At 37.2% G+C, this 262,306-nt stretch overlaps 2 protein-coding genes and 1 pseudogene across 10 annotated transcripts; all 3 read right to left on the bottom strand.

The window, feature by feature from the left end:
• Positions 1-25,122: 25,122 nt before the first annotated feature.
• COMMD10 (COMM domain containing 10) lies at positions 25,123-208,671 on the bottom strand. Of its 5 annotated transcripts, none has more exons than XM_007497852.3 (6): positions 208,546-208,671; positions 206,729-206,819; positions 204,050-204,160; positions 201,511-201,666; positions 178,319-178,429; positions 25,123-25,164 (listed from the first exon to the last, which is right to left on the bottom strand). In XM_007497852.3, exons 1-6 carry the CDS (start codon positions 208,590-208,592, stop codon positions 25,138-25,140), a joined length of 543 nt encoding a protein of 180 aa, XP_007497914.2. In that variant the 5' UTR covers positions 208,593-208,671; the 3' UTR covers positions 25,123-25,137. The 5 variants fall into 5 exon arrangements, with proteins under 5 accessions (XP_007497914.2, XP_007497912.2, XP_056659921.1 ...); XM_007497850.3 differs by lacking the exon at positions 25,123-25,164 and adding an exon at positions 86,572-86,637; XM_056803943.1 differs by lacking the exon at positions 25,123-25,164 and adding an exon at positions 125,727-127,027.
• Positions 108,488-108,600, bottom strand: LOC130455724 (U6 spliceosomal RNA; annotated as a pseudogene).
• An 8,480-nt stretch (positions 208,672-217,151) lies between the features above and the next one.
• ARL14EPL (ADP ribosylation factor like GTPase 14 effector protein like) lies at positions 217,152-227,639 on the bottom strand. Of its 5 annotated transcripts, none has more exons than XM_007497853.3 (5): positions 227,506-227,639; positions 225,338-225,392; positions 222,743-222,856; positions 219,501-219,637; positions 217,152-218,135 (listed from the first exon to the last, which is right to left on the bottom strand). In XM_007497853.3, exons 3-5 carry the CDS (start codon positions 222,845-222,847, stop codon positions 217,913-217,915), a joined length of 465 nt encoding a protein of 154 aa, XP_007497915.1. In that variant the 5' UTR covers positions 222,848-222,856; positions 225,338-225,392; positions 227,506-227,639; the 3' UTR covers positions 217,152-217,912. The 5 variants fall into 5 exon arrangements, with proteins under 5 accessions (XP_007497915.1, XP_001363886.1, XP_016279242.1 ...); XM_001363849.4 differs by having other exon boundaries at positions 225,338-225,527; positions 227,506-227,634; XM_016423756.2 differs by having other exon boundaries at positions 227,494-227,627.
• Positions 227,640-262,306: the final 34,667 nt, after the last annotated feature.

Raw genomic sequence — 262,306 nt, 5'->3', positions numbered from 1 at the left:
TTCATTCTAGCTGGCAATGGAGCATGTGCCCACAGAAAATATGGCCCTGTGTGCCATATTTATCATGCATGCCATAGGTTCACCACCATGGCTCTATAGGATAGCAAGACCAGTAGCTTTGCAGTTCCCACGAATAAAGGCAACAGTTTTTTACTGAAAAAATGACTCACTGCATAAACATCTAGTCAATGGAGCAGACCCAGGAATCTGTAGATCTTAGATTTAAAATTGCTGTTAGCCAACCGCTGAACACTAACATGGCTTCAGCAGCATGAGCTATATTCAGTAGAAGTAAAGGTAAGCCTTCCAAACCCTTTTAGCTCCTTTAAAAAGGAGTGTCCTTACACAAGCCCTGGCACGTGGTTTAGACCACCGACATCTCTCTCCCCAGAGTCTAGAATTCTGAGCAGTAGAGCAGCTCATCGCCCTACTCACATATCATAACTGCTGGCTTTCTGGGCTGTTGTTCATCTTCTGCCTCCATGTACACTGCATGTATTGGGGAGACATTATAACCCAGGCTTGTGGGCTGATTTTTTTCCTTCATGTTGCAACCTCCATAATAAGTGTTATATTATGAGAACACTCGCTTTTGCCTTCTTACTTAGTAAATCTTTCTTGCAAAAGAGTTCATGGAACTGTGGTGACACATTTGGTTAAATGAGAAGCATACTGGTGGGGACTCCCAAGCCACAGTGGTTTCTAATAACCTGCTCCCATCAGGGTTACCCTATGAGTAAATTCGAAAGCATCGTGTTAGTTATATAGCCACCCCCTCTGAGGAACACCTAAACTTGTCAAAGCATATGTCTTTGGAGGAAATGGCCTAGAACCAGTCTACAACAGGGGAGAGGTTGGATAGCTGGGGGCTAGTGCTAAGCCCATTATAAATGCCTGATTTATAATAATAATAATATGCATTTATATAGTGTTTTATAGTCTGCAAAACGTTCTTACAAGCTTATGGGATAAGTAATGTCTAATATTATTACCTCTGTTTTACAGATGAGAGAACCAAAGCTTTTAAGTTAAGTGACTTGCCTACAATTTTTTACCTTATATCAGAACTAGACCTTGAGCCCTGATTCATTCATAGATTTATAAGTCAGTCTTTAGAGTCCCTTTCAGAAGTGAAGTGACTTACCCAAGGTCACAAAGGCAAGTATTGCAGAATTGGTTGAATCTGGAAATTTTGATCCCAAATTCAGGGCTCTATTTATGCCACTGCTATTGCTCCAAATAGTTAAAAGGTACCAAACATAGACATTTTGACATATATTTAAATGTTTACCTTTTTAAAATGTTCTGCGTTTCCTTATTTCCAGTTGTTTTTCTTTTTTTAATGTTCACTTTCTAATTCTTTGTACATTTTATATTCTCTAAGTTAATATTACCATAATTTTAAGTTATTGCTGTCTACTTCAATGACACCTTCCCCCAAAAGCCAATTAGGGTTGTATACAGAAGCCGTTCCACTTCATAAATTCTGAGCTCCCAGGATCAAGTTCAGCACTGCTTCATTTTCATCCAGATACCAAAGCATTTAATCCTTAAAATTAGTGGGTTAGCATGCCTGATGAAAAGTCGTATCCCTGTAAGGCTTTCTTTCACAGAAAAAAATGATTAAATTCCCCAAAGAGACCAATTCATTTGTAACTGCCCTCCTTAGCTGACATTACAGAACTTAGCTGTGTAACAGTCACAATTATTTTGTAGTCATTAACCCCAAAGATAAGAGTTTGACAAACACATCCAAATGCTAGCTCCCCAGCAGAAACAGGGGGTCGATGGTCCTCTTACACCCTGAGAACAATAAGTCTACTTTATTCTACTTCCCATCTTGGAAAAGAGTCAGGAATGTGTATAAACAAAGCAGAAAAGAGGGCTTGTCCCCAGCTGGCAGCCTAATTCCAGAGCAGAAGTCTAACAAGGTATAATCTCACACCTCTTCTCAACAATGAGTTAATCTGAGATTGTGAACACCTTGAGCAAAACCTATTAGGAAATCTGTATTCCTGATCTTCAATTTTTTTCAAGTTATACCAAAAAAGAAAGGGAAGTGACTCCTGATTTAGTTTGTTTCAAAGGCAGTAAGTGATGGAATGCAATTGCTATGAAAAATGGAGTAGAATACTTTTGAAAATGGGTACCTCTAATGGACAACGAGCTAGGTCTAGAATTAGACAGAAGAATGTGTTGGGTTGTTTGAGAAACTGTGCCATGAGTTCAACAATCCTAAGATGCTCCTTGCTACAAAGTACATTTTTGATACTAATATTCTCCAAGGGATGTTATATGGCTCAGAGTCACAGAACACCAGAATTTTCAAAGGACCAAAATTGCAGGTCACACTACAGGCAAAGAAAAGCTCTGTGGTGAGTGTAAGCAATCCACAGTATAGTACTACAATGACTTGTGCCAAAGAAATGATGAAAAAGACATAATCAAGGACACGTACTATGGAAGGAGGTAAGTTGGCTGTGTAGTGACAATGATCAATGACAATGGGATAGGTCAAGTGCTATACCAGTATCTATTGATGCCATCCACTGCTATTGACCTATCAAAATAAAGTAAGGCTCTTTTAATGTATCTGTGGATGAAATCATTTCTGTACATTGGTAGACTGTTTTTGGAACATAATTGGTTTTAAGCATTAGAAAGGAAAAACATCAGGATCTCATCTTGATCTGAGAAGACTTGGGAAAGACTTGTAAAAGGAGGAATTTGTGTATATGTTTGTATATACAGCTACCTTTTTGATACAAATATATGAGAGTTTGGTCTTTCTGGAGTGTAGATGTTATAGTCATCTAAGTCAATATACTAAAATGTACTCCTAAGCCCATTCTTTTTTTTGGCCTGCTTCCTTTTCTTTTTCTTTAGAAATCATATACCTAGTCCTCTCTATTCTTATCTTCTTTAAGAATGCCTAAAGGAGTGCAGAGTCAAGATGGCAGTGTAGAGGCAGCGAAAGTTCAGACCTCTGAAAACCCTTCCTCCCTTCCTCACTGATTAAAAACAGAATGCTCCTAGGGGACTGAAAACCAAATCTAACAACAGGACAGATCTAAGGAACCCTCCTGCTGAACTCAACTTAAAAGGTACACCCCCCAAAAGCCTGAATTCAAAAACACTCAGTTTTAAGGGGAAGGAAGAAGGAAGGTCCCAAGACTCCTCCCCCAACCATAGTATTGATCCTCCAGAAGTGGCTAGAATCTCTGGGCGGGCAAGGGCTCTAGTCTGGAGGGAGTAACTTGGGGGCAAAACTCTGCCAGGCTCAGGGCTCTGAACATGGGAAGCTGGTAGGAAGTTTGAGGAGAAGCAAAGAGGAGGCAGCTAAGTCACAGCATCAGAGACACTCCATATTGCACCCCCCCCGAGGTTTTGAGATCAGGGAACATCCAGCTCTGCAAGTTCAACTCAGCTGGACTTAATCTCATCAAGCCTTCAGAGGGAAGGGAAACTCAAGCTCCAACAGAGCCTCCCCCACAGACTTCTCTGAATGACTTTGTAAGCTCCAAGAGTGAAGACTGACAGAAAAGCCCAAACCAACAGATCAAGCACACAATGAGAGGAGCAAGAGTGCAGGCAACTACAGTGGGAAAAGAAGGTGCAAATATGAGCAAACAACAGAAAAGAAAAAAAGAAATTACAATCGACAGATTTCATGCAGGCAAAGAACAATGAGCAAATGTAACAGAGGAGGATGAAGGAACACCAAGCAAAAACACAGAAACTCCAGCAAACTGGACACCGGATTTAGAAGAACTAAAAATACAATTCAAAAAAGCAAGATAAATCATCTGGAAACAGAGGCACTTGAACTAGAACAAGAAAATAGTCTTGAAAGCCAAAATTAGTAAGCTTGAAAATGAGGCAAAGGAGATGAAAGATGACCTTCAAAGGAAATCAGACCAGAAGGAGAAGGATGACCAAAAAAGCCAGGAATGAAATTCAGACTTTAAAAACCAGAATACAACAATTAGAAGCAAGTGAATTCACAAGGCAGCAGGAAACTATAAAACAAAATGAAAAGAATGAAAAAAAAATTGAGGAAAATATGAAACATCTCATTCACAAAAGAAAAGATTTAGAAAATTGTTCCAGGAGAGACAATTTAAGAATTCTTGGTCTACTGGAGGACCATGACAAAACAAAAATCCTGGAAATAATCCTACAGGAAATTATGCAAGAAAATTTCCCCGACATTCTAGAACAAGAGGAAAAAGTGGAGATTAAAGGAATACACAGACCACTTCCTGTACTTAACCCCCAACTATCAATACCCAGTAATGTTATGGCCAAATTCAAGAACTACCAGACCAAGGAAAAAATATTACAAGCTGCTAAGAAGAAGTCATTGAGATACATGGAACTACAGTGAGGAAAACACAAGATTTGGCTGCATCTACACTGAAGGACTGAAAGGCATGGAATATGATATTCCAGAAAGCAAGGGAACTAGGTCTACAAGCAAGAATCAATTACCCAGAAAAACTGACTATATTCTTATAGGGGAAAGTATAGTCATTTAATAAAATAGAAGAATTCCAAGCATTTGTAAAGAAAAGACCAGACCTGAACAGAAAATTTGATGCCCAAACATAGAACTCAAGAGAATCATCAAAAGGTAATTAAGAAAGGGGGGAAAAAACAAAAACAAAAAGCAAACAAAAAACAAAAAATAAACTTTTCTTAAGTGACCCAATAAGTTAAAATGATATGTATCCTGAAAAGAAAAGAGGATACTGGTAACTCTTAAAAATTGTTGTTGTCACTTGGGTAGCTAGTTTTTATGTCACAAAGAAGCACATGGCGGGAAGGGGGAGAACATCAATACACTGGAAGGGTAAAGAGGTTGGAGATAGGAAATACTTAATTCTTATGTGCATTGAAATTAATTCAAAGAGGGAAGAACAATCAAATAAATTGGGGCAGAGAATTGATTTGTGCCCTATAGGGAAATAGAAGGGTAACAAAGGGACTGGTGGGTAGGGAAGCAATACAAGGGAGGGAGAGGGTGGGGGTAGTTTCAAAATACTATAAAGAAAATAAAAGGGGAATAAGAAGGGGGTAGAAAGGGAAGTAAAATGAGGGTAGGAATTAGGGGGACTGATTAAAAACAAAGCACTGGTATAGATGGAAATAGTGAAAGAAGAAAGGGCAGGACTCTGAGTGGAAATGAAAATTCTGGGAAATACACAGCTGGTAATAATAACTCTGAATGCCAATGGAATGAACTAACCCATAAAATGCAAGCAAATAACAGAGTGGATTAGAAACCAAAATCCTCCCATAAGCTATCTACAAGACACACACATGAGGAAGGTAGACTCACATATGGAAAAAGTAAGAGGATGGAGCAAAATCTACTCAGCATCAACTGAGAAAAAGAAGGCAGGAGTCTCAATCATGATATTTGACAAACCCAAAGTAAAAAAAGATCTAGTTGAAAGAGACAGGGAAGGTAATTTCATCCTGATAAAAGGCAGTATAGACAATGAGGAAATAGCAGTACTCAACATGTATGCACCAAATGGAATAGCATCCAAATTTACAAAGGAAAAACTGGTGGAGCTCAAGGATAAAATAGATAGAAAAACTATACTAGTGGGAGACCTGAACCTTCCTCTATCAGAACTAGATAAATCAAACCAAAAACTAAATTAGAAAGAGGTAAGAAAAGTGAATAAAATCTTAGAAAAATTAGAGTTAGTAAATATTTGAAGAAAAATAAAGAGGGACAAAGATGAATACAACTTCTTTTCAGCAGCAGATGGTACATACACAAAGACTGACCATGTACTAGGGCATAAAAACATTGCAAACAAGTGCAAAAGAGCAGAAATAATGAATGCAACCTTCTCAGACCACAATTCAATGAAAATAATAATTAGTAAGGGTACATGGAAAGGCAAATAAAAAATTAATTGGAAATTAAACAATATAACTCTCCAAAATCAGTTAAAAAACAAATCATAGAAACAATGAACAATTTCATTGAAGAAAATGAGAATGATGACACATCTTTTTCAAAATCTATGGGATGCAGCCAAAGCAGTATTCAGGGGGGAATTTATATCCTTGAGTTCATATATTAACAAATTAGGGAGGGCAGAGGTCAATGAATTGGGCATGAAAATTCAAAAACTAGAAATCAAACAAATTAGAAATCCTCAGATGAAGCCTAGAGATCCTAAAAATCAAATGAGAAATTAATAAAATCGAAGTCCAAGAACTATTGATTTAATAAATAAGACTAGAATCTGGCACTTTGAAAAAACAAATAAAATAGACAAAGTACTGCTCAGTCTAATTTTAAAAAGGAAAGAAGAAAACCATATTGACAGTATCCAAGATGAAAAGGGAGACTTCACCTCTACTGAAGAGGAAAATTAAGGCAATCATTAAAAACTATTATGCCCAATTATATGGCAATAAATATGGCAATCAATTTGATATGGATGAATACTTACAAAAATATAAATTGCCTAAACTAACAGAGGAAGAAATAGATTACCTAAACAACCGCATATCAGAAAAAGAAATTGAACAGCTACCTAAGAAAAAATACCTAGGTCCAGATGGATTCACAAATGAATTCTATCAAACATTCAAAGAACAACTAATCCCAATATTATATAAACTGTTTGACAGAATAAGCAAAGAAGGAGTTCTACCAAATTCCTTTTATGACACAAATATGGTACTGATCCCAAAGTCAGGCAGATCAAAAACAGAGAAAGAAAACTATACACCAATCTCCTTAATGAATATAGATGCAAAAATCTTAAACAGGATACTAGCAAAAAGACTCCAGCAAGTCATCACAAGGGTTATTCATTATGACCAGGTAGGATTCATACCAGGAATACAAGGATGGTTCAATATTAGGAAAACCATTAATATAATTGACCATATTAACAAGGAAACCAACAAAAATCACATGATTATCTCAGTAGACACAGAAAAAGTCTTTGATAAAATACAATACCCATTTCTATTGAAAACACTAGAAAGTATAGGAATAGAAGGGCCTTTCCTAAAAACAATAACCAGTATATATCTAAAACTATCAGCAAATGTCATCTGCAATGGGCATAAACTAGAAGCCTTCCCAATAAGATTAGGAGTGAAACAAGGATGCCCATTATCACCTCTATTATTTAACATTGTACTAGAAATACTAGCAGTAGCAATTAGAGAAGAAAAAGAAATTGAAGGTATTAAAATAGGCAGTGAGGAGACCAAGCTATCACTCTTTCCGGATGATATGTTGGTCTACTAAAAGAATCCTAGAGAACCAACTAAAAGATATTCGAAATAATGACCAACGTTAGCAAAGTTGCGGGATACAAAATAAACCCTAATAAGTCATCAGCATTTCTATATATCTCCAACCCATTTCAGCAGCAAGAATTAGAAAGAGAAATTCCATTTAAAATCACCGTAGACAAAATAAAATACTTAGGAATCTATCTGCCAAGACAAACACAGGAACTATATGAACAAAACTACAAAACACTCTCCACACAAATAAAACTAGATCTAAACAATTGGGAAAACATTCATTACTCATGGGTGGGATGAGCTAACATAATAAAAATAACAATCCTACCCAAATTAATTTACTTACTTAGTGCCACACCCATTGAACTACCAAAAAACTTTTTTACTGAATTAGAAAAAAAAACATAAAAAAGTTCATTTGGAAGAACAAAAGATCAAGGATATCCAGGGAAATTATGAAAAAAAAATGCAAAGGAAGGAGGACATCCAGTCCCAGATCTCAAACTATACTATAAGGCAGTAGTCATCATCCCAATTTGGTACTGGCTAAGAGACAGAAAGGAGGATCAGTGGAATAGACTTAGGGTAAATGGCCTCAGCAAGACAGTCTATGATAAGCACAAAGATCCCAGTTTTGGGGACCAAAACCCACTATTTGATAAAAGCTGCTGGGAAAATTGGAAGACAGTATGGGAGAGATTAGATTTGGATCAACATCTCACACCCTACACCAAGATAAATTCAGAATGGGTGGTTGATCTGAATATAAAGAAGGAAACTATAAGCAAATTAGGGAAACACAGAATAGTATACTTGTCAGATCTTTGGGAAAGAAAAGACTTTAAAACCAAGCAAGAGCTAGAAAAAAAAATCACAAAATGTAAAATCAATAATTTTGATTACATCAAATTAAAAAGGTTTTGTATAAATAAAACTAATACATCCAAATTAGAAGGGAAGCAACAAATTGGGAAGCAATCTTCATTACAAAAACCTCTGACAAAGGTCTAATTACTCAAATTTATAAAGCTAAACCAATTGTACAAAAAAATCAAGCCATTCTCCAATTGGGCAATGGGCAGGGGACATGAATAGGCAATTTTCAATTAAAGAAATCAAAACTATTAATAAGCACATGAAAAATGTTCTAAATCTTATAATCAGAGAAATGCAAATCAAAACAACTCTGAGGTATCACCTCCCACCTAGCTAACATGACAGCAAAGGAAAGTAATGAATGCTGGAAGGGATGTGGCAAAGTAGGGACATTAATGTATTGCTGGTGGAGTTGTGAATTGATCCAACCATTCTGGAGGACAATTTGGAACTATGCCCAAAGGGAGCTAAAAGACTGTCTGCCCTTTGATCCAGCCATAGCCCTGCTGGGTTTGTACCCCAAAGAGATAATTAGGAAAAAGACTTGTACAAGAATATTCATAGCTGTGCTCTTTGTGGTAGCAAAATATTGGAAAATGAGGGGATGCCCATCAATTGGGGAATGGCTGAACAAATTGTGGTATATGTTGGTGATGGAATACTATTGTGCTCAAAGGAATAATAAAGTGGAGGAATTCCATGTGAGCTGGAACGACCTCCAGGAATTGATGCAGAGTGAGAGGAGCAGAACCAGGAGAAGATTGTACACAGAGTCTGATAGACTATGACACAATTGAATGTAATGGACGTCTCCATTAGTGGCAATTCAGTGACCCTGAACAACTTGGAGGAATCTACAAGAAAAAACACTATCCACATTCAGAGGAAAAACTGTGGGAGTAAAAACACCGAAGAAAAACAACTGCTTGAATACATGGGTCGAAGGGTTATGGTTGGGGATGTGGACTCTTAATGAACATCCTAGTGCAAATATCAATAACATGGAAATAGTTCTGATCAAGGGCACAAGTAATACCCAATGAAATTGTGCGTTTGGCTGCAGGAAGGGTGGATGGAGGGGAGGGAGAGAAATAATGTGATTATTGTAACCAAAGAATAATGTTCTAAATTAACTAAATAAACTAATTCAAATGGAAATTTTAAAAATCCTATCAAATAATCACTAAAGATTTCGCTAGTTTAGCCAATATTTTGGGGGCTTAAATAGCTATCTAGCTTCTCCTTTTCTTTTTAATAAATTCTTAGTTAAGCTTAAAACTTTATGAGGATGGAATTACTAGTGCAAAAGAGATTAAACACCACAGGACACTCACCCTTGAGATGACTCTTTCCCCTCTTGGACATTAATTCCTCATCACAGTCATCTCACTAAGGTAGAGAATTAATTTTTCAGCCTTCAATGTAATTACTTAGAATGAGATGTACTAATTGAGGCATTTTGCTCCAAGGCAGGTGAAAAATTGAGATTTAGTAAAGTATACAGGAGAAGAAAATATATTTTTCTAATTAGCTGGATTAAGAAAAAAAATCACTTTAGAAGTAATGACTATATCTTGATTTCTTTGTTATTTTTTTTTAATTATTTTTAAGAATTTTGGTTTCCAAATTTAAATTATGCTTCCATGTTATTTTCTCCAACCACAATGACGACATTTGATTTGGAGGAATATCAGTGATTATTAATAGCATTTCTAATTCTTACTTCTAATTTTAGGCTATAGTATAATTTATTTAAACCTAGCTTTAATTTCTCTCAGACCTAAATCCTAAAGATCAGAGCTAATTTGCAATGACTGATTTATACTCCCAAAAGTCAATCTAAATCAGGCTAAATCTCAGAAATAACATATATAATATAATAATAATAATAATAACATATAATATGTATTATATATATTTTAAGAATTTGCAGAAAACATCTTGGAAAATGGTCTGAGGGATATGGACCAAATTCTATTGAATTTTCCATTAAAATCCTTTACAACACATGTGAATATATATATATCCTATTTGGTTAGAAGATTTAAGACTGTCATAACAATAGAGTCTGAGTGAGAAGATGTTTAGGAATTCAAGTATTCTTTGGCACAAGCTGCCTCTCATGTTACACAAATCCAGTCTTGCCAAAATCCAATCAAACCTTTTCAGTAACCATTTTTCTGGCTTTCAAAATGTTTTCTGGACTCATTACTTCCTTGGAGAGAAGAAATAACTTTTATATTTCGTGAGAATATATTTGAAAGCCATAATCTTGAATATGATAGTCAATATTTAAATTTAAAATAATCATTCATGTTAAAGAGCCTAGAAATTCTTTTGATGTTTCCGACCCATCTAATTTACATACTGTCAAACATGTTCTTCTTATTTATTATTTGGGCAGAAATTACATTTAGGCCTAGTTCAGGCAATGGCTGGTTCCTGATCCTGATTGAGAGGTCTTGGGATGACATGAAAGATGAGGATTTATGTAAAGTGTAAATCCTATGTCCTCTTCAGTTTTTAAAAAAACTCTTACTCTCTGTCTTGGTATCAAGTCTAAGAAGAACAGCAAGGCTAGGCAATGTGACTTGCCCAGGGACACACAGCTAGAAAGTGTCTCTGACAGATTTGAACCCAGGTCCTTCCAACTCCAGGCCTGGCACTCAATCCACTGTGCTACTAGCTGCTGCTACATCTTAATATTTCAAGTGGTCTGAATGTTATTGGTATAGGCCCTTTCCTCATTAAGACACAATTCAACTCTTAGAGGACCACTTCATGACTTATGACTTAAAAAAAAAAGGCCAATTTTTGAGTGGTGAGCCATCTATGTTTGGCTAGGTTGGGCTTCATATTACAGACTGATCATTGAATAACAGATAATACATGAAGCCTTTCAAGAATGTGTGGCAATCTGGTGCAGAGAAGAGTCAGAAGATCCAGATTTAAGTGTTAGGTGTGCTTTTTTAATAACCCTGTGCCATCTTAGTGAAGTCACTTTCACCCTCTCTGGGCCTGTTTCTCCTCTTGTACGTACACACACACACACACGCACACACACACACGTACACACACACACACACACACACACACACACATGAAAGGAGAATAGACTAAATTCTCTCTCTAAGTCCTACCATATTCCAGAACTCTGTGAGGAAAGTTTTTGAGCCACAATCAGGTATGAAAGTAGTAGTAAGTCTTCAATGGCAGATGAATGAAAATACAAAACTGGTTGTGGTTTCAGGTGCATCTCATTTTCCCAACCACACTGTCTATCCCTTGAATGGAGGGCTTGTGCAACACGTCTGTACCATTATATGGGCGCTTTGCATACAGCATAAACATTGTCTAAACAATTAACTATCACTAGGATCACAAAAAAATCTTTGTATGCATTTTGCTTTCCACAGAGGAAAGATACTAAATAAATCTCAGTAATTAAATAAGTTAATATACAGACAATAGCCTGGGAAGCTTGTTCTTAAATTTAACTTCAATCTACTATTTTCTAGAAAAACTCATTAAATTCACTAATGGCACTAAGTAAATGTACACAGACTGGAAGATTTATTCTATTTCTCCTGCTCTAAACATCTAAGATTACAACCAAGAATCCACTTAGAAAACTCATTTCTTTTATTGACTGAGCTGCTCTCACACATTAAAACCAAACTCGGACTTTTTTTTTCAGTACCTACACGGAAGCCATTACAAAATGAAAATCCAAAGATTAATATTCTACTCATTGCTTAAAAGAGATGAAAAATAGGTTTATTTCTCCCTTTATTTATTTACTTTTATAGTTAGATTTTTAAACATGCCCCAAAAAGCATCCAGAAAGTGCTGCATGTAAGGAAAGTTCCAATGGAGGTAGAATCTTTTTAGAAATCTGATTTTCTGCAAGTTAAAAATTTAACTACCCTCTTTTCCATTAGTATTATCAACCATATTTATATTTTTCATAATAGAAAAGCATACTCATCAATAATTTATATAAAGGTATACTGTGATGATGGGATACACAGTGGAGATGGAAAAGGCACACTTGTTTGAAAATTTGGTTTTTTCATTTTGTCTAGATTTCAGAGTTTGGAACAATATTATTTTAAGAAACAGGGTTTTTATATTGAACCATAAGAATTTTGGCAAAAAAAGAGTGTGCTTTTCCTCTCCCTTGCCCAATTTGAGATGGTTTGCATAGTTTGTCCCTTGCTTTTGAAGAACAAAACTGTCTCTTCCTCTTAAAAAAAAAGTCAACTTTTTGCACACTCCTTTGTAAAATAGTGAAGGAAAGAAGAAAAGTCTTAGGTGTCAATTAAGGCTAAATGAATGCCTGGATACATTTCAGGGTCTTTACAATCAATTGTTTAAAACATTAAGCAAGCAACACTTTCCTCCTACTCCTCTCTCCTGCCCAAACCCCATTATCCCTCATAGATGGAATGACCCATGAAATTCTCTTATATGTGCAAGTGTCAGTCTTTTTAAATATAATTATGTAATATAATTTATTTATGTCCTGCTAAAGGTGGCCGCCCTAGATCTCTGATGGGCCCCTTCAATTTCACTCAGCAAACATTTATTAAACACCCACTATCTGTACTGTGCTAGGTTCTTAGGGGGGAAACCCCCAACAAAATGAAATAGTTCCTGTTCTTGAGAAGTTTACATTCTAAGGGGAAATTGCATATATACAGATAAGTAAATACAAAACCTATACAGAATAAAAGGGATTCTAGTCACTGGTAATGGGAAAACCCTGTACAATGCAATTCAATATCTCCTTTGTACTTTACAATCTTTGAGAGGTGCCCCAAGTGGTGGGGTCAAACTTAACTAGAAATGGAGGCCATTAAATAATATATAAGGATTCCAGGGGGCCACAGCCCCTATAATCATGATGGTAAACCTATGGCATGCATGCCAGAGCGAGCACTCAGAGCCCTCTCTCTGGGCATGCCCACCATCACCCAACATAGAGTTCACCAGAGTTTATTACTAGAAAGTCAGAGGAAATAGGGCCGGGCTCCTCCCCTCCTCCTCTCCACAAGTCTGAGAACTGCCCCTCTAAAAGGTTTGCCATCCCTGTTATAATTTCTTTTCTTCCCTAGATTGCTACACAGGAAAAACTTTGCTCTCCCTTTACTCACCTAATCCTTTTATTTCCTATTCCCTATCTAATGGGTAGAGAGGATTTGAGAGGTGACGAGATTCAGTTCCATTTGCTGCAGCCACTACATACTGAAATTCGAAATTTTATTCCTTTTCAATGTGCTCCTATCTATGCTATTTGAAGTGTCTATTAAAGTATAAGATTGGTCTGATTGAGAAGGTGGAGCCAAGATGGAGGAGTAGAAGCAGGAAAGCTCAGAACATGAGAATCCTCTCCAACCAATCTGGAAATAATGCCACAAAACAAATACAGAAAGGAAAGAACCAACAAGGAGGCACAGTGAAGAAGCAGCCAACAGCAAGGCCCTCACTCCACATCTACTGTTCTTGGTTCTGAACCTGGACCCAACATCTAGACCCTGAGACTCTGCCTGGGCCAAAAGTGGTCCAACCCAACACACCCCTTAAAGTTCTAAGCAAACTTGAAATGAATACAGAATTCCAACCTAGAGCAGTCTGTGCTGTGGAGCCTGATATATGTGGGCCCAGAATGAGGCCAGGAGTCCTAGCCTGGGCTTTTGATGACAACCTAAATTCCAGTTTAGAACAGTCAGTAGACCCAGAGCTAGGTCCCTGATTCCTGGAAGTGGGAGCCCCTAGGGTGCTGGCTTGAGGAGAGCCTGACTTACCTTTGTCAAAGCTCAAAGAGAAGCCCCAGGGAAGAGTAGACTGCTGGGTACTGGGTGTCTGACCTGATCAAGCCCAGAGTAAGACCTAAAGTCTATAACCAAGCCTAAGGCTAGAATTTGAGCTATCAGCAGTCTAGGGGGTAATTGAATCAGCAGTGGTAGGTGGCTCGCAGAGATCCCAGCCCACAGTCCATCATATTATCATAGAAGAACTGAAACTTGCAAAAAACACAGAAATAAGGATAAGGATAGCATCAAGGAAGGTCTGGCATTTAAGAGGGTTCCTTATCCTCTCAGAGAACAGAATCTACCTTTAAAATAAAAGTGAAAGTCAAGAAAAAGGCGGGGAAAATGAACAAATATTTAAAAACAACAACTACCTAACCAAAGAGAATCTTTATGGAGACAAAGAGCAAGTCACAGACACAGAAGGAAACAGTGAAAGTGAAGTAAACACATTAAAAGTCCCAAGAAAAATATGAATTGGACTCAGATCCTAGAAGAGCTCAAAAAAGATTTCAAAAATCAATTAAGAGAGACAGAGGGAAAATGAGGAAGAGAAATGAAAGCAATGCAAGAAGAAAAAAAGCCAAATGAAAAAGGAGGCTCAAAAGCTGATGGAAGAAAATGTCTTAAAAATTCGAATTGGGCAAATAGAAGCTAATGACTTCATGAGACATCAAGAAACAATAAAACAAAATCAAAAGAACGAAAAGAAGAAAATGTGAAATATCTCATTGAAAAAACAACTAACCTGGAGAATTGATTCAGGAGAGACAATTTAAGAATTACTGGACTACCTGAAAGCCATGATCAAAAAACAAAAACAAAACAGCTAGACACTATAATACAAGAAATTATCAAAGAAAATTGCCCAGATATTCTTGAACAAGAAAGTGAAATAGAAATTGAAATATTCCAGAAAGAAATCCTCAAATGACAACTCCCAGGAATATAATACTTAAATTTAAGACCCCTCAAGCCAAGAAGAAAATACTGCAAACAGCCAGAAAGAAACAATTCACATACCATGGAGCTACAATCAGGATTACATAAGACTTAGCAGCTTCCACATTAAAGGATCAGAAGGTATAGCATATGCTATTCTGGAAGGCACAAGATCTAGGTTTATAACACAAAGCCACCTATACAGTAAAAGTAAGTATATTTGTTTTCAGGGGGAAAAAATGGGGTCATTCAACAAAATAGATTTCCAAGCATTCCTGAGGAAGAGAACAGAAAATGTGAAGTCCAAACACAAGACCCAAGAGAAGCCTAAAAAGGTAAATAAGAGAAATCTTAAAGGACTTAATAAGGTCAAACTGTATATATTTCTATGTGGAAAGAGGATATTTATAATTCTTAAAAATTCTTATTAGTAGTAGAGTAGTTAGAAGGAGTATATATAGACAAGAGGATGAGGAAATAAGCTGATTAGAATGATATGATATGCAAAAAAAACTCAAGGGATGAAAAAGAGGGTTGCACTGAGAAAAAATGGAAAGGAGAGAAGGAGTTGGGTAAATTATCTCACCAAAAGAGGCATAAAAATTATTACAGTGGAGGGGAAGATGAAGGTGGTGATGATCAATGGTTAAAATTTACTCCTTTTGTAACTGACTCAGAGAAGGAATAACCATAAACACTGGGATATAGAATCCTATTTTACCCTATTGAAAAGTAGGAGGGTGAAATAGGTGGGTAGAATAAGGGGTCAAAACTATAAATATATAACAAAATAACAATTTTATTTAAACTAAAGGAAGAAAGGAAAGGGAATCAGTGAATATCTAATTTTACACCCAAATCAGAGACTAAACCACTAACAACTTTCTATAACTATTCTAAACTAACTCCTTAATACTATTTAAGATTAAGGAGAGTTTGGTAGGAGCAAGAACAAGGGCCAAAGTAAATGTCACAAAAATGGAGTCCTCTTTGGGTCTAGCAGAACTCCCAGGAGGAAGAGTAGCACTGCAGGCCCACACGGGATCAGGAGGGGAATGATAATTTAACACACATATCGTCCACCAGTGTAATGTAATCATTCACTCAACCACTTCCTCAAGGTGGACTGATTGAAGGAAGGTCCAGTCTCCTAGCAGCTTCAAAATCTCCTTCTTCAGAGAGAGCCAATTCCACTCACTCCCTGTCTCCTTCCCAGAGAGCCAACTGTCAGTATCAACTCCCACTCTCAGCTCCTAAGAGCTCCAGAATGTTGGCTGCCTGTAGGATCTCCTGCTTTCAGCTTGCTCCTGCTAAAATCCCTTACAACAATAGGAATAAGACAAAGAAAGGGATGGTAATAGGAGCAAATGGGGTGATAAAAAGCAAAACAATGATGAGGAGAAACAGAATGAAAGGAAAAAAGAACAGAATCAAAAGGGAAAAATAAGATGGAGGGGAATACACAACTGGTAATCATAACTGTGAATGTGAATGGGTTGAACTCACCCATAAAAGAGGAGCAGATAGCAGAGCAGATTAAAAGCCATATTCCTACTATCTGAAGGATACAAGAAATACAGTTGAGGCAAGGTGACACACAGAGTAAAGGTAAGAGACTGGAGGAGAAATTATTGTGCTTCAGCTAAAGTAAAAAAAGCAGGAATAGCAATCAAGATCTCAGATAAAGCTAAAGCAAAAACAGATCTGATTAAAAGAAATAAGGAAGGAAATTACATCTTGCTAAAAGGTACTATAAACAAGGAAGGAACATCAGTACTAAACATATAAGTCCCAAATGGTAATAGCCTCTATATTTTTAAAGGCAAAATTAAGTAAACATTTGGAAGAAATACACAGTAAAACTATAATATACTAGTGGGGATATTAAATTCTCCCTGTCAGATCCAAAAAATCAAACCAAAAAAGAAACAAGAAAGAAGGAAGTGAATGATCTCTTAGAAACGTTAGAACTAAGAGATCTCTAAAGAGAATTGGATGGCAATAGAAAAGAATATATCTTCTTTTCAGCAGTATATGGCTACTACATAACAACTAACCATGTATTAGAGTATAAAAAACTTCACAACCAAATGTGGAAAAGCAGCAATAATAAACAAATCCTTTTTAGATCATAACACAATAAAATTTATAATCAATAGAACTCCATTGAAAGATAAATAAAAACTTGATTGGAGACTAAATAATCTATTGTCAAAAAAGGGTGGGTGAAAGAAAAATTATAAAGACATTCAATAATTTTATTAATAAGAATGTCAACTAGGAGACAACATATCAAAATTTATGGGATAGAGCCAAAACAGTACATAGGGGGAAATTTATCTCTCTAAATGTATCATCAATGAAAATAGAGAAAATGCAGATCAATGAATTGAGCATACAGCTAAAAAAAAACTAGAAAAAGGACAAATTAAAACTTCTCATTTAAAGACTAAATTGGAAATCCTAAAAATTAAAGGAGAAATTAATAAAATTGAAAAAAGAGAACCACTGAACTACTAAATAAGATTAGGAGTTGGTTTTATGAAAAGAACAAATAAAATACAGAGAGTGCTGGTTAATTTGATTAATAAAAGAAAAGAAGAAAATCAAATAATCAGATCAAAAATGAAAAGGGTGAACTCACCATTAATGAAGAGGAAATTAAAGCAATCATTAGAAGCTATTTTGCCTAATCATGTGTCAATAAATCTGGCAATAAGTGAAATGGATGAATATTTAAAAAAATACAAATTTCCCAGATTACCAAAAGAGAACATAGAATCTTTAAATAATCCCACATTGGAAAGAGAAATTGAACAAGCTATCAATGAACTCCCTATGAAAAGATCCCTGGGGCCAGATGGATTCACAAGTGAATTCCATCAAACATTTAAAGAACAATGAATCCCAAATACTACATAAACTATTTTGGAAAATGGGCAGAGAAAGCATCCTACCAAATTATTTTCATGAAATGAATATGGTACTATTACCTAAGACAGGAAGAACAAAAACAGAGAAAGAAAATTATGGGCTAATTTCATTAATAATAGTAGATTCAAAAAATTTTTGATAAGATACTAGCAAGGAGAAGACAACAATATATCATTAGGATTATTCAATATAACCAAATATAATAACCAGGTGGGATTCACACTAGGAATGTAGGGCTAGTTTAATATTAGTAAAATTATTAGGATAATTGACCAACCAAACTAACAGAAATCACAAGATTATCTCAACAGATGCAGAAAAGCCTTTGACAAAATACAACACCCATTCCTATTAAAAACACTAGAAAGCATAGGAATAAATGGGTTATTCCTTAAAGTGATAAGTAGTATATCTAAAACCTACAGCAAGTATCATTGCAATGAAGATATGTTGATAGCCTTCCAAATTAGATGAGGAATGAAGCAAGGATTTGCTCTTTGCAAATGATATGATGGTATACTTAGAGAATCCTTGAGAATCAACTAAAAAAATAGTTGAAATAATTAATAATGTCAGTAAAGTTGCAGGATACAAAATAAATCCACAGAAATCATTAGCATTTCTATATATTACCAGCAAAATACAGCAGCAAGACTTAGAAAGAGAAATTTCATTTAAAATCACTCTAAAAATATAAAATACCTGGGAATCTACTTCCCAAGACAAGCATAGGAATTATATGAACACAATTACAAAACAGTTTTCACACAAATAAAGTCAGATATGAACAACTAGAAAAATATTAATTACTCGTGGGCAGGTTGAGCTAATATAATGAAAATGACAATTCTACCTAAATTAATTTATTCAATGCCATACTAATAAAATTATTAAATAATTATTTTACAGAACTAGAAAAAAGTGTTAACAAAATTCATCTGGAAGAACAAAAGGTCAAGAATATCAAGGGAACTAATGAAAAAAATATGAAGGAAGTAAGCCTAGCAGTGCCACATCTCAAACTGTACTATACAGTAGCAATCATCAAAACAATCTGGTACTGCCTAAGGAATGGAATTGTAGACAAATGGAGTAGATTAGATACATAATATACAAGGGTAAATGACCTTAGTAACTGAGTGTTCAATAAATCCAATATCCTAGATTTTGGAATAAGAACTCACTATTTAATAAAAACAGGTAGAAAAATTAGAAAACTAAGGCAGAAGCTAGATATAGACCAATATCTCACATCCTATACCAAGATGCGAAGGGAAACAACAAACTGGGTAAAAATTTTTTAACAAATGTTATAAAGGTCTGCTTTCTCAAATTTATAAAGAACTAAGTTAAATTTATAAAAATACAAGCTATTCCACAACTCACAAATGGTCAAATGATATTAACAAGCAATTTTCAGATGAAGAAATCAAAGCTATCAATACTAATGAAAAATGTTATAAATCACTCTTGATTAGAGAACTAAAAATTCACTTCACACCTACCAGATTGGCAGATATGGCAGTAAAGGAAAGTGGTTTATGTTGGAGATGATGAGGCAAAATTGAGACATTAATGCATTGTTGGTAGAGTTGTGAAATTATCCAACCATTCTGGAGGGCAATTTGAACTACACCCAAAGTACTATAATACTGCATACCCTTTGATCTGGTAATGCCACTACTAGGTCTGTGTTCCATAGCGGTAAAAAAAAAAGGGAGGAAAGGACTTACGTGTACAAAAATATTTATAACAACTCTTTGTGGCAAAGAATTAGAAATTGAGGGGATGTTCATCAATTGGGGAATGGCTGAAAAAATTTTCGTACATGTAATGGAATACTATTGTGCTATAAGAAATGATAAGCAATGTGATTTCAGAAAAAGCTGGAAAGATATGCAGGAATTGATGCAGAATGAAATAAGCAGAACTGGAAGAAGATTGTACACCATTATAGCAATATTGGATGATGATTATCTGTGAAAACTTGGGCTACTCTCAGCAATACAAGGATCTGGGGCAATTCGGGAAAACTTGATGAGGAAAGCTATCCACTTCCAGAGAAATAACTGTTGGAATTGTCTTTCACAGTGTATTTATGGTTTTATCTTGGGCTTTGGATTGTATATGAGTTTGCTCTTACAACAAGGACCAATATGGAAGTGTTTTTCATGACAATAAAAAATAAATCACAGGATCATTAACTATAATTATTGTCCAAGTCGGTAAAGCACGTTGTTTGAGATTGAGAGAGGTGAATATAAGTCAAAGGAGGAAAGATTTTCCCCCAGTTTCAACTGGGGCAGGGACAAGAAGAGAGAAAATTTTATAAATTTTGGGCAAGCTTGTTCACACTCTCGATTGTCCTTCTGGACCCAGAGAGAGTCTTATGGACATGATCATGGAGACGTGTAGGAAGTAAGTATGGTTTCTATGGAGACAAATTGGGTACTAGAAGAATTGTATCCAAGTGGCCCTTTTGGTATGTATTGCTTATACCTACCTTGCTCTGGCATTACAGCACTTCTATTACCACATACCCTACTCAAATCTATGATTTGCTAATCTTCCATATATGTGAGTATGGCAATCCCGACTCTCCCAAACACCCAAACAGAAGAGCAAGAATACGAACAACTCGCAGCATCAGGAAAATTCTCTTGGCTTTTGCTGGTATTTGAGCTGAGCTCCCTGAAGAATTCTGTGCCTCCAATCAATCAATAAGCATTTAAGCTTCTAAGTTCCAAGTATGATGAGAAGCAGTAGTGAGGAAAGAGTATTGTAAGTATGGCAGACAGCCTTGTTGAAAGGCATGAATATAGGGGAGAAAATGCCATCAAAGGAAAATGAGTAGGCCAGCTTGGCAATAGTGCCAAGATTCCAGTCTTCTAGATGATTTGAAAAAATTATGCTTTTCCCCATTACAAAAATATACAGACATGCAAAACAAATTCTCCCTTTGTCTCTGCCCAAGAAAAACGTGTGCCAAATTCATCATCTATTAGAAGGTAGGTGTAGGTTTTATCAAGAGTCCATAATTGTGGCTGGTCACTATTGATCAGAGCTCTAAAGACTTTCATAGCTGAAAACATTATATAATAAGGAGCCATAACAACAATTGTACCAGAAATACTACAAATACCGAAACAACTGTATTTTCTTGCTCAATTGAAATAATCACCTCAACTCTCTACCTTGTTGAACAAGTACAGACATAGAACTGTGCGGATTGATAAATATTATGATCCCTATGGTTTATCAAATGTTAGTAGTGATCTCATTAGAATTGTAAGACTACTCCAAATGCTAATGTTCAGTGGCGATAATAATTAAGATTGTTATATCATGAAAAATATGATTTTATAAAACTGACAACTTGTATGTTCCCAACACTATATCACAAATTCAGAATATGAAAAAAAATTAGTCATGAATATACTTTATTGAACTATTCTTAAGGATGGAGACAAAAATAGGATAGAGTAACAGTCAGTATAAAGTACAGAACCTATTTTTACAGATCCCATCAGGCCTCTATTTCCAGAACCTGTCCATTAAAACATATTGTCCAGCCCAACAGGACTCAAGGGACCCAAAGAGAGGCCTCTGCATTTTTTCTAATAACAACAGACAAACGTATCAGGTTTAAAATCTACAATAAATAAATGTACTTCTTGCCGTAGTAGACATTTTATTGATTCACGGTTGCAACAGGAATTTTACAATTTACATGCAATGAAGAAAATTATTTTGGTGAACTATGTTAAATCATAAATATATTTCACCTTCTCCTAATTTTGGGCCAATGAACGAACTAAATATTTTTACTCAGAGAACATGTGCTCAATGTTTTATGAATTAAGAAATGCAGAATTAAGAAAAAGACATAGCTAAATTTAACCATGCTCTCTTCAGCACTCTTTTCTCCAGAGGGAAGAAAAGTATTATTCATGAAAACATAAGATAAATTAGACTGTGTATATATGCAGACAATATCTTCCAAATACAAGATGTGTGTATCACGCATATGTGTGTATATCTCATGACACGTAGCTACTCAGTAAGCAAAAATTTTAGACCAAAATCTTATCCTTTGTATATAGATTGTTTAGTCAGTTTGAATTCAGTCTTCCATTTTAAGGAGGCCATCATGCTACCTTAAGTTTTAGTGATCCAGGAGCCTATCATTATATCCCTCTAGCTATGTGGAAAAGAATTATAATTATATGATATACAAATGGGATGGTCAGAAGTCTTCCATTAGAATAATAAAATACTTTGGGGAACATTTTTCTCACATGTCCATTAAGGTATTTTAGCTTGTGATTATTTTTCATAAGTTTATTTCCTACCAAAATATTAGGGTTTTGTTTTTAATATAAATGACATAGTAGAAAGGAATCTCATCACCTCTTCTTTTCTTTATTAAATATTTAAAAAATTAAAATAAAATATTATTAAATATTAAAGATAATATTATACTGGTCATAAAGAGAACAGACACCCAACTAACTAGAAAAAAAAGCTTTTGTAGCTTTTATTAACTGTAGTACATTATCTATTTATAGATAAATCAATTATAATTTTTAGCCTTGCTGTAGAAATGCTTAGATGAGATTCTAGACTGTGATCAGCAAGATAAGGGTTTTGTAATACGATTAAGTGGAATTTTTAGAAATGGCTTAGTTGAGACCTAGAGTTTTCTCCTATAATAAATCTCAGATATGATTTTAGCTTTTCCTGGAAATTATGTTTCCTTTCTATTTTAAAAAATTAAGTATTTATCTGAGTACAGTTAAATTCTCTAAAGATTGTTATTATGAATTTGAAGTGGGCATACGATTCAACTTTTCAAAATAATGTGCATCACTTACAAATGTGGTGTTTCAGGAGAGGAATAAGGACTGAATTAAAACTATCTTTTTTTGTTAATTGAATTGATCAGAGTGGTATGAATTTTAAGACCTTTTGCTATCAGAGCCAAAATGTGGGTTTCTCCTTTGTCCACAGAAAAATTGGATTCATAAAGAGAAATGCTTTCTTTTGTTTCTTAAGAGATATATTCTGCATTCTAATTAACCTAGTATAATTTACAGTGTAAGAAAAAAGGTAATTAAAAACATATGCTGGCTTAATTTATTTTTGTCTTGTGCTGTCATGTCAGTCTTCAAAGCAAGGGAGACCAATATGTGCACTTAAATGAGTGTTAATTTCATAATTTAGTTACAATTTACACCTCTTATCAGTTAATTAGAAATTTTGCTTCAACAAAGAATAAAAGGAGATTTAGTAGCTCCTTCTGAGGGGACCTTCTCTTACTGAATTATAGTTAGCAACTGAAAACCCACTGGAAAACTGGTAAATTGCTAAGACATATACCCCTGAGAATGAAAGACTAGCAACTGCTTTATGATATTATACTTCTGTGTATTTAAAAAATATTTCAATGATTTCATGAAATATGATGTTTAGGCTCCTTTTTTGGTTATGGTTTTCAGAGAGTCTACTAACTCACAAATTATCTATCCTTGACCTGTTTATTAGGTCAGTAGTTTTTTCTATCAGATAACAAACATTTTCTTCTATTTTTTCAGCCTTTGATTTTGTTTTAATATTTCTTGATGCCTCACATTTACTTCCATTTTGTTAATTCAAGTTATTAAGGAGCTTGTTCCTTGAGTGAAATTTTGTTGTATCAAACTGTTAATCTCCCTTCCAGTTCTTTCTCCAAAGCTCTCATTTCTCTTCCAAATTTTTCCTTTCCTTTATAAAACCATTTAAAACTCAAAGAAAAAAAAACTATTGTTGTCCAGGAATTTTAATTGAACTTATGCCCAAACTATGGGTATTTTTTGAGGTCTTGCTTGTAGATGTTTAGAAAACTTCACAGAACTCCTAGAACCAAAGAACAAAGTAAAAAAAAAAATCTACTGATTGCATCCTAAAAGAAACTCCAAGATGAAAACTACCAGGAACATTGTTGCCAAAGTCTAGAGCTACCAGTTCAAAATACAAATACTGAAAGCAGTTGAGAAAGAGAAAATTAAAGTACTCAGCAGTACCACAATTTTGGAACCCTTCACTATAAGGAAATTAGCAGGTTGGAGTGCTATATTACAGAATGCAAAGAATATAAGATTATAACCAAGACTAAATTACCCATCAAAAATAAGTATAAACATATACCAGGAAAAAAAATGGATCTTTAATGAAATAGAGGATTTATAGGCATTCCTGATCTAAAAAAAAAAAAGACCAGAGGTATTCAGAAACTTTGAAATATTTACACAGGAGTCAAAAGAAACATAAAAAGGTAAACATGAATAAGTAATTATACAGGGTTAAATACTTTTAAACTGTTTATATTTTGATATAGAGATGATGCTTTCAGAAAGGGAATCAAACAAGACAGAAGGAGTGATTGTTATATTTTTATGATCTTAAAGAAAGAATATAAAAAGGGGTGGGATACATTAGGAGGGGAAATGGGAGGAGAGGGAAAATTAACTTATATAACTGGAGTTATGGAAGGAGAAGACACAAAGAGGAAGGGGTTGAGGAGAAGATATCACTTGAATTTTACTCTCTTCTGACTAGTCAAAGGAAGGAAAAAATACACACTTATATAATGGGTACAGATATACATTTCACTCAACATTGAAAGAGAGGATGGGAGGAGAAACAAGTTAATTTAACAAAGGAAAAAAACCAGTTATAAGCAAAAAAAACCAAAACTATAGAAGGTAGATCACAAAAGGTAATTTAAAAGAAATGAAAGAATGGCTAAGAATTTGTGACTGGGCTATTAGTGAGGGAAAGAGAAGGGCAGGAGAGCAGAAGCAGACTGAACCACACCTAGAATACTAGTGCCCACTCCTCCCTCACCTTCCCTTTTTTTGTCTAAAGAGGAGGCAGGAAACAAAGAGAAGGAGAAGTATAAGAGAATAGGAGAGAGGGAAATACATAAGGATCCATCATAACTGTGAATGTGAATGGAATGAACTCACAAATAAAATGGAAGATGACAGTAGATTGGCTTAGAAAGCAGACACCAAAAACATGTTTTTATGAGAAATACCCTTGAAACACAAAGATATAAACAATTTGAATAAGGAGATAGAGAAATATCAGTAAAAGCAAAAGTAGCAATCATGATCTCGGATAAGACAATAGCAAAAACAGATTTATTAAAAAAAATAGAGAAGGAAATGCATTTTTCAAAAGATATCACAAACAACAAATTCATATAAATTCCCACCAATTCCCTCTGTGATGGTGGTCAGTATCTTCCCCTCAGGTGTCTGATCTACAAAAAAAGAGGCCTCATATGAGTAATCTTTATTCATATGCCTAACTCATTCAAAGCATCATTTATATATGAAAAGTGTTAGTGACAATATAGGCTGTTATATCAAATTTCAATTTATCATTGCACCTGAATTTAAATGTATACTCTAGTTTTTCTTTGGAGCAGTGTTTGTAAGAGCTTTTTAATTATTAATTTGTTAATTGGAATCGGTTACCCTAAAAACTATGATCCCCAGCAAAACTACGATTCCCAGCATCCTACTCACTTCCTGCTGTTACATGCTGATGTAGACAGGATATAAATTGGGTAGTCCCATCTCTCACTCTCTATCCTTCCTGTCACAGCTTTGATGGAGCGGGAATTTTTGACCAGAAAGAAAAAATTAATCATGTGGTTCTATTTTTTCAGATAATCAACTTTATTAAAAAAAAAACACACACACACTTTAAGTATTGGACATTAATTTAAATCTTACAAATTAGCTGACTCATTATTGTGAAAAACAAACAAACAAACAAACTACCTTCTAATGTGTGGCCTAAAACCAGAAATATTTCCAGGGCAGGCAGATGGAACAGTAGATGGAGCACTAGACCTGGAGTCAGAAGGAGCTGGTTTCTAATTTGGCCTCTGACACTTCCTTCCGGAGTGACCCTGGTCAATCCACTTAATTCCAAATGCCTCACCTTTGCCACTATTCTGTTTTGAATTGATACTTCCAAGATAGATGGTAAGGGTTTAAAAAAAAAAAGGAAAGGATAGACTTTCCAAATTTGATAAATCATCTAAAGCTTCCCAGAATATGTACTTTTTGATGATGACCACTGTTAACAAAAATATGTTATTTTTAAATGACCCATCTGCTTTCTGGAAATGTCAATGAAAAACAATCTTAAATATCAGTTTAAAGTTTTTAACTCATATAAATGCAAAAGTAGGAACTAGGGGCCTAGATCTGAAATATTATTCTGTCACTCAGTTTTTCTTTATATAGCTTTTGTCTGAAAAGACTGAAAATTTATCAATTAATCAATTAATATATCTACTGATAAAGAGAGACTAGACATTATTTTTTAAAGTCATTAATATTAATAAGTTCCGTGATCTGGCCCAAACAATAAGGCAATCTGTTAAATATCCTGATAATAGATTACCCATAATAATTCTAAACTTCAGATGGCTTCATGATGTTTTTTATATAGCTAGAAAATGAACAAAGGTTTCAATGGTAGTTCATGTATCAAAGGAAAAAATTCCACCATAGTGAATGCACCTATCAAACATATCATTTTTTGATTAAAGGTCATAGAGGAAGGACTTTGAAAAGCAGAGATTAATGGAATAGGGAATGAAGGCATAGATTATTCCATAGATGACTGGAATCCAAGGTGGGAGTGGGTCAAATCTGTTTCACCTCCCAGTGATTACACATAATTTTTACTTTCTAGTCAGTCCTGAGTAACAAATATAAAGCTGAAAGGTTGGCAGGGCTTTGCCCAGACAATTGTAGAAAAAGTACTCGTTTCTGACATGGGATTTGAAAAATCGATTATAAAAATGGAAAGCTGCATGTAGCCACGTTATTCAAGCCAGAATAAAGAAGCAAGCTTATCTCTCACAAGGATGAGAAGGGATTTGTCTTTAAAAAAAAGTATTTGTAGAAACCAGAGGGAAAACTAATGCTGGGTGGTAGGCTAAGGCCATGAGCCCCAAACTAGCTCTCTCTGGAATACCTGGAAGTCTCCCTCCTGGAACCAAGTTACCCTGACATAGAGTATTCTGTAGTGCGGATATAGTCAACAGCTGTCTTATAAATGTGTATCCTTCATACAGTTGGTTTAGAAGTAAAAAGAATGTCACAAAACAAAGCAGTAACTGCTGCCAAGAGTCCTAAGGAAGGCCCTAGTCTGTCAACCATTATGGGGCAAGTGGCAGTTGGCAAATGAAGCATGGGCAAAGAAGGTGTATTTGCCAACGATTATGGGACAGCACGGGGTTGTGCTATTGTCAGGCTGGTTGTGTTACAGAATCACAGACTGTAAGGGTTGGAGGAGCCTTCACCGCCTATCTAGTCTGAATTCCAAATGAAAGGAATTCCAACGACAACACATCTCACAAATTGTCCTCTGGCCTCTGCTCAAGGAACTCTAAGAAGGGGCAACTCACGGCCTCCAGGGCAGCCCATTTCACTTTTGGCCACCTCTATCTAGCAGATCTTCATTCTGTCTAAATTTGATTCAATGTAACTTTTATATATTGTTCCTCTTTCTGCTCCTGGGACCCCACAGAATACATCAAATCCTTCTTCCTCCGGGTAGTCCTTCAGATACTTAAAGGTAACTATCAGATTCCCCCGGAGTCTTCTCTTCTCAAGAGTAAACAAGCATTAAGTGCTTACTCTGGGCCAGGCACTGCACTAAATACCAGAATGCTAAACACGAACATTTTCTTGAAATGATCCTCTTATGACTGGGACTTAAAGCCCTTCACCATCCCGGTAGTTTTCCTCCAGACATTCTCCAGCTTATCAGTGCTTCTCTTACACTGCGCGATCCATACATTATAATATTCCTGATGAGGACAGAGTACAATGGGGCTCTCTCTTAATCAACACCTAAAAGCTGTGCAGCCTAAGCTGTACGTTGATTCATATTGAGCTTAGAGTCCCCCAAACCCTTAGACTTCTAGTAGAACTGCTGTTTACTGCTTCTTCTTTACTTGTAGCTATGGAGCTGACATTTGTTTACTTAAGTGTAAAACTTTACAATCATCCTTACTGAATTTCATCTAATTAGATCCACGCCCATGTTCTAAAAGGTCAGGATCTTTGGGGATCTTGACTCGAACATCCAGAGTGTTAGCTTTCCTTCCCAACTTTGAGCCATTTGCCGATGTGTTGAACATGCCATTTTGTATATCCAACTATGGATGAGTAAATTGGAGAAAACCAAAGGAGTAAAGTGTGCAGAAGCTGTCAATCAAGGAGCATTCTGGAAAAGAATGTCACCGGAGGAAGACTGTTGAAGGGAAACATCCAGACTGTTGGAGTTCTCGCTTTCTCCTGAGACAGGAAGGAGTAAGGACTGAGAAGATCCTCTTCTTACTGAATCTATCTCTTCTGTATAAAAGTGACTCAAAGATCCTCAATCCTGTTAGCCATATTCTCTCATTCAAGACTCTACTATACTATCCTTTAATTTAGGATTACTTTAAGATCAGGAAAACCCTAAACCCTCTCTCCCATCCAATTTCCTTTCCCTTCCCCTTTCCCTAAATCAACCCTTTGTCTGACTAATCAAAGAGTGAGATACCTATCAGATGTATCAGGGAACTCACTTAGATCTGACTTCCAGTGTCACCAACAGAAGAAACTGACTGACAGGGGAGGGAGAAGGGAGGAGAGGAGTGGCAGATCTGATTCCACATCACCATAATCTATAAAGATCAACCACCTAATACACAACTCAGTGATAAAAATTTTGAACAGCCCAGGGCCAAGCACAGAATCCTGGGCTACTGCGCTGTAGATTTTTTGTCATAGTAACAATTCGCCATTAATAACTCACTAACTCCTCCTTGATTCTGGTCATTTAACCAATTCTGAATCCATATCACAGTACTATCATTTAGTCCCCAACTCTCCACCTTTTCCACAATAGTATTAAATATTCTATGAAAAAGCTTTGCTAAAATCTAGGCAAAGCATATCCATATCATTCCTTTCATCTATTAGTTTAGTAATTCTGTCAAAAAAGGAAATAAAATCACTTTACCATGATTTATTACTCATTAAACTATGCAGACAGTTTTTGTTTTTAAACTCTTCTGTCTTAGACAAAAGAGTGGCAAGGGTTAGGCAATTGGGGTTAAGTGACTTGCCCAGGGTCACAAAGCTAGGAAGTATCTCAATCAAGATTTGAACCCAGGTCCTCCTGATTCCAGGCTTGGTGCTCTCTCCACTGTGGTACCTAACTGCCCCAATGCAAACTCTATAATCACTGCTTCCTTCTCTGAATGTTTGCCAATCTCTTTAAAAACCTAGATTATTCCCAGGAACCAGTGTCAGATCTGGCCAATAATTCATTCAGTGTTCTCTTCGCTTTTTTGGAAAACCAGGACATTTTCTTTTGAATAAAGAGAAATGGAAAAAAGAAAGGTTTTTTTCGATAATCTAATTTTGATTCTTTGGAGATTATGGAATTCCATTAATAACACCTTAAAGACTTTTTTTTTTTCAGTCAGGGAGGAGCTTGGCATCAGTGAAGCTACTGGGAAATTTACCAAATATGAAATCCAGCCTATTGTCTTCATCCTTTTCAATTAAGGGCCCAGTTCACTGTTCAAGTTATATGTACATTTAATGGCCTACCCATTCAGCTGTATATCACAGAATGAATGATGGAAATTCTTTATCCATTTGGGTTTTCCTGTGTGGATTTTTAAGATGACTTACTCTAAGTAGTCATAAGGGCCTATACTATTTTAGGATCTAATTTGATTAGAAACATAACAGCATCTGGAAAACCTTAGTATCTAAAGAGAATCCCTTTTCTCTTTGAACTCTGCAGAGCCCACCTTCCATGTCAGTGGCAGAAGCCTTGATTTATATCCTCCCATTTGATGCTTCTCTTGATAGCAGTACTCAGAAGATGATGGAACAGAACTGTCTGTGTTGACTGTTACCTATCAAAGAACCTTATACAATTCTAATAATCATGGGAGATGCCTTGTAGGAAGAAAGTCTTTTAAGTTTGAAAAAAGCAACAAATCATTTGCTTTAAGCACAAAACAAAAACAAACCAAATATTTATAATTCTCTGGTTGCTGTTCAATAGGCAGTTTCATGTAAATTGATAACCTGGCAATTTGTAGATAGCTGAAAAATGCCTATTCGGCTAACAATTCTGAAACCTAATCTTTTAGTCTAGCATTTTCCCCAAGTAATTTGATTCTGAACCCTCTAGGACATAAAGTACATTTATGTTACTCATAAACGCAAAGTTTCATAGTCAGTTCTGAAGAGGATCGCTATGGGGAGAGAGAGTGCATTAGAAAGGGCTAGAATTTCAGCACTGTACTCATGTATGAAAATTAACTCTAAGGTGAAGATCAGGATTACAACACTGCTGAAACTTTTGGGGGAGGGGAGGACACATGTCAGAGACAAATAAAATTGTGGGGTAAGTCTGAAAATGACAAATCCTATTGAGATGTCGGTGTGGTTCTGGAATGGGCTTTCCTATCCCAGATATTGCCTTTGAAAATCGACTGCGGGATTTACTAATAATCTACTCTCTTCTAATATTCCTTATTCATAGAGTGTTAATGATGTAAAATTGGTGAGAAGTTCAGGAGAGAATAGAATGAAGATTTAAACACATCGCAATATTCATTTATTGTCACCAAAGAGATAAAATGAAAACTGCAGATGTTAGTTATAATTATCAGAAAAATGATCCATGTTTTTCTTTCTTATGAAGATGAACCAAAGAAAAGAAAATATTAGATCCTCTTAATATCAGTCAATATATAATATTTCTAGAGCTGTGGATTTATTCATAGGGGAGCTGTTTATTATTCCTATGTAACAGAGAGCGACTATAAAGAAATGACAACTGCTCCTCATGGCTACCCAATAATACTAAAATTAAACAAGGTACATAAGTCAAATGTAGTCCCAGGCAAAAACTACCAGTGCATTTTACATTAAGAGAATGCCTTTCTGCCAAGATAGTTAACATGGCTTGGGAGTCTGACAGAAATGGTACGCCTTATATCAAATTGCTAAATAGATAAAACATATATTAAGGCAGGTAAATGGGAATTCAGCAATTTAGTATACAGAGGAGAGACGTCAGTGAAAAGGTAGGAGAAAACAATGCTGTATCTGGGATATAACCAAGTGGGATGAAAAACTGCAATCTTTCTCAATTTTCAGATTAAATGTACTTTGTTTTTCATGTCATTGTGGCTTATACCGTCTCATCTTCTGATAAGAGGCAGATAATCAGTGGTAGAAAAACAGGTCTTTGTGGGAAAGGTGCTATGGTGAAGACGAAGTAATGATAGGTGCTGCTGCTAAATGAATTGTCAAACTACACTGCCAGATTGTGGGGAAGGAATTTCCTGAAGATGAGAACTTTCACTAAACAGTAATTTTTGTAACTATGAGGATGAACTAGAATATTAAAAAGAACAATGGCTTTAAGGCAACGACAGATATCACATCTTCTCAAATCCTGGCTTGGAATACAGTTGAACTGGAACTGAAAAATAAAAATGCCATTCTCCATCCCTTTATCTTTGCTAAGAGTTGCCTCAATGCAGTAGCACTACAGAGAGGTAGATGGTTCTTCTAGCTCAAGAGGTTGCTGGAATCAACAGTAAATATGGCACGGCAGCTCATGCTGTCCTTGGGTATTTCAGAGGTTCCCAAGGGCTCGGGGGGGGGGGGGGGGTCTGACTCTATAATTGGTATGGTACATTTCTAAGTCTGAACTGCCTACCTCTATTCTCCACAAAAGCTAGACTTGGAAGTAATTATACACTATATCATGCCAAATATAGCATTCATGTTCAGGATACATATAAACTTTAATAATGTAATTTGCTTTTACTTAACTTAAGCCTTTAAACTTTTAAGTTTAAAAAGAAAACCATAAGACCTTAATAACTATCATTTTTCATTAAAATTTGTCTTAGTTAATTTATACTATGAATCATTTGATTATTTCTACAAGTGCCAAAACCCTTAACAATAACAAAGCACAAAACTTTATTTTCGTTTCATTGTTAAAGAAATCATAAACTAGTAAAAATTTTATGTTGATTTTAAAAACTCAATCATGAAATATGGCTATACTATTTTTTACTTTACCTGTTTAAATTGAAGATGTGTTCATTCATTCATTCATTTTAAAAAATCCTTTCCTTTTGTCTTCGAATCAATATTAAGTACTGATTCCAAGGCAGAAGAGTGGTAAAGGCTAGACAATTGGGGTTAAGTGAATTGTCCAGGGGTACATAGGTAGGAAATGTCCAAGGCCAAATTTAACTCAAACCTTCCCGTATCCAGGCCTGGCTCTCTACCCAATGAGCCATCTCATTGCTCTGTCCATTCATTCTTTAAACCTTTAATAATTTCTAATTTAATAATTTGTTACAGAGTGCTAGATTATGGGGAGAGGGGAGGAAATAAAATTTAGATAGGACAAAGTCCCTGCTTCACAGAACTTAGTTTAACAAAAAGGTAAGGTGGAAACACAGTATTTGTATATTTTAATGAAGCTGTGACTTAATTGCTCTGACTTCAAGATAACAATTGCATTTGTGTCTAAGCCTGTGTGACCTTTACCAATGTCCTCTCCTATAACATCCATCCAGTATCTACACAACAAACTGTACACCTTACTCTGTGTCTTTTAACATGCCCTGGCTATCAGTAGTGTTCAGGTTGCTCATATGCTGTCCTTTTTCTCTTCATGACTAGCCCACCTTTTCTGATCATAAATTTAAAGTTTTTAAAAAAGGACCTCAAACCCAGTTCCTTTTTCTCTAAATCCATTAAGAATACATAACTGCTCAATTTTGCCACACTTTTCCTCAATGATTTTACTTTATAGTCACACATCTTTACTGAAGACAACTTGCACCCTCTACATATATCTTTCCATTGAATTCCTTACAACCTTTATTTATTATTATTATTTATCTTTCCATTATCTTTTGAAATATACTTAATTTTGATTCTTTAGAGATTGTGAGTATTCACCTATCAGTAGGTGAATACTAATATCAAAAAGTTACAATTCTCAAAGTGCTCTTGAATCTCCTCTTATCCAGTTCAAGGCTTGTAATGAGTGGCCATAGAATCATATGCCAAAATCTTGGTAGGATGCTTGCTTTAAAACTTAATTCCTAGTGTGAAGATTACCAGATGACATTTTTTTGGAGTAACTAACTCCCAAACTGTCTAAATACGGAATCCATGTAGTTCTCTCAGTCTTAATGTAATCAGCAAAATATGAGTCCCAAATAGGAGCATCTGAAAGACCCCAACCATCTCTAGGGATGTTCCGTTTGAACTAAATAGTATTATTCTCTGCAATAACTGTAAACATTTCTTCTCATATTTAAGTTTCATTCATAATTGATAAAAAGAGGTTAATAGCATATATTTATGAAGATATATGAATAATATATATTATAGTTATGTCTATGAAAAATGAGTATGATTTCAGCACATGCAAATGACAGATCTTGTTAGAGGATAACCTATAAGACTGAATTTTTTATAAGACTGAATAAATTTCTTTTTTATACATTACAAACAGCAGGATCTTGTAATCATGACATCTTTCTGTCAGTTATATGACTGAAAAGAAGAAATATGCTGTAAGGAATTGTCTACAAATGCTTGCTTATTCCCGTCTCATATTTTCATCAAGTATACCCTAAATGAAATTATAGAAATGAAAAAGCAAACATATTGGATTATAGTTGCTGATTGTTTGGCCTCTTTCTGTTTGATAATAACAGGGCTCAAGATTTTTTTCCAGTTCATTTGGTATCCTCTCTTCATAATTTGGAAATTGATTCCTGTGTGCTTTCAAAATCATGCTATTCCATTCCCCAATTGACAAATGGTCAAAGGACATGAGCAAGCAATTTTCAAATGAAGAAATAAAAGCTATCAATAACCATATGACAAAATGTTCTAATCACTTTTGATTAGAGAAACGCAAATTCAAACAACTCTGAGGTACCACCTCAACACCTATCAGATTGACTAATAGGGCAGTGAGGAAAGTGGTAAACATTGGGGGATGTGGCAAAATTAAGACACGAATGCATTGTGAACTGATCCAACCATTCTGGAGGGCAATTTGGAATTGTATATAACTGTGCATTCCCTTTGATATGGTAATGCCACTACTGAGTCTGTATCCCAAAGAGATTTTTAAAAAAAGGGAACCTACTTGTACAAAAATATTTATAACAGCTCTTTTTGTGGTGGCAAAAGTTTGGAAATTGAGGGGATGTACATCAGTTGGAGAATAATTGAACAAATTGTGGTACATATTTAAGGGAATACTACTGTGCTATAAGAAATGATAAGCAATATGATTTCAGAAAAAGCTGGAAACATCTGCAGGAATTGATGTAGAGTGAAATCAGCAGAACTGGGAAAACACTGTACACAATAACAGCAATATTGGATGACGATTATCTGTGAATACTTGGCTACTCTCAGCAATTCAGTGATCAGGGACAATCCTGAAAAACTTATGATGGGGAATGTCATCCACCTCCAGAGAAAGAACTATTTGCAACATCTTTCACATCAGAATCTTTGGTTTTATTTGGGGGTTTGGGTTATGTATGAGTTTGCTCTGACAACAAGGACCTATATGGGAGCATGTTTTATATGACAATAAAAATGGGAAAAAAAACCATGCTATTCTTCCAAAACAAAGTTCCTTCTTGGATATATGTAGCCACTCTTCCTGACTTCTATTTCTTCATGTGGTTCTCTGGTTACTGAGGTAAGAGTCTAGCTGTCATTAATGATGGGAATATCCTGCTAGAGAAATTCTAGTGTATTTGTTGACCTCCCAATTTGATTAAAAATGCTCTTCAGATGATAGGAATTAGTTTGGTTCCACACCAAGATCCTGTACAGCTCTTTTCCTATTCTACTTTTAGCTGTTTTGTCAGACAGAATTGTTTATAATTATGCCATTCTCTCCTGTAAAATCCCACAAAGGACCTTGTATTCTAAACCGCTGTTTCTCTAGGCTGTCATGTTTCTGTATTTTACAAAGAAAATCAAACTTTCCCTGGATAAGAAGGTTTCAGATTCTTCTGGCCTCCTCACTATGGCGAAAACCTTGTAAAACCTTTGAGAAATGGTAATAATTAGAATTGATGTCTTTTGTTTTTAATCTTTTCCTGTTTTTCAGATTTGAGCATTTGTCTACACCAGTTTAGTTAAAGCTATTATAAATGCACAGAGTATCGTTTTCTAATCTTTATCTATTCTGATTTGGGCACTGATTTGGATTTGTTTTCTAATTAGTTAATGGTCTGCTTACAGACATAACTTATTCAGGAATGACTCCCACATCAGTAACCTGTCATACCATTACAGATCATAGGATTATAAATCCAGATCTCCTAGAGATCTCAGAGGCAATTCTAGTACAAATGCAGATGATGAAACTGAAGCCCAGGAGGTTGTGACTTGTCCAAGGTCCCACAGGTAATAAGCAGTGCTGATGCTTATTTAAGTATGAATGAATGCATTTATATGTGAGCTACACATTGTAGCTAATTGTGTATGTGTATGTGTTTAATGCTTACCATTTTCAGCACTTACTGACCCTTCTTGAAGAAAATATTAATGAAGGGGCAACTAGGTGGCTCAGTGGATAGAGTTGGGAGGTCCTGATTTCAAATAGGGCCTCAGACACGTGACCCTGGGCAAGTCACTTGACACCCTCCCTCTGCTTAGCCCTTACCACTCTTTTGCCTTGGAGCCAATACAGAGTATAGATTCTAAAATAGAAGTTATGAGAAATGTTAATGATTTGTAGGCATAAGGTTTCAAGTAGTTTTCTAGCCTTTGACCTCCTTCATTTCTTTTTCCCTAACCAAATATTCTTCTACTGTCCCCGACCCCTCTCACCTCAAATTTAAATAACTAATATCAAATTTAAATAACTAAAATTAAATAACTTGTGTTGTCTTAAGTTGGAGGATCCTATCAAATGCTTTTAAAATTGATTCTTGATCTTCATAACAGATAATTGCCTTCACGGCAATCGTTTTGTGTTATGCTTTTCAATGGATAGTACAAGGAAAGAGGATCGAATATTTCTTGAAATTCCGGGTTTTTGTTGCCTTTGTATGTACACTCTGTCAAGTGAAGACACAGCGGGCTTCGGTGGCAACTTCGACACTGATGCGGTTTGATTTCTACGGTAATCTATGCACCTGTTAATTGCTGGACAAAGACTTCGATTGTTAGAATTGTCAGGTCAATGGTTTAGAGAAGGGCTAAAAATCGCAATTCTCAGTTTTCTACTCCCTTTTTTTGCCACTCCGGCACCATCAGCGGAGAACACGGGAGCTCCTCGAAACAGGCTCACGTCACATTTTCTTTGTTTCGTGGGTTGTTCCGGCCAACAAGTTCATTCTCCAGCGCTACACTGGCGGTTCTAAGCTCCTTCGGGCTACGCATGCTTCGGGCCATTCTCAGGCGGCAAACACACTCAGAATGTTTGCCTGTTCACCTGCCGAGATGTTGCTCTGCTAGTACAGTCTCCAAGAACCAGGAGTTATCAGCCTATCATAAAAGGACATCAAATGCAGGGGAGGAGAAAGGGTGGCAGATCATAGTATTATAGAAGGGTACAAAACACAGTATTAAGTGGTGGCTGAAGAAAGAAACGATAGGAGTAAGACTGAGATCATGACAGAAGGCAGGGGGTAGTACAAGATTGAAACGGGCCTAGAATGGCAGGCAAGTCAGTCTGAACTTTACTTGATTGGAATAAAAGAATAATTAAATCCAAAAAATGGAACTAAGTTCCATATAATATCATTTTATATTTATGAATAATACATTAAAGTGTTATTTTATAGATGTAATGGGAATGTATTAGCTTCAGGTTATGCCATTTAGAAACTATGGGTCTATACTAGAATTATACTAATATTCAATTTCAAGATAAATGAACTTAAACAAAGGTCACAAATAATTAAGTAACGTTATTGTTCATTGAAGTGGCATGGGGATTTTTTTAAATTGTCAAATTAAATATTTTATTCCAAAAGAAAACCTTTAAACTGGTAAAGACAAAGTGAAAGCATTTTCTATTGTGATATGTGATCATCTGATGCTGTAATCAGAAATTGAAATCTTGAAAAGAAATCAAAACTGATCTGTAAAAAATTGTCTTAAATATTCTAATGGATCTTATGGTCTAATAAGGGCTGTACACAAGTCAAAATGCGTACAGCAGAAAATCATACGTGACTTTCTATCAAATAGAAATCTTCTTTGCCAACTTCCATTCTTTTTCCAATTCTGCCCTCTGGAGCTCTAATAATACTAATTAACTACTCCACATCACAATGCTTGAGGCCAATTCTCATGTCTTTTCTAAGTCTTCTCTTCTCATGGATTTTTAAGCATAACTCTTCCAAGCTTCTCTCATTTTGTACATGTGTCATTATTTGATTTTTGAAAAATTACATTTTTCTCTATCATAGGTCATCTTATGAGGTTCAACACATTGTTCTATTCTCTCAAGATCATTTTGGAGAAGATAAGAAAAAATAAAAATGAAGAAGAGGCAACTGAATCAAATTGCTACTTTTAATTGGCAGGGGGGATTTTATTTGAGTAGAAAGAGCACTGGATTTGGAATAAAAAGCAGTGAGTTCTAATTCTAGTTCTTATTATCTGTATGACACTGGTTAGATTGATCTCGAGCTCAGATTTCTCACCTTGTAAAGTAAGAATCTTGGGCTAGATGAACTGCTTTTATTTCTTCCAGCTCTGATCCTGTGACCTTATTTATTACAATCAGAAAAGTAGTTATGTTATTAATTAAACTTCACTAAACACATACTCTTTGCAGACCACTATAGAGTGTGTCAATCCAGAACTGGAAAACAACTGACAGTTAAACATGAGATGAAGCTAACACATTATCGTTATTGTTATTATTTACCCTCCACCCCTCCACCCCCACCTTGGTCAACATGAACATTTCTGCTAAGATTATGGAAACCTCTAAAGTAAAGAGCAATGTCACACAGCTTTCAGACGGATTCTCCACAGGGACACCTCTGATTTCTGATTGCACAGAACGCTCTTATTCAATAAACTCCTTTGTACATTATAATCAAGTTCTTTTTCATCAAAACTAATCATATTGGTAAATTAGGTAGTCCTGAGAAAGATGCAATTCATTATAATATTTTCTTTTAAGTGTGCTTTTAATCAGGATTCATGATTTTTAAAAAATCAACAAATAGTAAGTGCAGTGTTTGAAAATCTTGTTTTCTCTAAGTCTTTTAGTCAATTGCGTGATGGTAAAGATGTGCTTACTATGGTCTGTGACTTGTGAAAGCCGGCCTATTTCTTACTAATACGCTCACTAATGGCCTTAAAGTGCGTGTATATGATTCTCATAAAAATGCTATAGGGATGGGAAAGCAGGCATACATGTTGCTAGTGGCCGGTATTTCCTCAGTGGCCTCCTTCCAATACTAGGAAGGTCTGAGACTTTATTCCATGACTTCGGTACCTTTCCCTTAGCTTCAGAGATGTTTTGGACATCATGACTAATCCACATGTGTTCTTGTGATGAAAGAAGAAAAGAAGCAAAGCCCTTATTCTTTAGTATTCTGGGTGGGTCCCTTGGGAGAAACTTTTGGGAGAATGTAAACCACAGTTGCATAAAATGAGCTGGGATCTGCAACCTTGGGAGGAAGAATCTAAATTGATGAGGTCATAGATAGATCCATTATAGTGTCTGTAATGGATGCAGACTTTTATAAGGAAATTCACTAATTTTCACAATCTAGCAATTTTTTTAAATGGGGCAGTCTTGGCCCTAATAGGAAAAGGAAACATGAATCATATTTTTACCCACTTCTACAAAGAATTACTTTTTTGAAAAATCCATGGCCGGGGGGTGGGGGTGGGGGAGGGGCAGCTGGGTGGCTCAGTGGTTTGAGAGCCAGGCCTAGAGAAGGGAGTTTCTGGATTCAAATCTAACCTTAGACGCGTCCTAGCTGTGTGACCCTGGGCAAGTCACTTAACCCCCATTGTCTAGCCCTTACCATTCTTCTGCCTTTGAAATAAAAACACAGAATTGATTCTAAGTCAGAAGACAAGGGTTTTAATTCTTTTAATATAGGGTTGCTTTTTATTAATTCTAATATATTGATTGGCAATTTCTAAATTTTACTAAGAAAAAATTTTGAAGTCTAGCATGTTGTTTTGTGTCTTTCTTCCTAATATCCTTGATAGATTTTTAAAAGAGCATACAACATAATACTTTTATTAAAAGGATCTGAATAGTTATGTTCACCAAATGATTCCCTAAACCCTTCTAAACATTAAGTAATTATTATAATTTCTAAGTGCATGTTTGAAAATTTCAAGCCTGGGTTGTAATTTGCATTATTTTTTAAAATCTAATTAATTAATAAATTAGTTTTAAATAAATTCATCTATCCATTCCAATCAATGTTTCAATGACCTGCACTTATTAATTATTTAAGTTGCTTCCAGCACTGCTGCTGCTGCAAGTATCACTTTAGTGACACTTGATCCTCTCCCTATTCTGAATCTTTTTTTTAGCCCTTGCCTTTTCTACTAGAATTGACACTAAATATCAGTTCCAAGGCAAGAAAAGTGGTAAGGGCTAGACAATGGCAGTTAAGTGACTTGCCCAAGGTCACACAGCTAAGAAGTGTCTAAGGCCACATTTGAACCCCAAACCTCCTAACTTCAGGCCTGGCTGTCTATTCATTGACTTAGTAAGCTGTCCACCCTACTACCTCCAAGAATAGAATTTTTCCATATTACAATGTGCAGGGCATTTCCCCTTGTGATACTGGGAAATTAATTCTATATTCTTCACTCTTGGAGTTGAAAGATCATTCCACTTTTGAAGGCACATGTCTTTTATACATAATATACTATGGATTATTTACATTAAAATAATTAGGTCAAAAGCACCAATCTTAACAGCATACCAACAAATACATCTTAAAGTGTTGATTAATAATTTTTTAAGTTGTTGAGAAACTTCTAAATGGCTATATGTGTATAAATATTTAGCTTTTAAGTTATGAAATCATTATGAAAGTTTATTATAAATAAGTGACTTTATATAATCATTAAAAACAAGAAGGAAGCAAGGAAGGGAGGACTTATTAAGAACCTATGTAGTTCTTAAAAGCCAGACAATGGCCTAATTCCTTTTCAAATGTTTTTTTCATGTGATTTTCCCAAGAGACAGTGAAGGATACTGAAGTAACAAATGAAGTGATTTGCCCAAGGTCACATATCTAGTAAGTATCCAAACCTAACTTCAAATCTTCCTAATAATTTTTAATAATTTCCTCTGATTTTGAGCTAAGGCAATCCAATCCTCTTAGTCTCCATTTTTCATCTGAATTTGTTAGGCTAGATTATCCCTATAAGTCCCTTCCACCTATTACTGTATGATTAAAATAGTTAATGCTGATTGTGTTAGAAGGGATCATCATCAAATACTATTCATTCTAAGCTCTCAAAACAAAATTAAAAAGAAAAAACAGTCCTTGGAAAACTACCTTATAAAGAAGCCCTCCAAATGAACAAAAAACCTACAAAATGATGCTGAGCAACACTACATTAGGGCCATCCATGTAAAAGAGTCCCCAAATGTGAATACTAAAGCAGGAAACATAGATTAATATTATAGACTCCTTAGTATCCTAGTGTAAGAACATTTTATCATAATTTTGGAGAAATTCACCTTGCTGTTGAAAAGAATCTGTATTAATGAAATAAAGATCTCAGAGATTCTAACATCATCTTATAGTTATTGGTTGCAGTTTACAATCTCGAAAGTAATCTCACTGGTAAATTTCTTGATCTTTACTTTCTTATTATATGACCTTTTATTGAATTATTTCATAATGTTCAGAAGATCATAAATATATCACATTGCATAAGGTCTCTAGGAATAGATCGGCATAGTATAGAAGTCAGTATTATTATTCTGTACCAACAGACTTTCCCTAAAAATTAAACATTTATATAAAATCCCTTCACCTAATTTTCAGAAAGGTTTATTACAATCTGATACTTCCAAAATTAGGGACACGGGGATGAAAGGGGAAAATAAGGTCAAAAGACCTTTCTAGAAAATTCCTTTTTTCTAGTTTCTTGAAACAGAAATCTAAGGACCACTGGTCAAGGCTCCTTAGATGATCTCTCTTGTCAGAAAGGTACACAGGAATAGACGATTTCTATGGCAACCAAAGCACAAACCCATAATGAGCTTTTGCAGATTAAAATTAAACACAAATTGCACTTCAGCATAATTATGTCTTCACTGGTGACCTTCAAGCAAAGGTATAATGCTTCCCATATGCTTGCTCAGTGCCCATAAATGATCCGACAGTTGCAAACTGTACCAATTGAAGTTTCCAGTGAACTTCAAGGTTAATCCCATACAAAACTCATAGTAAAAGTCCATTCTGGGGCATACGATGGATGGATGATTTTTGCTCCATTTTAAATCCTCTTCTTTCCTCACCTGGTCCTCATCTCAGGAACAGCCACAGGATTTAAAATACCAAATACATGACATTACTAGGACATCTTCTAATGCCCTGGGATAGACTTACATGTATAAATTTGAGTCATGTATTTGGGCTGATTTATTTAGTATAGATTGGATACAAATGTGACTCTGTATTCATATCTATGAAAATTTAAGGAAATGAGAAAAATCCAAATTGAGTCTAATTGTGGTGTTGTGAAGACTAGCATACCATTTACATTACTCAGTGCTTTAAAGACAGAGAATTTGCTCCTCTCTTCTACTTAATGAGATTAACATTTCTCAGTGACTTCAATAATATAATCCGTATCTCTGGTGAGCAAAAAAGACAACCAAAGAGAGTAAATAAATGTATGTTTGCAGTTAGCGGGTGGACACTATTAAACACTAGTCTTGGTTTATGCTATCATTAAGTTTAAACTAAGATTATGCAATGTAAATTAATTATTCATCTCTTCCAATGATACTGCCCCCAAATTTTAGCAAAGTAAATGTCTTTGGGGGGGGAACCCCATGTAGGATCAGTTACATCTGCTAGGCATAATTAAACACCCTCCCACTCCGGTCCATCCTCCATTCAGGTGCCAAAGTGACTTTCCTGAAACATCAGTCTGACCATGTCATCCCCACACTCAATCAACCCTGATGGCCCCCTGTTACTTTCAGGATCAAATACAAAGCCCTTTGTTTCACATTCAAAGATAACTAAGTGCTGGGCCCTTCTCCATAACCTTTCCAAACTTCCTACACCTCATCCCTACCAGGTACTCTTTGTTCCACTGACTTCCTTGCTGATTCATAAATAAGAGATTCTATCTCTCAGCTCTGGGCATTTTTTCTAGCTGTCCTCCATTGCTCTCCATGCCTGGAATGTTCTCCTTTCTCACTTCACCCCTTGGTTTCTCCTGGCTTCCTTTAAGTCCCAGTAAAATCTACCTTTTATAGGAAACCGTAATTAGAATGTTACCCTAAAAACCACAATCCCCAGCACCCAACTCTCCTCACACTACATGCTGACAGAGGGAGGGTATAAGTTTGGTGTCGACCCACCTCTCACTCTCTTCTCTTCCTGTAGTGGCAGCTGTGGATGCAGGGTTTTTGAGAAGGTAGAAAAGCTAGTCACGTGGTTATTTTGTTAGATAATTACCCTTTTATTCCTTTACTTCTAGTGACTTTATAAAATATAATACTTGGAGTATTGGACATTAATTTAAATCCTACAAAACCTTTCCCAATCCTTCTTAATTCTTCCCTCTGTTAATTGTTTCCTATTCATCCTGTATATATTCTGATATTCTGTCCTGTAGATAATTTATCCAATAGTGGTAGTCTGTCGGAGACCGAGAATGACCATTGTCTTTGTGCAGTTTCATCTACGGTGTACCCTCCTGTGGCTTTGGAGTCCAAAGGCTGAGGCGCACAGTCTGTGGCACACGGGGCCTGGGACGCCAGTTGTGATGGGAGGTGCGGCTGTGGCCTGGTGTCGGCGTTCACGCGCAGCGGCAAGACGTCGACGTCGCTCATCTTCAAAGGTGGCGGCGGCCTGGTGAATGTGGGTTTGCCAGCTGCTTCTGTCAGAGGCAGCGAGTTCTAGTTGCTTTGGTGTCATGCCAGCCCACTTCAAGTTGGACTTTAGCTGATCCTTGAATCTTCTCATTGGCCGGCCTTGTTTCCTGAGTCCAGCTGACAGTTCACCATAGAATACCTGTCTTGGTATTCGCTGTGGGTCCATGCGGATGACGTGTCCAGACCATCGTAGCTGGGTTTGGAGGACTTCAATGCTGGTGGAGTTGGCTCTGTCGAGGACTTCCTGATTGGTGATTCGGTCCTGCCATCGGATCCTCATGACTGACCGGAGGGAGCGTTGGTGGAATTGCTCCAGCTGCTTCATGTGCTTCCGGTACAGTGTCCATGTCTCATACAGGAGCGAGCTGAGGACCACTGCGTTGTACACTTTGAGCTTCGTCGCAGTGCTTACACCGCTGAGTTGGAGGACTTTGGAGCGCAGCCGCCCAAGTGCCTGGCTGGCCTTTTGGATCCTGGCATTAATCTCATGGTCTAGGGACCCGTCGTTGGCGATGGTGCTGCCCAGGTACTTGAAAGTGTTGACCTTAGAAAGCTGCGTGCCGTCGATTGTAATGCACGGCTGGTTCGTTGGCCTCCCTGGTGCAGGTTGGAACAGCACCTCTGTTTTGCTGAGGCTGATAGTCAGGCCAAACAGTTTTGTTGCGGTGGAGAACCTGTCCACAATGGTTTGGAGATGATTTTCCTGGTGGGCCATGAGAGCACCGTCATCTGCGAAGAGAGCTTCCAGGATGAGTCTCTCTGTTGTCTTTGTTTTTGCAGTCAGGTGGTGAAGGTCGAATAGTGAGCCATCCAGTCGGTATTTGATGTAGACGCCCAGGTCTAGATCCATCACAGCATGTTGTAATACTTGGGTGAAGTATAGGCTGAAGAGCACCGAAGCGAGGACGCAGCCTTGTTTCACGCCATTGGAGATATTGAAGCGATCGGAAGTCTCTCCACCAGATAGGACTTCCCCTGTCATGTCGACATGAAAGAGCTGGATCAGTTTAACGAATTTTACTGGGAAACTGAACTTGCTAAGGATCACCCACAATGCATCCCTGTTCACTGTGTCGAACGCCTTTGTCAGGTCTATGAAGACAATGTAGAGACTCAGGTTCTGCTCAAGGCATTTTTCCTGCATTTGCCTCACCATGAAGACCATGTCGATGGTGCTACGATCTGGTCGGAAGCCACATTGTGATTCAGGCAGGTTCTGCTCTGAAACAGATGACAGGAATCTGTTTAGTATAACACAGGCGAGGATCTTTCCGGCAGTGGAGAGTAGTGAGATGCCTCTGTAGTTGTCACAGGCTGCTCATGTGCCTTTGTTCTTGTATAGGGCTATGATGGAGGCATCTCTGAGTTCTGGGGGCATGTCTTCCTCTTCCCATATGCTGGTCAGCACTATGTGGAATGCCTGGAGCTCCTTTCCATTTAAGGCCTTGTACACCTCGGTTAGGATCCTGTATTTACCGGGTGCCTTGCCTGCACTCATTTGTTTAATGGCTTTTTGGACTTCCTCTATTGAAGGAGGGATGTCAAGATGTTCAATGGTGCAGTTTTGGGGGATCTGGTCAAGGGCGCTTTGGTCGACTGAAGAGGGTCGGTTGAGAAGCTGACCAAAGCATTCTTGCCACCTGTTGCTGATGCCTTTTTTATTTTTTATACGAGTGTCACTGCCAGAGGATAGCAAGGGAATGGTGGTGGGTTTTAATGGCTCATAGACAGTCTTGAGGGCACTGAAAAATTGTTTGTAGTTTTTCGTATCAGCAAAGCGCTGGATTTCTTCTGCCTTTTTTTCCCACCATCGGTCTTGCATCTTCCTGATCTCACATTGTGCCGTGGCTTGGAGAGACTTGAATCTGTCCTTTTTAGGAGCAGAGTTTGGGTTATTTTGCCTCTCCATAAAGGCTTTGTTCTTTTTGCTCAATAGGTCTTCAATAGCAGTGTTGTTCTCCTCGAACCAGTACTGGTGTTTGTGTTCTTTGGGGCCTAGGACTGCCTTTGATGTTTCCTTCACTGCGTCGCTGAACTGGTTCCATTTCTCAGTTGAGCTTCCAGTGAGTGGTCCCTTGGCAGACAGCTTGTCGTCCAGGCAGGACTGGAATGTTTGCAAATAAGATGGACTCAGGTAAAATGCGCGAACTGTCTAGGCGTGTTTTGGATGGCGAGGCGCAATGTGCATTTGTAAAGTCGCTCTAACCAATCGGTGGTCTGTCCAGCATGCAGCTCCTCTCATGGCTCTGGTGATCTGTACATCCTGGATGTCTCACCGGCGTACAATGATGTAGTCTATTTTCAGTAGCTGGCCCCCAAGGCTACAATACTTTCCTCATCTCTATCTTCTTGGATTTTCTGTCTTCCTTCAGGACTCACCTAAAATCTGCCAGTTTCCATTAACTGCTACCGTCTGCCCTCTGGGTTGAGTTCCAATTTACCTTGTGAAAATTGTTTGAACAGAATCATTTTCATGTCTTCTCCTGTATTAGGTTGTGAGCTTTTGCAAGCAGGGACTACTTTTGTCTCTGCATCTCTCATATTTATGGAGCACAGTTCCTGGCACATAGTAAGCACTTAAAACAAAAGTTTATTGGCTGATAGACTCACTCATATCTGAAGGAAATTGCTGATGATGGGCCATTTAGCTTCTAGTTAAAAACAAGCAGTAAAGGGGTATCTCTTCCACCCCCTCAGGCAAGCCATCTCACTTCTAGATAGTTTTCATTGGTAGGGAGTTGTGTGTTTTTCTTTTTCCTGACCTTAAGTCTAACTTTGCTTCTTTGGAACTTCTCATTGCTTTTGGCTCTTCTTTCCAGGACAAAACCAAAGAAACTCCTGTCAGCTTTCCAATGACCAAAACTTAACCATGATATCCACCCTAACTCTCTTCAGTTCTTTCTATCTATCCCCATGACACCGATTCAGGATCCTTCATCATCCTGATTACTCTCGGGATATTCTCCAACTGTTCTATGTCCCCCTTAAATGGTGGCAACCAGCACTGAACATGGTATTCCAGATTTGCTCTGACCAGAACAAAGTGAGGAGGGCTGGCCACCTCAGCATTCCCGAAACAATGCTTCTCTAACGTGGCACCCAAGTCACAACAGATTTTTGGTGGTCACATCACAATGATTCTTACTGAGCGACCAGATCTCTTCCATACAGACTGCTGTCCGACCAGGCCTCCTACATATTTTTTTAACTCGTCTAAGACTTTACATTTATAGTTACTGAATTTTAACCTATAGCCTCAGTCCAATGTTTGGCCTGCCAGGATTTTTTGGGGTTCCTGATTCTCTCATGGAGTATGTTAACTAATCTTCCAGATTTGGACCATCCTCAAATGTGATGAACAACCACCAATACTTTTAACCCAGTCACTGATCAAATTGTTAAACAGCATGGAGCCAAGCACAGATTCCTGGGGGCTCTCCATTAGAGGCCATCTGCCAAGCTAAAGCTGCTAATAAATTACTCGTTGAGTGTGGCCATTCAACCAGATCCAAATGCATCTGATTTTACTATCAGTTAGCTTGAATTTCTCCATCTTTCACAAAATAATATAAAAGATTTTACTAAATGCTCTGATCAAATCTGTGTAAACATGAGACAGACAGATATGGTAGGTATATAGATAGATAAAAAAGGGATGAACCATTTGACCTCAATATAATAGGCAACTAAGACTATATATGTTTATATATGTGTGTGTATATATATAAGGTTAGAGGGGAAGAGGGAAAAACTATGTCTACTTCATTTCTTTGCTCTTCCAGAGTTTAATAACACAGTCAAAAGATGTAATTAAGTTAAAATGGCTTGACATTCTTGCTTAAGCTTAGGCTGGCTCTATGTAATCAATGCTTTCTTTTCAAGATGCCCATTAACTACATCCTTCACAATCTATTCTAGAATTTTCCAAAAATTGAATAAAATTCATTGGACTAAAGCTTATAAGCTATTCTCTTCTCTCTTTTTTTATGGAATGGGAGGATGGGGAGAAAAGTCAAGACATTTGTCCATCTCTGGTCCATCTTGTTATCTACCATCTAAAAGATCACTGGAAACCTTTGAGCAGTTTCAATGGAGTTGGGGAACTAAAAGTCACATTAAAAAAAGATTGAGGAGTCAGTGAGAAGTGAAGAATAGAGGCAAAGACAACCTTTTTACCAACTCGAGGACAATGAAATTATACCACACTGAAATGCAATTTTTGTGTTAAGGGTAAAACTCCAAGGACTACTGGCATAGGAAAAGACCTGAGAAACTATTGCCTAAAAGAATGTCAAGATATCTCTCCCTTACTTATTAGCAGGGAACCTAACAAATACCAAGTCATTCTAAAAATTACTTGATTTTGACCTGGTTCAATATGGATTTGGGAATAACTATTTGGGGATGGGAAGAAAAAGATGAAATTAAACAAAGGAGTCATAAAGGTTCTCATATTTTACAAAGACCCTAGATCATGTTGGCTGTGCAGAAAATAATCAGAAATACAAGATATTTTGAGATTTTCTTTTAAGCTAAAAAGAAAATTCCTTAAAATACATGTATACCTGGGGAGAAAGATAATGCACTTTTTAAAAAGATAGATTTGCAAATCCACCCTTCCTGTGACTGCTGAGTCTCTAGATAGGAAATTATGTAAGTGGGAGAGAAACGGTTGAAGGCAGGAAGGAGCAGTTTTGTGCTAGGACTAGTAATACAACTACTAAAGTCACTCCACGGTATATTAGAAAGTAATTTGTGTCCTAGAAAACAGGACTAACAGTTTTCTTGCAAAATGTTTTCAAAATTCTAGACCAATCCCACAAATTTATTAGAAAATTGAATTGAAAAAAACTAATTAATCTTCTACTTCATTCTTTCTGGATTCATGAGTAAGTTTTTAAAAGGAGATATTTTGAAGAAGACAATTATTTAGGGAAGACTCTATTCATCATCTCTTTGGCCATTTTAAAAAGTAGAGTCCCATACCTATACAAACATTGAAGGAAACTCATCCATACTGAAATTATTCTCCATGTAACCTTGTTTTCTCTTCATAAAAAGGAGATTGTTTAAGATTAATTGTCTAGTTTATGGGTAAAGAAGATGAAAAATCTAATAGTACACATTAAATCTTTTTAATTCTCAATTTTGCTTACCACAATTTTAATCCCCTGACTATGAACACTTGAAACATAGATCAATTTGGTCACTTACAAGTAAAATAAAGAAAATAGAAAATTGCAAGTGATATGTTAAAACCCCAAAACAGAGTTAAGGACTGTCTGGGGCTAATTAAGTATTAGAAAGCTTGAAAAAGAAATCCTAATTATTTAAAAGATGAAAATATGTAATTTGTGACTATAAAAGATATCACAAATGAAAAAAGCAAGAAGAAAGAGCTTACTTCATGATCAGATTTCAAACAATATTATAAAGATGTAATCATAAAAAAGGAGGTGAGTGGTTAGAATAGATAAGACACAGAAGCAATTGACCACAGCAATCCAATTCAGAATACTAAGAGAAATGTCTATTTAAGAAGGACCTCTAGGAAAAGTGAAAAGAGGTTAGCAGAAATAATGCCAGACTCCTATACCATACAACACAATAAGCTTCAAGTGGATGTGCACCTAAATACAAAAAGGAGCATTATGACAAATATGAAAATGGAAGATGCTACATCTTAGCAACTAAAGATAGAGAAAATTTTAATCATAAAAGTAATAGAAGTCTTGACCATAGAAAATAAGAGACAAAATTGAATATATGAAATTAAAAGGTTTTGCATGAACAAAATTAAGATAATCAGAATAGAAGAATGGGGAGAAATTGTGGAATAAGATATCTCTGAGAGAATTAACATTTAATATGTAAGGAAAATTTACCCAAATGTAGCCATTGATAAAGTTAAGTGGTTGAAAGTTATGGAAAAAATACAGTACCTAACACAAGAAATATAAACTATCATCAACCATATAAAAATTTTCCAGATCATTTCCGTAGGCCTAGATGAGGACCAGTGGGTCTGGTGGAAGGAGTGCTGATGGCTTGGTTTCAATATGGCTGGAGTTTGTCTTTTCCTGTCGTATTTGAAGAGTGATGGCCCATCTGCTGGCACCCCCTAGGAGGATTAGGAGGGGGTAGGGGGTGGAGGCGGGGATAAGCAAGCTCTGAGGAGCATTGCAGGCTGTCCCTTGACTTCTCCTTGGGATCGAGGATGCTAGCAGTGACATGGGGTTCAGACTGTAAGGTAAGAACACCACAGATTTTCCAGAAACCAGAGGCCAGGCATTAGGGGGAGTCAAAAGGCTATCCTAGCCTTCACTTCCCAGATAGGAAGAGAGAGCTGCCTAGCTTCCAATGGGTCAGACCATCCTGCCCGAAGACTGCTTCCATCTTTCACTAAGTGATCACCCACATCCCTTGCCTTCTCCTTGTAGCCTGCCCCTATCTGAGCCAAGCTGGTACTTACCCTCTCTTCCTCTGTTCCCCTTCCCATGCATTCACTCACTTGTTCAAGTCACTCAGATTGCTGGGGTGCAAAGGACCCATCCCCAGAAGTTGAGAGAATGTTGTTATTTCAGACCAAAAAAAAGAAAAAATCCCACCAAAAGCAAAACTAGAGAAGCAGAATTGCAAATGGGCAATAAGGACCAGAATCAGGAAAGACTCAGGTTCAACTGGGTCCTGGTGTGTTTTAGAAAGTTCACAAGCTCGTGTATGCTCCAAGGAGACTGAGCATTTACCAAAGAAAGTGAAATAAATCTTGGAGCCCAGAAAAAAAGTTCAAATTAAAACATCACTAAGGTTTTACCTCACACTTCTCATAGCATTATTATGTGTCTGATTGACAAAATGTACCATTGGTACATATCTGAAATGATCTAACCATTTTGGAAAACAATTTGTAAGAATATGAGAAATATCATTAAATTGATCATATCCTTTAGCCCCCAAGGAAGTCGAAGACATAAACAATTTACCCACATATGGTAAACTATTCAAAGAACTTCTGTGATAGCAAAAAACTGGAAACAAAGTAGAACAATGGCTAAAGAAATTGTGGTATACGGATGTGATGGTATACTTGTGTATCATAAACAATAATAAACATAAATTCAGAGTAAGATTAGTATAAACTGATTCCGAGCTAGTAAAAACTTAAGGAAAAGAATATATAATAAGCATATATAAATTAAAACAACATTAAAAGACGGGCAGCTGGTAATTAATCATAATGATCAATCTTGATCCCAAAGAACAGATGATGAAAAACAACTTTGCTACTCTTCATAGAGGGGTAGAGAACTCTAGGCCTGGTTCTTAATCCACTGAACTACCCAGCTGCCCCCTTGACTTCTGACTTTATCATTCAACTGAAACCATTCTCTCTAAAGTTGCTAAAGATCTCTTAAATGCCAGCTCTACTAATATAACTTTTCATATTTTTGACAGAATTGCTTTCGATGTTTAATGCTGCTATGCAGGTCAGTTTCTGTAAGCATATCAAACATAAATGCTGATGTGGGGTTAAACCAAAGAAACTCTCATCAGGCATTGGAAGTCCTTTAGTGGGCTAGACTTATACAGGGAATAACCACTGCATTAAAATTCCATATCAGGAAATTTTTTTTAAAGTTTAAAATTTGTTGAAAGCAAGAGCTAATTCATAATCAAATTTAAAAAGTTGACTAAAGACTACATAGAATAACCTCTCTTTCCTGGAGAAAAATGCATGAGGCTTCACTGGAAAAATCTGGATCAAATGTTAACCTTAAATTATAAAAGGTTAAGACAAATAATTTGAAAGAGCAAAATGACTAAACATGTTTTTGACTGAAACTTCTATCTAGAAGCATCTAAAAATCTATGGGGCCAACCTATTTTGAAGACTGGATATATCATTTTTTAAAAGGACTTGGGAGGAAGCAAACCCCATTCATCACCATGATGAGGTCATGAGTGTTTTAATTCCTATTTGATGAATAATTACAATAAACTTTATTTTCTTTCCCTAGGACACTTTGTATGGACCTATAAGTTAATGTAATCTATCTCAATAAATCCAACTAAAAAACTGTGAAAGCAAAATTAATGGTTATTTAACATGCAATGAAATATATTAGCCAGACACTTCCCTCCTACTCAGTGTATAAGATGAAGAAATTCTTTCATCATTAAGGAAATCTCTTAGATGAACATAGTCTCAGAACTAAAGAGATCACTTAGGGCACGGAAGTAGTAATTTGCTAAATGGTTCCAAGGGACTCTTAAGGGAACCATGGTCCTAAAGAAGAGGCTAACTTGTTTCCTAAGGAAGAATTGACTTGCAGGATGGTCAAAGAAAACTAGTCATTTTACTGTTCTGCAAAATGAAACCCAATAGTGGTTACAATGAAAGTAAAGAAACTTAGAGGTCATCTAGTCTAACCTCTATACTTTATAAATAGATAAATTCAGGCCCAGACCGGTTAAGTGGATTGTCCAAGGTAGCACAGTTAAGTAGCAGAGATAGTATTATAGCCCACATTATCTGATTCCAAATTTAGCATTTTTTCTACTACATTAAAAGTATGCTTGCAAGAAAGGAATTAAAAATAAATATTCCCATGGCGAGATGCTATAAATATAGATTAGGTCCCCAAGAGAGCCCACAAAAGCAATAATTTTGCTCAACTTTAATATGAACTATATGATATATAAATATACACTATAAATACTACATACATTATTAATCAATCAATGAATCTACACCCATTTACTAAGCCCCCTACTAAGATGAACTGGGGCAAATTATAAAGACAAAGAATGAAACAGTTCCTTCTCTCCAGGAGCATATTATTATGGAGAAAACAACCAACAGATATATAAGACTATAAACAGGATATATAAATATAAAGAAATTTGATACAAAGCAATTTGGGAGGGAGAACATTAGCATTTGAGGGAATCAGGAAAAGTTCCTTCTAACAGCTTGCATTTGATGCAGTGATTCAGAACTATTCATAGGGACATACAAGAAAGAACATTATCCACATCCAGAGGAAGAACTGTGGGAGTAGAAACACAGAAGAAAAACAACTGCTTGATCACATGGGTCGGTGGGGATATAATTGGGAATGTAGACTCTAAACGATCACCCCAGTGCAAATATTAATAATATGGAAATGGGTTTTGATCAATGACACGTTAAACCCAGTGGAATTGTGGGTCAAATATGGGAAGGGGGTGGGGGGAGGGGAGGGAAAGAACATGAGTCTTGTAACCATGGAAAAATATTCTAAGTCATCTAACTAAATAAATTTTTAAAAATAAAATAAAATAAAAGCTTGCATTTGAGCAACATCTTGAAGGAAGAAAGGGATTTGAGAGGAGGAAGTGCCCTGGCATCAGGGATGGCCAATGCAAAGCCACCCAGGTAGTAGATGGTGTATCATCAGAAAGGAATGAGAGGTCCATTTGGTTAGATTGTGGATTATAGCAAGAGGAGTAATATATGATGGGGCTGAAAAGATAAGTTGATGTCAGATTATGAAGGGCTTTCAAGGCAAAAGAGAAAAGTTTATATTTGACTAGATGTAATAAGGATCCACTGGACTTGTTTGAGTAGGGAATGAAATAGAGCTACACTTCAGGCATATCACTTTTGACAGCAGAATGCAGGATGGGCTAGAGTGGTAAGAGATTCAAGGTAGGGAGATGAATTAGGAGAACATTATAATAATCCAGGAGAGAGGGGAGGAGAGCCTAAACTAAGAGTTGGCTGGATGAGTAGACAGAAGGGACTAGATATGAGAAATGCCAAGGAAGAAGAAATGACAAGATTTGGCAAGTGATTGTATATGTAGGGTGGAGAGTAAGGAATCCGGGATACGGTCAACATCACAAACAAGGGAGACTGGAAGAATGATGATGCCTACAACAGCAATAGGGAAATTCAGAAGAGAGATGAGTTGGTAAAGGAGAGATTATCAAATTTTCTGTTGTAAATGCTGAGTTTAAGATATCTTTTGGACATACATCTAGTTTTAAGTGTCCAATAATTAATTGGTGATACAGGACTAAAGCCTGAACCTGGGGCTAGATACACTGAGATAGATCTGAGTCATCTGAATAGAGATGATAATTAAACTCATGGGAGCTGATGCGATCATGAAGCGAGGAGGAGTAGAGAGAAAAAAAAGTTTCTCACTTGGGGTTATGATATAGATGGTGAGCCAGCAAAGAAGACTAAGAAGAAGCTACACAGGTAGAAGGAGAACCATCAGAATGTGGTGTCCCAAAAACTCAGAGAGGGATATTCGGTGAGTATCCAGAGGAAGGAGTGACAGGAACTCAGGGAGGAATAATGGACTGGTTTGTGCAGTAAAAGACCAGTTGATTTTGAATAATAAGAATTTACAATGTAATTCAGGGAGCAGAGTTGTGTAACTTCCTCCTGTTTGGTTTAGTAGCCTGTGAGTAGGAGATGCGGTTTGGCAAGACAAGCAGAATACAGGACAAGGGATAAGGGAGATTCAAGAGTCCAGCGACAGTATGGAGTTGTGTGGGCTAACTTTAGGGCTGAAAGTAATAAAGGAGGAAGTGAAGTCAGAACAGGGTTATTATCTGAGAAAGCATCAAGGGATGGCGAGGTTAGTTAACACAATAGCACAAAGAATAGGTGAGGTAAAGCAATAAATGTCACTATTTATAACATTATAGAAAGCTGAGTCAATACCAGGAACATATGGCTCCTGGTACAGCCCCAGCCCTGAGAATGGTCCTCTCTCTCCCCTCCTTACACCAGTCACAGCAGTAATAAAGTTCAGGCGACTAAAGTTTATAAACTATTCTCTTTCAAAGGAAAGGAAAAGCACATAATGAAGAAGAATGTAAGTTGAAAGTAGCAGGAAGGTAATATGGTCCCCAGTGGCAGGTGTGATAGGATGTGGAGGAAGGAGGAGTAGAGAATTCCCAATAGGGTCCATAGCAACGCTTGTCGAGTGCAAAGGGGAAAAGGTTGGGAAAAGAAAATCCCTCCTGGCAGCAACGACTGGAAGGGAACAGGATCTCCAAAAGCAGCAAGACACGTATTTGCGAGGGACGTTTGTAAGTCAAGGATTGCTTGTACTTAAAAAAAAAAAAAAAGCAAGTAGCAAGTGGCAAAAATAAGATACATTTTAAAGTTATTATAAAACAAGGTCATATAAACAAGAAAATGTGAACAGTCTAAATTTTAAATACTATGATAGCAATAATGTAATGCAAATGGTTTTGAATATCAGTAAAATGATTATGTAGGTAAAGCTGATGAATTAGGAAGAATGAAGAGACTGCTTATGTAAAATTAGATGGGAATGGAATAAAATGTAGCACGTTCAAATGGAAAAGCTAGTGAGGTGTCCAGAAATGATACATTTAAATAAAGCAATTTGGCTGGAACTGCATTCATCTGTAAATAATTTACCTATAGGCTGAGTTGAGAACTAGTTTAAAAAAGGGCATTAGTTTTTAAAAGATGCCCAATAGTATAATTTAGCCTTTTTTAGGTTAGAAAAATACTGATTTTAAAAGGACTCAACATCCTTTTATGTTGAAGATCATAAGTTTAAATGGTTTCCAGAGGGCAGGAAGCAAATTAAGACTCCCATGTCTGATTTGGAGCTCTAGTTTTGTGGGTTTTTTAAAAAAATGGATCTATGATTTTATTGCTATCAGGAATGTATAGTAAGGAAAATGTTCATCTGCAAGTATTTTGCAACTTTCAATCCTAAGGATTTAATTGTCAGGAGGCACCAAGAGGCTAAGTCATCTGTCCAGTCGCAGAGTAATTATATATCTGATGCCACATTTGAACCAAGACTTCCTAACTCTGAGGCTGTCCCTCTATGGTAAATGCAGAAAATATAATGGCAGCAAGACTACCTCCAAGCAGACTAGAACTGAGGGTCTTACCCTACTTAACAACCCCAAAACCCTTCTACTTACTATTTTTAAGGTTTCTTTGATAGGAAATAATTGTTTCTGTGACTATTTCTGACCCCTTTGTTCTGGATAGTCTATCAATGAATGGTTCAAGGCCTTGATGCATACTAGGAAAGTTCTTTGGATCCTTAGGTAAAACTAAAGAAATGGCATCCCGTGCATATTCATTTGAAGCTTCCATTTACCACAATCTCAGAGAAGAGGAGCTATATTTGAGATTTTCTTTCTTGTAAGCTGCATAGCACAGCACCACACCAATTAGGTACTTCTTAAGTGCTTAAAAATGATGAAAAATTATTCTAAATTGCCTTTTTTACAATAAACAACTTTTATGGCAATTCATCTAAACAAATATTTCTCTGTTTTGTCTACACTGTATGGTTGATACCAGAACTAAATTTACTGCACAGTCATAGGGTCTGAATGGGAGGTAAAAATCTCATCGAAACTAAATGCTTCTTGCAACTGTTGGCAAAAGGATGTTTTAAGTGTGTTTCTTATCCTGGAAAAGCAGTCTGATATGTCAGTTTCTACTACTATCAACCTAATCTGGGCATGTAAAAGTACTTACTGCCAATAAGCCAATTCTGGGTCCAAAACGTTGACAAGGCTTCCAAGTTTGCCAGTACCCAAATCTAGACTAACCATCATCTAGGTAATCTGGGTTGAAGGACAAGAACAAAGGGAATCTGTTCAAAACTGGTAAGAGTCAGTAAGAGAGTTGTTGCTGATAAAGTGTTTCTCATTATAGAAACGTGATGCTTTTCTAACCTCTTGAACCCTTGGTTGGGCACTGTTCTGAATAAAAGTATGGCAATCAGGAAAATAAAGCTTTCCCTTCCAGTGAAGGGCAGGGGCCATTATTCTATGATCTATGTTGAAGAGACTCCTCTTACCTTCCCATGAGGCTTATTCTTCTGAATTTAATCAAATAATGATATCAAATAATGATAAGATGCTTGAAGAATAGTGTGGATATGGCCCACAAAGAGTCTTGAGGTATGTTGCCAATTTGGATACATTATCAGATGAGACAGATAAGCATCTCCACTCATCTCCACTCTCACCAGTTTATTTTGCATAGTATTTATTTTTAAGTCCTTTCCTGCCCTCACTGTAACATTTAAAAGGAATTGTAGAGAATTGAAGAGGTACTGGGAATAAAGAAAGTTTTGTAAAAGGGAATGGAGGGGTTGAAGGGACAGAGGGAATATGGCTGCCAGTGAGGTAAAAGGAGAGAAAGGCCCCCTGCCGAGAAATGCTATGTTTGAAAAATTGGGGTTCCCGAGAAATGGGCCACCTATGATAGCCTGTGAGGATGTCTTCTCTATAGAATGATGTTGAAGATGCCCCAGAGCAGGTAAGCATGGATGACCCTGAGAAACAAGCCTCTCCTCAACCAAGGTCACCTGGCAGGGGTCCAATAAGGACTGTTTATGGCTGAATGGCTGTCCTGAGGTTTAGCTCCCTCTATGTCCCCTGAAAGGTAAGTCCTCTTATCTGACTGCAGTTTATTTAAATAAAGATGAATTTTAATAACAAGTTTGGATTGGAAGGTATCAGGAAAGAGAGAATCTGGATTTCCCTAGATTGGGTTTGAGTCTCTCTCAGCTTCTGAGCTGAGGCCAGGCCTTGCAGGCTGGTGGAGGGTTTCTTTTATTCTTGTCTATGCTGATCTGTGCTAGTTTTCTTAAGTTCAAAGTCTTTAACAATAAGACAGCAAGAGGAAGAAAAGGTTCTGACCTTCAGAGCTGGTTGGGCCTGTCTCTTCAGTTCTTACAGTCCAAACTGCTTCCCTTAAATGCTTTTGTTCAATGACACGATCACAAGAATCCAGATAGACCACACAGTTGGGAAAATCAGGAATAGAGGTACTTCTATCTCGAGACGGGGAGAGAGGCTCCTTCCAGTCTGAAGGCCAGGAAAAAGAGACTCTAGACCCATTGTCACTCTCCAAGATCCCCTCCCCCCACCAACTGTCATTCTTGTCAATATCTTCTCTCTAACATTCCAACTGCTGTTTGTTCCACCTGAGTGGCAGAAAGTCCAAAACTTGTTTCAGTTTTCCTTTCCACATCATAAAAAGTGCTCTTGTGGATATTTCCATTTACACAGTGACTTTCTTTCTGCTTTATTCCTTGGAGAATATGCCCAGTAATGGGAAGTGTAAGACAAAGAACATGAACAGTTCAGTATATTGCATAATTCCAAATTGTTTCTCATAATATCTGGAAACCATTCAGAGCGCTATCAACAATTTAGTACTATGCCTGTCTTTCTGCAAGTCTTCCAACACAATTCATCTTGTCATCTTTGCCAATTAGCTGGGCATGAGATAAAACTGAATTGCTTTAACTGAATTTTTATTCTTATTACTGATTTGAAACAATCTTTCATATGGTTAGGGGTTTGTAATTCTTTTGCAATTAACAGTATTTCACAGGTAATATAATGGTTTAAGTGTTAAAGGATTGCAAAGGAAATTTGTTAGCAGTTTAGATATCCTTTGACCCTTTCTCTATGTAAGAATTTCTCTTCTTTGTATATAGGTATGTCAATTTTCTAAAATATCTTAGAGGTCAGATTTCTATCAGAGAGATATGATACGAAGATTTTCCCCCAAATGAAAGTCTCCCTTTATTTATTTTGTTCAGGCACATGGTTTTTCAATTTCATGAATTCAAAATGGCTAATTTTACTTTTTTGGCCATCTACTTTATTCCTTGTCTGTCAGCATAAAACTAGTCTATTTCTGTTTTGATCCAATTTTGTTTTTGGATGAAGTCTCTCTTCTTAACTTATTCAGATAAACAGTATAAAACATTGGTTTAAATGTTAATTTCTATCGAACTATTTTCCAGTTCTCCAATAGTTCTTATCCTTCTGATTCATTGTTAAATTAGCCAACACCACTACTTTCTACTTTTTAACCAATATGGCATACAAACTGTTTTAAAAGTCTTCATTTGTTCTCTTCCTTCAGCACTTTTGCTTTAAATATCTCTTGGGGCATTCCTTTCCAAGAAGTGTTCATGTCCTTTGTCTTCTTCTCTTGTTTTGGTCTATCATTAATTCTATTTTCTCAGTCAAGGGCTATACATTTACATTCACTTCTTTTAAGGCCAATATATCTCAACTTGGGATTTGTGTGCCTCCTATCATTTATTGTGCTAATCATTCTCAAGGATTGGTTCATCCTATCTCCTGAGATTCTAGGAAGCATAATTCTTCCTTTGAGCAGATGGTATCCTAAGATGTTCATCCTACCCACATAATATTTATTTTTGGACATAGTCACTCTCTCATCCATGGAAATGAACTTTATTGGCACCTTCTAGGATAAGATCTCAGATACTTACCAGTTGTGTGACCCTAGGGAAGTCACTTAACTCTGCTTTGTCTCAGCTTCCTTGTCTGCAAATTGAGCCAGAGAAGGAACATCAACAATAAACTCTATCAGCCAAGACAAATGTAGGAATTATATGACTAAGCTTACAGAATGACAATGACAACAATAACAACATGGCCAATCTCCAATTCATACCTATCCCAATTCCTTCCTTCCACTGCAGTTGATCACCGGGAGTATAACATCTACAAAGCACATTGTAAACCTTAAAGCTAAATGAATTTGTTATTATTATTGCAATTGGTTTTAGTCTAGACATTGTAATAACTTCCCAACTGATCTCCAGTCTTCACTCTCAAATTCATCCTCCACACCACTACTAATGTGATATTCCTGAAGTACAGCTCATGTTACTCCCTGTACAAGATTTGATGGTTCCCTATTGCCTTTCCTTTTGGCATTTAAAGCCTTTCACAGTCTAGTTCCATCCTGATTATGTAATTCCAGGCAGATTAACATTATTTGAATTTTGCCCTCCACTCTCCAATGAAATTGGTCTTCATACAGAAAATTTGATCTCCCTTTGCCTTCACAAACTGTCTCCCATTGCCCAGAATGCTCTCTCTCCTCACTTTTGCTTCTTGGAATCCTTAGTTCCATTTAAGATTCCCTTCAAGTGCCTGTTTCTTCCTTGGCCTCTTCCACACATATTCTGTTTGTTTATTGTTGAACAATTGTATCCCCCATCTATTGCCACATTCCTATAGAATATATAAGTGTCTGTGAGCACCTAGCACAGAGCCAGTAGGTGCTGAAAAAATACTTTTTGATTGATGATTTCTTGATTCTGAAAAAGTAGCAGTTTCTAAAATTTAAAGAACAGTTTATTTATATATAAATACACAAATCTAAACTTATCAAAGTAAGGAAAATGAGTGCAAAATGAGCACAGTATATAAAGCAACAGCTAAGGCAACAGATCAAGCACTTGATAGAATCTGTTTAAAATTGAGCATCTCATTTCATCTTTGCTTAGTAATATTATTATGGCACTGGTGAATATTATTTTTCACCACAAGATTTATTTTAACTCTGAGTTATAAACTGAGATAAGGGGAGAAAAATCAATAATCATACAAAGACTTCATCTTAGTCCAGAACCTAGAGAAATATTACAGAAACATAACAAATTATGCAAGTCTCGCAAGCTGAAGTACTATTAGAAAATATCCCAATCATGTTAGTAGTCATTATCATCACTAAGTTTTTATACAATATGGTCAAAGCATCAAATGGAAAGTGATATATTTATAATTATTAGGAAAAACAATGAACATATTCAGTAAACAAATTCTTCATTTCTTCAAGTTAATAGTGTTTTAAATATAAATTATCTTGATTTGTAGCAATCATTCTACCAATCCCAACAGAAAAAAAAATGTTTTGCTTTGTTTTGTTTCCTTCAGCAAGGTTAGGAAAGATAGTAAATGCAAGCAAGTCTTGGGAGGGAGAATATAATCTATTATTATTGGGTCAAAGCAATTTTCCCAAACTTCTAATATATTAACTACATTTTACAACATTCAAAACTCTCTCTTTGAGATGTTACAATTTTCCATTTTGTATAAATTTGTACGATTTGGAAATCAATAACTCAAATAGCAAATAAACAAGGCTTGAAAATAGAAACACTCAACAGCCCAAGAGGATATTTGAACTTTCCATATAGTCTCACACAAAAAGCTATTTCCTGAAAGAAATGGGACTTCTGAACAAGAAAGAGCTTACATATAATTTCCAGAACTTACAGTTGCTACTATAATAGATTTAACAGGAAATAGTCTTCCTCATTGTTCAGGGAATTGCTCATATCAGAAATACTCACGTCTAGGCCACATTGCAACTGATATTTGAACACATTCATGAGTAATAGATCAAAATGTATGTGTTTCCAACAAACCTAGACTGAGCAACATTTAAACCTCTAAGAATACCATTGTGTAAGATCTTAGTCATTTTAATCTAATTTAATTTAAAATTTTTTCCTAAATACTACATCTGTCAGTAGTTAGAAAGCAGTTTAAATTATCATTATATTTAATAATAAAACCCCCAAACTTCTGCTCTAGGAATCTTATAGTCAAGTACTCTCTATACCACAGCAACAATAACAGTGTATTTCAACATTAAATTTAGAGTTGATTTTGAAATGAAGAAATATCTAGATTCCCTAGGAACTCTCACTTAACTGAACCGTATCAATTTTATTTAGACGATTAAAGAAACCCATCTTTCTTTGCAACAATCTGAAAAATACATTCCCAGACTCCTTAATGGGGGTAAATTCCCAGGGAATGATCCCATTGGGAATACTGCCCACGTACAAAGCATAGTGACAAGCCTGGGAGGAAGTTTCAGCTTTGACAAAGTACCACTGTGTAATGGTTGGACTGGTAACCTCTTTTGTCAGTTACAAATATGGATCTGTTTAACATCTTCAATAGTTTAGACTAACAATTTGGATGATCTTAAATCGCCTTGAAGCTTATGCATGCAGCAATTAAAGCTCTTCTGTTTCAAGTTTAAAGTTATACTAGTATTATAAGTAGCAACATATGGTAAGAAAAACTCATTTTTAAAAGCATATGTTTGTCTTCTCCATAGAAGTGATCAATGATGTACTTAACTGTTTTGTGTTTAATAAAGGGAAGATTATATATGTATATATGTGTATAGAGAGGCACATAGTATATATAAAACAAGTTAAAATGAATTCTAATACAACTAAAAACACAATTTTCAATCTGAAAAGGAATATATTTCTGTATGTTCTCAAAACTATTTACTGTACTTAAGAAACTCTTAAATTCTTAGTTAACCAAGAATAATCCTCAACAAACTTCTGGGACATAAAGATAATAACTATAAATCAATTTTTATTATTCTTTTTATTTCCTATCCAAAACCTCCATAAAAACAAAAACATTCTAACTGTGTAAATAAATTAAATCTCCAACAGTCATAGAAATGATTTTAGTTAACAGGAGCTGATAAAACAACAACAAAATTATAGAGTCTTCTTGGCCATGCCAGGTTTACTGAAGTAAAGGCAGCTCAATGAGTACCTATTTACCCCTTGGGGTTCCCTTAGCCATACTTGTGTCAAATCAAGAATAGAAATCACAAGGACCTACATTGAACAGTGAAACAGCAGCAGCACCCAAACCTACTTCAAGAGAAGTGGTTAAAAAGATATGAGGAGAGAGCAGTGAAGTGACTCAGTGGATTGAGAACCAGGCCTAGAGACGGAGGTCCTGGGTTCAAATGTGGCCTGAGACACTTCCTAGCTGTTTGACCCTGGGCAAGTCACTTGACCCCCATGGCCTAGCCCTTACCACTCTTCTGCCTCAGAACCAGTTGATTTTAAGACAGAAAGTAAAAGTTTAAAAAACATGAAGAGCTCCCATGAACTGGGGAATGGTTAATAAGTTGTGGTATTTAACTGTAATGAAATATTTATTATATCATAAGAAACAAGAGATATTAAGAAACTGGAGAAAAATGGGAAGTTTTAGTATAAACCAATATAGAGTAAAGCAAACAACTAGGAAAATAATCATGATTTTACAAAGTGTTTTAAAGATGTAATCTCACTTGATTCCCTCTGAGGCAGGTGCTATTATCATCCCCATTTTGCAGATGAGGAAACTGAGACTAAAGCAAGTAAGTATCTGAGGTAGTATTTGAATTCAGATGTTCTTATAAAGTCCAGTGCTCCATCTGTTGCACTATCTAGCTCCTTCCTCTAACTAAAGTGAAATGATATATACAATAACTACAGGAATGTAAATGGAAAAAAAAACAAGAACAAAGAAGTGAATACTGGACATGGGCCAAGAGTAAAGTTAAGAAAACATACCCAACTCCTTTCATTGCAGAGATGGAGATGATGAGTATAGAATGCTTCACCTACTATCAGACATGGTCAAAATAGATTGGTTTTGCAGAACTACTTTTTTCCCTCCTCTTTTAAAATCTTTATTATAAAGGAAGGGTCATTGGGTAGGAGATCAGGGAGCAAAGAAGCAAGTGTGACATTCCCTTGATCAGAAAACATATGAGGGCCAAAAAATGTCATTTTCCACAATATGCTTTATATGAATTTATGTTTTACATTTGTCCATCTTGACTTCCTTTATAAGTTTGCTTAACATATGGCAGTATGATGATGATAAACTTCCATAAAGGAATCTATAGGCTGATCTTTCCTGATTCTACTTAATGCTAATGATTTTCTTCTAAGACCATCTTCCATTTATTCTATATATATCTTGTTTGTACATAGCTGTTTGCATGGTCCTTTCCCCCCTAAACTGTTAAGTTCCTTGAAAGCACACTTTTACTTGTTTTTGTTTTTTTATCCTCAGCACTTGGTGTCTAGCACCATGGTGGCAAACCTATGGCACATGTGCCAGAGGGGGGGCACTGAGAGCACCCTCTGTTAGCACACCCACCATTGCCCTATCATAGAGTTTGCCAAAGTTTGTTAGAAAGCCAGAGGGACACGGGGCTCAGCTGCTCCCCTCCCCTCACTGGAGGACATTTCTCACATCACCTACCCCTCTAAAAGCTTCACTATCACTGGTCTAGTACATAGTAGGTAATTAATAGATACTTGTTGGCTTCACTTGACTGATGTTGTTCTTACTTCTTTGATCTCCCTTTAAAAAGTAATTATTAACTGTAGGCTTCTTTAAATTACAAAAAGCATAGGTGCAGCTGGGGCATGAGGTAAATAGACCAAGAAAATGCCTAAACAAAACGAAGGAGGTTCTGTTTTGGGGTAGGAGGTAGAGAATTATAGGGCTGTGTATGTGTGTTGTGTTTTTGAGAGAAGAAAAGAGAAGGAAAGATTAACTTTATTAATTAAAAGGTGAAATTTTAAAATGAAGAATGGAAAATACTAAAAATTGAAGAGGTAAATGAAAGATAATAAAAAAGAGAATTTAAAAGAGAAGAAAGGAAAAGAGGGAAAATGGGGAGTTGGATAACAAAGAATAAAGGCATTTTTTCTTGCCTTTTAGATATCTCAACTCTAGCATATACAAGTATAGACAGATTGGTCTTTTCATGAGGAACTAATTCTTTCTAAAGAAATAATTCATAAAAATACTTCCTTAAACTTGTATAATCTTGATGAGAAACTTTATTACTATTACAAATGACAAGCATGTGAATTAAGCTGATGCATGGAAAGGGTGAAAGTGGAAGAGAAGTAGATTTAGACACAATTAAGGAAAAACTCCTCAACAGAGTATAAAGTGTTGGTTGCAGTAGGACATAATGAGTCTCTTTCCAAGAGGTCTTCAAGCAAAGGCTGGAGGACAACTTATTGAGGATGCTGTAGAGGAGATTCTTATGAAGGTCCAGTTTGGTCCCATCTATTTCTGGGACTTTACATGAAATTGATTTGTGAATGAAAATCACATTCCTAAGTTGTATAAGCACAATGAATAATAACGATATAAAAAGTTAGATGTTTTGATTAGCAAAATGAAGAGAATTGGAAGTGATAGAAATATTTTAAATATAGATATAGACCAACCTTGTGTAATCTGCAATATTTAGGAGTTTCCAATTATAACATGTCCTTCCTAGCACTGGTCATGAGAGGCCACCTAGTCAGAAGAGCTTGCTGCATGTCATTCTTGCCTGCACTTATCCACGTACACACAATGGAAGTCACAGTGCTGAAGCTAAGAAGTCACCAGTATCACAAGATTCAACAGGTGTCATATAGGTGGCAGCTGGCTAACCATATAAAATACTCCCAAATGCTACTGGAACTAGATTAAACTGCAATTAGGAAGTATTAAATACAACAAAAATACAGTAGAACATGGGTAATGTTATATGAGCTTTTCCAAGTCAAGATTTGGAGGCTCTTGTTTCCATTTGAGTTCAGCTATGCTACATTACGGCAACTTTAGCGTTCAACTTGGGCATTTATGTAAGAAGAAAGAATAACACTGGTCACGAACTGAGTAAACATGTACACTTGAGTATTCCAGTTCACATAATTCAACGTCAAAAAAACCGTGGTTAAAGTTGTTTCCCATTTCATATCTTTAGTTATTCAACAAGCATTTATTAGTTATTTTGTTGGTATGCTGAGGAAGAAATTTTAGCACAATGAAATTAGTCTTCAACTAGCAAAGAACAGAAGAAAATTATTTCATATTGCAATATTAATTTCCACACAAACCAAGTTTAAAGGACAACTGAAGTTTTCTATTATTCCTTATAGCTACATACTGACCTGCCTGGGGTTAATCAGGAAGTCATACTTATAAAAATAGGATATATTAACTAAAAAGTGTATCTTTAAAGAAAGTTGAGCAAAAATATGCTATAATGAGGAGAAGATGGAAAAGGGAAAGGGTACATATTATTTCACTTAAAGCAGAGAAAATGGTTTATTTCTAGGTGCAAATTCCATAAGATTGTTTCCATTCCTAAACTCAAAGGTGAAGAAATAGACAAGTTTAGATCCAAAATAGTTATGTTAAAGAGTTGAATCAAATCAGCATATTTTAATTGAGGAAATAATTAAATGTTAATGGCAAACTACAGATTCCTATACATCTGTTATTTTGCAAGCTACCATAAATTTTGCACACACTCTACCAATGGAAACAACTGCTCTTCTTATTGACACAACCATTACAAAATGGGGCAACAAGCCATATGTTAGACACTTGTATTTAGGGAAGAAATAAAATATACGATTGGCATTTCTTTAGATCATTACACAACAACTCACCACACTTTAATTTAATTGGCTTGTTTATCTCTGAGAGTGACTGACATCCATCCCAAACTTATTCTTCTTCTAACATGCTGAATGAAAAGACACTTATTTGTAGGTCTTTTATCTCAAAAAAAAGAAAGACAAATGCATGATTTCCAATTCCTTCCAGGTGCTGCTGGTTTTTCCTTTGAAATTACCTTAAGCTTCTTCAGTATGGATCTTATGGATACCTATCTTTATACTTATTATGTATTTATTTCTACTATTAAAATTTAATCAAGGGCAAGAACTGTTTTTTGCTTTTTCAGTATATATCTGGCATTTAGTACATTGCCTCGCATCTTGTAAACAATAAGTGTTTTTCAATTGATTGATATCACCTAGAGTTGACCAGGTCTAGTCAGAACATTTGGCAACCTTTCCATGTAAAATGCAAAAGTTTTGATACCTTACTTATAGTATTGGACTTGAAGTCAGGAAGGCCTTGTTACAAATCAAATCAAAATTTTAAAATTATCTATTCTTGCTAGGCTTCATTTTCTAATCTGTAAAATAGAGATAATAATAATACCAAGTTCACAGATTTATAAGAAGTAAAGGAGAAAATGTATACAAAGCATTTTATAAAATTGAAATACAACATAAATATTAATTATTATTATTGTCTAGGAGTAACAATTAATAAGGATTCAATGTTTTCTGGCAATGCAACAAGGTTAAGGAGTGTTAATACATTTAAGATAAGACAGTTTAAATTGTTATAGAAAACGTTGTCACTGATAGTATTACATATAGATTTTAAAAATGAATATAGAGAAGTAGCCTTGTTTAAGGATCCTCTGGCCATTAATAATAACAAGCAAGCATAAAATAGAGAGATCTGTTCTCACAAAAAAACACTGGCAATTGATGTGGAGGAGACAGAAATCAAAGCTCAAATTGAAAAGGGACTGCAATACCACTGCCAGGTCTGTATCCCAAAGAAACCAAAGATAAGGGGAAAAGGACCCACGTGTACAAAAATATTTATAGCAACTCTTTTTGGGGAGGTAGAAAAAACATGCCCGTCAATTGGGTAACGGCTGAGCATATTGTGGCACGTGGTTGTAAGGGAATACTATTGTGCCATGAGAAACAATGAATAGGGTAATTCCAGAAAAACTTGGAAAGACTTGTCTGAACTAATACAAAATGAAGTGAGCAGAACCAGGAAAACACTGAATACAGTCATAGAAATATCATACGATGATCAACTGTGAAGAACCAAAATATCATGAGCAATGTAAGGATCCAAGAGGACCCTAATGAACATGATGAAAAATGCCATCCGCAGCCACTGAGGAAACTGTCAAAGACTGAAAGCGGACTGAACCAAAATATTTCTCACATTTCCTTCATGAGCTTTTCCTTGCATACATCAAATATATATGTGTGTGTGTATACATATATGTATATCTTTTACAGCATGAGTGACTTGGAAACTTGAAAACACTGAAACAATCTATACAAGATTACTTATCTTCTGAGGAAGACAGAGCGGAGGGAGGGAAGTAGAGAGAGAACTTGGATTGCAAAAGGCCAGAAACAATTGTTAAAATATTGTTTCAACATTAATGTTTTAAAATGAATAATAATAATGAATAAACTCTGCTGACTGTTTCAAATCTCAGAATACTGTGGAGCTTCCCACTGAAAGGAATATGGGCCAACTATCCCCAGAGGGGAAAAAAACAAGTGAATGAAGAATGTCTATTATTCATTTTATGACATGAAATTGACCGAAGCTCATCTATAGTATGTGTATACCAAATACCTACATAAATTTATTTATATATGTACTTATTTAAGAGCTGGATTAGACTGTCTTTGGGGAATTCAAATTTCTTGAAACAAGCCCAAACTGCTCTCAGAGACAATGGTCCATTTTAAAAATCTGAATACTCCACTGGAGTCCTATGGCTGTGAGGTGAGAGATCTCTTAGGATTTAAAAATGAGTATCAAACAGAGGGAAAAGGAGAGATGGTGAGTGTGAGTCAGTTGCCACAACTAATAAAGAACTACAGAAATGAACTGATTCAATGCCATCAAGAAAGAAATGTATGATGACTGAAAAAGGAGGGCTGGTCATGTGATGAGAACAAGAGGGATTAAAGATCTCTTTCAATGTCTTCTATTGCTATCCCAGAGATATTAGAATATAAGGAAGAGCCCTAGAACACTGGATGGCCCCATGTTGTGAACCTTAGAAAGACATGGACAAGAATGACAAGAGATGGGCGAAAGTAGAGTGTTTACAACTAATCACTGAAAGAAAAGTTCTCTTCTATGAGATCCCAGTGCCATTCTACTGTAGTGAAGTAGTACTAGAGGAGGGCTTCTGTTCCAGGGGGAAGTATACTAGAGACCGAGGTCCTAGTACTATCTCTGTCACTTTTTAATAATACTATTCTGGGAAAGCCAGTTAATCTCTGTGGGACTCAATTCTCTCATCTGTAAAATTAGAGGTTTAGAAATAGATGATTCTTTAAATTCCCTTACAGCTCAAAAATCCCATAATTCAATCTCTAAAAAAAAGCGCTAGAAAGGATTAGAAATCACCTACTGTGGCAATTCGTTCCATAATAATTAGAAGTGTGTATCATTTGTCTTCTCCTTTCTAAGTTCCCTTCCTACCCCTTTAGTGCCTACCCTCATTATTTTCCTAGTAATGGACTTCTAACTAAATTCATGATTTTATTTTCTTCCCTACTCTGACTAGTAACTGAGGTCAGAAAAATCCTTGCCATTGTAAGGATAACTGCTCATGTCTGTCCCTGCCTAAAAACCTTCTTTGTTCTTCAGGACCCCTAATGAACAAAGTCTAAACTCTTTACTCCCATTATCAGGACCTCCAAATTCAGTCTCTAAGTCTTTCTCATATTACTTACCAATAATTCCAGACGACAATCATACATAACTAGCTCTACTTTTTTTTAACCCCTTAGTTGTAATGGGTTTGTTTCCCTGAACCTGAATTAAGCTACCTTTGGTACTACAATTCATTTTATTTGCTGAAATTCTATCTATCCTTTAAGGAAATCCAGTGTCCCTTATTTCATAGATCCAAAACAGGAAGACATATCACAAGCAATCTCATCAAACCTCATTTTACAGAGGCAGAAATACAGTCCGGCCAACTGATTTACTTGCTAAAGATCACACACTTAATAATCATCAGATGGATTTGGGTCTAAGTCCCCTGACTAGAGTCCTCCAAAAAGTTTTCCTTTATCCCAGCTCTACATTCATCCCCAAGAATGAAGTAATCTCTTATCAGAACTCCCACATCACTATGTTTGAAGCTCTCTTTTCCACTTCTCATATCCTAAATCATAAAACTTTACGTGTCATCTCCTCCGTAAGCATCTTTAGGGTGAGAAAACCATGCCTTCTGCTACTGAAAGCAAAGAAGCAAAGCATCATATTTCCCAGTTCCTGAATACAATAGGAACTAAACAAGAAGTCTCAAAGAATGCACCAAAATCTCTGAAGAAAACAACTAGCCTAACATACATAGTGGTATAGGTTAAGACTTGGCTCCTACCATATTCTGCTCCATGGTAGTAAGGTTCTTAAGGTTTCCTTGAAGATCTTTCATCCCTTAAATGATTTAAAGACTATTACAAGTCTACCCTGACTTCCAAAATTCAAAAGACCGATTAGAGGTACTAAAACATAAATATAATAAAAATAGAACAAATAATTTAACAGTTTCCTAGAGAGGAATAGTCCAAGGAAGGGAGAAGAGCTGAATCTAAATGATCCAAGTCCATCTTTGCATTTCATAGCAGATCTCTCCATGTAAAAAAGGTGCTATTTAACAGGGGCAGTACTAGGAGCATCAAGACCACAGCAAAAATAAAGACATTTCTAACAATTATTCCATCACAGGTCAGAGAAAATTAGACTGTCATGAATTTAGTGTTACCTAGGCCACCAGTAAGAACTTCCCCCTCCCAGGGAGGCCCACAGATGGAAGGTAAAATTAAACATTCTTGACCCATGAGAATCATTTGAGGGACAGTTTCCATTGCTCTGTAGGGACTGCTTAGATACTTACATCTTTTCTTTGTTGCCACAAATCAAGATGCCAACCCTTGGACTTCCAAGCCCTCACAGGGGAGGAGTTGTACAACAATCAATGGATGTTGGACTGGTAGTAATATAGAAGGAACAATTGATTGTACATTATAACAATCAATGGACTACAGTGGGGCTGCCTTTTTCACTAACCATATCATTTTGCTACAGAGCTGCCACTGCTACTTCCTCTATCTAATGATGCTGGGGCCTGCATCTTTACAGGATCAACTGTTACTACTTTGCCCAAGAAGGAAAACTTCTACATTAATTTGTATTTGCCTTGTTAATATTGTCTAAAAGGGACCAAACAATTCTTACACTCAGAATTATTAAATCTCAGAGTGGGAATGATCTCAAAAGGTATCTTCAGAGGTGGAGTCAAGATGGCAGTGTAGAGGCAGTGAAAGTTCAAACTTCTGAAAACACTTCCTTACTGATTACAAACTAAATTCTCCTAGGGAATGGAAAATCAAACCTAACAACAAGAAAGAGCCAAGGAACCCTCCTGCTGGACTCAACTTAAAAGGTACACTCCCAAAAGCCTGTATTTGAGAATGCTCGGGTCTAATGGGAAGGAAAAAGGAAGGTCCTGGGACCCAGCCTCAACCTAGAGCATTAAGCCTCCAGTGGCACCTAGAACCTCTGGGCAGGCAAAGGTGCAGATCTGGAGGGAGTACCTTGCAGACAAAGCTGGGCAAAGCTCAGAATGTCAAAGAGGTGGTGGGAAAGCAGTTAGACAAGAGGCGCAGAGCAGGAAGCCTAATTGCAGCAGTGGAGTTACTCCATATCCCCCCACCCCACGGCTTTGGCCGCAGGGCACATCCAGCTCAGCAATTCAGCTGGGATAAATCTCGTCAAAGCATTCAGAAGGCAGGGAAGCTCAAGTTCCAACACCCATCCCACAGTGACTGAACTTAGAAATTTGCTATCAAAACTCCGAGGGTGAAAGCTGACAGAAAAGCCCAAAGCCTTGCAAAAAAAAAAAATGAGAGGAACAAGAACTCAGGCAACTGCAGGGAGTAAAGAAGGGGTAAATATGAGCAAACAACAGAAAAAGAAAAAAGAAATTACAATCGACAATTGTTATACAGGCAATGAACAAAGAACAAACAGAACAGAGAAGGATGAAGGAACACCAAGCAAAAACACAGAAACTCCAAGGAACTGGATACAGGTTTTGGAAGAACTCAAAATGCAATTCAAAACATAATTAAGAGAGGCTGAAGACAACTAGGAAAAGAACTTAAAAAGTAAGATAAGTCATCTGGAAACAAAATTGAAATTAAGTCAAAGATGAAAGAACAATCCAATCCATTGGGGCAAAGAATTGATCTGCATCCTATTGGGAAGTAAAAGATAAAAAACGGACTGGTGGGGAGAGAAGCAGTACAAGGGGAGAGGGGTGGGGTGTAGTTTAAAAAGACTATAAAAAAAATAAGAGGGGGATATGAAGGGAGGGGTGTTAGAAAGGGAAATAAAATAAGGGTGGGAATTAGGGAGACTAATTAAAAACAAAACATTTGTGTAGAAGGAAATAATGAAAGAAGAAAAGGCAGGACAATAGTAGAAATCAAAATGCTGGGAAATACACAGCTGGTAATCATAACTCTGAATGTGAGTGGAATGAGCTCACCCATAAAACGCAAGCAAATAGCAGAGTGGATTAGAAACCAAAAACTTGCCATTTGCTGTCTACAAGAAATGCGTGTGAAGAAGGTAGACACACATAGGGTAAAATTAAGAGGATGGAGCCAAATCTATTGGGCATCAGCTGATAAAAAGAAAGCAGGAGTCTCAATCATGATATCTGATGAAGCCAAAGTAAAAAATAGATCTAGTTAAAAGAGAAAGGAAAGGTAATTACATCCTGATAAAAGGCAGTATAGACAATGAGGAACTATCAGTACTCAAAATGTATAGACTAAATGGTATAGCATCCAAATTTCTAAAGGAGAAAATAGTGGAGCTCAAGGATGCAATGTATAGAAAAACTATAGTAGTGGGGGAACTGAACCTTCCTCTATCAGATCTAGATAAATCAAACCAAAAAAATAAATAAGAAAGAGGTAAGAGAAGTGAATTAAATCTTGGAAAATTTAGAGTTAGTAGATATGTGGAGAAAAATAAATAGGAACAAAAAGGAATACACCTTCTTTTCAGCAGCACATGGTATATTCACAAAGAATGACCATGTACTAGGACATAAAAACATTGCAAACAAGTGCAAAAGAGCAGAAATAATAAATGCAACCTTCTCAGATTGCAATGCAATGAAAATAATAATCAGTAAGGGTACATGGAGAGGCAAACCAAAAATTAATTAGAAAGTAAACAATACGATTCTCCAAAATAGGTTAAAGAACAAATCATAGAAACAATTAATAATTTCATTGAAGAAAATGACAATGATGAGACATCCTTTCAAAATCTATGGGATGAAGCCAAAGCAGTACTCAGGGGGAAATTTATATCCTTGAGTTCATATAATAACAAATTAGGGAGAAAAGAGGTCAATGAATTGGGCATGCAAATTAAAAAACTAGAAAGTGAACAAATTAAAAATCCTCAGATTAAGACCAAATTAGAGATCCTAAAAATCAAAGGAGAAATTAATAAAATTGAGAGTCCAAGGACTATTGATTTAATAAATAAGACTAGAGGCTGGTACTTTCAAAAAACAAATAAAATAGACAAATTACTGGTCAATCTAATTTAAAAAAGGAAAGAAGAAAACCAAATTGACAGTATCCAAAATGAAAAGGGAGATTTCAAATCTAATGAAGAGGAAATTAAGGCAATCGTTAAAAACTATTATGCCCAATTATGTGGTAATAAATATGGCAATCTAGGTGATATGGATGAATATTCACAAAATATAAATTGCCTAGACTAACAGAGGAAGAAATAGAACAACTAAACAACCCCATATCAGAAAAAGAAATTGAAAAAGCCATCAAAGAAAAAATCCCCAGGTCCAGATGGATTCACGAATGAATTCTATCAAACATTCAAAGAACAACTAATCCCAATATGATACAAACTCTTTGACAGAATAAGCAAAGAAGGAGTTCTACCAAATTCCTTTTACAACACAAATATGATACTGATTCCAAAACCAGGCAGGTCAAAAACAGAAAGAAAACTATAGATCAATCTCCTTAATAAATATAGATGTAAAAAATATTAAATAGGATACTAGCAAAAAGACTCCAGCAAGTGATCATGAGGGTTATCCACTATGACCAGGTAGGATTCATACCAGGAATGCAAGGATGGTTCAATATTGGGAAAACCATCCACATAATTGACCATATTAACAAGCAAACCAACAAAAATCACATGATTATCTCAACAGATGCAGAAAAAACCTTTGACAAAATTCAACACTCATTCCTATTGAAAACACTAGAAAGCACAGGAATAGAAGGAATTTTCCTAAAAATAATAAACAGCATGTTTTGTAGTTGTGTTCATATAGTTCCATCAGCAAACATCATCTGCAATGGGGATAAACTAGAAGCCTTCCCAATAAGATCAGGAGTGAAACAAGGATGCCCATTATCACCTCTATTATTTGACATTGTACAAGAAACACTAGCTGTAGCAATTAGAGAAGAAAAAGAAATTCTAGGTATTAAAATTGGCAATGAGGAAACCAAGCTATCACTCTTTGCAGATGATATGATGGTCTACTTAAAGAACCCCAGAGAATCAACCAGAAAGCTAGTCGAAATAATCAACAACTTTAGCAAAGTTTCAGGATACAAAATAAACTCACATAAGTCATCAGCATTTATATACACACACACATATATCCAACACATCTCAGCAGCAGAAATTAGAAAGAGAAATTCCATTCAAAATCACCTTAGACAATATAAAATATTTAGGAATCTATTTGCTGAGACAAACACAGGAACTATATGAACACAACTACAAAGCATGCTGCACACAATTAAAACTACATCTAAAAAACTGGAAAAACATCGACTGCTCATGAGTATGATGAGCTAACATAATAAAAATGACAATCCTACCCAAATTAATTTACTTATTTAGTGCCACACCCATTGAACTACCAAAAAACTTTTTTACTGAATTAGAAAAAACATAACAAAGTTCATTTGGAAGAACAAAATATCAAGGATATCTTGGGAAATCATGAAAAAAAAATGCAAAGGAAGGAGGCCTTCAGTCCCAGATCTCAAACTATACTATAAAGCAGTGGTCATCAAAACAATTTGGTACTTGCTAAGCTACAGAAAGGAGGATCAGGGGAACAGACTTGGGGTAAGTGACCTCAGCAATACAGTCTATGACAAGCCCAAAGATCCCAGCTTTTGGGACCAAAACCCACTATTTGATAAAAACTGCTGAGAAAATTGGATGACAGAATGGGAGAGATTAGTTTTGGTTCAACATCTCACACCCTACACCAAGATAAACTCAGAGTGGGTGAATGACCTGAATATAAAGAAGGAAACTATAAGCAAATTAGGTGAACACAGAATAGTATACATGTCAGATCTTTGGGAAAGGAAAGACTTTAAAACCAAGCAAGAGCTAGAAAAAAATCACAAAATGTAAAATCAATAATTTTGATTACATCAAATTAAAAAGTTTTTATACAAACAAAACTAATGCAATCAAAATTAGAAGCAAAGCAAAAAATTGGGAAATAACCTTCATAACAAAAACCTCTGACAAAGGTCTAATTACTCAAATAAAAGGAGCTAAACCAATTGTACAAAAAAATCAAGCCATTCTCCAATTGATAAATGGGAAAGGGACATGAATAGGCAATTTTCAGTTAAAGAAATCAAAACTATTAATAAGCGCATGAAAAAGTGTTCTAAATCTCTGATAATCAGAGAGATGCAAATAAAAACAACTCTGAGGTATCACCTCACACCTAGCAGATTGGCTAACATGACAGCAAGGGAAAGTAATGAATGCTGGAGGGTATGTTGCAAAGTCAGGACATTAATGCATTGCTGGTGGAGTTGTGAATTGATCCAACCATTCTGGAGAGCAATTTGGGACTATGCTCAAAGGCGATAAAAGACTGTCTGCCCTTTGATCCAGTCATAACACTGCTGGGTCTGTACCCCAAAGAGATAATGGAGAAAAAGACTTGTACAAGAATATTCATAGCTGCGCTCTTTGTGGTGGCAAAAAATGGGAAAATGAGGGGATGCCCTTCAATGGGGAATGGCTGAACAAATTGTGGTTTATGTTGGTGATGGAATAATATTGTGCTCAAAGGAATAATAAAGTGGAGGAATTCCATGGAGACTGGAACAACCTCCAGGAAGTGATGCAGAGTGAAAGGAGCAGAACCAGGAGAACATTGTACACAGAGACTGATACATTGTGGTACAATCGAATGTAATGGACTTCTGTACTAGTAGCAATGCAATGATCATGAACAACCCAGAGGGATCTATGAGAAAAAATAATATCCACATTCAGAGGAAACTGTGGAAGTAGAAACACAGAAGAAAAACAACTGCTTGATCACATGGGTCGAGGGGACATGGCTCGGGATGCAGACTATAAATGAACATCCTAGTGCAAATACCAACTACATGGAAATAGGTTCTGATCAAGGACACATGTAATACCCAGTGGAATTGTGCATCAAATGCAGGGAGGGTTGAGGGAAGGGAGGGAGGGAAAGAATATGACTCCTGTAACCAAGGAATAATGTTCTAAATTGACTAAATAAATAAATTTTTTAAAAAAGAAGGTATCTTCAATAATGCATACCTGGATAAATGAATGAAAAATATTTATTAAATATTATGTGCCAGGTACTACGCTAAGTAAGCTGGGTATACGCATATAAGCAAGATAGTTTCTGCCCTCAATAAATGGGAGTTTATTGTTCTGTGTTCTAATGGGAAAAGACAACCATATAGGGAAGGGACACACACACACACACGCACACACACACATGCACGCACACACACGCACAGGGCAGCATAGTTTAGAAAGGGCTAGGAAACAATGAAGAAATCTCATTCTGAGGGAAAGAAAGAAAAAAGAATGCTCACCTATCAGAGTTTGGGCCTCTCGGGCCAGAGAATCTCCTTTACCAAAAAGGGGTCATTTAGCCTTTGTTTAAAGACCTATCGGGCTGGGGAACCCATTAAAACAATAGATAACTAATTGTTATGATTTTGTGTTGTTCGCTCATTTTCATTATGTCTGACTCTTTATGACCCCATTTGGGGTTTTCTTGGCAAAGATACTGGACTTGTTTGCCACTTTCTTCTCCAGCTCATTTGACAGATGAGGCAAACAGTGCCCAGGGTCACACAGCTTGTGTCTGAGGCACTACTTTGAACTCAAGGAGAGGAATCTTCCTGACTCCTTTAGGCCTGACTCTTTACCTAGCTGTCCCAGTTATTATGATTAGAAAAAAATCTATTTCTTTTTCCACAGAATATCCTTCCATGTGCTTTAAAACAGCTTTCATGCTCTCCCTGTCTTACCTTGTCCAGATTAAATATCCTCAGTTTCTTCCACTGATATTCACATGACATGACCTTGAGGCCTCTGTTGCTATCCCTGATCAGGGCAGAGCACAGTATGATTGTCATCTTCCTAGACCTGGACAGGAAAGATCTTTTTTTTTCACCTATTTACCATTTTAATAATAGCTAGCATTTAAGTATTGCTTTCAGGTTTGTAAAGTTCTTTATAAATATCTCATTTGGTCTTCACAATAATCCTGCAAGGTAGATATTATTATTATTGTCCCTGTTTTAGAGATGAGGAAATTGAATCAAAGGTTAAATGACTTGTCCAAGGTCACACAACTTTTATAAGTGTCAAATCTATATGATTTGAACTTACGTCTTGAAAGGGACTATCTTAATGGACCCATCTTGTATTTGTGAAGCTGTTAAACCAAATATATAACTGTCTATTAAATTTAATCTTATTAAATTTAGAACATTGGCCTAGCCTCTATCATGAGTCAATGAGTCAAAAAACATTTCTTAAGTTTCTATGTGTCAGGCACTATGCTAAGCAGTGGGGATAAGAAAGTAGCAACAAATATGTATACAACAAAGCTAAATATTACAGGATAAATAGGAAATAATTGGCAGAGGAAAGGCAATAGATTTAAGTGTGATTGGGGGATTCCTGTAGAAAATGGGATTTTGATTGGGACTTGAATTTACCTCTTTGTGATCATTACTTCCTTTTCCTAATTGATTAACTGCTCTACTAATATAGTCTAGAATTTTGCCAGGCACCGAAGTCAAGTTCATTGGCCTATAAATATACATACATATAAATATATATGTGTATATATATATGTAATTTGCAGATGCGGTTCTTCTCCCCATTTTGAAAATCTGAACATTTGACCTTCTCCAGTCCTATGGTACGTCCACATTTCTCTGCAATCTTGCAAAGAGCACTGACGATAGCTCAGCACCTGCATCTGCCAATTCTTTCAGTTACGTGAGGTATTCCAGACGTGGGTACAAGAATCTGCTTTGTAAAGCGCTCACTTATCTTGAAAGTGCACGTGCTTGCTTAGTAAAGTGCTTTATAGCTTTCAAATACCATTTCTTCGTTCTAAATCTCTTCTGGCTTCAGTGACTCTAAGTTGCAGTCCGCCTTCTATCTCCGTGAAACGTCCTTCCACCATATGCAATCACCACAGACAATCCTACATTTTCTCTATGATTCTAGTTGTTTCGTGTGTACTTTTTTGTCTCTCAAACTAGATGCTACATTTTCTAGGGCAGGGATCACGCTGCCTCCTTCTTTTGTATCTCACCGTCCTTAATATGATTCTGAAGCCCAGTGGCTACTCCGTAAGTGCATGCTGAATTGAATCCTGCCCTTAATCATTAGTGCCTCTTTCCTCTGAAGCATAGCTGCATAAATTCAAGGCTGAAGTACTGTCAACTTTGATAGTGTCCAATGCCTACCATGCCTCAAGAACGCAAATTCAGTCTTCACATCCATTCAATCAATTCCTTCTCTGCCTAGAGTAAAAGAATGCCAATCAATGCCAGTTTAAGTGGTGTTTTTCCCTTACATATGGAAACCTGTCATCTAGAAATTGAACAAAGAAAACCCTACATCTGTCTGGAGGCATTATTTATCTGTACCTGGCTCACACAAATGACTGAGCTTGCAAAAATTTCCAAGGCCATTTGCAGACACTTTCATGCAGAATTTGAATAAGAGTGATTGCGGGGGGCTGGGGGGAAGGGAGAACCCCAATAAGCTTAGATCATTAGAAGGAATGTTCATCAAGTGTGAATGGCCAAAATATTGTTCTTTGGGCTTTGAATATTCATATAAACCATATTTCATATAAAGCTAATGCAGCTTTACACTGTGCTCTATATACTCTCCCTTCTCTTCACCACTATTCTAGCAACACTTATCTCTTGACAAACTACAGCTCTTGAGTTCTTCCACCATCTACTTTCTGCTGCTTCTCACATGATGTTGAGTTGAACTGTAGGCAGACACATAACCATGTCACCTAGGCACATTGCACATTCATCAACTAGATCCTTACTGTAGCAAGGCAAGTGGAGCAGTGAATAGAACATCTGGTCTGGAGTCAAGAAGATCTGAGTTCAAATCCTGACTTAGATACTAGCTGTGTTACCCCGGGAACGTTTCTCAATTTCTTTTTGGACAGTTTCCTATCTTGTAAAATGAGAATAATAATAGCAGCTACTTCCCAGGGTTGTAGTGAAAATCAGATGAGATTTGTAAAGCATTTAACGTAGTTCCTGAACATGTTTCAGTTGTGTCAAATTCTTTGTGACCCCCACTTGGGGTTTTCTTGGTAAAGGTCTTGGAGTGGTTTGCTATTTCCTTCTCCAGCTCATTTACAGATGAAGGATTGAGGCAAACAGTTACATGACCAAGTGCCCAGGCTTATGCAGCTAGTAAGGATCTAAGGCTGCTTTGAATTCAGGTCTTCCTGACTCCAGGCTCAGCACTATGTCCCACCTGGAACACAGAAGACACTTAATAAATGTATGTTTCCTTCTACTTCCAATCTCACTGCTCCAAAAAGCCTTTTATGAATCTTCTTTCTCTCCTCAAGAGAAAGTCCTTCTTACTTTACTGAAAAAATAAAGGAGAGGGGCTATACACACATGGCAGTATGGCATCATCTGCACACAGCATCACATGATGTGAGCTCTCCCTTCATCCCCAACCCCCTTGCACCATCCTTCACTCTCCCCTCTTTTCCCTGTCTCGGACAATACTTCCCGTGCCCTTATTTTCATTTTCTTCTAACAGAGCTCGGCTTCAATCTCTTCCGATCTACTGGTTACTTACTGATGGCCTTCAAAGATTCCCAGGTCTCCTCATCCTTAAAAACGATATGTTAGAGCCCACTGTCCCTCTCAGACTATCTTCTCGTCATTCTCCCCACCTTTCTCAGCTAAACTTGAAAAACAAGTTGTCTACACACCAACTCCTCATCTCTCAACTGAAATTGTTTTCTCTCCAGTTAGCAATGGTCTCTCAATTGCCCATTTGGAAGCCTCTTTTCATCCTCGTTCTCCTTTACCTAGCTGTTGCATGGAATCGTGGGGCTATCCTCTTTTCCTGGACTCTCTCTCCTCGCTAGGCTCTTGTGACACTGGTTGTTGAGTTGGGATCCCATCTGGGGTTTTCTTGGCAAGGATACTGGAGTGATTTGCCATTTCCTTCTCCAGCTCATTCTACACATGAGGAAACTGAAACAAATAGGGTTAAGTGACTTAGCCAGAGTTATAAAGCTAGGAAGTGTGTCTGAGGTCAGATTTGAACTTGATCGATGATATATGTAAAACCCAGTGGAATTGCACGTCAGATACGGGAGGGGGACAAGAGGTGGGGAGGGAAGGAACCTGAGCCTTGTAATCATGGGAAATTATTCTAAATTATCTAATTAAATAACATTAAAAAAATAAAAATACATGATATATTCCTTGAGGTCACTGGGACATTGAGGGAGAAGAAACCACTAGACCTATGATTTCATCATTATAGGCTACTTGCAGGTGAAGAACCTCCCAATGCAAGTAGGCATCTTTTCTGAGACAGTCTTAAGAGAACTCTCTGGGATACTAAGTGGTCAAGTGACTTGTGCAGAGTCACAGAGTAGGGCTCAAAGTTGATGAGTTAGTTAAGAAATTGAGGCCAACTCTCTAGATGTAGCACTGCCTCTCAAATGAGTTTCTGTATTTAAACAAAGCAACAGTGTACTCAGTGTTCTACTAATAATCTATTTTCACTAAAACATATTTTTGAAGTACTATTAAAAACTACTAATCTGGGTAATGTACTGCTGAATCTCGCCACTGTAATTCTTTTTTTTTCTAAGTGAGCTTATTCTTAAAGCATATGAAAAATGATCAAACTAATTTTATTCCTACTTTAATTTGTTTAAATGATTTAAAATAAAAATTAACATTTATTTCCATGTGTGCAATGATATCAATAAATAATGATATTTTTAAAATTTACACTTTGTTTTTTAAAAACCTCTGTGAATAAGAAGCATTAGTCACCAAAACTATGGTTTTGTTGGTAATTATATATGACACTTCAGCTCCTAGTAAAAGAATTGTTGGGAGCTGAATCAGAAAAATATTTAGTGTCTGTTCTCTCCTTGGCTGAAAAACTCGTAAATCCTCTAAGGATGTCTTTGATTTTTGACATATCAAGGAGAACAAGGGGGCGAAGTGGACACATTTAAAAAGTGACTAACAGCAAATCCATTCACATTTATTACTCCATTGAACAAAAGCTCCAAATGGCCTTACCTCTAAAATCCTTTTAGTCTCAGCTGCAATATATGCAGATGTGCATTTTTCTGGTGATGTTTTACTCTGTCTAGTGCCTCTTGTTGACATTTAGGCCATGACTTAGTTCAACTGAAACTACCTTGGTGAAAAAGTAGAGAGATTTGAAAAGTGATTCTGACTAGGCTAGACACTCTGCATGTCCCCGAGTGGAAAACACTCACTCCTTCTACTTGTCCATCTGTGGGGGGGACTATCTGATAGTGACTTTTAACACGTCTCTGCTTCTGGGCTGAAAACCAGAAAAGTGATGAGTGCTCAGCCTTTGCGATGGAAGAATGAAACAAACACTGTATTATTATAATAAACATGGCTTTTCACCATGAGAAAACGAGAACCTGAAGATAGTACTTGTTAGGAGATGAGGGGAAGAGGAGAGAATTCCCTCAAAGGCTTTAAGACACTTGCCTACATACATCCCCACAGCCTCCAAAACCACTGGGAATTTGCAAAAGTGGCATAGATGTGATAAAAGAGGTGGGGTTGAGAGTACATTGTTCTATGTGCTAAAATTTGTAAATTGAATGATGATTCTTCAATGTGATTAGAAGGACCATTCATAATGGTAAATACCAGAGTTATAAAAAGAAAATTCCAAACAAATGTCTCAGAATTTCTTTCCAGGCAAAAACAGAAATATGAAAAAAAAAGCCTTGGAATAAAATTATGAAGTAGAAGAATTAGTGTAATGCAATTAACCTTCTAAAAATGCATCAAAAAAGCAAGAACAAGAAAAATACTGAATATTAGAGGGATGTCAAGTTATGCTAATTAGAGTGAGAGGTTCATGTCAAAGAGATGGAGGTAAGATGGAAACTGCCTAGAATTAAGAAAAGAATAATCAGAGAATTTCTCTGAGCTAAAGACCTAAAAGCCTACTAGAGGAGGACTTCCAGGTTCATGTGGTGGCATGAAGATAAATTTTTACATAATGTTAAGTAGCACAGCAGATACAGTGCTAGGCCTAGATTCAGAAAGAGTTGAGTTCAAATTTGAACTCAGATACTTGCTGGCATAAAACCTGATGGAAAAATCCAGCAAAATATTACAGCATCTTTGCCACAAAAACTCAATGGAGATTTGGACCAATGAAATCAGAAAGAATCAGACATGACCAAACAACTGAACAACAACAATCAGGAATTTTGAGGACATGGAGAGGTAAGATCTGGGATCCAGACAGAAATAAGCTCTGATTCTCTGAGGACCCTGGAAGAAGGGGAATATGAGGAGGAGAAGGTGATAGCAAGTGAGCAAGTGAACCTTGGGAGTACATTGAGTCTGAGAAATTCACCTAAGGTGGAACTCTCAGGAAAGGACCATAAAGACTGAATGAAGAACCAAGCTCATTGTGTTAACTTGAAATTATAAAAACAAATTATCTTAAATGAACAGATAGTTTTTACCCAAATCCCTCATAGGGGATTGTGGGAAGATGACCACATGTTAGGTCCTAAAAGAGCCTAGTTACACCACAAGCACCCAAGTAAAGTTCTACAGATGTGCCAAAAGGAACAATGATGAAGAAAACCAAAGAGAATGGGACCTAATCAGTGAGACTTACAAAATAAATAAAATACAACAAAGGACTGCCCAGAGAAAAGACAAAACAGGATAGATGAAAGATGCAGTGCAAAGTAGTTCAGTAGCAGAAGGGGCCAAACCAAAATACCCAGCAAGGCAAAAGGTGATATTGTGTTGTGTATTCATTCACATATACATTCAAGGTAGAAAAGGGGGCTCAATAGGCTACAGCCCAACCTTGTAGACTACCACAGCAGAAGGCAAGGCTAGACAATTGCTACAGAAAGTGGGATCTAGCCTTAGTCACCAAACCAAACATCAAGTGGAGCCTACACATACCATCCAGCAAAGAGAATCAATGTTTGATCATAGCACAAGTCTCCAATCCCATAACTGAGAATAGAGACAAGGGTAAACAGAAAAAAAAAACTTCACACAATAAAGAAATATCCTGGGCTGAGAGAAACTCCAAGTATAAACCAAAAACAAAGTAAATCAAATAGAGTTCTATAGAAAAGAATGCCCGGGCCAAAAGGATTATAAGAGTTCCTGGAATAAACGAAACAAAGGATTAAAAAACAGAATAGTTAAGGAGGAAAAAAATTGCCAAGAAAATTAATATTTCTTATAACAGAATGAGGCAAACTTTAACCAAGAATTGAACTTCCTGAAAATCAGAATGAACCAAACAGAAGATGACAACTCTATGAAACAATAAGAAATATTAAAGTAAAATCAAGACTGAAAGAATAAAAGAAAATGCAAATGATAAACTCAACAATAACTGATCTGGAAAATAAGTTGGCAAGAAATAATCTTAGAATACTGGATTACCTGAAAATTCTGAATCAAAACAAAACAAAATTAAATCAAAGAAAGATAAGAAAACTGCACAGATCTCTTAGAACCAGGGTCAAAGTAAAAATAGGAAGGGGAAAAAAACAGCCACTTCTTGAAATACTAAAATGAAAATTTCCAGGAACATCAAAGACAAAATCCAGAACTTCCAAGTTAAAGAAAAACACTATAGACAATCATAAAGAAAGTATTCAAGTACCTTGGAGTCACAGACAATACATCTTAGCTGATGCCACTAAGGGAAAAGCAAGCTTAGAATATGATATTCCAAAAAGCAAAAAAGGTAGATTTACAATTAAGAATAGCCTATCCTACAAACTGACTATGAACTTACATGAGGGGAAAAAAAAACAACTTTAATGAAATAGAGGATTTTCCAATCATTCCCACTTTATCAAAACTAAGCAGACCTTTTGAAACAGAAATGCAAGAGCCAAGTAAAACACAGAAAAGAAGACAAATTTAAAAAATCTACATGGAGAAGATGAAGGAGAGAAAGAAACTCCCAAGACTAGATAAATGTAATGTAAAATAAACAGAAATAACTTAGGCTCAAACTTTAGGAAAATTAGAGAGATACCAGATCTGATTACGGATTGGAACCATTTCTCATATTTCTTTTAAATATTTTATATACTCTTCATTTGTATATGGCATCTTTATAACAAATGATATGTACTGAGGAATGAACAGACCTCACAAACAAATGCAGAAAAGCAGATATAGTGAACATGTCCTTTTACTGGAACCACAATGAATTAAAAAAAAAAAAAAAAATATATATATATATATATATATATATATATATATATATATATATATCCAGGAGTCCCTCAAACTGTAGTGAAATAGAGACCTGTATCTTTGAGTGGACTCTAAGTATACACAAAATTACAGAACACACCATAGAAGAAAGGTACAAAGAGGAGAAAATAGAAACATATGTTCTTTGGGAAAGAAATCCCACTCCCTCATTCCAATTTATTTCTTTCATATTTATTTATTTATACACACTAAGTAGGAGAAGAAGGAAGTTACCCAAGAGAATAAGAAGCTAGCTAGGTTTAGAGCTCTCTCCCAAAGATACCCCATTTTTATCACATTTCCTTTCAAAATGAAATTAAATATAAATTAAGGCAAAAAACAGGATTATAGCAAAGATAAAACATGCCATCAGTCAAGACTGGTCTTCCCCTGAGTCCATAATCAACATTAGTAGATGAGAGGTAAAACACAGTTGAACCACAGAGACCAGTAAAGCAGTGTGGGATAGAGGAAAGAGCATAGGATTTAGAATCAGCGAACCTGGATTGTAATCCCAGTTGGGCTACTTAGTCTCTTGTGACCCTGGGGGAGTCACTTAATCTCTTTGGACCTCAAATGTCCTCCTACCTATTATACGGAGTGGGAGTACTCCATGTGTTGAGGTGAATTCTAATTTTTGAAATTATAAAAATATGGTAGTTATTTATCTCCCTGTTTGTCCCTTGAATAGAGGGGGAGAGTAAATTAGCACAGCAATGACAAAAGTGTGTAATTGCAACATTCACAGTCTACTATGCACTCAGGAGGCTTTGTGACTGGACGAGAATAAGCTGGGAACTACAGAACATATAGCGTGGCCCATTATGTTATCCAGTGAATCACAGAATCTGATGAGGAAAAGATGCAATGCCGATCTGGACCTCACAAGAAAGCTACCTGTCTAGGGAAGAGGAGCATAATGGGCCAATGTAAGCATATCTAGAGAGAAAAGATGAGGAAGATTAAATGCTAACTAGTTTTTAGCATTCCGTTAAGGTTTCTTTTATATGAATTTCTAATGACTTTATTCTGAGGAATTCTTTCTGAATACATATACATGCATTCATATAGCCTAAGCTATGGTGTGTGCATTTTCCTTTTTCCTTGTAACTAAACCCTAGAAAATAGACTCTTTTAGTCTGTAGTAAGGATTGAGGAATGGAGCAGGTAAAAGAGAAAAACCAGGGAATGTTATTATGATGGTATCAGCAAGAGGGAAAAAATGTAATGAGAGATTAAATTCAGGAGATTTCTGAAAGCAGGGATTTTAGAGGGCAGACAAATATAGGAAAGGATGTATTAAGCTCCAGTTCTTGTTCTTCAGGGGGAAAGACACTTCATCTGACAAGATCAAAAAAGTTTAGAAAGGAATGAAAGATGAAAGGCCCTGGGGCCTGAAGTTAAGATCCCACTAGAGGCTTGGGTCCAGGGCCCGATTATTAACAGAGTGATTAAGTGCTAAGCCAGAGGGAGGAAGCAGAAAGAATTCTGGTCTTGGTGATGCAGCAGCACAGGGCCACTGGGATCATAGGTCTCTCAAGTAGCTCTGCCACTCTGAATGTGTGACAGTGCTTATTCTTGTGTTGGTATCCAGGGGGCAATGCTATGTTGCACCTCGGGTTGTCTTGGACGTATGTGGTCAAATGAACACTTTAGAGTCTGGAGTCACAGTCGAGGTTAGTTGGTGGTGGCACTGTACGTCCAGTTTCTACAAAAGCTGCGCCATCGTTTAGAAATGTTAGAGCCCAAGGAGCAGAGGCTGAGGATTCTCTAGCTCGGACACTACAAGCATAAATTGTCTCTGCCTCCTCATTCCTTCTGCCGGATGCCTTCCCCATCTCCCCTCAATGCTAGTGTTTTCTCTCTATTGATGATCTTCGATTTACACTGTCTAAGTAGGTCTTCCTTGTTCCGTTTCACCTTTCCCCCCAAGCTCTGCCCTCTACCTCTAACTTGGTGGCTGTCAGGGCATCAAGCTCGGGCTCCAAGCCAAGCCAGGTGTCGCTCCTCACTCTTTCTCATCCCTCCCATTCCTAATCTCTCTGCTGTACACCCCTTCTCTCTTCTGACACTGCCATTCCCCTAGTAAAGACTGCCATCACCACACACTTGCTTGGTGGTCTCCCTGAAACACTAAAAGTCCACTCTCTGCTCAATTGTAAAATGGACCTTCCTAAAGGGAAGGGCTGACCACGTCTGACTCCCTCAAACTCCAGGGGTTCCCTCTTACCTCTAATATCACATAGAAAATCCTCTCTTTGGTGTGCAAAACCCCTCAAAGCCTGACTCCCTCCTACCTTTCTAGTCTTTCTTATACCTTACTCTCCAACTCATAGTTTGTAATCCAGTGACCCTGGCTTCCTTGCTGATCTTCACACCAGAAACCTTGTATCTCAAAACTGAAGTGTTCCTGGTTCTCCCTCATACCTGAAACTCTCTGCTCACCTCTGCCTACTGACTTCCTCCAATTCTCAACTGAAGTCCACCCACCTTTTGCAAGAAGCCCTTCCCATCCCCCTTATTGCTAGAGTTTTCTGTTGAGTTCTCTCTAATTTATACCGTATACGTAGGTCTTACTTGTTCGTAGTTATTTTCATGTTGTCTCTCTCTCTAAACTGTGAGCTCCTTTAAAAGCAAGGACTGTCTTTTGCCTTCCCTTTGTAACCCTAGCATTTGGCACAGTCCCTGGCACACAGCAGCTTAATAAATGCATGTTGACTAACTCAATAGACCATTCCTTATTAATTAGGTCACAGGTGTCACTCACCAAAGTTTCTTGCCTTCGGACACTCACACTAGAAACAGGACAATTTTGCTCTTATGGTGTTTTTCTAAAATCTCATCAACATTTATTTCTTACAGGTTAAGTTTAAAAAAAGATAGTTTATGGTCTGGAAGGATGAAAATTCCTCGTAAGCTTTCAAAATTAAACAAAATTCTTCCAAATAAATAAGTAAATGATTATTATTATTAGCATAAACTATCATAAGTGATAAAAATGAACTACAAAAATGGTCAAACTAGTTTAAATGCAATCTAGAAAAAAAGATAAATCTTTCTCAACTTGAAGCCAGTCAACTAAACTAGAATATCAGCACTTAGATTTTAAAGATGCTTTTAGACAAAATGCTACACACTGAATGCTTTATTTAAAAACAGTAAAAGATATTCATAGTGGTATTTAAAATAGAAAATTGAATAAAAATTAATTATGGTTGCAAAAGTGATCTTCCTTTTTTGAGTAGATTAAGCTGAACCACCTGTCAAAAAATCAAAAAGGCACTAGTTACTAGGACAACAAGAGTAATCTTGCACCTCATTAAAAACAAACAACAAAATCCCACAGCAGTCAAAAAGTCATTCAGGAAAACCGATAGAAGAACAAGTATTTGCTGGAGTAACCTATCAATTTGTAAAATTGGCAGAGAAGAGAAACTAGTCATCGTTGGCAATTTACCAGTACTCCAGCCAGACCCTGACTACAGATTGAAGATGTGCTAAACAGGATCCCCACACCCTTGATTACTATTCCTGGGTGCAGACTGAAAAGGTGACTATTATTGAATTTACTTTTCATTTAATGAAACAAACACTTCGCAAGGCAAACCTGAATAAATTTCAACACAGACTCATTTGGGAACTAATTTCTTCCTTGGTCATGGATTCACAAGCCATACCTACACAGTTGATGATATATAAACAGATCAACTTGCTCTTTAGCTATTTCAAGCCTGGAAAGCTCTTGGGCCCTAAGGGGACATCGAATATTGACTCTCCTCCAAGTATTAGTTACTATCACAGGAAGAGAATCCCATTTCATTTCCTTGGTGGGCAGGGGTGAGGGGGACAGTGGAGCCAGTTCCTTAAAGGTCATCAAAAATGGAAGGAGATGCTAGAAGCAGATGGATCAGGGATGGATACCTGGGTGGAAAGGAAAGAACAAATGGATTGAAATTCTGGATTTCAGATTCAAATACTACTTGGCTGAACTACCTACTAGCTCACTCTTCCTGGACTTCGGTTTCCTCCTATGCAAGTGAACTTAACAAAAGTCAACAAATGTTTGCTAAGTACCTACTCTGTGCAAAGTACTGTGCTAGGGCCACAAAAGCAAAAGTGAAAAAGTGCCCCGGCCATCTCTAGGGTCCTTTCTTCCTCTAACACTCTATGATGCCATTAAATTATGCAGCGGCAAATATTGAGAATGCCTGAAACCTCAAAACCTGTCCACTGGGGAATGCCTCCAACTTTGGCACAGAAATCCCAGTCACATACAAGTAAGTGAGGAAGTCCATTCATAATATATGCCGCCTTGCAGGTCAAGAAACAGAACTACAAATAGAATTACTAAATATTCCTTTGGAAAACCCAAAGACTTCTAACTGCAATGAATCTCCCAAGAATTCCACTTAACATCATTTTGACCATCAAAACATGCAGAACAAAAAAAAAATGGTGTAAAAAAGTAGCCATAAGGATATTGTGTCAAATGCCAAAGTGAACAGAAGCTGAGAGATGCCCGTCTCGTATAAATGTTTCGTATGAGAATGAAAGACTTGTGAACTATAGACATGAGTTCAGAAGCTTATTAAAGATAGTGAGATACAAGAGACTTCTGAGAACTCTGTTTATAATTTGTTTTAGGGCCAATCGCCCAGAGGGAGGGCCTGTTTCTTATCTTACTTCATTCACATTCTACACAACTTTTGCAAACATAAAATACTCTTTGAAGTTGATAGGAACTCTGCAGTCAAATGAGGGGCCAAAAATTAGACAAACTCTAAGAAAACAGGTGTTTTGTATGCTTTTTTTTCTTCCAAAAATGCAAACCAGGCTTAAACAATCTCTTTTAGATAAATCTGAACTTTATTATGCCTTAGCTGTTTTCTAATTAAATGCCCTTCTCAACATGACAAATAGAGAAAGGTTTCTTTTGTTCCTGATTCATTTACCTAAACTGCAAATTCCTTGTAACTTATCACATATACAAGTTTTATTCATGGCCTGAAAGAAAAGTTTTCAAGTTTGGCATATCTTACAAAGACAGGAGAAAATGGATTTCAGCATTAAAGAAAGAATTTTCAAACACTGGAAACAGCGACAATGACATTATATGGCAGGGTGAGAGGATGACTGAGAAAAAAGGACCAATTGAAGAGGGCAAAGGGAAGGAAAAGAAAGGGCCATGATAATAAACAACAGTGAAAAATGATTCCAATTCTTCTTATGATTCGGTTTTCTCTAACCAAGAGAATCTACCAACCAAGGATATGACCGAAAAAGGGCTAACAAGGAACCAAAATCCCAAATAAGAGAGTGGCTAATATACCCGCAATATGTCTTAGGGTACCAAAGGAACTTGCAGATGTGACTACTAGATCACTGTCACTGATTGTGGGAAAAGTATAGGAAACTGCAGATTCTCTAGACAGTAGAACTCACTCCTGGCTAAAGAATGGTAATTAATGGATAAGTGCCAACCTGGCGTAATCTCTACAATGGAATAAAGAAATAATATGTCCAACTTGTCCACACTGGAATCATCTTTTCCCCTACACCCTTCCCTCTTCCAAATTCCCCTATTGTTGTGAGGGCGCCATCCACCCAGTCACTCAGGTTTGCAACTTCGGTGTCATCCTCAACTACTCCCTCTTTCCCCTCCCATATCCAATCTATTGCCAAGGCCTGTTGTTCCTATCTTTGTAGCTTCTCTAGTCTAATAATCCCTCTTCTTTTCCCTGATACTGACACCACTCTGGCACAGGCCCCCATCACCTCGCACCTCAAATACTGCAAGTCTGCTGGTTGTCTCTTGCTAAAAAAGCTCTCCCCACTTCAGTACATCCTCACTGGATGCCAAAATGATCTTTCTTCCTTTTTTCCAACCCCTACTTTCCATCCTGTGTATGGGTTCCAAGGAAAAAGAGAAATAAGGATTAGATAAAGGGGATTAAGTGACTCGCCCAGAGTCACACAGCAAGGAAGTGTCTGAGGTCAGATTTGAACCCAGGACCTCCCATCTCTAGGCCTGGCTCTCAATTCACTGGGCCATCTAGATAGCTGTCCCCAAAAGTGACCTTTCTTAAACAAAGGTATGACCGTCTTTCCCCTTACTTAATAAACTACAGTAACTCCCTACACAATCAGACACAAAATCTTCTCTGGTTTTGCAAACCCTTCATAATCTGCCCCATCTCCATGTTTCCAGTTGTCCTATTCCTCATACACCATAAATAATAATGGTCTCCACTGCTGTTCCTCACACAAGATACTTCATATTCTGACTTCATGAATTTCCACTAGCTGTTCCTTATTCCTGGAATTCTCTCACTCTTTATCTCTGCCTCCTGCCTTACTTGACTTCCCTCAAATCCCACCTAAGATCCTACCTTCTTCAGGAAGCCTTTCTCAATCTCCCTTAATGCTAGTGCCTTTCCTCTGTTTCTCCAATTTATCAAACATATATGTGTAGATATAACGTGTATACATATTAAATACATATAAACACATAGTTATATGTATGTTGGTTCATGCATTTTTAACACAGGTATACTACTAGAGTAGGAGGTGATGTTTCCAGTTCTAATGATAAAAAAAAGTAAACAAAAAGCAAAATAAAATACTTTCCTTCTCTAACCTCTTACATATATTATTGCTCATAGGAAATTTGTAATGAGGAAAAAGAGTAGTTAAACAGGTATCTTTAGTTTCTCAAAGATGCTTCAGGGCAATGCAGGTTTCCATAGAAAATCTTCTCAAAGACTGGAGTAAAAATTTCCCCAAAGCCCTCTGTCCAAATTCCAAGACACTCACTCATATTGACTTTGTGGTAGCAATCATGTCAGTCAGTCAATCGACAAACATTTATTAAGCACCCACTATGTGCTGTGCTATGTGCTTGGGATACAAATATGAAAAAGAAAGTCTGCTCTCAAGGAGCTTACAATCTAATACAGGAAATCAACCCAAAAAAAGTAACCTAAAGAGGTAAATAGGTGGCTCAGTGGATAGAGAGCCAGGCCTGGAGACAGGAGGCCCTGGGTTCAAATCTAGCCTGGGATACTTCCTAGCAAACCTTTGACAAGTCACTTAACCCCAAGTGCCTGATCCTTATTGCTCTTTTGCCTTGGAACCAATATTTACTATTGATTCTGAGACAAAAGGTAAGGATTTTTTAAAAGTAACCTGAAAACCTTGGGTAGAGGGATGGTATCCAGCCCAAAGAAGTACAGCCAAATGGGAAATGAAGAACTAGCTGCTCCTTAAATGGAAGAATTCTCTTTGGGGAGCTCAAAGTTCCTCTTTCCAAAGGAGCAAAGAGTACTGAAGAGAGGAGTACCAAAGCTGATCTGATGTAAAAGAAGGGTATGTCACACCCGGGTGTGTACATATAAATAGCAAACTGTCATTACTGGAGTATACCATATTTGTAAACTTGCCTTTGTTATGTAGTTTGAGATCTGGAACTGGTAGGCCCTCTTCCTTTCCATCTTAAAATGTATTTCCTTTGATATTCTTGACCTTTTATTCCTTTAAATGAATTTTGTTCCTTTAAATGAACTTTTCACTGAGCCACTTAGCTTGCCTGCATTTACCACAAAAAGTTTCAAATAGGGACATGACTTCTATAGAAAGGGCGCCATCACAAAAAAATGAGGACCAAAGAAGGAATTATGTCTCAAATCTAGAATAGGGGATAGCTCATGACCAAACACAAACCCTTCTGCAAACAAACAATGCAGCTAAATAGAAAAGAGAAACAAATAAGTGAGGAAAAAAATCTTTGCAGCAGGTTTCTCTGATAAGTCTCATTTCTGAGTTACGTAGGTAATTAATTCAAATATGCAAGAATAAGAGCCATTCTTAATCCATAAATGGTCAAAGGAAATGAGCACGCAGTTTTGAGGAGGAAATTGAAGATATCAATAGTTACATCTAAAACACTAATTATTATTAGAAATGCAAACAAAACAACTCTGAGGTACCACTTTATACATTCTTCAGATTGATAAAGATGACAAAAAAGGAAAATGATAAGTGCTAGAGAAGCTGTGGGAAAACATGTACATTTATACGCTATTAGTAAAGCTGTGAACTGATTCAGTCATTCTAGAAAGCAATTTGAAACTATGCCCAAAAAGCTATTAAACTGTGTATACTTTTGCCCACCCGGTAGCTATGGTGCCTTTTGCTTTTTGAGTTGAATGGATTGCATTCAAGTAACATTATTTATAAACCTCAATATGCTAAGAAAAATAATAATGTTTTAAGACACAAAATATGGCAACATTCATATTTGTCTTCCTAAAGATCTTTTGCAGGGCAACTTACAAGTGAAATACCTTCTGTCTTCCTTGTTTAGCTTTTAAAGTTAATTACAAAAATAACTCAACAATGGATCTATTCACTTTATGGGTAAGATGTAGCATCAAGTTGTTTTTTAAAGCTAACAATGTGTTCGATATGACAATTTCCCAAAACTTTTGTGGCAATAAAGATCAGATAAAAATAAATATGTGGAATTATTAATAAATACTAAGAACAGCTGCATGATGACACAGAAATATATTTTCAGAAGAAAAAAAAACTGATAGTTGTTTCTGAGACCCTGAAGGATTAAATAGCAATTAGAGACACTCTTTCCATGAACTCTTTAATATGGCAATACCAATAATTTTATTACAAAAATCTAAAATTTTTACAAATACAGGCAAAGCACTTTGATAATACTCATTAACATTAAATATAATGCATTAATATGAAAACTAATTCAGCTGCTACATGACTATTTCCTTTTAATTGTGTAACATCACTAGTTTTTATGAAAGAAAAATGATTTAAGTTCTTGGCCAAAGCAATTAATTAAAATCAATTAAGGGGGCAGCTGGGTGGCTAAGTGTTCAGTGGCTAGGCCTGAGAGCCAGGCCTAGAGATGGGAGATCCTGGGTTCAAATGTGACCTCAGACACTTCCTACCTGTGTGACCCTGGGCAAGTCACTTAACCCTCATTGCCTAGCCCTTACCATTCTTCTGCTTGGAACCAATACACAGTATTAATTCTAAGATGGAAGGTAAGTGTTTAAAAAATAAAAAAAAATTTGTTTTAAAAAATCAAGTAAAAACCTGATTTTCTATAAACTTTTGAACATGATATAGGTGAATTTAAGCCAATTCCTAAGAAAAACATTTATTTAGTTTCTGTAGATGACCAGGAATACAAATGAATTATAAAAGAAATTCAACAGATTAAGTAATAATAACAAAGATTCGACAAACCTAATCTAAAAAATAAAAATCCAAAAGAAAAGCCCTACATTAAAATCAAATCTGGCTTTCATGAGGAACAAAAGAGCTTTTCCCATAGATAGCTAGAGCTATAAGACATTTTGAGAAAACTGCTAAACTAGTCAGAATTAAGAGGGCTATGGTTTAGCTTCTTGTGAAAACAGGACAGTACAAAGATAAAACAGATTATAAACTTAAATCAAAGAGCCTTTTTATGAATTTTGATCTTTTTCTATGTTGCTTTTTGAACATAATGGTGTAGTTTCCTCTGATTAAAAAAAAGCATCTCAACTATACTGATTCAATGCTAAAATAGAAAAGTTAGTACCAGGAAATATCAACATGTGTAGTTTAAAGAATGATTAGAGGAAGAGGAGAGGAGGCAGAGTCAAGATGACGGTGTAGAAGCAGCAAAAGTTCAGACCTCTGAATTCCCTTCCTTACCAATTACAAACTAAATGCTCCAAGGGGACTGAAAATCAAACCTAACAACAGGACAGAGCCAAGGAACCCTCCTGCTGGACTCAATCCAAAACGTACACCCCCCAAAAGCTGAAATTCGAGAACACTCAGGTTTAAGGGGAAGAAGGAAGGCCAAAGGACACGTCCCCCTCACTTAGAGCACTAAGCCTCCAGTGGCAGTGGGAACCTCTGATCGGACATAGGCATTTGTCTGGAGGGTGTACCTTGCGGGGCAGTGCCAGGCCCAGAGCGTCAAACACAGGTGGTGGGGAAGGAGCTGGAGAGGGAGTGCAAAGCGAGGAGCCTGGTCACAGAGGCGGAGACCCTCCATATTGCTCCAGCCTTCAAGGAGGTTTTGGCTGCGGGGCACATCCAGCCCAAGCCAGCTGAACTTAATCCCATCAAAAGTCTTCAGAGGCCCAAAGGGTGCTAGAAGACTGTCTGCCCTTTGATCCAGCCATAGCACTGCTGGGTTGGTACCCCAAAGAGATCATAAGGAAAAATACATGTACAAGAATATTCATAGCTGCACTCTTTGTGGTGGCCAAAAATTGGACAATGAGGGGATGCCCTTCAATGGGGGAATGGCTGAACACATTGTGGTATCTGTTGGTGATGGAATACTATTGTGCTAAAAGGAATAATAAAGTGGAGGAATTCCATGGAGACTGGAACAACCTCCAGGAGGTGATGCAGAGTGAGAGGAGCAGAACCAGGAAAACATTGTACACAGAGATGGATACATTGTAGCACAATCTAATGTAATGGACATCTCCATTAATGGCAATGCAGTGATCCTGAACAACTTGGAGGAATCTATGAGAAAAACCACTATCCACATCCAGAGGAAAAACTGTGGGAGTAAAAATGCGGAAGAAAAACAACTGCTTGAATACATGGGTCAAGGGGACATGGTTGGGGACGAAGACTCTAAATGAACATCGTAGTGCAAACATCAACATGGAAATAGGTTCTGATCAAGGACACAAGCAATACCCAATGAAATTGGGGGCCGGCTGCGGGAAGGGTGGGTGGAGGGGATGGAGGGAAATAAAGTGATTGTTGTAACCAAAAAAATAAAAAAGAATGATTAGAAAATTATGAATATGCTTAATTAAATTAATAAATATATAAGTTCCTTTTTTAATATTAATGCTACAAGAGTAAAATGTCAAGGGGATTCCTGGCATCCTTAATGTCTCCTAAAACTTCATTCACATGTGAAGGCCATCTCCAGTAAGGAGGCCTTTCTTAGTAACTCACATTGAAAGCTCTTTATAGTGAGGTGCTGCAGTAAATGCTGAGAAACAGAGGCAAAGGGTGAGAATAATTCCAGGCATGGAAGACAGTACACACAAATGCACAGAGATAAGAGATGAAGTGTCATTTACATTGAATTGCAAATGGCCAAGAGTAAAGCCTATAGAAGAGAGTAAAATCTGAGAAAAGTAGAAAGTGGCTAATTTGGGAAAAACCTTGATACCAAAGAACTTTCTCTCTGATCCTGAAGAGATCAAGGGAGTTTATCTCTAGAAAAATCACTTAAGTAGCTGTGGGGAAGATGTGTGGAGAAACTTGAAGCATGGACACCAATTAGAAGGCTATTACAATGTAACCATGGAAAAATATTTGAAATTAATTAATTAAATAAAAATTTCCATTAAAAAATAAAAAGACAGAACATAAGGTTTTATTATTTTTTTAAAGGAAAAAGGCAATTACAATTTTCCTGGTGGCAGAATTGAGGGCCTAAAACAAAGCAATGGCTGTGTGAAGACAGGGGAGACATGTAGTGAAGGTAGAAACGACAAAACTTGATAATTTAATGGAATTGTGTGGTGAAGAAAAGTAAGAAGTCAAAGTTGTGATTAAAACATGGGTAATTGGTATGGCAGTGGTGTTCTCAACAGTAATAGGTAAACTGGGAAGACAGGAGATTTGGAGAAGAAAGATAATGAGTTCTTTTTTAGATTTCAAGTTTGAGATGCCTACAGGACAGCCAGGTCAAAATGTCTAACAGGCAATTGTTGGAGTGAGACTGGATCTTGTAAGAGAGACTAAGACTGGATAATATAGACTTGGGAATCACTGCGTAAGAGATGTTAATTGAACTCATGGGACCTGATGAGATCATCAAGCAAGAGGGTAGGGTGAAAAGAGAAGAGGGCCCAGAACAGAGCCTTGGGGGACCCTCAGGGTTAAGTGTGTGTAACATGGCAGAACAAAGGAGGCTGAGAAATCTGAGACAAGCAAGTTACCAAAATGGTATTTTCAAGGCAGTTACAACTTTACCACCACACAACTGAAAGGTACAGATCCCACCTTCTTGTCAGGTGACTATTTTAAAAAAAACATTTGCTTCAGAACAAAATACATCCTCTTCCAGCAAAGTATGTCCTGTGCATATAACAAGATCATACAAAATTACTTGACAATTTTAGCAAAAATAACTTTGTTTAATGATCTTATTATGAATGTCAAATAAGCTTAAAACAGGGCAGTTGTAGCTCAATAAAGTCACAAACATAAAAGATGTTCAGCATAGAGAACAAATAGGTTAACTGAGTGGTACAGTTCTCTATATGCTCTTCCTTGCAAATGACATTCTACTGATTACCTCAAGCATGTGAAGATTTCAAAGCCTCCTAAATGAATATTCACAACCACTCAAAAAAGATCAATCTTACAATCCAAATAGGAAAAAATAAGTAGATAATGAATACTTATTGTCTAGACTAAGATATACCCTAGAACAGAAAGACCAATAGAACTGTCTATGGAAGTATATGTATGTTCTCTCTCTCTCTCTCTGTCTCCCCCCCTCCTTCTGTCTCTGTCTCTGTTTCTCTCTCTGTGTCTCTCTGTCTCTGTCTCTGTCTCTCTCTGTCTCTCTCTCTCTGTCTCTGTCTCTGTCTCTCTCCCTCTCTCTCTCTCTCTCTCTCTCTCTCTCTCTCTCTCTCTCTCTCTCTCTCTCTCTCTCTCATTCTCTCTCTCTCTCTCTCTCTGTCTCTCTCTCTCTCTTTTTCATACCCAGAAATTTTCTCATGCCCAGAATGAAAAACCAGGGAGAAAGTAAGCTAGATTTCATTAGGGAAACTGCTTTTAATGATTGAACTTCTCCCTGAAACTAAAAAAAGAATATTAGTATTAAGAAGAAGGATCTAGGGGCAGCTGGGTAGCTCAGTGGGTTGAGAGTCAGGCCTAGAGATGGGAGGTCCTAGGTACAAATCTGGCCTCAGACACTTCCCAGCTATGTGACCCTGGACAAGTCACTTGACCCCCATTGCCTAGCCCTTATCACTCTTCTTCCTTGGAACCAGTACACAGTACAGATGGAAGGTAAGGGTTTTTAAAAAGGCGGGGGGGGGGGGGGATCCTTCTTAATGCTAATATTATTTTTTTCAAGATAATCACAATTAAAATAACTATCAAGAAAACAAATAAATCAACACAGTTCAACTCAGCAAGTATGTATTAAGCACCTACTATGTGCAGGAGACTGATAGATGCTATGTATACAAAGAAAAAAACAAAATACAATCTCCCCTTAAGCAGATAGCTCTTGTATGTGTGGTGGGAGAGGGAAGAGATGAATATAAATATTCTTACATTTAAAAATATAATCTGGCAGTTTGTGGTAGAAGGAAGAGAAAGGGAAAAGAAGCAGAATCTCATTTAGGAGGAATTGGCCAGGTGAGAAGTGTTAAGATGTGTGAATGGAGAGAAAGCAGATAGTTGTTACTAGGATGGAATTAACAATATTTGGCAAATGATTAAATACATGTGTAAGGACAAGGAGGACGTGTCAAGGATTACTAGGAAGCTACAAATCTGAATAACTGCCTGGCACACAGTAGGAACTTACTAAATGTTTATTGGATTGTACTGACTAGATGGGGAAAAGGAAAGTTGAAAAATAGCCAGAAAAATTTAAGAAATAGAACAGTCTGATAAGTAACAAAATTGCAAGAGTATGATGTCACAGATGCCAAGAACAGAAAAAGTAATAAGAAAGCACTCAAAAGCTTCAAATACTTCACAGCAGTTAGGGGCAATGAGGGCATTGGATATGGCACTAGAAAGAAAATGGTGACTTTCAAGAGGGAGTGGTTTCAGTATAATGGTAGGGATGGAAACTAGATTGAAAAGAGTTGAAGAGTAAGGGCACAGAGGTAATAGTTTTAAAGGACTCTTTCTAAATGTTTAGTAATTAAAGGAAGGTAAGAAGTAGGATGAAAGCTTAAGACAGAGTTAAAGGAAACTGTTTTAGAAGAGAAAGAATCTGATTACAAATTTTATAAATGTTTCCCCTAGCAAACTGTCCCCAGACTTAATTTTTTTTTTCAAAATGAGGTCAGGTAAATAAACTAAAAATATATATTTATTAAGCACTTGTCAGACAAGCACTATGTTAAGTGCTAGGAATACAATGATCAAAAACAAACAAAAAAGTGCTCGCCTTCAAGAAGCTTATATTCTACTTGGGAACTTACATTCCACTTAACTGGAAATTTCTATCTTTAATCCAGTATTAAATATGTTTGGAGTTTTTAGTAGCTCAGTAAAGAGTTTAATTTATTACTAGACTTCATTAAAAAGTAAATAAGAACTAAAACCAACAACATTTAATCTTCTTTTGACTTAACTGAATACTTTTCAAAATCTGTCTACTTTTGATTTCACTTATAACTAATAATAGTAACATGAACCATTTTTATTTTAGTTAACTACTACTGATATTTATAATTTTCATTTTCTATTTGATTTTTCAGTGTTCAGTTCCAGTAAAGACACTTTATTTCAAGTTATAATTAAGTTTCACTACTAGTTGTAAAAATCAGCAACTGTGAAAAAGTGTTTGGCCTTTTTACCTTAATATTATTTAATTTTTTTTGATCCAGCTAATTAAAAGTAACTAATACCTAAATTGTGTACTATATAAACATCTGGAGGTTATGCAAAAGGGGATAATAATTAGGGGATGGGAGTTAATATTGCCAATAAATAGCCAAAAAAATACATGCTGTTTGCTAAAGTAATTTTGGACTATTGACTGTTACTAGCTTTTAATGAATTGAAAAATGCAAATCACAGAATTTTAGAGAACAGAATCCTGACTGTAACATGCCAAACAAGTAGGCACTCAAACTCTGCTTGAAGATCTCCATGAAGGGCAGGCAATCTGTTAACTCCAAAGGAAGTCCATTCCACTCTTGGTCAACTGTATATGTTAGGAAGTTTTTCCTGACATCAAGTCTAAACATCCCCTGGTTCTGAATACTGGGGCCAATAGAACAAGGATAATCCTTCTTCTGGCATAATGGTCCTTCAAATATTTAAGCAAAAATTTTACCTGTCTGTCCTAAATCTTCTCTTCCTTAGATTAAAAATCTCTGGGTCCTTCCTACTAGCCACATGCTAAGGATTCAGGGTCATTAGGTATCCTCATTGCTCACCACTGGATACTTTCTAGTTTATCAATACCATTCTTAAATGCTGGTGTCCAGAAATTAACATAATAAAGAAATGTGATCTGATCAGGGCAGATAGATTCCAACCTGTTAGCTCTCCCTTCCCTATGGAGTTGTCTCATTTACAAATTAGATAAGCACACAGTCTGTCTTTACCCAAATCATAGAAAAAATGACTTAAATACCATAAGGTCAAGTACAGATCCCTAGGGTATGCCACTATATTTCTTGCCAAACTGACTTGGAACAACTCCTTTTAAAATCCATTCATTCAAACAATTTAAATCCATCTAACTGTAGTCTGACCTAGTCCACATCCCTTCATATTTTCAAATGAATATTATGATAAAGTTTATCAAATGCTTTTCTAAAATCTGCATAAACTCTATTGAATGTCTGTCCTAAATCTTCTCTTCTTTAGATTAAAAATCTCTAGGTCCTTCCTATCCAATCTAGCATGACTTGCATTTGATGAGCCTCCTTCCTGGTTCCTTGTAATCATTACTTCCTTTATTTAGATGTCCTAACCATTTCTTTAATTCTAGAGTTTTCCAGAATTCAAGTTAAGCTCCTTAGTCTACAATTTGAAGACTCTTTTTTTTAAAAATCAGGATCATTTTTCAAAAGGTAGACAATATTTTCCATCTTCCAGTCCTGTGGTATTTCTCCCATTCTCCACCTGGCATATTATTGCTGGTGACTCAGTATTCATCTTCTAGTTTTTTTTCAGTATCCATGGATGTAATTCTTCTGGGTCAGGTGATCTGAATTCACAAAAGGTAACTAAGTACTGTTTTTCATCTCCTTACCTAGGCTGTCAACTCCCCATTTCCCATTTTTTGTTGTCACTGGATGTATAAAGTAATTCTCCTTAGAGGAGAAACAAAGCAGAAGCAGAAAGAATAATTCAGCTTTCCTTTCTTTCTCTGGCCACTTACCATCATCTCATCCTCTCCAGAAGGCATCATGATCTCTTTTTTCATCCTCTTCTTTTCCCCCTAAAGAGCTAGAAATACCCCCTTTTTACTGTTCTCAATTTCTTTCACTAGCCTCCATTCATTCTGATTTTTTGCACTCTTGACATTTCTTTGGCAAAACTGTGCCAAATGTTTAACATCCATTCTGTGTTATCCATTCTTTTTTCCTTCTTTTGCACATGTCATTAAAATATACGCATTGATTAGGAAGTTGGCCTGGGCATTCACACTGGTCTTTTCAGATAATTCTCATTGTCTTCCTCATATGACTGTCTTCAGAATCTTATTATTGAATAGGCAGCTAGGTAGCACAGTGTATAGAAAGCCAGGCCAGGAGAGGAAGTTCTTAAAAAAAAATATCTAAATCTAAACTTAAGGTATTTGTGTAGATATTCTTACTATTAATTATTAAAAACAATCTTATGTCTGACAGAAGGAAAAAAGGTTTATTTTCAAATAATTAAAGTTAGCTAGTAATTTGAAGTCTGAGAAAAGAGGTAATGAGTCAATATAAAATTTATTTTATCAGTGAATCTCTTTAAAACAAATACAGATTAGTGCTAGATCTAGATTTGAGAGTTATTAACGTAGGGATATCACGAAGCATATGGGAACTAATGGGATCAATAAGCAGAAGGTAGGTCAGAAAACAGATCAGTTCTAAGAAACATCCAAAATTAGAAGGGTAAGAAGCAAATAATGGCATAGCAAAATATACTGAGAAGAGGGGGCAGCTAGGTAGCTCAGTGGATTGAGAGCTAGGCCTAGAGACAGGAGGGTCCTAGGTTCAAATCTGGCCTCAGATGCTTCCCAGCTCTGTGACCCTGGGCAAGTCACTTAACCCCCATTGCCTAGCCCTTACCTCTCTTCTGCCTTGGAACCTACAGGATTGATTCTAAGATGGAAGGTAAGGGTTTAAAAAAAATATATATATATATATGATTTCTTCTCAGTATATGTATATACAAGGAACCAGGAAGGAGGCTCATCAAATATATGTATATATGTATAGAAAGAAAAAAGTAGAGAACAAGTATAGAAGTTAAGGGAGGAGGGACTTGTCTAGGAAGAGAAGTGACTGAGATGGTCAAATGTTGCAAAAGGTTAAAAAATGGGACTTAGCAATTAAGAGATCACTGATGTTTTTTAAGAGAACAGTTTCAGTGGAATGGTAAGAGCACAAATCAGGGCACAAGAAGTTTTGAGAAGTAGAAACAGAGGGACAAAATGCAGAGGAAGTGGAAGTACAAAGTATGGAGGGCTCTACCTAGAGCAGTACAAAACAGGAGAGATTAACGAGTGGAAGAGCACAGCAGGGTTCTGTTTTGCTTCAAAGTATAAAGGAATATGTTTGTAGGTGGAAGGGAATTAGCTAGTAGTAGATTGAAAATAAGAGAATGGATGATGAAGCCTTTATTAAGTACTTACTATGTGCCAGGCCCTGTGCAGAATAGCTCCTGCTCCCAAGGACTTAACATTCTTATAGAGGGAAGACAACCCAAGGCAGATGGCAAAATGAGAAGTGAAAGATGGCATCTAGGATAGACTCAGCCAGTTGGGTCTGGTGGGCTAGGCAAGTTTTAATTCATTCAGTCAAATCAAGTCAGCCCTGGGGCATTAATTACAAAACTGAGAGGATTCCCACCATTCACTTAGGTAGATGGCATGACAAGGAAGAATAAAGGAAAACCTCTGGGTGAGATTTGAAGCCTGAGAAAGAAGGAATGATCAACTGAGAGAAGAGTATTAGCCTTTGCAAGAAGATGTGATGAGTTTTTGAGATATGGAATAGGGATGGCATGTTTGTGTGTAGTTTAGGAAGAATATTTAATTTGTAGGAAGAATAAATTAATAACTAGCATTTGTTAAGTGAACATAGAGTACATTTAAGAGAATAAGGCATGCTAAGGCTGGAAAGATGGACTAAAGCCAGATTGTAAAGGTCAAATTTAAATCCCAAACACAGGTATTTTATTTGATCCCAGAGGTAATAGGGAGCTATGTTGGGGGGAGAGGGTTGAGCAAAAATCAGCACTGGAGGGATCACTACCTCCCTTTATAGCTAAGAACCCTGCACCTAAGAACCCCGGGAATAGGAGACTGCTATCTCAGTTATTACCACTAAAAGATGACTGACTACCAAGAGCAAGTAAGTCCAAAAACCCAGGACTAACTGCTCCCTCCTATCCCAGACAACTTGTTCTGCTTCCATCCCAGTCCCATACACTCCTGCCTTCCCAATCTCCACCCAGCTATCATTAAACCTTGTGGAGATGAAACCTGGCCAATGCCTCTACAGGTATTATAGCCCTTCCCTCCTCAGTGGCCAAAGCCAAAGAAGATTCAAGCCTGGGGCACTGTCAAATGTCTCATTAGAAATGTATGTGGCTTATCCATGGAAATGACATTTAAAAAGAGGCATTACCATCTGCTGTGCCCCAGGAGGTCCATTGGGCCTTTCCATCTAACTTTCATTTGAAACCTCAGATTTGTATTATCTCCCCCTATTACAGGGCTTCTAACTGGGAACCTATGAACTTGGGTTTTGTAAACCTTAAAATTTCTTAGACTTATAAATGTTGAAAATTTCACCATTGGGAAATTTCATACTGGAAAAAATTTCCTACTGATAGTGGGAACTCTATTGGAATGTGAACCCCATTGGCATGGGAGGTTCCTCCTCCTCCCTTCTTAAGACTACTTTAGGACAGAAACCTGTTGCTGAACAATGGAAAGGGCTTTGACCTATGCTTAAGCATAGAACAGGAAGTTCTTTGAGTCATGATTGATTTTAGAATTGATACAATGGAGATACTTGGAATGACAGAACCAGGTCTTGGAAAATACAATTTCCACCCCACTCAGTCCTAACAGGATTTAGGAAGGGCTGCAGCAAAGGATCAAGATTTAATTATTTGAGAATATGACCTTCAACAGACATGTGCAAAGCCACAGACCTCTGGATGGTCCTGGGTTAAGCTAGAGCCACCATTGGCACGGGGAAGACATGGACAGTGATTGGTAGATGTGAGAACTGAGGGGAGGGAACTTGGATGGTTTCCTTAAAGATAGAGGGGTCTGAGGACTGAGGGTGGTTGGTTGGAGAGGTTTTTGCTCTGAGAGGTGGTGCTTTGAGAGTTGGCTCTGAAGGAAGCTGGAGGTGGAGGCCCCTGAGACTGTTTCTCCATTTTGGTCACATGAGTGATAGGGACTGATCTCTTTTCTTTGCCTCAGCTATCTAAGGGCTTGGGCCTTTTGGCCCAGACTAAACAGAAGGGGTATTTAAGCCCTATTCCCTTCTCTCCCCTTTCTCTCTCCCTCTCTGTATCTCTAATTCCTTTCTTCCTCCTGTTTGTAATTAAACTCTATAAAAGGTTGACTGCTGACTTGAGTTTTCATTTAGGAATTACATAGCTGAATTCCTTGGCAACCTTAAATTAATATATATCAGTCTTTTAAAGTGATTTCCTTGTCACAGTTTTTTTAAAAAAAATTTGATAATTGCATTTTTAAATAATTGGTTTTATTTAAATTTTATGTATTTTATTTTCAACATTTACAAACTTTATTCCAAGGAGTCCAGAGACTTCACCAGATTGCCAAAGAGGTCTATGCCTCCCTCAAAAGAGGGTAAGAATTCCTACTCTAGTAGAATATTGTGAATTTTAGATTTACTTCACCCTGCTTAGTCTTTAGAAGTCTAGCAACCAGGAATGTATACACCCCTACTTAAGGATTAACTGTAGGGGAGGATGGCCTATGACCAGCATGTGCTAGCAAGTGACAAATCAGAAGCAACTGACTGACCCCCTGGGCTGTCCCAAGTCAAGATTAAGCCACCACTGGTACATGTGAGACAGAAGAAGTGATGTAAAGAACTACCTACATAGTTCGCATCACTTCCTGTGATCATTCTCTCAGCAGCATTGGGCACTCTTGGGCAGCATTTGGTGTGCTTGTGGGTTTTGGCACTGAAGCATGGTCTAGGTAAGGCGTCTTCCCTGAGTGACCTTGGTGAGTAAACCAAAGCTGATTCTTCCTTTCCTTGACCTCCTGAAAGGCACTATCCTCCAAGGAAGCCCCTCATCTTGGAGGAGGTCTCATGGCTGGAAGCTGAGCTAGATTGAATCTTCTGAGAAGGCCCCTTGGCTGAGGCCTCTGAACGTCCATTGGCTTAGTCTAGGCCAGAGAAATCTTATACCCTTTCCTCTCTCTTCTTCTTAATTTCTTCCTGCTATTGTAAATAAACCACTATAAAAATCCCAAACTGACTTGAGTATTTTATTGGGATTGAATTTAAATCCCTGGAGACCACTAATATAATATATTCAGTCAACAACCCCAATTTTAACCCTAACAATATGTGCTTCATAAAAGCAAAGACAATCTAGTTTTTCTATTTTTATTTGCAGCATTTTGCTTACTTAATGAGTAACAATATTTTTTCATTCATTCATTCATTCATTGTTTATATCTGTGCTTTTTAAAAAAGCACCTTAGAAGCTGTGCACAGGATGAATTGGAGATAAGAAGACTTGAGAAAGGGAGATCCTGGATCTACTATTTACCACCTTTGTTAATTTGGGCAAGTCATTCCATATTCTTTAAACCTGAGTATCCTCCTTATTAACTTGGAAATAACGCAGAATTACTAAATTAATCAGAAAAATCAAGTTTTTAATCAGTAAAGAGATAGGTCCAGTAATCGACCGCTATTAAAGAGCCCAGTGCCAAAAAACTTCACAGGGCTCCAGGGACTATCCCTGGGAGAATGCACCATGCTAGATGATTTCTCTGAAAAGTGACAGAACTTAGGAGTCTTTTATACCCTCTGGAAAACTTGGTACAACAAGCATGCAGAGAAAAGCTCTAAGCAAGCAGCAAAGAGGTTGCAACCAGAAGCCAGCAGCTGGGGCATCAGAGAGAGGTAAACAGCAATGAATACAAAAGGAAAGGGTCAAGCCAAGAACTAGGCTTTCAGAGAGACGACTTTTTAAAAATGAGAGAAGCTTCTAAAACAAATACAGGTACTCAACATTTGATTTTAGGTTTATATTCCCACCTGAACTGGGATCCTTGAGTACCTTAAAGTCCATTGTTTAGTCTGAAAGGGCTAAGTCTGGGACTTCTCTCAGGGCAAATTCTCAGGAGATGGGGCAGATTTGGGGTCTCCAGATTTCAAGTTGGCATCCTTTCTTATAAGGGTTGGATTATATGATTTTCCAAGGACCCTTCCAGTTCTAAATTCTAAGATCTATGAAATGGCTGTATTGAGGGAAGATGAACTTGATTTTCTGAAAAATGTAGGAACTATGGTCCATCAGCTATGAGTTGGAGTGTGAAGTTTAAATTACTCCACCCTACTTAAACCTTATGGTAGGGGAAGATAAATTGTAATCTCCTGATTGAACAATGAAAGTACTTAGTTCTCACCTTATAGTGAAGCTAGAAACTAGTTAAGCTAAGTCTACTTTTAGATCTTAATACAAAAAGGTGTTAAGTAACTATATAGATTAAATTAATCACAAAAAGGTCAAGTAACTAACAAAAGGTGAACTTAACAAAGAAGTGTGAAGTAACTCTAAAGATATAATCTAATCAAGAGAAGATGAGAACTAGGAATGGGCATTTAAAGGAGGAGACACAAGGGTGAAAGGTCTATATATTTGGCTCCCTTGCTATCTCCGGAAAAATATTGATTGGAATCACTCTCTTTCCCTTATTGGCAGTGGAAAGTTAGCTGAAAGAAGTGTGCTGAGCCTTTTGGCATCTTAGCATGGCTACAAGCTATTGTTCGGTTCAGTGGTGAGTTTCTGACTGAGTTTTCCTCCTTTACTTTCCAACTTTATCCTCTTAGAAGCCTCTAATCTTCTTCAGAGACCTAGAGGCAAGGATTTTTAAATTCCCCCTAGCACAGGCCAGGAGGGAGATATCCCATATCCCCAACCTTCCCTCTCCTTAATTCTTTCCCTCTATATTAATTAAATTACCATAAAATACCAAACTGACTTGGGTATTTTATTTGGGATTTCCCCTGGCGACCAATTAAATCGAGATTTTAAGTCACAACTTTTAAATCATCATTACAGGAGGCAAGGATGAATTTGGAGGTGGTACTAAGAAGTTGAAAGGAGAACATTTTAGAATATCTGTTTCAAGAATTGTAATAGGCTGGCTGCGAACAAGATGTGGAATAAGTAGTCAAAATGGAGGGGAAATTTAAAAAATTAATTCTCAAATACATTGCATGTTGTAATAGTTTTAATTCATAAGACTTCTGTAAACTGGTAGTGGATAGAGAGCTGGCTTTGTGGGCAGGAAGACCTGTGTTCAAGTCCCATCTCTGACATATATTGTCTTGGTCTTTTTCTGTTCTTTTTTAATATGTAAAAATTTAATTTTTCAAAATTTTCATTCATGCTTGCTGGTGTTATTTGTTAATGTGGAAAAAACACATAACTATTAAATAGTCAGAAAAAACACTCTTTAATTATGGAGAGGAGTTCAGCACTAAATTAGGCTTACTCAGAGCTGTGAGCTACAAATTCAGCTCTGATCACTGAACTCCTGGGAGGGCCACTGAGCAAGATGACAATTCTGAAGGACAAAAGAATTTGGGTAACATATACATTCTGGGGAACCCAGGGACAGGGAATATGACTGATTGACATGGCCACAAGTAAATGGGAGTGTTCAAACTAGGGCGGCTAGGGAAAGAAACCATAGCCAGAGGCTAGGGTACAAGAAAATGGACTATTTATAATACTAATACTAAAATGGACGGTCCCTGCCCAGGTATTGGTCTTCTTGGGAACAGGCCTGAGACAATGGGGAAAAGTTAAGACAAAAAAAAACAATTTAGCATTTGCTTTTCCCCACCTAACTGGGATTATCATTTACCTTAGGATGTATTATTCAGTATGAAGCAGCTAGTCTGAGAATCCCTTCAGGGTGAATTCCCATAGGAACAAGGGCAAGTTTTGAAGTCTCCATCTTTCAAGCTGACTAAACTTGAGGTTCTCTTAGATTCATTGTTGACATCTTCAAGTTCACAATAACAAAAGTAAAATTACAAAAAATAAAATGTAGGCTGGAATCAAACTTGGAAGTTGCATTTTACAAAGTAAATATTCTTTGGGAGAGATTATTTCTTCATGATTATTTTTTTTATTTTACTCCTTTTTATTTTGTTTTTGAAATTTTTATTTAATTAGTTGATTTAGGATATTTTTGCACGGTTACAAGATTCATGTTCTTTCCCTCCCTTCCCCCCTCTTAGATTTTAAATTAAAATACAATAGATTTCACAGAACCTTTTTGAGGGTTTTCTCACTGATTTCGTGGTCACCATAAACTTATATTTAAAATAGTGGCATTTAAATAAATATTAAATTAAATAAATAAAATTAAATTTTATTTAATAATATAATAAATATCATTATATTTATTATATTATATTATTTTATTTTATTATATATTATATTATTTATATTATATATGTATATTATATTTATATAAAAATAAATAAATAAAATTTAAAAATAAAATTAAATAAAATTTGGCATTTAAAAGAAGTGGATGCCATAAACTGTGGCAGTTAAAAGAGTGGGAGACATAAACTGTAAGAGTTAAAATAGTTGAGGTTAGATATAAGAGTGGGTGAGTAAATTTGTGACCACAGAAAATATGTTTCACTGCAGTGTCTTGGTTTTAAATCAAATATAAGGCCAGGGAAATATTCCCAATTATGAATATACCCAAGTCAACTGTGTTTTATAGAGAATTTAATTAATAATACAATGATGAATTAAAGAAAGAGAGAAAGAGTAAGAAAGGAATAAGTATGAAGGGCCTTAAGCCAACATGGCCTAGACCTGAGTCTTAAGAGAGAGAGATCAGTCAGTCAGTCATTTATCACTCACCACAAGGTCTATCTAAGCAAGGATTCTAGTGACAGAGTCTCCTCAGAGAGAGTTCCTGCCAGAGTCCTCCTCAAAGAGCCTTCCAGCCAGAGACTGTTTCAAAGGGCCTCTCTCAAGAGCCTCCAGAGGGACAGAGTCCCCTCAGAGGAGCTCCAGCGAGACCTCCTTAGAGATTGTCCTCTAAGAGCTTCCCTTCTCCAGAGCCTCTCCTCAAGTGATCCTCCAAAAGGATTTCTCCAAAAGGATCCTCATAAGAGACTGATCTTTCAAGAGATTCTGCTTTTTCTTATATAGGGGGTTTTCTCCTATGTCACCTCCCCTAAGTTCTTACATCTACCAATCACAGTAGATGTTTTCCGAAGGACAACCCATTCTAAAAACACTGCTGGGTCGACTAATACCCTCAGAAAGTCTGAACCAGAGAAAACACAGCTGAGTCGACTAATCCCCTCAAGAGAAAACCTCTAAGAGAGTTTTCACCTCTTTGCTCCTGGCAAATTTACAAGTTGCCCGACCTTTATAGGTACCTAGCATCCCATTGTATCAATTCTAAAAACAGGCATGGCTCAAAGAACTCCCTGCCTCATCATAAGCACGGGTCCAAGTACTTTCATTGTTTAGCAAGGAGTTTTCTCCCCTAAAGCAGTCTTAAGTATGGGTGGAGTAGAGGTCCTCCCATTTCTGATCCTGGCGAGTTCTCACAGTCAAAATGGGGAATGTTCCCAGTAGGGAATTGTTCCAATTGAGAATTCCCCGATGGGGAAATTTTTAACATTCACAAGTCTGAGAAATTTCAAGATTTACACCCCACTCCCTCCCATAGCTGCAATTCCACAGGGTTTTACATGTGTCACTGATCAAGACCTATTTACATATTATTAATATTTGCAATAGGGTGATCATTTAGAGTCTACATCCCCAATCATGATCCCATCGACCCATGTGATCAAGCAGTTGTTTTTCTTCTGTGTTTCTATTCCCACACTTCTTCCTAAAAATATGGAATGCTTCATGAATTTGCATGTCATCCTTGTGCAGGGGCCATGCATACTAATCTTCTCTGTATCGTTCCAATTTTTTTAAATTTTTTTTTGTTCCAGTTTTAATATTTGTATATTGTCTATCCTGAGTTAACACTAACTTAAGTACCTCAGTAGATTATGAAGACAGGATTAACTCTCTTTTGTCTACCTTTTGATTGAATCAATACAAGCTTGAACTAGGTGGAGGAGTTCACAAACCACTTAGTGAATTCACACCCTACAGCAAGATACTTGGAGAGTTCCACCCTTTTTTCCTAACTCAAAACTTGTGAATTCTGTTAAAAGTTCATACCCTTAGAAACTGTGAACCCTTTTGATGAGTATTCACCCTCTAGAAGGTATGAACTGGTTCCCATAAACACTGCCCAGGGGGCAGTGCTAGACAATTTGGAAGCTGTGAAGAGGGGAGGAGACAAGAAGACACTTTATAAAAGGCCCTGAATTTCTGAGGCAAAAAGGAAGTTGATTCCAAGAAGGAAGTCGACTTCAAGAAAGAGCTAGACTTCAAAAAGGAAGTCAGCTTAAGGAAGAAAGTCAACTCAAGGGAAACAGTGGGCCTTAGGAGTCACCTTCAGCTCAAGTCATTGTCTTGACCTACTACTTGGAGGGAACTTGGATGAGTAGATAGCTGGCTTTCCCTTCCTGTCTTCTGGAGAGAGTGTAATTCTGGTTGAAGGTCAACAAGTCCTGGCTGAGTAGGTTAATGTCTTCTCTACCTTTTTGTATTTTTCTACTTTCACTCTTTCCACCCCTTTTGTAAATAAAAGCTATTAAAGGTCACTTCAACTTTGAGCAATAATACTTTGAATCATATATTTTAGTCAAATCCTTAATTTTAACACTTACATTATCTACTAGCCCAGTATATCATTGATACTCCTGATTCACAGTGGAAAACACAAAAATTTAATTCCTTAAAGCAGAGTTACTTTTTCTCTGATGCAGAAATCTACTTGAGAGGTTTGTTTCTGGAAACAGATTTATCAAAATCTTAACTTTACTGTTATTTTATAAATTACTTTTAATAAGAAAATCCTATTAATATTTTCCCTTTTCTAATTCTAAGCAGGCTATTTTATTTCCAGAGCTGAGAAGTAATGATAAATTAGTCCATGTGTACACCTAATCATGAGGGAATTTGAGACAACTGCTTAGACCATGGCAAATATACCCTTTTACCCAGTGATATAACTGTGAATCATAGTTGGGGGGATGAGAGAGGAAGGTTGGTGGGCCAAAATATGAAAATGAGCATTGGTAAATCAATTTCAAAGTTTTAAAAATTCATCAACTCTGTTCCTAAAAAGCTGATAAATTTTGGAACCAAGCTACTCCATCAAGGGGATAAATTTTAGTGGCTCAAAATACTTTAATACTTCCCATAAAAGACTTTTGAGTGCCTTATTCCATCCCAGCATTGAAATTGAACTAAAAGAGTGTCTGCCACAGTCAATCCCATGTCTGAACATGGTAACCCTCATGAGTTTTAAAGAAAAAAAAATACATTTCAAATAGACTTGACATTTATGTTGGGGGTGGGGGTGTTTTTCACAGGGCAAGGCTTATACTATTTAGTGTACTGAAAAGGAGAGCAAGAATGATACCTAGGGACATGAATAGACAATTTTCTGATAAAGAAATCAAAACTATTAATAAGCACATGAAAAAATGCTCTAAATCTCTGATAATCAGAGAGATGCAAAACAAAACAACTCTGAGTTATCACCTCACACCTAGCAGATTGACTAACATGACAGCAAAGGAAAGTAATGAATGCTGGAGGGGATGAGGCAAAGTTGGGATATTAATGCATTGCTGGTGGAGTTGTGAATTGATCCAACCATTCTGGAAGACAATTTGGAACTATGCCCAAAGGGCGCTAGAAGACTGTCTACCCTTTGATCCAGCCATAGCACTGCTGGGTTGGTACCCCAAAGAGATCATAAGGAAAAAGACTTGTACAAGAATATTCATAGCTGCACTCTTTGTGGTAGCCAAAAATTGGAAAATGAGGGGATGCCCTTCAATTGGGGAATGGCTGAACAAATTATGGTAAATGCTGGTGATGGAATACTATTGTGCTAACAGGAATAATAAAGTGGAGGAATTCCATGTGAGCTGGAATGACCTCCAGGAAGTGATGCAGAATGAAAGGAGCAGAACCAGGAGAACATTGAACACAAAGACTGATACACTGTGGTACAATCAAATGTAATAGACTTCTCCATTAATGGCAGTGCAGTGATCTTGAATAACTCCGAGGGATCTACGAGAAAAAACACTATCCACATCCAGAGGAAAAACTGTGGGAGAAGAAACACCGAAGAAAAACAACTGCTTGATTATATGGGTCGAGGGGATATGGGTGGGCATGTAGACTCTGAATGAACATCCCAGTGCAAACACCAACAACATGGAAATAGGTTTTGATCAAGGACACATGTAATACCCAGTGAAATTGCACATCAGCAACAGGAAGGGTGGGGGGAGGGAAGGGAGGGAAATAATGTGATTCTTGCAACCAAGAAATAATGTTATAAATTGACTAATTAAATTAATTTAATTTTTTTAAAAAACAGTGGAATTGTGCAACAGCTAAAGGAAGGGGTGGGGGAGGGGAGGGAAAGAATATGATTCTTATAACCAAGGAAAAATGTTCTAAATTGACTAATTAAATAAAATTTTCAAAAATAAAAAAGAAGGATGCCTACTGGAATAGAATAGACATGAATCTCTTCCAATAGGTCAACGAATACTAAGATGTTACTTTTTTGTGGGAAAAGCATGTAGATATCACTAAACATTCAGGAACACCAGATGCCACTGTAGGCAATATTGTGAATTAAACTTTAATGTGCTTTTCTGTTTCTATAATTATAAGGAGAGAAGTTACAGAGAATTCTTTCACAGTATTAGAAAACTGTAATAGTCCATTGCAAAAGGTGAAATTAATTTTCTATGCAAATTCTGCTGGCTATTATTTCTTTTTAAAAATTTTTCATGAATCTGTTAAAAGTCTCCCTCCTCTCTTTAATAATTTTCATGTCTCTGATGAATGAAAACCTTTGAAATTTTAGGGGTTTTGTCAGGGTTGATACAGGTTGAAACTGACCAGATGACATGACTCTGATATTTACATATAATGAACTGAAAAGGAAAATCTTCACATTACGAAGCCTTTTTATTACTGTCTGGTTTAAAAGCACCTAACGGAGATGGCAAGTTTTATCATGCACCTTTAACTACCAAATTCACAAAACAAACAGAAGGTTTAGCAGGGGAGGCAGAGAGAAATCAGGCGATATCCTCTAGCAATTCTTCCAGTAAAACAGCATGTGGTGACTCAAATTGCTATGGGAACATGGGAGCTCATCAGGAAAATCTAGTTCTAGGTGAATGTATTTATTCTTTAACATCTTATACCTCCATAACAAACAGAAGGCATTTAAGCAGATGTCCATAATCAGTACGATAAAATGTTAATGGAGACCAGACACATGTTGTATTAGAGAGCTTGGCATAATTTAACTCATATTAAGAATAAACAGATTTCTGCATATATTCTTTGTAAAATATTGCAGATGATTTTAACATACACTATAATTTCAAATGAATAAGAGAGAAGGCAACTAAGGGAATAAACAAAGGAGGAATTTATGCTCCAGTTATTCTTCTATCAATACTACAAAGTTTTAATGGGAGGGGTTGAAGGAAGGAACAACAGTGTCAAATTCTCCCCCCCCCCAATGCCAGCTGAGGGTGCTTTTGTCCTAATCCAAATATTCAAGATATTCAGGTACCAAAATTGAAAGGAAAGAATGAAGGAAAGCAGACACCTTCAAAGGATATTGGATCTGAAATCATAAAAGAGTCCACCTGATTAAGTCCAATTTGAATACATTCTGTGAGACCTACCATTCTAGCTTTTGGGAAAAAATATATAATTTTATTCAATGTAAAAGGCCTGAGTTCTGTTTCTAACCTAGAGCAATTCACTGAATATTTGGGGGCTTGTTTCCTCATCTGTAAAATGGTTGAGAAACCATTATTAAGGCCTTTTCTAGCTGTAACATCCAATAATCCTTATCTCCCATTCTGAATCCATTTCTGAACTGATTACTTTTATTTTAAACAACCTAAAAGGCATATGTATTGTATTTCAAGAAATCTTCTAAATCTACTTTACTTATATAACAAATCTCTTATCATTAGCTTTTCCACATTTATTCCATGGTTATTCAAAATAAGACTTTTCATAATACAAGTCTTCAATCACTACCTTTAATAATTTTTTCTTTGCCATTAAATATTTATGATGTAGCAATTAGAGCATTTGGAAGTTTTAAGGAAAGCACTTCCTATAATGTCCCTTATACAATTTAAAACAGATGGTAACCATAGTCATCTTCTAGTTTCTGGTGCTGAAGAGAAGTCAGAATGCCAAATTTATGACATTAATTATTTCCATGGCAACATATTGATGAAAAATACAAAATCAGTATTTCTGTGTAAGATCAATCAAAGGGAAAGAATAGACTTATAAAGGTGAATCCACCTTTTAAAAGCATGCCAACTTGAAGAACAGTAAGAGGAAAACCAAAATATAGTAATTAGACTTTGGGGGAGGAGGGGTTTCCATCATCACCTCAAGCTGTAACTAACATGAAAATATTAATCCCAAAAAACAACGTCACCCAGGTTGTTAGTGAGCTATAAAATTAACAAGAATATATTAGCAATCTAATCAGAATTAGATGTGGGTTACACCCACAATAAATACAGAAGGGTTTATAATTTCTCATTTTTTTGTTTTTGTTTTTCAAACAAGAGCAAAGGATGTATAAGAATAGAATAAAATCAATGGAGGAGAGAGATAGGAATGGAAAAGGTAAAGAAGCATCTTATAATCGAAGAGGAAGAGAAACAGTGCCACTAAAAATCATTCCCAATAGGAAAGGAATGGATCTAAGAGAAACCTTAAAGTTTTTCAATGCAGAAATTTCTACATTAAGATAGGGGTCTCCAAAGTGGGGGTCCCACTCTCCTATTGGGTCAAGAAGGCCTTGTATAACTAAAAAAGGTGGGTTAACAAACAATTGGGCAGGAGAAGATGGGTTACATCCCATCTTTCATTTAATATCCAAATGGCTTTTCTCCAACACAACTTCACCCAATATCACACAAAACTCCATTCATTACACTCCCCCTCTATTAAGAATTGCCCCTCAGAACTGGATCACCCATAAAAGCTACATATCATCAAGAAATTTCACCTTCCACAAAGGGAAATATATCTCCCCCTTTCTTTATCAGTTGCTTTCTGTCTATAAGATGCACTGATCAGAGCTCAGTTCAGTAAGAAATCCACACAGAGCCCCAACTTTTCATTTTATGTAGGACAATGAGCTACACAGGATGAAGGGGGTAAAGAAAGATTCAATCTGCATCACTTTCCTCAAAACTTCCCTCTCATTTGAGCTTCCCTGTCTCTGATAAAGTCTTCATCATCTCCAGGTTCACAACTTCAAAGTTATTTTGGTCTTTTTCACTCACTCCACATATTCAATCAGTTGCCATTTCTTATTGTTTCTATCTCTTCAATCACACAGTCATTAACCTATTTCAAGTACTTATCCCTTCTTATGTGGTCTAATAAAATAGCCTCTTAATTGTTCTCCCTGACTTATTTCTCCTCATTCCAATTTATCTTTCACAGAGCTGCCAAAATAGTCTTCCGAAAACACATCTGACCATATTACTCAGACCCTACTCAGTAAAGTGCAGCAATTCATTAGTGGATCAAATATAAATTCCTATGTGGACATTTAAAGCCCTTCCCAACTACACCACAACCACCTTTCCAGTCTCATTATATATTTACTGTTTTTCCCGCAATCTAGGATTCACCCAAGCTGGCCAAATGACTATTCCTTACACTTAATTCCTTACAAAATCAAAACTAAAATATCTAAACATAGGATTGAGGATGTAGAGCTAAAAGGAACCTTAGAAGGCATCGTGTCCCATCCCCTTTTTTTTGCCATTAAGGAATCTGAAGTCCAGAAAAGATAAATAACTTGCCACAATCACAAGCTAAAAGTATCTGAGGTAGACTCTGAACCCAATTTTTCTGACTCCAAGTTCAATGTTCTATCTACTATGTCATGCTGCCTTTTCAAATGCATAAGAAAGTAATTTATGATACCATCCACTAAGTAGAATCAAATAAAGACGAGTAGAAAACAGAGATGATTCAGTTATGTTTATTTTTTAATGTATGGTGGATATCTACCCACAAAGAAACATGACTAACCAAAAGAGTTTGGGGGTGACAAGTCCATAAAGAGACTCAAGGCCCACTGAGGCAAAAGCAGTGGGAAAAAGACGCATTTGCATATCTGCCTCAGATCCTTGGCAAAGAGGAGACAGGTATTTCTATTTGCAGACGATATAACTGCTTACTTAGAAATCAGGAGAATATCCTCAAAGAAACTGAGACAATAGGTTCAAAAGAGTAACAAGATATAAAACAAATACTCAAAAATCAACAGTATTTTATGCTATCTAGCAACAAAGCAAAGTTTACAATGAAATAATAAAAAGAATATTTTGTTCTAGGTAACGTCCAAAAAACAAACAAATACTTAAATATAAGAGAAACTCCACAGAAGAATCAAATTGTTTATAATACTAAAGATATTAATATCAGTCTTCTATAAAGAATCAGAAGAAAAAACATCCAGGACTATGAGTTTAACACTAGTCTATTCCACCAAGGTCTTGATATTTGTAACGGAAATGTATCCTAAGGGCCGCTTTTAAAGTTAAATGAATGTGAGGACAAAAAAGGTGGGCTACCATGAGGAAATGGTAGAGGTACAGCAAAACTGAAAACTATCATGGAAGGAGGAGGCAGGAACTCTTCAATCACTTAACTACTTGGCTTGCCCAACTATAACACCCCACAGTAATGTTGAGTGCTTAGCAATGCCCCAGAACTTGGGGCTTTTAACGCTAAAACTTTCCCATCCCAAAGTGAAACTAAGATCAATCATCCATGCGTTTAGTCTCATTTGATTAAACATACTAAAAGCCTAGACATTTATAGTAACTATATTCTTCAAATCCAGCTATAATCCCTAAAGAGCCCTATCTATTCTTGTAGAAACATATTTAAAACTTTATTTTATTTTCTCTAGAAATATTCTGAAATGATTATTTCTCTGTTCTCAACTAAAATCTCACCATCTACAAAAAGTCTTGCTAAAGCTCCTTTAATGTTAGTACCTTAAAATTTCTCTGTGTATATCTTGTTTGTAAATTGTTTTCACTTCTTTTTCCTCCTTTAGACAGTGTTCTCCTTTGGAGTCAGAGACCCTTTTTTGCCTTTCTTTGTATTTCCATTTTTTTTTACATAGTTCTTGGTACAATGCTTTTTAACGTGACTATTGTCTAAAAAGACCTTTTCAGACTCTTTTTTAAAAGTCTGTTGGAAAGGTAGGAAGACAGGAAGAGGATAGTTAAGAAGATTGGTAGAAGACAAGCTAAAACCTTTCTTAAGGAAATATTAAGTGTCCTAACCAAATTTACCTGTCTCTGCATATTTCCTCCTTTTCTTTCCCCCGACTTCTGTCAAATGACTGGGGCTACAACATAGGCAAAGGAATTGGACTCTATTTGGTGGTATGTTGGTAAATGTTTAACAATCAGCTCTCCAGAAAAAAAAAAAGTATGCATACACACATACACTCACATATTATAAGTATATTGATATAAATTTATAGCACAAGATTAACAAATAATGAAATATACAATACTCTTTGTTGTAAATGCCATACAGCCAATTAATTCTCATAGAATGCTTTTGTTGCCCTTACTAAAACTTACATTGTAATCTATGGCTGCAAATGAACCAGAATTTGGCAAATGAAGTTACATCTGAATGTGTTCTTGTTGCAATAAATATATTGTCATTCAATGTTATGTATGAACTATTATAAAACTATTTTTCACCCTCATACAAATTACATTCATTACACTGAAAACTCTCTAAACTTCATCATGCCTGATTGTAATAGTTCTTTAACTATCCTTTTAGTTTTTTGTATAGTTGTATTATTTGATTCTACATTATCCACAAAATCCTGAAAATTATTCAAACAAATTTCTTGTTTTAAAATTTTACCTAGATGATATAATGTTTTCATGCATGGTGCAGTTAGTTCTTCATAAGGACAAATGAAGGGTTTAATAAATCAAAATAATTAAGAATGCTTTCATCATTGTTTCTGTTCAGTAAAACATGTAAATTTTTGTGTTGAATAGTACCATTCCTAGGAAGAATATTAAATGTATTCTTTTTATTAAATGAAATGTCTTTAACATAATTGACTTGATTGACTCTTCGACTTGAGATTCATGCTTTCCATTATCAATCTTTAAATTTTCCAAAACTTTTATGGTATATTTGATTAATTTTTGTGCTTTCTGAATGTTAGTTGATCTCAGCTGTAATGCAGATGAAAGTAATGAAAATTCTTCAAGAATGTCAATTATTAAAGTAAGGCTTTGCAAGAAATTAACATTAGTTAATATCCTTGCCAAATCGGAAGAAGAAAAATGCACATATAATGCAAGATACGTATGCCAAACAGTAGTTGTAGCTAGTAAGCTATATGCTGCCCATCTCATTTCCAATAGGCAACAGAAATTAATAACTTAAATTTCAAATTCTTTAGCTAGCTTCTAGCCCAGTTCTATTTTTATTAGGTTGGTGATCAATAGAACAAATTTTATCCAGAAATATCTTCAAATTATTCACTTCCTTTACTTCAGATATGGAATCATCAAGCGATAGTTGAAACTACTGATTTCAACAATGCCAAATGATGATTCTAGAAAATTTTGTAACAACTTCAGTTATTCCATATTTTCTTGTTAGCCTAATCATCAGAATGAAATGTGATTAATTTTGCTTTCAAATATTTATCATTAAAGCCATAATCATTTAAAGATGATAGCATATTTCAACATATTGCATTTCTCTAATAATGTATTTTCTTTCAAAGCAACAACTGCATAAAGGCCATGTTAACAATCAGCTGATAAAACTCTCAAAAATGTAAAACTTGGATATTGAAAGTAATGAGGAGTCAGATCTGGCCTATGTTCCAGTGAAAGGAAGACCTCTCTCTACTCCTACTCAGAAGAGATTCTAGATATACATTTCAAGGAATAGTCCCATTGATTTACTGAGGAGAGTGGTTCAAAAAAGAATGGAATTTGACTTGGTTCCTTGAGTATTCGGGAATCTTAACTCAAACTTTATTTTTATATATTGCTTTTCTTCGTCAAGATTCCTATAAATGTTACCTAAAATTGTCTTAGGAAAAGAGTCACACCAAAGGTCATAAAAGACTATGTCATTTTAGATATCTATCTCTCAGAGCCAGAAAATATTTGGACAATAGATCAGTATTAAATTGTTCTGGAAGACTTTAGCCTAAAATGAATACAGTATTAGTATCAATATATTTTTTAAATTCTGAATGTGAGACCTTTTTTTTTAACGTTGATAGGATGGCCATCAAAGCCCACTTGTTCACCTAGATGTCATTAAATTTCAGTAAGGAAATCCATGTTACTTTCATTAATTTTATTTTTATAACAACATAGTTTCAAGTTGGATGGCAATGTCTCCCACATATCTTCACACCATGTCACTCAGCTTCTCAATTTAAAAAGGGCAGTGAATTGTAAGAGGTAATCACAAAAATTGAATAAAGAATTTTAAATTCCATTTTTTGCTTAATTATATTCCATGTAAGTCAATGAAACAAACTATATAATCATTGGAGAACATCTTGTGTCCTCATCAAAGCCTTCATAATAGAATTAAAGCCATTTTAGCATGAGCTTGTTAAAGAAAAAATATCTGGAGAAATTTTAACTGAATAGATTCTGGTAAAAGACTTTTCTTTCTACAAAAGCAATGTAGCTCAGTATGAGACACCTATGAATTCTTTGAGCATTACAACACGTGAAACAAAATAAAATACACAATGGCCTTCATTCCAGAGTGGACTCCTTCCATTCCTATAGTTATTATGATTTTTAGCAGAAAGTGGGGCAGATGGTGCTTAAGAATCAGTGTTAGATCACCTATCAAGTGGATGTACTACTAGAGGAATTAAATTTTACCAATCTTGAAATTATCACCATAAATCAAACCAGAAGACAGAAAAAAGTTGTAGCCAAATGAAAAGTTAGCTTGTGAGTTTTCCATAGAGAGACAAATAAAGAAGATGGAAGAGATAGTCTTAACCTGTTTCCTTTGTCTGATTTCTTAAGTCCCAAACTTGTCAGCAAGAAACATTATTTCATGGGATATCTGATCATCTTGCATGGTAGTTGTAATATTAAATATCATCAAGAATAACATGAAAATATCAGTTTATGCAACAAATTCTGTTGCAGATAAATATTTAGGAACATTCTACCAAGAATTTAATGAGATCCTTAAAAGTTAAGTCAATAAGTACTCTGCTACTTCCTGAAACAGGAATAGATGAATACAAAAAAAAAAAAAGTCCCATATTATGGATTAGGAATACTGAATGAAAGAGAGTAACATAACACTTCACTTGTTAATTTTCTTTCCAATGGAGGGATCTGGTCACAAAGACAACACCAGTTTTAAATATAAACTAATTTAATAAATTTTATAAAGGAGAACCTTTAAAAGATTATGAGTGTACCTCCCCATGAAAAAAGAGACATGTAAATTAAAATCAGTTTAATTAAAATTTATGAAGGGACTCAATTAGGCAAAACCATTTGAGGATGATACCCAAGAATCTAAATAGTATTTCTAACTGACATATTACTCTAATATTGAGGACTTCCTGAAATAGAAAAGCAATATGGATGGCTAAGAGGTTGACCCTTCCTATACAAAGCCACCTCCCAGAGGTACCTATAAATTTTCCCAATTTATATTATAACTCTGGGGAGCTCTCACTTAATAAAAACAAAGGCAAGCTACTTTCTCTGCAGAAATATACTTATTGCTATTTAGTCATGTTTTACTCTTCATGACCCCATGGACTATACTTGGCAAAGATACTGGAGTGATTTGTCATTTCCTTCTCCAATAGATTAAGGAAAAAAGAGGGTAAGTGACTTACCCAGGGTCATACAGCTAGTGTCTGAGGCCATATTTGAGCTCAGGTTTTCCTAATTCCAGGTCCAGCACTCTATCCAATAAACCATTTAATTGCCTAATATATACAGTCCAGTTATTTAGAATGAATGCCCTTCTGGGAGAAAACCTGTGTGTTACTAGAAAATTAATAACTTTCTTCCAGATCTGCACAGTCCACATGACTCACAGAACTAAGGAAAGGCATAGTCCAGGTTTATACCTCCACATCATGACTTGTTCCTCACTGATCCTTAGTTCCAATTCTGTTTAGTTCAGGAATATGATGTTGTTCAGGAATTCCACTTTTTTGTTCAAGAGGCTCAGTTAAATAATTCCTTTACTTGTTCAGAAATTCCTTGATGTTCCACTAACTATAATCTCTGGAGTCTTTAGTTCTCTTCTCTTGGGGCTACCACGTCATTGTGTAATGTAGGAGCAAGGAAGGTTCTATTCAGAAAAGAGATGTACTCCACATCATCCCTAAGGCCCTTCAACTCAAGACTCTCTCTACAGTCAATCCTCCTTTAGAAGCCAAGTGAAAGAGTTGCATTGGAACTGGTCCAGAAAAAAAAAAAAGTATTCTAAATCTGGTGACAATGAGCTAAAAGTATTCTTAATCTGGTGACAATCAGCTAAAAAATACTCTAGAAAAGGTGAATTCATTGCCTACCAAAGAAACACCTTTAAAGCCAGAAAAAAATGTCTCATTGTGATTCATCTTGACAGGAAGTAAACCAGTCAAGGAAATCTCACAGGAGGGCCTAATAGCCCTTTATATCAAATAACTTTATAAAGGACTGTTTTCACCAAAAATAAAAGGGTCATTACCTTATAACGAATGAATGAATAAACGAATCTTTCTAGTAGTAGTTTCATTTTTTTAAAGAAGAAAATTTTTTAACCCAAATCAATAAAACTTCAGGAAGTGTAGAAATAATATTTTAAAATAGGGTACTGAAATTCTGGCCAGTCTAGTCTCCGCATAAGCTTTCTAAAAATTATTGTTGCTTAGCACAATTTATCTTCCTCTACTTTTGAAACCAGAAACTCTCCAAAAAGTTCCATATGTTTTCACAACAGCACTGAAGGTTGCAGACAGCTGGAGCAGTGAAGAGAAGCGGTAGAGAATGAAGAGAATGTAGAGGTTTTTAGAGTTACTGAATTTAAGATCATTTATGATGGTAGCTTTTATTTTCCTTTTCTCTTTAGAAAAATGCACACAAAATACACATAAATACGAAAGTGTTTACCTTTTCCCTACTAAATCCAAGTGGCTTCCTCCTGTTTAAGCTATTAATCTTGAAAATCCCATCCTGTCTTTGAAATAAATTTTAAATAAAAGATCTGTGGTTTCAGATTTCTGTTTAAATATAAGAATGCAACTCCAATCTGGTGAGGAAAAAACAAATTAGCAGCTGTAGGTAGGTTTCCAGGAGGCTCAATAAAAAAGGGAGATGGAACGAAATCAATTTCAACCTTTAATTTCTATTTGAAGGAAGCAAATGTGTAAAGGAAAGAGAAGAAACCAATACTATTGACACATTTGACCACTTATAGAAATCTGGGATACCTTAACAATTATATCTGAAATTAATATCTGTACCCTTGAACTACAATTATAATATCTGAAATTAATATCTGTACCCTTGAACTACAATTCGCAGCACCCCATCCTCCTCCTCACATTACATGCTGATGTAGGGAAGATATAAATTTGGTGTAGCCCCGCCTCTCATTCTCTTGTCTTCCTGTCATGGCTTTGATGGAGTGGGCTTTTAAACAGACAAGAAGAACTTAGTCACATGGCCTTAATTTTGTTAAATAATTAGGTTTTTTTACTTCTATTTCCTTTTTATTCCTTCTACTTCAAGTGATTATTAACAAACTCTATAAAATATAATTCTTGGAGTTGCTGGATATTAATTTAAGCCCTAAAGATAATAATATATTACATAATTATATAATATTGCAATGTTTTAATGTTATATGAATAAATGGTATATATACTACAAAACCAAATATCATCAAAGAGTCTGACAATTATTCCAAATCATATTGAAAAGCAAAAAAAATTAAAAATTTTGTGAAGATTAAAGGACATTTCTCATTTATGTTTAGGTTGCTACTCTGCCTCCTTCAATTTTTAACTTTGCGTCTTCTAAATAAAGTCTAAAAAATTTATGTTTAATGAAATCCTGTATCTACAGATAAAATTTGGTCCAACTTAAATAGTGCTTTAAGATTTATAATATGCTTTACATGCATTACCTCATTTTATCATTACAACAATCCTTTAATATAGGTATTATTATTATTATTATTATTCCCTATTAAGCATATAGAAAATGAAGTTCTGAAACACAAGGTGACTTGCTAGGAAAAGTTAGCAACTTAATCTGTCTGAAGCGGGATTCAAACACATGCCTTCCTAATTCTAATTCTAATAATAATATCCTTGGCTCAAAACAACTAAAAATTTTAATTATATCCTGTTTTAATGAACACAATGGTTGATTTGTTGCCTGGTTGACTGGTTGGATATTGTCCTTCATACTTGAAAAGAACCAAAACAACATCACAATTTGGGGTGAATGTACAGTATATCCAACTGGCTAATCGGGCCTCTGAGCTAAGAAAACTCTACCACACATGGGGCGCAAACAGTCTACATGAACATTTGGATGGAGAAGTCTCCAAATTTGCACATTTCACATTTTCTTTTAGAGCTAATGCAATCCTGCTCTGCTCATAGTGCATAGTGCAATATGAAAAGTTTGGAGCAGATTCAACTTACCTGAGAAATACATGTTAAATGAATTATGGAAGGACCCCCAGGAAGTGATGCAAAGTGAGAGAAGCAGAGCCAGGAGAACATTGTACACAGAGACTGATACACTGTGGTACAGTCAAATGTAATGGACTTCGCCATTAGTGGCGATGCAATGACCCTGAACAACCCAGAGGGATTATAAGAAAGAACACTATCCACATTCAGAGGAAAAACTGTGGGAGTAGAAACACAGAAGGAAAACAACTGCTTGATTATATGGGTTCTAGGGGATATGGTTGGGGATGTAGCTTCTAAATGAACATCCTAATGCAAACACCAACAACATGGAAATAGGTTCAGATCAAGGACACATGTAATACCCAATGAATTGGGTGTTGGCTGCCGGAAGAGTGGGTGGAGGGGAGGGAAAGAAATAATGTGATTATTGTAACCAAGTTCTAAGTTGACTAAATAAACTTATTCAAATGGAAAAATAAATAAATAAACAAACAAATAAATAAATTGACTAAATAAAAAAATAAAATAAAATTTAATTCAAAATAAAAATAAATGAATCAATTAATATAAATGAACAGAAAAAAAGCATTAATTAGGCCTAGATTATATTAAAACACCATGTTAAACCCTGGGAATACAAATAGAAATTGATGACTGTTTCTGTTCTCAAGGAGATCACATTCTAATAAGAGGAAAACAACACATATAGGAAGTTTCTGCAACAAGTCAAGTGAAAGGCCCCTGTAGGCCTCAGTATGCAAAGCTAATGATAATATATCTTCCTTCTTGCCAGTTCCATTGGTTTAAAATATCCACTCCTGATGCTAAACAATTAGAAAGCATAAAGGACTTTGACAGCGAGAACCAGAGTTTTCTTTTTCTGGGTTTTCAGTAGCTATGGTGGCTGAGAAAACAGAGCTGTAGCACCCGCACAAGTTGCCAGATTCTAGCTCCACAAGAGTTGCTTCTTCCTGGACAGCTCCTTCCTGCTAGCCGGGCCAGCACTGGCAAAGCTTTTCAAGGTCCCATGCCCAAGCTGCAACTTCAAGCTGCCCACGATCATATTACCACAGAGATCAAAGGGAAGAAGTGCTCATTTGGGGCAGCTGGACAGAGAGGGGGGGCATGCAAAAAATGTCCTTGGGTGCTGGGAAGAGGGGGAACGGAGCAGCCCCCACCCCATGCCAGCTTTGCACACGTGCCAATCCTTCACCAGTGTTGGGCTAGGAGACGAAGAAGACAAGCCCAGAAGAAGAGCCAATGTTCTGCAACCCCTGGGGTTATGGCGCTTCTGAGCTATCTCCATTTGGTCCTGGAGCAAAGTGAATCTAAAGTTAAGTTGATGGCGAATGGTTTAACCTACTTTGGGCTCATGTTATCTTCCTGTCTTTTCCTCAAAGTGTCTCACTGATTCATCTAGGATGGCTTGCCTGGCCCAATGCTATTGGCTGGCAGTTGGTGGTAGTGATAAGGATGCTCCCCTAGATAATGGCTTCAGGGTCCCAATTGAAGAAGCGCTGATGATCTTGTTCGCATTACGAATCCTGAGTCTCTTTAGTTTAACTGCCCATTGGGGGCAATTGGTAATGATGGATCTCTTCTCCCCAAGCAATGCTTCTCTCAATGATGACTACAAGGGTCAAAGTAATGATGAAGAAGAGAGACAAATGAATTCCAAAATCAAAGGAAAGCATGACTAAGTTCCTCCATGCAATAAAGTTGTGGTCTCTAATTTTTTTTAATTGAAGACACAATTAGCAAAGTATTATTGAGCATACACTCCCTATATATAAATTAATATATAAATTGTATATAATAGTATAACAATTATGAATAGTATAACATGCAAAAGGCAAAAAAATTTAAAACAAGATCAATATGAAATAATATTTGATCCTAGAGTCAATAGGAGTAACTAGAATTTATTGAATGGGGATTAACATATTCAGAACCATACTTTAGGAAATGCTCTTTGAATTAGAGGAGCTCTTGAGGCAAGGGGTTATTGAAATAGTCTAGGTGAGAGCTGAAAAGGGCCTGGACTAGGGTAAATGCTGCCAGAGCAGAGTTAAAGGGTGAGACTCAAGATGCAGAGAGAGAAAAGGTAGGCACGCACCTGATCTGATACATGGGCTCGCATAGGAGGAGTCCAAAATGGCCGCGGGTTTGTGAACATTGGTGATTAAAAGGGCGGCAGTGCCCTTAACTGAAACAGGGAAATTAATAAGAGAAAAATGTTGAGCGGAAGAATAATGTAATATCTGTGATGCAGATCACAATCCATCCATGCTAGCTTGTGCAGGGCAAAGCCCGCCCTTCAGAGCCCTGATAGCCCCAAGCAATTGGGAGGTAGGGAGTGGATATGCAGGAAGACTACAACTGAATTTTCCACCATGCAGCTGCTGGGCTGCCCATCTCAATCCTAGCTGCCCGGAGGGACCAACACTCCAAAGAGCAAGAAGTTAGAAGCTTAACAGCAGAAGGATGAAATCTTGGAGGATATGAGGTGAAGTGTGACTGTGCTAGAGACTTTGGGTGTTGCATCCCTTCTTGGCAAAGATGCTGGAGTGGTCTGCCCTTTACCTCTCCAATTCATTTTTCCACATCAGGAACTAAGGCAATGAACGTTAAGTGATTTGTCAAAGGGCACCCAGCTAGTGTCTGAGGCCAGATTTCAACTCATAAAGAGAGTCTTCCTGATTCCGAGTCCGGGGCTCTAACTACTGCCCCACCTAGTCACCCCGTGTTGGGAACTAGACTGTTGTTAATCTAGAGAAGGGTGGAATTCAATTCAGCTTCTCCACTACAGGCTCGCTTTCTCACACACACTCCCTGGAATCCGACGGCGACCACGGCCATGAAGGCCAACCCAAGACTATGTCTGCCAATTGGAAACAGGGCAAGCAGTGTATAGCTGTCCTCGGGGATCAGCCTAAAGGCTGCAGAAACCTTGGCAGATCTGCTTCAGAGGCTAAAGCGCAAAGATCAGACTGCCCAGTAGGTGACCGGCTGCCCATCCTAGAAGACGAGAGGGAAGCCGAAGAGATCTGGGTCAAGCCCTCTAGGAACCAAGGCACTGGGAGGCCGCCCTCCGGAAAGTGACTGCTCAGGAAAACTGACAAGCCCAGCTTAGCCCACTGGAGAATTCTCAAAAGGCTGAAAGAGGCTCTAGAGAATGCAGCGGGGGGGGGGGGGGGGGGGGGGGGGCTGGCACCAGTGCGGTACCCCCTCCCAAGAGCTCAAACCAAAGCTCTGGAAGAAAGAAGGGCCTGGGACCATCATGGACGGCGAGTGAACAGCCTCCAGACTAGAACCTCGCCAAGATCGGTGATGACAGCAGCAGCTTCACTCTAATTCCTAATCCTCAAAGGCTTCTTTTCCCTCAGTAAGAAGTCAAAGTCTGAGGACTACAGATTCCCTCCCATGAGTCAGAAGGCCAAAGCAAAGGATACCTACAGGTCCCTCCCTGACTAGGGCTCTGCTATTCAGTTAGTGCCATTCAGCCTCCGTTACCTCAGGCCGTTCATGCCTTTGGTGGGGGTTTCTGTTCAATATGAAAGGAGGTAAGTAAAAAGAAGTTATTCAAAATGATGAATGTGCTTACAACAGCTGATTATTGTTTAAAGCACATCTACTTTTGAAGCAAGCAATCATTTTTTAATGTTAAACAAAAGAAAAAGATAAAAATGCCACCACCCAGAACATATATAATTAATGGTCTGTTTTATTAACACAATAAAAGGCAAATTCTATTCGCTGCCATATTTCCATTGTGGGTTTGCATTAGAGAATGTATATGTGTAATATATCATCCAAAATTCAACTAGGAAGACACGTTTTACATATTTTAGTGACGTGCCCATTCTATCCCTCTTCCCACAATAGGGAGACGTTTTCAGGGGGGTTTGTTAAGGTTGTTCTGCATCAATAAATAAGACAAGCTATAAGGTGATATGTTAATCCATTAAATGTACCCAGAACTCTACCATAACTGTGATAAAATACTGTGATATCCCTGTGCAAATGTGACCATGAATTGCAATTTGTATGCACATGATACTTTAATTTCCTGTGCAAATGTGGAATTCACAAAAACAAATGCACCCATCCCTACCATCTGTACCTTGATTATTCTCATTAATTTATCTTGTTTGTATAACCATACTTCCACACCTTTGTCGAATAGTCCTAATTATAAAGGCTTCCCAACATTTTACTTAGAATAGGGCACTGAAATTGGGAGCAACGTTCAGCAGACACCAAAAAACACAGTATTTTCTATCACGTTCACTTTATTCACACATTCAGCAAACATTTATTAAATGGTGATTATGTGCCAGGTTCTGTGTTTAGTAGGTGGCACAGTGAATAGAGCACCAGGCCTAGAGTCAGGAAGATTCATCTTCCTGAGTTCAAATCAGGCATCAGATGCCAGCTGTGTGACACTTGGGCAAGTCATTTCATCCTGTTTGCCTCAGTTTCCTTATCTGTAAAACGAACTAGAGAAGGAAATGTCAGATCACTCCAGAATTTTTGCCAAGAAAACCCCCAAAAGAGGTTACAATGAGCTAGACACAAGTGAAAAATGATTGAACAGTAACAATTGTGTTACATATTGGGATTCTTAATAAGATTATTTAAATAGTCAAATCATCTAATAACAATCATCAATATCCTCTTAATAAACTTGAAGACCTTTTTTATTAATATTCATTCTTTATGACTCTTGTTCAGAATTTCAATGTCAAATATTTCCTTGCATTTACTATCAAAGAGAACAGTAGCTCACTGAAAATTGAAAAACAGGCTCTGAGAATCAAATCTGGCCAGAGATACTTTCTAGCTGTGCGACCCTGGGTGAGTCACTTAACCCTCATTGCCTAGATCTTCTTCTACTTCCCTACTTCTTCTTCTGCCTTGGAACCAATCAATATTCAGTATTTATTCTAAGACAGAAGGTAAGGATTTTTAAAAATGAACAAACAAATATTTACTAAGTATCTACTTACATGCCAGGCACTATCCTGGGAAATGTGAATACCAATACAAAGAGTGACTTTACTTTCTAAAAGCTTATATTCTATTTGTGGAGACAACATGTACACATATAAGTTTACACAGATGAAATACAAGGTAGCTAAATATAAGATAATTGTATGAAAAGGCCCCTAACACCTAGCAGCATTGGTGAACCTTTTAGAGATTTAGTGCCTAAATTATACCTCCAAGTTGCCTGGGAGGTGCCCCCCATGACCTCAGAGAGCAGAGGGAGGAAGTGCTCAGATTGGGCTGCTGGGCGGGGGGGGGGGGGGCAGCATGCAAAAAATGTCCTTAGGCACAGTGGAGAGGGGAAATGGAGTAGCCCCTTCCATGCTGTTGGGGTATAGGTGCCATGTATTGGCCAACACAGAACTAGAGGGATGAGAAATTACTTCATGGTGGTTATATTTGAGCCATCTTGAAGGAAGAGAAGGTTCTATATGACAGAAGTAAGGAAAGGAGTCTATGGGATAAGCTAGTGCAAAGTCACAGACAAGAGAGATGGAGAGTTCTTTGTGTGAAGAAATTGGCTGAACACACAAAGAGAAATAATGTCAAAAGAGCATGGAAGGAGGCTGAGAGTAATTCTGAAAGGTTTTGGAAACTAGACTGAGAAGTGTGCATGTTTTTCCTAGAGGTAATAGGAAGTCACTAGATCTTACTGAGGAGGACAGCGATTTGATCAGACCTAAACTTAAGGAAAATAATTTTGCTCACAAAACTGTTGAATATGAGATATTGTGGAGGTAGAAATGGCAAGATCTGACAACTGAATAGATATGTGGAGTGGCAAAGAGTGAGGAGTCATAATAAAGAGTAGTTTCTAAAACTTAATAAGAATAAAGTAATTGTGGAGGCAGCTGGGTAGCTCAGTGGAGTGAGAGCCGGGCCTTAGAGACATGAGGTCCTGGGTTCAAATCTGATCTCAGACCCTTCCTAGATTTGTGACTCTGGGCAAGTTACTTAACACCCATTGCCTGGCCCTTACCACTCTTCAGCCTTGGAACCAATACATAGTATTGATTCTAATGTGGAAGATAAGGGTTTTTTAAAAAAAGAATAATGTAATATAACTATTAGAATCATTGTTTATAGCTTTCTTAATGATAGTCATTCATGCTGCTTTGAATGATTTAAGGCATCCCAAAGTGGTCATTTGAAGACATTATATGTCACGTTTAAAATTCAATTCAGCAAGCATTAATTAAGTACCTACTACTAGGTATGCTCTATGAATATGCTTAAGATAAAAAGAAAAAAAATGAATAGTCCTTGCCCTCAATAAGTTTTTTTCCTTCAAATACAAAATATGTAGGAAATAATTTTTGGAGTGAAGAAAGGGAAAATGAGTAAATCTTATCTTCTGCTGAGTAACTTTGGTATTCTACAATCACATTCTTGGTCCTAATCTTCATAGTACTTCCTCTCCATTTTTACTACTTGAGCCTACAGACATATCAAATCAACCACCAACTAAAATCTCCATACTCCATAGCAAGATTTCTTTAAGATGAAGGTGAAGGTTCTTTTCACTTACCTTTACCTTACCCTTTACAGCAATCATAAAAAAGAGGGTTTCATCCTAGAGCCCTAAAAGAAAGAGCACTCTCCATCCCATTCTAGGTCACTGGCAGTGGAGCCAAGGTCTTCCTCCAATTTTCCACAGAAGCAGAAATCAAAGTCTCCTTCTAAAGACTGGGAATGGAATTTTCCAGAACCCAGTTCAAATATCTCTATCCATGCTGCATGCAACTTACTTGTTACTACATCTATATTACATATGGAATAGGAGAGTAAATCCAAAATCTAGTTACAGAAGCATCATCTGTATTTTCATCCAAGTAATTCCAGTAGTTATCTCCAACTCCATAGCAACTTTTCCTTTCTTTAAAGGATGGTGTTGAAATTTTTGTTTATGCTTAAAACACAATACCTCGCCTTTTCTGTCTGAATATTTCAAGTCATTTTTACTCCTGTGAAAGGAAATTCTTGGTTCTCTTTGTCTATTCTGAGTTTGCACTTGTGAAAAGGTAATCCTTTATTCTCTTTGCCTAGTTGGAGTTAAAACTTTGGTTAACAATAACTTAAGTACCCCTACTTAGTACCTCACTAGATCATGAGGACAGGATTAACTCTCCTTTGTCTTCTTTTGAATTAATCAACAAAAGCTAACACACCCATACTTAACCCTAAAGTAAGGGGAGTCCATAAACTCTTACCACAGGAGTTTACACCTCCAAAAGGAAGACACCCCTACTTAACTTTAAGTGGGAGGAGGTCTGCAACCCACATGATAAACTGGGTGACAACTCAGAAACGTCTGAATCCTAGGAGGAGAGTTAACACCTTTAGAGGTAAGAAGTCAATCCCACAGACACTGCCCCTGGACAGAGCTGGACAATTTGGAAACTGTGATTGGCCCCTATGAAGAGGGGCAGGGACAGGAAACCACCATAAAAGCCATGAAATCCTTCAGCTGGGGGAGGTGTTGGCTTGGATTGTGGCTTCAACTTAGACTCTGACTCCTGGACTACTTCTTTGGGTGAGTGAAAAGGCTAACTCCCTTCCTAGTTTCCTAAGAGACTAGCTTTCATCTTGAAGGAAGCCTTGTGGTTACTCACTACCAGCCCTCCTGGCTGAGGACTAGTATAGGTATTTTCTCTAACCTCTTTCACATTTCTCTACTTTATTGTTTGCCCTCTATTTTGGTAAATAAACTTTTGACTTGAGATATACTAATTTTGGCAACCACATTATTTCATATAATTTAAGTCCAAACATTAAATTTAATCTTTATACTCCTAAATTATCCCAATTTTTGATCCTGCTAATTCTTTTCACATTAGTCATAAATGTTCCTCCTTATTCTTATTCAACATTTTATGCCTTTAATTTTCTCTGAAGTGCTGTATCATAGAATGGGAGACACAAAGAATAATCTTCATATTCCCTAATAATACTAGCAACAATACACCTCACTTTCCACCTTGAACTTAACAGTCAATTCTCCTAAAGTTGGAATATCATTTAGCCAATACAATTTGGTAGTCATGTATACCCAAGATACCACTACTTATGCAGCCATCTCAATTCAACCCAACAGACAGTATGATGAAGGAAAAAGAAGAGACAAGATATGAAGATCTGCTTTCAGTGTTAAATCCTCTCAATGTGTGTATATGTAACATTTACATATATGTGTGTATGTGTGTGTGTATATATATATATATATATATATTCATACATGCAAAAGCTAAGTACAATAAATTCATTTAATTTCCACAAAATGATGTTTTCTCAGCTTAGCAGGAACTACTCAGGGGCCAGTTAAATCACTATCAAAAGTAATACCTAATGCTTACTGATTGCCAATTTCTAAACAGCATAAGGAATTTCATATATTATTAGTCAAAGGTCAAAGGACAGATACATGGTGGGTAGAAGTAGGTTATAGCAGATTGTGTAATTGGAAATCTTTTACCCTAAAAACTGCATTTCCCAGGAGACCACTGACTTCCTGTCGTAATGTACTTCCTGTAGACAGAGGGATAAAGTTCGGTGGGATTCCTGGTCTTGTGCTCTTTGCTTCCCATCCCGAGTGTGGTGGTAAAAGGGGGTTTTGAACAGGTTGACTAGCCACGGGCACATGGTTTTTATTTTGTTACCTTTTCAGTCCTTTATTTCTAATGATCATTAATAAATCTCTTAAAATATAATATTTATGATTTGAGATTAATTTTAAGTTTTACAAGATTATCAAAAACTTACATTCACAAAAGAAGTAGTATAAAATACCCATTTATCAAGGAAGCATATTTCACAAAAGGAAGTAGGGCAATCATACAGAAGCAAGTGTGAAGGATAACAAATGGGCAACCTAAGTACTGCACGGTTATACCCAAAATAGTTAAAGTAATAGAAGAACCTCCAGGATTTTGAGCAGATACTCTTTGATGGATTTATGTGATCAAGAATCATACGGGATGAAAAGGTATGAACAAGCCTGTTATCTGCATTGCTTGTGAAAATACCCATATTAATAAACTGACAGATACAATACCTATATCAGCATAGATTCCTCACAATATTCCTGCTAAGTTAGGAAGCAAGACATTATTTCCTTGCTAATAATATTTCCTTAGCTCAAAACCAATTCACATTTGTTGACTTTCATTCTAATCTTCTCCTGTGACAATACTATTAATAATGAAAGTAGTAGTTAACATTTATATAGCCCTTTAGGGTTCACAAAGCTCTACACACACACACACACACACACACACACACACACACACACACACGCAGAGTCTCATTTGTCTCCAACAGGGCCTGCAGTATTGGGCAAGAATGTAAAGGCTGCCAAGCATGAATCTAGAGCAGAAAAGTTGGAGAGGTGCAAATGAAAGACCTAGGTAGCTCTGCAAGCAGTCAGATTGGATATCTAATTGACCAAGAAATCTAGTGAGGTTGGAGGTAGCCTCTTGAGTTACTTCTAGTTCTAGATCTTCCAGCCTGTCAAGCTGGTTGAAAATGGATAAATTAAAACACGAGAATCTGCAGCAGAGAAGTTTGGGCAGTAATGTACCATTTAATTAACACCCACAGACCATTATCTGAAATTAATATATACCCAAAATATAAACAGATATTTCTTCACAGTCCATTGGTATCTTAATTATCTCTTATTATCAACCATGTTTTGGGATTGGAAGGCTCCGACAAAATACAAAATGGAGAAGTCAGTCTAAAAGGCATAGAAACCCTCTGTCTTATAGTAGATCTTCACAGCCTTTTGGGGGTAATTGTTTAATTGCTGTGGGAACTGTAAGGTTTGAGAAGAAACCCTAATAGGATCCTGGAGTCTGATGGAGAGACTAGCCTGGAGGCAGGGAAGAGTCAGCTGAGAATTCTGGGAAACAAATCAGATAGCTGAGAGAATTCTGAGCAATGGGCTCACTTCTAGCCTTGGAAGGATACTGTGAGGAGCATTTCCTAAGGTCAGAGAAATGTCTGAAGCCAGGAGGACAAAGAACCTGATTTCCACCTCGTTATATATCTGTCTCCAGCTAGAAAATCCTCCACAACCTCCTTTCACTGGTCTCCTGCTGCTCAAGACTGACAAGGAGGAAGTTGGACTCTTTGGCTCTAGCCAAACTGCCCTCTCCTTTGGGCTCTCCCCATTTTACCCTCCCTTGGATAGATCACAGTAACTTTAGGTTAAGTTAGGGTACTATAAAGGAATAAGAGACCGGGTGTTGGGAAAAAGGCTTGAGGCGCAAAGCCTCTGGCCAAAGACTTTGATTCACAACCACTGCAGGATACGCCTAGGAGGGCTTCCTATCCCTCCATCCTGCTCCCTGATCTTTTCTACCCTTACTTCCCCATCTCTCAAAATAAATTTCAATTCACATCAGCTTAAGTTGGTTGGGGTTTTCTTGTGAAATTGGAGGTTGAGGGTGTTAGGAACAAGATCAAAGGTGAAATCTTGTTTCATCTGTGACAAGCAAAGATCCAGTTTGTCACTGTGCTCTTGGGGAAGGGATCAAAAATCAAAACCTTTTCCCTTGAAAGGATTGTCTGGGATTCGACATCTCTCCCAGCAGTTGAGCCCACATTTCCAGGTTCAAAGATACAGTCTGTGGTATATCCTCGGGCAGAGAGGTAGACAGATTTCTTCTGTCTCTCCCTGAATAAGCCACAGCTCTAAAGTCAGCTAAACTTGAGGAAAGGAGAGGCATGGCCTTTTTCCTCAGATCTTCAGTTTCCCCCATATCCCTTTTCCTCCACACCTCCCTTCAACCTCTCACTGGAGAAACACATCTATCCAGTGGGGTAGAACCTTTCACCCCTCTCCATTAGTAAGCGAGGAGAGTATCCCTCCATTTTTTAGTCGCTGTGGAAACAAAGATTTATTGGTTCTTGCTACAGAAATAGAAATCTCACAAAATACTCTTGCAGCTTCATTGACTAAAAAACAATTTAAAATGAATTTGTAAACGTTCATTGCAGTTTGTTCCCATCACTCTACTCACCTGCTTTCTCCGGGTTTAGAAGTAACTTCTTTTTGCTAGTCCAGTGGCTTATCCTCTATTCTTACACTATTCAACAGCTTATCTTTCCAGAATTCTAGGCATTGTACACCTTTGTAATTTCTCACAGATGACCTTCCACCTCCTGTCTACATGCCTTTGGCATAAACCATCCTCTATGCCTGAAACATATTCCTTTTCCCCCTCACTGCTGTCTCCTAGTCTTTCCAGCTTCTTTCAAAAGCACAAGTCAGAAGTAATCTCCTCTACAAGGCTATTACTGATGGCTCTAATAACTGGAGCCTTGCCTTAAAAATTAGCTTGTAATTATTTTCTATTTTGTATCAGTTAATCAACAAGAATTAATGAAATGACTGCTGTGGTCCAGGCACTATTATAGAGTGTGTGAGATAGAAAGACAAGAATGAAACTGTACCTGTGGTCAATAAGTTTACATCCCATTGATCAAGAAAAATGAGGTCTGTGAAAAGATTTAGCAATTCGAGAACAATGGTACTTTGTAGAGAATGTTTTCATTTGATCTATGAATCCAGAATTCAAATGGCAAAAAGCTGAGAAATAAATGAAAGGAGTAGAAGTGGAGACTTTAAATACAGACAGGTTTTTCAAGGAGTCTGCCCTAGAAAAGAAGAGATATAGCAAAGTCCAATGAGTGTTTGTCTGTTTGTTTGTAAAGATGGGAGACAACTGAATGTGTTTATCAATAACCAGGAAGGAACCAGTCAATAGGCAGAAGTTGAAGACTAGTGAGAAAGGATAGATGACAATGGGAGCAATCTGCTAAAGAGGAAGAAAAGGACAGAATCAAGATGGCGCACGCAGAGGGGATGGTCTTGCTGCATAGAGACTTCTTAATCACTTACATTTCTGGGGTTTAAAAAAACTTATATTACAGAAGAAAAAAGGAAGCTAATGGCATAATTTTTTTTGGTCAAGGCTTTCATCTTCACATCCTCCCACCCACCCCTATGCGCTTTCTAAAACTGTCATCTCTAAAATACCTTCTTGTAGATTGCCTATTTTACAGATTACCTGGTCATGTATAAATGTCTCTTCAAGGTGATGACATCCTTAGTCTCAAATGGCTGAGTAGGAATAAAATACTCTTTGATCATCTATCACAGCTTCAAAATATCCCATTAAAATCCAATATTAAATACATGTCAAATGAAGAAAAGCTTGAAAATAGTTCATTCATTCAGCTGGGTTGTTACTTGACCTAATCTCCATTCATCTCGGGAAAATTTGCCCAGTTCATAGAGGGTTATAGTTAAAAACCATTTTGGTGGCATTTCAACTGAGAAGCAAATAACAGAGAAGCAGATTCAAATCCCACCTCCAGACTTATTACTTCTGTGACTTTGGGAAGTCACATAACCTCTCTATGATTCCATTTCTTCATTAGTTAAAAAAAGGGGTGGGGATTATGGGATTAAACTAAATGGTCTTTGAGTTTCCCTTTAGCTCTAAAAATATATGGAGATTGTTGGTAAAAAGAAAAATAAATAAGAATACAAATAGGAATTGAGCATAAATGCAAAGTTTTTAGATTTTGTTTTGCAAGACTGTTATATATAAAGGGCTTTATTTTTTGTATTAAAAAATATGCTCATTGCAAGATGGAGGATAGTGGAAACAACAGATTAACTTTAAAATGCTTAGTAATTGGAAAAGAAAAAATTAAATTAAAAAAGAAAATGCCTGAATTATCTAGAAGTCTACAGTGAGCAAAATTTCCATTAGCTGATGTTATTCAACTTTCATGACAATTTTTACTCTAAATACCAAAAAGCTAGTGAGAGAGTTAAGTGATTAGGATCTATTATGCACCTCAGAATTGCTAGGTTATTAATATGATCCAGTGGAAATCATTCAATCTTTCTGAATTCTTATCTCCTTATTTATAAAAAAATAAAAATGTTGATAACTTGCTGCTTGAGAGGAAAGAGAGGAAAGGGCAACATTTAAATAGAATTTCAAGCCTTTGGCAAAATAATCATATACCAGTAGCAAAAGCAGTTTATTCACTGCAGAATGGTTTTTAAACTCTGAGTATAATTTTAATGACTAAAAAAGTTTTCCTCCAAATGACAAATGGTCAGGTGAAATGAGCAGGCAATTTTCAGGAGAAGAAATCCAAGCTATAAATAATTGCCTTTTTTTAAATATTCTAAATCATTAATAATTAGAAAACTGCAAATTAAAACAATTCTGAGGTACCACCTCACCCTCACCAAATTGGTAAAGAGAACAAAAGAGGAAAATTAGAAATGCTGGAGGGGATGTGGGAAAATGGTTACAGGTGAAGCTGCAAACTAGTCTAACCATTCTGAAAAGCAATTTGGAACTATTCCCAAAAAGCTATTAATCTGTGTATACCTTTGACCAAGTAATATTACTTATGAGATCTATACTGAAGAGAAATAAAAGAAAAAGGGCTCATATAATAAAAATACTTTTAGTAGTTCTTTTTATGGTGACAAAGAATCAGAAACTGAGATTAGAAATCAGGAAATGACTGAATAAGAATAGTATGTGATTAAGACTATTGCACTTTAAGAAATGATGAAAGAATTCAGAGAAACCTACGAAGACACATATGAACTGATTCAAAGTGAAATGAATAGAGCCAGAAGAAAATTTAGAAAAATTAACATTAGCATTATAAACATAAGCAAAGGAGAAAGACTTTGTAACTGTGATCAGCATGATGATTTCCAAAAGATTCATGATGAAAAATGCTACCTAGCTTCAGATGGAGTGCTGATGGATTCAGAATGAATGAAGGATTTTTTTATCTTTCTTTCTTCTTAAGTTTTATTTTATTTTTTGGTGAGATGAACATGGTTAATAATGAAATTAGTTTTGCATGACTTCATACTTATAATGAGTTTTGTATTTCTTGCCTTTTCAATGGGTGGAGGAGGGATTGGGGAAAAGGAGAGAATTTGAAGCTGACAATAAAATATAACTGAATAATAACAGAAAATAAAGTTTTTCATCTACCAGTGTCAATTATTGTTTCCATCATACAAGCTAGTACAAGAAGCATTTATTAATGCCTGAAATGTGGCAAGTACTGGGCTAGATGAAAAATAGTCAACTCTCAAACAGTAAAATAACTCCCTATTGCTTACTTCTAAACAATTTCTTGTCACTCAAATATGTAACAAATGCCTACTATGTATTTTGTGCTGAATCATATCACGTTCAGTGATTAAACAAATCTCAATTATTGAAGGACTAATTTATTCAAAGTAAATTACCCCTGTCTCTTTCCTTTTTCTACTCTTTCTAGTTTTCTTTTGTACATCTCCATACTAACAAGCTTTTTTTTAAGAATGAAAAGGAGAAATAAAAAGAACTGAAATTCAGATGAGTCAGTTTTGCTAAAAATAATAATAATAATAATAACATGCATCCCCCACATTAAGTTTAGATTAAGAGCTCTTACCAAACTTATAAGTAATTTCCAGGGAAAAATTGGTTTTTGTATAATAATGACAGATGGAGAAAACAGACAGATTATTCTAGAAACAGTCAGAAATTCTAGGCCAAAAATCATATTAAACGTCAACTTTAAACTTCTTGGATTTTAGAATTGCACCATTTCATTTTCCCTGATAATTCTGATAGTAAATCTGATTCTTACAACTACTTGCTGTGAGTTTGGCACATTTGTGCCATATGATTTTGTTTGCCTGAAGGCATCCTAGAGAAATTCTAATATTGCTTATACATTCATCCAGTCTGCCAATAACACACATAAAAAGGAAGTAGCCAGGAGACTTTCCTTTTTATTGACCATATCAGTTCTTAATCACAAGGAAAACATAAAATGACAGCTTTAAACCCTGTCCTGAGAATGTCTTCTAATTTACATCAATGGCTGAAGAAAAAGATATTTGTGAAAGAGAATACACCACAGCAGAGTCTTAAGAAAACTTTTTGTTTTCTCAAAGTTTTGGAAATGCCACAATTACAAAGGTAAGATAAGTTCTGGGGGAAGTTATAATGAGTTAAAGAAGGTTAGGATGCCAACAGATTTGTTTATATTAAATAGGACTTTATATTTTAAAAGATAAAACCCTTTCTGGGCTTTTGATTCCTGGAAAAGCTTTAAGTCTGAAAGACTCAAGACTGCTGTTAACAGAAAAGTATAGATCTATTATTGTCTCCTACCAAAGAGACTCATTCGTCTTCCGCTGCCTTCCTGTCTTACTAGTCTTATCTATTACATTTAATTAATACGAGCAAGATTTTGCCTTCTCTATGTTTTGCCACAACACCTAGCATTTATGGTGCTGACTTGCATTTCTGAGGGTCAATAGAAAGCCAGCTGCTATAAAAAGAGACATAGTCAATGTTTAATGGATTTAAGATATAGCTAATGTCAAAATCTAAGTTAAATAAGAATTACTAAAAGAAAGCAAGTCTCCAGCACTTTAATTGCTTCGACATCTTTATTTCACACACATAAATATGTATGCTTGTATAAAATAGATATAATGGGTGTATGTGTGTATCCTGATGCTCTTTGTATCAGAGCATAGATACTCCCCCAATTAGCCACCAATAGGGCCCTGATATCTCCACCAGAATCCACTTTTAGCTACTTCTTAGACTGAAGAAGAAGAACTGAAGAGTTAAGGAATCAGAGAACTAAAAAGAGAATAAGGACTAGAATTCCTTAGGAAGTGAATTCCTGCTCCTAGTCCCCAATTCCAATTTCTGTTCTAACACAATGCCATCCTAATTCGCAAGAGCACCTACCAAGGATAAATTACCCTCACTAGATGATGCCTCTGCTAAAACAAGACGAATGCAATTCTATCTGGAAACAAAATTCTAACGTATATCAAGTGATTTAATTCTTGGCCATCAAACCATAGTTGATAAATTTAGGTTTCACATACTGCAAAGTAATATGGTGTCGTGGAAAGAAGTTGTACTTGAAATTGAGGACTTATGTTCAAATACTAGTTCTACCACTTACTATTAATGTGTGACCTTGAACCAGTCACTTAGAGGCTTTGATCCTCTCTTTCTTCACTGTAAAACAAGGGAGTTGAACTCTATGACTTCTACAATTCCTCCTAATTCTAAATCTATATTCTATAATAATAGCTTTTCTATAATTAAGTTATATAGTTATATATAAGTTATATAGTTAAGAGAATCACCTAAATAAAAACTAAAAGTACTTAAGTAATTTGCTCCCAAAGGGTAATGGATAATAAAAGAAAAATAACAAAGGAATCTTGGTTCAGTCCCTGACTCCTTCTTGAACAATGAAACAGAACCTAGTCTATCATAAGATATTCCCAAATAAAAGGAAAATATTGAGCATAATACTCCTTAAATAAACAGAATTTCACTTTCATGGTCAGTAAATTAATCTTTTATTCCTTTAAATACATTAATTTACATCTTATAGGACCTTAGCATTTTATTCCTTAGGTATAGATTGATAACCCCATGACTTTTCTTCTCTATTAAACAACAGTTTGAATTTTTTGGCATATTACAAATTTAACATAGTAGTTCCAACACTGTCTTGATTATCTGTGTTCCCCCATAAACTTCTGTTTTCTTCTGTTTAGTTTTTGAGTGACTCATTAATACTTTTTCTCTTGTCCCATTTTTAGAATCATTATGACTCCACCACTCATATAAATCTCCTCCTACCCCTTCTCCAAATTAAAACCCTATATTTTAACAAGAACAATGAAGGAAACAGCCCTTATTCTGGCCATCTTCAAGAATGTATGTTTCCAGAACCAGGAGAACATTGTACACAGAGACTTATACACTGTGGCACAATTGAATGTAATGGACTTCTCTACTAGCAGCAATGCAATGATCCAGGACAATCCAGAGGAACTTATGTGAAAGAACACTATCCACATCCAGAGAAGAACTGTGGGAACAGAAATGCAGAAGAAAAGCATATGATCAATCATGTAGTTCAATAGGGATGTGATTGGGGTTTTGATGTGAAAGGATTGCACTACTGCAGATATGGATAACACAGAAATAGGTTTTGAACAATGATACATGTATAACCCAGTGGAAATTCTTGTCAGCTCTGGGATGAGGGAGGGAAGAAAGGAAGGGGAGGAATCATGAATCATGTAACCATGGAAAAAGTTCTAAATGTTTTTTTTTTTTAATTTAAAAGGATGTATGTTTCATTCTTTACCTGTAATCCTTCACTTCTCTGCCAAGATATGGGAAACATGATCTTAATCAGTTGGCTATTTCATAATTGATCATTGCAAACATCATGGTTCACAAGTCTTTGAAAGTTGTTTTCTTTCTCAATGTTGTAGTCATTATATAAATTGTTCTCCTGATTCTGCACCCTTCATGCTGCATCATTTCACAAAGGGCCTTTTAGGCTTCCCTGGATCTGTTATTTCTAGTTTTTTTATCTGACCACTTAAGAGTCCTTAGTTTTCTTAGACATTATGCTACTAAATTTAATTACTTATGGATATTATGTACCTAATTGTTCCACTAATCAATTTATCTAATATTTAGCTGGCATCAAAAGATTGGGCAATTATTATTTTATTATGTTTTAAAATTTAGAATTAATAGGCCCTCTTGCTTTCCATTTTTTACCCATTATTTCACTTGAGATTTTCAACATTTTGTTCCTCTTGATGAATTCTATTATATTTTCTAATTCTATGAAGCAACTATTTGGTAGTTTGATTGGCATGGCGTTGAATAAGTAAGTTATTTATGCAGTATTGCTATTTTTATTATATTGACACAGCTAAATCTGAGCAATATCTTTACTATTATTTAAGTCTTTCTGCCAAGTGTTATATAATTATATTCATATAATTCCTGGGTGTGCTTTTGTAGGAGGACTATCAAATATTTTATATATTCTGGAGTGATTTTTGTACAGAGCTTCTTTTTTTAGTGACTTCTTGTTGGGATTTGTTGTTAAAATAAAGAAAGATTAATTATGTGGATTTGTTTTACTTCATTCATTTTTAAATGAATGTCCAGGGTTTGCTAAGTAAACAATTATGGCATCTGCAAAAGTGATAACTGAATTTCTTCTTGCCCTATGCTTATTCTCTCAACTTCCACTTTTGTTGGTTCATTTGTTTTATTACTATAACTAGAGAACATTTCTAAGACTATACCAAACAATAATGGAGAAAAATGGATGTCATTGTTTTAACCCTTTTCTTACTAGAAAAACTTCTAGATCCATTTACTATTTGTTATAGTGAGGAAAGACTCATCAATTTCTATGATTTTTAATGTTTTTAACATAAATTAGTGTTGTATTTTAAAGATATTTTCTGCATCTATTGATATAATTGTGATCTTTTATTGTTGATAATATGGAATATTATAGTTGTAGTTTTCCTAATCTTCAACCAGTCCTGCATCCTTGGTATAAATCAAATTTGGCCATATCTTATAATCACTTTACTATGTTGTTATGGCCTCTTCATAATATTTTATCCATACTTTAGAACCAATATTCATGAAAGATATTGGTCTGTAGTTTTCTTTCTCAGCTTTAACTCTCCCTGGCGTAGAGATGAGGACCATATTTGTCTCACAGAATTAACTCAGGTAATTTAGGAATTGTTTGTTCTGTGAATTTTTAACATAATTAATTCACTTATAAATGCATCTGGTTTAAGGTTTGGGTTTCTTTCAAGAAAAAGAGAAATAGGAAAGAAGTTGTTTCTAGCTTGTTTAATCACCTTTATATAACTGAGTTACCTAAATTCTCTATTTCTTGTTCTACTAATCTGGATAATTTAAAATTTTGTAAATATTCATCCATTTCATTTATTGAATTTATTTGCATAGGAAAATAAAGGTCATCTAGTCAACAGATGAGGAAACTGAGACAAGCACTTAATGATGCCTAAGATCACACAGGTATCAAGTATCAAAATAAGAAAGGATTTGAAGTCTATTCTTATTCCTGTGGCTCCAAATTTAGAACTCTTTACACTGAACCTCAAGGCTTTTATTTCTTATTCAATTGTGAGTTTTTCTTTTTTTCATTTTTTATATTAATGATATCGTTTTAATCTTTTCAAAATCAGATTAGTTGATGAGTTAACTATTTTTCTGCAAAAAAAAACTTTTATTTTTTAAAATTATTTTTAAAAGTTTTATTTTACCAACTCAGTGGGGGGTTTTTTGCTTTTAAATGTTTATGTTTTTATTTTCAGAATATCTATTTTTTGTGTATAATTGGGGGCTTGGGCTTGTTGTTTCTCTAGGTTTCGGTTTTGTTCTATTTTTTAGTTGAGCATCTAATTCATTGATCTCTTTATCATATTAATAAAAGAGTTAAGATAAACTAATTTTCCCTAAGGACTCTTTGATTTTGTTACAGATGTTTTGATATATAATCTCATGGTTGTCATTGTCTTTAATGAAATTATCTCTTATTTTTACAATTTGTCCTTTTAAGACATTAATTTTTTTAGTATTAAATGATTTTGTATCCATTCAAGTTTAAAATCTTCAAATGCTATTTGTTGGTTATAAATTTTATTACATTATAAGGTCAGGTCAGTAAAGCATGTTTCCCTACTTCTGCTTTACTGCATGTGTTTATGATATTTTTAGGCTCTTGCACATATTCAGTTTTAATAAATGAGACATATAAAGCTAAGACATATGTATATTCTTTTCTGTTTCCATTCAATAAATACCAGACAACTGACATATATAAATTTTCTAAAAATCCTATATAGGCCCTAGAGCTCTTTCTTATTTATCAAATTATTAGATTTGCCATATCTGAAAAGACCTTACTGAAGTATACAACTATTATGTTTTTCCTATTCCTTTCTAGAATTTAATTAATTTTTCCTCTGAGTACTTAAAAGTTATGCTAAATGGTGGGTATATTCAATTATTAATATTGTTTCATTACCAAGTGTGGTCTTTAAATTTAATGTAGTTTCCCTGCTTATCTCTTTTGAACAAATCCATTTTTATTGTTGTCTTATATAAGATCATGTTTGCTATCCCTGGTGTTTTTGTTTGCCTCAAATATAATAAATTCTGCTCTAGTCTTTTACTTTAATCTTGTTTGACACTAGTTAATACTTTAAATGTGTTTATTATAACAAACTATTTTTGAATTTATGCTTTCTAATCAATTCCAATATCCTCCTCCATTTCATGGGTGAGTTCATTTCATTTACATTCACTGTCATGACTGTTATGCTATATATTTTCTTCCATCATAACCTCTTTAATTCTTTTCTTTATTTTCCAACCGCCAACCTCTCTTTGCAAAGGAAGAAGAAAGGAAAGAAGAGAATCAGCACTAGTCATCTATAACTGAAATGATCTGCTCCTGATCCTCTGCCCCTCCTCTCTTCACCAATGAAACCAATAAAACCCAATAAGCTAGCTAGAATATTCACAATAATCGGAAATTTTTGCTATGTTAATGAATTAATAAAATAAACTGTCTGAAGTTACTGTTTCTAAGCAATCTATCACATTGTGCTTCATTTAGTTGAGCAATAAGCACATGTATCTATCAGAAAAGAATATATAGGAATCAGCTAGGAATACATAAAGACAAAATGATCTTTTGAGATAAGTAAATTGATATTATATGCAAAAAACATATCAAGTAATTTCTTTAGAGAACTCAAATGACTATGGGAGTAGGAGAGCAGATAAAATTCTCTAGTAGGGGTAGCACTTTAGTTGAGCTTTGCAAAGATTTGAATAGGTGGAGGTAAAGAAGAAGGCCACTCCAGGAATGAAGGAATAGCTCTTGAAAGTGTCCAGAGGTGTGAGATGAGTTGCTGCATAGTAAATAAAACAAGTAAACCAGTTGGGTGGGAGCACAGTGTGTGGGGAAGGGGATATAAAAAAAAGGCTGGAATAACAAGTTGGGGCCAGGTTGTAAATATTAAAGATAAGAGGTAATTTATCAGAAATGTAATAAGAAGTCTTCCGGAGCCTCCAAAAGTGTCACCTACCCCCTCCCTCTTTTATACTATATTTCTTCAGATTCCATGAAACCACACTCCTACCTAACCTCCTCGCCATCTAACATTATTTCCTTTACCTCCTGTGGCAGATCCTTTTCCTTCTCACAAACCTCCAATGTAGGTGTTGTACAAAGCTCTGCTAACGGACATTCCATTTGTAATTTTCTTTTATAACCTTATTCACTTATATGTATCACCTTTGTGCAGGAGAATTTAAGTTTCAGATGAATTAGCATTTGAAAGTTGCACATGACATTTCTTTGAAGTCCCAATGACAGCTCAAGTTCAACATTTCTAAAACCCTGATCATTGACCCTAAACATTTTCTTGATTTCATTGATTTCTACAAGAACGTTCATCCAATTTTTGTTTTTTGCATTTCTACCACTTAACATAGTGCCTGGCACATAGTAAACATTTAATAAATGCCTTTTCATGCCATTTGTCTCTTTGTCAATAGCATCATTTTCTCGGTCAAACTATGGCTGTAACCTCAGTCTGATACCCCCTTCTCCCTCATCCCGCACATCTTGTCAGTAAACAGATTTACTCTCCAAGTAGTCCAATCTACAATTTCAAAAAATAGTTAAGATTTCATCAGTATGAATCATTGATAGTATATAAACCCTTCCAATGAACCAAAGATGCTAAATCCATCTCCTGCCACTTGGAGTCCTGGAAGTTTAGTTCTGTTCCTAAGAGAAATATAACAAACATCCAGCAGAGACCAATCCTGCTCATCTATAGCCCTCTCAAGGCCTTGGCTACCTGTACAGAATATCCTTTAATGAAACTCATTTGGATATTCAAATCTTGTGAATAGGTTTTTCTCTTTTTCTCTCACCTGGCATTTGTGCACCAAATGAACATATGGTGATATTATTCTTTTTGGACAGAATTGGACAACTAGGAATTGTTTCACAGAGTAGTACTATGATATACTTCCATTTCAACTTAGCACAAATGACGAAAACACTAAGACAAGAAAAAAACAACAACAAATAAACAGATATCCTAAATCTATAGCCCATATATTATTACTCTTAATGTTAAAATGGTGATTTTCATATCTTGTTTTGTTCCTCATTTATAACCATCTAGCAAGCACATTTTATGGGGCAAGATAACAATTTCTTGTTTCAGCAGCAGTGCCAAACAGAATACCCTTTCAACCCTTATTTACTGAGACACCTGCTGACCCCTGCCAGAAGGTAAAGCCCAATACCAATTATCTGAATGTTCCTTAGAGATGCTGAGATTTAACCGTGGTTGAAAACACGCACATCCCTGAAAATGAAGTTTGCTTCTACTCTTATTTCAAATAAAAGAACTTTGCTCACTCTCGACAATTTATTGCATCAGAATGGGGCACAAACCCCAAGATCTAGTAATATTTCCCCCCAATGTGTAATTAATGAAATACGCCAATGCCCTTAATTCACTGAAACACCCATCACTCAAGTTCAGGTGCTCCTCACGTTCCCCCTCTTATTGTAATAGCCTCCCTCTCTCCTCTCTCCTCTTTAATCTATCTTCTACACAACTGACAAAGTAATATTTCAGAAGCACAGGCTGACCATGACACTGCCCTGCTTAACAAACTCCAGCCATTCTTAATTTGTAAGAAGGTCAAGCTGGCAAGGAAAAGCCTTCCCAAGTTACAAACCTTTGCAGACGTATTCTATATCAATCTTCTTCATCACAATCAGACTGACTTTTTCACAAAAGGCAGGCCATCTCCTATCTCTGTCTCTTTGCACAGAATGTGCTCTCATGCCTAGAGCATACTCCATCCTCACATCTTTCTCTTAGGCTCTTGCCAAGCCTGCTTCTATCGCCACGAGTCTGTATACACATCCCCTTTCCTCCACACATAACCACCACCCCAGGTCACCTATACTACTGCAATAGCCTTCTCTTTGGTTTTCCTCTTTCAAGCGTCTTTCCACTCCAATCCATCCTCCCAGAGGAGCCTGGGTAATTTCCCTTACCTGAAGGTTTAACCATAGCATTCCCCTAAAGTCTAGATGAGTTGGGCAGGTGGCAGAGCAGGAAGGGGATGCTGTGGCTGACAGATCACTAGAATCCTGGAGTTCTGAGCTACAGATTACTAAACTGATGGGTTGTCCACACTGAGTATAAAGAGACTCTAGGAGAGAAAAGCCAACAGGAGGTCTAGGGAGCAGCAAACTGTTCTAGATTAGAAACCAACCAGGTCAAAGCTCCTGGGCCAATCAGTAGTGAGAGAAGGGTAAAGATCAGCCAATGCATTTCCCATCGAGGCAAAACAGGGAGATCCAGTCTCAAAACAGTGTAGTTAGTGGTAGACTCTCGGTGACCGAGAATGACGATGGTCTTTGTGCATCATCATCTACTGATGTACCCTCCTGTGGCTTTGGAGTCCAAAGGCTGAGGCGCACAGTCTGTGGCACACGGGGCCTGGGACACCAGTTGTGACGGGAGGTGCGGTTGTAGCCTGGTGTCGGCGTTCACGCGCAGCGGCAAGACGTCGACGTCGCTCATCTTCGAAGGTGGTGGCGGCATGGTGAATGGGGGTTCGCCAGCTGCTTCTGTCAGAGGCAGCGAGTTCTAGCCTCAAAATAAACAACAATAAAACCCTTCTAACAGACTCTTTATTACCTCTAACAAACTCCTATGTGTGGCATTTAAATCTCTTTAGAACCTCGTCCTAGCTACCTTTTCAGTCTCCTTATACCTGATTCCCCACAAATTCTATATTTCAGCCATACTGACCCCCTTGCTGTTCCTCACAAACAACATCTGCCTTTAATGCTTGGAACACTATTGTGAAGATAGGATTAATTCTCCCCTTGACTATTTTTAACTAAAAAAATCAAGAACTTAAAATACCCCTACTTGACACTAAGAAAGTTTGCAAGTCACTCCAAAGGTCACTGCCCATCCCCTTGGGCAGTGCTAGGCAAAATGAAAGACTGTGATTGGTTCTCATAAAGTGGGGGAGTGACAGGAAGTGACACTGAGAAAACTGCTTTAAAAGGCCAGCTCAAGAACTCAGTCATTCTCTCTGGCTTGGTGAGAGGGACTGGAGGAGGAGACTCTTTCCCTGGATGCTGCATAGGCTTGCTGGGTGAATAGCTGGCTTTCCTTTCCTGGCTTTTGGAGAGATTGGTTCCAGAGATTCCTGCTTTGGAGGAGGCTACGGTGGTAGAACCCTGGCTGAAGACACCACTGGAACTTCTGGCTAAGGATTATCGGGAAATCCACATGGAGACAGAGTCCTGGGGAAGCCCTGCTGAGGCAGAGCCTGACTTCTCAGGAGAAACGCTGATAGGCTTATTAGAATCTGTCTCTTTATCTACATTTTTCTACTTTCACTCTTTCCACCTCTTTGTAAAAAAAGCTGCTAAAAGTCATTTGACTTAAGCTGTAATATTTTTAAATAGCCAACCAAAATATTACTTTATAATTTTCATATTAGCATAAAAGCCTAAATTTAAATTCTTACACTATCCATCCCCACCTTAGCCTCATGGAAGCCCTAGTTTCCATTGAAATTTAGTTTAAAGGTTATCTGCATAAAACCCTGCCTAATTCCTCCCCAATTGCTAATATAATTACTTCTAAAACTATCCTATATTTCCGTTGTATGTATTCTGCATTTACTTAAAGATGTACCTATGGTCCCCTTCCTCCCTAACCCCCATCTCTTAGAAAAGAAGTTCTTTGAGAACAACTTTCACCTTCATTGTCTTTGTATCTCCAATGCCTACTGCAGTACCTGGCATGGTTATTAATTGATTATAGAGGCAGCTGGAAGGCAGCAACAAATATTGTAGGGCCTAGAGTCAGGAAGACCTGAGTTCAAATCCAGCCTTAGATACTTGCTAGATAACATCTTGCTGAGAATTTTTGAGACAGTACATGCTCTTTTCAGTTTGTCCTCCACTAAAGATATATTGTCACAGTGACTACAAAAAAGAAATACTTACAAATACTGAAAAGAAGTATAAAAGTCATTGTCAATGACATTATATTCTGCTATGCAATTCCTGAAACCACTAATACAAATCATATAAAGAAATAGTCATTTTAGAATAAGAAGATTACACTGAAAAAATAATATATTTGCCTAACTCAAGGACCATAACAAATACCTATAATGCTATATTTTAATTAAATTTTAATTATCATTTTATTAATCACAAATTGCTATCACATGAGACCACAGGAAACAAAACAATGTTTTCTATGAATTTGTTGCTCTAAAATGGTTTGCAGAATTATCATCCTATATTAGAAATAAGTGCTCTAGAAAAATAAAATATAATTAAGACTTTGCCAGTTGAATACAAATAGATGATTTCACAAAATACATTTCAAGTCTAAATGCCACAATACGCTTTTTGCAAAGAGAATGTGCTTAGAAGCTCAATTTATAAAGGATATCCACACAAAACAGAGGTGACAATCTAACAATTAGTTCAGGACAGTGTACCTACAAGATTGTAATTAAAGATGTCAATGGTTAAAATAAGCCTGCATCCTTAATGGAGGACAAACAAACTGAAAAGAGCATGTATTGCCTCAAAAATTCTCAGCCCGATATCATTACCCAAATACTTTGACAAGTGATCACCTTACTTTTTCTTCTTGGTAGCTATGGCACTAAGTGGACTCCAAATCCCTGGACTAGTAAATATGTTCATATTTCCATTAAAAAACACTTTCAATTTTAATATACGTATACTTAAGGTTTCTCTCTATAGTGACTTTTTTCCTAAAAAGCTTAAAGCCATTAACATATCTTGTATTCTCACAAAACTTCAGAAGGGATATTGTTTCTAGAGAGGAAAAGAAATCAAATGACTCACTTAAATCACATAATCTTGTTTTATATTTAATAAGGCTAGATCGAGAATCTATAAAAATCGACATTCATTCAGAAGCCGTTTTACTATACTGTAGGAAGAGGTATATAATTATGTCCAAAAAATCGTGAAGCTGCAGTTAAAAGACCTTACCTCTCTCTAATGCTGGCTCTACCACTTACTAGTCACATGTCCTTGGACAAGACATTTGATTGATCCTTCTAATAAGCAAGATGAAAATAATAATATGTGTACCACTCAGGTTACATGTATTATAAGAAAAATGCTTTATGAGTAGAAAAGCATAATAAGCATCAGCTGTTATCATGTCAACCTTATTTTTATTCAAATTACTTATTATTAATAACTACCTCACTCATAAGAGCCAACATCTGTATAACATTTAATGGTTTACAAAATACTTTAGATACACCTTATTCTCTTCCCTGTATTTTGTGATTCAATGAGTCTGGGCTTCTTCCTGTTCCTCATGGAAAGCACTTTATCTCCCAACGCAGAACAGTTAATTTAATAGTTATCTGCCTCAGTTTCCTCAACTATGAGGTGAGGATGATCCAGACCCTACCTCCCAAGTAGTTATGAAGAGAAAATGAAAAATAAAGTGCACTGTAAACCTCAAAATGTCAAGCTCTCATTTTTCTGATTATTATTCTCACAATAAACCTGTGAAGCAAATAGGCAATTGATCAAAGTATCATCATTTAGAAAAGCATGGGAAATGGCATAAATAATGCGGAGTAAAGTAAATACAACCAAAAGATCAAACATTATGTGCTATGTATGGAAGGAAATTGGGGGGCAGCTCATAGCCCCAGAAATCACTCTCCTGAACAGACAGGAGACTTGATAGGAGGCTGGCAGAGAAAAGCTGCTTTATTTGGAGAAAACAGCAGACTGCAGGCAAGGGGGTGAAGCGAGAGGGGAAGGGAAGGAAAAGGTATTCTGCCCACACAATTGGCTTGCTCAGGCAAAATCTAGGTACAGTCACAGACTTTTTTTTTTAACAATTCTGACCCAAGATTCTCCTCCTCCCCTCTGTCCAATGCCACAGAAGGGGGGCTGTGATGTTTACAGTTTGGAGCGGGTGGTTGTCAACATTACGTACCCCTAAAGACCCCCCTGATCAAGAAAAGCCCAGGATCTCGTGGGATTCCCAGGCTGGGACCATAATACTGGGACCATAACTTCTGAAACTCACTGCACTTCCCCGCCTTCAGCTTAGCTTCTAGTTTGGCTTTCTTGCCAAGGTCCAAATAAGCTCTTCTCAAGGTTTTTGAAAATAGGTCAGGAAAACAAAAAGTTTTATGGGGTGGGCGTGGAGGGAAGCTTTAGTCTAAAGAAGAGGAATATTAAGGGGCCTTGAAAATTAGGGTTACAACAAGCCAAATACTACTCTGAGGATTACACACATGCTATTAAGGCTTAAAACTGCACTAAGACTTTTAGGACACCCTGTTGATAAAGACTATAATAATGTAAGTGAAAATCCCATTAGGAGACAACCAAACTCTAATTATTTGTAATAACTACTCTTGGTTCAAGAGAACAGAGGGTGAAACACACTTCCTTCCTCTGGTAGACGTAAAGCCTTAAATAAACTGCCTAGTAGAGCTACTATTTAGGTTGAGTTCCCTTTAACTGATTTTTCTGTGTAATAAAGAAAAGTTCAGTTTGGGGGAGGCAAATAACAAGGAAGGTACTATGGAAAAACAAAAGGCCTCAGTCATTTTTAAAGAATTCATTAACCCAGAAGATTACCACCGGGCATTTTGGGATAGCTGTTTTTCCCTCAAATGTTGTCTTATTACCTAAAATTGGTTATGATTAACCCTAAACTCTTAAAAGGAGAAGCAAAAACTAAAAGGAAGAATAACTTTTCTTACCATCTTCTAATCACTCGTGGTAAGTTCCAATTAATGAATTAAAAATGAACTAAAAACAGATTTTTGTTTTTTCTCTCTTTTCCATATAATGCCTATATTTGTAAGCAGGAAAATTCATTTATGTGGAGCTTACAGTGAACAAAGTAGTTTTCTCACAACAAACCTATAAGTAGCAAATATATGTATTCGTTATCTTTGTTTTATACATATGGAAGGTTCTCTGGGGCGTGACTTGCTCAAAGTCACAAAGATGGAGTTTTAACGAAGTGTTGAACGTAAGTCTTCTAATTCCAATTAGTGCTCCTTCCTCTAAACTAGCAGTCCTCAACCTCTCCACGGCCATGGACTCCTCCCCAGAACAATATTTTTACATGCATAAAATATACAAGATTACAAAAGAAACCAATCATATTTAAACGTAGCTATAATTTTTTAAAGTTCACAAAATTCAGATTAAAAATGCTACTCTAAGCTTTCCTGCCTGTCATAAAAACCCATTAAATTTCTATACTTATTAGAAGAAATTTGGATTCCCAGTCGTCCTGGATTTACTGACTTTTTGTAATTGTTCTTTCCATTTACGCTGTTGTAGTCATTGTCTATATGTTTTCTTGGTTCTGCTTGCTCCACTCTACATCAGTTAATTAAAGTCCTTCCATGCTTCTGAGTAGTCATCATACTCTTCATTTCTTATAGCAGAGAAAGATTCCATTCTATTCCTGTACTTTAATTTGTTTAACCTCTATCTAATATATGTGCGTCAATTTTGTTTCTACTTCTTTGCTACCACAAAAAAGTGCTGTGACGAATATCTTGCTGAATATGGGGGGTACCGATATTTTAGTCATTTGATTTGCACAATTCAAATTGTTTTCCTAAAATGGTTGAACTAAATCAAAGATCCACCAAAAATACACTAATGTATCTATCTTCTCACAACCCTTTCAAAACTTGCTAGTTGCATCTTTTGGCATCTTTGCCATCTTTTGGCATCTTCACTGGATGTGATATGAGTTGTTTTAATTTTAAGTTCTTTTATAATTAATGATCAGATAAATTATTTGTTAATAGTTAATCGTAGTTCCTTTAAGAGCTTTGATAACTTTAATTTCTTCTTTTGGGAATTGTTATGTTCATATGCTTTGACCACAAATCTTTTGGGGAATAGCTATTCAGAGACAAGAGAGAGAAACAGAGAGATGAAAAGATCTGTTACTTGTCAATATCTCTTGGATATTTTTTTTTAACCCTCACCTTCCGTCTTGGAGTCAATGCTGTGTATTGGCTCCAAGGCAGAAGAGTGGTAAGGGCTAGGCAATGGAGATCAAGTGACTTGCCCAGGGTCACACAGCTGGGAAGTATCTGAGTCCAGATTTCAACCTAGGACCCCCTGTCTCTAGGCCTGGTTCTCAATCCACTGAGCTACCCAGATTCCCCCTTGGATTCTAAATTCTTAACTGAGAAATGTGATAGAAATATTTTCCCATTTAACCATTTCCCTTGTTATTTTAGATGCATTAATTTTGCTTGTATAGAAACTTTTCAGTTTTGTCTTGTCAAATTTATCTGTTTAGTATTTAGTAGCTGCTTCTATCCTTTGTTTTAGTTAAGGTAAAACGTATAAAATCTGCTTCTCTTCTCATTTTTTTAAAAAGACCCTTAATATTAAAGCCACATTCACCTTGCCTTTGAAAAAAACAATTAATGAAAAACAGATTTAGGATAAATCTAATCTAGAATATACAGCCCCAAGACAGAAACAGTATTCTTTCACCCAAACAGGGTTTTTTTCTTCATTAATAAAGAGATGATGGGGGACACCAGCAGGGTAGCTCAGTGGATTGAGAGCCAGGGGGTCCTAGGTTGAAATCTGGACTCAGACATTTCCCAGCTGGGTGACCCTGGGCAAGTCACTTAACCCCCATTGCCTAGCCCTTACCACTCTTCTGCCTTGGAACCAATACCCCGTATTTTAAAACCCAGGGTTTTAAAAAAAAATGCCTTTCATTTACTACCATCATCTCTTTATTTTTTTTATTTTATTTTTTTAGAACTCTTACCTTCTGTCTTGGAATCAATACTGGACATTGTTCATGTTTGTTAAAAGCATATTAAAAAAGAAAATTCGTTTAAAATTAGAAATTATTTGTCATTTCCAGCCCATTTTTTTTATCTATAGAGTATTAAATTCTAAAGTTCTCTTAAAATTTTCAGGAGTTTAATTTGTTGAAATAATTGACTTCTATAATTTTTCCTTACACAAATAAAAGTATTTTCGTTTTCGCAGCTTAAAGAAAAGTAAAAAGGATATTAAATATCACTAATATCAGTCAAACCCATCTCCTGTTGTTCACAGCAGTTTCTGTGAAGTCTACAATAATAGGCATTGAGAAAAATAAGATGGGTGACAGTTATACATCACTTTAAAGGAATTTTATACATCAATTTAACACTTTACATATGTTATATCACTTGAAATAAAGCTAAAAATTAAACTATAAATTGGCTTTTTTGACAACAGAATGTATCTCAAAACGTTTTATGGAAATGGGAAATTCAAAAGACTGGACTTAATGAATCTACAAGCATTCAAGACATAGCCATGTGTCAGAAATTGTATTAAATGCTGGGGAAACGAAAACAAAAAAGCTGAACAGCTGAGCCTACAATCAAGCCAGTGGAAAATAAAAGGGGGTGTGTGTCTCTGTCTGTGTCTGTGTGTGTGTACTGGAGTGTTTCACCATTTTCTTCTCCAGCTCATTCTACAGATGAGAAAATTAAAGTAAACAGGGTAAGTGTCTGAGGCCAGATTTGAACTCCAGTCCCAGCACTGAGGAAATTTAAGGAAGGGGGTGGGGAAGGGAGACTGAGAAATTTTGCTTAACTTATAATGGGAAATTTAGGCTGGATTGGAAGGAGACGAGGCATTCTAATCAATCCAGAAGCACCTAAGAAGCTACTATGTGCCATATACTGTGCCAGATGATGGGGATTCCAGTCCAAAGAAGAAAATATTCCCTATTCTCATTCAAAGAGGCAGAAATGAAAAGGGAATGCATTTTTTTACATGGGAGACAGGCAGTGAGAACAAAGACAGGCAGACAAGGGATGGAGAAGTGTACATGAAGAACAGGAAGAAGGCTGGGCAATAGAGTAAGTGAAAGGATACTATAATAAGATCATTAAGAAAGAGTTTGGGGTTTGGGGGGCAGCTAGACAGATGGGTGAATCGCAGCCAGTTCTAAAGACAGGAGATCCTGTCTTTACAACCAACACACAATGTTGATTCTAGGACAGGAAGAGAAGGGTTTAAAAGGAAAAAGAAAAGGAAGTTTGAGGACAAGTTATAATTGGTTTTAAACGTCAAAATTTAAGTAGTCTCAACATCCTCTCTCTTCTCCCATAAAAGATTGTACCTACCACCTCTGTTACTTTATTATGTCTTCTAACCCAGGAAGCACCAGGGGGTCCAGGTGATGAGAAGATTCTTTACTCAACAACAAAAACCTCCTTACTGTATACAAGGTACCCGTGAGTTTATACTTCATCACCTTCGTTCTCACAATAAATGAAATGGTCAAATAAGCAATAGCTCTTAACATATAGGAAAACTAAGGGATGAGTTGGCAGGTAGAATTACCGTGGTAAATAATGACTTACTGTATCAGAAAATACATCACTTGTATCTTGGAGCTCCTTGGAAATCTTATATATTGCTATAAGGCTGAACAGGGGAGAGTCAGTGTTAAAATAACTAGTTGGAAAAAGACTAGGTGAATGGAGGCCTGTTGAGTGGAGACAAGAGGCCTAGTCTGTAGGTCTAATTCAGCCACTGACTGGGGTCCTCTGAGAAAGCCACTTTCTAGCTCTAAGATTCCGATTTGATAGAAAGCCTTAAAAATATGCACAGAAGATATCCGACCTCTCGTACCCCAACCTTTGTTCCAACCTTTGTTCCGTGTTCTCTGACTCCTTCTACCCCTCCGTAGGGACTTTACTTCCAAACCAGAGATGAACCTCCCTAAATTCACTTGGGTTGGTGTTCATTTGCTCACAGCTGAGGCCTCTCTAGCTTGGAAGAATCAAGCCAGAGCATGCATTCCAGCGACCCCGGCCTTCAGGATCCCAGGGGCACGTCCATCCCACAGCAAAGGATCGAGAGTCTCAATGGAAGAAAGCAATGAAAAAACTGTGCTTATGAGAATCACTGGACACCTGTCTGGGATTCCCTGGAAAGGACAAGCTATCCACGGGGATTAGCCGGGATCGAGGCAGTATTCAATTCAGCAAAGGGCTGTGGTAATGATCTGTGTTGCCTTTAGCTGATAAGCAAGGTACTGGTAGAGGGCACTTTTCAGACAGACACGGCTTCATCCCTACTTAAGAAAGGGGAAAAGGGAATAAGCATGTATATACATGCGAGGCACTCTCTAGGTGCTTTACAAATATGATGTCAGTCTATCCACACGACACTGAGAGGTAAGTGCCTTTGATCTCTACTTTACAGATGAGGAAACTGAGGCGGACAAAGGTTAAGTGACGCCCCACATCTCGCAGCTGGGCCCAGCACTCTATTCACTAGGGTGCAACCTTTCTGTCTAAAGTCCCAGAGAAGCTCTATTGGGCATGACTACGCTAGCGGCAATCCTACCTTTCACTTTAAGCCACATAGTGAACGACGTGGCATTTCTGAAGAAGGTCGTTTTGAAACTCAACCTCTGCCTTTACTCTCAGCTAACGTGCCTGCCCCCGCCGTGATGTCAATGAGACGCAGAGTACTGGAGAGAACTAGTCTTGGAAGCAGAGATCAGGTTCAATTCCCCCCTCTGCTCACTCGCACTATGACCCAAGAAGTGGCTTAACCCGGCAGTCGTATTCTGGGCAATTCTCTAAGCCAATAAGTCGCAGGAAAGGCGTCTTCTACACCTTCCATTTGTTCTTCTCGTCAGCCCCGGCAGGTAACACAAATATTGTCATCAGCCCCGTTTTACATATAGGAAACGGCCTCAAGCGGGATGGCGCAGCGTGAAGATCAGACGCAAAGCGCCGAGTTCGGGGACTCGAGGTCCGGTGCGGAGTGCTGAAGCTGCGCTCTTCCACGAAGGAGAGCAAGGCTGACGCGCGCACGGCAGTCACCGACAGACCGCAACGTCTCACTATTTTGTCGTTCTCAAGCTCTGACCCAATAAATACAAAGCAGTAACACCTTCCTAGGTTTGTCGATCCCAGCAGGTCAGGTCACTTCACAGACGACGCTCTTATACTCACAGATGGTGATTGTGACTTGGCTTTGGTAGTCGCCTTTCAGAACACGTTCAGTTTTTTATCTTAATCGTTCGCTGTTTTCATAAAAAGCTTTCAATGTCACTTTTTCAAATTGTGCCACAGGCGCCACTTTATCCCAGTTCTATCTTGGGCATCTGACGGCCCTAGACCCGTGATTTCACTGGGATGCAGAATTCCCAGTGAGAAAACTTCCTTCAGCAATTTGCACCTTATACATAAGAAATTACACTTCGAGTTGGCCCACAGCCATACTGCCCCTTTAGGAGAATCCTTTGTAACTATGTCTTCTGTTAAGGGCAACAAGGATCCTGAAGCCACAGATCCATGAATGCAAGGAATAATGACTCTACAAGTCATACTCATTCCTTCTTAAGACATAGGGGAAGCCATATCCCTACTTAGGGGAAAAGGACACTATATTATTGTGTGAAACAAGAAGAAGAGAAAGGCAACATGCCATATCCCACACAGGGCCAGCCTAGAAGACCTGTGTTCAAGTCCCACCCCTCCTACATCCTGGCTGAACAACTTGGGGAAATCGGTATAGCCTAAATCTGGAAAGTATTTTTCCAGTTGCATGTGTGATTCTTTAAATTACATTGATTAATTATGTGTAGTTATACATAATTTAGTAATAGTATTGATTTAATAATGTAAATTTAATCGATTACTTCATGATAATTAACATTAATTTAATTATATAGATTTAGATATACATTTATACAACTATAGTGTGGCCCAATGAAAAAATACCCAACTATGATAGGTCAAGAAACCTGGATTCTAACTCTAGTTCTTCCACAAGTTCTCTGTCAATTACAGCTGGCAGGCACGGAAGTATTCCTAAAATCATAGATTCTGAGCTGGAAAGAATATTACAGATTATCTAGTCCAAACTCCTTATTTTATAGAGGAGGAAACTGGGGGTCAAGAGAGAATCAATGACTTGCTGAAGGTTACAGAGGGACGTGCCTGAGCCTGCATTTAAGCCTACGTCTTCTAACTCTAAATTCCACTGCCCCGTGTGGCCTTTTTTTAATACAGGAGATCTGGTGCCTGGGGTGGGTGAAGTTCAAAATCTATTTTGAAAGTATGTGTATGTAACTGATTTCCTTAATCATCCTATGTATTTTGCTTTATTAAAAACACTATTCTAGGGAGCAGCTAGGTGATTCCGTAGCTAGAGAATCAGACCTAGACATCAGATATTTCCTAGCTGTGTGACCCTGGACAAGTAACTTAACCCCCATTGCCCAGCTCTTAGAATCAATACTGATTCTAAGATAGAAGGTAGGGGTTAAAAAAGGGGGGGGGGGCTCCCAAGAAAAGATCAAAGGCTTTATCAAACAGCCAAAGGAGTTCATTCCACCAGAAAAGGTTAAGAACCCTAGCTCTAGAATGTAAGTCCTAGAGAACAGGTACTGATCTTTTCAGCACAATTGCCTGGCTCTGACTAGGTACTTTAAAATGCTTTTTTTTATTTTTAATTAATTGTTTGGTTAAATATTTGCTGCATTCCATTATAAGAAAATAATTCAAATGATGGAGATAAAGTGTTAAAAATGTAGAGAAGCAGCACATTATACTGGAAACATTACTGTTCTGGAAATCAAAAGACACAGGTTCTATTCCAAGTGCTTCCACCAACCAATTATATGACTGTGAGTAAGTGACTTCATTTTTCTGGGACTCAAGTACCATTATGTTTAAAATGAGGGGAATAATTAGATGATCACTGGAGTACTTTTCATTTTAAGAGTCTTTAATTTTGCAGTTTCCTTTAGTAAACTAGGTATAACCAGGCAACTTTATTCTTTCTTTGTCTCTAGCTACAAAGCTCAGTTTTTGCTTGTTTTAAGCCTTTATTGCATTCATTGCCTTGAGATAACTTTGGATAAATGTTGGGACCCCTGGGAGATGAAATGAGTGAGTATTAAAACAAGTGTCCTGATTCTGCCCCATTAATACTCAATAAAGAAATCCTTCTGCTGGTAACGAGATCCTTTATTAATTTTTTACCTAGTTATCAAAGAAGTTTAAAACAAATCCCACCTCTATGCTCAAAGACACCATCCTAGATAAATACACTCCACTGTGCTATGAAATTCCAAACTTTGGCAGTCGATAGGATTGTCTAACAGCATTACACGGATAGCATTTCTAACATCTGTTTTCCTCACTAACAAAGGTTAGTCAATCTGTTTTTGTGAATCAGATGGCCTAAATGTGTTTTTAAGAATGCATACATTGTATAGAATGCTGGTTTTGCCCCTCTTTCTATTATGAAATATTTGTGTTTAAGTTCTAACAAAAGATTCTCTTATAAAAAGTACATATTGCTGAGAATAACTCGTGGCATTTTAACCACATTGAGCAAATACAGAATTTTTTAAAAGCCAAAAAGAAAATTAAGTATCTAAAATGAAGATTATAAACAATATTTTTCTATACTTTACATAGATTCTATGCTTTAATCTTCACCCAGCATATATAATTATTTGTATATAAGCCAATCCTGAGTAGAGAAATTACACTTAAGTTGTAACAGCTCAGTTCCTGAAAAGAATCCAAATTCAGATAAACGGTACAAGATGTAAAATGTCAGACATACAAAGAACAATTAATTCCAATATTATATAAACTGCATGTAAAAAGAGGAAAAGAAACAAATTTGGACTTTATATCTCAATTAGGGAGACAAAAGCAGAGAAAGAAAATGATGGACCAATATCAGTAAGTATTCAGAATTATTTAATAAAGTATCATGAAAATGATAGCAACATATTAAAAAGACTAGATCCTGTGACCAAGTTGAATTTATGCCAGAAATGCTAGATTGATTCAATAGTAGGGAAACTTTAAACATAAGAGATTATAATAATAACAAAATTTATAAAAATCACAATTATATCAATAGAAGCAGAAGCTTTTGACATAAAAGCAAAAAAAAAACTTTTTAAGCACAGGGATAAATGGGCTTTTCCTTAATATGCTCAAGTCAGCATTATCTATAATTGAAAAAGGTTGGAGGGCTTTCCAAAAATATCAGGATCTGAAGTAAGACTCTTTATCATCATTTTTATTTGCTATAGTCTTGGATGCTAACTATAGCAATAAGACAAGAAAAAGAAACTGAGAGGATAAGCTTAGGCAAAGAGTAAATAAAATTATCAATTTTCACAGATGATATGATGGTCTCTTTAGCATACTCTACCAATAAATCTAGTAATCAATAGGTTTTTATAGTAAAAATGAAATGCCAGACCTTATGCAAAGTATTAAAAGAACAAAATAATTACTACTCACAGAGAACTTACATTCAAATAGGGAAGACAAGTATATTTAAAGATAAATGTAGAATAAGTATAAAATGAATAAATGTAAACCTACATGAATAAATAAGTTATATATATATATATATCATAGTTGTAAGGCAGCTATGTGGCAGAATGGACAAGGTACTAGGTTTGGAATCAGAAAGATATTAATTTGGGGGCATCTAGGTGGCTCAGTGGACAGAGCCAGACTTGGAGACAGGAGGTTCTGAATTCAAATTTGACCTCAGACACTTCCTAGCCATATGATCCTGGACAAGTCACTTAACCTAAATCGTCTTGCCTTTACTACTATTCTGTTTGGGGATCAATACTTAGAATCAATTTTAAGACAGAAGGTAAAGGTTTAAGAAGGGAAAAAAGCTATCTGGGACTGCTTTAAAAAAAATTTTTTTTAAGTTGATCAGAACAGATTAGCTACACAAGATGCAAAAACAAATGACCATGAACCCAAAGATCCCTGGGGTAAGGAATCACTATCTGAAAAAAACTAAGGGGAAACTGAAATACAGTCTGGCAGAAATAAAGTTAAACCATAATTTCAAACCATATGTCACAATAAACCCCAAGTAGATACACAGCCATTATATAAAAGGTCACATTAAAAATTAGAGGAGCAAGAAAGGAGATATCTTTCCCAACTCTGGAGAAGAGAGTTCTTGACCAAACAAGGCACAAACATGTAAAATTCTACTCACATAAAATTTCAAAAAAGTTTTCACAAGCAGAATCAACTGAGTTTAAATGAGAGGTTAAAGAGTGAAAAGTGATATAATTATCAGTTTCTCTGATAAATTCAAATTTCCTAGATACATAGGGAATTGGTAGAAAATAAAAACAAGAGCTATTTCCTAAAAGATAAATGTTTAGAGAACAGAAACAAACAGTTCTCAAAAGAAAAGTAAGCTATTGAAAATCATGTTTTAAAAACTGTTCTAAATCACTGATAATTATTCATCAGACTGGAAAAGATAATTTTAAAAAAAGGAAATAACAAATGTTAAAAAGGCTGCAGAAGAAAAAATACTCTAATGTATTGCTAGTAGAACTCAGCCATTCTGGAAAACCATATGCCCCCAAAATCACTAACCGATGTAATACAACCCTAAGCACAACCCCTCCCAAAAAAAATCAAAGAAGGAAAAGTCTTGTGTACACAAAAATATTCAGAGCAGCAGTTTTCTAAATAGCTACAAAATGGAAACTAAGGAGGAATTCATCAGTTGAAGAATGGCAAAATCAATTACAGCATGACTGTAAAGGGAGAAACCTGAGATGACTAGAAACACATGTTCTAGGCTCCCTCTCCCAACTTGCAATGGCAGGCTAGGTCCCTAGAAAAACTCTTTTCCCCCCCTCAAGTTTCTAGAGGTCCCTACAGGCCTTGGGAGTGGTTTTCTAGTACTTATAAGACCTCACTGGCATGATTCCCTCCAAGGATTGTCAAATGAGATGCATTAGTCAAGACAAACTTAATTAGCATTTACTAAAGGGTATTCTTGTGGAATGATCAAAGGTGATAGGCTTAGCTACTCTCAGCAATACAATGATCCAGAACAATTCTGAGGGACTATGACAAAGAATGCTCTTCATCTCCAGAAAAAGAACTGTGGGAGTAGGAATGCAGATGAAAGCAGACAATTTTTCATTTGTTTATTTGGGAATATGTTGTGGGGTTTTGGTCTTATAAGATTAGTCACTTACAAAAATGAATAATATGGAAATGTTTTGGGTGATAATACCTGTTTAACCCAGATTGAATTGCTTGCCAACTCTGGGAGGGAGGGAGACAATTTGGATCATATAACTTAAAAAAAACTGATGGGGGCAGCTGGGTGGCTCAGTGGATTGAGAGCCAGGCCTAGAGATGGGAGGTCCTAGGTTCAAATCTGGCCTCAGCCACTTCCTAGCTGTGTGACCCTGGGCAAGTCACTTGACCCCACTCTTCTGCCAAGATGGAAGGTAAGGGTTTTATTTTAAAAAAAAACTGATGTGGAAATTTACTACTACATGTAATTGATAAATAAATAAATGATTGAATGAATGAATAAATAAATAAATAAATAACTTTTAAAAAAGGAAAAAGAGAAAAGAAAGGGTATTACTAGAAAAGTAGAGAAGTTGCTACAAAACAGAAGTCAGTAGTAACATTCTCCCACCAAGAGCTATGGGGGAAGTGGGCCCAAGTCCACTTACCCTTCATGCAGCAAAAGGATAAACACAGCTTCTGATTCCTGGAAGGCCTTTTCTGCCTCTATGAACTCCTCAATGAAATTCCCATAGGCTGTGAGTAGAGGCCTGTTACAAACAGGAGCTTACAAGCAGCAAGTCTAATTTGTCCTCAACTCCTGATGCAAACTCTGCTGCCAGGTACTGTTGTTCCTGAGTAGGAACACTGTACTGATAGGATAATAATGAGAAGTCCAAATCCTGCAACGTCCCAACGTCCCAACGTTCACAAGGCCATCCTCTGGCCAAGGGGAAGAAGAGACAAAGCTCTATCCCCATCTGCCTCCACAAGCAATCCCCATTTGGGGCGAGCTACAGTTGCTCACTTCTCTAGGCTGCCACTCAGATCACAAAGACCCGCAAGATCACTCAGATCACAAGTCCAGAAGATCAATAATGAGACGCATTTCCCACCTCTTGAGAGAGAGATGATAGGCCAGAGGCAAAGAATGAGAGGCACATTTTCAGAGAGGGTCCATGTGAGAATTTGTTTTGCTTGACAATGTTTGTTATAAGGGAAGGGAGCAATGGAGAGGGGAGAGGGGAGAGTAACAATCATGCCAAAATAAATAAGAGAAGTATCAATGAAATATTTTAATGCACAAGAGAGAAAAGAATGAAATTCAGTAAGTAAACAGACAAGCAGGACAGCTTTGGAACTATGGTGAATTTATTATGTATTTTTTAAAACCCAAATCGTATGGAAAAGAGATTAGTGGTTTCACTTATAATCCTCCTTTTCTCCACTTCTTTATATGTGGAAATGTAGAAGTTTATTGATGGCTATGAAGGTCAGGATAGCAAAAAAAAAAATTTAATTTAAAGTACTGCGGGGAAATAAAAAGAAAAATTGCTAACATTTAAATACAGTGTTACAAAAAATCTGGTCAGAGAAAATAACAATAGGTTACATTTAAATTCTACTTTATGGTTGATAATATTTGGTTTCAGATTAGAACTTTCTTTCAGAAACCCAAAATATTCTTTAATAGTAAAGACAGCAAGCATACTTAGACAGGGCTTTCCTCAGATCAGCCTTGTGACCCAGGTAGGTAGCCGAGTAATTTTATGCCCATTCTACAATGAGAAAACTGTAGTCCAAAGAGATCAAGAGAATCATGCAAAATCACAATGCAGGCAGGTGATAGAGTTGGGACTCAAATCCTGGTCTTATCATTTCCGAATAGCTTCTCAAGAAAAAGAATATAAAGTTTCCGTTTTTTAATGTAACAGCACAGGCTTTGGGCTCTGCTCTTAACCTTCCACTACGTTGTTGGGTTGGATCCCCAAAGGGCAGCGAGTTTGACTCCTTCTCTTCTCAGGATACAAAGGGGTTACCCTTCAGCTTTACGTATGGTCCAACGCTCACAGCTATACATAACTACTGGCAAAACTGTAGCTTTGACTATCTAGATTTTTGTCAGCAAGGTGATGTACCTGTTTTTTCGTATACCGTCCAATGTGGTCATAGCTGATGTCTTGGCTTCAGTCACCATGTGCAGTGATCTCGGAGTCCAAGAATATAAAAGCTGACATTTCTTGTCCTATTAGCCAGGAAGTAATAGGACCGGTTACACTTAGTTTAGGAGGGGTTGGGGGTTTTGGGGGGGGAGGGGGCAGTTTTTTTAATACTAAGCTTCAAGCCAGCTTTTCCCCTCTCCTCTTTCATTCTCATCAAGAGGTTTCTTAATTCTTCACTTTCTGCCATCGGAGCAGTATCATCTTTATATCAGAGATTGTTGATATTTCTCCCTTAATTCTGACTTTTGATTAATCCAGTTTGGCATTTCACATGAGGAACTCTGGATATAAATTAAATAAATAAGATAGTGATCCAGGAGGGGACTGATTCCATAGAGGTGTTCTGAACTGATGACATTAGAGTAGGCTACAATGAGAAAGAGGATTGATTCCATCGATCCCTACCCTTACAATGATATTTGGCATGTATGGGTTAGTAGAAAGAATCCTGGATTTGTCCTCAGAGGAGTCTAGATTTGAATCTCAGCTCTGCCCATTACTACATGTTCCAGGGCACTCTGGGTCTCAGAGCTCTAAAGTCCTTCCCAGATCCAAACATCATCTGGACAAATATACTTCTTCTGGGAAGATTTCCCTAATGGCTAATCAGAAATTATTTGTTCACAATGCCTTGTTCATATCTCTCTGATTAATTTGCCACAACTTATCTGTATTATGCTGATTTGTACATACCCCTTGTCTCCCTTAATAGATCACTTATTTATTAGATATCTTCTATGTATCTGGGGAACAGGGAAGAAAATAAGCATTTAATATAGTACCTATTCTGTGCCAGGAACAAAGCTAAATATTTTACAGATATTTCATTTGATCCTCACAACAACCCTGTGAGATAAGAGTTATTATTATCCCTATTTTACCATTGAGGAAACTGTGGTAAATAGAAGTTAAGTAACTTGCCCAGGATCTGACTTGAATTCCAGTCTTCTAGACTCTAAGCTCAGTTGTATCCACTGAGGCACCTACAGAAACAGAATTCTAAGCACTGTGAACACAAACACAAAAACAAAATAGTTCCTGCCTTCCAGGTGTTTTACATCCTACTGGAGGGATGACAACGTGCACAGATACGCCAATTCAAACTACGGAAAAAGGGGACACTAACACCTGGGGGGAGGGGAAGTGATTAGAGAGGCCTTCATTCAGGAGGTAACACCTGAGTTCAAGAACCAAAGGAGAAGGAAGATTACATGGGAGGAGCCTATACCCTGAGACATCAAGGAGGGAAATGGACTACTGAGTTTAGTGAATAGCTAAGAAATCGATTTGGCTAGAATGTAGAGTTGGGTTCCCAACCTACTGCCTGTGGGCTACATGCAGCCCCCTGAGGCCATGTATCCAGCCCCCACCGCACTTCAGAAGGGGCCCCTCTTTCATTGGTGGTCAGTGAGAGGAGCACAGTATTTGGAGGCGCCTCAAAGCGCAGCATCGCTCATGTACAGCACTACTTATGGTGACACAATCCTTTGCATGGGGCCTTGTTCTGAGTAACTGAAGGCGCCTCACAAAGGATTATGTGGCTGCACAATGGAAGATGTCAGGGAGGGGATTCCACACTGTGTATACAGCTACCCGGTATAGAGGTGGCAGGGATGGGCCTGTGCAAGGAGTGACAGGCCCATCCCAGCCAGCGCTGCAGCCTCCGCTATCCCAGACAGTGTATACAGTGTCACAGGCCCAGCACCGCCTCCAGTACTGTATACAGGCATCAGATAGCAGTGATCTAGCCTGTGACGTCAGCGGTGGGCCTCTACGGTGAGCAGCCCACCACTGCCACTGGGTGTTTTATAAGACACCCCTTGTTTGGGGGGAGTCAAATTAATATAAGACAGTGTCTTATTTTCAGGGAAGCACAGTAGTACAATGGCCCTGATCAATGGCTATTATTTGTGCATCTGGGGGAGCATGGGTCTTACCCATGTGATCGGATTCCTGTGCAGTTTGCACAGGGTAGTGTGAACTGGAAAGGTGGTGGAGGAATTAGCTCTGTAATCGTGCCAGTTCCTGCACCACACCAGTGTGAGCCTGAGGTAAAAGTGGAGTTCCACCAATATGGCCCCTGGTGAAGCTGAAATGATGTGGACTGGGAAGGCTGCACAGATGGACAGAGATCAGACTGCATTGATGGGCAGTGCAGTCTGTATGCCTCTGTGTGGGCAAAATTATTGTTGGTATATTGTTTTGTAGGGCTGTATATATGTATGTATGTATATTAGGTATTTTACTAACAGTAATTTAGAATCCCTAGGAAACAATGATGTCAAGAAAGAGAAAAATTGACTCAGAGTGTAGGATATTCAAAGAACAGTAGACTTATGATTATTTTTTCATGCAGTACAAGGAAAGAGCTAAGTGCTTGATATGCCAGAATATAGTGTCTGTGTTCAAAGAATACAATTGGCATCAACACTATCAAAATCAACATAAAGATAAATATGATTGTTTGGTTGGAGATGTGAGAAAAAATAAAATATTAAAACTGAAAAATACATTGACAACTCAGCAAAATACTTTGTGAAGCAGAAGGAGCTAAATATTTCATCCACTGTGAGTAAGTTTTCAAGTTGCCAAGCTAATAGCATGCTCTGGCAGACCATTCGAAGAGGGAGAATTTGTTAAAGAGTGCCTTCTTTCTGTTGCCAAAGAGATGTGTCCAGAAAAGGCAGACTTATTTAGTACAGTTAGTCTTTCAGGATCTACAATTACATGAAGGATTGAAGAAATGGGAGACAATTTGCATCTGCATTTGCAAAACTCCGCAAGAAAACTTTCCTATTTTTCTTTGGCACTCGAGAGCAATGATGTTTGTGATTCTGCACAACTTCTAATTTTTATTTGTGGGACGAATGACAATTTCAAAGTCACAGAAGAGCTTGCTGCATTGCAAAGCATCAAAGGAACAACTACAGGAGAGGATATCTATGAAAAGGTCCCAAACTGTGAAGGATTTGGAGCTGGACTGGGCTAAACTAGCCAGTGTGACAACTGATGGTGCTCCTAGCATAGTGGGGTCTAAGAAAGGAGTAATTGCTCACATTAACCAAGAGATGGACAAACGTAACCATTCTCATCCAATAACCATACACTGCCTCATCCATCAACAAGTGCTGCTATGTAGTAAATTACTGAAGTAGGACTCTGTTATGAAAATTGTGGTATCTTGTGTTAACTTCATTAGAGCTAATGCTCGAAACCACAGACAATTTCAGGAATTTCTGTCTGAGCTAAATGTTGTCTATGAAGATGTTCTGTACCACACAGAAGTCTGTTGGCTGAATCAAGGGAGAGTTTTGAGACATTTCTATGACTTACTTCCACAGATTACAGCTTTTATGTTTTCAAAAAACATAGTAGTTTTTTGAAAAAAAAGAAGTACCAGAGCTCAATGATGCACAATGGAAATGGCACCTCACCTTTCTGATAGATGTAACAGAGCTACTCAACAGTTTCAACATGCAACTTCAAGGAAAAGGGAAGCTCATCTGTGATATGCGATCACATGTGAAAGCATTTGAAGTAAAATTAGGCCTCCTTATCAAACAAGTGAAGGAAAATTTCTGCCATCTCCCCTTAACTCAAAATCTGTTAGCGGAAAAACCCTTGATTGAATTCCCAAAAGAAACGTGTGGATTCACTGGAAAAGTTGCAATTCAGATTTAAAGAGCTTCATCTCCATGGACAGAACATATAGCTTTTCCAAAACCCATTTTCTATTGACAATGAAAATGTGGATACAATTTACCAAATGGAACTGGTTGAACTGCAGAATTGTGACTCTCTGAAAGATGCATTCAAGTCAAGCAGCTTGCCTAATTTCTATGTCTCTGAGACATATGCTAATCTCAGGAACCATGCACTCAAAATGGCAACCATCTTTGGCAGCACTTATGTCTGTGAACAGACTTTTCCCAGAATGAAACATATGAAATCTCCAACCAGATCTAGACTAACTGATGCACACTTGCATCACTTGTTACGGCTAGCAGTGATAAATATGGAACCAGATACTGACCATCTCATTAGCCAAAAGCAGGCCCATAATTCCCATTGAAACACCGGTCAGTTTGTTGATTTAAATTTACTTGATCTTTATTTTAAATATTGTATTTGTTCCCATTTTGTCTTTTTACTTTAAAATAAGTTATGTGCAGCGTCCATAAGGATTTGTTCATAGTTTGTTTGTTTTTTTATAGTCCAACCCTCCAACAGTCTGAAGGACAGTGAACCGGCCCCCTGTGTAAAAAGTTTGGGGGCCCCTGATATAGAGTCTGGAAAAGGGCATAATATTGAGAGAAGTCTGGAAAAATAGATGGGAGACAGACTAGAAAGGCCCTGATGTGCCAGGCAGTGAGGCTTATATTTAATCCTAGAAGTAACTGGGATTCAATGAAGATTTCTCAGTAGAGAAATAACAGTGTCAGGCATGGGTCACAGGAATATTAATTTGGCAACTCTGTGAAAGATGGATTAGACAGGAAAGATACTGGAGGCAGAAATACCAATTAGGAGATTCTAAAAGCAGTACAGATGAGAGGTGATAAAAACTTGAACTGAAGTAGTTGACACATTAGCAAAGAGAAAGGAATGAAATTGAGAAATGTTTTGGGGGAATGACAACTGACTGAATATGAGCAAAGAGTTGAGAATGATTCTGGGTTGGCCTAGAAGGACAATGGTATTGTCAAAAGAAGCTTAAAAGGGGGCAGGAAGCAGTTAGAAGGGAAGGAATTACAGGGGGTGTTATGGGAAGAGGGAAGGCACTATATAGTCCTCACTTCTATAAAATAAGGAGTTTGGACTATATGACCTATAACGGTCCCTTTCAGCTCTAAACTAATGATGCTACTCCTCAGATGTAAACTCTTGGGGGTAAATAAAAATTTTAATTTAATTTTCCTTTCCATTTCTTCTATTCGCCTAATCCAATACCTCATATATACAGATCAATCAGACCCCTCACTGCAGGGCATAGGTGAGCACTCACTTACCTAAAACCAGGCAATCCATCACTTCCTGGCCATTACTAAATCATATTCCAGCACCCTCCTTCCTACCCCTTTCCAAGTATAACTTTTTTAGCTCTTGCCTTCTCCATCAGAAGAGAAGTTTGTTGAAGGCAAGAACTCTCTGGCTTTTGTATTTGTATCCCCAGCACTTAGGAAAGTATTTGACACATTGTAAGAACTTCAATGGTTTTTCAATCATTCGTGGTATATTACTTAGTTCACTGCTACACACTAGGCATGTTTCCTGAATGAATAAATAGGGAAAAGGATATTCAATTATCTGTCCTACAAGACAAACCACTGGTGTGTCCTTAAAAATCCCTTGTGCTTTAATAACAACAAAGGCTGATATAAATGGAAACTGACTTCTTATCATTACTGGAATTTCTGCTCAGAATAAATGAATAAGTCCATGATTTCCCAAAATTCCTCCTCAGATTGGTAGGTATGATGTTATAAATAGTAGGATAATTGTCATTTATAATAAAGAAAAATTCTTTGGGGATGCAAGTTTTCTTATCAAATGGTATACAAAGGAAGACGGTAAATGGTAACAATATTTTCCATTCTTTTTTTATAATAATAACTAATGCATGGAACATTTTTAAACCCTTAATTGTTGTCTTAGTAGCACATCTAAGATGGAAGGACAAGAGCTAGGCAAACAAGATTAAATGGCTCACCCAGGATCACACTGCTAGGACGTGTCCGAGGCCACATAAACCCAAATCCTCCCTACTCAATGCTTGGAACTATCCACTAAGCCACCTTGTTACCCTTTACATGTAATATTTTAAAGTGTCCAAAGTACTCTATGTCTCGGTGGCTCTCAAGACAAAAAAGTAAATACTATTAAAAACTTAATCTAAGGAATTAGTTGAAGTACCATAACTACAGAGTATATGAGAAGACAATATTAAAAATCACTGAAATAATGAATTTGCTCATTCAAACATTTATTAAGCATTCACTATGTATCAGAAGGCTTCTAATGGAGGAAATTTAAAAAATAAACATGACATCAAATCTGTCCTCCATAAAATCAACTAGAATATGTTCAGAAGTATTCCGTTTGGGGGGGGAGGAGGCAGCATTTCAAATGTCAGATTTCAAATGAATGTCACTAGGATATGAACCTTAAAAAACAGGTTAAGGTTTTAATGGGCATACCTATTCCAGGGAAGAGCCTAGTTATGCCATTTAGGTGTAGCAAAGTTATTTATAATTTATAGGTAGCCTGGTTTATTTCAAATGCTAAAATGATTGATACAACAATATTTCTTCCTATGATGATCAGCCATAATTGTGAATGGCACCTTTTTTTGGAGGGGAGAATTGAATATTAACAGACCAGAGATAGGCTTTGTTGTTAAAATGATATAGTCTACTTCTTTGTTCATAAGCCAGTATAATCAATGATGTCAGCATAGCTCTTGGAGTAAGTGTTGTTAATGTGTGTTCCCTCTCCTGAATTAGTTGGCTCTAAAGAAGCAAAAGATAACACAGCTTCCTATATAAACATGTCGGTGAATTTCTCTCATCAGTCAGAGTAAAAGGTTTTTTTTTAATTAAAACTAAAAGGAAAAAGAAATGTAGGATCCAAGGACACATCAGAATAGCTTTCAATATACCAATTATAAAACTATACACATCACAGAGTCAATTGCTATTCTAATAGGACTAGACAAAATGTTGTTGGATCTTACATAATGGATTTTTCCATTCAAAATAGGACTTTTCATAAATTTTAGAAATGAGATTAAATACTTCTGACCCTGAAACTTGGTATCTAAAGATCCTATTTTAACTCCAAATCATAATTTCCTTTCCATAAATAAAGTACCATCTGCAACCTGAGTATAATCCAATTTACCACAAGATAAATGAGATTTCTGTTGTCAAGGCGATTTTATTCTAGTTGTTCAAAGAAAGAGAAAAGTGAAAAAAAAAACCCACAATGAATCCTTCTTAAAGGAAATAAAACAAAATTACAGTTATAAATCCACCAAAAACAATTTGTAGTTTTAAAAATTAACATCAGTATTAATCTCACAACCCTGTTAGTTTTAGGTAATAAATAAATTTACCTAGCAATGAAAATGTGATAAGCAATAAAGCACATCAAATAAAAATGTTTAAACACTAGACAAAAGGTGTTTTGTATTGTTCTGTCGGCTAACCTTATTATAGAAATTATTTTACAGCACCCCAGAATTACATTAGGGAATAATGAAAACCCAATTGGCTGATTTTTTTTCATCCAGATCTGGTATGTTCTAGAGACACTAAATAATTTCAAAATCATACTTTTAGGCAAGGATTGGCCAAATATGTTGCCATCTTCCAAGGCTTTTTTACCTATTGTACTGCACCAGACAGATATCATTATAAAGTCACATTCAGTTTTGAAGGAACGAAACGCTGATGATTTCATTTGGTCTGTGCTCATCTGATTAATAGCACTAACTTCAAAATTGTTACCAGTAGAATTGCACTGTTATATACAGATTAGAAATGTAAACATAGTTTTCCCACAACTACAGACTTCACAACTGATTCTGCATCTTATTTCACATCACAGTTGGAAAGGCTGAGTTTAAGCCAGCTAAAGAGCACTACTGCCCCCTGATGAGTCAAAAGGCAAATAACTTTGAAAAACCAGACTAGAGCATGATCTGGAGAAGAACTGACAGGCAGAAACCCAGGCAATTAACTAAAACAACAACTAGGCACTGCAAGACGAGTGACGGTCTCTTTCACTAGTAAATCGAGTCCCAAAACGGGAAAGCCAACAAAGAAAGGAAACAAAATCCAAACAATGTTCCTTAATGTGACCAAAGGTAGTCTATGCCTCCATGGATGTTACAAGTGGAAGAATCAGTTCATCATCAAGTATTGAGTTAGCATCTACTACGTGTCATGTTCAGTGCTAAGTGCTGGGAATTCAGTCATAATCATGACAGCAAGCATTGATGTAGCATTTTAAGGTTTTCAAACACTTTACACATATTGCTTCATGTTATCCTCACAATACCTCCCTGGGAGGTAGAAGTTATTAATATTCCCACTTCATGGAAGACGAAACTGAGGCAGACAGAGATTAAGTGATTTGCCCAAGGTCATACAGCAAATAAATGTCTTATATCAGATCCCAACTCAGGACTTCCTAAGTCCAGGTCCAGATTTATCCACTAAAGCAGCCAATGAAATAATTCCTACTTGGAAGAAGTTTACATTCTAGTAGGGAGACAAAAAGTACATATAATAACACATATTGCATGCATGCAAAGTTAATAAATATACATACAAAGTAATTTGGGAGGACAAGCCCTTAGCATATGAGACCTTTCCCTCTTTGACCTCTTTGTGGTATAATGCCTAGCAGTGAATTCTCTGGATCAACTGTATGAACATTTTTGTCATTTTCTTAAAATGATTCCAAATTGCTTTCTAGAATGGTAGGGCTGATCTACAACTTCACCAATAATGTATTAGTGCACTTGTTTTTCTACAACCTCTCCAACATGACTATTCCCATATTTTGTCATCTTTGACAATGTGAGAAACTGAAAGGTCATTTTCATTTCTCTTATTAATAATATAGGAGCAACAGTCTTTAATAGTTTGCAATTCTGTGGAGAATCATCTGTTTATATCCTTTTATCACTTGCCCAATGGAAAATAGCTATTGGTCATATGTATTTGCATTTGTTCCATATATATCTTGGCTACCAGATATCTATAGATTCCTCCTCTTGTCATCAATTGCTTCCCTTCTCATCCCAAATGCACTTTGTATTCATGCAAAAGCTTTTGCTACTTAATGACACTGAAATTAACTACAGTAGGACTTCATTTTACATGAACTCAACAGATAAATTCAAATATACACAACTGGTGATCAAAAAAAAAAATAAGGGCAAAAAAATACATAAAATAAAATTTTTAAATTACATGCTAAATTCATGCCATTTCACCAAGTGTTATAAAGTCTGACAGGAGTTTACCAAATCATACTCATTCTCACTCTAAGAAGTATTAGTATGAGAAAGGGATGTGGCAAAGTTGGGACGCTAATGCATTGCTGGTGGAGTTGTAAATTGATCCAACCATTCTGGAAGGTAATTTAGAATTATGCCCAAAGGGCTTTAAAATAATACATGTCCTTTGACATAGCAATACCACTACTGGGTTTGTATCCCAAAGAGATTTTTTTTTAAATGGGAAAGGACCTATTTGTACAGAAAATATTGATAGCTGTGCTTTTTATGGTGGCAAAGAATTGAAAAGTAAAGGGACATCCCTCAGTTGGGGAATGGCTGAACAAAATATGGTATATGATGGTGATGAAATATTGTGCTATAAGGAATTAATGGGATGATTTCAGAAAGAGCTGGAAAGACCTACATGAACTGATGCAGAGTGAAATGAGCAGAATCAGGAGAACACTGTACACAATAACTGAAATATTGTGGGATGATCAAATGCGATAGACTTTGCTGTTAACACAATGTTCAAGGACAAATCTAAGGGGCTTATGAAAAAGAATACTATCTACTTCTAGAGAAAGAACTATTGGAATATAAATGCAGGTGAAAACATATGATTTATCACTTATTTATTCAGATATGTGATTTGGGGTTTTTTGTTTTTAATATTATTCACTTACAAGAATGAATAATATTGAAAGATATTTTGAATAATAAATGTATAACCCAATTGAATCACATGTCAACTCTGAGAGGGGGGAAGGAAGAGGGGAAGCAGGCAACATGAATCATGTAACATTGGAAAACTTATGAGTAGATTTGTTACTGGAATAAAAAAAGATTAAAAAAATTTTTTAAGTATTAGTGTGAATCATTACACTGTTTTGCACCAAACATTAGCTCTTTGTCTGGGGTTCTTGCTGGTAACAAGTCGTGTCTGTGTCAGAGCAGTGCTTTTCTTTGGTTCATTAATGCTATTTAGCTATTAATAATGGCCGCAAAGTACAAGAGTAGTGATGCTGAGCTCTGAGCTGAAGAAAAGTCATGAAGTACTAAGTATGCTTGCATAAGAAATACTTACTAAATAATCAGTTGCTATTAGGCACAATTTTCAACTTAAATAAAGGGTAACTGAATGTATTGATCACATAAACTAAGTTTCAATTGTATTTCTTCCTTTGTGATTGTTTATTTCTTGTCTGATTAACAACTGCCATTCCCTTGCTAAAGGTACCTGCTCTGGTTCTCTTCTAAATTTTTTATTGTGTGAACTTGAATATTCAAACCACACATTCACTTTGAGTTTATTATGACATATGATTTTAAGATGCTGACCTAAATCTAACTACTGACAAACTGCATTTCACTTTTCCAAGCAGTTTTTATCAAATTGGAAGTTATTTCCCAAATAATTTATGTTCCCAGGCTTATTAGAAACTATTTTTGATTCTTCCTTATCTGGTATTTTCCAATGATCTGCTTTTCCATATTTTTTCATCAGTAACAAAGACTTTTAATGATTACTGCTTTACAGTATAATTTAAGGTCTGGAAGTACTATTCCTCTCCTATTTTTGCCTTTTTTTTTTAATTATTGTTTCCCTTAAGATTCTGGACCTTGTATTCCTCCAAGTGAATTTTGTAATTTTTTTTCTATTTCTATAAAGAAATAACATGTCAAAGTGGATAAATCTCCAGACTCAAAATCAGGAAAACCTAAGTTCAAATCCATTCTCTGACAGTCTGGAAGTCTGAACACTGACCAAGGGAAAGTTATTCAATCTCCCTTGCTGAAGACAATTCTCTAAGACTATAACTTGTATGAATGATTTTTCTGACTCCAAAGCTCCCTTGAATTCACAGGTCCAGTTCCTATCCCTATTTATAAAATATCTCCTTGATAGTTTGACTAAAATAGCAGATTAATAAATCTATGTCTTCATTTAGGCAATAGAAACATTTTTATTATATTGGTATGACTTAACCTTGAACAACTGAATAACCTTTCTATTATTTAAGTCATTCTTATGTCTTAAAACTTTTGAACTTCTCTAAGTCCTGATTCTCAAGACAACTGAGATTTCTGACTGCATTAAATTTTAAAAATGGGTACATTAAGCCAGTGGTCTCCCAATCTTGTTGTTTGTAAACCCCACTGGTAAAAACATTTTGAGCATAAATCCCTAATATCTACATATTATTTTAAAATTATATATGCATGGAGAAGGAGAGATTTCATTTCTGATATAGATATAGATATAGAAATAGATATAAATATAGATATAGATATAGACCCAGAGTTAATTGCTATAATTAGGAAGGAGGAAGGATAAGGAGGAAGATAAATAAGGAAGGTAGATATCAAATTGCTAACAAAGTACAAATACTTTCCCTGTCATATCCTTATGAGGTACAGGAAAGGTTATCTGAGTGAATTGGAAGGGGAGTTTGGATTTGGCTAGTTATAGATCATCCCTTAAAAAACAAATAGTCAAGAATTCAAAGCAGAGAATAGCATCATGGAGCGTGACTCCTGAGCCCCTAATCAGAACATATTAGAGTAGAAGAGGATTTTCTCTCCTCCAAGTGAACTAGAGTAGGAAGCCATAACAAACAGAAGACACAGAGAGAGGATGACCTATAGCAGCAAAGAAGGGGGCTGGCTGAATTCTAAAGAGAACTAGCCCCAGCAACTCAGCAGAGTCTGTATGTACAAGGGAAGCAGCACAAGGACTCCAAAAGAAGGAAAAGGACATTAAAGTACTGCAGTACTTGAGACCTGGTTCTCTTGGCTATAAATGCATCCTATGTGTATGCTTCATGAGCATGATAAGAGTGTGAACCCATTAGAGGACCCAACCCTTTTCTCACCCGTGCTATGCACATCTACAAGAGAGGGAATATTTCATAACTACTCTTCTTACTATGCCCTCTAACTGTTTTTAAGGTAATTATGCCTACTATTTATTTAAAATAAGCCCACTGGTTGGGGCTTTTAAGCTATAGTTTTAAAAGTATTGATCCACAAGCTACCTTTGGGACCCAATCTTCAAGTGAAAATGTGCCCTGGGGAGCCGGGGTGGCAGCAGTACTACATATACATGAACTATTGCACTAATGACAATGAATATTATAAAACTTAAAAAGTAAAAATTCTAAAAGAAATTGAATAATATTTGATCCTCAAATCATTAGGAAGTTGTAATAGACTGAAACAAATATACCTGCACTTTAGGAAAATTATTTTAGAAACAGTGCAGCGAGGAGAGTTTTGAAGCAAGGAGACTAATTAGATTTACTGCAATGGTCCAAATGAGAGCCGGTAAGGGCAGGCATTAGGATGGTAGCTATATGAGTACTGAGTAAAAGGTCAGATGTGAGAGAGTTTTTGTGGAGATAAAAAAGACGAGATTTTACAACTGATTATGTATGGGATGAAGGGGAGTGAGAAGTCTAGAATGATACAAAGACGGCAAAGCTAAGTGACAGGAAGGATTGGGGTACTTTGTACAGAAATTGTGACATTCAAAAAAGGGGGAAGGTTTGATGAGAAAGAGAATAAAATGAATACTATAACATATTCATGCCTGTTTAATCTGAGTGACCCGGTTTTTCTTGGAAAGGCTAGGGAGGATGGGCCTTATTCACCAACTACTGCCATGGGTCACTGACTCCACCTGCTACAGAGCACCTATCACAGCTTTGTCTGATCCAGGGGGGCAGAGAATTTTGCCTACCTAACTGCTATAGATAGCTGGTCTCAGTTAGATGATGTCATCATGAGAGATACCAAAGCCTAGCATATCCACAGAGTGTCTTTGCATGGGGAAGGGGTAGAGCAGAGAAGTGCTGAACAACAATGGGTAAAAGGGGTGGGATAGTTAGTTGCATCGGAGGGAAGTCAAGTAAATAAATATAAATGCTCTGAGATCAGGTCCATTAAGACAATAGCCTGATACCTAAAAGGTCAACAGATGCTAAAAGATATGTGATTTTAATTGGAAAACGAGGGGATGCCCTTCAATTGGGGAATGGCTGAACAAATTGTGGTATCTGTTGGTGATGGAATACTATTGTGCTCAAAGGAATAATAAAGTGAAGAAATTCATTGGGGACTGGGAAAACCTCCAGGAAGTGATGCAGAGAGAAAGGAGCAGAACCAGGAGAACATTGTACACAGAGACTGATACACTGTGGTACAATCAAATGCAATGGACTTTTCTACTAGCCTCTGTATATATCTTGTATGTATATTTCCTCTGCTTTATATACTTTGTCTTTAACTTTGATAAGTGACATGAATTTTATGTTAAGACTAAATTTATTTTCCTGAAACATATGTAGGTTTTTGTAATTTTCAGATTTGGGATTTGAAATAAAATCTTCCAGGTATTTAAAATCATATATTTAAACGTAAAAAAAAAAACATAGTTTTCAATATTCTCCCTCCCATACCCTATGAGAATTCAAGGACTGTCTTGAGACCAGGAACCATGTTTTTTGCCTTTCTTGATATTCCTAGTATTTCACACAATGCCTAGCCCATAGTACAGATTTAATAAATGCTTGTTGACAACATCAGATCATGTTAAAAAATGTTATTCTACAGTCACTCTTCTTGTTTATATCCTTAAATATTCACCCCGCATTTCTTCACCATCCTCTACCCAACTCACCCTGTTTTCCTCTTATTGAAGGAGTCTGATCTAAGCAGCTTATGTCATTACTTTATGAAACTTTTCCGTGATAATTTATAAACTGTTAATTAATATTTCTTTGGCACTTTGCACTAAGTGTCATATCTAAAAATCATCTGATGTCCTCAATAAATCATGTCAAACTTCTATTAAAAAGTAGCAGTGGAGCTCAATATATTTGTGAAGTTAAATCCAAATTTTTATTTTGTCAGTAAGACAACAAACATTTATTAAGCACCTACTATATGCCAATCACTGTGCTAAGTGCTGGATTTTGCAAAGAACAGAAATTACTTTAAAAACCACAAGATTTTAAAAGATAATTAAGATCACTGTCATATTCTAATCATTGACTATAGCAATTTATGATGAAAAATACTCATCCCTTGGTTGTGTACAGCCTAAAACAATAAAAAAATATTTAACTGCTAACATTTAAAGATAAAAAACAATCTATGACATTTTCCACAATTTCTTCCTATTATAGAATTTAGTAAGAAATTTTCCATCTAGAGGCCACCATAAAATAGCCTTTGGAATAAATACTAAAAAGTACAAAAGCAGGAAAGGTTGGCCATAGAATGGATAACTCCATTGATATTTGGTCCCAATATTTAATGATGTTGATTGCAGCCCCAATCACATCATTAACCATGTTTGTAATGGTACCAAATATTGAATAATACCAATGTGTCAATATGGCTAACACTAGTAAGGTCCACATAACATTCTAGTACATCTTCACTCTTTGTGTTCACCCCTTATTCAGTTGTTTTTTACAAGCCTCTCTTTTTATAGGAACAAAGATGTCTGTTTTAAGCCTTGTGTGTACTTGCTTAGAATTCTGTCCCCCAAGATGGCTGCCCCACCCCCCAGTCTCTTCCAACTGCCAGATGTGACTATTGGTAATGGATTCTTGTTGTCTGGGGTGCCAGCTGTAAGAGAGGAAAGTCAGATTCAGCATGCAAGGACAGCAACCCAAGTGGGAGAGGAGTAAGGGAAGAGAGAATTCTGGGAAAGAACAGAAGAGCTGAGAAGATTCAAAGCAGTTACTTCACTTCTCTTTGGGAACTTCTCAAGGGTGGTTGGTCTAAGATAAATCGCTGAGGCAGAGGACCTCCTGAGCATTTGACTCTGTAAATTGGATACAACTGACCCTTCAGGATTTGGAGAGGAAGTCAGTTGTTAGCTTTAGGGATCTCCTACTTCTTACTTTCCACTTCCTTACCCAATAATCCTATTTACCCTATCTTGTGTGTGTGTATCCCTTTAGAATAAATAGTTATTCCTTAGATCAAGTGCCTGCCTCATAATATTCAGGGAGAGACCTGAAGCTTGGGAAGGAGAGCTATACTTTCTCCTCAAGGAAGAAGAATCAGTTTCAGTCCTTGACTTTACATTCAACGCAGTCTCTGAAGAGATATACTCTATAATTCTAAAGACAACTAGTGATGTTTTTACTAAGGAAAGGGGAGGAACAACCTATTCCCCCTCTCCACCTTCTTGCTCCATTCCATCTCTCTCACTCTCTAGCCTCAAGTAAACGTAGTGGGTGGCTCCATTTCCTCATCTATTACACCACCATAAAATAGCCTTTGGAATAAATAATAAAAGCTACAAAACCTATTTACTAAAAAGTAAAATCCTATGACTCTAAACTCTATTTTTTAAATAAAATAATGACAAAGTAATTTGTTATCAATCTCTGTCTTTCAGTTTTAAATTATCCACCTCTAACTTTTCACTTTCAGATATTGTAGGGAAATGGATGATATAACCAACAAAACTTTAAATGTAGTCTGAGAAGGAACAAAGTACACTCAGTTTGCCTGGAAATAGTTTCTTACCTTTGAATCTTCATTGCTCACTCCAAGTTCTAACACAGCTTGAGGAGATTTCAGCTTTGCTTGATTAGACTGAGCCATTTGAAGGTTAAGCTTCCATCCAATTGTCTCAAGCTACAACAAACACATACAGATGAAAATCAGATGGTGCAGAAACAAACAAACAAACAAACAAAAAACAACGCCTCCTTTGAGCATGGCTCCCCTAAAAGGAATAAACAAGAGTAGCCAAGAAAGCTACTCATATCACTCTTGTCTTTCCTTCAATATTCATACCCTCTAATTCCCTCTCTCTGGACACAATTTAGCTTCTTGTCATGCCCATCAGAGTCAGCAAAACTAAACAGTTGATCCAAAAAAATAATGGTTCTATGCAGTGGCCCAAATAACCCCAGAGGACTTATAAGGAAACCTATCCCCTCCTCTTGGTAGATAGAGTGTTAACAGACTGCTGTACATAATGGTGCCATTGGTTGTCAGACAGGGTCATCGATATGTCTGTTTTGTTAACTCGTTCTTGTCATGGGAAAGTTTCTATGGAAGAAGTGTTATAGAGAACTGGCAATAAAATAAAAATATATTGATAAAACAGTTTTAAAATAATCATTCAAGGATTAAAAGAAAGCATATGAGAAAGGTAATTACTTTATTGCATTAGTGTCTTTCTCTGATAAGCTGAAAGCATTTTAATGACATTTCAATGAGTTCAGTAAGCAAATAACAGTTATTAGTACTTTATTATTTGTAGCTGGTTTAACAAAAAACGGGAAATACAACAGTCAATGGCGCTACCAATAACCTTGCTTTCAATAAGCAAACATATTCCTTTCCCACAGAAAATAAATATACTTCAAGAATACAAAGCAACAATTTCTAAGGTAAGGTAGACTTGAAAAAGTAAAACTATGATGGTTATTGTTCGATTTTTCTTAATATACCAAAAGGTAAAAATCTGCCTTAACTAATCTTGCTAACTTACTAACTCCTGTACTATAAGATCCAATTTAATACAAAGTCTTATATTCAAGTTTTTTTAATTTCAAAAACCAAAATACATTATAAAATGTTTTGAAATGTAGCATAAATACTTGACAATAAGTAATAAATGAAAACAGTATGACTATCTAATGACACTCTTTTACTAGATATAAGCACTTTATTTACAAATATTTAGATTAATGGTATTTGTCACAGCAAATGAATAGTACAGCAGTCTGAACATCCTCCTGTCATAGAGAAGACAACTATGACGTATTGCAACTAACTTTGAGTCAAGTTATTGCATTTAAATAAGCCATAGTCTTTAGATGATGATTTCTACCTTAGAATTGTATTAGGGGATTATTTTAAGTGAAAGATAATAATTTCAAGATCAGATCTGCCAATCTCCTCCCTCCTCCCACCCTTCACCTGTCCCTGTCCTATCTCCCTCTTCCCCTCCCTCCCCCTTAGCTGGTTCTTCTGTTGGTAGCACTGAAGTCAGCTCCAAGTGAGTATCTCGATATACCAAACAAAGCTCTCTACCTTTTCTAAGTTTAAGTAGGGGGTTTATTTGGGAGAAGAGAAAGGTAAAGAGGTTGAAGGAAGAGAGGGTTTGGGGTTTCCCTAATACAAAAAAATTCCAAAGTTGAAGGATGGTGGAAGTAGAGTTCAGATTTGGGAAAATGGTCAACAGGTCTTGAAGATTCAGTCACTGTAGTATAACAGTGAGAAACCAGAGAGCCAAGACTTTTTGTCTTTCCTCCTTTCTGTCCCAAGCAAAGAGACTCTGGTTTTCAGTTTGCCTCTTCCTTTTCCAATGGTCCTTCCTGGTCCCCATTCTAAATAGAATATCCATCTTGATTGACATTTCTGGAGTCCTTGCTTTTCCAGCCTTTGCTGCAGACTTTTTTCCCACCTCTCCTTCACCCATTACAATCCCCCATTGTGTCTTTGGACAGTACTGACGTTACTTACCTCTTAAATACATCATGTCAAATTTCCAACTATCTAATTCTTAACCCTATACTATGTTAAATATTCCTTTACCCTCCCCAAAAAATAAATCCTAATTTATCTTAACGATTCCGTCTACCTAACTCTATGCTAAGTTTGGGTATAGGAAAATGGCTTAGGCAAATAGGGATTTTACATGAATATCGTTTTTGAACACAACAAACCATGTAACAATTTAAAAAATTTCAACAGTATTTAGAATATGTAACTACCTTATCTCCTTAGGTCTAGAAGTTCTACTAAGTAGAAATTTCTATTACTAACAATTGTTAACCTAAAATCATAATGTAATCTACTTCTATACTTAAGTATATGTCTGTCCCCACATTCCCTAAGACTTTGAACAAATTTTCTAAGCTGTCCCTATTGTTAGTCATTAGAACATTCATAAAATATTCTAATATAGTTAGTTTGTTAGTACATTAGTATTTACATATGTACATAGGCTTGTATCTATGCAGATTTACATATGTACAAATATAATACATTGTTTTGATTTCTGTGCAAATTCATGCAGATAAGAAATTTCTTTGTCTGAATTTTCCACAGAAATTTATATATCAGTATGAATTTTGGGTGTTGCCATTATGCATGTATTATATACTTACCCAGTCCATGAGATTTCCTTCCACATTGTATTTATGTGTAGCATATGTATATATATATATATATGTATGTATGTATGTATATATGTGATGTTAACATGTATATCGCATTCTTACATGACCTCATGACCACAAGTCCAAAATTTCAAAGTCCTTCCATGTCTTTTGATGTTGATGGTAGAAAACTATGTCTTGGTTCTTTCACCTGTGCTGGATACACTTGTAGTCTGTTGTCAACTCTTGATTGAAGTCCTGTGTTCTTTAATATTCACGAACATACAGGAAAACTCAGAAACATGTATGCATGTAAGGCTTTTACATGTGCATGTGTGTAAAAATGAAATATTGTTTCCTTGTGCATGGAAGTAAGGTATGAATTCTTCATGTGCGCTTGTTTGTATTCATGAGTTGTTCTTCATGCATGGAAGTAAGCTTTTCATATGATCATCTTCATGAGTGGGTGTATGTAGTATGTTGGACTATAAAAGTTATCAGACATATATTATGACTATGAATTTGATATTCTCTTACCTTTTGATGTTTGCGTTTTCACAAGGGGATTTATTGTTTGCTCTTTTTGATGTTCATGTTAATATATGTTGACCTTTTGAGGTTTCTTGGAGATGGAATTTTGATATAATGTATTTTGTTTAGTCATAGAGTGATGTTTTCTTAGTGAAATAATGTTGTTATTTTCTTTGTTGTTATGATTGGTGGCAGAGACTTCGTATCGGCTTTGTAGAGACTTTTTTTGGAGCTAATTTTAAAATGCCTATTTTTCTTTCTGTCTGTTTTACTGTCTGTCTTTCTATCCGGAGAAGTTTCATTCACTTTAGCAGTGCTTTTCTGTTTTCACTTGTACTCTCGTGTGCTTTCCTTTATTTTAATATGTGCAATGCTCTCTGATCTGTTCTTTATGTTTTGTCTGTCATAGCTTTCCTTTCATAGGGACTGTTGTTGATCATTGCTACAGCTATTTGTATTGTTGATTATGACCAGGGCTATTTGTTTCAGATGTCACATTTATGTATCTTCATTGATGTTAATGTTACGGATGTAATGCAATGTTACATGTGAAGCATGGAACCATGGATCTCTTTGATCAACCTTTATAGATGTTGGGGTTGTCATTATGACTGTTGTTGGACCGATCCATCTTGGTTCTGTAAGAGATTCTCTATTAAAGTTCTTGACATATACTTTGCCTCCTGGGAAGTGAAATGGGACCCCCTGTCCAAGGCTATGGTATCAGGAATGCCATGTCTAGGTATTATCTCTTTTAATAGAAATCTCACTTCTGTTGCTGTGTCATTTTTCTTGGCTGGACGTGCTTCACCCATCTTGTCAGTCTATCCACAATAAGCAATGCATATTTGTATCCCTTGTCTTTGGGCATGTTAATATAATCAATTTGAATACATTGGAAAGGCATGCAGCTGAGTGGTCTGCCTCCCAATGATATGTTCTTACAATGTCCTCGATTATACTTTCTGCATGTTTCACATGCCTGACAAGTTCTAATGGCATTTGTTGTTATTCCTGGTGCCGTCCAAAACCTCGGTATTGTATCCAGAATCCCTTGCACCCTGTAATGTCCTTTTGCATGAATTACAGTGCATAGATGTTGATATAGTTTTTTAGGGAGAATCAGTTTACCCCCTTGAGTAATCCAGACGCCTTTGATTAGTTTAGCGCCTAATTGCAACTTCCATGACTGTATTTCTTCTCTACTGTAAGCTTTGGTGAGATTGTGCCTTTCAACCAGAGAGAAATTCAGCACACAGTGGGGTCCAAACTTCACAGCGTATTTTGAAGTTACGTCTGCTCTGTCACCCCCTAGGGATATTCTGTCCTTCCCATGAGTATGTGCCTTGCAATGGATTATGGCCACCTCCCTTGGAAGTTCTACAGCTTTTATAAGACAGTCTATTAATTTGCCATATGCAATTGATTTCCCAGCCAGGTTAAAATCTGCTGTTTTTCCATATGAAAGCATATGAAGGCAAGGTGAAGAAAGCCCAATACAAGTCCATGTAAACATTAACCCTTTTTCCTTTAGCTAACTCTAGGGCAATGAGCAGAGCCTTCAGCTTGGCTCCTTGGGCGCTAACATGACTTGGCAATGATTCATGCCAAAGAGTTTTGTCATTGTCAACTACCACTGCCCCTGTGACTCTCCACCCATTGTGAATATAGGAGGACCCATCAGTGTATAATGCTATTTCTGGATTGATAAGAGGTGTGACTTTTAAGTTGTTCATTGGGTTTGTGCATCATTTCTACTACTTAATTGTAATCATGCAAATTTTCTCCACTTAGTGGCAAATCTGGAATCTGAGTTGCTGGGTTCAAGGTGCACATCTATGAATAGTGATGTTATCTTTGCCTAACAAAATGATTTCATACTGGGATATTCTTGCATCAGTGAATGAATGCATAGTCTTAGACTTTAGCGGTTTTTCTATTTGGTGTACAGAATATACATGCAATTTACACCCCAGTACTATAGCATACGATTTCTTGACCATCAGAGCTGTGGCTACCACGCTCCTGAGGCAATGCACCATACCTTGTGTGACAGCATCAAGGATACAACTATAAAAAGTAATAGCCCTTAAATTCAGCCCAAAATACTGTGCTAGCATTTCAGAAGCAATGACTTTAGCTTCATGGACATACAAGTGGAATTCTTTTTTATAATCTGGTATTCCCAAAGCTGGAGCTGATAGAATAGCTCCTTTCAACTGTGACAAAGCATGCAGGTGTTCTTAACTGCAACGGTTCTTTAATTTCTTTGTCAAATCAGTTAAACATTGGGAAATATGGGAATATCCTACTATGTACTATGTACTATGTACTGTCTTGAGAAACCAGCAACCCCTAGAAATGCCCTAAGTTCTTTCTTGGTCCTAGGGATGCCTAGCTTCTGTATGTCTGCTATTCTTTTATTAGAGATTTTCCTGGTGCCCCCCTCCAGGACAAATCCAATATATTCAACTATGGAGAGAACCCACTGCATTTCATTTTTTGAAGCTTTATGTCCTCTTTTATGAAGCTCTATCAATAACTTCTTTGAATCCTCCAAACATGCTTTTGGGTCAGGTGATGCTAGCAGCAAGTCATCCACATAATGTATTAATCTGCTACATTTGATAGTTGTGGTGGCTAGATCTCTCTGCAGAAGTTGACAAAATATTGAAGCCGACTCACAACATCCTTGCACTAGTCTGGTGTAGCACAGCTGGGTTTGTCCCCATTGGAAAGCAAAAATATTTTGAGAGTCAGGGTGCAATGGTGCAGAGTAGGCATTGCTCAAGTTCAGCACTGTGTACCACCTAGCTTCTGAAGGTATTTGGGTTATTATTATTATATCATTTGGAGAAGATGTGACAGTGTGTTTCTTTCTTATAAAGTTATTTACTGCCCTAAGATCCATTACAAATCTCCAAACTGAAGTATCATCTTCATTAAGCTTATTCTTTTTAATAGCTAGAATTGGACTATTGAATTCAGACACTGTAGATCTTAAAATGCCTTGTCAACTGAGGAGCAAAGAGATGATTTAGACTTCTCTAACCCTATAGGCATGACTTGTCTGAGGAAATGCAGAGAGGATTTGCTCCAAGTAATTAAGATGTGTTGCTCCAAGACAAATGGGGTAAATTTGATAAAATGGTACAAGAAAAATGTGAACATCTAGCTACATTCATAGACTGCCTTTCTGAGACTGCAAAGGCTATCATGGGAATAGAAAAGGATTCTGAGGAATCCACGGCTCATGTTACAAGATAATTTCTAAAAGGTTGCACATCACACCTTAGGAATTTCTTCAAACACTACTTTCCCAAGTATGATTCTGTGAATTTGACAGAACTAAGGGACTCTGAATCACACATTTTTGACAGTCACACAGAGCAGAATAGACAGGTGACAGAATTAAAACAGAAATTACATGAATCAGAAAAAAATTTAAAGGAAAAGGAGATTCAAGAAATCAAAAAATCTTAACACAGTCAAAACATACACAAAACCTGTCTATCAACAAAGAAAGTACAAAGGGAGACCAGGCAATGCTTTTTCTGTCACAAAACTGGACACTTAATAAAAGACTGTTTTCTCAAAAAGAAGTATGAAGTTAACAAGAACACACAAGGCAAACACTATAATAAGCAGAAAAATATATGTTGTAACCATTAAGATCAAGTCAGGAAGCAGCAAACCTTCAGAAAATGAGGGAAGCTATAAATGCAGAGACTAAGCCCAAATATGCAGAAATTGTAAGGAAAGAATTATGAAGCCAAAGTTATGATGTATTTAGTTTGGTGCATAGAGATAGAGGGGCAAAATAGTAAAAGGCAGGCTGGTATAAAACAAATGAGGAAACAGGAAAGGGACAATAAACAGGTGATGGAGAAAATTGAATCTGTGAGTACTGAGAAGTGCAAACCAAGTGAAAGGCAGAGACAAGTAAAGGAACTTGATAAAAAAGTTAAAACATCATTACTCAAATACAAACTGAGATAGGAGAGTTAGAAAGAAATTGTATAGTGTAATAGATGATATTTGAGGGTATATTTTGATGGATACTAGATAACTAATGGATCAGGTAGCTATCTTTCTTTTGCCTATCCTCCTCCCTCTACACCTCCCGTTTTCCTCCCTCTTCAGAAGCCTTTCAGCCTCTCCTCCCCCCTTTCTTCAGTCTCCCTCAAGTCACTCAGTGTGAGCTGTGAGGTTTCAATGAAATAGTTCTGCATATTTGTGACATAAAAAGCATTGCCTGGTCTCCCTTTGTACTTTCCTTGTTGATATATATATATATATGAGATATATTGAGATATATTGAGATAGATATATATGTATGGGTGTATATATGTATGGGATGCTCAGGGAGGGGTAGTATCTCTGGTATGGAGGGCTTGTCGTGCCCTCTTAGGGCAGCTCTCCAGCCTCTGACCCCCACCTGACACCCAGCGCTCACTTGTGGCTCCCAGTAGCTGCTAGCATGTGGCAGCGGCCACACCCCGGGCAACGGCTTCGACAGGCCGGTTAAACCTTGTGAGGGTAGCCATCGGGTAGTCGACCCCTGGTGAACCAGGGCTTTGCTCACCCAGCATGTGAAGACTGCTTTGGTGAAGCAGGTGGAAGAAACCAATAAGAAGGTTCAACGGCAGAGATGGCGACACAGCAAGGCACTGTGGAGTGCTCAGGGCATGTTGGAGCACAAAAGACAACACGGCCATCCAATGCAGCTGAGGAAGTCTCCAGGTGTAACGACCTTTCGTGCCAAGGGACCCAGGCTTCCAACGCCGAGAGAGTGGGGCTATCTCTGTGCATCAACTTTTCCACTTAAATCTTCATGCACAAGTGTCTTTGTGCACAAAAACGCACAAAGACAATCGTCATCCTTGGTTACCGAGAGACTACTACTACTATATATATAATTGGATATATATCCAATTATCTTGTTTAACCGTTGTAGGTTGTTTAACCGCAATAGGAAGACAATGAGACATACTGATTCATCTGCAGTCCACTAAAATTCCCTAGATCTTTTCTTGCTACCATCTAGTAATACCTTCTCGATCCTGTAGTTACAAAATTTATTTTTTTTACTCCAAAAGTAAAACTTTAAATGTATTTAAATTGTATCAAAGGTGAACAGTCATGGAAAGATCTCTGGAATATTAACACTAAAAATCTCTGGCCATTGATCTTTGGACTAACCTCTGACCTTTAGTTCTTTGAGTATAGCCATTGAACATTCCCAAATCTATCTGCCTAACCTATTAGCTAAGCTACATTTCTTCATATCATTCTCATAATATTATGAAGGATCTTGTCAAATGCCTTGTTGACATCCAAGTTTGCTATGCCTTCAGCATTCCTCTACTTTTTCTTCCTCATATCTCATTATTTCTTCCTTATAAACACAATTATCGTAATACTCAGATCCAACATGAACACCCTGCTCTTATTATCTCAGAGAACACATTCTGATTGATCCTTTTTGGCCATAACAAATTGTGAAACCATAAACTAAATAGGCAGATTTTAGTATGTCAGTGAAGGTAGTTCAAGACAAGAAATCAGAAATCATTTGAAGACTGTGATAGTAATAATTAGGATTAGGATTAACCCTAGCAAACCTCTATCTTTATCTGTCTTTTTATTAGCTTGCAACAGGCAGCCTAATCAACATGCTGGAAGTTTTTCTCAATTTATTTTGACATCAGAAGGATATCAAAGGGTATTTATGGTTTTATTTTGCAGTTTGAGTTACATATGAGTGTGATCTTACAACAATGAACAATATGGAAGTGTGTTTTGTGTAATAAAAATAAAATTTAAAAAATAAAATTACAAATGTAAAGAAAAGATACCAAAGGATACACTGGTTGTCCCTTCCTCTCACCACATTCTCATCAGTCTATCTTCTTTCTGGATCTTGGGATTTTCACAAAACTCTTTTCTCCAGATCTCCCTGTTTACACTGTGCCCATGCACATTATTTATTACCCTCTGAATGATTCTCATTTTCAATCCTTCATAGACTGTAATGTTCCATGACCCTCAGCCGTATTATACCAACAGAAGGATAATGGCATTTAAAAAGGCAGATAAGGGTTCCTGAATCACATGAGCAACAAGCTGGTAAACTACACATTTTCTCCAATCCCCAAGACCTCTCAAATCTCTCCGGATCAAAAATTAGATGCCAAAGATAGGACCATTTTGGCTATCTCCAAGCACATCTAGATTCTAGCACACCTAGAATCCAAAAGAATGTTATACACACACACACACACACACAACTGATATTTACTGATAACAGTTCACTCAAACAGCCTTCCCCAATCTCCTATGCTACCAGCAACACAACTGTACTAGCAGCCTCAATGAGCCACACTCCTACACTCCAGTTTCCCCTCCCGAGTGTCAAAGAGATCCTTCTCCAGAAGCAAAAGTTTGCTCAGGCCTCAAAATCCAGCTTGGTCATAACCTGTGAGAATAAAAAGCCTGACAGGATGACAACCAGAAGCATCAGTGCCACAAAGCTCTGAAATGGTGATAACAGGGAAAATAAGCTTTGAATTGTTAATGCCAGGCTAGAGAACTGAGGAACAGAGGGAATGGGTCAGACCACCAGGGCAAGATAAGACAGAACAGATGAGAAGAGGAGGATGGAGAAGTAAGGGAGAAAAAGAGCCTGGAGAAAGAATACAGGGTCCATCTTTTGGCCTATATGGTTAAACTCAAACCAGGTTAGGTTACTAACCTAACCCAGGATAGTAGGCTGCATCCTGAGCCCTACTGCTCTTTGGTACCATATTTCATTTCCTCTTCCTTTTTCTAGTGGATGTGAAATAGTCTTATGCTATCCAAATGTTTTCTTTATATTTGAATATAATTTCTCCTGATGGCTTGCAGAACTTGTTTTTTAATTGAATTGTTGAATTTAACTATAATATGGCTTGGTGTGTGCAGCCTTGGATTTTTTTTTCTGGGAGAGATCTCTGAATTCTTTTAACTGGAACTTCATTTTTTACATTCAAAAGTTCTTTTCTATTATCTCTTTCATTATGTTGTTGTAGTATTTATTCATAGATGTTTGAATTCATTTACTAGATCTGGAGACCATATTGCCTTCTGTTCTGAACTGTTTTTCCTATGATTTATCTGCTTATGTTCAAGGCAGTTTTATTTATTTATTTTTCCTGGAGTCTTTCGGACTTTGTCTTGTCCTCCCTTTATGTTCCTTATCATTTACTTTCTGACTTCTTCCCCATTAATTGTGGTTTTCTTAGGGGCTGGATCTTAAATCTTCTCAGCCTGCTTCTACATAGGGCAGTACATGACTCACCGATCTGGTCCAACTGACTTTTGGGTGGTCAGACCTGGCCCCAGCTGGATCCTGTATTCTTTCTCATTTGGGATTTTCTTGTTAAAGATACTGAAATGGTTGGCCATTTCCTTTTCCAGTTCATTTTACCGATGAGGAAACTGAGGCAAACTGTTAAATGACTTGTCCACAGTTACAAAGCTAATAATTTTGAAAGACTTCAGAACTCAGAACACTATTGTGCCCAATAGTAACTTCAGAAGACTATTACATACACCTCACCTCTTGGCAGAGAATTAGTAGACTATAGGTGTGGAATAAAGCTACATTTGCAGATGTGCAATGTGCTGATTTGTTTTGCTTGACTATACCTATTTGTTACAAAGAAGAGGCTGACTGGGGATGGAGCAGCAGAGGTTAAAAAAAAGAAAACTAGACTATAACAAATGATGAAAAAAGAAAGAAAGATAATTTAAAGTAAATAAAAGATAGCAAACCAGTGGGGAAATTTTATTAATTATTTAATAACCAATTCTTGAATAATAAAAAGTTAAGTCAATTGTAGTTTACATGGGAAATAGACCATTTCCGAAAACAGAAATAATAAAATCAACAGCTTGTAAACTGCTTTCAGAAGGTTAATAAATGCTAGCTTTTCTGAAGAAAGAATGTTCCTAAAGATGAGGCTCTTTGCTGGAAAAATTTTGTTCCACTTGGAATTCTGTGAGAAAAGTTCCTGAAATTTAAATATAAGATTAAAAACTGGACCTTGGACTCAGTGACTTCACTACTGGGCACAGTAGTGGTAACAAGTAGTTCAAAGACCAGTAAAAGGTCTCCTGTAATCAAAATAGTAAGAGCAACAATTTTTTGTGATAGGATAAAATGTGGGAAATAAAAGTAATGCCCATCAGTTTGGAGGATGATTGAACAAACTGTGGTATGAGTACAATGGAATAGCATTGGCCATAACTAATAATGACTATGAAGAATTCAGAAAAACAGAAAGACTAATGCACTGTAAGGAAAGTAAGACCAAACGAATAATGCATGATGATATAATGAGATAAATAAAAAAACTAAAATGCATCAGAATTCAGGTTAAATATTATGATCAATTCTTTTTTCATAAAAGATTAATTAATGAATGTACTTAATTCCTCTCAATAAGCTAATGGGATTAGATAATAGGATTAACCCTCCCCTTGTCTATTTTTAGCTAATCAAATCAAGGACTTAAAGTACCCCTAATTACCATTAAGTATGAGAGTTCATAAGTCACTTACTAGAGTAAGTGACAACTGACAACTCCAAAGGTCACACACACACACACACACACACACACACACACACACCTTGGGCAGTGCTAGACAAGCTGAAAGACTGCCACTGTTTTCTGTGAAGGAGTGACAAGAAGTGACAGGAAGTGATGTGGAAAAAAGGGGTATAAAATATGGTCTAGCATTTATTCCCTTCCTGGCATTTGGAGAGATTGGCTCCAAAGATCCCTGCCTTGGTTTGGAAGAAACCTTTTCCCTGGATCCTGTGTTGGCTTGCTGGGTGAGTGGCTGAGATTCCTGCCTTAGCTTTGGAGGAGGCTGCATTAGTGGAACTCTAACTGAAGACACCACCAGGACTTCTGGCTGAGGATTACTGGGAAATTCACAACAGACTTGTTAAAATCTGTTTCTTTACCTACATTTTTTTCACTTTCAATCTTTCCACCTCTGTGAATAAAGCTGCTAAAAGTCATTTTGACTTAAGCTATAATATTTTAAATTCGGTGACAATATTACTTTAAAACTATCATATATAGCATAAAACCTAAATTTAAACTCTTACACTAATTAATGTTTAAAGCACTATTAACAGGGAATGTTATTCCTCTCACTGATTTTTAACTACTTTTTTGTGCTTCGAGGTAGAGGTTAAGGGTTCTAATGATAAGGGTGGCGTAATCAGGAACATAAGTGTGATACAAAACCAAAAGGCATTAGTTAATTCCTATTTCCCTACTCCATGACTAGAAGTTGGCAGAAACAATACAATAAATTCAAAGTTGTTTTTAAAATAACTTCTGATATTAATCAAGACAAGCCATCAGATTAATACTTGAAGTGCTTTTCCTCACTTTTAACTGCAAGGAAAATAAAATGATCATCAATATTATCAATTGCATTCAGAATAAAAAGAATCTAACGTTGTTAGACCTTATTAATTACACAAAATTTGCTTCTATCCAATATAAACAATGGGCTGCCAACAACCATTTCTGTATAATAAAATAGTCAAGAATTTTCATGTTAGTTACTTTTCTATTCATATTGCAATTCAGAAAGGTGAGTCTCTTTAGAGCTTAATCAACACTCTTGGTCTTATTAACAACAAAAATGATGTGATATGATAAGTCTCTCAGACTCCTTAATATCTTCAGTCATCGCTTATAGGGTGTGTCATAGCTCATCTCACTTTTATAATTTGAGGTGACACATTCCTCTAAGAAACTGTTAGTTATAATATCAGTTTAAAATTATAATGAATTAATTATCACTCTAATTATCATAGACCATTTACAACTTAAGATGAAAAAATAAAAATAAAAACAACCAAAACTGTTTTGCAATTTCCTCCTCCCTTCTGACAAATAAAGGTCAACTATACCATATATGAAATCTTAAAAACAGGAAAATAAACTGCAAAGTTATTTATCTTTCTTTAAAGTTTTCTCAAAAATAATTTTGGAGTTGGAATAATCCTACTCTAACATACTTAATAGTATAGATAAGAAATTCAAAGAGGTAAAAATGACTTGTCCAAGGTGACATTGCAAATTAGTGACAAGAGTCTCAGGTGGAATCCAAGTCTCCTTATTTCCAGTCTAGTACACTTTTAAACTACACCAAATCCTTAGATGCTATTAAGTTGATATAATATTTTGCACAAATAAAAGAAAACGTGTGGCAAAAATATATCATGAAAACTTCAATTGCTGCCTTAAACATTTTGATTCTGTTATGGACCCATTTCTCAAACTCTAGCTGATTACTTGATTGCTAGGAAATATTAAAACTAAAAAAACTGGACAAAAATATAGCTCATTAGAAGAAAATTCAATATAAAGTTATTTATATTATGGAATTCACAATCAGGATGTGGTTCAGTTATATCCAACTCTTCATGATCCCATGAACCATTATATGCCGAATCCTTCCATCTTCTAATATTTCTTTCAGACTATAAAAGTTCATATTCATTGTTTCCATGACATTATTCATCGAAACCCCTTTTGTCCCCTTCTCCTTTTTCCTTCTATCTTTCCCAGCATCAGGATCTTTTCCACTGAGTCCTGTCTTCTCAATATATGGCCAAAGTATTCAAGTTTCAGTTTCAGTATTTGTCCCTCCAATGAATAGTCTGAATTTATTTGATTGATTTGATCCCCTTGCTGTCCAAGGGGATTTCAAGTCTTCTCTATCATCACAATTCTTTATAATTCAAATCTCACAGCCATACAGTGTTACTGAAAAAACCACAGCTTAGACTAAACAGATCTTTGCAAGCAAGGTGATAGCTATGCTTTTTAGTATGCTGTTCAGATTTGCCATAGTTTCCCTTCCAAGGGTCAAGAGTCATAATTTCATGGCTGCAGGCACTGTCTGTAGTGATCTTTGAACCCAAGAATATAAAAATCTCACACTGTTTCCATCTCTTCTCCCCTCTATTTGCCAGGAATTAATAAGGGAATCTGTTGCCAGGGTCTTTATTTTTTTTTTTATGTTAAGTTTCAAACCGGCTTTTACTCTTTCACTCTCATCAAAAAGTTTTTTAATTTTTCAGTCATCAAAGTGGTATCATTTGCATAACTGAGATTATTGATCTTTGTCTGACTTTTTATTCATCCAGCTTAGCATTTCACATGATATACCCTGGGTATTAAATAAATAAAACAATATACAGCCTTGCTGTACTTTCCCAATCTTAAACCAAACCAATCAGCTGTTCCATGTCAGATTCTAACTATTGCTTCTTGACCAGCATACAGGTCCCTAAGGAGACAAGATGATCTGGCACTCCCATCTCTTTGAGAGCTTGACACATTGGGTTGTGATCCACATAGTCAAAGGCTTTAGCAGCAGATGAAGTAAAAACAGATGTTCTTCGGGAACTCCCTTGCTTTCTCCATAATCCAGCCTCTATTGGTGATTTGGCCTCCAGTTCCTCCTCCTCTTCAGAAACCAGACTGCTCTTCTGGTAATCCTCCATTCACATTCACTACTGAAATCTAGTTTACAGAATCTTAAGCATAAACTTGTTGGAGTGTGAAATGAGAAAAGCTATTCAGTAATTTGAACATTCTTTGACACTTCACTTCTTCAGGATTTGGAAGCAAACTGATCTTTTTCCAATCCAGTGGCCCTTGTTGCGTTTTCCAAATTTGCTAGTATACTTTATCACATCATCTTTTAGGATTTTAAATAGCTCAGCTAGAATTCTAACACCTCCATTAGCTTTCCCGTTAGCAATGCTTCCTAAGGCCAACTTTACTTCATTCTCTGTAAAGTCTGGTTCTAGGTTAATAACCACACCACTGTAGCTACTGGTGATGTTAAGATCTTTCTTGTGTAGTTCTTCTATGCCTCTTCTTCTAAATCTCTTCTGCTTCTGTTAAGGACCTACCATTTTTGTCTTTGATCATGCCTATTTTCACAGGAAACATTCACTTGATATCTCTAATTTTCTTGAAAAGATCTCTTGTCTTTACCATTCTATTGTTTTCTTCTATTTCTTTGCATTCTCGTTTAAGAAAAGCTTTTTTCTCCTTGATATTCTCTGGAATTCTGCATTCATTTGGGTATATCTTTTCTTCTTTCCTCAGCTATTTGTTAAACCTCATCAAATAGCCACTTTGCTTTCTTGCTCTTCTTCTTCTTTGTAATGTTTTTTGTTGCTGCCTCCTGGACATAGTTCTTTAGGCGTGCTACGTACCACATCTAATCCATTAAATCTATTATTACTTCTCTAACAGACTTCAAATTCCCCAAAAGACTATGCCATTAGGCAATTTCCATTTATTGTCCTCTGACATCCTAAGGAAAATGCAAAAAGTATGGTTCACTTCGCAAATTGCTAAGCAAACATTATTTAAATAGTACCGTTCTATACTCCACAAGAATAAAAATAAGATTTAAAAGCTACTGCTACAAATCATACCAAAATGCATAGGACCTTTTAGAAGCCTCATCGAATATTTAGGGCCAATTGAATAGCTCTAGGGATGTGAACCTAAAAATCCTACATTGAAGGAACCAGTCAGACATCAAGACGTTTCCCAGGCAGGTTGGTATATTCCTAGTCAAAAACATTGGTTTTAGAAGTCCTCAGAGCATTCTGATTCAAAGGAATTGAAAATATATCAAAATATGGTTCGTGTTTCCCAAGAGGTTCTTTTCTTCTCATCCCCCTACAAAGTTACTAAGAATTCCCAATTTTCAAGGGGTTTTGAGAGCTCTAATAATAATAATAGCTATTGTTTAACTAATGCTTATTATTTATTTCTTTTCCTTTTTTTAATTTAAAACCCTCACCTTCCATCTTAGAATCAATACTGTGTATTGGTTCTAAGGCAGAAGAGTGGTTAAGGCTAGACAATAGGGGTTAAGTGACTTGCCCAGAGTCACACATCTATGAAGTGTCTGAGGCCAAATTTTAACCTAGAAGCTCCTGTCTCTAGGCCTGGCTCTCAATCCATTGAGCCACCCAGCTGCCTCCCAGTGCTTTATTTCTTTTATTTTCTTTCTAATAATTACTTTCTAATTATTAATCTCCTTTGATGATCGCTATAACCCTAAGAGGTAGGTGCAATTATTATCTCTATTTTACATATGAGGAAACTGAGGCAAACAAAGGTTCAGTGACTTGCCCAGGATCACCCAGCTAATAAGTATCTGAGGCCAAAATGGAACTGTAGTCTTCCTGACTCCAGAGTCAGCATCAATGCTCTATAAACTTGGCCTGGGGTCATTGAGTGAGTCCCCTACAATTATTAGAGTCCCCGGCGACAGTCCTAGTGGCCTTAAGAATTGTGGAGAAGATGGCTACCTTTGGGCTTTACTGTAACCTCACCAAGCAGACTCTCAGGGGCGTTTGGGTGCAGCCTGGAAGGCACCGAATACACACTGTAAGCATCACGCCCTAGAACACTGAAGAAAAACTTTACTAATAGTCGGTCTTTGACAGAGGCAAAATACTTCATTTGTTAATGTTTTCACTTTCAGCTAATTAATCAGCCAGTTAGCATAGAGAAACCTGATTAAAGGTGCCTTCGAGTCAAAAGCTCCTTAAATTGATTTCTGCATCAACAGTAAAGACTGTTTATTACCTTTTCCTGGAGATGTTCCTCTATTTCAAGCCAGTCATTCCTCATCACTCTATTCTCCCTTTCACAGAGAAGGAAATTAAACTGATTGGAATACAGTACACCAAAGGACCTCAAAACCCACAAAACAAATCTGCCCCAAACTCTTGGACATATAACCTTGATGAGAGCCGTTATACAGGCCAAGGAGAGAACACACTGTTGTCCATATTTTCCTTCCTCTGTCTCACCTAGAACATACCTTTCATTATAAGGAATATTGGGCTTGTAGGGTGTGCAATGGACAGAGTGCCAGACCTAGAGTCAGGAAGACCTGAGTTCAAATCCAGCCTCAGACATTTACTAGTTGTGGTCCTGGAAAAGTAACGATGGTGTCTGCCTCAGTTTCCTCATCTGTAAAAATGACTGGAGAAGAAAATGGCAATTCAATCCAGTATCTTTGCCAAGAAAATCCCAAATGGGGTCACAAGGAGTCAGACACAACTCAAACAAATGAACAACAATAAGGAAACTCAATAAACTGCAATACAAAATAACAATTTATGAACTAAATTCATTTCTTATCTATTCCTTGAACACTCCCAATTACAAGATGATAGGATGAAAGATCCTCTTTCAGCCATGTTAGCTCTGATGCTGGTATCTCATTCTGATCAAAGCAGTCAGATTTGTTTAGTTGCCACAAGAACAGTGACAGGAGAAGATCATTCTCGGCTGTAATTTCAGCTATCCAAAAGAGTCAGGAAGACAGAGAGGAGTTGGTGCAGCTCAACTCCCTAGAGGCTATTTACTTGTTTTGTGCATAAGGTAAAAAGGCCATTTTTATTCGGATGCTCAAGATCAAGAGCCTTCATGCCTTGTTATTCAAGCCTTAACTATTTTTAGCAGCAAACAGCATGACCAGTGATTGTTGGCCTTATACCAGGGGCAGGTAACAAAGAAGAAAAGACAGTCAACAGCCCTCTTGGCCAGACAACCTTGATGAGAGCCATCATGAAGGGCACGGAGAGAACACAGCGGAGAGAACACAGCGTTGCCCATGTTTTCTAGCTGCTCCTCTATCATCTTGGGACTACTGTGCCGCTTCTGCTACCACACAGGAGAAGTAGTGAGGGAGAAATTAGCAGCAAAACATCTACTTATCTGTAACCGGAGCATGACTTCTGTTTTTGTCTAACTCCTTCTAGGAGTATACCTCGAATTTCACAATAAAAGTAAATGCATGGATAGCTGGGTGATTCAGTGGATAGAGAGCCAGGCCTAGAGATGGGAAGTCCTAGGTTCAAATCTGGCCTCAGACACTTCCCAGCTGGGTGACCCTGGGCAAGTCCCTTGACCCCCATTACGTAGCCCTGACCACTCTTCTGCCTTGGAACCCATCCATAGCATCAATTCTCAGACAGAAAACAAGGGTTTTTTTGTTGATTCTATTTATGCAAAATCCTGTGTTTTAAGCAAACTTTACAAACTTTATGAACTACGATCATAGCTCTGGAAAGAGATGGCCATCTAATCCAATTCTCTCATTTCAAAGAAGACACTGATTAGTAGAGACAATCAGGGACTTATCCAAGGTAATATGCATCCAGGTGGGGAGCACACAGATTACAGATCCAGTGCACTTTCCACGGGGCTACCTGCTAAGGGATAACGATATCCCTTAATGGCATCAAATATCTTCTTACAGGTCTCAGTTTATAAAAGTCATATTTCTCCAACATGTTTGGCCTATGAATCACATAACCAATGTAGTCCAACCACTTTCCAGCATCCAAAATGAACGTGTATATGGGTGGCCGAGACCCACGTAGTCTCCGTCTCTGACAGTTACTGCCGTAACAATAAGCTTTGCCGTACTATCACCTTCCCAAGTAACACGCACTATAAGAAGTGGGTGGCAAGATTAATAAGGCGGGCTAAGCACGACCGCTTTTTGTGCCAAATCCCTGCGCGAGGCCCCGTTCTTCACCCAGAAGCCCGCCGGCACACTGAGCACGCGGAAGCACCGCGGCACGTGAGAACGGCTTCCGGCGCTTTGGACAGGCTAGTTTCCAACTAGCGCTCCTGGAAACCCCTTAGCTATAAGGGAGTCCCATTTGCTTCTCTCCTCGTAAGGACAATGGACAGCGTGAAAGCTGCTCCCTGACCTGATGAAGCGACAATAGAAGGCGCGGCCCCCGACCACCACAAGGCCGATATCCCCAGGGAGGACACTCACATTCTCACACTTCAGGTCTCTTTGGGGCCTCGCTGACAAGAATGTTGTCTACAAACACCTGCCGCTACTACTCCGCGCTGATCTCCGATCCAGACAGTGGGGATACCTTTCGAGCACTCTCCGTCTTTGTATAGAAGAGATCGATAAAACTATTTCTAGAACAGCGCCGGGTCAAGGAAGATCCCCTCCCCCCCCCCAGGCGCCTGACCGCCCGTCAAGCCTTGTTGAGATAACAGCTGCGCCAGGTTTGCGTCGTCAATAAAAGTCAAGGCTTTGGGCTTGTGGGGGGAGAACCGAGAAGAGAAGGAGAAGGAAGACGTCAGGACGGAGCAGGCAGCTGAGAGGGGAGAGGAAGAGCCTGGCAGGCCAGGGACCACGTGGTCCGGTTACTTATAGGAATGATTCTCTGTCCTCTCCAATAAACTTCATCAAATATTTATCTGGGCAGAACGATTACTTCAGTTCTTACAGCGATGAGATCTATTGTCTTAGCACTAATACCAGTATCTGATGTGTTGAGAAGGGCTTTGTCATAAGGCGGGAGATTCCATTTTTGTAATGCAACGTCTTTCTTGGAGGCTGCGAGGCGCTTCAGTAGATGAGGGGCAGGCCTAGAGATGGAAGGTCCTGGATTCGGATCTGACCTCGGACTCTCCCTAGCTGTGTTACCCCTGGCAGATGATTTAATCCCCCATTGCCCAGCCCTTACTGCTCTTCTACCTTGGAACCAACACACAAATGCTGATTCTAAGATGGAAGGAAAGGGTTAATATATATGTGCATATTATATATATATTATATATTGTTATACAGTATATACATCATATTAATGTGTGTTTTAGTACAAGTATGAATGAATATGATTACCTTAAATGCCTGTAAGTCAAAAAACAATATAAAACTGAGAAATCCCTAGAAATGATGCCGAAAAGCAAGGTTTTCTAGCAGAATGAAATTGCAGAGGTTCCCTGAAAAAAGGTCTATTGCATTTAGACCTTCTTTTCTATTTTTGTTTCTTTTCCACATGAAACGAAGAGGCAGCAAATATATCAAGTTTCTACAAATTGGAATTTTTCTCTCATTCCTCCTTGCAATCAATGGGAAAGGCCCAACTTTAAAAGAAACCATCAGTAGAGTCCAGACCACATCATTCCAATTAGAAGCTTAGAACCAATTTAATCGATAAACTTCCCCCTATGTGAGACTTTCCCTGCCCCATGCCTTGCAAATTCCCAACCTCGTGCTCCCCTACTCTTTGTGATAAGCATTATTAGCACCAACAGCCACTACTTCTGGACCATCCATTATAATGCTTTGCAAATGACAAGCACTTAAAAATGGGCACCGAATTCATTCCCAGGCTGACCTAAAAGAAAAAAATGAAAAACATATACATGTGGATGTGGATGTTTATACATATATATGTGTTGTATATATGTCTATTTACCTACAATTTGGCCCCAACACTTCTCTCCAAATTTAATCATCTCCAAAGCTTTTAAAAATAATACTTTCTGGGGGCAGCTGAGTAGCTCAGTGGATGGAGAGCCAGGCCTAGAGATGAGAGGTTCTGGATTCAAATCTGGCCTCGGACACTTCCCAGCTGTGTGACCCTGGGCAAGTCACTTAATCCCCATGGCCTAGCCCTGACCACTCTTCTGCCTTGGAGCCAATATACAGTATTGACTCCAAAACGAAAGGTAAGGGTTTAAAAAAAATAATAACAATACTTTCTTTTGACTCACAGACTACCATAAGTTCAAAGGGAGCAAAGTAGATATCTATTGGAGTCATATGCCCAGCTGTCATAAAATTACTTTCCCCATAAAAAAAATACCACCATGTTAAAAAACCATTTAAATGTTAAGAAAGCTTCGGGTAGGTATTGTTTCTTTTGTTTTTGAAGATTTTGTTGCCCAAAGCACACTCCTTATTTTATGCTATAATAAAAATACATGCCCTAAAAACTCTCACATAAATGAGGCATGTTTCTTGCAGTAACTTGATAATCAAGAGAGAGAAAGGGAGAGGGAGGTAAAGAGGGACGGAGAAAGGAGGAGGAGAGGGCTATGGGGAAGGAAAGGGAAGATGATAGTCATTTTATACCTAGGTCTCCCTCATTAGAATGGGCACTCCTTGAGGAGAGGGGTGCTTTGGGGTTTTGTTTGCCATATCTCCAGCACGGTTCCTAGAACATATTAAAGGTTCAATAAAAACTGGCTGGTTTACTGATCCATAAAACATAAGATCTTCAAAAATATTGAATCAGAGTGCTATAGAATCAAGACTAGTTAAACATCATTCTTTTGAAGACAACAAAAGAAGAGCTTGTAAAGAAGGTGATTTTTTTTCAGAGTTGCTCGGAGCAGAGCACTTCCCACCAAACAGATAAATACCACTTGAAGGAAAGCAACTGGAACATCCTCTGAGAGAATACACACACCTTTCACACATAAGGAAATGAGGGCCCAGAAAGAGAACCTGCCAGTGGCAACAGGCCCCAAAGGCCCCTTACTCCTAGGCCAGTGCCCCTTATGCTGCATCGCGCTGCCTCGGATGCTACGTTTCTATCAATAGTTATATTATTTCTGTGAGATTAGGAATACTGATTACATGGCTCCCCTGCTTTACTCAGGATGGTAACAGGCACTCATTAAGCATTTACTTCCTACCAGGGCTCTGCTAAGAGCTGGGGACCCAAAAAGAAGCAAAAAGGAAGAGCGTCCCACAACTCTAGGAGCTTCCATCCTAAAGAGCAAAGAGCACACACAGGGGTAACCTCCTTAGAAGGAGGAAGCGTGTCATTTACATGAAAGCAAAGTAAACATATACTGCATACTTCACATGTAATTTTTAAATGAAGCATTTAGTCAGTCAACTAGCATTTATCAAGCACTTACTATGAGCCAGGCACTAGGCTAGATGTAAGGGATAAAAAGAAAGATCAAAAATATGGCCCCTGCTCTCAGGGAGCTCATGCTCTAATGGGAGAGAAAACACCCATAAAACGACCCATACAAGATGCCCAGTGGAAGTTGAAGGTACTTTCACAAGGGATGGCACAAGAAGCAGAGGAGCCAGGGAAGGCCTCTTGCAAAAGGTTTGAAATCATGTTCCTCTCAAGCTAAGTGTTCCACTTACACATACTCTAATATAATGCACATATGTATGTGGGGATACATGAGACAGAGCAAACTATGCAGAGAGTCGTTTAAATTTTAACTTAACAAGAACTAGTTTAAAAAAAGAAACAATTTTGATGCGATTGAAAAGTCAGTGAGATGGCCTGGAGACGGGAGGTCCTAGGTTCAAATCTGACCTCAGACACTTCCTAGCTGTGTGACCCTGGGCAAGCCACTTAAAAGCCAATTGCCTCTTCCTTACCACTCTTCTGCCTTGGAACCAATACTTAATATTGGTAAAGAAAGAAAAGTTATTTCACCTCGATGACAGTTTACATGAGTTATATTCTATTTGGAACAAAAAGATAAACCATTAGAAGGATATATTGGGCTCTAGTCTCAAAATTATACAAAACTAATCAGCCTTGTAATATGAATCTTAATAAGAACAGTATGTATCTACATCTTTCATTTATCTTTTAGTCATTATTCATAAAATGCATCCTCCAAATTGCTCTAAATACGTCCCTTTAGGATAACCAAAAGGACATTAAAGAAGACGGTAGTTTTATTTAAGCTAGGTTTCTTACTCCTAAAGGTTCCATTCATTATTTGCTGAAGGAAAATGTTTCCATTCCAATTTTTTCCAACTACGGTAACATATTTTATCAGACAAGTCTTAGTTATAAAGTAAGTAAAGCAATAACTATGGAAATTGATTTGATTTTTCACTCACACAAAGAACAAAGGCAGTACATTATTTTTCCTCTCACCTAAGTATAAATACACAACTTCAGAATTTATCATTCACTTTTAAGCACAATTCACTGATAATCTGAATCACAGGATCTAGAGCATAAAGATGGAAGGAGCCCTGGTGGTCACCTCATCTAACTCCCTTATTTTACCAATGGGAAAAATCCAGCCTGTCAAGTCTCTCCAAGTCAGTGCCATTTCTACAACACTCTATATTACTTCTGTAAACTTGCTCTCTCTAGAAATGTCAGACAAGATGAAGTCAAGTGAATAATACTACCTTTTGGGGAGCCAAGATCCTCTGTCGGAACTTTTCGACGGTCTCTTGACCCATACTAGCCCAAGCATTGGCAAATGCTTCAGCTTTGTCTTGACTGAGATGAACGTTCTCTAATTGTTGCTGCAGGACTACTGGTTTCGCATTGTGATAAACAGCCTGTGAAACAGAAGAAAATATATACATATGATGCCATGTACATTTCAATACATTTAAACATTAGACGAACTTAGTAGTATTATGTCTGTTAACCCCAAGCCACTTTTCTGGCTTTTGTTTTTTTTAATTAATATTTCATATTGCTATTAAACTAAATCCTTCTAAAGAACACTTTACAGAGCTTCAGGTCGGGAAGAAAGTTGCTTTACGTATGGACTAATGAAGATAAAAATGTTATTTGTGCCTAAGGATTTGTATGTCCTAAATATATTAGATAGTTGTATTCGCTCCTATTTGTCTTTAGCTGCATAAATTTACTTTTCCTTACTAGTGAGCCTATTCCACTAACCATTTAAATCAATCAAGTACGAGGAAGCAAAAGGCTAGAAAGCAAAACTAAAATATAGAAAACAAAGAAAGGGGGAACTATACAATTACTAACAACAAGTACGATAGGAGTCTAGGTGGGAGAAAGATTTGTAGAAGTTAAATATTTGGGGAAGGTGTCACAAAGGAGGTAGAATATGAACCAGATCTTAAAGGCAGGAAAAAAAGAGAGACTACATGTTAGGGGGGTTTTGAGGGGCTTGGTAGGAGGGAGGTTCAGAAAGGTCATATAAGCAAAAATTCAAGAGTTTTTATTTTAGTTGTCCTTTTCCTTAAGTTTTACTTTATCTTCCTATTGGAAAAAATCTCTAAATTACTTCTTTGTTACTTTTCCAAATTTTAATACTCAAAACAATAGATTCAAATAAATAACCTTCTCGCCTTGACTTATCACTTTCTGATCTTTCAAAGTCAAAAAAAAAATCTTCATATATTTGACTGAATAATCTTAAAATAACTGTAATTAGCTTTGTTTTCAACAATATGAAAAGCAACCCAACTTAAAAAAATCCTACACTATACTATGGATAAACATTAAGATAAATAAATGTTTCCTTCACTTAAATCCTCACTTATATCAACTTCTCCGGGAGAGAGACAAACTAGCCAAATAGAACACCGAGGGTTTTGCTACTGTATTTCTAGTGAAAGGTGTAATACAGGCTGGGTGGGCAGAAAACAAAGACTTTGGGTCCTTACCTTACCTTTTCTTCTGAATCAAATTAAAGTTCATTCCAAGACAAAGGGGATCGTGGCAATGTCCATCCCGAGAGAAAACAGCATGGTATTAGGAGAAGTCTTTGGTTTGGAGTAGGAAGGCCTAGATTCCAACTTTGTCCTGAACTATCTATGCAAAATAAGTCACTTCAGCTTCCTGAGCTTCAGTCCTCATCGCCATATAAAAAGGGTTTGAGAATTGATTGGTATGTTGGGATTTTTAGTTCAAAGGAACAAGCATTCCAGAGACCCGTGTTTCCCTATCAGCCTTGAAAAATGATCTAGGACTGACTCAGGCTTTCAGCTAAAGGGTGGCACGTGGCCTTAAAGAAACACAGTCTGGAGGAGGCAGACGGAGAAGCAGTGGGGTCTCAATATTTTAGCAGCAGCAGCAATAAGGTCAGAGCTGCCCAAGACTTCATGATCTGAGACGGAAAGCATCAGCATCACTAGGTAAAGCAGGAAAAGGGGGAAAGAAAAAGGAGAAATGAGCTCTAGCTGTGAAAAGAGAGAGATCCGGGACAGCCATCACAACAGAAGATCCTGGCTGAAGCTTTAAGTTTTATCCCTATGAGGAAACTGGCCAAAAGAGATTTTTTTTTCAAATCCTTATCTTTTGTCTTAGCATAAGTTCTAAGAAAGAAGAGCAGTAAGGTCTAGGCAATTAAGTTTAAGTGACGTGCCTGGGGCCACACAGCTGGGGAGTATCTGAATCCAGATTTGAACTCAGGTCTTCCCAGCTCTAGGACTAGCTTCCCCCTCCAAGAGAGATTAAATGACCAATCCATGGTTACACAGGTAGTAAGCATCAGAGGCAGAATTTGAACTCAGGTTCTCTGAATCCAAAAGCAGAGCCCATTCCTCTGTCCCATATGTATTCTGTTCACACATATTCCCTATAAATGTGCCATGCGTACTTGATCCCTCTAAATAACCACGCTACTTGTAGGAAAACCCTAGATTTACAAGGCAATCTATCCAACTGAAATGTTTTTTGATGTTGTTTCATTAAATTCCTTTACTTTAAACTAACTGTGAAAGTGGGCTTATTATAGGAAAAGTAAATACATTAGCAGGGCTTGCAAACTCTGACTTCCAGTGGATTTGGATCCACAAAATAACTTGAGCCGGGGACAGGGGCTCCATTTGTGTAAGGCAGGTCCCCAGGTGCCTTCATATGATAGTCCTTGCAAATGCAAGTTTTAATACAAATATCATCAATTATAGCTTGCGTTACCAAGTCCTATATTTTGTAAACAGCTTTGGACAATGAAAGTACCTGCTCCAAAATAAATGATATTGTTTCAAGAACCAGGTGAAGATCTTGTTTCTCTAGTGAAAAGGCAACTTGCAGTTTTTCTTCTTCCTCTTCACTGAAACTGTTCTCAGTCTGCAACATACATGTATAGCAATTTGTTAGCATTCCATCAAAAACCTGAGTCTCCAGCCTTCCCAAGACCCATCTATTTGATACGAAAGCCTTTCAGAAAGAAGGTGCACACTAGGAAGAAAAGGTGACTCCAAGACGGTGGAGATCAATACCGAGAACGTTTTGTAGTCCTGCTCTAGCTCGCAATTCCCATTAATAATCTACAGTCTGAAGTTCTGGGATGTGCACGTAGTCGTTAATACATCTTGGTTAGTCTAGCGCATATAGTTACACTAAGACAGTCGGGAACAATGTACTCCTGTTTGTTGTGGCCTTTACAAAAGAATCCCCCTGCTCTGAAGACCACATTCCCTAACGGAAAAAGGCCCAAGTTACTGCAGTCAAAAATACGCCAATAAAAGCTGATTGTGCAGAAAAGGAAACTGAGACACAAGAGGTCCTATAAAGACGTGCCCAGGGTCACACAGCTGGTAAGTGGTGGCTCTAAAACAAGTTAGCTTCTACATGCGCCATGTCAATATGAATCCCATTTAAAATACAAAACAGTAATTGTGTTACTCTATTAAATAAGAAGTTACACACAACAATGTATACTAAAGTAAAATGATTGGGACCATTCGCCTGCTTCAACTGAAGAGATGGGGTAAAGGAGGAAGGTACAGAAAAGGAGCTGAATCCTGAAGCGAATCTCCACAGCAATCCTGCAAAGATAATCACCCGTGACAGGCTTGGTAACCCCCCGATCAATACAATAACCCACCACAGCGCCAACGGGCACATGATGCAAACAGCTATCCAGCTCCAGTTAGAAAACGAATCATCCCAAACTGGAGGTACTGATTGAGTTATATTTTCCTTTTTTTGAAACATGGATAATTTTGAAATGTTTTACATGACTTCATATGTATAATGGATTATATTTCTTGCCTTCTCAAAATGGGGGGGAGGGGTTGAGGAAGAGAAAGAACCTGGAACTGAAAACAACATAAAATTTAAAAATAAAAATGAAAAAAATAATAAAGTTCATAGGCTTAGTTTGGTTGTTTTTTTTTTTAAACCCTCACCTTCCATCTTAGAATCAATACTATGTATCGGTTCCAAGACAGAAGAGCAGTAAAGGCTAGGCAATGGGGGTCAAGTGACTTGCCCAGGGTCACACAGCTAGGATGTTTCTGAGGCCACATTTGAACCTAGAACCTCCTATCTCTAGGCCTGGCTCTCAATCCACTGAGCCACCTAGCAGCCCCCATAGGCTCAGTTTTTTACATGTAATTGGAAAAAAATCAGAGAAATATGTATTATGTGATTTTATCTATTTATGTGTATATATCTATATCTAGATAGATAGATAGATAGATAGATAGATAGATAGATAGATGGATGGATGGATGGATGGATGGATGGATGGATGAATGGATAGATAGGTAGGTAGATAGATAGATATAGCTTGTATCATAGTACCTGCCCTATATTATATTACCTACCTGGGAGGGAGGAGGGGGCAAAAAAGAGTGAGACAGATTTTTGGACATTGCTAATTTGAGAATTTGGGCTTTTGGGATAAGCATAATTATGATACATGTTTATAACAAATCATAAATATTATCACTATGCTACATACAGATATACAAATATTTTAAAAATATTAAAAAATATTATATTTTATATATAATATACATTATATATAAATATAAAAATACAAATATTAAAAATATTTTTAAAAATAATAAATACAAATATTGTATTATGCTACATACAGATATAAAATACATTATATTTAATAAATAAGTGGTAACAATAAAAACAAAAACAAAAAATGCAAGAAAAGCCCCTGAGCATGTTTGTAAAATGAGCTAAAGAACAGATACTTCCCAGCTGGATGACCCTAGACAAGTCACTTAACCTCAACTGCCTAGTCCTTAGCACTCTTCTGCCTTAGAAGCAATATTGGTTCTAAGATAAAAGACAAGGGTTTAAAAGAAAGGAGCTAAAGAAACAAGGATTTATATGATTATACTTACAAATCACAAAGGGCTATATAATAATGATTTATATTTAGTAGTAATATTTTTCTATCAAGACAAAGCAAATTTACTGTGGAGAATACTTAAGTCCTAAATTCCAGTCTCTATGCCACCCAGTTAAATAATTTCACCCACAGAACAAAAGTAGAGAATAAGTAAAAATACATGGGAATTTTAAATACTGGTTCACAAAAAGAAATAGGCCTTGCTATTTTTACCCAGAGGAATAACACCACTATATTTTAAAAGTCATTGAATTTGGGGGCAACTGGGTAGCTCTGTGGATTGAGAGTCAGGCCTAGAGATGGGAGGTTCTGGGTTCAAATGTGACCTCACACTTCCCAGCTGTGTGACCCTGGGTAAGTCACTTGATCCCCATTGCCCAGCCCTTTGCACTCTTCTGCCTTGGAACCAATACACAGTATTGATTCCAAGACGGAAGGTGGGGGGAGGGTGTTAAAAAAAAAAGTCATTGAATTTAAAATATCAGCCAAAATGCAGTAGAAGAGAATGTTACAATTTAGACAAAAGCAAACATACAAACCTTTAAGTGTAGTTTCTGAAGAATTCGAGTGAGCAATCGAGGAAATCTTCCAGTATCTACTGCATTAACGAGAGACACTGCTTTTTTCATGCTACGTATATTTAAAAACAAAAAAGTTAATTAAAAACATTTAAAGCCTTAAAATATTAGTTACTCTTATTACTAATTAGTAGTGGCTAATTAGTAATAGCTAATAACTAATATATTTGTTACTAATATTAGTTGGCTACTTATTATATTCGTTTTGTGACCTGTTTTTAAATTTCTGAATGTTCTTTTAAAGATAGCACAATATTAAAGAAACATTATAAAAGCATTCCTACTTCAAGGGCTTTCTAGGCAAAATCTCTTTTTTCTTTGGATTACCTTTGCCTAGGGAAGGCCATAAACGTATGGGCCAGGAGTCTGGTAACAATGCAACACAACGTGATTGGCGGCAGCACAAAACTTTCTGATAAAAAGATTATAATCCACAGGGGAAAGCATTAAAGAATCCAATGCTGAAGGACATTGAGAAAATCAATCAGGTGGTTATGAAGCATTTCCAGGCGTTTCAAGCCTGCTCCAGCCATAGTTAGGGATTTTGAAGTGATGGTGGATAAAGAGATCAATACGTGAAGTCACTGTTCATGATGCAGCAATAGCCCCCCCCAAAAAAAAAAAGGGAGGGGGGAGGGGAATGTTGTCTATAGTCTTTGCCCTTAGGATGCTTAAAGGGCTTTCAGCCTATTTGAATGTTAAGCTCCTTGAGGGAGAGACTGTGGCTGTACTGTATCCCAAGTGCCAATAATAATAATCACAATAATGTTAGCTACACTTAGATAGTATTTAAGTTATACAAAATTGATATATACATATATAAATTCATTTGATCCTAGGAGAGCATTGGGCTGAATCTAGTGAGATGAGGTCCAATAGAGTTCAATCTAAAACCTCCTAGTTGAGCACAAACAAGTCAATCTCAAAGATAAGGGAGGGATGGTCAGGCAGTGGGGTCTTCTGAAAAAGAGATGGGGTATCGGTGAGCTACAAGATAACTGAATTAATGTGATGAATCAGTTCTCCAAATCTAACGTGATCATGGACTATACTAAGGCACAGAGTTTCCCGGAATAACTAGCCAATAATAGCAACTAGCATTTATAGAGCACCTACTACGTGCCAGGCACTATGTTAAATGTTTCACAAATATCTCATTTAATCCTCACAACAAATCTGCTTAAGTAGGTTCTATTGCTGATGAGATGAGCAGAAAGGTTAGGTGACTCGTCCCAGGTCCCACAGTAGTATCAGGCAGAATTCAAACTCAGTTCCAGCACGTTATTCACTGCACCACCAAGCAGACTCCAAGCATAACACTAGCCCATGGTAAGCACTTCATAAAGGGTTTTTTAATTCATTCGTTCATCAAAGTAGAAGAGGTACAAGAAGCTACGAAAAGTGGGGGGTTGGTGTGTGTGTCAGGAGAGGAGGTGTGGTGAGAAGCGTGGGAATGCCAGAGGAGCAGCCGAGGAAGTCTGCCATTTCAGGGCACAATCTTCTCACCTCCTCCAGACCTTACAGGGGGCAGCACATGTCCACCTCAGGCTCTTTCCTCCATTCCCTACCACAAGCCGTGCCCGAGGCAGCTGCCCTGCCCCCTCGTCCCCAGCCTGACGCCCTCTGGGAGGCGCCCCTGGGGTAGTAATGGAAATTGGCAGAGATCGCACAGGCCCCGGCCTCTCCTCAACCTCACCACAACCGCTCCCTCCCTCTCCGGCTCTTCTTTGTCCCCCAGGCTCCCGGAGCTAGCGGGAGCGCACCGGCGCCCAGACTACCTGGGAGTCTCGGGGAGAATCAACTGGGTCCCGGCGGGGAAAGCCATCCTCTTCCACTCCGCTGCTTGGCCACCGACTCCTGTCAGCTGCTTCTCTCCTAGCCAATGAAGAGCCAGGAACTGGACGCAGGCAGAACCAATCCCCGCCTTTCGCAGGGAGTTGCACTACGGGGATTGGTTGACCCTCTTCCGGGGCGCTCTGTGAAGCGGGTCCACAGCCTCAGCTTTGAACAGCCGATTGGCTACTGCTCTCTTCCAGCCCTTCCGACTTTGGGTAAGGGGTGGGGGTAATTTAAGTTATCTCTGGTCAAAAATCCATCACCTGGAGGCCATGTAGTGAGATTCCTGGAGCTTGTCCAGCCCGTTCTACCCCAGGCAGAGAGAAAATCTGAGTATAGACTTCAGCCTTGGGGAAGCCTCTGTGAAGAGTATTTCTAATTACTGTTCAGCCTCGGAGCCTGAACCCAGGGCTGGGTCGGGCCAGAGCCGTCAAGAAGCATTTAATAAGCACTTACTATGTGCCAGGTACTGTGCTAAGCGCTGGGGACACAAAAAGAGGCAAAAGACGGGTCCTCTCTTCAGGAACCCGACAATCTGGCAGGAAGACAACATGCAGGAAAATATATACAGAATAGGTGGCATTAATGGGGGGAAAGCTTCTGGGAAAGGTGGGATTATAATTAGGACTTCAAAGGAGCCAGAGAGGTCAGTAGTTGGAGGGGAGGAGGAAGAGAGTTCTAGGCATGGAAGAGAAAATGCCAGAAGTGATCAAATAGTGGCTTGTTTGTGGGAATCAGCGGCATACCAGCGTCATAGGATCCAAAAGCATATGTTGGGGAGTCGGGTTTACGTAAAGACAAGAGGATGATAGGCTTTGAATGCCAAACAGAGCATTTTGTGTTTATTTGCTCCTGGAAGAAGCCAGTGGCCTTGAAAGATACAGGAAGCAGTATCAGAGGAGAAAAGGGGCCAGGTATGAGAGATATTGCAAAGGTGAAATCGACAGGTCTTGGCAAAAAGATTGGGAGCTTGGGGGGGTGGGGAGGTGAGAGAAAAGGGAATCTAGTTTGACTCTTCGGTTGTGAGTCTGGAAGCCTGAGTGTATGGGGAAGTCCTCTACAGTTACAAGGAAGGTAGAAGGGGGAAGGGTTAGAGGAAAAGATAATTAGTTCTGTTTGGGGCATATTGAGTTTAAGATGTCAGATGGAAATTCAGTTCAAGATTTCTAAAAGGCAGTTGTAGATTTCAAGACTGGAGGCCTGCAGAGAGGTTGGAGCAAGATAAATTCATTTCAATATCATCAGCATAGAGATGTTCATTAAGTCCATCAGAACTCCAAGTGAAGTAGTATAGAGATAAGAGAAGGCGGCTCAGGACACTCAAATAGGTAGAAGAGAACCAGAAGAGGGCAGTGTCTCAAAAAACCTAAATGAGTGTCAAAGGCTGCAGATCGAGGAGAATAACAAAAAGCTGTTCATTGGATTTAGCAACTAAGAAATCATTAGTAACTTTGGAGACCCCAGTTTTGGTGGAATGATAAGGTTAGAAACCAAGACTGTAAGGGATTAAGAAGAAAGTGAGAAGAGGGAAAGTGGAGGAGAAAAAGAGATCAACAAAACCTTTAAAAAGGAAAATAAGTAAGGGCAGTGAAAAGGAGAAACACAGAACAGTCGCTTGATAGGATAGCAAAAAATAATTATTATTATATCACCAGTTTCTTAGAATAAAATAGATGGGTGGCTCAATGAATTGAGAGCCAGGCCTAGATTCAAATCTAGCTGGGTGACCCTGGACAAGTCACTTAACTCCTATTGCCTAGCCCTTACCAATCTTCTGCCTTGAAAACAATACACAGTATTGACTCTAAGACCAAAGGTAAGGGTTTAAAAAAAAAAAAAGAATAGAGACATTGACATTGGGTTTAACTTAAGGCTATTTTGTAGTCTTTCATTTGGAAAAGAAACATTGTTATCATTTATCAAAATGACACCTAAAAATCAAACAAGCATTTATTAAGTACCTATTATGTGCCAAGTACAGTCTCTGCTTTTAAAATGTTCTCTCTCTATCTCTAGAAAAAGGCTGAATTCTCTAGATAATCAAAATAAGGCTAATGTAGGGAAGCAAAATTAGGTTTCATGAGAAATAATGCATGAATTAGTTCACGAATTCTGCCTGGGTTCTAGAGAACTAAAAAAAAGTGGGGGAAAGGGTAGATATTAAATAGGTTAGAACACCAACATAAAAAGACCTTGGGGCTATATGGTACTCATTTTTATATATACACACTACATAAAGAAGTGAAAGGATGCCATAAAGATAAAATACAAAGTCCACAGCTTTGTGTTTTGAAGCTTTAAAGTTGAACATTTTCTCCACATTTGTAATAATTCATACTGGAATGTGTGCATAAATATGAAGAGGGGTATTACTAAAAATCACTGCATTGAAAACAATGCTGAAAATTAAAATACCTTGAAGTGCCACCTCATACACATCAGAGTGGTAAACACAAGAAGAGGAAATTATCAATTATGGAGAGATAGTGGAGGACAGGCTGACTGATGGAATCATGTTGGGAAGTAATAACCAAAAAAATAAAAAACAAAAACTCCTAAATAATGTGGCAATACTGCCACAAAATCTTGTCACTAAACTGAGCATCTCTAAACACACAGCATTACTGCTCTAGATACATAAAGAGGTCAAAGACAGAAGGAAAAGACTCATGTACAAAAATATTTACAGCAGAGCTTTCTTATTGTTAGCAATAAACATTGAAATGAACAAAAAAAAGTGGGCTATCAATTGGGAATGGCTGCGCACATTGTTAGAGTAATATAATTGAATATTAACTGTCATAAAAATTATGAATGACACATTCATAAATAAAGGGAAGGTGAGGGGGCAGCTGGGTAGCTCAGTGGATTGAGAGCCAGGCCTAGAGATGGGAGGTCCTAGGTTCAAATCTGGCCTCAGACACTTCCCAGCTGTGTGACCCTGGGCAAGTCACTTGACCCCCATTGCCTACCCTTACCACTCTTCTGCTTTGGAGCCAATACACAGTATTGACTTCAAGACGGTAGGTGAGGGTTTAAAAAAAAAAGGAAGGTGAAATAAGCTGATAGGGAATGAAGAGGTAAGAACCATATGAACAATTTCTATACTTCATAACTGATCAATACAGTGACTAGTTATGGCCACAGAAAACGGGTGGATACTTCCCATTTTTTGGCATCAATATAATGGCCTAGAAGTACAGAATGAGACATATATTTTCAGAAACATCTAATTGTTCATTTTGCCTGACTCTATTTGTTAAAAGGGAAGGCTTCTACTTAGAGGAAAGGGAGAACTGGTAAGCTATAATGAGATATGAAAAAGAAGAGCTTCAGTGATTCGTTTTTTAAAATAAGAAAGCAAAAGAAAGTTCAGAAGGGGACCTAAACAAGCAGGGCAGTTTTGTTACTGTTGTTCAATTGTTTCAGTTATATCCCCATTTGGGGTTTTTTTGGCAAAGACACTGCATAGCTAGTGTGTCTGAGGTCAGATTTGAACTCAGAATAATGTCTTACTGACTCCAGGTCCAGCACTCTATCCACTATGCACTGGGTAGGAGCCAGAAGGACTTGAATTCAAATGTGACCTCAGACTAGCTGCATGTCCCTGACCAAGTCACTTCACCCTAAGTTTCTTTACTTGTAAAATGTGCTGGAGAAGGAAATGGCAAACTACTTTGTCAAGAAAATCCCAAATGAGGTCAATGAAGAATTTTATTACTACCTGGTTAAAAATTTAAGATGGAAATAAGGACTGAGATGTGTGATTTCATTGTTAAAGGGAACGCCCAGTGAGGAAATCACCTCTAACAATACAAGTCAGCACTTCTCTGCCACTTAACAGAGTTGCTGAGACACTGAGAAAGAAGTTAAATAACTTGTTCAGTTCACATATCATCAGTATGTGTTGGTGGTGGGATCTGAACCCAGGTCTCCTTAGCTCTGAAACCAATTCTTGATTATGACATGACCTTCATAAGTTTAGTATACACATGTCCTCCATACCTGGAACACTATCTTTCCACCAAAATCCTATCTTCCATAGGAAGCCTTCCCCAACCTCTTTTAATTTCCTGTTAATTATTTCACATTCATGCTGAATTACTTTGTATAGATTTCTTTGCATGGTGTCTCCATGATATTGTAAGCTCTTTGAAAGACAAACATTGTCTTTCACCTAAGAAACCCCTGCACTTAGTACAGTGCCTAGAACTTAATGCTGATTGATGTTTATTTGTTGTATTTTGAAATGTCCATGTTTGTTGATAATAAAAATGTTGTTTATAATAAAAAAGAAAATAAACATGGAGTCACATAATTTTAAATTTGGGGACCTCAAAAAAAGGGACCTCAGTGACCATCTAGTCAAACTGTGTTCCAAAAGGGATCTCCTCTGTGACATACTAAAAAAGTAGCTATCCCATCTCTACCTGGAGATCTTCCATGAGAAAGAAACCACAATCCTCTGACATAATTCATTCAACTATTGGACAACTTTAACTCCTTCCTGAAGGCAAATCTCAGAACTGCAATTCCTATCTAATACTCCTGAGTTCAAATATCCGAGATGCCATATGTCTAATCCCTCTTTTGCATAATCACCCTTCCAGTGCTTGAAGACAGCTAGCATGTCTCCCCCAAGTCTTTTCTTAAGTATCTGCAGTTTCTTTAGCCATCTTGATCTAGGGACAAGTTTCACAAAATCTCTGATGGAGAGGTGGGGAGATCAAGGACAGGCAGCTTCTCTTCATCTCAGCCCTGTCCCTTCACTCTAGACCCCCTAGAAAACTGAGTCTAGGCACTCTTTCACAATTAACACTGCCAATTTGGAAATTTGCCCAAAGGGCACTAAAAGACTGTCTGCCCTTTGATTCCAGCATAGCATTGCTGGGTTTGTACCCCAAAGAGATAATAAGGAAAAAGACTTGTACAAGAATATTCATAGCTGTGCTCTTTGTGGTGGCCAAAAATTGGAAAATGCGGGGATGCTCTTCAATTGGGGAATGGCTGAACAAATTGTGGTACATGTTGGTGATGGAATACTATTGTGCTCAAAGGAATAATAACTGGAGGGATTCCATGTGAACTGGAAGAGCCTCCAGGAAGTGATGCAGAGTGAGAGGAGCAGAACCAGGAGAACATTGTACACAGAGATGGATACATTGTGGCACAATCAAATGTAACTGACTTTGCTACTAGCAGCAATGCAATGATCCAGGACAATTCTGAGGAACTTATGAGAAAGATGCTATCCACATCCAAAGAAAGAACTGTGGGAGTAGAAACACAGAAAGAAAACAACTGCTTGATCACATGGGTCAATGGGGATAGGATTGGGGATGTAGACTCTAAATGATCACCCTAGTGCAATTAGCAATAATAGGGAAATAGGTCTTGATCAATGACACAACTAAAACCCAGTGGAACTGCGCATTGGCTATGGGGGGAGGGGAGGGAAAGAACATAAATCATGTAAACCATTGAAAATATTCTAAATTAATTAAACAAAATTAAAAAATAAAGGGATCTAGAGGGAGGGGGGGAAACATTAACTGCCACCATAATGAATTTTCTGACTTCATAACCAGGTAGTTAAATCTAATTACCTAATTTTATGACTATAGAACAAAGAGTGGTGGTGTCAGATGCAAAAACAAAACCAAAAAAACTGTAGAGATAAGCAAGGTAGAGTTAAGGATAGCCATATTTCTGCCTAATCTGATTTCCAACATGCAGAACAGTAGTCAGTACCAAGAGAGTCACCGATTTACTGAAAAACTGGTTTATTAATTTAAGATTCACACAAGGGTTATCTTCTTTATCAAAAGCAAGCAGTCACCTCAAGCTTCCACCTTAATATGAATATAGAAACTTAGTTTCCTGTCCTGTATTGTTTCCATGCTGAGGTAGGGAGGGTAGCATTTTGTGCTTTTAAAATTGTTTGATCACTGATTCCATTGTAAAAATGTAATAGGTAATAGGAAGATGAAGTTAATTTCCTTATGAATTGAGAATCAAAGTTCTGTATGTATATATATATATACATATATATATATGTCTCTTTAAAGATCCCAGAACTTTTAAAGAAGAAGGGAACTTTGAGGAGATTTAATCTAACCCACTTGTCTTACAAAGGAAGAAACTGAAATCCAGTGATGTGCAGTGAATTGGCCAAATTACACAAGTTAGTGACAGCTGGGACTTGAACTAAGTAAGCATTCATGACTCTTTCCGCAATGCTACAGAATCTTTCCTAAGTTTAGAGGGCTTTTTAAAGTGCACTAAAACAACTTGTAATGGGTAATAAGATGATATAAATAAATGATAATGGCTCACAGGATTATAGATGGTAGAGATCATCTAGATTAATATATGATATCACAGGATCATACATGACAAGTCATCTCTTTGAATCCCTTTATTTTATGGCTGAGGAAACAGCTTCAGGAATAATTAAGGTCACACAGGGATTTAAACAAGTTCTTGTGATACTAAATCCACACCCCTTGTTCCACCGAAACATGCTACCTTTTCAAACATTTTATTTTTTCTAATGCAGATAATTTGAGCAACAAACCCCTTATTTAACAGATCAAGAAAGCCAATACTTCAATATTAAACTAAGAAAAACTTATCACTAACTGTAATGTAATAGGACCTTCTCAGGTTAGAAAACAGCATGAACTAGATAACTAGTGGTTTTCATGACGAGGGAAGAAGGAAATAGCAAAATTTTCCTGGATCATGGTCTAGGGCAGTGATGGTGAACCTATGGCATGGGTGTCAAAGATGGCATGCAGAGCAATCTCTGTGGGTACACATGGCTGCCCTCCCATCCCCAGAGTTGGTTACTAGAAAGGCAGAGGGACTCGAATGGAACTGCTCCCTTCCCCCTCTCCATTGTGCCTGATGACATATTTTCACTTCATCTACCCTCTGCCCTGTAGCCTGATGGGAGCTCTTTCTCTCTCCCATGTATGGGGTAAGGGGTGAGCCTGGAACTTGGTGGGAAGAGGGGAATGGCACAGAGTCTGATGGGGGTGGGCACAGCACTTGGTCAGGGGTGGGGTGGGGATGGGTCCCAGCACTCCATCTCTGAAAGGAAACCTATCCCAGGGCATCAATGGTTCTAGGTCCTACTGGGAGGAAGTATGCCTTGGATTCTCAAGAGGTTTTTCTAGACTGTTGAAGCATACTCAGGTGCTCAAACTTGGTACTCTAAAATTTTCTCTCCTCAGACAGAGCAGAAATAGTTAAGCTCCCGAGGCCTTAGTTAGAGCTCTGAAATGGGCACATATGATGATAAACTTGTACCACCTTGCTAGCACACACAGATATAAATGCACATCACGTGTTCCCAGAGTTTGGATTTTGACACTTAATAAAATAAACTCCTAGACACCCTTATACACATTCATGAGATATACTGACACTTGAAAGATAGCCAAGTAGCAAAGGGGGAAAAAATCAATTAAATAGAGATTACACTGACAGCCTAATTTCCTCAGTTAATACCATTGGAGTTCTGGTTGATCTGAATTTAGTGTAAATAACCGAAGTGTTTTATTCATGATCATATTTTTTTTATCAAACCAGAATCACAGACTTCTAAAAGAAGTCTCTCAATTTATAAAACTCTATTATCTTAATATTCATTTTGCAGCTGAAACTTTTTAAATGTATTTCATCAACTTTGGTTCAAGAAGAAAAAAAATCTGTATGAAAAAGACTTGCATTTCTTTCTCCCCAAATGATTTTTCAATACTTAAATCTGTGTTTCTGTGAAAGAGGCATAAATTATGTACATGTAGTAGGATATACATATTCTATTTGCTTAGATGTTGCTATTTGGAAAGTAAAATTAAAATGTTTATACTAGATTCTTCACCTCAAGCACAGGAATAATTTTTAGTAATAGGAGATGGGAAGAAGGTAGGGTTTTTTTTTAATCTTACTTTTTTGAAATCTACTTTTTCCAGATATGAAAACCAAACAATTAACGGCATAGTGGAAAAGCATTTGTCTGGGAGTCAGGAGACCTGCATTCTACCCTAACACTACAATTAATTAGCTTTTCAACCTTAAGAAAATTGCTTCATTTTTCTGTACCTCAGTTTCATTATCTGTAAAATGAGTAGGCCATTTAGAAGAATATTTCTAGTTCTAAAATTCTATGATTCTAAATAATATATTTCCTTAAGTTACTTTTAATAATGACTTTTTCACCCATTACAAAGCTATATGTTAGTAATGATCGCTCAAAAAGGTCTGGCTTTGGCACCTTCAATTATTAATTCCTACTTCTAACCCAGCAATCTAGGACAAACAGTGGAGAAGCAATACAAGCTATTGAATTAGCTACTCATCCTGCAGGAAGTCAGTAAACATGGAGTTATTGCTAAATATTTAGTGCTACTTTACCAAGTAACATTGTTAAAGTTTTAAAATGTCATGAGGCTGCCTCGGTTCATGCAGATTGGACAGAAAAGTTTCAGAATCACAGAAAGTAAAGTTTTAGAACTTCTTCATGCAGGAAAAAAACCACATACACTGTATAAGTATACTTTATTTAGTCTAAATGCTTCAACTTTAATAATTTCTATGCAATCATTCTACTCCTATTTCTCATAAATGGCTTTCTTCTAGAACTCGGAACATACAAAAGGTGAGACTGAAATACAAAGGAAATTCAGAAACAGAATAATTTCCTCAATACCTGCAACAACATGAGGGTTAGCAGTATTTCAGTCAAATACTTAAATACTATCTTATAAGAAACAATTATGAACATACTATCTAGTTTGAAATACAAACGACATGCCTTTTAAACCCAGCTTGTCTTGTTTGTTTGTTCTTTGTTTTCACGTTCAAGGCTTAGTTGCCAAAGTAAAAACAACTGGAATCCTGGCCTTCAAAACTAACAGTTACTACTTCTCAGTCTATATGATTAAAAGAGAAATTTTGCTTAGGAAAATAATCTAAATAAAATGTAAATTAAAAAATCTTAAGACAATTTCTGAACTGGATTTTGTGGCAAATGAAACTATAAAGAAAATAAGAAAGAAATGAAATTATTCCATTCCATTATACATAAGGTTTTCTTTTTGGCATTTGGGACATCTAAACCCTACCTGAGGAAAATCCGAATGAGCATATCTAAGGAGATAAGATTTTTTTGGTTGCTCACTGCAATGAAATTATTTTTCTATTACCAGACGTGAAAAAATAAGATGGAAGAAGTTTAGACAATTACTGCCCATTCTGTGCTTCACTGCCATGCAAAAGAACACAAATCTTCTCATAATGACCTCAGTCAGGAACAAAAAAAGGCAATGTGCTGATAATATCACCAGCCTCAGTTACAATATCATCATAGACCCATTTTCTATTGCAGCGGCATTCTGGTCCACATTTGTTTGAATTACATTTGGGACACGGATAGAAGCATCCAAGGCAGTTCTTCTCCAGGCAGTCACATAAATCTACATCATTACAAATCAATCGGCCATTTCTGTCATATTTCTTCATCACTCTGTAAGAAAAAGATCATGAATACAGTTCACTTTGTTGTCAGCATTTAAAATGACTTCTCTTTGGGTAAACTTATTTTTAAAAATTCCTTCACACTGTAGTAACAGCATTACAGTTAAACATAATAATATTTCTGCATACAACTTGGCACTGATCAGTGTCAAACTATCAATTCAAACTCAAACTATCAGTACATACAGTAACAACTCATTTATCCGGCATTGTTAAAAAATCAGATATTCCTCTTAAGGGAATTATTCAGAAAAGATAGCTTAAATTTACACCTTTCAAATTCCAATAAAAAAACTATCTGAATGGAAATCTTTCTAAAATGCACATTACTATATTATTACACATTATACATTATACCTATTTCTAAAGTCACAGATATTACATTTAATGAAGCCCTTTCTTAAAGATTCAGGACTATGAAGTTGCATACAAAGATATCGGATGATCATGTTTCTGTGGCCATGTCTGCTGTCAAGATCATCTGACTTACAGGCCTCACCTTTTCAACTGTGATCTGTAAAAATTAAACTGGTTGCCAATAAATCTAAGGGGGGAAATTGGTTCGACTAAATATGAGTTAAAAAATGAGATTGTGGTCACCATTTACAAAATAATTCATCCTTAAGTCAAAATAGCTGCTATTAGCTTTTAACAGTTTAGTTTGGTAAAGTAAAGAAATGTAGGAGGGAAGGAGAAAAATCTTTCCTAGCCTAACCCTAGAGTCTGATCCAAAGAAATTCAGCTCCGAAAGCCACGAGTGTTCGAATTGCACCTCAATACAGCGTTTTCCTACAGAGTAACATACGGCGCTTCGGTGCACTGGGTTTGTGCTAGTGGATGCTCCTTCTTTTGACAGAGAAGCTTCCTACCAATAATCCCTCATTTCAGAAAGTGTCCTTGGTGAAGAGGACGAGCCTGATGAAGCACTTCTAGGCCACTCCAGAGGCAGGCTGCGCTGGGGCAGATCCTTTTCTCTCTTCATCACCAGCTTCTTCCAGACTCTGCAGCCTTCTTCCCTCCCTACAGAAGGCGGGCCAGGAAGCTACTGTTCCCTGTTCCCTGCTAGGCTGCCCTCCATCCCGTCTAACGGGGAAGTCTCTGAACCCAAAGCTGGTAGCTCAGCTCCCTTGACAGAGGTGCTCCTGCACTGCAAAGACTCAAAGGCCCTTTTCCCTTACTTTCTGCTTCCTGGCCATCTTCCACCAGCCTAATCTCCACGTAAACGAGGCACTGCCATCGCTTTTAAATGCTCTTTTTTACAAATCACAGACAAAAACTCCCCAGAGTGACAAATCTCAGGCAAAGGAAACTTATCCCACCCTCTCATGTCTTATACGGCGCCTCATTCTCTTACTTGTTCACCGAGAAATACTCGTTCATCTTGGACATGTGGGCCTTCTTCTTCTGCTCTCTGGTTTCGGGGTTGAAGTCGGCCACCTGCGGGCCCGGGTTCTGAAAGGCTAAGGATTTCAGCTGCCGCTCGATTTGCTGCTGTAAGGCAAATAAGACGCGTTAATGAGGAGGTCTTTTCTAGTTTCACGTTGTTTCGTCTTTGCTCAAGTTGTATTATTTCTACGTAGTTAAGGCTTGCCGTGGTCCGAGCTACATTCACTCTATGAATTTTACAGATTTTTTTAACTTTAAAAGGCCTTAATATAACTCAATGCCCCAAGAAATGAAAAAATCCTCATGTGCCTGTCCACTGTAGTCAAGAATTGCTAAGCAACCCGGCACCTCTTGCATTTGTCCCTTTCTCTCCCCGCCACAGACTAGTTGAAGCCTTCACTCCACTAGCCTTCTAATTGGTCTCTCTGCATCCAATCTTTCCCCTACTCTAATCCATTTTGCACACAGATAAATGAATATTCCTGCGGCAGTCAGGCTTGGAGTCAGGAAGACCTGGGTTCAAATCTGGCCTTGGATACTGTCTAACGGTAGGACTTTGGACAAGTCACTTCACCTTGATTGCCTGGCCCTTGCTATCTTTCTGTCTTAGAAATGATAAGACAGAAGGTAAGGATTTAAACAAACTCATATTCCTAAAGCACATGGGTGAGACCATGTCACTTTCCTGCTCTAGAAATTTAACTAATTCCTAATAGTTCAATACAAACTCTTCTCCAGTATTTAAAGCACTCCACACTCTCCCTCTGCACTGATTATACGTTGCTCCTCCTTCTGTCCAGAGGATCGTCGATTTAGAGCTCAAAGAGAACGCAGAGGTCGTTGCGTCCAATCTCTTATTTCATAGACAAGGAAAATCGGTTCCAGAGAGGTGAAGAAGGTGGGCTTCGAAAGCACCCCTCCGACATTCACTCCAACACTGCCTCCACCTGGCTTTCGTCTACCTCTAATTTCGTACATGTGGTCTGTTTTGGAGCCTCCTCCACTCCGCCTTCCAGAAGGGAACCCTCGGCTTCCTTTAGAGCCCCGCTCAAGTGCCAGTGACTCCAGAAGTCGTTCTGGATCCTCTCAATAGCTGGAGGCTCCCCCAAACAAGTCTGCATGTATTCTGTCCTGGGTTTTCTGTCTGCATTGTTTCCCCCCACTGTAAACGCCTGCAGGACAAGAATTGTTTTGCTTTTGACTCGGGGTCCCCAGATCCAACAACAGCACCTGACACATAGTAGGCACTTCACGCTAGGTGCAAAAAAGAAATTCAAATGCACAGCTCAAAACCAGCGCCCACATCAAGGGCCTGAAACGGGGCTGGAGCAGCCTAAGTTTCCAAATGTGACAGGAATGTGAGCGAGTGTCCTTGTGGACTGGGAAAAAGGAAAAAACACAACTGGGAATTCTTGGCATTGCAGTCCAAGGCAGCTGCTTCTCTTCCCGTCATCCCTGGAGGGACTCAGGAACAGACGTCGCTGTTGTACCATAAGCTCTCCTTTGCAGCAAAAGGAGAAGCTCCAGGTATGATCCCAAGTCCAGGCCTCGGAGACTGCAGAGTTCCGTTTCTTCCCAAGGCAGGAAGAGAATACAATTCCCAGAATTCACAGTGAGGTTCTCGGATTCCTCACTAGCCTCCGGATGTAGCCCACATACAGAGAGTAGCACCATCCTCAGGTGCCTAAGTATCGGTCAAACATTCCCTATGTTTTAAGTGCAGGCATTCATCATGGAAAACTCAAAATCTATTACTCCACCCCCTCCCCAAATCCTAGAGCTGTAGCAGCAGCAGCAACACCACCAACCTTATCAAAAAAGATTCTAGGGTACACCTAGGTGGCACAATGGACACAGTAGTCAGGAAGACCTGGGTTCAAATCTGCTCTCAGAGACTTCCTGGCTATGTGACCCTGGGCAAGTCACTAGCCCTTACCCTTCTGCCTTAGAGTTGTTATTCACACAGAAAGAAGGGTTGAGAAAGGAAAAAAAGTCTCAAGGGATGTAGATTTGAGCACAAGCTTAACGTGAGCAAGTTATCCTGCATAAGTCAGAGAACAGGAAAATTCTTACCAGTCATCTGACCAAACTAAAATCATTGCTCAGGAAAAGATTATTGGATTTTTAGTTTAGAAGAAATTCAAGTATTTGTAGGGCCATTTTGAACACAAAAGGAGAATATTATTTTGAAGAATATGAAGAAAAAATGAAGAAATATTATTAAAAATGAAACACTTCATCTTCAATATAAGGGAAACTAACAAGGAATGTTCATTACCACCGAAGTCATCAAAAATATGGTTTAACTGTTATAACAGTAATTCAGTCTAGAAACCAATTGGTATTATTTTTGCTCTGGATTTTTCAAAAAGGGTTTTTTTAAGCCTGCGACCACCGTAATGTGTGAATGATGTGTCTAGATTATGGACTACTTGGTGGTGCTATTCAGGAAATTTCCAAATTACTAAGAGATGACATTCCCAACGTTTATTTCCCAATCAACTTTTTAGAACTCAAATTTCATTTCTCCATAGAAATGATGTCATAAAGTAGGATTAGGTTCTCCAACCAGGCCTCGAGAAGCTCATTATACCCATAACATACCTAAGGTTTGAAATCCTCTCATGCTTTGTAAAATAGCACTATTTCTGTGGGGAAATACACGCAGAATTTCAATCAGGGATGTCAGGAGCCCGTCTCCCTTCCCACAAAGTATTCGCGGCTGGTAAAGCTCTTCTTTTACTGCCAATGCCTCCTGGGGATGTGCCAAGCTCCGAAACAGTAAGAGGCTTCTACCAACTGAGGCAGGGACTCCCAGAGGGAGAGAAGAAACTAGATTGCATGTAGCAGCAGTATGTATTACACATGTGGATGGAGAGATGTAAGGAAGGCACTCTCTAGCACCCTGCAGCTGTCCAAAGACACATGCCATCTCATTGGCGCAATGTCTTGAACACAGTAAGTGCTTAAAAGCTTAATGGTAGATATATTAAGGGAAAGGAATGATCAGGGAAAGATTACTGGATTTTTGGTTTTTAAATTACATATTCACACAAAAAAGAAGAAATTAAAGTATTTGTATGGCCATTTTGAACACAGAAGTAGAAGGTTATTTTGAAGTATATGAAGGGAAAATTTAGAAAAATCTATACTTGGGCTAGATGAGATAAGAAATTCATGTATAACACTAACAAAATCTTTATTTCATACCAGTTGCTTCTGTCCAATTTGACATTCTCTCTCAGGAAAACTTGAGTCTGCATGTTCTTGGGTGGAACTGTTTTTTTCATTATCAAGTTCTGATGGCTCACTCATTTCTGATCACTGGAAAAAAAATTCACAAAAGTAACACATTAAAATACTAACTTAATTAACATAATTAGAGAGGCCATTTATACTATTCTTTACTTTTTTTAATCACTAAAAGTCTCAAAAAGGATAGCTGGAACTTCCTATTTCTATTTCCATACCATATACAGTATTCTTTTTTTTAAAAATCCTTACCTTTCATCTTAGAGTCAAGACTGTAATTGGTACCAAAGCAAAAGAAAAAAGTAAAGACTAAGCAACAGGGATGAAGTTATTTGCCCATGGTTACACTGCTTGTAAGCATCTGAGGTCAAATTTGAACCCAGGACCTCCCATCTCTGGACCATGCTCTCAATCCATTGAGCCACCTAGCTGCCCTATACTCAATCTTTAACCCTCTACAATCTAGCTTTCTCTCTGATTTACCTTTCTTTGTTTTCTAGTGATTCTCTATCAGAAAGGTCGTGTCTACAGTCTCCTTTGCTCACGCCACTTCTTTCTATCCACTATGAGCACCCTCCTTAGCCCTCCATGCATTTGCCCTAGTAGCTCCAAAGTTGGCTTCAATTTTAAGGGATTGACTTTATTTAATTTTTTTTGTAAACCCTTACCTTCCATCTTGGAGATACTGTGTATTGGCTCCAAGGCAGAAGAATGGTAAGGGCTAGGCAATAGGGATTAAGGGACTTGCTCAGGGTCACCCAGCTGGAAAGTGACTGAGGCCAGATTTGAACCCAGGACCTCCCGTCTCTAGGCCTGGTTCTCAATCCACTGAGCTACCCAGCTGCCCCCAAGGGATTGACTTTAAATTGTACATCAGTAGCCCCAATGCCTCACTTGAGCTCTAGATGGAAACTTCTAATTCCTTGCAAGACATTTACATTTTTGTAGTGAGCTGTCATCTCAAACTTAACACACTTAAAATAAAACTTAGCATCATTCCTCCAAAAACAATTTTGCCTCCAGAAACTTTTATCAGTGGTCCCATCTTCCTCCCCATTACCTTGGTCCAAAACTTCTGAATGAACAATAGAGTTCCCTTCTCATGCTAGCCTTTTAAACTCATACTTTCTCTCTCCCTAACTCAAGTATAAGCTCTGACCAGCATCATTGTAAGGGTCCTGACAAAGCCTCACCACTTCCCAAATGATACTCCTCTGTTAATAATTCATATGGTGACAAATTAATGCAGAACCTAGAGTTGGGTGGAAAAGAAATTAAGAGAATATTCCTCAAATCGTCTCCTGATTCCATTCTTCAACAATCTGTACTACTGAACCAAAAAACTGTGGAGGAAACGAGATCTTTGACGAAGAATAAAGATGTTAACAATCTAACCAAACAAGAAAAGTTGCTGCGATAAATTCTAACTCAGAAGTTAACTTCTACTAGTATCTAATATTGAATGAATTACATTGCTTGGATTGCTTAAGTTACATCAATTACAATACATAGTAACCCCAATGAGAGGCTCTGGAAGTGAATTTTTAAAACCAGAATTTATAAATTAATGGTCCTTAAGACAGCCAAAATGTTTTCACTAAAACAGTCATGACAAAGGTTTGTGATAGTCATCATCTCTTCATAGTATATCATCACTAATTCCAATTGCTAACTGAAAAGTGATTGCTGTTTTTGAAAATGGTGACAGTCATCAAGCCAGTTTTGCAGAGACATAAACAATCACTTTTTAATCACAATTTAAGTTAAAAGGCTAACAGATGGCTCCCTCGGAGATCAAGGTCACTGAGGTATCCACCTCCAAAACTGTTCAACAATCCCCTGAAAATATATGTTGTCATTAGGAAGATGCTCATTTCTTCCTATACAAGCAATTTTACTGGAATAAAACATTTCAGAATGTTATTTACACAGCACAAAAAGGACATCATTCCATCAATAACTCTAATCAAGCCAATCAAATGCTGGTGAAAAATCAATAACTTTAGCAAACTTTCTAAATCGACCTCCACACCAAGGTTGAAGTGTTCATAAAAATATCTCCTAGAGAGGTTTAAAGATTTTTTTAAAATCTTCAAGTAACTTGAAAGTTTTCTGTGACTAGGAAGTTACATGATATTGGAAAGAAAATTAGAAAGTTCTATTAGATGCTTACCTAGGTACAAAAGTAAATCATTTCACTCTCAAAAACTGCTCTCCTAAATATTCTTGGAAATCAATTGATCTCAGATACATAAATAATGATAAAATTTCCCCAAGTTCCTGCAGTCCTCTCTGAATAATTAAAGTCCTGAAATTTTCTCACTCTTGCATCTCATATATATTTAAAAACTCCACATTCTGTGACTTCTCACCCTAATACTGTTATTTTTAGGAGGAGTAAAGATGAAAATGAATCAAGAGTAAAAGAAAATGGAAATTTAGAGGTCAATGCTAACCAGAAAACCCTCTTTATTTTTAAGATTTCCTGCTTTCCCCCCCTTTTTACAGTTTCCTTCTGTACTTGAGAGGTTAGTAAAGGAAAGGTATACATACCACTGTTTGATTCAAAATAATCTGTATGTAGGAGAGGAACAGGCTGCAATATATACTATGGAGAGAGAAAGAGAGAGAGAGATTGTAGTCTCTTGTTTCCTTTGTTTTGCCAGGAAGCCACGAATTTCTCCAGGGAAAAACTGTAAGGTCTCAAAGGTGCTCCTACAATTTAATGCTTCTATAATAATGGCTTAGGAGAGGAGGAAAGAAAAAATATGTATTTAATGTTTTATATTGCCTTATTTTTCACTATGAATCAGATTTTTAAAATCACAGTCAATGAAATAAGTTGACCACAAGACCTAGTAGTATTTACATAAACAAAAATTGTTCTATTTTGCCAAATAAAATGATTAATAAGACACCTCCCAGCACAAAGTCTGCCAAATTTTTTCACAGGCAATCAATGTCCCCCCAAAAGTTTCTTTTAGCCTTTTACCCCCCAAAGTTCAAGCAAAATAAGGAAGAAAAATCAACTTCCTTAAAAGGTATCCTAACTTTATAGTCCTAAGAAAACCCAAGTATCACTGAAGGAGTCATAATGATCTCTTTCCTAACAGGTTACATATGTGCATATGTAATGGTCACAGTCATATTAAAATTAACTGGAAAACCGTTGATAATTCAATTTAAGGGATGTGCAAGGCAGTCTGCTAGACTCTAAAAAAACAAATAAATAGGCACAACTTCCGAGAAGCTTACATTCTGTTTACCTTTGATAATGATTTGTCTTTCTTTGGCAATTGTGTATCTCACCATCCCCATCACTCTCTCTAAACTATATACTTAGGGGAAGGGCTCATATTTTTTTCTGGATGGATCCACCTCAGTTCTATCAGCATCCTTTATCACCGTGCTTGGCACATAGGAAGTGCTTTAATATTTATTAATGAACTGTATAATATTAGCTTGATTGGGGAAAAATAAACTTGAGATATCTGGGGAGAAATTACCTTAAAATTTAGTTAATTCTGTGAAGTTTTCTTAAAATTAAGAAAAACTATATAAAAATTATATCCTAAGAAACCCAGATTTTTGCACTTCATCTCCCCTCCCCCCCCCCCCCCCCCCATTCAACTATTGATTCCTTGAGGAGGAACTCTTTTTTCTGCTTTCTTTGTAATCCCAAATGCTTAACACAGAGCCTGGTCAGGTCTTAATGCCAGTTGACTGACTGATTGTTTATAGCTGTTTGCCAATAACTGAATTAGCACAATGGATGGAGTGCCAGGCCTTTAGTCAGGGAAACAATTCTTCCCTAATTAAAATTTGGTCTCTGTGACCCTGGGCTAAGACACTTTACCCTCTCTGCCCACTTCCTCATCTGGAATGTGATCCATGTTAGGAAATGGCCAACTACTCCAGTGTCTTTGCCAAGAAAACCCCAAATGGGGTCCCGAAGAGTCTGACCACAACAATAATCTTTTCTTCAACAGATTTTCCTATCAACACTTTTAAGGAAAAAAAGTTTCAAATTAGTGTTTTAAGTTAACAAAGTATCTAAGGCTGTTAGTGCAGCCAATAAACACCTCATTCGTTTAAATTCAATTAATTCAGAACTTGCTCCAATTCTAAATTCAATTCAATAAATATTGATTATGCTTCTGCTGTGGGCCAGGTTCCGTGCTACCCACTGATTTTTAAAGGCAAACGAGCTTTTTAAAAGTAGCTTTTTCAACCTCAAGCCCCAATATATAAAGCATCCTCTTAACAGACAAGTCTTGTTGAGTCAAGAACTCACATGACACTCCGCTCTCCCGGAATGCAATACAGGGCTACTGGGTTTTTAATTAGCTGCCTTAAAACAAATACATGCTCCCTTTCCCGACCAGGAGGAAGCCATTCCTCCAAACGAAACCAGTTTCCCGTCTTCGACCATCCCTCAGCACGGGAGCTTCAAACCCCGTCTTCCCTAACCAAGATCCACTGCCTCCATATTGGTTCCTGCCCTTCTCCCCTACCCCATGGCACTCCTTCCTCCCCATCCCTCCCCACCCGCCACGCCCCTCAGCAGCCAGGGGCTCTAAGAAGAGAAACATTCTGTAGACAGAAAAAAGGGGGGGAAAAAACCACCATAACTGAGCCTCGCTGAAAATGTAAAGAAAATGGGGAAGAGAAACGTTTATAGGCAAAACATGACCAAGGATCCCACAGACCTAAGGAGTCACCTCAACAAAAAGCTCAGCCAAAAGCGATGAGCAGGGTGTCAGTGGAGGCGGGGCTTGTGGGGCAACGTTGCAAGAGTGGGACACATGCGCTCTCCAAGCTCTCCTATTGGCTCCATCCAGGGCTGAGATGGTACCTGTAGTTCTGCAGCATGTGACACCCTCCCTGGTGAAAAATCAAGTGGAGGTTTTGAGTAGTTGGCGGTTATTTTCATTTTTTCCCCTCTGTTTACTAAACTCTCAAAAAATACTCCCCTCTCTGGCCCACCCCACCCCCCACTCAACCCGGAAAAACTTAGTTAAAAGAGTGTTGTTTTTTTTCCCTGAAATACCTTTGTTTAGGTGGCATAATGTAGATAGTTGGAGTCACATCGACTTTTGTTCAAATTTAGTCCCAGATGATTACTAGTTATGTGACCTTGGGCGAGTCTTTTAACGTTTCTTAGCCTTATTTTGCCAATCTGTACAATGGGTATAATAAAAACACCTACCTCACAGATAGTTGAGAAGAACAAATGAGGCAACATATTCAAACTTCAAAGTGCCATGTTGTGCTTTAATAATTTAAAACTGCATGTGGCAGTTAGTGGATCAGTGGTTTGAGAGCAAGACTGGAGGTGGGAGAGATCCAGGGTTCAAATCTAGACATTTCCTAGATGCATAACACTGGGCAAGTCACTTAACCCCCTTTGCCTAGCCCTTACTGTTCTTTTGCCTATGAACCAATTCACAGTAATGATTCTAAGGCACAAGGCAAGGGTTTTCAAATAAATATACAACTACTAAGATTTGGGGGGAAATTTTTACAAATGCTAATTCCTGTTATTCATTTATTGTCAGATTTGAAACATGAAGGAACATGGAAAATAACAAGGAAGAAATCAATTTTGAATCAATCTGCACTGTAGGACATTGATGTCAAGCTGAAAAAATAGGACTACCAAAGTAGTTATAATATGGGTCTTTGATCAAAGTGGAAAGATTAATCTGGAAAACTACCCAGAATATCCATCCTGGGACTTCCACTGACCTACAGAATAGATTTTTGGAGGGGGCAATGGCTTACCCCTGCCACTCACTTGGGAACTACATTAGCCACAGTCTAAAATTAGATGCAATAGCCAAAGGCTAGGGTACCTGGGAGTAGCCTAGATATAAAAAGAGAAACTAAGAAAACAGAAAAAGGAACTTAAAACCTGATTATATCTGCTAATTCTATTTAGAATGATCAAGAAGTGCTTGATGATTTATGGTCCAGTCTGAGACAAGGGTCAATAAGGGGGTTCTAGAATCTATAAAGTGATCTCTCTATATATATATATAATATATGTTATATATTATACATAATATATAGTCACATAATACATATATAATAATTAAAATGGGTTTGAGAAATATAAGAATTTTTAAAAGTTGTGGTTGCCATTCATAATAATTAAATATTAAGTCATGAGACTGTTAGCAACTTTAGTAGCTTTATTAGTGCAAAATAGTGATAATAAGAGAGGGAAATGTAGGAAGGAGGTAGAAAATATTGCCTAGCTAAAACTGATTGCCCCTAGACAGAGAGTACGAATCCTAATGCAAATCTCACCAGCCCAGGAGAGTGTCTCCAACCAGGCATTTCAACAACCAAAGACCAACGCCAAAGAGGCAGAGCTGCAAAGGGCAGCCTCTCATGCCAAGGAGGCAAGAGTCTCACCAGAGTAAGTGTCCCTCTTCAGCCAGAGTCTCCAACACAGAAAGCCAAATCTTTACCAGCATCCAAAGTCCTAATCAGGAAGCTGAAATCTGAAGCCACAAAAGAACCTCCCCAGAGCTCACGCCCATGATGCAAAAGACCACAAAAGAACCCCAATATCTCAGAGGCTCCCGCTTATGTGCAGTTTTCTCCACCCATCAGCTTTCCTTGTCACATCTCAAGAATCAATCAGTCTCCCAATCTGCCTAGCACTGCCCAGGGAGGAACAGTGCTTCTGGTCTTGTTAGGGTGTGAACTTCCTTTTCTAGTAAAAGGTTCTTATTAAGTGTTGATGACTAAGTGTGAAAGGCAGGGAACTCCAAGTTCTTCATTGATTAAGTTAAGATAAACAAAAGGAGTTTAAATTCTTTTACACAAACACACACACACACACACACACACACACACACACACACACACACACAAAGATGGTATGATGTAGAAAAAACTAAGCCAGAAGTAGGTAAGCAACAAACTAGTCCTCAAGCAGCCTCATTTTCCTTATTTTTCAAATGAGCAGGTTGAATGAATCTAGTCACCAAGTGATCTCTAATGTCCCCTCCCAGCTTGAATAATTGCAGACTTTATGAAAATTTGAGGGAGAAATAAGGTCTTCATACAGAAAACAACTCCAGAAATCTTTGAATTAATGTATTTCAATAAAATAGTTTATAAGAAATGGCAGGTATTTTTTTCTTACACTTGATTAGAAATATGAGAAGCCAGAAGGGATTTGAAGCATAAATGGGGGATTGAAAAGTATTCATTAAACTCATTAGTGATAACAAATGTAAATAAATCTCAAGTGGCTCCTAGCTCTACTAATAAGCAAAAAAAGAAGACAAAAAAAAAAGCCTAAATTGCAGATAAGCTAAGGTAGTAAGCAGGACTTGTCAGCCTTTGGTGCAGGTGTGTCCTGATAAATGTTTGACAACTGGAGAGGGATGTACTAAGGACACACATTTATTCCACATTATTAACACTTTCTCCTTCATTTTCTTAAGTCTAGATCATCAGCAAAACAATAAATCAAACCCCAATTCGTAGCATTTGCAGATTTCTGAGGTATAAATGGTCACACTGAAATTTAATAAACTGCTCCATGTGATGGAGAACCTTTTAGAGACCAACTGCCCAAACTGCAACCCTCGTGTTTCATGTGAGCTCCCTCCCCCACCCCCGCTTTACCCCAGACAGGGAAGGGAAGAAGTATTCCCATTGGGCTGCTGGGCAGAAATACAGGTCATATGAAAAATGTCCTTAGGCACCGTGAAGAGGGGGAAGGGAGCAGCCTCCTCTGGCATGCGTGCCTTAGGTTCACTAACAAGGCTCTAAAGTCTTGGAAATTGGTAGACACAGCACCCATTAATCTAAACTTCAACATTTTCTCAAAAGAAATACTGTATTGTATTTACCCAAAACTTTCAGTGGTTTTGCCTATATTGCCACACCCTTTATTTAAATAAATAAATTTTAAACTTTTCAAAATTACTTCAAGAGTGGCCTACTTTTGCCTGAAGAAGACCTTGGACAAAGACTTTTCAGATACTGGATGCATGTTGTTAATTCTCCTTCATTATTTCATTTAATTTTCACAAAAACTCTAGAGTTTAACTCTCCCAAATAAATAAAAATCAATTAATACATACTCTCTACTTTCAAGGCTTTATTGTAACACAGAGATAGCATTCCTGGGTGGATGGAGGCCTCAGAGCTTTAAGGAATAAATAGGGGCCCTCATTAACCAATGTCAACCCAGGGAGTTCTAATTGATCAAAAACTCATCAGGGAATACTAAAGCAATCAAGTTTCATGACAAATAGGCTAACCAGGAAAAGCCAAGAACATACAGCTGATGCCCACATCAAAGAAACCTAGTTTACCCATCCGTCTCTCTCTGAGAAAGACTATGCATATTTTATCCATTATTGCATATTTTCCAAGAAAATAGTAGCCAACTCAGTAGAGTTCCACCATCATAACCTGGACACTGCATGAGTCAGTGATCCAGCTCAAATACATCTTGGTCTGATGTGAAGATTGATTGATCTCACCTATTGCAGTCCCATCAAAACTATGAGTACAGAACAGGAATATGATGGAGCCAGCTCCCAGCATATTGGTCATTGTGTGAGCTCTGGCACTTCAGAAATCTGCAAGCGTTCTACAAATTGGGGCTTGACATATTGTTCTGGCAAATGTCTAGATTTACAAAAATGGTAAAGGACATGTTAATGAAACAGATTGTTTAAAAGTAAGTTGTTACATTTCCCAAAAGAGTTGTTCAACTTTTTACTAGCACGCACTCTATCTCTGGCATAAAAAGTGGATATTCAGATCTGGATCCTGGGTTCATATATCATCTCAGATACTTCCGAGTTGTGTGACCCTGGACAAGTCACCTAACCCCAATTATTTTGCACTTAATTGCTCTTCTGCCTTGGAGCTTACTATGTAGTATGGCTCTTCCCCCTCGTCTTCCCCACTCTCTTGTACCTTACTGCCCAGTGCTTTTCTTTCCATTTGTATGGCCCATTTGGGAGGTGAAAGTGGAATCAGGTTCATTCATTATCTGTGATATATTTGCCATCTATCTATGTAGTGGGCAGAACTAGTTTTCTCCCTGGTCCAAGCTTTGGGTCTCTAGATATTTCACTAGTAGTAGTAGTAGTAGTAGTAGTAGTAGTAGTAGTAGTAGTAGTAGTAGTAGTAGTAGTAGGCAACCACTGGTCAGCCTCTGGGCCAATTCACTCATTTAGCACCACTTCTAACCAGGAGCTATTTAGAGAGAAAGGAAGACAGTCAGGGCAATGCCTTTGGGCAGAACAGCTAGCCCAGTTTGGAAATACAGTACTTGTCCAGCCAGCATTAGCAAACCTTTAGGCACCTTCTGAACTCTAGTCCCATATACCTAGCCCAGCAAATTCCCCTTCTTAATTTTCGCTTGCCAAACAGTTCTCTCAGCAGAAAGAAGTTGTTTGCCTAATACAAGCTGGCCGAAAGGGCCAGTTGTCTCAAGTTTTGGCCTCAGTGGGTTAGCAACTAGAAGGATACACTTTGGAGTCCAAAAAGTAGTAGTAAAGGACGTAAGGCAGCTTCGACATTTTCTTGTCTTCTTAAATCCTATTATCAGTAAGCATTTACTAAGCACCTACTGTATAGGTACGAGGGCTAAAAAGTAAGAGAAATTAAACAATCCATGCATGTAAGGAGTTAAATTGGGAGAGGCAACCTATACGTAACTATGGATATACAGAATAAAACCAATGTAGCTAAAAATAATAATAAATATAAGAGAATTTAGTTGGGGTGGGGATCAGGAAAGGCTTTGTGTGGGAGGTAGTAGTTAAGCTAGATTTTGAGGCAAGAGAAAGATTCTAGGAGGCAAATTTGAGGAAGGAAATAGGAGACACAAGACCATCTGTGAGGAAGAGAGCTGTCACTTTGTAGTAGAGTTTGTGAGAATGACAATAACATATAATGAGGCCAGTTATAGGCTGAGGGCAGATCTTAAAAAGCAAACAGAGAATCTGAAGCTTTTAGAAGCAATAAGAAGTCCCTAGAGTTTATACCAACGTATTCAACATAAGTGTACTCTCTCTCTGTCTCTCTCTCTCTCTGTCTCTCTGTCTCTCTCTCTGTCTCTGTCTCTCTGTCTCTGTCCCTCTCTCTGCCTCTGTCTCTGTCTCTCCCTCTCTCTCTGTCTCTCTCTGTCTCTCTCTCAGTCTCTCTCTCTGTCGCTCTCTCTGTCTGTCTCTGTCTGTCTCTCTGTCGCTCTCTCTGTCTGTCTCTGTCTGTCTCTCTCTCTCCCCCTCTCTCCCTCTCTCTCTCTCTCTCTCTCTCTCTCTCTCTCCTCTCTCTGTCTCTCTCTGTCTCTCTCTCTGTCTCTCTCTCTGTCGCTCTCTCTGTCTGTCTCTGTCTGTCTGTCTCTCTGTCGCTCTCTCTGTCTGTCTCTGTCTGTCTCTCTCTCTCCCCCTCTCTCCCCCTCTCTCTCTCTCTCTCTCTCTCTCTCTCTCTCTCTCTCTCTCTCTCTCTCTCTCTCTCTCTCTCTCTCTCTCTCTCTCTCTCTCTCTCTCTCTCTCTCTCTCTCTCTCTCTCTCTCTCTCTCTCTCTCTCCCTCTCTCTCCCTCCCTCTCTCTCTGTCTCTCTCTGTCTCTCCCTCTCTCTGTCTCTTTGTGTCTCTTCCCCCCACCCCCGCTCTCACACACATACACACACATGCACACAAAAATCATACAAATCACAAATATAGGCTGAAACTTCCACCAACATTTTCCAACAGCATAGGTGACCCCTCTGTAATTCCACCCTTCCTCAATGTGTTCTGGAGTTTTTTCAATTCTATTATGTGAACATAAATGTGTCCAGTAGGTGGCAGAAAAACCCAATCCAAAATAAAATTCCCTTAAAAAAGGAGTTTTAGAAATCAATTGCAGAATTTTTTAAAATCAAAATTAATCCTGTGGCAGCTGGACTTCCTCACTATTTCCTCCCCTCCCCCCATATCCAATCTTTCCCCAAAGAGAGCCGAGTTCACCTTTGTAGCATCTCTCCAATCGACTCCCTTCTCTCTGGCACTGTTGCCTGATGCAGTCCTTCAATACCTCGTATCTGGACTATATGGCTATATGCCTGCTGGAGAGTCTGCCTCCTCAAGCCTCTCCCTGACTCCATTCAGCCATTAAAGCATTTTTCCTGAGCCTAGAGCCTACCATATCACCCTCTCTACTCAGTAAACTCCAGTATTGCCTCCAGGATCAAATACGAAGTGCTTTGTTTGGCGTTCAAAGTCCTCCCCAGCCCCCTCTACTTTAGCCATCTTCTTACAGCTTACTCCTCAATTCCTCAATAGATGCTCGGATCCAGTGACATTGGCCTCCTGCTGTTCCTTGACTAGGATTCTCCATCTTTCTTCTCCAGACATTTTCTCCCCATTCCTAGAACTCTCCCTTTTCCACCCCAACCACTGACTTCTCTGGCTTCTTGTAAGTTCCAACTAAACTCCCGCTTTCTACAGGAAGCCTTCCTGGCCACTCAATTCTAATACTTGCCCTTTATTAAATTTTTTTGCCTTTACTTAACATATTATTTCTACTTGTTGATAGAATTTTAATATTCATTTTCTGACATTTTGTAATCTATGTTCTCTCTCCTCCTCCCACCCTTCCACCTTCCCCAAGAAGGAAGTTAACAATTTATAGGTTATACATATATTATCATATAATACATATTTCCTTGTTTGTCATGTTGTGAAATAAGACACATATTACTTATGCTAGAGAAAAATTTGTGGAGTAAATAAAGTGAAGGATGGAATGTTTTCATCTATATTTGGACTCTGTTCTCTCTGTGGTCAAAGGTATCCTTTTTCGTCATGAGTCCCTTCTAGTTGTCCTAAATCCTTGTCTTGTTGATAATAGTTAAGTCATTCACAGCAGATTATCATACATTATTTGTTGTTACTGCATACAACATTCTCTTAGTTTTCCTCACTTCACAGGTTTATTGTGATCATCTTATTTTTCATTTCTTATGGTACAGTAACTGATGGGTATAAGGTATATCTCAGAGTTATTTTAATGTGCATTTCTCTAACTGATAGTGATTTAGAACATTTCTCCATATGACTAAAGATAGTTTTAATTTCTTTATATGAGAATTGCCTGTTTGTATCCTGTTAACAATTTGCCAACTGGAGAATGTTTTGTATTCTTGTAAACTTGACTCATTCTCTATATATTTAGACTTGCTAAAGAGATTTTTTTTCCTGGTTTGTTGTTTGCCTTTTAATCTTGGTTGCATTGATTTTGTTTTTGCAGAAACTTTTAAATTTAATGTTGTTAAAGACATTTATTTTACAGTTCATATTGTCCTTTATGTCTTGTCTTTTGTCCTAAAGTCTTCCTTTATCTGTAGATCTGACAGGTAGATGATTTTGTGCTTCTCTAATTTGTTTATGATGTCCCCCTTTTTTTCTAAATCATTTATCTATTTTGATGTTACCTTGTTATATGATGTGAGGTGTTGTTCTATGACAAATTTATGCCATACTGTTTTCTAGTTTTCCCAGCAGTTTTGACAAATAGTGGGTTCTTCTTCCAAAAGCACTAGTTTACTGTGGTCTTTTAAAATTGGGTGTGGAATGCCCAATTTATTCCATTGGTCCTCTACTCTATTTCCTAGCCAGTACCAGATTGTTTTAATGGTTGAAACTTTGTAATATAGTTTGATATCCAGTACAGCTAAGCCACCTTCCTTCACAATTTTTTTCCCATTAATTCACTTGATACTTGTGAGATTTAAAATGGTTGAGGTCTTAAACTGTAGTGATTAAAATAGTGGAAGATATAAATTGTGATAGATATAAGAGAGGGTGAGTAAATTTGACCGCAGAAATATGTTTCACTACAGTGTCTTGGGTTTTAAAATCAAATATAAGGTGGTCGCCAGGGAAATATTCCCAATTATTCAAATACTCAAGTCAATTGGGTTTTATAGAGATTTTAATTAACAATACAATGAGTAATCAAAGAAAGAGAGAGAGAGTAAGAAAGGAATAAGTATGAAGGGCCTCAAGCCAATATGGCCTAGACCTGAGTCTTAAAAGAGAAATCAGTCAGTTTTTTTAACACTCACCACAAAGTCTGACTAAACAAGGATACTAGTGACACCAGGCCAGTGTCCTTCTTCAAAGAGTCTTCCAGCCAGATATTGTTTCAATGGGCCTCTCTCAAGAACCTCCAGAGCTCCTACCCCAGAGGGACAGAGCCCCTCAGAGGAGCTCCTCAAGGAGCTCTCCTTCAGAATGAGATCCTCCAGAATGAGAATCAGAAATCCAGATTTTTGAATGAGATCCAAGCTCTTATTTTTAAGGGCAAAATTTCCTCTGTTACCTCCCCTAAGTCCTTACATCTACCAATCACTGTAGATGTTTCTAAAGGACCACCCATTTTGAATTCACAGCTGAGTAGTTTTAATCTCTTTAGTAAGTCAGAAAAAAATGCTGCTGTGTTGACAAATTTCATTAAGAAAAAACCTCTGAATAAGTTATCACCCTTTTAGGTTTAAGTAGTTTACAAGTTGCCCCACCTTTATAGGTACTTAGTATCCCATTGTATCAATTCTAAAACAGTCATGACTCAAAGAACTTCCTGTCCCTTCCATAAGCATGGATCAAAGTACTTTCATTGTTTAGCAAACAGTTTTCTGTCCTAAAGTAGTCTTAAGTAGGGTGGAGCAGGGACACTCCCCCACACTCAAGTAGAGTTCTCACCATCTGCTAGGGAATTTTTTAAAGTAGAAGATTCCCCAATGGGGGAAACCCCTAACATTCATAAGTCTGAGAAATTTTAAGGTTTACATACTCTAAGTGTTTTATTCTTCAAGCTGAATTTTGTTATTCTTTTCCTACCTTTATGAAATAATTTTTGGTAGTTATAATTTTTTGGTAGTTTGATTGATATAACAGCTTGGCCTACCCATGAACAATTCATGTTTTTCCGATTGTTTATATCCAACTTTATTTGTGTGAAAAGTGTTTTGTAGTTGTCCCTCTCTTAATTATTTCCTACTTATCCTGTATATATCTTGCTTTGTATAATTTTTGTTTGCATGTTGTCTCCCCTATTAGCTTGTAAATTTCTTGAGGGCAGGGATTGTCTTTTGCCTCTTTTTGTACTCCCAGACTTAGCACAGTGCCTGGGACATAATTGATACTTACGTCTTTATTGATTGATTACTTACCTGAGCCAATAGGAATGTCTTGATGATTTAGCAGTTTCATCAGATGCATTCTTTTTGTAAAACTCGTTTCTAATACTTTTGAGGTTACTTTTCAGCTTCCTGAGTCATGCAACAGAATTGCATTCTGAAAAAATGTAGCCCAAAAGATTCATCGATAGAGAAGAGGGTTGTCTATGAGATGAGATTTAGAATCCTGGAACTTTGTACTTGGAAGGGACTTGGGAAATTATTTAATTCAGTCTCTCTCATGTTATGTCACTCAATCAGCAAGCATTTACTAAGTGTATAACAGTGACACTGGACCAAGGTGGAAGATAGAGCTGGACCTAAAAGAGTTTACAATCTAGTCGATTGAGATATAAATATATTTAAGTATACAAAATGGACTTACAGTAATTTTTAGGGTGGGGGCAATGGCAGGGAGAACCTTATTCTAACTGAAGTGACTTTACAAAGGTCACAGAGTTCCTTAGTGGTAAAGCTAGGAATAAAATCTAATTAATTAATAACATAGCTGGAACTAGAATTCAGGTCCAGCAAGGCAGGCTAATTATCACTTTATTAGAAGGGATGAAGTATGGAAGGCTCACCTGCTGGACTTATAGTCAGAATGAACTCACTCAGTCAATAAATATTTATTAAGCTTCTACTATGTCCCAGGCAATCAGTTCTGATAGCAAATAGCTGTTTCACTGTGGTCAAATCTCTTCTCTTCTTTAAGCCTATTTTCTCATCTTAAAACTGGAGATAAAAATATCTATTCTATTATCTACTTCACTGGCTAAAGAAATGTGAATAATTTTTACCTGAAAAAATAGCTTCTACACCAATCTTCAAACATGTATTTGTAATGCTGAATATCTACAATTGAATTACTAAGCATAGAAAGTATTACTGCCGCCGCCAGATTCAGTCCCTTCTATTTATCTAAGTTGTTATTGGGATACGGTTCATAGAATCACTTAAAGGTTCTGTTTCTGAATCACTGCCTGGGTCAAACATGACTCCCTGACAACGTTTTTTTACTTAGTTTTACTTAGTTTGCCAATGTTGCCCATCAGGCTCTACATGTTCATTAGGGAGTTTAACGAATTCACTTTTTAGTGGTTGCACTGGGTTTTCTTCCCAAGATTCCCATTGATATCTGGGGCAATTTTGTAAATATTTGCACAGTCACTCCACAACTCTGAATGGAATAGCCCTGTCCATCGATCGGCTAACCTGTGTGTCCCAGGAATATTACGATTTCTTAGTGAGACCTTGGTACCATGCTGAAGGTCCTAACATTGAACTCGGACATTATACCACCATTTACTTCTATCCACATTTTGGAGAGCAGAAACTTGTAGCTCAATGGTTAGTTTCCTTTCCTTTAGCTCCTCTCAGCCATGAGATACTTTGGTTGTGCTCTAGTGTTCTTCATAGCAATATAATTCAGATCTTGAGTTCATTGCCTTATTGGGTCCTATGAATATAGAAAGAAAATATACAATGGGAATAATTTATAAGTTCATGCTCCAGGAATCAGAGTAATCTCCTTCCCTGGTACCCTGCCCTTTTCTTAGAATTGGTCCTTGTCCCTTAGCTTTTATACCACTAAAGCAACTTTCTCTACATGTGACCTTAGTGTGGCCATCTTTTCTACTGCTGTAGCAGAAGGAAGTTTTTCTAACTTTCTCCTGTCAGTGGGTGGCAGGAGAGTTGAGTCTGACTCAGACCAGCCTCCAGGATAGTTTAGATTCAGTATTAAGACCAGGCTGTTCAGAGAATTACCAAAAGGAGTTTAACTTAGTCAGAACAGAAGAAAGATAGAGTCCAGTCAAAGCCAACTAGAATTTATTAAGCACCTATTAGTCAAATGAAATAACATTTGTTAAACACAATGCCTGGCAAAAAGTAAGCACAACAAATGCTTATTCTTTTTCCTTCTCCTGTTTCCAGTCATTAAGCTAAAAGAAATAGATATAAGGAAAGACAGGGGGGCACGATCTCCTAGGGGAAACAATCTATATTGACAATATTTAACAAAGAGAGGCATTGAGTTAATTTAACTGAGTTGTCATTTGTGATCTACCAATCAAGTATCAAAGAATTTCTAGTTTCTTATGTCTGTCTTGTTGATGATGATGAATGATAAGATGATAAGAATGATAAGAATGATAAGAAAGAGACATGAACTACCCGAACCCTGATTCCCTTGAACCAACCAACACTTGGGATGGAATCAATACCTTTTAAGGAAAAATGAGCCTAACTTTGCATGAAGAGCAGGAGTTGGGACATTGCTACTACCTCATTGGCACAGTATAACTTGGTTGTAGCAGGCAAATTTGGCCTCCCTTCTTTATCCTGTAACCTTTTAGTTGGAAAGACCTAGATGAACATTTTAGTGTATTTTCTTCAGTTGTTTCTGAAGCTAAAGAGTCCTTGTTTGTTGCAGCATACAGATGTTTCTGAAGTAGGTGTGAGAGTGGACCTCTTGCCAGGACTTTTCTGTTAGCTCATGCACTTTGATAGACTGTTTCAATTTGTACCTGACAAAGCATAGCCTTTACTATAAAATTATTTAAGGATACCCTCAAGGCAATCTAGGTTACTTGTCCTTTGGCTCCTTAGTTCTGTCTGCTCATATTTTCTTTAAAAAAAGGAATCATTCCTTTCCATAGTAATTTCATTAGGTCCATACCTGCCATAACTGGGATGAGAATTCTACTTTGTGCAGAATTATATCAGAATGTTCTACATCATATGATGCTTCAGAGCAATACGATGCCTCAAAATCTCTTAAATATTATAGATACATAATCCAGGAATTCTATACTTTAAATTCAAACATGGGGCCTTTGGTTCCTCCTGGAAAACAATTTCTCTTAGGCTCCCAGTTCAGATCTCTGAAGACTCTTCCCAAGAGGGCAAGGGATCACTGCTAAAAAAGTTCCTGTGCTTGGCCTTCTTTTGCTGTCTGTGCCATGACATATTTTCCTAGACCTGCTCACTAGTAATGTTTGTCTGTATAGCTCAGAGGTCCTAGCTCCCACCTGATATCTGGATGAGCTCTCTTTCCACTAAAACAGAGCAAACCTTGGACTTTCTTGCAACTGTCATGCTCCTTAGGGGAGTTAGCCTACCACTGGAATAGAAAATATGGGATCAGCATTACTCATAAAGGAAGAGTGATTCCAAGGACAAAAAGCATGCCTTAGTTTTCCATAGGAGAAAGTTCAAGTGCAGCTCCAAGTTGGTATAACATTTGCCATGCTATATAACATTTATCAATGTTGCAATATTTTTATAGCACATTTACTTTATTGAGAGAGTATCATAAGCTAGTTTCAAGTTATCAAATATTTTTAAATTGTCAGATGAGTCTGGTAATTCACAGAGCATAACTTTAGTAGATTCTCCCAACCCCATCCTAATATTGACTATTCTACAATACCCCAATTCTTCTTATTTACGCTTTAAGACGTCAAAAATAACCTCAGTCCAACATACAGGGTCTATTCCAAAGATCAATAATCCTTAATAAATGTTAACATTCATCTAGGGACAATAGTTTACAAATATCACATTCACATTTTCAGCATAATCAATCTATAATTCTAGCATTCAATCACTATAGGGATAGCCATTGACTAAACAACTTAGCCAAATTCCAAGGCTATAGATATTCATCGATGAACAGCAAACTATTATACAAATTGTAGTAAGCAGAGAAAAGACTGCATTTTGATTGACAGAGACACGTGACACAGAATCACATGAGAACCTGGGTCAAGATTCCAAGGGAGGTGTGGTCCCAGCCAAAAACAGTCTTCTTGCGGAAGATTTGGTGGTGTCTGTTACTTTCACCTATCTACAAGATATCTGGCCCTTGTGAGACACCAACTTGAGGAGAGAGACTGCTTGAATGGGCTGCTGGCACCTACAGTGAAGATCAAGAAAAGGACCATCAATTTCTACTGGGAACGGATTTGGACGTTACCTCTGAGATCCTGGCCCGTATCTGGACTCTGTTTGTAAGGTTCTGTTTGGGGGGAACTTAACTTACTTAGCTTAGGACGTTAGTCAATAGGATAGTTATCAGTTTGGGGGATAAGATTAAGAAATTTCCCTTCTCCTTGTTACCCTCATTCCTATCCCATTTTCCCATTAATACACTCCAAATATTTAGATATTTACCTCTTGTTTCTTCCCCTTAAACACTCCCTAATAACAAAATTGATAGCAGTAGCAGTAGGAGGAAGGGAAATATACAAATAAGCAGCTATCTCAATAATGGTATTAAACTTACAAAGACAGGCAATTCTATAAGAGTGAGCATTGACTTTGGCACCAACACATAATAACGTTAATGTGTGGATGTAACACTGTGGTGCAGAAGATCAAGGTCAATGAAAGCCAGTACACAGATAAGAAAGAAAGGAAAAGCAAAGCAATTTTTCATATTCATTAAACAAAAACAGAATTCTAAATAAAACAGCAAAACACCATATCAGGAAATAAAAGTGTCCTTCAAAAGGAAATCACATCTAAGATATTTATAAACGTCAGCAGATGCTGACAGAAGGGAGCCTAGCAGTACCAGATCTCAAACTATAGTATAAAGCAGTAATCATCAAAATAATCTGGTACGAGCTAAGAAGTAGAATAGAGGATCAATGGAATAGATTAGATATACAGGGATAATGACCTTGGCAACCTAGTATTTGATGGACCCAAAGACCCCAGCTTTTGATATAAGAACTCTATTTAACAAAAATTTCTGGGGAAACTGGAAAACAGTATGGTAAGAATTCTAAATAGACCAATATCTCACATTCTGTATCACAATGAGGTCAAAAAAGGTATGTGATTTAGATATAATATGATACCATAAGTAAATTAGGGGAACACAGAATAGTTTACTTGGTAGATCTATGGAGAAGGGAAGAATTTATTAATGAATGAGAGAGAGAACATTATAAGATATAAAATGAATAAGTTTGATTATATTAAATTAAAAAGCTTCTGTATATGCATAACTAAGATTAGAAGGGAAACAACAAACTGGGGGAAACTTTTATAGTAAATTTCTCTCATAAAGATTTAATTTCTCAAAATTTTATAGAACAAAGTAAAATTTATAAGAATTCAAGTCATTTCCCAATTGACAAATGGTGAAAGGATATGAATAAGCAATTTTTGAATGAAGAAATCAAAGGTATCAATAATCATATGAACAAAACGTTCTAAAAAGTACGCTTGATTAGAGAAATACAAATTAAAGGAACTCTGAAGTACCGCCTATCAGATTAGCCAATATGACAGTAAAGGAAAGTGAGAAATGTTAGGGAGGATGTGGTAAAACTGGGCATTGTTGGTGGAATTATGAACTGATCCAACCATTCTGGAGGGTAATTTGGAACTATGCCCAAAGGGCTATAAAAGTGCATACCTTTTTGATGTGGTAAATACCACTGTTGGACCTTTTTCCCAAAGAGATCAAAGGGCCTACTTATTAAAAAATATTTATAGAAGTTCTTTTTGTAGTGGCAAAGAATTGGAAATTGAAGGAATGTCCTTCAATTAAGGAATGGCTGAACAAATTGTGGTATATGTTAGTGATGGAATGCTATTATGATATAAGAAATAAGCAAGATGATTTCAGGAAAAGCTGGAAAGATCAAATGAACTGATTCAGAGTGAAATAAGCAGAACCAGGAAAACATTGTACCTAGTGTGAATGAGAGAGGTACAGACTAGACTACACTGCAAGGACTTGAATTACAAGAAGCCTCATGCAGGAAAGAAATGGAACTTTGGCTGACAATGAGGGATGGGACTAGAACCTCTAGTCAAGAAAAGCAGATGGACAGTTGAAAAGGAGTTCTTTCCCCTTCTAAACTGAAAGGGAGAAGATCATTTCACTGAGCTTAACCTGCTGTGATTCCTCATCGATCTAAAGAACTCAGATTAGCCATCTTTCCTCAATAGTGTTGGATAAAGACGTTTTCCCTTTGGGGAAGTTAAGAGGCTATCCACCTAGAAGATTTTCCATTGACATCTTCAATGTTGTACCTCTCTCTATTAGAAAATTACACCAACCTGATTTCACAACATCATCAGGGACCCAGGTCCCCAAACCTGAGCTCTCAACCCTGAAGGGAATTTAGGTTGAAAAAAAGAATTAGGGACTTCCTATTTTTCCCTCTTCCCTAAACCTACCATTCCTGAATCCCCAAACAATAAATAGACTTTATTAATTTAGAAGAACTGAACATCTCATTCTTCAAATGTACTAAGGGGATCAAGATAATATCCATCCAGGGAAGAGAACAGAAACCAGAGATTGAAGGGGATTCCCTCTTTACCTTTCAGCTCTGGACATTGATCCAACCTCACCGTCTCTTGGGCAGCTCTTCCTGGGAGAGGAAGTGGTTCTTCTATTTATCTGTTCCTTCCCTCTCTTAGACCTGTCAAGATTTGTTTCCTGATCTCCCACCCATCCCCAGTACACTAGTAACAACATCTTCAACAATCAATTGTGAAAAACTTAGCTACTCTCAGCAATATAATGATCCAGGACAATTCTGAAAGACTTATGACAAAGAATATTATCTACTTCCAGAGAAAGAACTGTTGGGGTTGGAATGCAGATCAAAGCATTCTGTCTTTCACATTAGTTTATTCATGGTTTTATTTGGGGGGTTGGTTTTATAGGAATATTTTCTTACAACAGTGACCAATATAGAAATATGTTTTGGATGAAAATACATAGATAACCCAGATCAAATTGTTTACCATCTTTAAAAGGGGGGAAGAAAAAGGAGGGAGACAACTTGGATCTTATAATTTTGGAAAACGTGTTGAAAATTGTTATTATGTGTAATTGAAAAATAAAATATCTTTGAATAAAAAAATAAATTCAGCAAATGCAACATTAACATTTTAAAATATTGTGTCTAATAGCATTCTTCAAAAGTAGCCAAGACTAGGCTAATTCCAATTTTAACCTCAGGCTTTAAAGGGGGAAAAATTAGCATAAAATGAAAAAGGAATCAAAATTAAAACATATGTTAAATGATTGCACCAATAATGCAGGAAATCCTAACAGTACCTAGACTCCTAGAATAAAGAAAATCCAAAAACAAATACAAAATATCCCCGGCTTTGTATTTGGAACAAGCTGGTACTGCTATCTGGTAAAATTGGTTTTAGGAAAGTAACAGGCATTCACTTTATGGCTGCTTCTACTACCTATTCCCTTAGGCAGGTGGGTAAGTCAGAGTGTTTCCAAACTATTCCTTTTTTCACCTGTTGGACAACTCGGGAAGCATAACCATTCCTTGGATTATGGCTCTCCTCTGCCCCTCACTTTGGATTGGCTCCACTGAAACACCTATTCTCTAAGCCACTTGAATTTGGCTCATTGTAATAGGATTGATATGAAACAGTATTTCCCCACAACATGAGTTAGGCCCTTTCTTCATTCCTGCAACATGAATTAGCTTTCCCTAAAAAGGGACATGGGCAGCTAAGTGGCACGGTGGCCTAGGAATCAGGAAAATTTATCTTTCTGAGTTCAAATAAGTCCTCAGACATCCTTAGCAAGTTACTTAATGGTTTGCCTCAGTTCTTCCTCTGTAAAATGAATTGGAAAAGGAAACGGTTGGATCAGTTCATAATTCCACCATTCCAGTATCTTTGCCAAGAAAACCCCAAATAGAGTCATGAAACATTGGTCATGACTGAACAACAATTTAGTTAAGTCCCCTTCCTTTTGGCAGCTAGGTAGTACAGTGTGTAGAGTGCCAAGCCTGAGGTTAGGAAGACTCATCCTCCTGTGAAGATAGGATTAACTCTCTCCTTGTCTATTTTTAGCTAATCAAATCAAAAACTTAAAATACCTCTACTTACCATTAAGTCTGAGAACTCACAAGTCACTTACTAGAGTAAGTGACAACTGCAAAGGTCACTGTCCCCCTCCCCCCACCGTTAGGCAGTGCCAGGTAAATTGAAAGACTGCCATTGGTTTCTCTGAAGAAGGAGGAGTGACAGGAAATGATGTAGAAAAAAGAGGTATAAAAAAGAGACCAAGATGGTCTAGCATTCATTCCCTTCCTGGCTTTTGGAGAGATTGGTTCCAGGCATTCCTTTCCTTTGAGGAGACCCTCTCTGCTAGATGGTGCTGCAGTGGGACACTCCCTTCAGCGTGAGTTCTGTGGAGAGATTCTTTTCCTTCAACCCTGCATTGGCTTGCTAGTGAGTGACTCAGACTTCCACTTGGAGATTGGAAATTTGTTGGGGAGTGAGCTGAATTTCATTAGATCAGCACTTAGGGTAGGCTAGGCAACTCCGCATCTCTTTCCCTCCCACATTTCATATTTCAACTCTTTCTTTTCCTCTTCATAAATAAAGGCTGTTAACAGTTTTTCTAATTTAGGGATAATATTTTGAATTTGGTGACCACAATATTGACTTTATAACTCTCTTATTTCATCAAAACCCCAATTTACCCATTAAACTCCTGAGTTCAAATCACAGACACTAGCTGCAAGACCCTAGTTTTTCTTCATCTATAAAATGAGCTAGAGACCAGTCCAGAATTTTTACCAAGAAAACCACACATGGTGTCATGAAGAGTCAGACACAACTGAAAAAGTGAATCACCACAAAAGTAGAGAAAATGGTTCTAGAACCTGATAGTCCCTACTTGTTTCCCAGGAGCAGCTTCTTTTCCTCCATTAACACCAGGAGGGAGGCCCTTCCTTCTTGTGACATGGATTAGCTTTTCCTAAAAGGAGACAAAGTTATCCAAGGATCTAATTGGTCCCAACACCCCAACACAACTTCCTGTTCATTTAGGAGTATGTGGAGTTGGATTGATGGATTTCTGAAGACCCTTCTGAGTCACCATGTCCTTCCCAATATGATGAACAGACCCATTTCCATATAGACAAGTGGAGGCTAGTTTGCTGTAGCAGAGCAAAGTCAATCACTTTTTGTTAACAGTTCACTCATAACCAATCTATGTGTACCTTATTTCAACTATGGAAGTGCTGGTATTAGAATTGACACCAGCTCTCACCAATTAGTGAGTGAATAAGCAATTAAGTGCCTATTATATGCCAGAATATGCTAAACACTGAGGACAGAAAGAGAAAAATAGGTCCTGTCCTTCAGGATGGACATTCTAATGAGAGAGACCATATGTAAATAATTAAGTACATTCAAGAAATAAGCTGAATAGATGGGAGGTTTCTAAGAGAAAGCATTAGTAGCTGGGAGGACTGGGAGAGGCCCGGAGCAGAAAATGTGATTTTAACTGAGTCTTAAAATAAGCCAGAGAAGCTGAGATGAGGAGGCAGAGCCCCCTGGAGTGGCATTGAAGGCCTGAGGGCACAAAGGCACAGAGAGGGAGTAGCTTGTATAAAATAGTATGCTAGAATTTGTAGAAAGCAGTGATGTGTTTGACTGGAGGGGTAAAAAGGAATAGGGTTTAGAGGAGCTTTAAATATCGAGGGATTTTATATTTGATCCTAGATATATTAGGAGCTCATTGAGCAGCTGTGATTTAGTCAGACCTACATTTTAAACCAATGACCTTGGCTGGGGCAGCTAGGTGGCTCAGTGGACAAAGAACCAAGTCCAGAGTTCAAATCTGGCCTTACACACTTCCTAGTTGTGTGGCCCTGGACAAGTCACTTAACCCCCACTCCTAGTTCTTACTGTTTTTCTGCCTTGGAACAAATACACAATATTGATTCTAAAATGGAAGGTAAAGGTTTAAAAAAAGTCACCTTGACATCTAAGTTACATGGGCCACCTGTCTCTATTATCTAGGAACTTATCAAAATTACTAAGGAATTTATTCGAATTTTTAAAGATTTTATAATAATTTAAAGATTTTTTCACAATTGCTTCAACCTGACCAAATTGTGCTATATGATGGTGATGGTATAATATTGTGCTGTAAGCAATGATGATCTGGAGGATTTCTATATGAACTGGGAGAACTTCAATTAACTGATGCAGAATGAAATGAGCAGAACCAGGAGAACATTGTACACAGAAAGTAAAACATTGTGGAAAAATCCAATGTAATGGACTTTGCTACTAGTAGCAATGCAACAAGCCAGGACACTCCTGAAGGACTTATGGGAAAGAATGCTAACCACATTGAGAGAAAGAACTACCGGTGTAGAAATGCAAAAGAAGAACATAGGACATCACTTAGCACATGTATATATGGGTATGTGATTTGGGGTTTAGGCTTTTAAAAAATCACTCTATAGTAAAAATGAATAATATGAAAATAAATATCAAGTGATAACAATTGTAAGACCCAGTGGAATTGCTTTTCAGCTCTGGAAAAATATTTTAAAATATAATTGATTAAATAAAATTAAAAAAAAATTTTTTTTAACTGTCTCAGCCCCCACTGAGGGAAAGAAAATATTAATATTCTGGAAAGTTGTTTATACCTCTGACATGTTCCATTCTATGAAAAGCAAACTAATTGTTAATACTCAATATACAGACCTGAATAACAGATCACTTATAATTAGACACAGTTTATAGGAGACAAAAATCAGGAGAAAGAAACATTTTGAAAAAATAGAGCAAGTCATAAAGAAAGTACCTGCTCTCTGTAGGAATGCAAGAAAGTAATACAACTAGGTGGCTCAGTGGATAGAGAGACAGGCCTGGAGTTATAAGGACCTGGCTTCAAATCTGACTTCAGACATTTACTTCATAGCTATGTGATCCTGGACTTAACCCTCATTGCTGTGAATTTTAGATTTTCTCCACCCTGATTGGTCCTAGCAATCAGGAATGTATACACCCCTACTTAAGGATTAAGTGTTGAGGAGGATGGCCTATGACAGACATGTGCTAGCAAGCAACAAATAAACAACTGACAAACTTCCTGGGCTGTCCTAAGTCAAGCTTAAGCTACCATTTGTATATGTGAGATGCAGGAAATGATGTAAAGAACGGTCTATATATTTCACATCATTTCCTCTTTCTGGCCTCTCAGAGATGTAGCCCGTGGCAGCATGCAGGGCATCTTAGCGATTTGGCAGTTTGCAGCTTGCTGGTGAGGTGACTTGGAGAAGCTCTGTAGCATGGGTTAGGTGAGGCATCTTCCCTGAGTGACCTGAGTAAGTGGTTAGGCTGATTCCTCCTTTCTTTACCTCCTAAAGCACTATCCTCTTAGGAGGCCCCTCATCTCATAGTAGACCTCGTGGCTGGAAGCCGAACTAGTTTTAATCTGCTGAGGGGGCCTCGTGGCTGAGTTCTCTGAACTTCCCTTGGCTTAGGCTAGGAGAGAGAAAACTTATACCCTTTTCTCTCTCTCTTCTTCTTCTTAATTCCTTCCCTCTATTGTAATTAAACCATCATAAAAATCCCAAACTGACTTGAACATTTTATTGGGATTGAATTAATCCCTGGTGACCACTAGTATAATATATTCGGTTAATAATCCCTAACTTTAACCCTTACATTGCCTAGCCCTTACCACTTTTCCATCTTAGAACTGCTACTTAGTATGAATTCTAAGATGGAAGGTAAAGGTTAAAAAGGAAAAAGAGTAAAACTTTTACTGTCTGCATTGATCCCAAGGAATGATCACTACCAGAAATCTCAGCCTTGTTGATTATCAACAATCATTAATCAGCAAGCATTTATTAAGGCCCTACTATGTCTCAGACAGTCAAATGCAAAGAATGTCACTATCTCTACTTGCAAAGAGCTTACATTATTCCTACTTCTTGTTCTGTGACTGTTCGTATAACTTTTTTTTAATAGACTTGTCAATTGACTAACTAACAAGCATTTATTAAGTGCTTGCAAATGTGCTTGCAGGTACCACACTAAGCAGTGGAGATACCAAAAAAAAAAAAAAGAGGCAACAGAAAGACCGTGCCATCAAGGAGCTTCCACTCTAAAGGGGGAGACAACATGGAAACAACATATACAAAGAAAGTGTCCTACACACAGGATAAGTGATATATAAACAGGCTTGGTTGTAGCCCAAGTCACACATGGAGCCCCACTGTTTTGTGTACTATGAAGATATTCCTTTGTGAGAAATGCAAACTGAAAACAACTCATGGGTTCTCCATCATACCCATAAGATTGGTAAAGATGACAAAAGAGGAAAATGGCAATTGATGGAGGAGCTGTGAGAGCACAGGCATATTAATTCACTGTTAGTGGTGCTGTGAGTTGGTGTAACCATTCAGGAAAACAATTTAGAACTCTACTCAAAAAGTCCCTAAACTATATAAACTCATTGACCCAGTAATAACACAATTCAGTATATTTACTGTAGAAGATCAGCTGGGTAGCCTAAGACCAGCTGAAGGAGAGCTATGATTCTTTAGTTAATATGCCTCCTTATCCATTTTATAGATGAAGAAACTGAGACAATCAGGGATAAGTGACTTGCCCTGGGTCACACAGTGAGGAAGTATCTTCTTCACCTCTGTCTTCCTGACTCCATGCCTGGAGCTCTTGAAGAGTTACAACTCTAAGTCTCCTGCTGTACCTTTGCTTTAGTCTTCTAACAAGGGGCTTTCATCAAGGCCCCCTGCTATTCACTCATTCTTCTGTGAGGGTTGCTGAGATCATTAGCTCTTCCTGTGTAGAAACTACTACTCTCCATAGAGAGCTTTCTCAGCCTGAAACTATGAAGCCTTCCTCAGATCTCATCAGTCAATCAATGCCCATGAAGATTTTCCCTTCAATCAGGCTGAAACAAAAAGTGAAGTTCAGGATATGATTAGGTCTGCTCTTTGAACTCTGAGAATTATACATTTAAAGCTATAAAGAAAATGAAAGAATATCCTCAGTCCTCTTGTTTTATGAAAGCAGAAAGTAGGAGCCAGAGAGGTTAAATGACTTAACCTTAGTCACATAGCTAATAGGTACAGTAGGATTTTGAACTCAAGACCTCCTGACTTCAAGTTTATCCCTGTAATCAACTGTATTCAGAAGTCTTCTTTTTGAAGATCAGATCTGTTTTCCCATAAGTCCTTCAGTGCATTTGTCATCTGATTCATGATAAGAATCTTCTTGCAGCTGTGGCATTGCACAGAGAATGCTGGCCTTGATATCAAAACCTGCCTCAGACACTCATTTTCCTCAACTGTAAATAAAGAAGATAATAATAGCACTAACTGGGGGCATCTGGGTAGCTCAGGGGATTGAGAACGAAAGCTAGAGATGGGAGGTCCTGGGTTCAAATCTGACCTCAGACATTTGTGACCCTGGGCAAGTAACTCATTTTCCATTGCCTAACCCTTACTGCTCTTCTGTCTTGGATCTGTATAAATGGATATTTTGAGCCTTTGGACTTCATCCCCCAGAAGTCCTTTAGAATTTCCCAAAATTCCATTTTCCTGGTCCCCACATTTTGCATGATTTTATTTAAGTGGCGGTCATACTTCCCTCTTCCTTTCTTGGACCTGCAACTGGAATGAAATCAGGCAGTTTTTTTGTTTTAGTTATTATTAATAAAACTTTATAAAATATAATATTTAGTTATTATTAATTTTAAAACCCACATTTTGGTGACCATGAAGGGACTATGAATTCTCAAAAAAATTTTGAATAGATAGCCTTACAGTGAAGATAGTAAGTTTGCCTGGTCGCTGCCCACTACAAGGGTCCAATGGCAGGGTGTGTTCCTGCCCCACCCTGCTGCCTGCCTTGCCTGCTGTTTCTCCTGTCCATCTGCTTGGCCAGCATTCCTCACCATTCTCCACCCAGCTTGGAGCTTCCTCTTGTCAAGACCAGACCCACCACAAGAGCCTGCCAATCCCAGTCATTTTTTTCCACAGAGAATGATGCATAAAAATCTTTCTGCCCCAATCCATTTCCACATTCCATGTGTGTGTTACTAGCCTGCCATAGTCATTTTTCAACATGGAGAAAAGAACCCCACACCTTCTAATTTTCAAGCAAATTTATTTTAAAGCTGATCCTGGACTCCTGGTTTAGAAGGCTTTTACTAAAGAATTTTCACAGGGAGGGTAGTTAGTTCCAAATCAGTAGATTTAAAGTCAGTTTTGGGGAATAAGCCTTCTTTCTCTTGACCCAAAACACCAAGGAGAAGTATTTTTTTTCTCTCATATGCAAATATGCTATTGTTTTTCCTCGAAGTTTTGCTTCTTTCTGTTTACTCTTTAAACAAACCCTATTCAGCTTCTTTCAGGAAAAATGCTATTACAAAGCTTGCTTGAAACTCTGAAACAATAGTTTGAGTTGGTAGAACTAAAAAGTGCAGTTTGGATCTGCTTAATTCTTTTCCTAGGACTTTTTCTTTTCATTGGAGATTCCCCACTTTATTTCCTTCTCCTTAAGAATATGCCACAAGCCAGGCTGCTTATGCTACAAACCATCCTGAAATATTTTACAAAGTTCTAAAAGTCCTAACTGCTCTCAACATGCAGAGTAGAGATTCTGTCCTGTGCTTCTATGAGGAAATTCAGACCTCTGACAAATGAAATATAAATGGATAATAAATATGGGGGGAGGGAAAGGAAACTTTAAAAGAGATCTGGGAGTTTCTTGCTAACTATTTGAGTTTATTCTCCTCCTGTAATAATGAACAAGTCTATTTGGATTGATGAAAAGGATTTTGACTGCACTGCCTGTCTGCATCTTCTCATTGTTTTATATTATTGTATTTACTGATTGCTGTAAGGTTTATTTTTTTAAGTTTATCTGTTTTAATTTAATCAATATCTTTCTGTTTAACAGAATCATTTAAAGCTATTTTTTTGCCTATATTGATCTTTAATTTGTACCTTTACCTTTGCTGAAGAACAAAAATATCATTGTAAGCCCATGAACATCTTGCCCAAACCATTTTCACTAGATCCATCAAAGATGACATGTTGCCTTTATGTATTGTCACATAGATGATGATGGATGGACCTCATCAAAAGCTATATACAACCTTTAGAGAATTTAATAAGCTAATAATTTAATTATAATTTTAAGGGGTCTTCAGAAATAATTTTAGTCACTAGTAGTTTCTGAATGGATGATTTTTAAAAATTTATATATATATGTGTGTGTATGTATATACACACACACACACACACACACACACATATATATATTATAAAGAATGTTGTATTAAAGGTAGAGAAACAAAAAAATGTTTCTACCAAGGTGTTTCTATGAATCAGGAAGCCAGAAAAAAGAGCTCCTGCAAAATTCTTCATTTTAATTTACTTCCACCTGAACAATTTAGATTTCTTGATGATGTTCTAGACCCAAATAAATTTTACTTTGCTTAAAATTATATTTTCCAAGGTTGAAAGAATTTGCTACATCTGTAAAAATTGTGACAAATATACATCAGTTCATAGGGGTTTTTTATGTCATACAGCAGCTTATGTGAAATATGATAGTGGGTTTATTTGCTACTGTAATTAACTGGGCTATTGTGAATTTTGAGGTCTTTGGTACTTCTTTGAATGTGCATTACCTACTGTTACTGTTTTCTTCTGAAAATCATTTTGTACTTGCACATGGCTGACACAGTGTATCATTGATTTTAAGCTATCTATTTTTGATTTTTAAAACTGTTTTTTAAATTTTGATTTTTTTCCTTGCATGTGCAATATAGTATCTGAGTTTTGTTTTTTCTCTCTTTTTTTGTATTTGAAGCACATGTCACCAGTATTGAGAAGATTTTTAATTTTTTAACTTTATTTCGCAGTAATATCGGTTTTCAATACATTTGTTCTAATATTAATGCATGCCCCCTAAAACTTTAGACTATAAAAATGACACCATTCATTGTTTAAAAGAATTATAATTTAAAAAAAAAGAATTATGGGACTTTGCTTCATGATTCTGTCTGATTCCAGAAGAAGGGAATTTACAAAAGAGCCACCATAGAGTACTAAAAAAGCACAGAGCACCTGCACAATGCCTATGGAGCACAAGGTCAAAGAAACCAGATCCCAGTGGGATTGATGTAATTTTGAGCCAAGACAAGAGGATTTGAACTTGTTTGGGGTTCGAGGTTGCAACTGTTTTGACATATGTCAGAGGCTGGACTTCCTCTGAGCCACATTCTATCAAGCACCTATTTTTTGCTGCCATCCTGGCTCCCATTTGCTGCTGAAATCAGTCCCTTTTCTGTCTTTCATAGTGTGGCAAACTGGCTACTGATTTGGTAAATTCATAATTGCTTAAATCATTTTACTTGGGCCCTGATTCAAGGACCTGTTGTAGATTTGTTTATCCTTTACTTAGATTTTTTGAAACATAAGACTTTTACATTTTGTCTTTCATCCACAAGTTATTTTCTCTTTTATTTGTTTTTTTTTCATGTTTTTGATTTTCTTTTGCAAATTCATTCATATACCTCATAACTCAGCCATGCATCCCTGAGTGATCTCTGTCATTATTATTATTCACCTCGGGGGGCCAAGTTATTGTTGTGAACTTTGATTTAAATTTGAGCAATTTTAGGATAAGAAACTTGCTACCTCCAGAATCCAGAATGCCCTATAAAGATAGACGCCTGCAGAGACCACATGCTGTACCAAAAGATCCAGAGTGAACTTTGGGATGTGAATTGAACTATGTTTTGAATCTATCTCTTATGCCAAAGGGGACTGCCCCCAAATTGCCTTTTTGTCAACTTAGTAATGAAGTGCCCGGTTAATCCATCCCAAGGAGGAAACAATGACCAACAATGTAATACACAGGAGGGAGTTTATTAAACAAACTGTAGTTTGGGCTCAGCACTCTAAAAATGGCTGGAGCCCTGAGTCTCGGGCTTGCAGGCTTTTTATACCCTTTTGTGGTAGGGGGAGTGCACAGGAATTCCTGGGGTTGGGGGTCATTATGGCTCCTGGAATATATCATGAGGGGGAGTGACAGGAACTTCTAGGGTTAGGGGTCCAGGAAGGGGAAAGAAGGGGTTTGGGAGCTGGCTTTTCATTAATTATTGGTTTTGTTCTCTTTTCCTTTTATCCACAAATTATTGCAATTTTTAAGTTGATTATGTTCCATTATCCTTTGGGGAAAACTGGTTTCCCAATAGGATCACAGGGGGGTTATGTATAAATGGAGATTTTTGAGCCTTTGGACGTTATCCCCCAAAAGTCCCTTAGAATTTCCCCAAATTCCCTTTTCCTGGGTCCCCATGGTTTGCGTGATTGTATTTAAGTGGCGGTAACGCTTCCCTCTTCCTCTCTTGGACCTACGACTGGGCTGAAATCAGGCAGTTCTTTTGTTTTAGTTATTATTAATAAAACTTTATAAAATATAATATTTAGTTATTGGTTATTAATTTTAAAACCCACATAACAAATACAGAGTATTGATTCTAAGATGAAAGGAAAGGGTTTAAAAGAAGAATAATAGCACTAACCTCCCAGAGTTGTTGTGAAGGTCATGCAAGATAATGTACCCAAAGTGCTTTGCAAACCTTAAAGTGCCCTATAAATGCTAGCTATTATTTATATTTTTAGTACTTATCATAGATCCCAGGCTAGGAAAATATCCCAAGGGTTCCACTTTCTCAAATGAAAAAAAGTTTTTGAGTTTAGTGAGAAACTATTTTTGAGCTCTGCCTCACTTCCACACCATATTCCTCAATTTTATGCAAATAGTGCTGTCTAGAGAAAGCTGAAGAGAGTGGGAAATTTATCTCATCACCCTCCCAGAAAAGCATCACAATTTGATCTCTTCCAGGTCTCTGTATTATTATAATAGGATTTTAGGAAAGGAAAACACATAAGGAATAACATATCAATAGTTTGTGTTTATTTGAAATTGGGAAGAGGGTTTTGGGGAAGGAGAGTGAGGAAGAAGGTGATCTTATCTTTAAACTCTCAATTTTAACTCCTAAATTAAAAATTCTATCTAACTATATTAATATCCTAAAGGCAAATCAAACAGGGAAGCTGGATCTTACAATAGAGGCTCTGGGAGCCAAAACAGGAATCCAAGGTAAAATGTCCACAGTTGATAATTCCTCCAAGTTGAAGACAGCTCCTCCATCCCTGACCAGCAGATGATTGAAGAGTAAATCCTCACCACAGCTAAAGGATCTTCACAGGCTGGTGTCTTGGGAATTGATCTTCTGACAGATTCAGCCACACTTCTCTCCTTTCCTCTTCAGCTCCAGAGTGACAGTTTCTCTCTCAACTGAATCCCAAAGATTCCAACACTCCCAGGCTCATAAGATTCCAGTCACATGCTCCTGCCAATCATTTTGCAGTCTTTTTCTTCCCTTGATACAGTATTCAGTATGTGCATGTAGTAACTGTAAACAATTATTTCTTCTCTTGTTTCTGCATTGTCTTTTCTGAATTACTTCATATGAGTATTTCTATTATCTTTTTCTTTTTTTTTCTTAGCCCTTGCCTTCTATGTTCAATACTGGGTATTGATTCTAAGGCAGAAGAGCAGTAAGGGTTAGGCAATGAGGGTTAAGTGACTTGCCCAGGGTCACAAATGTCTGAGGTCATATTTGAACCCAGGACCTCCCATCTCTAGGCCTGGTTCTCCACTGAGTTACCACCTGCCCTCTCTCATTATCTTTTTTTTTTTAACTTAAAGACCAACTAGTTTAATCCTATATATGAATGTATTATAAATACTTAAATTATCTTTAGCAACTGCTTCGGCGGAACAGGTGGAAGAATCCAATAAGAAGGTTCAACAGCTGAGAGGGCGACACAGCAAGGCACTGTGGAGTGCTCAGGGCATGTTGGAGCACAAAAGACAACAAGGCCATCCAATGCAGCTGAGGAAGTGTCCAGGTGTAACGACTTTTCGTGCCACTGGACCCAGGCTTCCAACGCCAAGAGAGTGGGACTGTCTCTGTGCAACGACTTTTCCACTTAAATCTCCTTCACCCACAAGTGTCTTGGTGCACACTCATCTATCATAGATGAAAACGCACAAAGACAATCGTCATCCTCGGTTACCGAGAGACTACTACTACTATCTTTAGCTGATTTTTTCCCTTCACTGCCATTTCCCAGAGTCACTCCTCTCCATTTACTGGTCCCTCTCCATAACAAAGAAAAACAATGGAGTAAATTCAACATGTTAATCATATAGTATTCATCAGTTTGAATTCATAGGTTACCACCTCTAAAATATTTAGAAGAGGGAAATGCCATTATTTGTCCCAAGATTGGTCATTACATTTTATCTGAATTTTGATGTTTCTTAGGTTGTTTTCCTTTGTATTACTGTGACCATCATATATGTTGTTCATTTAGGTCTGCTTTTGTCCCTTTGGATCAGTTCATAAAGATCTTGCTGAGTTTTTCTGATTTCCTTATACTCAGCATTTTGTATGCTATGATATTCCATTATATATCACAACTCATGTGAATTAATCCAACCATTCTGGAGGGCAGTTTGGAACTATGCCCAAAGGGCAATAAAAGACTGTCTGCCCTTTGATCCAGCCAAAGCACTGCTGGGTCTGTACCCCAAGATAATAAGGGAAAAGACTTGTACAAGAATATTTATAGCTGCGCTCTTTGTGGTGGCCAAAAATTGGAAAATGGGAAGGGGGGTTGTCCCTCAATTGGGGAATGGTTGAACAAAGGGTGGTACATGATGATGGTAGAATACTTTTGTACTGTAAGGAATGATGAACTGGAAGATTTCTATATGAACTGAAAGAACCTCCAGGAAGTGATACAGAGTGAAATGAGCAGAACCAAGAGAACATTGTACACAGAAAGTGAAACATTGTAGAACTATCCAATGTAATGGACTTTGCTACTAGTAGCAATGCAACAATCCAGGACACTCCTGAAGGACTTATGGGAAAGAATGTTATGCACATTTAGAGAAAGAACTATGGGAGTAGAAACGTAAAAGAAAAAGCATATGACTTATCACTTATCACATGTATACATGGGTATGTGATTTGGGGTTCTGGCTTTAAAAGATTGCTCTATAGCAAAAATAAATAATATGGAAATGAGTATCAAATAATAACATTTGTACAACCCAATGGCATTGCTTGTCGGCTCTGGGAGGTGGGAAGGAAGAGGGGATGGAAAGAAAATGAATCATGTAAACATGGAAAAATATTGTTAAAAATAAAAGGTAATGAATATCAACATTTTTTTGTGCATGATTTCAAACTTTTCCAAAATGATTGAAGTAATTCACAGGCCCACTTGTTTTCTTACATCCTTGAAAATATTTATTTTTTTCCATCTTTTCCATCTTGAAAATTTGATGGCAATGTCTAATAGCTCTTTTAATTCATCTCTGAACATTATCTAGGTAATTGGGTGGCACAGTGGATAAAGTACTGGGCCTGGAGTCAGGAAGACTCATCTTCCTGAGTTCAAATCTGGCCTCTTATTTATTAACTGTGTGACTCTGAGTGAGACACTTAACTCTGTTTACCTCAGTTCTGCATCAGTAAAATAATCTGGAGAAGGAAATAGCAAACACTCTCTAGTGCATTAAAAACAACTACAACAACAACCCTTACCTTCCATTCTAGAATCAATGCTGAATGTCAGTTCTATGGCAGAAGAGCAATAAGGTCTAGGCAATGGGAGTTAAGTGACTTGCCCAGGATCATACAGATAGGAAGTGTTTGAGACCACATTGAATCCAGGATCTCCTGTCTACAGTCCTGGCTCTCTATCCACTAAGCCACTTGGCTAGCCCCAAGTCTAGTACCTTTGCCAAGGAAACCTCAAATAGAATCTAAAAGATTCAGATGCAACTAAAACAATAAAGCAACAATAAGAACATTATCTATGCAGGGAATTTTTATTTGTTTTATTTTTATTAGGAATTTAAACAGCAAATATGAAAAAAACACACAAAACAGAAAAATAAGTGTATATACGAAACTGGGAATTTCTATTATATACATTCTGTTTATTTTTTAAGTGTATTAGATTTAACTTAATAGTAAAACATCTACCTTATTTTGGGGGGTTCCTCTGACTTTTCTTCTTCTATCTTCTGTATATTTTTAAATATTTTATTGATGTTATTTTCTATTTTTCCTACCACTAACATTACCGACTAATGCCTTCCCTCTGCCTCAAAAGAAAAGTCCTCTATTATGACAAATAAGCAAAATAAATTTACACATCGACTACATCTTAAAGTGTTTATCTGCCCATCTCCTTCATGACCTCTTTACCAAAAAATAGGAAGCATGTCTGCTGAAGTCACAATTAATTTCAAAAGTCCTTTTAAAAAGTTTTTTTCCTGCATGCTATTTTACTTTTGATATGAACTATTCTACTTCTGCTCATTCTATTCTGCATCAATTCATGCAAATCTTCCCATTATTATATTAATCAATTCTTAGGATGCAACAATATTCCTAAATTCATGTGCATCTACCTTGTTTCTAGTTTGGAAAGTGTTGCTAGAAATATTTTGGTGCCTGAGGTTTCACAAAAATATTTTTCAAGGCTATCTCTGTTCCCCAAGTCCCATGTTGTCTTCAGTTAGAGTTCAACCAACCTCCAGCCTCCTCCAAAGCCACAGCAGGGGTCTCTGGAACCAATCTCTCCAGAAGTCAGGAAATGAAGGCTAGCTACTCACCCACCCAAAACAAACTCCAAAAGGGAAGACTGAAGGCCAAGTCCCAAGGCAAAGCCCTCCAACACCAAAGTCCAAAGGAGAAGATCCAGGAGCAGTCCTCCCAAGAAGCAGTTCAAGAATCAAAGTCCAAGGATGAAGGTCCAAGGTCCCCTTGACAGGAAGTTCAGGACTTTTTATAGTCCTTTTTCCAAGTCACTTCCTGGCTCTTCCTCCACTTTATAGGAACCAATTGCTGTCTTTCAATTTGCCTAGCATTGCCCAGTGGCAGGGCAGTGGCCTCTGGAGTTGTCACCCACTTTAGTAAGTGACCTGAGAACTCTCTTATTTAAAATGTGTTAAGTAGGGATGTTTAAGTTTTTGAGTGATCAATTTAAAAATTGCTGATTGATAGACAAAGAAAGTTTGATTCATTCTTCACACTTGTTATAGTGTAACATCTGATTGATAAACACTGCCATTGAAGATAGCTGCTAACCTTGAGTGCTGATGTAGTATGCTGGTTAGATTACAGAGCACCTGGAGGAATCTTTGATTCTTTCCCCAATCCTTTCACCTATTAAAGAGAAGTCAGCCTAAAACTTGTAGAATACTTCTCTCTCTGTCCCTCTCTCATCTCTGTCTCTATCTCTTTCTACGTCTCTTTCTCTCTGTCTCTCTGTCTCTGTCTGTTTCTCTGTCTGTCTCTGTCTCTTTCTCTCCTCTCTCTCTCTTTCTCTCTCTTTCTGTCTCTTTGTCTCTCTGTCTATCTCTTCCCCTCTCTCTTCTCTTTATCATTTTCCATCCCTCTCTCTCTCTCTCTGTCTCTCACCTCTGTGTCTCTCTTATTTTGTCTATGAGACTCTTTGAGATAAACTGAATAACAAGGCAGAGTAAAAAGAGTTGAAGGCATAAAGTTATTTTTACCTTTATCCTGAGAAGAGGATTTTTTAGGGGGACCATTAAAAGGGTTAGGTTGAGAAAAGATAAATGTTTCATACAGAAAGACATTAGACATTCTTATTTCCATGTAGCCGAAGAACAAGGAGCATCCCTACTTTAAGAAAAGCAGAGGAAAGAATCTCCACCAATCCCCAAAGCAATGGAAAGCATAAGGATATCTTATCCCTACTTATGGAAGTACAGCATAAATTGGAACCTTAGAACTAGTTGAAACAATCCCTTGAGACAAAAATGAGCCAAGCTAAAGCAGGCCCAACCTCCTAAAGGGATGATTGTGTTACATATGGGATATTTGCCACCTGCTGCCAGAAACACAAAACAATATGAAGACCTTATATGTGAGGGGTAAAAAAATATTAGCCATATTCCTTTTCCTTTATATTGCTTTTATTTTCATATAATCAGAGTCTATTTTGTTTTGTATGTTTATCGTTATTTTTGTCACATACATTCTATGTTGTATCTGACTAAAACAATCATCCCTTATTTACAAGGTTGAAAGCTATGACCTTATTGTCTTCTTTTAATGGTCTCAGAATAGTTTAGAATAACTAATTTTCTTTTTTAAGATTATACCTGTAAGAACTAAAATGGGTTTTCTTCAAATATAAGAGTAAAAAGGTTGTTGTGGTCACTGTTTATAAAAATTAACTCTGAAGTCATGAGGCTGTTAGTAACTTTAATAGCTTTATTACAACAAGGTAGAGATAGTAAAGAGAGAGAAATGTAAGAAGGAGGTAGAAATTATTGCCTAACTAAATACCCTATAATTGCCAATCGGGAGAATTCAGCTCAATTCCAACAAAGGCTCCCTCGGGTCCTGATCTCCAACCAGGAGTCTCTTCAGCAAGAGCCACTAATGCAGAATCACTAATGTGGAATCTCCAAAGCAGAGTCCTTCTTTCAGTAAGAGCCACTAGTGCAGAAGAAATCCCTTCAACACAGAAGTCCTCCAATGCAGAAGTGCAACACAGAAGTAGTGCCCCTTCAGCTCTCTGGTCTTGTCTTTTATAGCCCTTTTTCCATGTTACTTCCTGTCTCTGGTTTCTACTTCCTTTCACTGTGGGCTGGTCTATCATATCTTAGGAACCAGTCATAGTTTCTTTAATTTGCCTGGCGGTGCTGGGAAGGGGGGGGGGAGGAGGGAGAACCAGTGCCTATGGGATCCACCTCTAGCCCTTTGAGGGTGTGAACTTTTATCAAAAGGATCCTCAAATTGTTGACTGATTAAAAGTTAAAAGAATGGAGCACTCCAAGTACTTGATTAAGTTAAGGTAAAAAAATTCTCTTTCACGTGTCTTATCAATAGCTTTTGTCTTTATCTTGTAGTTGGTTCAAACTATTTTCCCACCCTATAATATACCTTCCCTGTATCAAAGAAAAACAATTAAAACAAAGAGAAGGAGGGCTCAGTGGATGGAGAGCTGGGCTTTCAGGAAGATCTGGGTTCAGATGTAACCTCAGATACTCCCTAATTGTGTGAGCCCCATTGCCTAGCCCTTACCACTCTAATGCCTTGGAATCAATGCACAATATTAATTCTAAGATGGAAGGTAAGGGTTTAAAAGCAAAAGAAAAGGAATTAACAAAAATGATTTGCAGGAATTTGGACTAATGAAGTAATGATTTTGGCTAGAGACATTTGGGAGAAATTGAGCAAAATTTAACCAAGAATAATCTCCAGGCACAGATAGATACTGGTTTAAATCCTACTTCTAAGTTTAAAGAACAAGATCAAAGTGGATTAAGGTAGTAGAACCTAAAAAAAAAATTAAAGAAGGTAAAGAAGATAGTTGGCAAAACAAACAAGGTTAGAAAAGATAAACGGAGAGTAAAAATGAGAGAATGGATGGTGGGTTGGAAAATTGGTCAAGGTTGGTGCCAGCTTGAAGGTGAAGGGGATGTGGCTAGGGAGTTATTGAAATGAAAAACAAAAAATTGAGTGAATGTCACATTATTAAGATGTAAACCATTTTATTTGGGGTTGAGTTGTAAACATACATGAGCGTTTTTTATGAAAAATCTTAAACATTATGGAGAAATTGTGTAATGACTTGAATTATTAAGTGAGTGATGTTTATATTTCTGCCACCGCTGAGTGATTTATGTGTTCTAAGAATATTGCTTTATTTTCATTGTTGGGAGGGAAAGTAAAGGGGTTCAAACAATACCTTTCCCTGCTATAGGTTGTGAGAACAATGAAATATTCCTATGGGAAACCAAACCAAGATTTCAGTGAGAATGGAGGAAGAAACATCTGAGGGGGAGATGGGGAGATTTGATCCTTGTCAGGAGGTTGGAAAGTACTAGAGTATTACACAAAGGAGGAAGGAAAGCAAGAAGACAACCATACAATTGGAGTTTAAAAATCAGGTCTGCATCTCACAATAAAAAGAGAACTAGAGATGAGGAATAACAACCTGCTTGTCATCTCAAGAAAATAAAGCCATGAATCTTTCACTAAAGGTCAGACGATGAAGCAGAGAGTAGTAGTGGTTGGTGATTCCCTTCTCTGGGGGACATCAAGAAAGCTATTTGTATCTGAAAATTAAAAAAAATAGGTCTGCATTCCACCTGGGATATGGATCTGAGACATAACAAAGAACTTCTAAACACGTATCACATTCATGGTAACTACCCACTGCTGCTGATTTATATGGGCACAAGAGAAGACCCAAAATATTATCAATTGTTGTAGTTTTAGGCAAGAAATTAAAGACTATACATGGGAGTAAAGGTTGTGGTTTTTTCCACCATTGTCTGGCGAGAGATGCAAAAAATAAAAACTAATTTGAGATACTTCCA

Source organism: Monodelphis domestica, chromosome 7 (genome assembly GCF_027887165.1).
Source record: "Monodelphis domestica isolate mMonDom1 chromosome 7, mMonDom1.pri, whole genome shotgun sequence".
In the NCBI taxonomy this organism is placed as follows: domain Eukaryota; kingdom Metazoa; phylum Chordata; class Mammalia; order Didelphimorphia; family Didelphidae; genus Monodelphis; species Monodelphis domestica.
Note: the sequence above shows the minus strand (reverse complement) of the source record. Positions and strands in the feature narration are given on the sequence as shown.

What these genes read in the sequence shown, in the direction of transcription:
- COMMD10 (XM_007497848.3), bottom strand. Translation starts at nt 208,592, where the DNA reads ATGGCTTTCCCCGCCGGGACCCAGTTGATTCTCCCCGAGACTCCCAG. An exon ending in TTCAGAAACTACACTTAAAG is followed by an intron (nt 204,161 to 206,728) that starts GTTTGTATGTTT and finishes TGTATGTTGCAG; the next exon opens with ACTGAGAACAGTTTCAGTGA. An exon ending in GGATCTTGGCTCCCCAAAAG is followed by an intron (nt 178,430 to 201,510) that starts GTAGTATTATTC and finishes TGTTTGTTGTAG; the next exon opens with CTTGAGACAATTGGATGGAA.
- ARL14EPL (XM_007497853.3), bottom strand. Translation starts at nt 222,847, where the DNA reads ATGAGTGAGCCATCAGAACTTGATAATGAAAAAAACAGTTCCACCCAA. An exon ending in AAATTGGACAGAAGCAACTG is followed by an intron (nt 219,638 to 222,742) that starts GTATGAAATAAA and finishes TTTGCCTTACAG; the next exon opens with CAGCAAATCGAGCGGCAGCT. An exon ending in GAGTATTTCTCGGTGAACAA is followed by an intron (nt 218,136 to 219,500) that starts GTAAGAGAATGA and finishes TTTTTCTTACAG; the next exon opens with AGTGATGAAGAAATATGACA.